Genomic DNA, 223,107 nt, shown 5'->3' with positions numbered 1-223,107 from the left:
TATTATTATTATACTCTCTATCAAAATCAAAAAGCAGTCTCATTTACCTAGAAAAAACAACTAAATGAAAATGAATTAAAATTATCCTTATAGTAATAGTCAATATATAATTCATATTTTTAATATTATATTATTAATATTAATTATTATAGTTATTATATATAGTTATAGTATTAATATAATTATTAATATTAATTAACAAATAAGCAATTATCATCATTAAATTTATTTTGATCAAATAATTTTAAGTGCTATAACATTTAACTTGTTGATTAGTGAAGAAAACACATTATAAATTTTTTAATTTTTTAATATTTCTAATTATAAACCAAATTAAGGCACAAGATTAAAGTATATACTGTCAGATCACAAAACTATTGTAAAGTTAATATATTTTAAATAAAGAGAAAAATTAGACAAAGGAGCCAGGAACTTATTTATTGAAAAATGTTGATCTATCAAGATTTAACTCATTTTAACAAAGAATATTTACAAATGACAATTTTTGAATAAATTATAAATTGAATTGATCTTGATTTTAATCATTCTGACCCTGCTAATTCTAAAAATATCTCCAAATTAATATATGTAGTAATTCTGTTTGTAATGGCTATCAAATATTTAATTTATTATTAAATTACTAATATTCAAAATAGTAAATGTTCAATATGAATTTGTTCTTTTTAAGTTGTTCTATTTATTTATTTTATGTTATGTTCTATATGCTGTTCTTGGAATTATCTAATGTAAAGTCCTTTGTACTGAAGAAGGTTCAAAAGAAGCTGAAAATATTTTAAATATTAAAATTAAAGAAAATTAAATATTTGATAGCATTAGCAAAACTATATATATATATATATATAATATATATATATATATATATATATGGTCAAGTTTTACTACTTATAACAACTAAAAATAAATACATAAATGTAATGATTCAAAACATTCAATTATTTGTAATTATAACATTATAACATCTCCAAATAAACAAGTTTCTGACTTCTACATATGTCTAGTTTTTCTTTCCTTTTTTTTTAAATTTATTGTTAAATTATTTTAAAAATTCATTTATTGCACTTGTTGCAATATGCTGATTGACAATATACATATTTGCATAACCATAATGAATGCTGTTTTTTTAGGATATTGTGCTGATTTTAGTTGGATATATAATTGCCATGAATAGCAAAAACTGCTACACATCTGCATAACATGTAATTGATGAGGTTACTGATGAAATGTTGGGGAATTCTTTGCCATTCCTTACTCATTAATGAAAGAAGTCACATGCTCCCCTTATTGTTTTGACCAGTGATTTTAATATATATTAACCTGTTATTCCCTCTACCTTTTGGGTCAATTCTGAAATACAATGACCATTGATAACATCATAGTAATGTAGTTATGGCTGTCCATATTTTGTTTGTAGTGTGCATGATGAAAAAGCATTTAGGTTTTTCATTGTTTTTATAACGTTTTGAAGTAAGGTAAGCTAAATTATTTTTATTATATAGTGCTATATAGTTACATATACTGTCTTTATAAGAAATATATTCATAACACAACATTGATTATTAAGCACTTCTAAAGCTTAAGATGTTTACTTTACAAAATAGCATTGTACCTGAAATTGCACCAGTGCAAACTGAAAAATATGTGATTGATGATAAAAATGTTACTATTTGGTTTATTTTGCAATGACCTATAAGTGAAAGTATGAAAATGGAGGGGGAAAAATACACATCATTCTATTACAAAACATAAAGATGATAGAATCAAATTAAATGAAATTTCTTGTAAATAGGAAATCCTAAAGAAAACTTTTTGAGTTTAATGAAAAAGTTATCAGAGGAATTGAATTTGTTAGTAATTCTGCAAATGAAAAATTTTCAGTTTCCAATGGTAAAACTATTAATTAATAAACTCAGAGATGCTATCAGTTCAAAGAGTTAACTTAACACTTTATCCAGTAAGATACTTTACTCAAAACTTTACAAATTTTTTCAACCTAATTTGATAGGTCTTCCTTCCATAATTCACTTAAAACATATTTGGATATGTAATGTTCCAAATAGAACATTTTTTTTAAAAAACATTTGGTATAACTGAAATTTTCATCAAGACTCATGTTATACAAGACTTGCGTTATAATTCAAATTCTAACAAATTTAAATATCCAAAGCATGTTCCATTCTTATATTCAAACAACATATAAACCAACACAGAATTTAATATATTACACTCAAATATAAAAATAAAAAATAAATTACTATACAGCAGTATATATGTTAACCATCTAAAAGGTATGAAGGAATGTCATGTCTGTTTATTGGGGATTATAAAAGATTTTCCATGCAATCAAAATGGTTTTTGCATTTTCATTATTTGTAGATTTAAAAATTTTTAGCTGTTCAAGCAATCTTATGTATGCTAAATTATCTCTTATGCAACATTTTAACATTTTCAAACTTAACAACCCTGGCTCATTCCATGTTGATTTACAGAATATGGCTACCAAAGAGATGTGAAGCAATTCTTCCTAGAAAAAGAGGCATCCATCTCAGAAAGGCCATCAGTAATACTAGGAAATTCAAGTACACACTGATACGATGACTTATTTCCTTGGAAAATTACCTATTTGACAGTGATCTGGGAATGTTAGAGGATATTAATTTTGGCATTATCTCTGGAGGAACAACTAGCATTCAGATTACATAGTAAACATGTTAAAAAGTTCAGAATTCAGATAGATATTCAAGAAACAGAAGATGCACACCCATACCAGGGCTATGATAAAGTGTTAATTTTACTTAAGGATCCTGAAATTATGATGCTGGACCTGGAAGTAATGATAACAGACTTTAATGACATCAGCAAAGAGTATTTCAGGTGGAAGATGGTATTTAAATTGCAGGAAGAAAGAATAAGAATTGAGGATAGAAGATTTTAGGTAAACATTGAAGCTAGAAAGAAATGGATAAGAGATAATAACCTGGTCATAGTAAAGATGGACAAAACCAAATCTAAGGTAATCATGAAGTAACCCACATACCATGATGAGCTCACCAAGTACAATACTAATACAAAATATTCAAAGGTGAATGACAAGTTTGTGGATACCTTACAGCAGAGGGTACTAAGATTCACTCACACCAAGTTAGCATAGGTTTTTACACTTGAGACAGTTATGTTATGTCCACCAGACATAACATACCCTGTGCTTATTCACCTTCACTAAAATCCATAAGCCAGGGACACATAGCAGATAAATGCAGATCTCCATGACCTTTGGAAAAGAGGATGCATAATTTTTTATCTGCATGCTTGCAGAGGTAAATGGTATTGCAGATTCATGCACTTTGACCAGGAAGTTAGTGGCTATTGTCTTGACAGACTAAGAGTATCTTTCACTTTACACTTATGCATTCTATGGCCTGCAACATTTTATTTCATTTGTTGCTTGTGCTTCTGCTACAATGCTTTATCATCACACTATAACTATGTACATGTTTTGCTAGAAATAATTGTTAGTATTTGTATCATTTTAAAAACCCTTTATTACTTTTAATAATTTGCTTAATATAATACAATTAGGTTAGTAACCATGGAAGGTTATATTGAAATTTAAGTATCTGGAAGCGATGACTGGCTTGGGGTCCCGGTGGCACAATTGGTAGCGCACCGCTCGGCAAGCGGAGACTGCAGGTTAAAGCCCCACCCCAGGTCAGTTATTTTCTTCCAGAATGTTCTAATTTATTAAATTATTAAAAATTATAATTATTAATTTAGATAAGAGATGGCACCTAATGCTTACCTCTACCAAATTCATTTGTATTTATTATTTAATTATAGCCATATAATAGCTAGATTATTTAGGCATTTGTTGGTTTATTAATTTGCTTAATCTAAAAATTGTTTTTAGATCAATTGCTTAATGCTCAAATAGTTTCAATTTGAATGTTCTCATTTTAATAGCAGATGAAAACATATCTAATATATTGTGTATCCATTATTATTATAAATGCAATTTAATTTCAAAAATGAACTTTGCTGCAACATACCCCAGCTCAGATCAATATTTCCAAATAGCTGAGCTTTGCCAAACTCTAGTTCAGATATAAGAATAAGCATTTTGAATATTTAAGTTGTTTAGAATTTGAATTATAGCACAAGTCTTGTAAAATGTTCTATCAAACATTTGCATTGATGAAAATTTCAGTTATACCAAATGCTTTTTTAAAAAAAATGTTTTATTTGGAACATTACATATTTAGATATGTTTTTATGTGAATTATGGACTGAGGAAGACCTATCAAATTAGGTTCAAAGCATTTGTAAAGTTTTGAGTAGAGTATTTTGCTGGATAAGGTGCTATGTTGATTCTTTGGACTAATCAGTAACCTAGTTTCTTTATTTTTCTAAATTATTAGTCTAATGATTATAGATATGCTAAAATTGGCATATGAGATATTAGAAGCAAATCTTCATTTAAAAATTCTTTTTACCTCTTTGTCCTTACTTTTTACATTTCTGTGTATATATTGTCTATTTGGCTTGGACTTTGTTTATTAATAGAACTTATTAGGATTTCCTCTCATTGCTAATCGGAAACTTTACCTTTATAATAAGTTCTATTAATAAACCTCATTTAAAAAATTCATTTAACAAACAAAAATAAAAATTGCTGGTAAAAATTTGTTTATTCTTACTTCCAATATATTATTTCAATTTTTATTGTTTTGTAGTTTTCATTACTCGAATCATTAAATAAAAAAAGATGTTAGTGAGTAATACAAATTATTTAATTATTTGTAACAGTAATCAAAACACCATTTGGAAAACCTCTAGTGTGATTTAAGAGACCAATTGCCAAAATGGCACCATTTGCAGAACTTTATGTAAAAATAAACCAATTGTGTGAAGTAAAAATCTTATAATGTCCATATATATATATATATATATATATATGTGAACTAGTACCATATGTATATATATACATACATATGGTACTAGTCCAAACCATACCACTTTCCACAAAAGCATATATAAAACCTTTAGCAACAATTATTATGTATTTATATGACAGATTAATTGTTGCTAAAGGTTTTATATATGCTTTTGTGGAAAGTGGTATGATTTGGACTACTCACCCCCTATATTCTAAAATAGATAATTAAATTTTTGAAATTTTACTTATTCTTGTTCAATAAAAGTCATCCTTAGAAGCTAAACATTTTGATAGTCTTGATATTTTTTGGTTGATAAAAAACTTGAGAGAAATATGCTCTAAACATCAACTTTTGTTAAGCATTTTTGAATGTGATGTTACAATCAGTATTTTTCAATGCGAGGACAATCAAGATCTAATTCTAATTAATGATTGAAAAATTATAAATGATTCACATTCAAAGTCTATATCTCTAAAGATTATCAATCAATAGACTATTAAAAGGTTTTTGTTTCTTTTAATAGATAAGAATAAAGAAGCACAGATAATCTTAAAAAAACTGACATTTTATAATATTAAATTAATGTTAAAATTTTATAAATTATTCTATAAACATTTTATCACACTTGAATGTTTATAAAATAAAATAATCATGAAAAGGCAATTTAAATTTGCAAAAAAACTTTCACAAATTATTCTTGTTTTTTAAGAAAACATTATATTTAAATTCTAGACATATATCAAACTATACATATAACAATATAGGTTTGTGAAACCACATAATTACTAGTTATATGGTTTCATAAGCCATAAAAACGTGCAAGAATATCAATATATACTGTACATTAAAAGAAAATTGCTACAAAACCAACTTTTAACTTAAACTTTTCTATTTCGTACTAAATTTTCACCACAAAATATAAGAGAAATTCAATTATTTGTATTTAAATTGATAAATCTTTTTTTGGGGTGGATCAGTTTGTCGATTACCTCGTACCCATTTCTACGAAGAACACACCACATTCAAACACACTGTATATCAGGATCATTGTTATTGTTAGAAGCGCATTTTTTTCCACATAATAAACTATAATAGCAGTTAAAAGGATCGGGACATGTAAACGCAAACAGCTGTTATTCAAAAAACGTTTCCAATGAACGATTCCAACGACCTCTAGCGGTGTTCTATTACTGAATTTATACGAAATTATTTCTAAATTTAGTTAAGACGATTTAATAGCTTATATAGACGATAAACATGGATTAAATATTTCTGTCCAATCAGATAAAATTAGCCGTATTCGTTGGATGACTAACGAGATTGGAAGTAAATGGAATGTATGTATCTTTATTAATGGCCACGAAATGCACCGTAATGCCCTCTAGAGGAGCACTTTTACGTGTTCAAGATTGAACATTTTTTTTGATATTTATTATTAAATAAAATATCTCAAATCATGGTTTAAGACGTTATAATGTTTGTAATCAGAAATGCTAAATTTAAGAATATAAAGTAACGCTTTTATGTAAAATACAGTAATAGAAAAATGTGTTAGTTGCAATTGTGAATCCTTGTGGACCCCATTTTAGCAACAAAAGAATTGTTACCATAGCCTCAGTTAAAGTGACTCAACAGTCTAAGTAGGACAAACTGTTCAAACCGTTTTATTATTTAATATAGTCTACTGCCCTGAAATTTGACGATATCAGGTATACACAAAGAAATGCTTCATATTCACTATTCATAATTTTTTCTTTAGAATGTGTCAATTTGTAATCTACAACTTATTGTCACCTCGAAGAAATCTACACGTGATTATTGGTGAACTATTATTTTACTTGTTAGAATATACTCATTTTTTTTTTTTTTAATTATTGGCCCAATTAATTAGTTTTAAAAATAAAAATGAATGTTTTATTTTTTAAACTAATTGAACAAATGAAATAAATTTGTTGTACAGTTGGTTTTTTATAAGAATTTTTACTTTTAATTCTAATTTTCAGTTTGAAAAACTTTAATTTTCTGGAAATTGTCAATGTTTGTTGTTTTGGCATAGAGCCTCTCTCATTCTTTGTTTAACATTTTCTCTCTGGATCTTTGACAATGTAGAAAATATCTTTGAGTATACATTTCTATATAAATACCTTTTAATTAATTTCGTTTTTAAATTATAAACTAATTAAGAAAAATTTATTATGTTTGAAATTTAAATTATTACTAAAAAAAAAAAAATAATTTAATATCAAATGCTTGCAAAATATCAGATTAATTGATAACAATCAAATTACAGATAAAAGGATATTATATTAAAACTTAAAAAGATCATTAAAATTTGTAACAAATCTACATATCATTTATTTGATGATATATGTTAATCTGATTGTTAATTAATTGATCGTATCATATGCTTGTTTACATAAAAAAAAAAATATATTTTATATATTTATTATACCTGCATGATAAATATGTTTATTATTAATTAAATACTGTAATTTGTAAAACTTGTGCATTTTATCAAAGATGTAATTATTTAAAAAGTATTTTCAAAATTGAAAAAATTATAATTAAGTATGATATTTATTAATATTTATTAGTTATTTTGATTTTTAAAAAAGTTGCAGAATAAAATATTAAAAAATTCTGACTGATATATAATCTACCATATAACTTCAATGGATAATATTTAATTCTCTTTACAATTTTTAGTTGATGGTACATTTACGCGACTTTATTTTGAATAATTCTACTCCCGAGAACATTAGCAACATAATTCTGAAATTGTCAGTTTTGAGTTACTGTACTGTGAGATTCATGATCGGTAAAATGTACTTGTCATGTTGGTATACTCCACAAAATCTCTAAAACTTATTCAAATTTTAATGCATTAGTGATATAACTAAAATAAAAAATAAAGTAACAAAAATTAGATACTAAGTTAAAAGAGGAAAAAATTATCCATGTTACCTGAAGGTGTTCTAGCTACAAAGAAAAAATGAATTGGATAACTCAAATAATTAAGTAGGAATGAAAGATTGAAATTTCAACAAAAACTCTGAAAATAATTATTTCAAAACAACATTTTTGGAGTTATGTCACTAATGTTCTCGGCAGGCAATATAATATGCATCAGTTGGTGGTGATGGTTCAAACTGATTCAAGAAATAATTTACTGCAATAACCAATCTGAATATTGAGTGAAAGGAAGATACAGGATTTTTCTTCTACTAGCTCATTTTAGCAGTCATATAATTTTGTTTTGTTTATCAGCAGTTTGTAATAAATACTACACATAACCATAACTTCTATTTTTTTTATACCATAGGTAGATATTTGACAATTATTTAGCATGAAATATATCAATAATTTTTAAACTAAATATCCAAAACACTTATCTCAATTATAAAACAGTTTGGAAACATATTGGATTGTGATTGCTGTAAAGAAAATAAATTTTCTAACACTATTGATATTACCAATTTTTAATTAATATTTTAAATGAAGGATATTAGGTTAATGTTATCTTAGGTCCAAGATGTCAGCTTGTCTTTGATTCCAGCAAGGAAGCAGTGGGACACGCGTTCTAACCTAACCTAACCTATTCTAATATATTACCATAATTATTAGCAACCAAATTATTAGAATAGGTTAGGTTAGGTTAGAATGTGCGTCCCACTATTTCCTTGCTGGAATCAGAGACGAGCTGCCATCTTGGCACCTAAGGTAACATTAACTGGATATTAAGTTGGTTAAAAAAAACTCTGCTGTGGAATTGTTAATGTCTCAACAACGTGTGAAGGGACTGAATGGAATTGACTCATTCTGTATAGTCTCAAGAAATATATATTTTTCTGTAAAAGATAGTAAGTTGGCTTCAGGGTGAGTATTATTTTAATAATCAAGACGAACTTTCTCAGACTTGAATGTCATAAAAGTAAAACTCAAACCTGAGGATGTTTAAATATTAGCTTGAATTGTTTCAAACAAAATCATCACTTGTTAATTTAAAAATATTTATTAAAAATTTGTAACATCAGCAGAAGTATCATTTTTCTTTTTGTCTCTTCAGAAAAAATTTTGCCATCATAACTTGTTAAATAATAATTTTCCAGTATTGTAGAAATAATAGTAAAGATGTTTTAGAAAATATATAATTCTTTAGTAAAACTGAAAATGTAAGTATCAGGATTAATTTAAAGATTGATTAATATTTTGAAATTTTATTGTAGATTTGATATTTATATTAGTATATTTCCTGTCTGAGAAACTAATAGTTTTATGTAAAATGTAATTTCATCATTAATGTAAATTTTGTAAGGAAACAGGATATGCTCATAAAATTATAAATTGTGCATAGTTATAAATAAAAAATATTTTAATAACATAAGATCATTTTTAAGAATTTTTAAAAAAAATGAATTTACGGAACTATTCAATTGAACAATATTATAAGATCCTACAATCTTATTAGGTCACCTGAGGTTTTCTGAAAGAAAATTTTTTAACAAATGCTTTCAACCTATTTCTTTTTTAATCAAGCCTTCAGTATCTATATTAATGCATATGGAAGGCTCCGATTATAAAGTGGGATAAAGCAAATATTATTAAGATAATACTCTCTCCATCCACTGCTACATATATGGAAAAAATAGAGATATACAAGAGCAAGATTAAAGAACAATGCCTGAGTGCTAGGGATGCAAATGCATTACCTTCATCTTGAAAATATGTCGTAGAAAAAAGATTAGGACATAAAAACTCTTGAGTTATGTGTCCCCTACAATCAACTTTGGCTTTACTTTTTATGTTATACTTTCTTAATTTTTGTTTTGTTAACTTTATATTTTTCATAATTCATTTATTTAATTTGTGCAATTTTAAATTTGTATTTATAATAGTTTAAATGTAAAAATTCAAAACATAATGTTCTATTTTTGGAATAATTTCTTAAATTTAGTTCAAAATCTGAAGATTGTCTAGTAATAGATTGAAAATGTTTGTTATATGAAGAATTTTCTCTCAGCAAATCTCAGGTAATGTAATAAGATTGTAGTTTTTCTCTGCTGAGTACACCTGATATGAATTATAAAATCCTTTAGCAGAATATAGCATGCTTGTTTTACTAATTTTAGTTGTTTAATCTGTAATAATTCAGAATAATTTTTGTAAATATTTTGCAGTTAAGAAATTAATGAAACCAATTCTTTTATTTTAGTTTATAGGATAATGCAATTTAACCAGATATTTTCTCACATAATTTTTTAAAAGCTAGATACAAGCAAAGGTATAATAAAATTAAGCTGAATGTAACAGTTAGATAGTTTTGATTTGTAACTTTTAAGTTTGATATATTAGATTGTTCTCTTCCAGTTAAAAAGTAATTTTTTTTCTAATTATTATTAATTTTTAATGCAACAACAAAAACAGTTCCATTGAAAGAACATTGTAATGAAGTTAACAGGCCTGAACCTATGATGCATCATCTCTTTTCATTATTTTCCATGCAAAACATTGTCTTTTTAAAATCACCTCAGGCTAACAAATACTTTCAATTCACAATTAATCAGTACTACTATGATAGCATTTCCAAGCTTATCATGGTTAATATGAAATGAAATATGAACGGCATGCTAACATTCATTTGTCTGTAACATTACAAATGCTAGCATTATTGTTCATATTTCATAAAAGCATGCAGAAACTACACAAGTAAAGTTGCGCACAACCATTTCTAGTTGTGTGCAACTTTACTTGTTCGTCTAAGTGTGCTGTAGAGGGGAGGGATAAGACAATGCATTTTTTTACTTAATTTGTAATCATGAATTTTTAATAAATATATTTATTTAATAGAAGATAATAATGCTGATGTAATTAACTAAATTAACTCCATGCACTTGATCCCTTTTAAAGACAATGAAACCCAAGGGAGTATATTTGTATTTGCAATTTGTTTTTCCACCCCTTAAAGACACTAAAATGAAATAACCCAAGGGCCAACTTAAGTTAAAAAGTTTCAAGGAATTCAAGTTAACCAGTTTGCTTTAGAAAACTGGTTAACTTTAATTCTTCGAACTTGGTTAACATGTTATGCTAGACAATTGGGGAAAGAAAATAACTTCAAGTACACATGACTGAGTTATCCAGGCTCGAGTTAACCAGGTTCCACTGTGTAAGATTTTATTTCCATTAATTCTTATAAAGAAAATTATAATGCATTTCCAGACTGCAAAAAAGTAAAAACAATATAAATGATTTTAATAAGATGTAATAAGAAGAATTAATTTGTTAATCTTATAACTTTTTAAAATTTGTTTAATTAAGTAACAATTAAAGAAAATAGCAGATAAATAAAGCTCATATACCCATCAGTTCTTCCTGAGAAAATTATGATACTATATTCATCCAAAGTCACTTGAATTTCACCAAAATATAATGATAAATATCAATTTAGGGAATACTTTTTTGTTATGGTAAGATTTTAGAATATTAAATTAAATTTTAGACAGAGATTAATTATTGTTATGTTGAAATTTTGTAATATGAATTTTCATTAAACAGAATAACATATTTTGAACTATTTTACTGATCATAAACTCACAGTTTCTATTTGTACTAAAAATAATTGGGAATTGTTAAGAAATTGATTTCCTCCTGTCACTGACTGCGGAAAAAAATTGCATTCAAATGAATATCATTCACAAACAGACAAAACTTTTATGCTTTGTCTATGCTTCAATTAAATCTGAAAAATTTTATTAGAGTTCCTGATATTTCTAGCTAATTAATCACTTATCATTGTCATTGCTTCTTATCCATTAGATAAGTTTAAAATTTAGAAATTTACGACTCATCAAACTATTAAATCTTGTTAAAATGCATACAATTTATAGGTATGCATTTAAAGTTAAGGTCCAAAAGAATAGAATTTTTATGATTTAGTGGTAGAATAAAATATCTTAGAAAAGGGCATGAATTTTCTGACATAATTTCGCTGACATTTCTAAATAGGTAAATAGGTCTTTGTGTTGTTTTCTTATGGCTTTCATCACAAAAAAACAATTTTGTATTTTAAACTAATAAACATGAACAATCTTTTACAAATAAAAAGTATTTTTAATTGTCTAATATTTCTGAAGCAGTATAGTTTTGTTGACAAACTAAAATCAATATCAAAATTGAATAAATTTTAAAAAGTACATAAAATTTTAAAATAAAAGTATTTGGAAATCAGAAAACAAAAGATTCAAAATTTATTTGTTCTAAAGCTTTATAAGTGATCCCAAAAAAAAAACAAAAAGAAAATGTATCAATAAAAAATTAAAATGATAAAGAAGAAAAAAATTAATTATACTTAGAAATATATAAAATTCTGTAAAAAATGTGTTTAAAATATTAAAATTTTTACTGTGGCTTATCAGTGTATATTTAAATATTGTATTCGATTTATTTCTTAAATATTTTATTATATACAGGAAATGAACATTGCATTGAATTAAAATTTTATTTCTTACGCAAAATAATTGTATATGTATTAAATTTTTTCTAAGTTAAATAATTATTTAACAATTAATGCTTAACATTAATACAAACAGAAATTTAATAGTTCAGTTTATAAAATTATTTGACAACAATTTTAAATTATATATATCTAGGGAAATCAATGCAACAATATAGTCATATGCATTTGGATATACAGTAAATAGTAAATTAGTTTATTTGTTTTTAGTATTATGTTCAGGAGAACCTAATACTAAAATGTATACAAAAATACATAATATGTATTTAAAATTTTAATTAGAATTTATTTGTATAAACTGTATGCCAAACATGAAGATTCAAAATGAAAATATCAATTTACAATATAGAAAAATACTGGAAAATTACATATGTTTGTCTCTCTAGCCTTATGAATGTGCCATGTTTCTGTTTACTTAATACATGCATACTTAGGCATGGTACATTCATAAGGCCAAAGAGAGTGGGCAGGCAGTAAATTATAGAGAAAACATTACAATTTCAGCTGCTGGAAAGTGTTACTTGATAAAAATATAAGAGCAAGCAAATTAAGAGGATACTATAGGACGGATAGTGTTTAGGTTATACAGTGGTGATTAATTTGCCAGTACAGAGATTATAAGTACTGGAGTAAAGTTTATAAAATATAAAGTAGAATTTTTCTCTTTGTTTATATTATAATGTATAATTTTGTTTTTGTGTTTTTTATGCAGTTTAGTTTTCTGTTTTTTTATTGTGTATTGCAATATTCCATTTGACATGTAAAAGTCCACCAAGTACATTTTTAAAATTTGTCTTGTAAACTGTTACAGAATGTTTGGCTTTGTTCTTTTTAAATTGTGAAATTCAGAGATCTCCTGAAGATCAATTAAGAAGAATGAAAATGTTAGAATAATAAATGTTCATTGCATGATAATGATTGTGTATTGTGATTAATGCTGGTACAGTTACTGAAGGGCCCTCTCCCTGAATCAAAATTCTAACTCTGGGATATATTGTATATTGTTGCACCTGACTGGTTTTGGATGTGATCTATCTGTCACTTATCTATCATACATTTAGCTTGTTCAGTTAGGTCTTTATTAGCATTATAAAGATTATGTTAAGCATTTGTTTAAAAAACTTTTAATATAAAGCACAGACTAGTTTGTTTACAAACAGAATGTGGTGTATTATAAATTCTAACTTTTTATCTATGATCTAATAGTAATTGTTTATGCCTTTTATATAAATGGTATTCTTTTTTATTTAATGAATGGCCTGTAACACATACATCTAACTGTCAATTTACATGATAGATAGGGTTCCTTGTAAATCTGACATCATGTGGATTATATAATTTACATAGAAAATGAAGGGATAGGTCAAAGTTTCATTTTTTATTTACTATTATAAAGTGAATGAAATTTTATTTTGTATCTTCTTTGCTTGTTGATAAAGATAGAATGTTTCATTTGGTTTTTAGTTGAAGATCCAATTTTTTTGTAGTTAGTTTACTAATGTTGATAATCTGTCGGTAAAATCTATTATCAAAGCTTGTTTTTATTTTTATTTTTAAGTTTCTATAAATTTAATTCAATTACAACAACATAATAGTTAGCATAGATCTGAATATTAATTTTATCAATGAAAATTTTAAAATATCTTGTTAAACTGAAATGCTGTCATGTAAAAAGTGTTGTCACATTTTTTAATTATGTTAAACTGAAATCATGCCATTTGAATACCATGTAAATCAAGGATTAGATGTGTACAGCTTAGATTCTGGTATTAAGTCACATCTTCCACACTATTTCCAGCAGAAACTGTTTAAGAAAACTTAATAAAACCAATGTAAAGAATTAATGTGGAAATAGTGGAAGGTGTAAGTTAATATTTGTAAGTTCTAGCTCATGACATAGAGAATTAGATTCTGCTATTTATCAAAATGTTCATTTGTGTATTTGATTATGACTGGAATTTCTTAAAATGTAAACTTTTTGCTTTAATAAGAAATCTGATTATTTAAAATAGTATTTCTATGATCTCAAAGTTCTACAAAAAACAAATCAATATATAAAAGAAATAATTATTTCATGCCAAATTCTTATCAGATAAAAGTTTAAGAGCTTGTCTATATGGCATTAATAAAGTTTTGATGAGTAAAACACAAAAATAAATATAAAATATCTCAAGGCAAGCACTTTTGACATCATGTACCTGTTGAAAGTGTTGCCTCTAGGTATTTTGTATTTATTTTTGTGTTTTACTCATCAAAACTTTATTAATGCCAATAGACAATTCTCTTAAACTTTTATCTGAATCAATATATTACTGCATTTTATATATTTAAATGATAACATTGATTTACAAAAGTTATATTATGATATTTTTAACATTTGATAAAAAAAATATATATAAAACTTTAATTTTCTGCCAATAAATGTAAATGACATTTATTAATTAAATAAAAATTGTATAAATTACATTAAATGTCTATTCAATATTGTTTTATTTTTGTATATCTTGATAGTATAAATATTTACCATGTTCAAAACTAAATTTTGCTTAATTTATGATTTAATTAAAATTTTTTTTGTGAATTTCTCTAGAATATTAGACTGGCATTATATTATTTCACAAATAAAAATAATTTTTTATCATTATCATAAATGATCTCTTGATTTCTACTTATCACATAAATACAGGTATCTCTTAATTAATGCACATCTCTTGAGTCTATTGCATATATCAAAATCACATTAATCAAAATGTGGTATCTATGTTAAGTAAAGACAGTTGGTAAAGCCATGTAAATTAAAACTTCTGTGCATATAAAGGGATTGCTGCAATTAATTTTTCATGTTAAGCAAAATTGCATTAAGCAAGTAATACCTGTACCAATGAAATAATTACTATATATAGTGGAACAAAATATTATTAAAAAAAATGTATTTCACAGTAATTGGACATTTTTGTGATAATGCACAAAGCATCCCCTATACTTCTGCACCACTTGACAAAGGGTCAACATTGCGTTGGCAATGACTACATCAGGATGGAAGACATTGCACAGCTGCTAGGGCTGTTTGTTTATGTTATTGTTAGGTCACACAAGCGGTCATGTGAGTAGACGGTTGGATTCGGGATGGAGGAGATCTAAGAGAGAACGTGGCAGAAGAAAAACACTCAGATACAAGTTAAATAAAACAAATACCCATTTATTAAACATGTAGACTTTTATTCTGACAATTATAATGTGTCGTTACAGTTTTAGAAACCCTGAATATGAGAGAGAGAGTTCACAATAAACTGTGAGTTGTTAAATACCTTGTATTGGAGTTTCTAAGGGTCTGATGCTTGTTGACAGGAGTATTGTTCATTGACTGGATCATTTAGAGAAAGTTCTTGTCACTATAGTCCATTCTTGAAATGCGTAACAGTGGATGAGGAATGTCCATAGGCAAAGTATTCGTTGGTGAAATAGGTGAGATCCAGGCATGACTAGACTCCAAGGGATGGACAATGATTGACTTGAATCAGCCATTTGCTGATATTTAAAACAGCAACATACCTCGGAGAAGTCAAAAGTTTGCAGGAAAGGTGTTATTCCTGATGCTGAGAAAGTGAAAGGAAAAACTCTCTCAGGTCATACATTAGCTACATCTTGGCATTGTTTTGCTTTTTTAGAAGTATCTTTTCATTATTTAGTCTGGGTTCTCACATTTTTGGGGTGAAAGAATATCACAGCACCAAACTTTGAGATACAACTGCACAGAAAAAAGAAATTTAAATAAAATCTGATGAAAACATAAAATCATCATATCCTCAAAGATAAATTCTAAAAAATTAGTTTTGAATTTCTTGATAGTTTATATATATTAAAAATTCATTTTTTTTCCTACAGTTTGAAAAAATGATTATCCTTTTTTCAGAAATATTATCAAGAATCTGTTTTATTAATAAACGTTACAAATAATATTTTTTAGTTTACTTATTTTATAACTATATCTATATGAAATGAAATAGAAAAATATTTTAATGTTTGAGATGGAACTTTCTAAGCTGCATATCAGTTAGCGTCATGTTTTCAACTGGGAGGAATGTAGTGAGATTATTATGCAAAGATTTTATATCTGGTTCTCGCAGTTTATCATTATTATTTTATTGAATTTATGAAATATATAGTTCTTTTTAAGTGCAATAAATATGTGTTAAATAATGATAATTTTTGTTTTTTAGAAATATGCCTAAGAGTACTAAATATAAACAAGAAATACAAGTAAAATGGGATACAAAAAAAAGAAAAAGTGATGTATCAAATAATTTAGAACAAAATATAAGTTCTTCAAAAAGAACATCAAATCGAATGATTAAACGTAAATCACTAGACTATGACAGCAAACCCCAAGTTCAGACAAAAGTTCATCGTCGATGTGAAAAATCAGGTTGTGCAACTACAATTCCCATTTGTTTTGCATCTGCAACTGACAGGTAAGGCTGATTTAACATAAGAAAATTAAAAAACATGCATCTTTCCTGTTATAAACTGCCAATTTATTTTTGTAAATATTTTTATAAAAGTAATTTTTATTAATAACTTTAGTAATTTGATTAATAAAAATGATTGATGGTTTTCTATATTTCCTTTTCAAAAATGGGTTTTTCTTCTTTTTATTTTTTTTAATTATATAATTATTTTCATTGTGTAGTTAGAAAAAAGTCTTATAAAAGGACATAGATTATAACCAATAGTTATTAGGATTTTGAGCTTCTGGAAAAAATTATGATAAAATTATGATATATCACCTTAAACTCCTCTGGATATATCAAACAAATGATTTTACACTACTTGTTTTAGGAGCACAGAAAATTTCAAAAAATGCCTTCAATACTTTGAGCTAAACAGCTCATCTCCAATGCAACACAAAAAACTAAATCCATACACATCCACAAAATTGCAATAATTCACTAGTGATAGCATAATTATAGCTATTGTATTTCTAAGATTCAGGCATTTGTCATAATGACAGATAAGCTTTATCAAATCCTCATCAAAGAAGTCTTCCACCAATCTTTTACAGTTGTCTGCAGCTCTTGAATTCTTGTCCTAAAAAAAAATCTTTAAATACAAAAACAGGTGGAAGTCAGATGATGATGAGTGATAGACTGGAACTATATGATGGATGTTCAAAGATTTCCCATTTTGAATTTTTTTAGTAATTACTGTGTGCTGCAAGTGGATTGTAGCCTTGAATTATTGTGAAAAAATTCACTCCAGAACTCAGTAGGCCATGTCTTTTATTTTGAATATACCTCCATAATTTTTTCAAGATATCATAATAACTATCAATGTTTATTGTTGCTTCTTGAGGCAGTAACTCTGAACAAAATTTCCATCAAGTCCCAAAAAATCATGCACATGAGCATCTTGGTAGAAAGTTTTTGCTTTACTTTCTTTGTCTTTGGTAAGTCAGTATGCTTTACTCCATTATTGCTGGTTAGTGTCTGGTGTTGAGTATGTAATTCAAGTTTTATTATATGTCATAATGTGGTCCAATGACTGCCATTTTAGGCATACTGGTTTAAAAAATGTGTGTTGCTGCTATTCATTGTTTCTTGTTTGTCTATGAAACATTTAGACACTCACCCGAACAAAATCTGTGGTATTTCAGATCTACACAGATAATTTCATATGGTCATGAATGAGAAATTTGGGAAATTCTGCACTCAATTTTGACATGATAAATCTTCTGTTTGATTGATTTTTTTCATCCACCAATTGTATGAGAGTATTAGTGATGAACAATTGGTAACTTCTTCCATCTTCATGCAGTCTGTTTGAAAAGTCTGCACTGTTGTGTCCATCACTCATTGCATCAGTTTGTAGGATTTTGGTCGTTTGCCATTACAATCCTTTGTCTAGTCGGAGGTAGCTGAGCTCTTGTCGAACACACCTGAACTGTCTCGTGGCAGGTCAAAAAAGGCGCGGAGATCTGACGAAACCTGACGTCATCCTCTCCAGGCCCACTGGTGGCGACTGTAGGCGTTAGCGCCTCAGTACTCCCTCGCGAGTGTTAACGATACTTCAGGTTGAAGCGTACCCGTCGTCCGGAGCGGGTTGTGATGAGTGGTTGGGTCGTCTCGAGGTCTGTTGGTGGTGGGGTCCCTCTTCCGTGCTGGTTGGGACGGAAGTTGTAGGGTCGGCGACAAAGGCTGGTTTGGAGGCGGTCGATAGTAACTGCCACCTCCTTGCCGTTGATGTTAATCCTGAACGTTTTGTCGGAGCGCTGGAGTGTTTGCGTGGTGTTACACAAACCAAAAGACATGAAGTTGAACTCGTATAGTCCAAACGGTGTGGTGACGGCCGTCTTAGGGATATCTTCTGGAGCTATAGGGATGTGGTGGAAAGCACGGACAAGGTCAACGGTTGAGAAGTACTCACAACCGTGAAGAGTGGATGCAAAGTCCTCTATGTGGGGGACAGGATAATGGTCAGGTACAGTTCGTGCATTGAGTAGACGGTAGTCACCGCAGGGTCGCCACTGGTCGTTCTTCTTTGGGACGAGGTGTAATGGCGATGACCAGCTGCTGGTGGACGGTCGGCAGATCCCTTGAGCGAGCATGAATTCGAACTCGCGCTTAGCCAGAATGTATTTGTCCGGCGCAAGTCACCGGGGTTTGCAGCGCACTGGTTGTCCAGGCATCGTGATAATATGATGGACGGTGGAGTGTCGGATGGGTGCGATGGTTGGAGATGGACGTGCTATCTCGGGAAACTCGCTCAGTAGTCGATGATAAGAAGAATTGCCAGCAATAGTTCGTACTGACGGTGAAGTGACGCTGAGGATATGTCCTTGGCTGACCAGTTTCGTTGTCGAGTTGATGAGACGTTTGCTGCGAAGGTCTGGGAGAAGTCCATAATGGGATAAAAAATCGGCACCGATCAATGGTTGTGTGACGTCGGCTATGATGAATCGCCATGTAAAGTTTCGTCGAAGAGAGAAGTCTGGCGTGATTGTTACGTAGCCGTATGTCTTGATTGCTGTGCCGTTCGCTGCGAAGAGTTGATAGTCTTCTGCGCGGCGCTTTGGAAGGCGTGAAGCTGGATAAACGGAGACATCGGTGCCAGTGTCGATTAAGAATGTGACTTTGGACGTACGATCCGTGATGAATAAGCGACGGCTTAAATTTTTGGAATCAGTCGCCGTCTCTACTGACTCCCGTTCTCGTTTCCCATCGAACAAGGTGGTCGGCAGCGTCGGGCATTCGTGCCAAATTTTGCATGGTACCAGCAGACATTGTTCGGGAAGGTGTTAGGTGGGGAGCGTCGACCGAGTCTTCCACGGCTCGAGGAACGGCGGCGAGGTGGAGAGCGGCCATATTGTCGTGACATCTCGGAGATTTGTTTTGAGAGTTCGGAGATTTGCACTTCGAGCGCGGCGATTCTGGGATCGACCGTGGCAGAGGCCGTAGACGTGGCGGAGATATTCGATGTCGAGGGGTACAATTCGCTAAGGCGGTCGGCGATCTTAGCGAGAGATTCGAGTGTGCCCTCGGATACGGTTAGTATCTTCTGTATATCGGTGGGAAGACAGGACAACCAAATACTTCTGAGTAGGTCCTCCGTAACCGTGTGACCTGCGAGAGTTCTTAAGCGTCGAAGGAATTGCGATGGCGTGCGGTCGCCGAGCTCTTCGGTACGTAGAAGCTTTTCGAGACATTGGGCTTCGGACTGGGACATGCAGTCGATCAGTGCCTGTTTAATTGCTTTGTACTTGTCGGTATTCGGAGAAGCGGCCAAAATGTCCTGAACTTCGGTAGCCATACGTTCCGATAAACTCGCGACTACGTGGCTGTATTTCGTTTCGTCGTGGGATATACAGTCAAACCTGTTTTTATGCGCTCTTTTTATGTGCGATTTTTTTAATGCGAATTTTTAATTTGTGCGATTTTTTATTTGTGCGGTATAGTTGGCGACTAGTCTCGTGCGATTCGTCATGTCTGACGTTGACTTATTATTGCTAAATAAACTTATTATAGCATAAATGCACTTATTATAGTAATATTATTGCATGAATATGCGAAAAATGAAATTATTTACTTTTTAAGTCAACAAAACACCACCTGGACAAAAATATGTAAAACAGACGATAGAACCAGACGATACACTCAAGTGCTGACATCTGTTGTCAATAAATTCTATTTCGTACGGTTTTGAGTTATTTTCTATGTGAGACTTTTTTTTATGCGGTCCCTATTCACCGCATAAAAAAAATATTTTTTTAATTGTGTTGCGAAAACTATTTTTTATAGCCCCTCGTGAAGTTGCGTGCGAATTTTTTTAATGCGTTTTTTTTTAATGCGGTCCCTATCCCCCGCATAAAAACAGGTTTGACTGTATTAGTGAGGACGAATTGGCTCTCCAACTGGGCGAACCAAAGTGCTGGGTTCTCGGACCAAAATGGCGGCGGCTTGACGGCCGCGTGGCCGACCACGGGTTCGCTCATTCTTTCACGTACCTGGTAAAATATTTGTTCTCCAACCAAAATTGTGAATTCAATGAGTTTTAATGTCTGGCTCACCAATGTAGGTTTTTGGTCGTTAGCCACTACAATCCTTTGTCTAGTCGGAGGTAGCTGAGCTCTTGTCGAACACACCTGAACTGTCTCGTGGCAGGTCAAAAAAGGCGCGGAGATCTGACGAAACCTGACGTCATCCTCTCCAGGCCCACTGGTGGCGACTGTAGGCGTTAGCGCCTCAAGTTCCTTAAACATTATAAATTTGCCTATGAATTTTGGCCAGCAGAACATTTTTGGCATTCAGAAGTTTGATTAGTTAGCATGTCTCACGATTAGTGAGACATGCTAACTAATCAAACTTTAGCAGGCATTTCAACACAAGCCTGCAAACCTTAAACAAAAGGATGAAAACTTACTGACAGATGATAACCAACCACCAATTCCTATGCAGTTGGGATGTGCATTTGAAACTCCATTTCTAAACATTCCATGTATATCTTTAATATACATGGAATGTACATTAAAAATATACATGTGTATGTAGTTATTTATAAAAAAATAATCACTAAAATTATCAGATGATTATATAATTTCATTTTAAAATTTACTATTAATTAATTTATTTTGGGAGTTGCTGCTTTATATTTGAATAATCATAATTAGATGTAAAGTAATATAAAAATTGGTTGATTACATATTTTAGAGAGACTATAAACAAAATAAGTTAACATTGATTAGCATAACTAGAAATAACTATAGAATTAAACATTATCTAAAAACTCACTGTGTCTGGAATAATAACATAAATATAATAATTTAAATAGTTTTTCTGTTATATGGTCACCTAGCTTGTGGGAGTTGTGATTACTTGTAGCTATTCTTTTTCAGACTGTTCTCAAAATTCATGAAATAAATTGTTTAATCATTAAAGTTGTTAATAAATGATAACATATTTATCTGTAATATAAAATTTGCACGATTATTAATGAATTTATTAATCAAAATATGAAATAAAAAATATATTGAAGCCTGATAATTTAACCAGTTATTACTGTTTATACAAGATACAGACAAAAATAGAACATTGCATCAGACTAGTCTGGTGTTCTTGTTTACATCCTGTATTTGGAGCATTATGTATATTTTATATTACCATTTTCTTGTAAAATAAATTAAACAGTTATTAGTGAAGTTCTAAAATAAAAGTCAGCTAAAATATCACCATCATGTTTGGCTATTATTTTGTATCTCTAACCCTTCTATTATATTATATTATATTATAATATTTGATTTATATAACTTGTAGTTATGTAAATATTTGAGTTATATAACTACAAAAGTTATATAAATCAAATGTGTTATGTTAATTGGATGTCCACATTAAGAACGATGGTTGATGTGGTGACTGAAGGGAGAACCCAAGGTTAGCAAGTTGCTTAGGGAAGAGTGAACTGGCCCAGAGCAGAAACACAGCAGCTAAAATATTTAAAGTAAACTTCTATTTGAATTTCTAACTTAGTTTAAGTGAAAATTTGATAGAAGTTTTCAACTTTTTTCTTTGTTTGGTATGTTTCATAAAATAAAGATTGTAATTTGAATTAAGTTAAATATTAATGATGAAGACTGCTGATAAGTTATTTTTTATGAAATTTTCCTTATTAGGATATAAATTAAAAAATAAGTATCTTGGCTTTTCTGTTTAGAAAATTTATTAATAAAATTATTTATTTTGTTGTTTAATATAATAAAACAGCTGTTCCTAACTTACTTTAATTGTGAAACCCTTTTCAACTTGATAGAAAGTTTTGAAATTTGACAAATTTTACTGATTATAAATAAAACAATAAATCAGAAAAATCAAAAATAATTTATTGAATATACAAAAACAGATTAGTAATGGAAAAAGCAAATATTATTAATTCAAACTGGTAAATAATGTGAAGGATTAATTTTCACAGATTGATTTCATCAGTGGACATGCTGGAAGCTCAACTAGTAATGATAGAATCAAATTCATTTTTATTTTTTGTGAATTGCTAAATGAACACTCAAGTATTTAAATACTGTCACCTCCTGAACAACAGTTTCTGACAGGAATGATTAAGTTAATATTCAAATACAAGAATTGAATATTCAGAGAAAAATCAAATACATAATTCAATTCTTCTATCATTAGACTCAATAGATTTTATTTTCCACAATTATGAGCCATACAGAATCTGTGAATAAATTAATATAAATAATTTTTAAAAGTATTTAAATAAATTTTTATACATATTTTAAACTAGCAATATTAATTAAAGTTCAGAAAGTAATTTAGTTGGCAGCAATGGTGTAGCATGGGTGTCAGCTGCCCGGGGCAAAGGAAAATTTCGCCGCCCCCTTATTTAGGTATTATTATTATTTATTGTGAAATTTTGCGGCTCCCTTAAAGTGCCACCCCTGTCACCCCCACTACACTACGCCACTGGTTGGCAGAACCCATGGAACAAGTTTGCAGCTGCTATAATAAAATGCTTGCTTCTTTTTTATAGGTGTGCAGGAAATGGATATACCTCTCGTTGGTATCATATGTCTTGTGGAGAGCATTACTGTAATGAATGTTTTGACTTCTTTTATCGAAGGTGAGTCTTGACTAATATGCTAAATTTTAAACATTTTCATTTTATATGTAGATATATACATTAGTCCAAATTTAATCTTACATTTATTTTTTCTAGTCATAAAGATGGATATAATAGTTACATAGCTTGGAAAAACCTATGGTCTGTAAATGGTAAAACAGAATCAACACTGAAAGCTTTTATGGCAGACCAAATGTTACCATATTGGGTAAAGTGTATTCTACCAGATTGTCAGAAATGGCGACAGTTGTCTAAAGACATTGAATTGACTTCAGATTTAATACAAAAATTTTGCTGTAGAATGGTAAATCACAATGATAAGGTATTGCATATAAAGTTAATGACTTATTTTAAATCAATCTGTGTAAAATTTTAAATATAGTTCCAATAGAAATAAATGAATATAAACTGTACATATTATAAAAAAAATATAATGTGCAATTAGGATAAGTGATTATCTTGATTACCAACTTGATAAATTTATTAATGACTAATGATGTATACATGTAGATATGTCTTGGTATAAAGTGTTTTACTTTACAGCACTTTACTAATGTGGCACTTTTCAATTCATGTTTATTATTTTATTTTTGCATTAGATTTTTAGGCCTATCACTACTGCATACTTAATAAATAAATATGATTTTAGGCTTTTATGTGCACTAGCAAATAAAAAAAAAGCCATGTTTTAAGGCTACATTTGCTTCATAGCAGTATTTTGTAATCTACTCTGCTATATTAACTAATTATGCCTGTACAGCTAGTAATATCTAGAATATTTTATAAGACTATTTTTTGTTAGAATACCTGAATTCTTTTTACTTTTTTATACTTTTATACATACATGCAAATTCATATTTTTATATTTATTTTGTTGAAACTGTGTGTTTTGAAACTATAACTAAAAGTTTCAACTATGTTTAGTAGCTTTTAGTTGTAGAGCTTTAAAACATTTATTAGATTATATTCTACTTTTCTTTTTTAAATTTCAACTCATATCATTTTCTTTTTTATTTTTAATAAAAGATTTATTCTAAATGAGGGATGTTATAATTTTTGTTTAGAATAAGTAATATAGTTCTATGAATGAACTGCTAAACTTTTCAAACAAATTAATTTATTGAAAAACTATAACTATATTAATGCTTTTAAATAGATTTAATTGAATTTTATAAAAGTTAGTTAAATTTTACTCGATTAATATTTAAAATAAATTAATTTAATTTTTCTCTTAATAGAAAGATTTTGAAGCATGTTCTGTTCCGGAAGACACAGTAAGAATCTAAATTTAATTTGTTTCAATATTTAAATATAAACATAGTTAAATTAAATATATGATATTATAGTAATGAAATATACTAATTACTCACAGTGTAAATTATTCCAATGAAATTGTATATTTATGTAATTTAAAATAATAATGCCACATTGTTTTCACTGACTCATTCACTGGTATGAAATGATCAGTGTTCAAACAAATGTACGGATGTTTGAATTGAAGCAGACTTCATTAATTTATCCATGTGGTTTTAAATTAGAATATTTTCATTTTTTATTATTAAAATTTTTAATATGTAATCAAATAAATGTAAATAATATATAAATCTAATATTGTTACAAAGAATTGTTTTAAATTATAAAAATGCAATTTATAGTGTGAAATGGAAATTCCATGGTTGTACTGCCAAAGGCAATTAAGGACAATTCCTACTTTGTGTCTATACATGCATGTATTATGTGCTTCAATTTAATTTATTTTTATGAATTAGAAGCCATTAACTTAATAAAGTCCCGATCTGAATAGTCTCTTGTTTTGTCACAGGTTTCTCCAAATTTTTGTTCTCTTGCTCAATTCTTAAATTATGTCTGGTAAAGGTTAACTGATTAATTTTCCTCTCTTAATTAGCTTTTTTCAGAGCCCCAATTGCATTGTTTCAAGAAAGGTGGAAATGCTTTTGATTTGAACCATATTTTATAAACTTGTTTTATAAAACATTGATTTGTTAAAAAATCATATAGTTTCATAATGGAAGAAAGGATAGATTTCTTTCTTTGGTATGACTGTTCATTTTTATAACTGTAAAAGAAAGTAAATAGCTTGTAGGGAACATAAAAATCAAGCTAGAGAAGTTCTTTATGCAATTTTCAACAATTATTTTCAATTGTTCAAAAATTTTAAACAAAAGTTACGTAGTTTATTACACTAGAAATAAATCTCAATATGTTAGTAAATTCTTCATCAGTTTATAAATGTCTTGTAGAAGCTGATTAAATTAATTACATATAAAAAGTTAATTCAATGTATTACTGATATTAAACAAATATTTATTAAATAATTACTATACTTCTTCCTGTAGACTGGATGAAACTTAATTCTTTCTTACACGAAAAACCTTGACGATCCAGTGTTTTTATATACAACTGCTAACGTTTTCAACCCCTTCGGGGTCTTCATCAGGCACAGCACAAAGGTAGTTTCAAATGCCCGTGAATGGAACCAAGAAACCAAAGCGAGTTCTATTCCAATTTTTGAAATCAAAGAAATTGGAAGATAAAAATGGAACATTATGCACGAGCTATTATCTATTATCTACGCCTGCGTACTATTTACGTTCACCGCTCTTTAAATTTAAAACAATTAATGCAATATTAAGTTATTTGTGGGTGTGGGATTCCCTCATAGCAAAATTTCCATGCTTGCGAGATGTTGATTGCATCCTTGTAGTTGATGCACGTGTTGTGCAAACCCGCTTTATATATCTCTAGGGTCTCCAGCGTTCTGAGTTGGTCTGTGTGTTGTGACATTCTGATTATACGGGCGTTTTTGAGGTCGGCAGTGATTCCCTGCTGTGTGGCATACGTTGCCAGTGTGGAAGATAGTTTATTATTGGCAATGTCGTACCTGTGCTCTCGGAGTCGCTGATGGAGGGAGCGTTTGGTCGAACCCACGTAGACCAGACTTCTATTAAATCTGTCATCCCACAGGGGAACCTCATATACGCCCGGTGCGTGTTTCATGTCCAAATTGTCCTTCCCATTTCGAAGTAAGCTGTAAACTGATCGCGGTCTCCTGTAAGTTATTTTATTTCGGGTGCTGGATGCGATTTCTCTGTATATCGCATCTAAATGGTGGTTGTACTCAACTATTTTTCTTGCACTAATATCTACGGATCTTACACCGGCTTGTAGGTTGTTACGAATATTTCCACGTGCGTACTTGCGTGCCATGTTGTACACTATTTTTCTATGTAGACCGTATAGAATGGCATCTAACACTAGATAGAAAAATAGTGTACAACATGGCACGCAAGTACGCACGTGGAAATATTCGTAACAACCTACAAGCCGGTGTAAGATCCGTAGATATTAGTGCAAGAAAAATAGTTGAGTACAACCACCATTTAGATGCGATATACAGAGAAATCGCATCCAGCACCCGAAATAAAATAACTTACAGGAGACCGCGATCAGTTTACAGCTTACTTCGAAATGGGAAGGACAATTTGGACATGAAACACGCACCGGGCGTATATGAGGTTCCCCTGTGGGATGACAGATTTAATAGAAGTCTGGTCTACGTGGGTTCGACCAAACGCTCCCTCCATCAGCGACTCCGAGAGCACAGGTACGACATTGCCAATAATAAACTATCTTCCACACTGGCAACGTATGCCACACAGCAGGGAATCACTGCCGACCTCAAAAACGCCCGTATAATCAGAATGTCACAACACACAGACCAACTCAGAACGCTGGAGACCCTAGAGATATATAAAGCGGGTTTGCACAACACGTGCATCAACTACAAGGATGCAATCAACATCTCGCAAGCATGGAAATTTTGCTATGAGGGAATCCCACACCCACAAATAACTTAATATTGCATTAATTGTTTTAAATTTAAAGAGCGGTGAACGTAAATAGTACGCAGGCGTAGATAATAGATAATAGCTCGTGCATAATGTTCCATTTTTATCTTCCAATTTCTTTGATTTCAAAAAATTGGAATAGAACTCGCTTTGGTTTCTTGGTTCCATTCACGGGCATTTGAAACTACCTTTGTGCTGTGCCTGATGAAGACCCCGAAGGGGTTGAAAACGTTAGCAGTTGTATATAAAAACACTGGATCGTCAAGGTTTTTCGTGTAAGAAAGTATTAAATAATTATCAATGTAAAATAATTTCATTTTAAAAAGAATAATAAAATGTTAAAAATTTCTTTCAAATGTATAAGTAAACTTTGATTTGGCGATAAAAATGTTACTTTTTTTATACATAACTTGAATTATAGTTTTAATAAAATTGTGAATTCAAGTACTTATTGTATAAAGTAATTTAAATTTGAATTTTATTTTTAGAGAGCTGCTGATTCAATTCAACCAATATGGATTGCTTATTTGACACATCCACCTTTGTTAAAAAATTCTCCTTCAGCACAATATCTTCAGAAATATTATTATGATGGTGTAGGAATGAGCCCAACTAGTATTGGCTTTTTAAGAGGTATGTTAGTTAATTTTTCTTTATTTGTTTAATTTATGCTTTATTTTCTTCATATTTTGTTTAAATGACCTGAATTTTAGTAAGTTCAAAATAATTAATTGAATTTATTATTTATTTATCATTTTTCTTTGTTCTGAAATTTTTAAGGTTTAAAAAATATGGTTTATAAAAATTAATAATAACAACAACTCTCTTGCCAGTTACCACCTAGCTGTGGTGAGAGAGCTCAGTAATTCTTACGAACAACAGAGCTATGCTGACTGGAGCATCTGCCCCTGGTAGGGTCAGCCATGCCAGTGAGTGAGGTCTGTGGGGATAAATGAAGCCAAGAGTGACTGAAACCACATCTGTGGGATCTAATGATGGTAATAACTTGATCCAAATGTAATACTGGCTCAGACGTCACCTGGGTTAACAAGGTCCACGTTTGTGAGTTAGTCAGAAGCTCACATTTGAAAAATATGTCTCAGTTTTTCTTGGCCACTAGTGATGAAAGCAGCAATGGTCCAACTATGGCTACTGCAATGTCCACACCAGATGTGAGAAACTGGCCAAGCCTTGATATTTCTGAGACAATCCAGCCACAGACCACTAAGGCAGGTAAACCATGCATAATGGATGAAATGGAAATCAGAAATGAATGAGTTTATCATCTGTACTTACTAAACTATCACAAAACTCAAAACAGAGATGACAGCATATAGACAACAATTACATCACTTGTTCTCCCAATAATATCCTCATCTCACTGTCACTGTACAAATGGTTATTGATCAAAAAAAGAACAATTTATATATAATAGCCTTACACCCAAAACAACACTAGAATATATAAACAACAAATTCAGAACAATTGCATTAACAAACAAATACTCCCAACATCAACAACAATCACATAATCCTTCAGGCTCATCAAGATACTTGCATTGACAATGCTGTTCCAATAACAACACTTCTTCACTGTCTGAAATAGATTCAGGTTTACTTTATACTCTCTCTCTTTTCCAGGAAGCACTAACAAAATTTACAAGCACTGACCCTGCACAACAGCAACACATTCCCAAAATCAATACTTCTAAACTAGTAGGGAAAACTGTACACTACGTGAACACTTACATATTACCAGATTGCACTCATTCTATTTCTACACTTTCAGACAATCGCACACTAGTCTATGCAGGTGCAGTCACAATAGTGATTTACTATAGACTAAAATTGCATCAACAAACAGAAGCACACAGATAAAAAACACTTCAGAAACCTGCCTGGCAAAAAAGAATAGAAACACACAAACAATATTAGACAGCAGCTAGGCAGGCTGACATAATATGTAAACATGTAAACATATGGCAACATGTAAACAAAACAAATAACTTTAAGAAAATTAAAACACACAAAGCATGAATGACACAATGTCTACATCACAGAATACATTGACGCATTGAAACAAGAACTTGCAGCCAAAGCATGGCTACCCAATGTTACAAAATTTTCTCTATACAGAAACAACAAAATAAATTATTCACAAACAATGAAAAACCCTACTACAGGCAAAGTAATACTAAATCCACTACTGATTCCCAACACAATGGCATGCCAACTGAAGAATAACTCACAAATTATTAATAGTCTCTTTGGTCTACTGTTGTCATGCACAATGCTAAAGCAGACTGGATCAAAGAGGAGGGCAAAGATATGCAAGACACACTTAGTATGCATTGTGTTGGAATAAATACACAAGACATCCATTGTACAATGATGAAAGCAAACAAATGGACAACACCTGGTGTAGACAACATTCATAATTTCTGGTACAAAAAATTCACAGCCCTGCAGCAGAAACTAGCTAAACATTTAACTCATATCATCAACAATTCATAAGACATGCCAATTTTTTTCATGCAGGGCATCACCTGCATGAAACTAAAAAAACAATAACACCAAAGACTCTGCACAGAACAAACCAATTATATGTCTTCCACTGCAAGAGGTAAGAATCTTAGAAGATTCTTACCTTTTGCATTGCAAACCAAATATACAATCATGTTGATGAACATGACATTCTTACATTACAACAAAAAGGCTACCATAGAAATCACAAAGAACAACTACTCATTGACTTATGACAAGTTCATAAGCAACACAGAAACATACACATGGCATACATTGTTGAATGCTTTTCTGTAATCAGTGTCCCACACACTTGGCTCCTGCATACACTTCACATCTATAAAATCCATCTCCAACTCATTAGTTTCCTTTGTTCTACCATGCTCCACTGGAAAACAACATTACATCTTAACCTCCATAACATTCACATAAAACCAAATCAAATACACATCAAGCAAGAAATTTTTCATGGAGATTCCTTGAGTCCTCTTTGGTTCTGCATTGCATTTAACCCTTTATCTAACACATTGAACAAAACACAATATGGCTACAGTATCAAACACAACAAAACAACACTGTTCACATTATCTCAAGTACATGGATGATATCAAACTTTATGCATCCACACAGAATCAGCTTCATTATCTCTTACAAATTACACAATATACTCAAATGATATACAAATGGAGTTTGGTCTAGACAAATGCAGAACACTCCACATTGAAAAAAGGAGTACTGAAGAAAAGAGATTTTATACTCAGAAGTGGAGATATTATCAAATCTATAGAAGAGGGTAAGTTTTACAAATATTTAGAATTCTAACGGGCCAAACTTACAGAACATGCACAGATAAAACAAAGGTTAACACTTGAATACCAGAACAGATTACATGCAGTACTAAAAACACACCTAAATGCAAATCATACTTTTAAAGTTATTAATACCTATGCAGTCCCTGTATTCACTTATTCTTTTGGAGTTATACACTAGACACACACAGATCTTGAGCAAGTCCAAAGGGAAACAAGAACAACACTTACTAGCATAAACAATATCACCCAAAATCATCTATAGAAAGACTAACTCTTTCTCATAAAGAAGATTGCCATGACCTTACTAATATAGTTAACCTGCACTACAAACAAATTCTGACACTAGAAGTTTTTCCACAAAAAACAAGAAACATCAAGATTACATAAAGCTATAATTCTGGTAGACAGTAACCACATACCTTTAAACTTACACTCTGAGCACCTGGACAAAACTCAATACACAAAAATCATAGACATTACTAAGCAGTTATGAACCCAAAAGGCTCTTCATGGCAGGCATGCCTGTGACCTAGTAGATGTTGGGTACCACATACACATTTATATTTAGGAAAGTAGTAGCGACCGAACCCTAAGGCATAGCCAGGGTAAAAGGGTGAAAATAGAAGGGATAAGAGTAGAAGTATATAGATTGAGGGGAAATGAAAGGAGGAAGTGGTTGAAAGGGTCGGGAACCATTAATAGTGTAAAAACAACATACAGTATACAGTTTTACAATGGCAATAGGAAGCAAACAGTAATACATAGTACAATGTAGAAATATACAAAGATGTGTGTTTGTACATGCATGATGCTATAATTGATACAGGATTGCAAAAATTACAATTATTTAAGTGATTTACAATGGTATACTTTACAAAATTTGAATACGTGAACACACATTGCGACAAAAGTTTGGTGTGAAGATTCAGGCAAGGGTGACTGCAGATAAACAAAGATACATAGAAAATTGCAAATGATTTCAATGAGAGTTACAGGTAATTGATTGCAGCTGGATGAAGATGCTAGTCATAGCAGGAGAGGTCTGTTGCCTTTGCAAAGGCAGTGAACGCATTGAAAATAGTCCTGTTGCTCACGAGAGTCCAGGGGGCAGGTAGGGCCAAAGGTGGCCTTCACTGGTTAAAGTGTCCACAAGTTGCTTGCATTCATTCCTGAACTTAGGGTATCTTCGTTGAGGTCAAAGTCACATTTTCCATTTTCCTTGTTCAGGAACCACAGGAGGTAGGTACCAAAGTTTTCATGGCTGGTAAGCAGTTGTGTGATGTTGTGGGAGGTTACTAGGTAGTCCATTTTCTGTCTGGCAAAAATGTCTGCAAAGAATTTGAATACCACGGCATGTGTTCTTGGCATCCCAGTGGTTTTGCCACTCAGAGATGGTGTGAAGATTGAGCTGGTAAGTGATCCAGCTAGAAGGGATGGCTGTGTAAGAGCAGCTAGAGGCAATGGTAGGTGCCTTTTTGGTGAGCAAGTTTGCCCGCTCGTTACCAGTAGTGCCAGAGGGGCCCCAGTCAAAGGAGATGTTAAGATGGAGGTTGATCAGTTGGTTAAGGAGGTTGAGGGTCATTTGTATGATTAGAAGCTTGTTTTTGTTGACAATTTGATGAAGGGCAATCTTGCTGTCAATGTAGATTTTGATGTTGCTATAAGGGAGTCTATTGTGATTATCGATGGCAAATTGAAGAGCTTTCAGGATGGCAAGGCTCTCAGCCTGGCAATGGGCTTCAGGCTTGAATGCTGCCTGATGAAGAGAGTGGTTATTACGGTCAAGGGCTAAGAAAGCAGCACCAACACCACTGGCAGACTTGGATCCATCAGTGTAGATTTGCAACATGTGGGCACTGGGTACCACACACAAAAATGAATGTTGGAAACATACTTGAGCAGAACGAAAGTCTCCAGGAACCTAAGGAGCATTTCACAAAGTACTCTTTTGGGGTGTTTTGTGAAAATTTGCAGAGGAATCACTCAATGAGAATGATCAGCAAGCAGCATTTGTCCACCACTGGTCAAGCTTTTCCCTGATTTTTGCACCTTTACAAAGGCAAATAATCTGGGTGTCAATGGAAACATAACCACAGTGTTGCTCAGGTGGAATTCTCATGCCAAAGTGGTTTATATACAATGTTTTACCCAGGTTTGTAGTCATTCTAATGGATGTTGCATACCACATATACAAGGGTCCTTCCTGAATTCATTATGACCACAGAATGCACATAATGGATCCCATTGATTCCTCTGCAAATTTGGCACTCAACGCCTACTTGCATATGAATTCAGCACCTCACAACCATTAGCCCTGGATTAGAAACTAAGAAGCCTTGATCTGTACGATGAGGAGTATATGACAGTCTTGGATTTTCACGCTTTATACTCATCAATCAAATTGAAACCCTGTTTTTGTCATCTGAGGAACTTTCTCCTATGGAACTTCCATTACACACCTAATCTACACAATCAAGTCTTGGAGCTGGTGCATCTGGTGACATATTCTTCTTCCTCATTGAACAGCACTACCTATGTACAGAATAGAGGTGTCCCCTTGAGAAGTTTCCTTTTGGAGTGCTTTGTGAAATGCTCCTTAGGTTCCTGGAGACTTTTGTTCTGCTCAAGTATGTTTCCAACATTCATTTGTATGCTACATACATTGATGATAATCTTATCATTTGGAAAAAGTACCATCGTCCAAAATTTTGAATGATGGGATGTTTTTTCATCATTTACAAGAAACCTTACAATCCATTGTTCATTCCTTGGAGTCCCCATTACCCACTCAACTATAGATTAGCAGAGTTTAGGGCATTGATCAAGAGAGCATGCACACATTGCACGAATGTCCTTGATATAAACAAGGAACTGGCTTACATCATTTCTATTGGTATGAGATTTGGTTACAAATGTAGGATCATTAAAACCCTCATTGATACATTCCAACACAAAACAAAGAGATTCCCAAGAATTTTTCACACCCGAATTGTTGACTATGCCACTCCCCTACAGAACATCTTTAAGGAGATAGGCAACATCATTGGTTGCAGCATCACCTACAGAAGAAACCCTACTGCTTATAGATTATTAAGAAATGATAAGGATCCCCAGACATGGCACTGATACCAAACATACCCTTAACATACAACAAACTTGCACATGATCTCTACTATGTTGGGACTACTCTGAGATTCATCCAACAATGTTTAAAAGAACACAAGGACAACATTTAGGAAATCCAGCCTAACTACTGCCTTAGCAGTGTATGTTATCACTAATCAAGATTCTACAAATATTGAATGAAATTGAGCTCAAATTGTCCAAAAAATAGAGAATTGTCGACTCATATGCTATGCAGAAGCTTTTTATATTTATAAAGCGACATGTATAGGATATTCTATCAATTATAAGGATGTTAACTCTCTGTCAACAGCTTGGAGGTCCTTTTCTGCATACCCTCTACATAAATAACGCAAAGCCTTGCGACAGCTATGGAATGGAATATATACATTATTTGATTAAATAGATGGGAGTTCATTATTTAATATTTTGTATTTAATTAATTTTAATGTTTCTTGGTGTATTTATCGATTTAATTTTTATATGCGATCATTTTTTAATTTTTTAAAAAAATATTTTCAAATTTGTATGTTTATTTTATGATATGTTAACATTTGGATGATAAAAATTTGAATATGTATTTTGGAATATTTTTATCCAAACTATTGTTGTAGCATTCCATTATGTATTCTACTGGAAGAAAGTTGTTAAAAATGTCCGAAAACATTTTAGTTATTAAATATCTGCTGTTTATTCAAAATTATTTGAGTGTGTATTTAATTTTTCTTTTACATTTCATTTAATATTGTTATTTAAATAAATTTTTAATTTTGTTATAAATTTGTTATTGTGTAATTGATTACAATAATTTTTTGAAAAGTTATAGATATTTTTTCTTTAAAAAATATCTATAACTTTCTTTAAAAAATATCTTTTTTTTTCAATTTTCAGTTATTTTAAATAAATTTAAAATAATTAGTCAGTTACCATTTATGGGTATTCCATGTTAAGTTAGATTGTTTCATGTATAAATCTGAAGAAGCTGATTTGATAACATTGCTTGTAAGATTTAATGCTTAATATTCTTGTAAAATTTTATATTGAATTTAAATTAGGAAGCTACATAATATAAGACTATTGAAATAAAGCAAATTTCAATAAATCTACATAATATATCTTTGTTTTAATTTTGTATAAATTAAAAATGAGAATTTTCTTTTGTATAAAAGAAAATAATTGTAAATAGTAATTGAAAATGTGGTTATTCAGTTTCTTCTAATACAGAAAAGAATTAATTAAGTTTTTATTTCAATTTATTCAGAACAAATTTCAGACAGTTCAACTGAAAACCAGAACACAGATAATAAAGTTTTGAATAATGGTAAAAATTTTTGTATTATTATTACTATTATTATTAGCATTATCATTAAAAAGCAGATTTGTTTAATCCCATTGGCTAATTCTGGATAGAATAAATTACCACATAAGCAAATATCAAGAATTAGATTGCATTTTTATAATTTAGATATACAAGGGGGCACTCAATAAATTTTTTACATTTAAGTATACTTGAAAAAATAGCTGAAATTTAATGATACTATTCAAATTCAGAACGTTTTCTACCCTTATGTGAAACTTTTCATGCAACCAGGAGCATTGTGGTTACTAGACAGCTCTTGTGAAGATGACACTTCCCACCATTTTCTCAATTAGCTGCCATGAATGGAACCCACATGTAAACATTTCTTGATTTGATCCTTTACGATTTTAACATAAAGGATCAAACTAAGAAATGTTTGATTCTTTGTTAAAAAATTTCTTTCAAAGTTAAGTAACAAATTTTAAGGTTATTACATTTATTAGAATTTCTAGTTTTTCTATTTTACTTAAAATTTTAGTAACTATTGTATAATATTAATTTTTTTTATTAATAATAAAAATTCAGATATGGAGAAAAGAAAATTAATTTTTAATAAACAATTTCTTTAAATTCAGCTTGCAATTTGAAAGTTTTTATAATTTCAATGAATTTGAATGTTATGAAATATAAAAATTTAGACTGTTTCATTGTTTTTTATAACTGTTCATTTCTATTGTTAAAATAGAATGTTGAATTTGAAATATGATAATTTACAGATTTATTTAATCAATTTTTTTTCTTTTAAATAATCAATTTAGATTTATTTTCAAGTCTTTATGACTAATAAAAGCATTGCAATAACAAAACAATCAAACAAATATTACAATTTAATTAACTTTGATTTTTAATCAAATAATTATCAATAATTTAAGTTTATTTTAGATAAATGAAATTTTAATTAAATTAATATAAAGTTCTAATTTACATCACTAAGAGTTTAAACTAAAAGAAAATATTGGGATCTTTACATATATATATAATATCAAATCAAATTTTCTCTCTAATTTTGAAGTTAGGAATTTTAAATATTAGGTTTTAGTGTAGTCAGTTAATCATATTTAAAAAAAAATGATTTTATAATTATTTGATATTTATTTTTCTACTTTTCTTGAATAGCATATATTCATTTCAGTTTCAGATAGAAATCCATATCTTCAACCTTTCTACCAACCTGCTGAACAAGGAAAGGCAAGATGTTTTCGGCCTGATGTTATGGAATTAGATGAAGTAAAGGAGTTTCCTGAATATTCAAGGTAACTATATGATTTTTAAAATTTATAGATTAATTCTAAGGAAGGCCCACCAGTGGCCAAGTGATTCTGTTGCTAAACACTGGGAGTTTGGTCGTGGGTTTGTGCTGCTCTCAGACGAGCTGGCCATATGGAGTTTTCTGGGTTTTCTCCATATCTGTAACACCTGAATAGGGGCCAAGTTCCCCTTAAAAAGACCTACCAGAAGGCATTATTTCCCTTGCATAACACCTCTATCCAGAACTGGTAACGGGGGGGTGGTCACTCTGATACTAACTTCCCCAAGATACACCTTGGCGCACCACTAATCGTTAACTAACCTGTGCCGGGTGCTTGCCGAAGCCAGGAATAACCGGATGTGGCATGAAGAAGAAGAAATTCTAAGGAATATTTTTTGTATTGAACTTACTTAGAAAATATACATTTAATCTTCGGTAAAAAAAATATCAAATTAAATGAGCTCTATAGTTTCAAAAAATTTGCATTATGATACCTATTTTTATTTTAAATATTATTATAACATTCCTGGCTATTATACAATATTACATAGGAAAAGTATGATTGTCAGTCAAATTCTGACCCTCTGGTTATTTTGCATGTTTTGGTTTTTTGACATTCTTGTAGCCCAAAATGTAAAATGCAATCTTACAAATATGTAATAATTTTTACAAATAATTTGTAAAAATTATTTTTTAATAAAATTTCACAACAGATGTACTGTACCACACACATCTTTAACTTTGTAAGTTTTGAGTGCCAGGAAAGTGTTCTTGCCAGCTTTCTTTTAATATTTAACAATAAATTGTATATGTAAATAAAATACAGCAGAATTACATTGTTTATTGTTACTAAATGTGGATTACTTTAAACTTTAGGATTCATAGGAATTGTTAAATTTTTGTTAATAAAGTAACATATTTAATTATTAAAATATTAAATGTTGGTTTGAAATCAGTTGTGACTGGCACTGGTAACGGGGAGGGTGTCACTCTGATACTAACTTCCCCAAGGTACACCTTGGCGCACCACTAATCGTTAACTAACCTGTGCCGGGTGCTGTATTTAGATGTATTGCAGACTTATATATATATATGTTACGGCCAAAGCCGAAAATCAGCCAAAGTGGGAAGTGTCTGGCCAAATCAGGAAATGGCCAAAGTTGCTGTAAATTGACTGGCCAATGTCCGATCTTTTCTTGATTTTGGGATTTGGCTTGCCAGTTTGCAAAATGGCATGGGGCGATTGTCCAAAGTTGGAAGAAAAAATCATGAGCAGATTTTGGTGGATCTGTATAATTTCATACTTTATATTGATTATTAATTATAAATTATCAAATTCAATTATGTGTTAGGGCAGTCTATAAATTATATAAGGGCGATTTTGGCCATTCTAGACCTGCACCCACCCCTGTGTAAGAAACCGTAATATTTTCTTTGATCCCCCCTTCCCTATCTTACATAATATTTAGGCATGATTTTATAGAAAGATTTTAACAAAAAAAATTTTTCTATGAAACTAAAAACCTTAGGTCCAAAATATATAATTATTAATTAGTTAATTAATATGTACTATTATTTATAAAGCACTTTATGTGAACAAATTTAAAAATATAAAAATTTAATGAATTCGAATGAACAATTTATTTTAAGAACTTTTTTTTTAATTATTAACAATCTTTTTATTATTATTATCATTAATCAACGTCATAATATTCATTTTTATATTAATTTTAATTTTCATAAAAGGACGAAAAAAACTTTGACATATCGACTAGCTAGTGCACGTATAAACAGAAACATCATACAAAATAAAACAAGAGGGAATAGAGAGAAACCACTTTCTGTTGCCATATTTACATCTTGGCTAAGGCCAAGAAAATAAACTACATGCTGCTAAAATGTGCTAGGTGCACCTGGAGACTAAATCATAAAGCTTGTAAAATTCTACATAATTGGGCAATACAACCAATGCTACTTTATGCAACCTTTAGCTAGGGTCATGTAACTAGTAAAAATTCAGTAAAGTAAATTACTCTCTCTTCAAAGACAGTTTGCCATCAGTGCTGCAGAACTGTTTCAAAGTGCTAACTTGAAGAACTAATTTCAAAGTGCTGCAGAACTGTTTCTACTAATGCCTCTCTGATACTAGCAGAGCCTCTTCCTTTGAATGTATTGTAGAAAAGGTTCTAAATTACTACATCAGAACTACAAACATCAAGGCTCAGCAATGGTCTCTACTCCTATCTACAGCTGTTCATATGCTAACACATTGCAATTACCTTACTATCTCTGATCATCAGCCTATAAACAAGGTTGTTTGGTGTCATCTGCTTCCTCCATAGAAAACCATGCAGACATCTACACAAATGGATTAAAAAGCCCCCTTCATGTCAGTTCGAGTATCTGTATGTTCCTCTAAACTGACATATTTTGCCCAAAATGTGTTAGAATGTACAGATACCCCCACATACCTCCATCTATCAAGCTGATGAAGATGCTGTCTACCGTTCAGTGGGCCACTTCACTACCAAACAAAACTCTGTCTATCAACATTTACAGTGATTCTCAGTCTGTCCTAAAAGCTCTATTAAATCCCAATTGCAATAGCAATAAAATCACATATATCCAGCACCATATTAAAAGTCATGTAAATAAGATAACTTTTATATTTGTTCCTGGCCATACTGGCATACTAGGCAATGAAAAACAGCTGCAAAAGGTCCTTTGCAGCTGACTTAGCCTCAAAGTCAGCTGCAAAGGACACTGACTTGGACTACACTCACATCCCTCTCTGATGTAGCATCTGTAAAAATTATATTCATGACAATGCTAGGCAAAAATGGAATCAACAATGGTTGAGCAGTAAAACTGGTAGAATAACGAGACTTTATTTTCCTAGTGTTGAATGCAAGTTCTCATTGCCACTTAGAGATTTAACATTTGCTACTGCTCAACTACTCACTGAGCATGATAATTTTAGAAGCTACCTGGCGATGTATAACCGGGCAGAAACTGCCTCTTGCTTTTGCTCTACAGAAAACCTAGACATCGTCGATCATACGAACTATCATCGTCCAATTTACAATCAAGATAGATGTATTCTGAAATTAGAAATCTTTATGCATAGTTTCAGATGGCCATGTCAACTCAATAAGCTTATTCAGAAGCCACTGTTTGATGCTTTTTAAATTTATGTTCAAAAATATAGAAGAAAAGATTATTTATAATTTCTAATTTTACATTTTAGTTTTCACTAAAAGCCAAATACTAATTTTATGTTTACTTTGTATCATGTATTTTGGTTTATGTATTCTTAGTATTATATACCATAGGAGTAGTGCACTTATTCTAATAAAAAACAAGAGAGAGAAACCACCACATGGCCTTTCTCCCATGATAAAAAAAATGTATAGAACGTAAATTTGCTAGCGTTATTATTCTATCACGTCACACGAGACAACGGGCGTTCTTAATAGAAACCACCAAATTGAAGACAAAGTCAAAACTCTACCACTTAACAAGATCAAAAAATAAAAATAAGAATATTACGTAAGACAAGATCTACTACCCCCTATCCCTGAGTCAAAAATTGTAATTAATCCTTGACCCCCACCCACCCCAAAATAACCTTATGTAATTTATGGACGGCCCCTTATGCTTATTAATCTTAGTAAATTATCAATCTCTACCATCACTTATTACGAAAAGACAAACTTTTATGACATTTCGAATTACACACTGTTTATATTTTCACATTTGCGGTGATTTGTGGCGCACTTAGTAGTGCAGTTGCAGTGAGTGTAGCCTTGGCCGCCTGTCAGTGATTGGGGAGATGCGACAGTTCATAGTTTTTTTCCGTGCACATGGATTCCAGTGTGAGCAGTTTCTTGTGCAGAATGAAAAACTCACTTCTGGAATACAGTTGTGTGAGGCTCCAGAAGTGAACTGGAATCATATTAATAAATAAATTTTGTTTTTTTTTTCTTGGGAAAAAAAAGGAGAAAGAGGGAAAATTTTTTAATTTGTAAAACCGATAAGAGAAGAAAAATAAAAAATTTATGTCTATAAAAGAGCATGTTTAAAAGTAATTCTTAGAAAAGTGAACTTCTCGAAATAAAACAATAGAATGACGTAAGTCCCATGATTGACCATCTTCAATTGGGATCGAATGGATATGTGATGTTGACTCATCTTGCAATCTGGGTTCCGATCTCATTACACTAGGTAACAAGTGATGATCAATTAGAAAGCAGAGGTGAGGTGGATCAATCAATCAAAATGATTGAGCTGGGATCCAAAAAAGTTTATAAAAATGACCAATTCAAGGACACAGAGAGCTTCTCCACTGGATTTTCATACTCTCTGGCATCCTTCGTAGTTAAAATATTTTCTGTTTCTCTGACGTTTAAATGACGCATATCTCTCAACAAAAACTATTACATGACTGTGCCCTGGGGCCATCCAGTTGTCCAACTGACTAACTGTCCAACTGTCCCATCACATCATCCCATTCTTGGACAGAAGATATTGTTTTTGTAAGCATAATTTATACAATAAATCAGGAAAATTGTTTTGTGACTGGAGAGAGCTGTTTCTGTCATCAACATTTCCATGTGTGCTTCAGAATTGCTCAGATATCTTGCTATTACACGCAATTCGGCAATCTCGCAGTTGTTTGAGAACACCATCACACCGGAAGCAAAAGATGTGCTGCCTACTGGACAGTCTTGCATCAGCACATCGAATTTTGGCCCGGGATTACCTGCCCCTTCGTGAAATGGCTGGCCAAAGTAGCATATACACTGGTCATTTCAAGTACACTGGACCTTGACCACACCTCTTGGTCAAAGTGCAAAATGGCCAGACAATTTGAGAACTGGGCGAACTTCGGGCTTTGGCTGTAACACATATTTACATATAGAAATAAAAGAAATGCTAACAATGTAAAAGATGATGAGAATAAGCAGAAATTTATGAAACTTGACACACTACTGTTCAGCAGTTTAACTGACATATGGAAGGATACTTTTTGTGTTTTGATCATTGTGATCAAGGCATAAAGAAAATTCTCTCATATGTACAGTACATACATACATAGTCAAACTTCTGTATAACAAATTTTCTCTGAGAAAAATAGAGAATTTGTTATATAGATTTATATTACAAATTTTCAAAAAGTTTTTAAATGGAAAATGCCCTGGTAGTGAATATAAAAATAGATTTATTTTCAATATCCACAGAAAACTTATTGAAAAGAGAAATTTGCTACATAAGACTTTACAATATGGAAGTCTGACTGTGTCTTTAGAAATGAAAAAATTTGTTTTTATGATATTTACCATATATTTATTTAACTTCAAGATTATTTTATGATAAATACATTGCAAAATAGCATTATAATAATTGTTATGGTCTTTTATTCTTTTGAGTTAGTTGAGAATATATTGGAATTTTATGATAAATAATTGAAATGTTCAGATCAGTATGCAGACATTTGTCTTATAAATTATTTTTCAGGCATGAATTAAGTTCATATAGTAAGGCTTAGTTACTGATTTAAAATGTATAATTTTGAGAATTTTGAATATTTATTTAAAATGATTAATGTTATTTTGATTTTACTTTTCTCTAGAGAACAAATTATGTATTTAGGTATTAGGAATTTGATAATTGCATTATGGAATCTCAATCCACAGGTAATTTGATTTTATTTTAAAGCATTTATCTATATAAATATTTTATCATTTTAAATATTAAAATTATAAGTTTTGGTTTTGTTGAATATTGGTAGTTCATTATAAAAATATTAATGAATTTTAGCAATAAACTTTTATTAATAAGTTATTTTTATTGTAATAAAAAATAAATGATTACTATGTACTGTACTTTACGCTTATAATCATTTTATTTAAAGCTATTTGTTTTTTGTGTAAAAAATAAAATAATTAGCAAACTTTATAAATAAAGGTTTAAAATATTTTTATTGATTTCGATGAAACATTCCCAGAAAAAAAATTGATAAATTATTTTAATATTTAAAAAAATAAAAATTTAAGTTCTTTCAAATAAAATAAAGATGAGAATATTAATAAATATTTTAGTATTAAAACATTTTTAAACATATTAAATAAACATGTTGCCAGTTTTCAAATTTTAGAGTTTGCTGAACAAAGGAATGATATCCAGTTTTATCTGAACATTGCAACAAATGTAACAATGTGATGACTTCTACTCGAATTAAAACACTGTCTAAACTTGCTGTCGAGTGATTCTAGAAAGTAGGCCAAATAACCAGTTTTTAATCACCATCTAAACTGAGGCAAACAAGAAATCTCTTTGCAACAAAATTTTTCTGAACCACAATCTCTACTATCTCTAAACTGTCATCAGCATCTAAATGTTGTCTCTGCAATTGGCCAAATAGATAGGTCACCTTTTTTTTATGGAATACTAATATTTGAAATCTTATTTAATTGAACTATTTACATATTTTAAACTATTAATTAAAACTCAAAAACTGATTTTATTGTGGAATCCCAAAATGTTATTGATGGAACCCTAAGGTTTGAGGAATACAAGTTGGGAACTACTGGCATAGAGAGATCTTCTTTGGATATTGCACAGAAGCTCTCTCTCTGCATCTCAAATGATCATGTAGATATAATTTGAGATGAGGGAATATCTACAAGTTCTGGTCACAAGCTACAAGTTCTGGTGAGTACAGCAGTTGTGACATAACAACAATTTCTTTTTCAATTAAAAAATGTTGTGTCACATATACTGGTCAAAATAATTAGAGGAGCAAGAGATGTTTCATAGAAAATCACTTAAAATGAATGATTCTGATTGTATGTTGTAACAGATATATATGTTGTTGTTATATAAGATACAGTAAAATATACAGTAGTTATATGAAAAATATGCATTTGAGCCAAATTGTTGTCATATATATTTGGCTTACACATTTTTGCTAAGGTCACATATAAGATTTGAATTTATTACTGGTCAAAACACCTGTAAATGTTTTGATTGGTAATAAATCATCTAGTCATGACAGTAAAGGAGTTCTTTGCTGAGAAACAAATTGATAAAAACTTTCTAATGCTGTTACTATGCTCAGCAGGTCTTACATTCTGTATTTTTGGCTCAATTCCTCAGATATATATATTTTTGTTCATTTATAATTATTATAGTAATTTATCTATTATATAACTGAAGTAAAAAATGTCAGCAATTTAAACTACTGTGTTGTGAACAAATAATGATTAAAATGATTGATGTTTATATTTAATGCACCGGTTAAGAATAATGAAGATAACTGATAATGATTGCATGTTGTCATCCATTTCTTATGGCTGACAATGCAAAAAAGGTTAAAAATATCTATTCATAGTAATACAAAAAAATATCATCAAAATCTGATTACAATAAGAAAAGTATTTTAAGTGTATCTTAACTTATATGCTTTGGACTTACTAATTCTGATGATATTAAATATACAGTACACTAGATTCTTACTATTATACATTTAAGTCAACGTTTGATTACAATATTTCTTTTATTTTCTATTAAGTAAAATAATTGTAAATCTAAAATATTTGACTTTTATGCATATTTGCAAAATAGGAATGGTTAACAATGAAAAAAGTTACAGAGCACCTTATATGTCGAGGATTAGCACGAATTCGCTGTTTATATGAAGCAGAAAGAATATTGAAATACTTTACTAAAAGAGGAATTGTAAATTTTGGAATAGTCATTCCACCAGTAGATTATAAATATTTCTCAATTCCACCTGAGGTAAAATAAATTGAAATTTTCAGTGTGAAGCTATTATAATATTTTAAATTTTGAATTCTATTCTGTATTTTTAGGAAAATGTCATAGTAATTGGAGCTGGAATTTCAGGAATAGGAGCAGCTCGGCATATTTGTAATCTAGGAATTCAGGTTTGTATTTGAAATTGTGTTTAATGATTAATGTAGGAAATACATATTATGTTTTAAATATTTAAGTAATATATCAGAAAATTATGTAATTCATCATATAATGCAAAATAAATTTTTGATAAACACATCTTGTGCAATACTATCTTTAATTTGTTTTTGTAAAGTTCTAGAGAAAATGCAACTCATTAGAAAATGAGATGAATTTTCCTAGAACAAAATTGTAAATGTAATCTTTGACCAAAAGTTTTCTTATCTGTAAATTATAAAACAGATCTTACAATAAAATAAGAAAAAGTAAAATATAAAGTTAAAATAAAACAAATTTATCATACATTTCATTTCTTTACAAGAAAAATTCTTTTTTTGTTTATATCTTTCCAAAAGGGATGATTGATCATTAGAATAACACATACAAAATTCAGAAAACAGAATATTTTCCAATTAATTGGAAGATTTATTTCTATAATTTCATATTTACTAAAACATGCTCTGTAAAACAGATTTCCTGATATTACAATGAGTTAATAATTCTAGTAATAATTTACTAGATTATCAGATACTTTTTATTTATAATACATCTGTATTTTAAAACCTTTGTTTAACTCCAATAAGTCCTTTTTGTAGAAAACAGACTAACATTTTCAATTTGCTCTCTTCAGATCTTCAGGTCTGGATTTTCTTATAAGAGTATGAATCCAAAATGAACTTAATTATGTGTTCCAATTGCATATTTGTGGAATGTCTAACAAAATTTCAAAATAAAAAAATCATCCTAGAGTGCATTCTTTTTGTAGAATATTGAAAATTTAAAAAAACTTCAATTATACAACATAAATGGAGCATGCACACAAATCAGTTCTTACATTTGTAAGAAATTTTGTTAAATGGACACTATTGAAAAAATGTCTGCCAAGCATATGAAATACTTTTTCCTCTCTAGAGTTTATAGGTTTCTCATTTGCTTTTGCCTTAAAAATTTCCAGTGCTTCCCAGCTCTGATGTCACAACAGTGTTGTACTCATCCGATGAGGGTGGTGTTCAGAGATCTGCATGCACATCTTCAGATGTGTAACAAGACAGTGCAGTGGTGTATTTTTTGTTGTTAATATCTTAGGCATGCTCTTTAATCTTCTTTTTTATGAAGCAGATGGTGGAACCAATGTATTGTAGGTTACGTTGGAATCTTAGGTCTATTACCAGGATACTATATACTCTTGGTAGACGTAGCTGATCAGTGGTGTCTTTACTATTTCATAGTAGGCTGTAGATCGGGCCTAGCCAACCCGTGGCCCGTCACATTAAATTGTGTGGCCTGCTAAGCAATATTATATATCAAAACTTTTGTTTCCTGTTATGTATATACCAAAAGAATTAAATAAATGAAAATTTGCATGTGTCATTGTTATAATGCGCAAGTGTGAGTACGAACTCTTGGTATAACAATAAAATCTTATTCATTTTGTATTTGTTTTACTTTTTTAAAAGCATGTTTGCCTAAATTGTGGCTCACCGTAATGTTACACGTGATCAAAGTGACCTGTGAAACAATTTGGGTTGGCCAGGCCTGCTGTAGATAGTTAGGTTGTGTAAGTATGTAAGTTTCACATTTTTTCTGGGCTATTTCCTTATATAACTTATTCATTAAATGGTTATATTTCACTACAATATGATTGGTGTTGTTGCTGCAGTTTTCATCCATGCTAGAGGTTTCATTTACTATAGTGTTGGATATTTGATTATTACTGTTGATATGGGTGTGCACTAAATTACAAAAAATGTTCCCCCTATAACCGTGTTTGATTGCTATGGATTTTTAGTATTTTAGTTTTTTTAGGTGTCTGTGTAATTGGTGTAGTGTGTGAACACTCATTTTATAAATGATCTAAAGCTGTGATTTTGTATGCATAGGATAATGTGAATTTGCCAGTATGAATATTGGTAGGTAGCTGGGCTTGTGATAAACATTAGTATGAACTCTACCATCTTTAAGCACCAAAAATATATCTAAAAGTGGGCATGTGTGTTGCTGCACTAGTCCAATTTTAGATACGAGTCATAAGGGTTGTCATTCATGTGCCTAACAAACTCAGTCATGTCAGGCCTATTCTTTCATATAATCAAAATGTCATTCACATATCGTTTATACAAGTAACACTGAGGGAGGAACTGAGATAATATTTTTCTTCCAATATACAGATAACTATTTTACAGGTCTCCTGAAAGGGGGATGCCCATTGGAACCCATGTTGTAAGTAAGTAGCATTATTGAAGTGAAAGAAGGAAGAATAACATAGCATATGGGCCAGATTTAAAGTGTATTGGTGATGTTTGGGTTTTTTGATTTTGCTCAATAGCCAATCCCTGGGAAAACCTATTTTTATTGGAATACATAATTTGATATATTGAATTTTAATAGAAAATTTTTTATTCATGTAAAAAATAGTAAAAAAATAGTCATAAAATATTTTATGATGATGATACATAATAATAATTATTTTAATTCATTTATAATCAAGATATTTTGTAAAAATGGATTATGAGTTTTGAAAAAGAAAAGTATAGTATGACAAAACAATTTTTTTTTTTTTTACAGGTTCAGGTTTTGGAAGGAAGAGATAGAATTGGTGGAAGAATATGGGATGATAAATCACTTGGTGTAATTGTAGGAAAAGGAGCACACATAGTGACAGGTGTTGTTAATAATCCTTTAACTGTAATTGCTGAGCAGGTATGAAAAGTTTCTGTTGCTTAAGATTTTAATTCTTTTTGTTTAAATAATTTAGTGCTTCAATAAAATAAATTCACATACAGCCAAACTTCAGTTTTCAAACATAATTTTTTCCAAAAAGTTGTTCTAAACCTGAAACAAATTTTCCTGTAAGAAACAATATAAAATGTATTAATCTGTTCCTGACCCCAAAAATAAATCATTTTTTTTTTAGTTGTACTTTTTACATAAAATAGCCTACAAATGCAATGTAATATTATGTATAATATCGTACTCTAATACACATAATAAATTTCTGTTATTTAATTTGACTTAAACACTTTTAAACATGGATTCTTGCTTGCCATTTATATTATGTGAATGTATTTAAAAAATATATATATATCTTTCCAGACTATACATACAAATGAGTCCAAATCCTTCTGTCCTTTCACATGCTTTGTACAGGCAATAACAAATCTACAGCAAAACAGACCTTTTATTTGAGACTACATGTCTGCTGTCAAATGTAAATAAGTTAAAAAGTCCTCTAGCGGTGGCTAACACAATTATAAAATTAATAATTACGTTAAAAATAGAGGATTATAGTCTGGAAAGAAATATATATTTTTTCTAAATGTGAATTTCTCCTGGCAAATTTTTAAAGTCAATTAATGTAGTTTTTATTAATTAATTTGATTTAAATTTGACTGTGGCATGTATCAAAAAACAGAAATAGTATCTTCCTTCATGCACATTGAAATCTAATTTAAATAACAATGTGTTGTGGCATCTAATGATGAGAGTCAATCTCAGCACCACTAACTTTTGAATCAGTAGTCCTGTTGTTAATTTGTTGGGCCATTGATTTTAATGTAGGAAGTATAGACAGTTGACCATCTGTTGCCAGCTCTTGCCAAGTAGCTTGATTGGCAACAGAGTTATCGTACAGCAGTTGGTGCAATTATGAGTTTGAAATTCTGTTCATGAACTGATTTGTTTGAAAACTGAGGGTTGACTATATGTATTTACTTCAATTGGAAATATATTACATTTATGGTATCATAAGAATGAGAAAATATAAAACTTAATATTATTATGACTGTTTAACTGATAATTTCTAAATTCAAGAAATGAAAACCAAATATTTATTAATGATAACATTTTAATAAAATTTTGATGATTCTTCTCTTAAATATATAAACTATATACAATAATAAAAATGAATATTATAACACGTGATCATAAAGGATGGACTATAGATCAGCGGCATATAGTCTTTCGGAAGGCAAAACAACAATGTCTTTGATGCCAAACAAAGGAACGTTTGTTGGTTCCTAAGCTTTCCCCCCCAGTCTGATTTACTGTTCACCTGAAAACAGCAACTGAACTGCCACTTATATTTCAATTTTTCAAAGCTTTCAAAATGGTCTTTCATGCACAATTGAATAAAACTATGGTATTTCAGATTATCATCTGAAATACCATAGTTTTATTCAATTGTGTTCCTTGGTCTTTTTGGGTTCCTTTCAATTGAAACAATTGTGTTCCAATTGTTTTCCTTGGTCTTTCTGTGCCAATCTACCAAACTATTAGTTATATTGAAATGGCTAATGTAACTTCTGAATGGATGACAGCCATATCTCTTAACAATTTGACAACAGGACATTTCTTCATTTGTGTTGTTAGAATAGTATCAAGTTTTGATTTTCCTATAGAATCTAAAATTCTACTGTTTGTGTATTTTTCTTCTTTCTTTTTCTGTTGAAAAACGTACATAATTTTTATTTTTTTACCTTGATTCCAATGCATTCAAAAAGATAGTATTTCTTACATCTCATTTAGAAAATGCTAGATGTTGATTGAAACAGTCCTATCAGAAAGAACAAATTTTGGTCAAATCAGAGAGATTATGTATTCAACCTTTATAATTGATGAAACTTAACAGAACTGTTTCATAGTAATTAAATGTAATATTTTAAGGAATTTTATAAAAATCATTTAATTAGTTTTTAGTTAGTAATTGATGAACATGTCTTTAAAATAATATTTAATTAAGGAAAATAATTGTAAATACAATCAAATCTAATTATTTCAAATTTTTGGATAAAGTAAATTCAATATTGAAATCTCTTTTGAAATTTGTATTTAAACATTTAAAAAATATAGTTTATTTTTGAAGCACTATTCTTATGTATGTTAGAAAAGTTTTATTAAATATGCTTTTAATTTTTTATTCTAGGTTGGTGTCAAGATGAGATTTATTAATCACGAAAAATGTGATTTATATGATGACAATGGCGCTCCTACATCTGTTGCTATTGATCAAAGAGTCGAATTTCACTTTAATGCTATGTTAGATGCAGTTGCACAATGGCGAAAAGGACAGATACATGATATAAATTTATATGGTAATTATTTAATTTTCTTAATAAGCTTTTACTGTTAGTGAAATTACTTTATTATGTTCTAAGAAAAATTATATGAAATAAGCATTTTATTAGAATATAATTATTAATTTAAAAAATCAAATTTAGTTGCTTAAACAAATATTTAAACAACTGTAGACTTTAAGGCAAATTTAAAAACAACTATTATTATGTGGATAAGGGATACTGTAATTCTATCTTTCTTTTTCTCTGTAATCCTTACAAGAATTTCAATACATCACTTCTAACATCCAAAGGTTTTCAATGTTTTGTTCCCTCTTCAGTAACTGAAAAGGGAGCAAAATTATATATCATTCTGAAATTCATTTGCAACAATAAATTAAATGGTTGGTAGGTAAATTGAATGAGCTTTTGTTAATGGACAATGAACACATTGCAATTTTGCTGATTTAGATTTTGTATCACTATATCTGTTGATTTATTTACAACCTTGTTTCTGCTCATTACGTGATTTTTTATTTAAGAATATAGAAGTGTCCACCCAATACCATAATTAGATTCTAGAACTCGCACAGCTGCTATGTTACACATCCTTTTTCCGTTATAATAATAACACTTTCCTACAACAAAGTTGTGTATCAATGGGTAGCTCCCTGTCAGGTGACCTATGCGAACTTGCAATATGTGCTCTAGAAAAGATCTTACTTGAATTTCTACCAAACATCAGACTGTACACCAGACATTGATGACATTCTAATAGTTTGGAAAAGAAAGCCAGGTATACAGAAACTTCTAGAATAGTTTAACATCAATCCATACAGACTAACATTAAAATTGGATCAACACAATAATTCATCAGCACATTTTTAGACTTAAATATTGGTTTCAAAGAAGGATGCATTACCACTAGCATTTACTAAAAACTGGAGTATCTTCCATTCTTTATGCCAGCATATTCCAATCATTGCCAAAGAATGGGTCATTGGAATGACAGCAATGATTTATACAAAATAGCAGCCTTTAAGGCATTAGCAAGACGGGTATTTATGCATTGCACTAATATGTTAGACACGAATAAAGAATTCAATCACATTTGAAAAAGTGGTAATTTCTCATGGGTATTTTAAAAAACCGGTGCATAGTTTGGTGCAAAATTACATACACAAAACAAAATTGCATTTACAGCTTAATAGTGCTATACAAACACAATATATAGTGGTTAACTTTGATATGAGACTTAGATCAATCTATGAAGAAATTGAGAAGGATGTAGATGCAAAGATTACCTATGAACGTAATAGCACAGTATACCAAATATTATGCAATGGGAAAGATCAAATAAATCTAAATCGGGCCCCTGGAGTATACTGTATCCCAATTACAGACAGAGGATTTGGTTGCAAACTAGTATACATCAGTGCTACAGATAGATCCACCAATAAAAGAAGCAAAGAGCATTGATACAACATTGAGAAGAATAATCTGATTACATCTTTAACCTTGCCAAGGAACCGGGGGTGATAGCCAAATTTGATGAAGCACAATTAATTAAATTGAACTTCAACAAAGAACATATGAGAACTCTGGAAATTCTAGAAATTTTGAAAGCAACATTAAAAAAAAAACTGTATTAATCATAAAGATTGCAAGTCAGTATCAGCAGCCTGGCAGTCATGTTATGATCACTCATGCCCAAGGAGGAGATAAAATAATGACTCAATGTTAATTTTATAAAAACTAGTTATTTTATTGTTAATTTATTAATATATGAATGTAAAGTAATGGTTTTTAAAAAATTTTCATGTTTTTAGAAAAATTAATTTGAATTTGTTATTCAACATTCCAAAAAAGAATTTTAATTAAGAATGTAAGTGAACCTGATGTAGGCCTATTAATCAGACTAAAAACGTTTTTTTCTCTCTATATATTTTTCTGTAAAAAGAAAAGTTTCTTGTTTAATTTATTTCAACATATTCCAGTTTTAGTGTTTGTTTTGTTTGTACACTTTAATTAGAGTTTGCTGCAATGACTTTATCTTTTATCTTGTAGTGGTTTACAGAGTGCAAACTTTTTATGTGCATAATAAAGCACAGATGCACAACAGTCAATCAATATGCTTTAACTTGGTATGTACCCTTTCTGTGACTTTAATCATTGATTCATCAGAAGACTAGGCTTAGTGTGTGGTGGACTGTTGGTGTTGTCCATTACAAGGTTCTAACTGCAGGCCAAAAATTATGGTTGAAATCTACTCAGAACAACTTGAACATGTTGAGCAGGATATATTACTTCAGAAACAGCAGGAATAGTTGATTGAAAGTCTATTGACCTCATACTGCAAAGCTCACTTCTGAGAAGATTTGTGCTTTAGGATGAAATATACTTCCTCATCTTCCATATTCTCCTGACATTACTCCAAGCAGTTATTATTTTTTATTAGTACTAGATAATCACATGCAAAAAAGACTGCATTTTAAACTAGACAACAATTTAATAGTGTGAAGATATAACAGTAGCTATGCAACTTGAGTTAAGAATTTTGGCAGTAAACTTTTTCAACAAGAGAATAAAAATGGTTATGCTCTGATGTATATATATGAAGACTCAATTTCAGAAATAATTATGTTGAAAAATAGGTAAATACATGTGTAAACTTTCAATGATAAAGGAATATTTAAGATGTTTCATTTGTGTTCTTTGTGGTTTATCAGAACTTACTTTCCAAATGATTCTTGTAGTAATAGTATTAATAGGCTAAAAAATTTACCTATATGTTGTCAATTTGATAGCTCTGATGTACAAGATTAATTATATATACAGTAAGACCCCGCTTAACGCAGGGGATGCATTTCCAAAATGACAAAGCGCTAAACAAAACAGTGTTAAACAAGGTCATTTTAACATAGAGTAAATGGGGATAGGGGAACACACAACCAAAAATAAACAAATTTTTACTTTAATTTTAAGTTATCTTTATATAAATTGCTTAATAATATATGTTAAATAACACATAAACATATGCACACAGAAATGTAAAGTTAATTTTTTGTGATGAAGGTCCTGACTTTTCTGAAATTCTTGTTCTTTTGCAATAAAGTTGTGAAGTTTCATTTGTTGCTTTTTTCTTTCCTTAAGCAAATGTCATTAGCAGAAGATTGCATCCAAAAGGCCTCGTTTTGCATTTGCACTCCTTTTAAAATCTGGATCATTCGCTACAATTTGATCAATGATTTCAGTTATCGTTACCGTACTTTTACTAAGGAAATCTGTAGAAAAATTTTTTGGGTGTTTCGTTATCAGAATCTCTATTTTCCAGTTCTACACGAATTCCTTGAATTCTGCCAGTGCTCAAAGGTCAGCATTGGTAAGGCTCTCACCAGAAACCTCCTGTAACTCCTCTATATTCTGCATGTCTACATCTCCTAGTCCTGATGTATTGATTAGATTGAGTTTGGTCAACCTAACGATACAGCGATAGGCTCTTCTCATTGAGAATTTTTGGATACCTTCAGTCATAACGTCTTCCACACGCTGTTTGTGCATTTATCAGTTAATTCTTGCCAAGCGAAGCTGATATTACCTATGGCAGTGTTTCTCAAACTTTTTGGACCGCGATTCCCCTTCTGCACTTAAAAATTTCAAAGGACCCCCGAAGAATAAATATGTGTCGAAAAACATCCCGGAGGGAGGGGGTTAGGCTCGTATTTAAATATTTATATTATTATTATTATTTATATGTGCAATTTATTTAAGTAAAAATTATTTTATATATTTTTTATTTCTATTATTTCTAAACATGAATCCATAGTAAATTTATAAAATATTTGAAAAAAATTGATCTGGCATCAACTTTTCAGCGACCCCCCCAAATATTTTTCACAACCCCCACTTTGAGAATCACTGACCTATGGCATCCATGATGTTATATTTTTTCCAAAATTGCACCAAACAAACATAGATTTAAAGAAAGTACATCTTTTCCCACCTTTTTCCGATTGGTTTGTGTTCACAAATAATCGTATTATATACGAATCAATGAAATGCCATGATAATTTAAATTAGCGTAAATTTTGAGCTTTTTCTTTTATGCTTCAAGCAGACTGCATTATATCAAATCAGCGTTAAGCAGGATCTTACTGTGTTATAAGTACATTTTATATAAATATGCATAAATGTAGAGATCTAACTGTTTTTTTATTGCAGCTTATTAGACTTAATAAAAAAATAATAACAATAAATCATGAAATTCTGAAAATCTTTATTATTAAAACTGTTGATGTTTCTAGACTAAATAAATAATAATAAATAAACTCTGTTCTTAGATTTAAAATTTAATTTAACTTATTATTTTAGCTTCTTGTTCTGTTTTAATTTCAGTTTCAAAATTCAAAGCTTAGAGTATCACTTTTTTATTGACTTATCATATAGGAAACATTGGAGACTACAGAATAAATTTAGACTTTATTGATATTAGTTACAAGAAAATGCATTTCGGGCGTCATACCCCTCATTAGTTTAGTACCTGTATTTTTTAAAGGCTCTTTAGTTGTACTATTCTTAAAACAACTAGATTTTTACCAAACATATATGGTAATATACTTTAAAAAATATCACATTTAAAAAAATAAATTGTCTTTTATCCTTCTCATCCATTTTTGATTTACTTCTTTACAGATCTTTTCATTGAAGCATGAGGAGGAAAAATAATGTTTTTCTTCCTGATTCAATGCACAAGAGGGATAAAAGATGATCCAATGTATGATAAGTCCGTAAAAAAAGTGATACTCTAAGCTTTGAATTTTGAATCTAAGTTTACGAGTAACTTTTTATGTGCATAATAAAGCACAGATGCACAACAGTCAATCAATATGCTTTAACTTGGTATGTACCCTTTCTGTGACTTTAATCATTGATTCATCAGAAGACTAGGCTTAGTGTGTGGTGGACTGTTGGTGTTGTCCGGTTATGGGCCGAAAGGAATCAAAAATGGTTATAAAAAGGGCCCCAAATTTATACAAGATCCTGAGAAATGATAAGGATAGCATAAAGGCAGAGGAGAAAGCAGGAGTGTGTAGTATTCCCTAAGAGAACTTGCAACTTGATGTTAAAAAACATTATGTTGGCATATTAATATAAATATAGGCATGAACTTTCGATGATAAAAGTTTCATTGGAAATTTTAATGGTTCCATTTTCATTCTCATCTAATAATAATAGAAAATTTTGAGAAGAAAAAAAACTCTAGATAATTTTTTCTAGATTATTATGTGTATTAAGTTTTTATTTTGAAGTAATGAATTGAATAATTCACTAAAATACAAAATAAGTTATCTTTCAAAAATATGTTTGCATATTTTCCTTCTGTAGTATATAATGTTAAAACAGTAAATGAAATATATTATTTATACTGCTTTATGAAATTAAACAAATCATAAAACAATAATTGTTTTTGCTTAACTTTGTAGCAATTTCAAATTTTTCTTAATTTGTTGATATTTCATATACTGTTAAAATGAAAGTTTCTATGGAATTTTTATTCCATAGAAACTTTTATATATTGTTTATATATCAGAAAGAACTCAGCAAAACAATAAACATATACAAAACACCTAAAAGATCCGTATAGATATAAGATGGCGGTTTTCCGAGCTTTAATAAGAAGGGCATACGCATATTGTGACAGAGTCCAAGACAGAAATAAGGAAGTCAATAGGATAATTAAGATGGCCCAGACCCTGGGTTACCAAATAAGTACAATTATAGGAGTAGTTAAAAACTATGAAGCCAACATCAAAAAAAGCTCATTTAAGAGTGAGGCATTTAAGAGTTGAAAATGAATTATTGTTTTTTTCATATGTAACATATATGCATATTCCCATCTTTTAGAGTACAAATGGTACGTATGATAACAAGCACCAGAGTCATGAAATTTACCTACATTGAAAGTATGACTAGTGTTATGAAAGAGGTTATGGGCCGAAAGGAATCAAAAATGGTTATAAAAAGGGCCCCAAATTTATACAAGATCCTGAGAAACGATAAGGATAGCATAAAGGCAGAAGAGAAAGCAGGAGTGTGTAGTATTCCCTAAGAGAACTTGCAACTTGATGTTAAAAAACATTATGTTGGCATCACCACCAGGAGCTTGGGGCTAAGGCTCAAGGAACATAGGTATAATATCAGAAAGGAGTCTAATGCACCAGTTTTGTCACAAATGGCGCAGGCACAGGGCTCTGTGGTGAAGTGGAACAAGGCAACTGTTATCAAACCCTTGTCTTCCCCAACATTGGCAATGACCATGAAGAAGATTCAAATTTATAAAAGTAAGCTAGAAGAAGGCTGTTTGAATGCTAGGGATGCTGAAAGTCTCCCTTCGTCATGGAAATTCATGATTAAAAAATTTGCTAAGAATCATAACCAGTGATAATTAGTACTTTTGTTAGAGGTTTTATGTTAATTTCATCTCTGTATTTTTATCTTAATTTTATTTATACATATTTGTATTCCATTGGTTATTTAAATTTTTAATTTAAATTTTGTATTCCATTTATGGAATGTATTAGTTCAGATCTCGTTTTCTACCTGAAGATGGCCTGTAAATTAGGCTGAAGACATTAGTTTTGAATTAAATATTTCTCTCGGCAACTAAAAGGTGTTCTGTATGTGTTTATTCTTTATATAAACTTTTAATATATTCTGTTTAAAAGCTTATGCTACTGTATATTAGAAAACAATATAATCTTTGAATTTCAAATTAAAATTTTGAAATAAGATTTGAATATTTCTCTGCCAAAAATCTGTTTATATTTAAATATGAGCTTAATTAACTGTTATATTTATTGTATTAACTGATCAAAATAAATATTCACTTACTGTGTATATAAAAAATATATAAAACTTCTAAATGTTTATTTTTGTTTTCTCAATTTCTTTAAAAATTATGTTAAAACACATTCAATTGAAATTCTGTTTATTTTATGGATTTATGCTTCTTTAACACAAAACAAATGTTTGTTGAAAAAAATGCATTTTTTTATTATTCTTGTCAAATCAATTTAATTCATTACAATTGAATAATTAAATTAAAAAATGAATTAAATATAATTAAATATCACTTACTATTTAAAGAAATAATAGAAAATTTATTACATGACTAAAAATTTTTAAAAAACACATTAAGTATTGATCTTGAAAAGAAAATCTGAATTTAAAAGTAATGGAATTTAATAAAATGATTTGAAGACTTGCATATTTAGAAATTTTTATATATTATTAATTTTTTTGTAATATGAACTTTAACCATAATAATTTAATCTGACAGTTTGTCATATTTAAATCTATAGACTTTTGGTAGCTAAACAGTCAAATCTAGTCTTTAAAAAGGAATATTAAATAAACTTCTGAAGTTATTTTGATTGTTTAATATAAACTTAAAAGTTTGAAGAAAATGAATTATTGTTTTTTTCATATGTAACATATATGCATATTCCCATCTTTTAGAGTACAAATGGTACATATGATAACAAGTAGCAGAAGGGGCATTTGAGGATACTGTTGCTCAGGGCACCATTTGATGTAAGATAGATCCTGTGTACTTCTACTAATGATGTAACGAATATTCGGATACTACCCGGTATTCAGCCTATTTGGCCGAATACCAAATACCTAAAAACAGGAGTAAGAAATAACAAAAACACAGTAAATTAATCATTTTGGTAACTTTTTATTAATGCTGAACATTAAATTATCATTATTAAGGTTAGTAAGAAATAGCATCTAACTCTAGTATTAAATTATTTCATAATTAAATAATGTTATAGCCTTTATCTAGCCCAATATCTTATGGCATTGATGGCGTGTAGGTTAGAATGTATCAGACATTAATGTTATTGTTTAGTTAATTATGTTATATTCGTATTTGCGTATATTTTAATATTTTTTACGATATTTTAAAATGATTTACGAAAAGTTTTATTGAAACTTATCATATTTAATGAAAGAATTATTTATCTATTTCTAGAAGATGAGTAACTAATATATAATTTATTTTATATATAAAGCAAAGAATGAGCATTTCTCATTATATACAAAAGATAACATTTGAAATCATGTTAATTTTAAAAATATTGACAAAAACAATAGCAATAAAATATCACAAAACTTCACAAATAGAAACCCCCCAATAATATATTTGAACTGTTCTACAACTGAAGAGAAACTAGACCATATGTCCCCACTAAAGTATATCCTTAAGGTACTATCCAGTCTACAAATACGTAGTAAAAACAAAATTTTAGTGCTTAATTAAAGAGTTAAAAAGATCGATTGCAAATAAAATAACTTATAAGTTATAACTTACATCTAAATACCAACAACTGCCGAATCATATCGTGCTATTTACGGCTATTACATAAATTATAAAACAATTTGGCCCTAGAAGTAGACATTAGACTCCATATCATATTAACTTTAATAATCATAATTTAATTAATTAATTTAAATAATTTAGACCTACTGGAAGAAAAAATCATAGTGACAGCGGGCCAATAGAGAGTAGGGTGCACGATCCTTGCCATAATACGATTTGCGCACCAATTTTTGTACTGCGTTAATCAAGCCGAATATTCAGTATTCAGTCTGAGTCGAATATACTATTCGTTACATCACTAATATCTACATCTATTTTGGGCCCAAAACTATGTACATTTTAAGTATTTCTACTAGCTTATAAATAAATAAGTAATTATACAATTTAATAATGTTTTAATGAATTTGTTTATATATTTTTAGATAAACTATTAGAAATGCACAACACTTTTCTGGAAGAAACTGCTTTAAAATTTACTGATGTAAGTAGTGTTTATGAATAATATCTTTATAAATAATTTCTTATTTTAATTTTTAATATATTTAAATATTTTTAAAATCTATTTAGAAAGAAGAAAATTTATTGCAATTTCATATTAGTAATTTAGAATATGCATGTGGAAGCAATCTTCATTTTGTATCTGCTCTTCATTGGGATCAAAATGATGTTTATCCTCAGTTTGCTGGAGATCACACTATTCTTCAGTGTGGCTACATGACATTATTAGAAAGATTAATTAATGGGTTAAATATATCTTTCAAAAAAACAGTGAGTAATATAATCAAATTTATTTACAGTTTTGGAACTTTAAAAACGGAATCATACGAGTTAATTTTAATTATTGATTTATTCTTAATAAAAAACATTTAAATTATAATTTTGTTTTTATGAATGATAATGTCTTAGTAAATAAATGTAAGAAATTTAATATAATTTTGCAGATTAAAAAAATTGATTATTCTGAAGATAATGTTAAAATTACCACTGAAGAAGGAGAGCAATTCACTGCTTCTAAAGTGAGCATAAATGTTTATCATCATCAGACATTCAATTAATATTTACTTTCAAAATAAATTAAAATCGTATATTAATTATGAAACTTTTTTAAAACAAAAACAGGTTTTAGTTACTATTCCTTTAGCAGTATTGCAAAAAGAACAAATTGAATTTGTTCCGCCTCTTCCACAAAAAAAGACTTGGGCCTTAAGGAATTTAGGTGCTGGATTAATTGAAAAGGTGATATATTATTTGAAATTATATTATTAAATAAAAAATTCAAATTACATTTAAATTAATATGCTTAAACTAGTTTGTAAAAATGTTTCAGATTGTTCTTCAATTTCCAGTGAGATTTTGGGATAAAAAAATCCAAGATGCCGATTTTTTTGGTCATATCCCAACTTCTGCTGAAAAACGTGGTCTTTTTTCAGTATTTTATGATCTTTCACCTCAAAATAAAACTCTGGTAGAAATTCAAATAATAATTTATTTTTATATAACTTTATCATATTTTCAATGGAATTAATTTGTTCAATAATTTCTTAGGATGGAAACTGTCATGTTTTGATGTCATATGTTAGTGGTGATATGGTGTCATATATATCAGGTAAAAGTGACTCTGAAATTATGGAAATGTGTATGGAAATATTAAGATCAGTATTTAATGAGGTAATCTAATTTTAAATTATTGAAAATAGTCATATGTATAAATATAATTATATATACTACAGTTATTTTTATGTTTTAAAGGAAAGTGTCCCTGATCCAACAGCATGGTTTGTGACAAATTGGAGAAATGATCCATATTCACATATGGCTTATAGTTATATATGCACTGGTGGAAGTGGAGATGCTTATGACTTCTTAGCTGAAGAGTTAGATGATAAATTATATTTTGCTGGTGAAGTAAGTTTTAAAGAAATTATTTATAATGCAGGGCATGTCCCAAAAGTAAGATACAATCTTTTATAACACTTTAATTTAATTTTTTAATGTAATTTGTTATTAGTTACTTGAAACTACACAGTATTAAAATGTTTTTAATATTAAAATTAAGTCATAAATATATATATGGATTTTGAAGGTTATTTTGCATAAAAATATTTTCCTTGTGTGTGTGTGTATTATGTAACTAATATTATAGAAGAAAAAATATTTTATTTTTAATTGTTTTTTTAAAGTTAATTCTTTAAATATAAATTTTGAAAGTAAATGATTATGCAAGTAATAAAATTATATCTTTAACATTTTTTTATTTCCTTCAGGCTACAAACAGACAATTTCCACAAACTGCAACAGGTGCTTACTTAAGCGGGCTGAGAGAAGCGGATAAAATAATCCAACATATTTACGAGAAAAGTATTCGGATGAAGTCGTGATCCGCAGACATTAAATATCTGTAATTTATATACAGTCAGGTTTACTGTGATAATGTTGACAGTATGAATGGGTATAAACATTTTTCTGTGTGTTACCGTTAGATGTCTTTTAGAATAGAGATATCTAAAATAATGATTCTCATTCCAAATATTAATTCCCACAATATAGGTTATTTATGTATTATAATAATTTTCAAATAGTAATGAAGTGTTTCCATCCAGTACATATATATATGTATGTTTATAATGTATTGGATGAAATATTTCTGTATTGATAAAAAAAAATCTGTATCATTTTATGTAAATAATTATCTTCCATGTAGCAAAGTAATTTCTAATCAATGTCCATAAATTTTGCAATAATAAAGTGATAAAATTCTGGAAAATATTAAATCAAGATTTATATAAAATCTTGTACTTAAATTGTATTATTTTCCTTTTTATTATTTGCAGAAAAGTGATTGGCATGAATCTGTTGTAAGAAAGTGTATATTTCTATAAATTGTATTTTTCATATATTTTGTAATTCTTTTAGTATTGTATTTAAGAATGATTTATGAATGTCTTTTTCTAAAAAATTAATTTTATAGTACCAGTAAATTTCAAGGTAGATCACTGTTGAAGAAATTACTTTTGAAAGACAAAATTAAAAAAAAAAAATTTGAATGTGTGTGTTAATTTTTGAGAAAAATAATTCCAAAAAAGAAAACATTAATTTCTTTGTTAACATTATTTTTGTGATAAATACATTTAAAAAGAACTCAATAATTAGTTTTCTTTACAAACAATGTATAAAATTAAGATTAATTTTATATTATGTGTTTATGGAGTTATAATTATTCAAGTTTTAGAGAGATAGTCAATTCTATATCTCATGAAAATCTTTCTTTAATTTAAACTTAATTCTGTTACTATAATGTCAATTATTCATAAATGATCTTTCACCTCTTCATTTCGATTGTCCAATTTTTTAAATTAGATTTTTAAATCTAATAAAATTGTGTATAAATTATACAATATATTGTTTTAAATAAGGTTACGTTATTTTTTTAATCGCTATACTTCAAAAATGTAGTTATACGAATTGTTTCTAAACAGTTCTTGTTCTGCATTAAACTTTGATAATAAAAATGAGTAAAATTCGAATTATGTATTAGTAAATTGAATTTCTTTATTTTACATTTTTATATTAGAAAATAATTTGTTTTTTTTTTTATGTGGACAAGTTATTCATTAGGTGCAGCCTAATGTATGTGTAAGAGGAAGTTGTGAGCTACAGTTTGAACAACTGCCAGTGAGGGGTAGATGAACTACATTAATATTTATGGCGGCATTAATTTTAACTCATTATTTATTTTTCAAAAATGAAATAAAATTCATTCAAGACGCCCCAATATTAATTTGGAGTGTACAAAATATTTTTTAATCATCTGATTTATTTAAATTATCATAAGTGTACACTACGATAATAATTTATTAGTTTATCTAACGCCCCACTTTACAAAAAAAAAATAATAATAATAATAATAATAAAGTGGCAAAAATTGAACGAAGCGTAACGAAATAGAAAACAACAAAGGATCCGTTCATCCGATAATTACACATTACATTAACCAACCAACCCGACAAAAATTACGCGTCGCGTATCGAATGCTTAATTAACGAGTATATCTTCCAGAATAGTTTATAAAAATTTCGTTAATTTTAATTTTTTTAATTAAAATATTAATTAATATAGGCCTATAAAATCGTACGGTTATTCGAAATAATTTTGTTCGCGGTGGTTGTTGATCTAGTAACACCCGTCTCCTAGCAACAATCGTCAAAGCAGTTAAAAGAGTTCGATTCGGACAAACGAGAGGATATTTGAACTGCTTCAAATGAAGCTTAATATGTTTTGTACAAGTAATGTAAGTTCACATGGCTACGAAGAAAGACTCGAAGCATCCGTCTGACTCCAACGAAAGTCTCGATCAACCTTCGACTAGCAACATACAGACTAATATAACGGAAGCCAAATGGATCAAAGTTTATCTTAACGGAGACGAATACTTCCCAGGAATTAAATGTGTCATTAACAATAAGCATCATCGCAATTTCGACGTCTTCCTCAATTATATAACTCAACGTTTGCAACCGAGTTTCGGAGCCGTTCGTAACATTTACAGTCCCGTTAGTGGTCATCGAGTGACCAATTTGAGGGATCTCCTCCCGAATCACGGATATGTGGCCGCTGGAGGCGAGAGGTTTAAGAGGATCGAAGCGGGGTGAGTCTTACTTTTATTTTTCTATCTGCAAGAAAAATACGAAATTTTATTTAATTCTTTTATCTTAATTCGATTTTAAAAAACACTTCTACGAAACTCTCTATGTTCTAAAATTGCTGAATTACGATAAATTTTTAAAAATTTGGAGACAAGTGACAAAAGGTCCCATTCCAGATTTTGAATTAGATCTAATAGGTGGATGTGCCTCCTTTATCTAGTGATAAAGTTTAATAAAAACGAAAAAATAATATCTACGTTAGTTTTATAAATTGTTTCCTCTTAATAATTAATAATTTTTTTTTCAAAAATCATCACATTTTTACTAATTTTGAGCTCCTTTCGTATGAATACCGAAGAACTGAGTGGAAGTAGGTCAGCACTCGAATTGCTTTGCTTGTGAGTAGGTCAAAAAGTTTACCTCTACAATTAAAACTACTCTACTGATTAATAACGTAGGTTTTGAGTGAAATGTTTGTGGATTTAAAAAATATTACCAGTGTAATGCTAATAAATAAATATACATAACGTTATTTATGATAAACAAGCTCTAATCAAGACAAATTGAAAACATATTTTCAGTTCGTTTCTCTGAAAATTTACAGTTTTCATATTTAAGAATAACATAAACCTATTCTAATTCTTTTTTTTTTTAAAAAAAAGTTTGAATATGTTCTTTAATATTGTAGTATCGTAATCCAATGGATTGCCTGAAACTTAATTACAGTAATAGCAAATACATTAACGAGATCTTGCTACCAATGTCGAAATTTTTCTATATCAAAGCATTTTTGATGAATTATCATGCGATATACCCTATATATATATAACTTAACTGTCAATAAGTTGTATATATACTTTGCATTAAGTACCCACTTTCTAAAGGAGAAAATGCATTTCTTTTGAATTTAGCGTCACAGTAAAAGTTATTTTTAAATCCATTTTATTAAGATGTGACAAAGTGAGATTCTATTTCTTTAAGAAACTTGTAATTAATTGCTTATTAATATTTTAAAAAATTGATAAAATTATTCCATTGACATACGTCTTTTAACCGGACATTATTTCAGTATGAGATGCATTTCTTTGCATAATTTTTCCTATCATTATTTCATTCTTTCCATATAATACATCCATATAAACCTTGTTCATTGAATCTTCTATGCATTATTAGTATTAGACTCAGATAGAAGGAAAATTTATTATTGGCCGAAAAAGATAACTCTAATTTGTGTGAATATACTGTATTTCACCTGTAATTTAGCTATTTTTAAAAGTCACCATTCGGTTTGTCACTTAGCTTTTAAAACGAGTTCCGCCCATCTATGAAGTCAAATGGAAGTGAAGAAACATAAAAATACACTAAATTTAACGACGTAATTGTTTAGCTAATACATTGTGTAGAGACAGAGCTACAATTAATACGATTGATGATTTATTGACGTTTCTTTAATACGTATAACAACAATATAGGCCTACATATAACTTTACATATATATAAGCTATAGTATAAACACAAGAGAGATGTTACTTGTATTTTAATATTTTATAATTTTTCGGATACAATTTTAAATTGTCCAACCCATCATAGACTTATTATTACTTTTTTAATAGTAGAGGTTTAGCTAAAGAAAGAAGTTTTCTGCCCACGTCTTGAATGGGAAGATGGACTACAGGGCATTTTCTCGTGTTCTGAAACTACAATCATTTTATTAAATCTATTTATTTGTGGAAACATAATACATTTGGCGTACAAAAGTAAAATTTCTTAATTTATTACATTTTTATAGTAATAAAAACAGTTGTAAGTAATCTGCAAATGGTTATTTTTAATCCTTTAAATCAACATTTTATCGTTTTTTTAATCATTTCCTTAACTTTATATATATATGCAACTGAATAATAAGGGAAAATTTATGTTCTAAATATATTTGCAAATATCAAATAAAAGAATTTTGTCTGCATACAAAGTTTTGTTATACAGTAGTAAAATGGCGGCATAAATATTTACAGGATTTCATAATAATTATTTATTTATTAGAGAAACAAATATACAGTTCTTTATAAACAAAATATTATTTCATTTAAATAAAACAATACTCGAATAGTTATTAATAATACATTGAAAAAGATATTTGTATTTCCAATGTATTTAAAAAACATATTGACGTTTTGAATTTAACGAAGATATTATTCATCGTAGCATTTATATTTAATTTATTTTATAAAATTTGTAGTATATTTAACACGCTTAAAATAGGTATTTTATATTTAAAAATTATAAAATAAATAAGCCTTTGAATATATTAAATATTCACGCTGTAAAATGAAACCGATAAAAATAAAATTATTCTGATTGTACAGCTGATATTTTGGGTTAAAATAAAACAAAATCCATAATTCTTCGAAATGGCAATAGTAAAGAGAGAGGGCGAGAGAATTTATAATATGTTTTCTTTGGAACACAACTTGAAGTATTGTTAAAATGTTAGAATATAACTATATTCAGGGCCGTATGGGGTCCTTACAAGCCCGTTGCCGACTCATTTTATCATTAATTAATTACATTTTTCGAACAAATGAAATGTTTCTTTGTTAATAAAAAGTGAGAAAAATAATGTTATTTTTATAGGGATAAAACCCACAAAGGGCCTATAAGTATTTTCTGGGCCCGAGTAAAAATCTCCAACTACTCCGACTCCCCATTATACGCTATTTAAGTAAATAAGATGCAGTTTTATGTATTTTAAGCTTTTTTTAATGCATTTTTGTGATAAATTATCATCTCTGATACAATATTATCGAACAGGATTTCTTAATAATGATGCGAAAAGCTATTCGGATTATGTAATCAGAAATAAATTTAATCCATAACCGTCTTTCAAATTCGGCGAAATATAGTTGAAAAGAAATTAAGAAGTATTGATTTTAATTTTTTTAAAACCTAATTCGGATTGTTTTATGTAGGATACTGTTTTTAGTTCTTGGCTTGTTATTTAATCTCTAAGGAGTTTGATTCAGAACAGTATTATTTATAGAATATTTTGATTGATTAACAAGTAATTTAGGATAGTATGAATTAGTAAACAGATTTTCTAAAATAAATTCTGGCGTGTTATAAGAAGTCTTTAAGTATAATAATAATAAGAAGAAACATCACCAAGAACTTGTAGATTTAGATTAAATCTGTAAATTAATCACAAGATTGATTCTTAACATTACTTCACATTTTTGTTTAATGTTATTTCCAATTAGTACTTTTTTAGAGTACATTCGCTAAAGGAATCTTTAGATGATTTAACCGAAGTTTCTTCAGGGGATTTCTAAAAGTTTCAGGATTTAAGCCACTTGAAATTTTTCCCACTTTTATATTTGAAGAGACTTACAAGTTACTAGCATAAAATATCAGGTAAACGTTGTCAATCTTAATATTGTTCTTAGTGTTTGCGAAAAAGTATTTAATTATTAGTTTTATCTAAAAGTAACGCGTAAGAAAAACACCGAAAATAAAAAAAAACTATCATTATTTGAATTACAGTAGAATCCCGTTAACCGAAGTTCCGCATTATCCGAGACGATCCTGTGGGTGATCCTTTCACATCTCAGGTTCCTGGGGTCTCAAAACCGTGTGTCATGTATGATCTTCACCATGAGTCCATGATCTCTACTTTTTTGCTGTGAAGTAGAAAGTCTAAAAATTATAAAAGAAGACATTTTATGTACTGTACAACTCATAAGCTGATCAAATTTTCTCCTACACATCTTTGGCATTTTTATTCCCACGCAAATGCCCATAGTCGGTGACGCTTCTGGGGAGTTTTGCAATATCGATACTGAGAGTTGCAGAACAAAAGAACAATACATGCGCGATTTTAATATACAAGATCCATTCATAACCCAAATTGCATATTTAGTAAGCAGTGACATCACTCTGCCCTAAACTTCCTCCCCCTCCCTTGTCACGAATTGTCACATTTCTTAAACTCCCCTCCCCTCTTGGGGCGTGACATCATTAATGGTCGACCCCTTTATGATAATTAAGACAATTGCATCGAAATCGATAAAACAACCAACGAATTAGTCTAAAAACACTGATAGAAAAGATATTAAAACCGTTAAAATATTTTACACTAATTATTTCACAAAGTTTACGGTGTATTATAAATTAAAAATGGGATTGATTTGGAATTAAAATAAGATTAATAAATATTGTTTATTTGTCAAACAATTTTAAACAACTTTCAGAAAATAGAAAATTTATACCGTTTTAGCTGATAAATTCCAATTATTTTTACTTTAATACTCGAATGCTCATTACAAACAAACGGTGAATTAACAATACAAATAGTTTTGCATTGATTCCTACCAAAGTTTTGTTGGCATTTGCTCATTCCACTTCAAACAACTCTTTTGAATTGTTTGAAGTAGAATGAGCTGGAGTGAAATGTTTCCATCTGAAACCAATCATAATGGTTACTATTACTTTGAATGGATCTATTGTAATTCGCTTACTAGGGTTATATGTTACCGATCTTCTATATTCAACAATATTTATGGTTCTTTATTTTCTTGTATTGATCGGAAATATATTTATAATGACCCTTTGTTACAGTGACCTGTATTTATTGAACTGTTTTATTAACTCTGTATAAACACAGTGAAAAAGTAACTATAACAACGTCCTTGTCACGATAGTACATTAATTTTTGAACTTATTGTTTGCATGATCATACTAACAATGAACAATTTTAGGGTGTCTGTGGAATGCAGGTTATAAATAAGATATTCTCGTAAAATATCAGCAAAAATGTTAAAATTATAACCTACGTGGGAGTTTTCAATACTCTTTCGATACAATTCGATTAGTATCTAATGTTTTTTTCAATAAATGATTAAGCGAGTGGTAGTTTGTATTGCAATAACACCCAAATAATCGATGACTTTTAGTTGTTTGAATATTGACATTCATCAATAAAATTTCTTTAAAATATAGGCTTATATGATAGATGACGAATGTTATTTTTAAAATAAATTACAGATAATTTGACAGCATATTTATATAAAAGAAGATACAAATGTGATTTAAACGTTCCTTGTTTTCGAGACCAAGTTTTGGTTCACATATCACAAGTTGCATGGGACAATGGACAAATATCGTTCATTAGTTTATTTTATATTTGCGGAATAGGCTAGAAGTTATGATTTTCTGCTGTTTGTAAATAATGGAATTTGAAGCCCCCTGGGGATTAAGAAAAGGGCAACACAAACGAAAACGGGGCACGTCCCCCAAGTGTTCCCTCAATGTACGGACACCCCTGTTTTTCCCTCCTATTTACGAGCCAAAAGTAGAATTAGAAGCATAAAATAAAAAATAAAAAAAATATACTGGTATATATTTTTCCATTCCCATTTAATTATCTTATAAAATTATTTATATATCATAAAAGATGAAAATTTTTAGGTAAATTACATTCTCAAAGCTGTAATCTGGATTTATAATAATTATATGGCGGGAAAAAAAAATACAGAATTTAAAATATTTATGAACTTAATATGTGTTCTGCCAAACCCACAATAGTTCCGATGCACAGGAGCGGTATTTTGACGCGGGATGCAGCGTCGGTAGGAGCATACATGGTAAAATAGAGCAATGCAGCACGAAAAATAAGCTGAAACAATCCTATTAATTACATTTTGCTGTTTCCTCTTCCTCTTTTAGTTTGTTGCAATTAGATTCCGACCTCGGTTTTGCTTTTCTCATTGTTTTTCCATTGACTGTTTTTAAGACCAGATTATGATATCGAAGCATTAATAAATAGTCATAAATAACTCAAAACCAATAGAAGGATAGTGAAAAAAAATTAATTTGTTAAATTAATCTAAAAACAATTGATATTAAAAAAAACATTGCGCTGAGTAAAAATTATGGCACCCGAAACGAAAATCAAATTTTTTCTTGGGAGCTTCTCTTTGCTAAAGACGGCTTTTCAAAATATAATAATTTGGGAATTTTTTCCACATTGTCAAATTTAAGAACGTTATATTGACATTTCTTGATTTGGATAAAACGAATTCGGATAAATCGACTACATCAGCAACAAGATGGCTTCATAATAATCCATTGCAAGATATAAATTTAAGTGTTTGTCTGGCGACGATTATCCATAACGTATTCGGGAATAAATAATTCTAATGAAATCTTAATCAAAATTCAGTTGAGGTGGAATTCCTATTTTTTCAATATTTTAATGATATAGGCTTACTTATATATCATTGAAATAATACATTGACAAAAAATTCAACAAAGTTTATTGTTTATAAATTCTAAGTTGGTTTACTTAAATTCTAAGTTGAATTAAATATCATATTATCCAAATATAAAAACTATTATTACGGAGCTTAAGCCTCCCTATTGACTTAAAAATAAATACATTTTAATTTATTTGTTCAAACTACAAAACGTTGATTTTAAAAACATTTATGATGACAAGTATGGTTTATCGGACTGTCCATTATATAATCGTTTTGTACACATTAATAAAAGGTATTTATAATGATTTAAATACTTTAATTCCTATTAATAAACCTATAAATTCCCACTGTCGTCCGTCCGTCTTTCGCTAATCTCGAGAATAGAGTTAGATAGATGAAATCCGAGACCAGATATGGAAACCTTAAGGGCTGGAGGCCCCATTAACTATAAATTCTGATGAAAATCGGAAGTCACGCTATTTTAATTCAAAACGTTTCCCCGGAAAGGAGTTAATAGGTGAATGGCACGACTCTATTGTTAAAGGAAAAGTATTATGTACAGGTGGCAAGATACTACTAATTTGAGGTGGAGAGCACATATTTTAAATTTTTGGGTTCTTCTGGATCCGCCACTGATCACGGGTGGGAATAAAATAAATATTTTTATTTACTAATACCTTTATCTTACTATTTACTTTAAAATTATTCGTTTTAGTTTTTTGTGAAGATTTAAAATCCTTCTATGTAGTTCATTAAATTTGAAACCATTCACATAAATATGTTGGAGTTGATATTAATCACTTCGAAGTTAACAATTTAACATTTTTTGTCATCTAGGATGGTAAATTCAACAACAGACTTTTTCTTCTTCTCTCTGGCCATCATAGTCCTTGAAGGACCTTGGCCTCATTCAGGATTTTCACCCATTCCTCTCTATCTTGAGCCTTCCTTCTCCAGCAGCTCACACCCATCCTTCTCAAATCAGCCTCCACATCCTCATCCCATCTTTTTCGTGGTCTCCCTCTCCACCTTCTCCCCTCTGGTCTTTCTCTATACACCTGAGACACATTTCTCTCCGGGTCCATTCTTTCCAAATGCTTAATCCATCGAAATCTCCCTCTTTCAACGACAGACAGACAATTTAAATATACATTTTAAAATTTAAATGTATTTTTCAATTCTCTCTCTGTCTTATAATTATTTATTCAAAAATACTGTACATTTAAATGTATTTTTGAATAAATAATTATAATTTATGAAAAAAAATCATACGAAATTCAAAAGACTATTTTTAATAATATATTAACAACAAAGTTTTCAAGGATAAATATCAATTATATACTGTGTTCCTCACAAAATATCAAAGATTTTTTTTTTATATCGATAAACCTTCAAAACATTTAGTACCAAATAAGTCTAATAAAAAACTTCTATTTCCATTTGACATCTACACCAGTAAGAGCTTAATAATTTATTGATAATGCCCATCCTTTAGTAGTAACAAATCTGAAATGCACGCTAGGAACGAGACATTATTTCCTTCGCTTTTTATCACGCATTTATCAAAAATTTATTGTGATACGAGACATTTTCTCTCCAATTTTAATTTAAAAATGAAACACCGAATATCACTTTTCATAATTAAAATTGCTAGGTATAACAATTAAGTCTTACTATATTACTTTATCGTACCGAAATCGCTTTGTATTCAGTTTTTATTGAGTCTGCATTCAACCAGATTTGAAATGTGCTGTCGATTAGAGAAGCCATTAGAAAATTGATTTGTAATAGACAGAAAAGGTTAGAGATGGAGAATATTTTTAATCCACTATTAAATATAAGGGTGTGGCATATTCTACTTCCAGAAAAAATTGTGTTTCTATTTAATAAATGAAACTAGGAGCAGAAAATATTCCATAGAAAATATTTCTATTAAATGGGTTTATATTGTTAGCTAGAAAAAAAAAATTATGACTTTGTAAATTAATTTTAAATATGAAAATTTTAATATTATATTTCATTTAAATTTATTAGAAATTATTTTTTTTTAAATTTTAATGTGTTTTAAATCATATATCATCATGATAGTGACAAAAGCTATAAAATTCATTTTGTACTTGGAAACATCTAAAAATAATTTTCTGAACTGAAACTTTTTATTAACAACCTTGAAGTATAAATAATTTAAATATAAATCATAAATCAATAGCTTTTTTTCTTTTAATGCAAAAGAAATTATATTGAATTTATATAATTTTAATGGAACATTATATAATTGATTTTTAGTACTTAATAGAATACATTTTCTGTAGCAATTACTTAAAATTTTTGAATTAAGAATGTGTATTGTAAATTCTTACAAATTGTAAAATTAGATTTTAAAAATATAAAACAAATTAATTACATTTTATTTTAATATAGTTATGCACAAAATAAGAATACCAAAAAGGTGATTACTCGTAAACCAGCTTCAAAGGTAAGTTCTTTTTGAAGATTTATTTTTAAATAAATAATTATTTTAATATATTCTTACACTGTTATAAACTTTATCTTATTAGATTAGGCCCACGTATCGTAATCATCTTAAATCTTCATTAAATAACCGTAGATCATCAGTAGCAGAAGTTACCGTAATATTGTAAGTATCCTATCGATAAATACGATGTATTTATTAATCTGTAAATATACTAAATTTGAATTGAATTGTAATTAAATTTATTAATGTTATAGCGTATTTAAAAATGGAGATGATGTTATGCCACCTTCAAAATTTGTATTTAGAAAACGCGATTTGATGAATTGGGAGAAAATTCTAGAGACGATAGGGAAAAAAGTTCAGTTATTAACAGGATACGTAAAAAAGTAAGTTTATAATTCTTAGAATTGTTTTAGTTTACCGAATAATATTGAATACGGCCCGCATCTGCCGGGCCGGATTTAACAATCACAGGCCCGTGAGCACAAATACGGTGGGAGGCCCCCTTTAAGAGAAGGCAAATTTAGAAAATTTACACAAAATACTGTACTTTCAACTAGATTTCAACTAGGAAGTTGTAAATTTCATTTTAAAATAAGGTTATTGTAAACACACATAATATTTTATTGTGTAAAACTAATTATTTTAATTTATTTGAAAAATACCTATGTAAAATTTCTTCCCGAAATTTTCCGATATGTTTCATAGGATTTTTCCCGGGTTTGGTTTTCTCTGCCTGTGGCTCTCATGATTAGGCTCACACTAGGCTGCCGCGGTAATAGAAAAAAAAAAAAAAAAAAATTATGTTTAAACATAGTTTTGTGGGGCCCTATTTTGTGGGAGCCCTGGACACCGGCCCCAAATGCCCTTATGTAAATTCGGCTCTGCGCATCTGATATACATGTATTTGACTGGCCGTTTGCTGCGTTTGAATTGATACTTAAACAATTTCTTGTCGTTTTTCTTGACTAAAAACTTCATGTTATTTTTCTATTTTAACCCTTTGTTTGGAATTCATCAAACTAAAATTAGATTAAAATCTAAAAACACGTGTGAAATTTTAGTATGATCATTTAAAAAACCGTATGAAAATCCATCATTTATAGGAGTAAGGTTATTACAGTTACGTTATGATTATAAACTCTCGTAAATTAGACCGAAAGCATAATTACGAGATTATATATAGAATTCATTATAGTATCACAAAAAGTATTAAAGCGATGTTTATTCATTCGCTGGTTCATTGTATTCTGAGAAAAGACACAACAGTATCAATGTTAATGAGATAGTAGCGTGTACTCATTCATATGAATACTTCGATAATTGAAAATATGGTGGCCCTTTTGTTTCTTTTTTTCCCAAAATTATATCAACATCCTACTAATGTAAATTAGAATTTTAATTGATCTATGTTAAAAAATTAATTTTTTATTAAATATGCAGAAAGCTATTATCGTTGTTTAGCAGTTATGTTACGGCAGTATTGTTATTTCTTATTCATATACCTGTATGTATTATATAAGAAAAACCCGTCTAAAAATGAATATTCGTTTTTTTACACATGTAATGTTAATGGTAATGTGTTATTTATAGACAGGATATAATGCAATGATAATCGCAATTACTCAATATCTTCGGTCCATTGCGTATTCCATTCTAGAAAATGATTCCAAAAGAGTTTGGTCATAAAAAATGTAGTACTTACACAAAAAGTTATGGATATTCGAACGCGAAAAAATAGCGTTGTAGCTATAATCGGTTAATGTTACCTACGGTTCCAAGATGGCGGCTCGTCTGATTCCAGCAAGGAAACCGTGGGGACGCACATTCTAACCTAACCTATTCTAATAAATTACCATAATTATTATCAACAAAATTATTAGAATATGTTAGGTTAGGTTAGGTTAGAACGTGCGTCCCCACTGTTTCCTTACTGGAATCAGACGAGCCGTCATCTTGGAACCATAGGTAACATTAACCCTATAGTCATTTTAATAGAAAGAGTATTTGCATATAAAAGCGATAGATAAAGAGCGCATCTACGTAAAAGATCGTACTTCATTTGAGTGCAAATCATTGTGCTGTTATTGACCTGGAGTGATATTTTTCTGAGTCAATTGTAGTCTACGTCTGTCAGATAATACAAATATGACCGACAAAGGAGCTACTGAGGTGACACCTTGGTGGAGTTTGTTCTAAAATTACAATGTTTGTGCAGATTATAAGATTATTAACTTAGCAGGAACTTTTAATTATACATTTTTTAACAAAGAAAATTTCAAAAGATATATCGCAATATTATACTCTACTCAGGGGCGTAGCAATCGAAAATGGCACCTAGGGCACGCATCAAAGTTGCGCCCCTTCGTAAATTATTTTAATATAAAAAAACAGATGCACTAAATAAAACAGTCCGTTTGACCAATTCCCCTTTTCCCGCCAAAACTCTAACCTTTTATACGGATTGAAGTTAAGTTTGATTAACCAATCAGCGCTACCTAGCTCTGTCGTAGGTCCGGCTATGGTCCGATGATTCGTGGCCAATCAGCGATCGTGGATTCAAAACTACTGGTCGTTTTCCAACCGACTTCTGCAGCATCGACTAATTTGAAATAAAATAAAAAGAAACAAGAAAAGGCGGGAATCGTACGTCCAGACGATTCTATCCCGACACTGACAATTAGATAACAAATCAAGTAGCTTCAATAACTCTCGCTCGCTCGGGATTATTTAAATCAGAATCACAAATCACATGTAAACAAAATAAACAACTGCGCGAGAAGTGTCGAATTCGAACGAGCAAGTGCACCGCCTGCGCGCACCACTCATTTCCTCTCGCTCATTCGCGAAGCGCGTGAGTCGCGGACGAGATTGTTTGATATGAATTGATTTATTTTGATTTTTAAATTTAATAATTGGCGATTCTACGCGCCCCCTTTGAAAGGTGCCCGGGGCACGTGCCCTACTTGCCCCACCCTCGCTACGCCACTGACCCTACTATATGATCAATAAAGGCTTTATATAACAACAGGCGTTTTATTAATGAGTTCTTTTTAATCTAAAAAGAACTCATTAATAATGTAGAATCGAATGAGACCTCCATTATTTATTACTCAAAAGACAGAAGTTATGGTTACAATTTTCATATAGAAATTAGGCCTACTTACATAAAAATAACAAAAAACAATTAGTTTTTAACACTGATTTTACGTTACTTGTTTCTGCGTCCTCAATTGCTTATTCAGGAGAATAAAACAAGCGATAACTTAAGTTTATTTTAATTTTTAATACCATGTGTTTTAAGCAAAATCGGTAAAATTTAAACTGCGTTAAAGATTATATTTACTAATAAAACTTTTACTATATTTGTGCCGTATGCTATTAATACCGGACACAGCGTAATTGTCTAGATTTTTATTTTTTTGGGGGAAAAAACAGGTTAGATTTTTTTAATGTTCTATATCATACGATAACCAACATATTGGAGTACGAATTGATATTAAAAGATCCAAGTTTTCTCTAACGAGCTTCGTAATACAGACCAAAAAAAGGACTTGTGTCTGCGATTCTCCCAGTCAATACAAGCTATATACTGTATAGTTGATAAAAATATTAAATTCGTGTATCTGAAATATATAATTTCGAGATGTAATAAAAATAAATCAATACATTTTTTATTCCTACGTAAATAATGATATCCACTATAGATATTTTATAGTCTATACTGGTATATACTAAGAATATAAACTAAAATTAAATATAACTCTAAATAGATATAGATCTGTGATAGTAATTTTTTTATCTTATATTATCAAAGTAAAATAAAATTATCATCAAGAAGCAACAAAAGTTTTATTAGTAAAGATAATCTTTAATATAATTTAAAATATATTTAATACAATAATCACAATATTATATTAAGATTGTTATATTAATAAATTAATATAATAATCTTTGAGCTTTATAAAATGCTTAAAATCATATGGCATTAAGTCGAAATTAGCTTAAGTTATAGCTTTTCCATTCTCCTAAATTCAGTTTTTGCTTAGATTATTAATTAAAATATAAATATAAATCATTATTCTTCTACACTTATATTTGTTTTTCGAATAACTTAAAATCCGAAAAACAAACAAAAACATTTTGCATTTTTAATTACTTTTTTATGTAATGATTATTAATAGCTATTAATAATTATATATTATATGTATTATTTGACATTTTCATGCAACTTTAAGGGCAAAGAATCCAATAAGGTAAGTGATTTGTATTTTTATTTAAATTTAAACTTATTAAAATTACATTTAATTTACAAAAATACAGTAGAGCATCGATTATCCGACTCAATTGGGGACTGGAGTTGGTCGGATAACTGAAAAAACGGATAACCGAAAAGTATGAAAAAATACATTATTAGTATAATATATTAGTATATTATTATATCCCACGTAATTAGTATATTAGTATATCGCTATTAACCTACTTCGCGTTGAATTATCATCGATGTTAAGCCTAACAATTTAAAAAAATAATAATAATCGTCGCTATTGTATCGTTAAAAATTATTTCTTTATTTTGCACAAAATAAATACTGGCCTCCCTTTCATGGTCGAGCCAGTGTTACCAGCTAAAACACGCAAAAATTTAACAAAAATAATATTAAAGTAGCCAAGACATAGCTAAATATTGTAGCACCACATCACTAGCCGACATTTGAATTTGCCGACTAGAACGCGGTCGGTTAATCGATGCTCTACTGTACTTACATTTAGCTCTTAAAATTAATTTTCGTAATACCGGTATTTTTTTTTTTAACTCTTTCCGCCCTGTGGACACTAAGAGGGCCTCTCTTAGAAGGCCCATTATGGGTTCGGCCAGGCCCACAATGGGGCGACCGGGTGGTGAGGGAGGGGCCCGACATATCCGAATGGACCACCCCCGAAAAATTCCTGGGGATTTTCGACCCGTTCGGATTCGATCCCGGATCCCCCAGAGCGGTAGGCTGCCACCTTGACCGCTCGGCCATCCAGCCGTCTATACCGGTATTTAATATTAATCGTTTGATGTTAAAAAAATATTTGTAAATAATTATTAATTTGTATATGTTTATAATTTATTTACTTACAGATTATGTACACTAGAAGGTAAAGATATTAAAGGGCCTGAAGAATTGACTAATAAACAGAGTTACGTCGCAATTGGAGTAAATGAACATTTTAAATTTGGAAAATATAATACACAAAAATCGGTTCCTTCACAAAAAACATTAACGTAAGAATTTATTTTGTAAGGCTTTATTTATATCTCTTTATATTTATTTGTTTCTATTTTTTCAATATTTATTCTGCAGAAATAAAATTTGAAAAATTAAATCAAATAAGATATATAAACAATTTCAGACAACGTTATAATCAGCAAAACTTGGCACAATATTTAAATATATCTATGAATTCTGTTCGTTAAGTCTACCAAATATTTAATTTTCTTTATATTTAAAACGTTTTCAGTTCCTTTTGAGCCATCTTCACTACAAACTATTTTATATTAGATAATTCTATTAACAGCATACAGAATAAAACTTTGGCAAAATAGGCTAAAACAAGTTATAAAGAACAAATTCATATTGAACTTAAAACTTTTATTCTGTATGCTGTTAATAAAATTATCTAATATAAAATAGTTTGTAGTGAAGATGGCTCAAAAGGAACTGAAAACGTTTTAAATATAAAGAAAATTAAATATTTGGTAGCCTAAACAAGCAGAATTCATAGATATATTTAACTCCAGATAATTAAATTAATAAATCATTTTACAAAGGATTTGATATAAAAATATTTATGTTATTTAAATATATGTATAAAATAATAAAAATATTCTTTCGATTAATATTTTTTTCAGGTATCAGAACAGAATATTATCCAGTTCCGAAACGCGAACAAAATCCGAAACTGAAACAAAATCTGATCTTGATCTTACAGAAAATGATAACGAAGAGACTGTTGAAGATAATATTTCTACAAATTCCGTCGAAAATAATGATGAAAAAACTGTTTTAAAAGGAACTTTTCAAAATCTTGAACAAATGAATGAGGAGGAGTCTAAAGAAAAGACGAGCAAACTATCAAATGGTATTGAGGGATATTTTTATGGACCGGGTGACGGAATTTTTAAGGCTCAACAACGAAGAATGTTAAGCACTATCACCGAAATAAATTTAGACGAAGGTAAATAAATTCAAGTATAATATTTAAAATAATAACAATAATTTAATTCATTAAAGTTAATGTTTTTTCAATTAAGATGAATTTTTTCAATGCGAAAGTCACAATTAAATTATTTAAATGAAAATGTTCTCGTTTATCTCTTCGAAATATTAATATAGAAAAAAGATAATTCAATATTATTGATATTTAACTCTAGTTTTCAAGCAAATTCGTTGTTTAAAATATAGTACTAAGTAAGTGTATTCGGAAAAAAACTGTATATGAAATTTGTCAATAATCCTCTGAAGGCCGTACTCACAAAGATCAAGAGTTAGAAGTTAAACAATTACGATTAACTTTACTTTTAGTATATAAAAAATTCGTTAATAAACTTATTCGTGTTAGCATGCTAGAACAGTACTGTACATGCTACGAGTAACGTCAAGACAGTCAAATTTCGTTTTGAGATAAAGAAAACAAGATCTACGGGAGATGTAGGAGATTGGAAATCGATATTGCAAGATAATATATATATATTATTATTATTTATAATATATTGTATTATATTATATATATAGTAAAGTTTATCTGGTTATAACCTATATGAATTCAAAGAACTCTTAACAAATCGTCGTTATGACGTTAAAATATATGGAAATTCCGTACAAAAACGCAAATACGGTAATGAATGAATATATAATATATTTTTTTACAATAATTAATAATTATTTGCTCATGTATCATAATTATATTTCATTCAATCGCTCCTGAAGAGACAAAAATAAACGTAATTTCTAGACAGAACTATTTAACATTTTTTCCTTACTGATTTGTGTACTGTAGTTTATTTATTTATTTGTAATAAGTAAAGTACGTTTTCATTGGTTGATTTTATTTTAGAGAATATAAAACGGTAATTTATATAATATAAATATTTTTATTGCTGTTATTGTTTTAATTAAAATGAAACTCATTTACCATTGCAATGATATATATAGATCTCAATGCATGTTTATGTTGTTGAATCAATACCAGATAAATATTCAAATCATTGCTATTGACACAAATCATGACACAAATAAAACATTTTTTAAAGTTTAATTAAATTATTTTCAACAAAGAACTACTCTATTAGATGTCTTAGTTCCTCAGTTGGATGTATTTTAAATAATATTTTTTTAAAAACGAGTTAAAAGAACAATTTTGTAATTAATTAACAAACATATTTATACATATTTTCTATTTACTACTATTTATTTCTATAAGTAAATAGAAAAGTCTCCCCTCTGTTATATATAACAGAGCTAGGAAAGTAAAATGAAAAATTACTGTAATAGAAAATGACAAAACATCTGATAAATCAGACAAATGATACTATTTGTTACAATATTTATTGGCATATTGATCATTCATTGTAATAATAATAAATCTGTACCCAATAAATAAGTAAAACATATCAAAAGTTGTAAATTTACATAAAGATGATATTGAACTAAATCTTGTAAATACGAACAATTAAAACGAGAAACATGGCCTTCAAAAAACAGATTTTTCATAAATTTATCATTGAAAGAAAATAAGATTGTTTCGATTCACAATATTTTGTTTTTAATATCATTTCGCTATTATTTAATCTGGAAACTATACGTTTGTTTAACAAGTTAAGCATACATTTTAATTAATTATTATTTTATTATTATTATTATTATTTTAATTTAATAATTAATTAAAATGTTAAATGTTTATTTAAAATAACGTTAAGAAAAAAAATTCATGAAATCTTTTAACTTTTTCAGATCAAGGTGGATTATTTCGTGCTAGCGAAAGGTCAGAAATAACGAATGGAGCTAAAGAAATTCAAGATAGCGCTGATACTTTAGTGGATTTTCCGGAAGATGAAGCGCAAGCCGAAGAAATTGATGTAAGTTTCGTACATTAAATTATAAAATGACTGTCATTAAAATATAATATTCAAAAGATGACTTTCACTAATATTAGTAAAATTTAAAACGAAGTACGTTTTCATCTTCAGTCTAATGAATAGTTTAGTCTTGATAGATCAAATTGTAGACAAATTTCTACCTTTGTCTGTCTGTCCTTCCTTAATCTCGGGAACGAAGTTAGATAGACAAAAGTCGAGACCAGATATGGAAAACTTAAGGACAGGAGCCCCGATTAACTATATACAAACTTCCAGTACAAACCAGAAGTCACATTATTTCAATTCAAAAAATTCCCCCATCCCCGAAAGGAGTTAGATAGATAACAGGCACGACTCTAAAGGAAAAGTATGATGTACAGGGGCAAGACACTACTAATTTGAGGTGAAGAACACGCATTTGAAATTAAAAAAATTTTAAAAAACAGCGATTAAAAATTGTAGCTCGGCATTGTGACCATGTCACAATATATAATTACTATTTGCAAGTTTCTAGCGGCGGTTATCATGGAAATAATCCCATATGGCATCTCTAGCCGCTGCAGTTAGTCACACCACTGAGGAAAATTCCGGAGGAACACATACGGCAATTCATATTTTGTTTTTTTTTACGATTGTCACGCTCGTTTAAATACTATATTTTAAATTGTTTATTAAGTTATATTTTCCTCACACTAGAAAGCGGGGACAGTCTAATTGGCCAATGTATTAGCGTTTCTAATTGACACCTTTGCATAGCCGAAAATACTACCGATTTCAATAAAGTTCTATATCTCTGTCACTTAACGTTCGCCGTTATCGAGTCTCGACTGAATTATATTAAAAAATTTTCAGTTATATTTGTTTCAAATTCATAAAAATAATTTTTAAATGAAAAATTAGTAGGCCTATTATATAATAAAGATGAAGGTTTGGTGTTTTAAATACTGCGTTTTTCGAATTTATAAATTGGTTTGCAAAAACTTTAAACTTCATCTTACCGGATACACTTGTTAACTCGATACAGATGGAAATTATATTATCAAAACATAAATACAATCCGAAACTCTTTAGTTCTTTCCATTTTAAATCGTCACATCAGCTGTTAAAACAGTGACCTAGATAAGAAAAGAATTACATTTGTTTCCCCTCCCTTACGCTATGTTTATACGACAAATGTTAAACTCGATTAAGTCTTAGATCCCGATTTAACTTTTCTCATTTGAACAGAACTGCGTTAACTAGGATTAGATCAATATTGTACGAATTAGGTTATTTTAACACCATTTCTGCAACTGACTGAGACGTCGTGTCATTAACCTTCTTAAATACAGAATAAAGACAGTTAAAAATTGCTGGTATTAACATTAATTGCAATAGTTAAAATATTCTTTATCGATTTAATGTTGATTTTTCATTTAGTGTTAAAGTATTTAAATGATATAAAGAAAATCTAACAAAATTGATTTCATTAAAGGACGAGATTACGCCAGAAATGGAACGAGCAATGCAAGACCTGGACTTGGAAGATTCTCAACAAATTGTAGCATTTGTCCCTTCATTGCCAAATAAAACTTCTGTAACTCCTACGAAACAGATAATGAGAACAAATACGGAATTGCATTCCCGTCTCCAAAATACTTTTGTATAGATCAACCACATAAATTATTCAAGCCTATCATTTCCTGCAACCAATGATTCGTACTATTCATTGAGGAGATATTAAGTGTTCGCGTATATTTTCTTCATTGTTATTTATAAATATAGCGCTTTCCACAGATTCTTATATTGTATAGCAGGATAAAAATGTCCTACTACACAATCTGAACAACGAATTGGCTGAATGATACCAAAATGTAATTGGCATCATTCGATGGACCTTATTTAACAAATTTTCATTCTTTCAAACATTTATTTAGTTATTATATTCTATATTTTATCGTTAATAAATCAAAATTTTTTTATTTTGGATATGTAAAAATTTGTATACGAAATTTGTGCTGTATTTTGCTCAATACAACTAAATATTAATTTCTTATTTGCCTGTTATTTAGAAAAATTACAGTAATTTTGTTTTATTATTATTATTCAATATTAAAAAAATACTTTAAGCCAAAGAAAAATATTTTTATGTGCGAATAAATATATTTTTTATAAAATGCATTATTTTGTTCATTAATGAATTGAATTCTATTATTTTATTAAAAATAATCTGATTTTAAAACGAATTTAAATATATTATATATTAATGACATATCTGATACAAAACAACTTTAAAGTAATTAACTGAAAGCATATTTTGAAACAAAATTAAAATATCTATATAAGAAAAGGATTAATTGGTTTGAAAATTTATAATTTTATATTATTTACTTATTTACAGATAGATAAATATGTCTGACACAGAGCTATAGAGATAGATATGATCTGCATGCAGCATCTGTACTGTACTTAAAACTGAAATCACGTTTCTGATACGTGCAGAATGTTTAAAACTTTTCCTTTTTGGCAATGTTTCTAATGACATAGTACAATAACATCCATTGTTAATATATTTTACGTATTAATTTCAAATAATAATTTTATCTTGGTTAATGTTACCCTAGGTATACAAAATGGCGGCTCGTCTCCGATTCCAGCAATCAGAAGACAGGGAACAGTGGAGACGCACGTTCTAACCTAACCTAACCTATTCTAATAATTTGATTGCTAATAAATTATGGTAATTTATTAGAATAGGTTAGGTTAGGTTAGAACGTGCGTCCCCACCGTTCCCTGTCTTCTGATTGCTGGAATCGGTGACGAGCCGCCATTTTGTATACCTAGGGTAACATTAACCTTTATCTTTTACATTTATCAATACTTTGTCGTGAAATGACAAGTTTTTTTGGTTAAAATCTTTTAGAAAATGAGCTGTATTATATGTAATACTCTGGGCATCAGTACATAATGTAAGGAAGTACAGTACAGTGCGGTCGGTGTTTGTCGTCGCCGCCCGATACCTAATTCGCCAAGAAACCGAACATAGGAAAGGTCTGAGGGTATAAACCACGTTTGTAGGTGCCCTTGGATTTAGACTCCAAACATCTTTACAAATTTTCCCGTTTATTGTCACAAAAAAAATGTTGCTTACATAGTTAATTCTTGAAGTCCTGCTGATCGCCCACGAAGACTTTTTTGTCTTGAGATCAACAGTTTATAAATTCACGGCGAGGTTGAATCGGCGCGTGTGTCCGAGATGAAGTGGCTGACAAGGTGGTGAAACGGGTCACTTAGTTCTTGACGAACACTTAGATACTTCAAGAACTGAAGTGACCTCGAAAGAAAGATAAAGCACCGCCGTGCGGTGCTTTATTTTTCTTCCAAGCTCCTCGATAAGGTCGGGCTGGAGTTGGTAGACTGACGTGAGCGAATAGAAATATATCGACGATACCCGTTCGGAAGAAGAGCGGTTTGAGATAAAAGGTCGAGGAAGCGCGCTTTGATCTTGAGATGCCAGTTTATATAGAATTTTTTCCAAGGACCGAAAAATTTAATTGGTCTCGAATCCTTCTCTTTCCTCCCCGATTGGCCCCTTCTTTGTCTCCAGGTAGAACGAGACCCGATCGGGGCGCGAGAAAAGTCGCATCTCGATCTCGGACGACCAGTTGTTTAATCGAACCTTGGAACTTTTGCTCGTATTTCCATAAGTTTTGTTTTCTCTCTTGTCAAAAATTTGTATAAGACATCTTGCGCAAGGCCGGTTAACCCACTTTGGGGCCCTAGATATTTTCTTCTTACCGGGCCCCCTCCCTCTCCCACAAGAAATATAAAACAATAAATAAAACAAAACTAAATAATGTGAAAAACTAAAAAAAAATCTTAAATTTTATTAATAAAAAATATTTAATACTAGCAGGTAGGCCTGGCGTTGCTCGGGCAAAAGTAACGATAGCGAAGATTAAGATTATTACATTATAGTCAACCTTGCCCGTTTTCACAGAATGCAAGAAGTCGGTCTCTCTGTTTCCAGACTAATTAGAGAATTTTTAGGTAAGTCTATAAATATGTTGAATTTCCCGCAAAAACGAAAAAAAAACAGCATCTGCGTCTTGCACCTCGTTTTCTCTAACAATTCCATTGTTGATGGAAGTGTTAAGCCTTAATCCTGTCCCTCTCCCCGTGGGGAGGAATTTCGAAAAATCCCTTCTTACTTGTTAGTGTGCGTTCTCATGACGTATCCTGTGTACCAAAATTTCAACTTTCAACTCCTAACCGTTTGGGCTCTGCACTGATTATTATTATCAACTCGTCTCGATTATATATATACAGGTAGATGCAACAATAAATTTTAGTTTTTCTAGAGAAGTTTGTACAGTTTGTTTATAAATTTTAAAAAATTGAAATTGATTTTATGCAATGTCTAACGAAAGTTGTTATACAATAACAATATTAACTTAAAATATTAATTGTTTAATTTAACCTTTTTGGTTAATATTTTACCCATGAAAAGTAAATTGAATAATGAAAAAAGATAATTTAAATAAAAGCCAATATATTTTTAAAAAGTAAGTATATAAATACGGATAAACTTTATATAAAATTTAGAAAAGTAAACTATCTTATTTACAAATATTTTCAAAATAGACAGTTTGACCGGGCCCTAGACATTTGTCTATGCGATGATCCGGCCCTGATCTCGCGATAATCATTTATTAATCGAAATATTTTATAGCACTTCGAGTTTGCTGTAGTTTGTTATGTAATGTTACATAGTAATGTTATAAGTACTGTACATAAAATAACCCCAATTTGCATAACTGTGTAATAAATTGAATGCTTTCTAATAGTACTAAAAATAACAATACTCTACAGAAGATGAAATACAGTAATACCTCGGTTTTCGTCGGCGTGCCTAAATGACCTCGCTGCTAATTTTGCGAAAACAAAAGGCGACTCACCGTTTTCCGGGTTCAGTGGGGCGTTATTTCTCGTTCTGCGAGCATTACCCCGCGACGGCCCACCATTGGCCAACGTTTCCGTTCCCTCAACACTAGGAGTTCGGTCGTGGGTTCGCGCTTCGCCAGGACGGACTGGTTAAGTGGAGAAAACCCGGAAAACTCCACTTGACCTCCCGGAAGGCATTATTCCCAGCGATGCGACCATCATAAACGCATACAATTACTATTACATGACAATTACGTCGCACTTTACTACGGGGCGATATAGGCTAGAAGCTCATGTCAACTTCTACAAGACAAAACATTACCCCGTGCGTCTAGCCAAAGAATTCCATTGCTTTCCTTTAGATTAGTTTTTTTATGTTAATTTCTTATTGCTTTTAGTATTTAATGCTGTATTAATTCTCTATAAAACGTGTTATTGGTATGTATTTTGGACTGTCTAGAACGAATTAATTGGATTTACATTGATTCATATGGAAATAATTGCCTCGGTTTTCGACGGTTTCGGAATTCGTCGATTGTTTTCGGACGAATAATCGACGAAAACAGAGGTGTCACTGTATCAGTTTCCAAGTTACAGACAAGTTCCATTCTTAAGCCTGTCTTTAGGTTGAATTTATGTCAGAACATGTATATATCGTTGATATTTACAATCAGTTACTCAAATGTTTGTCTTAGTATGTAATATGTATTTTAACTTTCAATGCACATAAAACCCTTACAGATCAATTCCAAAGAGCGCCAGTTACGACGGGACTATGAAGTGGCTAAGTTCCCTCAGCCTAATTGGCAATATGCCATATGCAGTATATACAGTATGTGCTTTCACTTTCATCATGTAAACTTAAGCTACCGTTGCATTTTTTTTACCCTTGTACTATAGCTAATAGACTCAATGCTGGCCAGAAAAGAAAAAAAAATACCAGTCAGAATTTTTTTAACTTACTCCAATGATTTATCCCTTGCTATGGGACTGCTTCCAAATACATTAAAATATCTTAAACACAATAAATACAGAACATAGTAATAACTACATTAATGATAGAGTATGTTAATGTTTTGTGACAGCTAGATGATCCTACAGTATAAATACGAACCGAATTCTCATTTATTATAGTTATAAAAATTCCTCTACAATGTCCTACTCTACATTGAAATTTAAGTTTTAGAAATCAATTAAATTATAAATTTATAGTACTACTAAATGAACATAACTTAACTTTTTAATTAATTTCATTTATTTAAAAAAATACATATTTAAAAAACTTGTAGATGAACACAATCACAATAATAATTTCTTGTCTAATAATTTAATTGGAATGAACACTTCAGTTCTGATGTGATAATATAATATGTTAAAACAGTCTTAAATTTCTACAACTTGAAAATTTCAATTTCAAAATATTCAGGTATGAATGTAATGAATTTGACATAAAAAATAATAAGAACATTTTATGAGATTATGAGCACTAAGTTTTGACTCTATGGAGGACTTATCACACACTATTGACATAGTTGGAGTATTCACACAGAAGTCTATAGACAGGTTTGTTATGATGATGACGGTATGCTTTTTGGACATGTTGTCTGTCTCTCTTCAATCATATTTATTACAATTTGGTGGATATACAGGCGTCTACAAAAATACAAGCAGGTTTTTGTTACAAACCTGCTTGTATTTTTGTATGCTTGTTTGTAATGAAAACCTGCTTGTATTTTTGTAGATGCCTGTATATCCACCAAATTATAATAAATATAGCTGAAGAGGGACAGACAACCTGTCCGAAATGTATACCGTCGTCATAATAATAAACCCGTGTCTACAGACTTCTGTGTGATAAGTCTTCCATACAGGCAAAACGTAGTGCTATTGTAACATAAGGACAAAAAACAATTCACAAAGAACATTTTATGTTTTAATAAATAAAAATAAAATGATAATATTTTGTATATACTTATATAACTAAAATAATATAAATAAGTAATTATAATACACTCGTTTAGTAATTCAAAATATAAATTCAAAAACATAATTTCAAATCTTCATCTAGGAATAATTGTTTTCATTATCATTATGCAAACCTGAATATTTTAACAAAATCATTTCTTTGGTTTTTATGTAGAAAAATTTTCAAATATTTCATGTTATTGTGATATTTCTTTAATTTCTCCATGTAAATTCTTTCTATTTGATTTCCAAGATAAGTATGAATTCCAAAAGATAGCAACAACATTCACAAAAATAACTCTAAAGAAGATAAATAGTAAGACTGATTAAAATATCCAAAAAAAAAAATGAAATGTAATATATAACTCATCAATATATTTTAAATAAATCAATAATAAAATAAGCTAAAATGTACATGTTATATACATAAAATTCTGTAAAAGTTACTATAAATATAGCTTTTAATTTTAAAAAATTTGATCAAGTAGAATCTATGATAAATCAAACTTACATTTAAAAAATAATACACATTTCTGATCTATATCTGATCTACAGCTCAAATTTTCTCTTTGAATCTTTCAAAAAGTTAAATTTTCAGGGCATCATCATAAATATAACTTTAATGTCATTACAAATTTCTCAGTGCACAGTAACTTATTGGACACCTTGTATATTATTATTGTTTAAAAAGTCTATTTATATTAATATACCAGTGCATATGTTTTTCATTAATAGTTAAGTCTATATATTTATATAATTTATCACATCATTCATGTTTTTTATCTTGATACCATATTTAAGATGACATTCAATAATAATAATTATTTGTTATCTTAATATTAATTAAATAAATTATAGCTTATGTCAATTTCATAAAAATCATTTAAAAAATTTTTATTTATTAAATATTGTGTTTTAGTTAGAAATTTCATTTTATTCTTTTTTTTTTTATAAATATAACTTTAAAAAATTATGAATCTAATATAAATTATAGTGACAGTACAATTATCAACTTAGCTGATTAATTGGGATTGTATAATTATCTAATCATATGATTAATTGTTAACTAATCATTGTCAAGTATTTTTTAAAATATTTTATAAAATTTCAATTTTTTTATACATTTTAATTTTTATACAGTTATTTTTAGTTTTAATATCTTATAATACTGAATGACCTTTTTTAGTATCTTAGTAGTATCTGCCAATTAAATATATATATTACATTCATTGCCATAAAAATTAGCACATCAAGAAGGAGTTGTGATATTGCTGCAAAAATTGGCATGTAAATAAGTCTCAAGCAGATATGGAAATGATTAGAGTTATAGCATGATGTCAGCAGAGGGCAATAAGGTGCATGCCCTTGGCATGCAAAGACGTCCTGTCTGTAGTTTACCTGTTGCAAAGGGATGCTGTATCACTAGAGATGCTTTTATGTTGCAATTGAAGATCATATGAACAACTAACTGAGTTTGGGAGGGTAAGGATCATCTGGCTGAGAGAAGCTGGATGGTTATCTTGCTGAATATCTTGCTATCTAGGCTGTTCTGACAACACTGTGAGATTTTGGGACCAGTGAATGAGAGAGAGCTTACACACACAGCATCCAGGCTCAGGATACCCTTCTCAGACCATTAGTTGGGAGGATCACTCATTACAGACCCTTACATCTATCTGCAACATTTCGAGACTCCCAGGTGAGAAACATTTGGTGTCGCAGCAGCCATTGACACCATCCATCATTGCCTCTATTTGGAGTAGTCCAATCATTCCTGATAGGACCACAACTGAATGGAACTGGGTTTTATACAACAAATCCAGATTCAGTTTAGACACTGATGACAACTATGTTCATTTTCATAATTGAAAATTAAGGCAATACAAACAATGTTCGAGTCGTTTTTCCTCTTTTTAAATCCTTACCCTCCCAAACTTGGTTAGTTCATATTATCTTCAATTGCAACATAAAGGCATCTCTAGTGATACAGCATCCCTTTGCAACAGGTAAACTACAGACAGGATGTCTTTGCATGCTTTTTTATAGGCCAAGGGGATGCACCTTATTGCCCTCTGCTGGCATCATGCAATGAGCCATCATTTCCATATCTGCTTGAGACTTATTTGCATGCAAAGTTTCGCAGCAATACGACAACTAACTCCTTCTTGGTATGTGAATTCAATTATGAAAATAAATTACTCAATCCTGGGCTTATGTATAACTGTGTTCATGTCTGGAGGCCTGGCAGCCAGTGAATACCTCAATCTTTCCTATGCTTTGGAGTGGCATACCACCCCCATGGCTAGTGTGATGATCTAAGATGCCATACATATGGCTGTTGATCATCTCCAGTAGTGATCCAAGGGACCATGACTGCATTTAATTCTAAAGGATAAGTCCCTATAAATTCTCCTTTTGGATTTTCTAACTGATCAAATCCTAATATATCTTTTAATTGTGTATTAAATTTTACGGACGATCCCTGTGGAACTTTCAATAATAGCTTTGTACTAGAACCTCCTTTCACTTATAGTTTTTCTTGCAATAAATAATCCTTTTGCTTTCTGTCATGTCGTATCTTACCACGACTTGTAAAGGGCGCGTCAAGTGCAGCACCCGAGGATGAGGCTGACCGATATATAAGCTGTGAAACTGAGGACACCCGCTTCTTTTTCGCCCTGTTCTGTACTTACAAATGTACATTTTAAATAAATGTGTAATGTGTTAAGCCTTGTATCACTATTATTGGACTATTCTCAAACTATTTAGTAAGATTCACAGGAATCATGGGAATTTTACACTTTCATTTTGTAATCACTTACATCAGGATTATACTCACACATGTACAATTTAGTTCAATTCTGACAACTCTTTCTTGGTGCACTAATTTTTATGGTGATGTGGTAATGAGTGTTATTTGTTAATTAATAATAATAATAATTAAATTAATTATAGCATATGTCAATTTCATAAAATAATTTTACAAAACTTTTGTTTATTAAATATTGTGTTTTAGTTAGAAATTTCATTTTATTTTTTATATATACACAGTATGTATGTATGTATGTATGTATATATATATATATTTATTTATTTATTTCTTTCTTATTTCCAGTTTAGAGTTGTATGAAAATATTGAAAAATAAATTACATAAATCATCCTTGATCAAGCTGAGTTACTACTATAAATTTTAGTAGTCAAGAGATTCGATTTGTACACAAAGGCGAGAAAAACTTTGATTGTTTGTTGTTTTTCCTCCTTTGTCAGTAAGGAACACCACATTATTGGTTTATACAGTATGCTAGCAGGTGCATAGCATAATCATGCTGCTGTTTTTATATTCACATAATAAAGAAACTCAGGATCTCTCGTGCTTATCATTCTGTCCACGTTGAATTCTAGCAGGCCTGCTTATAAGATGTTAAGAAAGAATAGTGTGTGATTAGGTATGTAAATAATTGACTTAAAGCTGATGCAATTGACAGATAACAACTATTTCATCAGCTACACTAGATTCTTAAATTCAAAATGCTTGTGTGCTATGTGTACTCTCCTCCCCTCCCTTAATGCCTTTTTCAGCTTATTTCCTATTCATTGGTGAACCAATGTAACAAATCTAACCTATTTATAATACTTAGAGTTGACAACTGTCTGCTTTTGAACTGAACTGTCCAGTTCTATGGTATCCAACTGAGAGATCAAACCAATCATTGGACAATTTCATATAAATAATGTACATTGGTAAATAATTTACTGTGATAATTTTGATTACACTAAGTTTCTTGAAACTGATTCAAGATAATGTATCTTTATTAATATGGATGATATACTTTCTTGGCAGTTCTATACTGATGCCGTTCTGAGCAAATATATCTGGCATTTTTCCATTATTAAGAGATAAATTAATTGATTTATGTCACAATTACTTCCACACAACAGACAATCTTTCAGGTGCAATGTAGTTTACAAACAATAAGAAATAATTGGCAATATAATAATCTACTTATTTAAAAATAAAAAATGTCTTTCAAAAATAGGCAGATGGCACTGAAAATTAATTGATTGAAAGTAATTGCTTAAAAAATACATACTTTTAATACCATAGTAGAATATTTTCAGTTTGAATGAATAAAAATTTCAGATGAGAAAAGATACAAAAACTAGCAGTTCCTAATAGAACTGGATGTGTTAAATATTCATTTTTTAATGTTAATTTAATAATTTTAAATTTAAAAAGTAATAATGTTTTCTAATGGAATGATTATTTACCAATTACTCTCATTATTGGAGAAATAATTGTCAAGTGATGATTAATTAGTGAAGGAGCCAATTAGTACAGTTCACAATTAGAAACAATTAACCAGTACACTCTAATAAATTATGTTAATAAAATAATTTTTCAAATCTGAAATTATTAAGTAATGAAATACCTGAATTGAAAAGGAATTACATAAAATGTAAACAGTTGAACAGGTGGCCATAGCTGAAATATTTTAGCTTTATTTAAAAAGTAACTTTTAAACTTCAAATAAAGACATAAATATAAACATGTAAGCAATAATATTCTATCAAAATAAATATAAAGATATAAAGCTAAATAGTAATAATATAAAAAAATAATATAAAAAATTTATCATAAAAATTCATAAAACTTATCACCAACTTTACAAATAAATAAATGAAATTGCTGCTTACTTAAGAAACATTTTTTCATTAAAAGAAAGGTTTTTGGTCAAAATTTGGCCATCCTCAGCTTAGAACAACAAACAGTTTGTAGAGAAACTGTTTATTAACTGGTTATACACACAAAATTAACCAATTCAGCAGTTAAATACAACACATCATAGCCTTTCTTAAATCAGCAAAACATCAATTTAATAAACAATTAACTAACTGGCATTTCACCTATCTTCAATGGCCATCATCAGGCAGGCTGTTTGCCAGGATTAAATAATTTTTAAAAATTATAATTTGATATGAAACGTCAACACAAAGGTATCAAGCACAAATTTAAAACCAAACAATGCATTATGATTGGTTGCATTTGATTTTATGTTAACTAATGCAACCAATCATAATGCATTGATTGGTTTTCAACTTTTGCTTGCTACCTTTGCATTGATGTTTCATATCCAGTTATAATCTTTAAAAACATTTGATTCTGTCAAACAGTTTGATGATGGCCATTGAAGATAGGTAAAAACACTAGCTGCTGATTATTAATGTTTTACTAATTTCTGAAAGGTTGTAAGGTGTTTTGTATTTAACTAGTTCTAATTCAATTTTGACTGAAAATGTTTTTTAGTAAAAACTGTTCAGTTTTCTTAAAGAAATAATGATATGATTTATTTATTTATAAAACCTTTATCTTTTTTTTTGTTTGAGTAAAAGACTGTGAAAATAATAAATTATATGATAAATATGAATAAAATTAAATATTGCTTACCTTATAATTAGACATCAGTATTGTTACATAATCCTAAATAAGAAAAAAAAAACTATATATATATATATATACATACATACACACATATATTATATAGATATAAAAATATGTGCATACACAAAATTAGTTACTTATATCTAATTATTGAGTAATTTAAGTGTTACTTAGTTATTTTAGTAAACAAAATTCAAAATAATTCAATATAAAATATTGAAACAGATTAACTTATTTTATTAGAAAATAAAATTAAATAAATACAGGTAGTCTTTGGTTAACATGGTAGATCAATGCTGACTCAATGGATCAGGCAACAAAGTGACTGCCTCAAGTGGCAAACTAAGAAGGGTGGCAAAATAAAAAGTCAAAAATGTTCAAAAGAATGAATAAATAAAAATAAAAACAATAAGCAAATGTACATTAAAGTTGTTTATAAATTGCTCATATAAAAGTGCCAATGCTAGAAATGTTCTCTATTGGCAACTATTCCGGAAGCAGAGGTGGAAAAATCAGTTTCACTTCATTTGCAGTTTACCATTGAGTAGTGAGTAGTATACAGTTTACCATTGAGTAGTAGTAATGACAGAGCTAATTATTCAACTTTTTAAAAATAAAACATTATCTTTAATTCACATTTTAATTAGCTGTAACAGTCATTTCATAAATAAAATAAAATTATTTATGATTTAATTGATAATATATTTAGGTCATTAACTTTATTTAAAAGTTGTTATAATTTTTAAAACAATTAAAAAAAAAAAACCATTAACCGAAGGTAGGATCGAACCTAGATCGCCCACATGGCAAGCAAGTTTGCTACAGACTAAGCCATTTTACTGTGCTGCCATAGTATAAAATTGACTAGTATATGAGTTGCGCTTAAAACTTTACAGCCTTTTTTCTCGGAACCATCTGGCTACTGTGCTTTACAATTCTTCCGGGTGGACACCCTTGAGGTATACTACTAACCTGCGAAGTCTCATCACGAACTGAATTTCCTAGACCGTAAGATCCCCTTGTTAGAGTATTTTTCAAAACCATTCATTACACATGATTCTGAAATGTTATTAACTGTAATTGAAACATTGCTCCAGACTTTTCTTGCATATAATTTTGTTAAAAAATTGTAGCAAATTTTTGGAACATAAATACTAATATAAGTTATTCCAAAATAAACACTGACTGAAAAATGTTGCATTGAGAAATATATATGTTCTAAGAGTTTTGGATGTTAATAATCAAGAAAATGTTAACTGGGGAGATGTTTTATGTGTACAGTATCTGTATATCAATATAGACAATTTTCAAAGTGAATTTATACATCAATTTTTATGTAGTTGTAAATTTCAAAACTTAAATTTAATAAAACAACCATTTAAATTTTGACAGATGTACAAGCCTTTGTCAAAACAAAATACATAATAGAAGACTGTTTTTAAACCTTTCAATTTTCATTTTGTATGTTATGTAAAACAATCATATTTTATTGGTTTTCATTCTCGACTATTCTCAAAGAGAACATCTAAAAAATATCTCAATATGCAAGAAACAAAAATATTGTAATAGAGATAATTCTCAAGAATCAAAAACTGTTGAGAATTCACAAGCACTAGTTATAATGAAAGCATGTTAACTGAAGGCTATCTGTATTTAAAGTTTTAATTTTTTAAAAATTAATAAATTTTGACATTTAAAAAGTTTTGACTAAACATAAAAAAATTATACATGCATCTCCTAATTAACACATGCAACAAAATTAACATTTAACCTTTCATTCAAATCTAAGAATATAAGAATCTTTACCCGTTGTATCCGTTTTTTAATTTCAGAAGATGTTTCATTTTGAAGAATACCCATAACAGTCACAAAATTGATTAAAAAAATAGGTGCAAATACTGTCTGAAATTATAATTTTTAATTTAAATGAACAATTTTCATAATAATAAAATTAAAGATATTTTATTATAATTAGTAATAAAAATTTCATTTTATCCTTTACATATATATATAAATAGATCAATTGAAAAATAGTAATACAAAATAATAATAACATTAAAAAATACATATAAAATTTTTTTGGTTAATGTTACCTATGGTTCCAAGATGGCGGCTCATCTCTGATTCCAGCAAGTAGAAGAAGGGAAACAGTAGAGACGCACGTTCTAACCTACCCTAACCTATTCTAATAAATTACCATAATTATTACCAACAAAATTATTAGAATAGGTTAGGTTAGGTTAGAACGTGCATCCCCACTGTTTCCTTGCTGGAATCAGATGAGCCATAGGTAACATTAACCAATTTTTTTAATGTCTTTTCCTTTTCTTTTACTTCTAACTACAAAATAATGTTTAATGAAAAAACGATTGTAAATAATAATAATAAATTTGCATTGCTGTTGTTATTGTTATTTTTTACGTGCATGCTTTTATTTTTAAATTTGATAGCTGAAACATGTTCAATTTTTACAAATTCAAATAGTGTTCCTTAGAACTTTCTTATCTTGTTCATGAAAAACTGAAGTAGCCTAAATACTTAGATAGGTGCTTTTTATTAGGATAAGAGCTTCCTACTATGTATTTAATTTTATATGTGTAACTGTCAATACAAGTCTATTAACCATGTTACCAAAACTATGAACAAAGATAGGCTGGACTGTGAAACAATAATGATGTTTTTGTACATGTTGCTATATTAAGTCTGTGTAACTGTTTAATAAGTAAGTACAACGTAAATTGCTATAAACTAGCAATAAGGAAGATAACAGAACATTTTATTATTGTCTGGAGATTTTGATACAGTGCATCAGTAAAGTTCTGGTATTGTGGTGATCCTAACTGGTTTTCCTGCTGATTAAAAATTTTTCTTGAACTAGTGAAAATTATAGCAATCATTGGAAAACTGCTCAGAAATTTTCATGAAAAATACAGTCTAAAACATAACTTTATCAACAAGCACCACATATTCTGAGTAATCAAGCAAAAGGAGGATGAATCTGTGGACAATTTTCTCATACAATTCCAATATCATGCACTGTTTTATAACTGGGGTGAAGAAATAAAAACTGATCATTGACCAAACTGAATATTAAATTATAAGTGTGCTAACAAACATTTAGTGAAAATGAACCAGTTTGTTATGACCATTATAGCAGGGAGGGCATTGGAGAATTATCAAGTCTTAGATAGCACAAAGTGTAAAAATTAGACTATGCTCGTGAGAAATGTTTATTGCACTGTAAATAGAAAGGTTTCCTTACTTTTATGACTGAAAAAACAGATGATGTTTGACCCTAGAATTTATGACTCTGTTTTTATTTTGAATGATTCTAGAATTTCTCACTTACAGTGTTGCTCTTGTGTTGGCAAGTGATCTGTAAGTTTTCTGCTCTATTGGATATCTTTTATATAGAAGTTATTCTACTGTTTTATCAAGTAAGTTTTATTATAATTATGTTATTTCCAGAGAATATTATCCATTTGTTTTCTTGCACATAGGATATAAAAATCTTATTTGTTAGATTGGTAGAAAATCACTATTCTACTTTTTCTAATTAATATGGCTGGAAAAATGAGAAAAGTAGAAGAAAATCAAGAATTTAGAAGTAAATGGACTGAATCCTATGCAGTTGTTTCAAATTTAACAGGATTTCCAGTGTGTTTAATATGTCAAGAAAAGTTTTCTAATAACAAAAAATCAAATGTACAAAGGCATTCTTTAAATAAACATAAAGCATTTGCAAATACTTATCGAGAGAGAGAGAAGAAAGAAGAAAGGCAGTAGAAGAACTTCAATGTAAAATGAACTTAAGTAAAAGTACATTTTCAAATTGGATAAAATCAAGTAACAATACAACTACTGCTAGTTTTGTTGCCTCTCTAGAAATAGTGAAACGGGGAAAGTCATTTACGAATGGTGATTTTGTGAAAGATTGTTTTATTAAAATGTCTTTTTGCGATTTTAAAAATAAAACAGAAATAATTACTAAAATAAAAGACATGCCATTGTCTGCTAAAACTGTAAGAGACAAAACTATTTGTATGGCAGAAGATGTAACTAGTCAGCAGGTTACAGATTTAAGTTCAACACCAGGATTTTCTATTTCCTGTGATGAATCTTGCAATGCAAATGATATTGCACAGGTTGTACTTATTTGTAGATATGTTAACTCCTCTGATGGACCTCAGGAAGAGTTACTTGATATAATTGCCACTTACAGGAGAAACTCAAGGTGAGGATATAAAATCTGCTGTTACCAATTATTTGAAAAGTAAAAATACTGATATTAATAAAATAGTATCAATTGTGACCAATGGAGCACCAAGTATGAAAGGTGAAAAGAAAGTTTTGTTTCTATGTTTAAAAAACAAATTTTGCCTGACATTTTTTCTTTTCACTGCATAATCCATCAAGAGGTACTTTGTTCACAAACTTTTCCAAAGGAAATAACATTAGTTATGAACAAATTGTGAACAAAATAATGGCAAGACCACTATATCATCGTCAATTTTGTGAACTTCTTAATGAAGTCAATAGCCAATATTCTGATAATTTTACACAATAAAGTAAGGTGGCTTTCCAGAGGAGCAGTGTTAATGCCATTTGCTACTTGCATTGAAGAAATAAAACTATTTTTAAAGCAAAAAGATCTTGAATACGAAAAAAAAGTTGCCACCCCTGGGCTAGATACTAAAATAATACATGCTAATAATATGCAAATTAATAATATATAGTTTATTTGCATCTTTTTATTGGCCTAGTTTAATTTGAATGTTCTTCATTACAAATATCAACTTAATTAGAATTAGAATTAGCTTAATTAGAATTGGCATGAGGCAAAAAAGAAGAAAGTAAAATTAAGTTACCAAAGACCTGGGGGCTACATATTAAGACCTCATGGACTAAATGCAGCCTATAGGCCTAATATTGTTCATTACTGCTCTAGAGTAAGCAGATAGTCTTTGAAGACAATATCCTCGAGAAACATCCTGAATAACAGTTCATGGATAAAAGTTTTTCATCCACATGGCAACAGGAACAATTTTAGCAAACGTAATATCTCAATGAACAATTAAAGATTCTCTATCAGAATAAAGCAGTTGCCAAAGATGTAAGCAATTATCAACAGGAAGATGCCATCTATAGTTAACAATGGCTCTTTGATCAGTGTTATATGTGATGTATGAAAGACAATTTGCAAGGTAAACCAACATTTACAACTGATTAATATTCAGACATTCTCATGTACTGTACACCTGATAAATCACTGCACTTTTTAGGTGAAGTACATCTTACAGTGTACAGTACACGGAATGGCAGCCACAAAATTGAGGGAAAACACTCGTATCTTAGGAAAAATTGATTCTTTGACACTAGGATTAATCAGTTTCGCTAAAAATATAGTTTATCACACAGACATGAATTTAGATAAAATCTTAAATAAAAAGACAGTTTCAATTGATTAAGGAAACTATGAAGAGCTCAAGCAAAATTTAAGGCATTACTCAAAATTGTGCCTAGAGAAAGACAAATGCTGTATCATTTGCACAAGGATGTTAAAAGGAAGGTTCAAAGATTTTTGAACCATTGTGTTATTGAGGATAAGCAGCACAACAGTATGGCTATCATCAGACATTCTAGTTCAAAGGAAACATACTTCCAAAAGCTTGTGCTTGGATGTTATAAGGTGAACAAGGCAATCAAGAAATGCAAATATTACATATCAACAGTAGATGAGGTTCTAGCAGATATCAAGGAAGCAAGCAAAATGGACTTTAGGAAAGTTCCCATGAAATCGAGTTGACCCTGGCATTTATCAAATTCATTACACTTATTTTTGGCATCATTTTGACACTTGAAATCACTATAAAAAAATCCTGACAGGATGCAAAGGAATTCTGCAACATAAATGCTAATGTACCAATTTAATCAAAGGGGATAAAAGAACAGCCAAACATTTTGAAAAAGCTATTGGGTAGTGGGTTAAGATTAAACAGACATTTCTGTCTGTTTGAGTTTAACCCACTACCCAATTTAAATTGGACAAATGTACTTTGTCCAATCTAAATTGATGTTTATGGGTTTAGAAATTTGAAAACAAGATATTTCTTTACAGCAGGTTAGAGTAGAACAGATTATTCAATTGAGGGAGACTCAGAACATGTCAGAATTGCACACTTTTAGCGCTAGTCATAGCTTTTGTTTTTTCTAGGAGGAATTTAGTTAACCTTATTGGGTGATAAATAAATTCCTTTTCAAGATGCAGAGTAACAATATAGAGTGGTGACAGGGGTCCAGTGCAAGTCAGGGCATTTTACAATATTAAAAAGGAAACTGTAGAGTACACCAAATTATCTTTCTTTCACAAAGATTATCAAACATTTCTTTATATAGATGATGGGTTAGGGACTGTTTTAGTGCAAAAACAAAAAGATACTATCAAACGCGTTCATTACCTTTACTAGCAAAACTAACTTCAATGGAGTTACTCCCAGATGAAAAAAAGAGGCATTAGTAGTAATTTAGAGCTGTAAAAATTTTAGTAAATTTTAAATTAATAAAGAATTTGTCTTTCTCTTACCATAAACTGCTGATTGGCCAGATGACCAAGGCAGTTAAGACATCAACCTACTAGTCTGGAGAACTGGGATCAAATCCAGGTAGTAAAAAAAGTCCCTGGGATTTTTTGAAATGGTCTGTTCTGGACATATTTGGTCCCATCTCTCACCACTCAGCCATCCCATTATGTGCCTGGTCAAACCTACAATAGGCCTAAAAATGGTTCTCTTAGTGTCTATAGGAAAGAGAGAATTAAATAAAACCATTACCAATCATACTGTTATAAGGGGTGTTTGGAAATGAAAGAGTCACTTTTTTAATCAATATTGTTTTACTAGAACAAATGAATGTACTGTACAAAGAACAATTTTGATCATGGGATAGCCCAAACAGTTCAAATTCACTTTTTGTAAAGTAATGGACCATAGACATTATGTTGTCCTATACATTTCAATTTTTCTTGAACTTCTGCCATGAACTCCATGCTAGACTTTTTCCCAACTTTTTGAGCACTAATTCTCCAAATTTGTTTGAATGAATTCAAGTACTTTGCACTACAAGGACAAGAGGCATATTACTGTTTGCATAATGCCAAAAAATCTCTCAATTGAGCGCATAGAAATGGTGTTTGAGAGAAATATTGGTTCCTTAAATTATACAAATTATATGGCTTAGTTCAGCCATCATAGAGTCATAGACCTATTTTAACTATAACTAGCAATCAAACTGACACTGGAAGTAACTGATGCATGAAAATTCATGTATCAAATGTTATATGTAGTATAAACAAAATACATAGAAAAAAAATACAAGTATCATAATACATGAAAACACTTTACGGTCATTTCAAGTCTTAGAACTATAATTATATAGTTATTTTATATTGTATTTCCACATTTTTGTCCGAAGCACATTCCACTAATGCTATCAATTCATAGTTTTGAGAATTTCCACTTTATGTCTCCAAGCTAGATTTCTATGTTCTGTCCATATAACATTTCTGTCTATGCTATTCAAAGGACTGGATAAGAATCTTTAATATTTCTGACTGCTTAATTAGAAGCAGTTTTTTCTTTTCTATTTTTTTAATCAATTGATATATCTCATTAGCATCTGATGAACTTAAAATCTCATTTAATACAATTATTTAGTTTAATTACCTGATCTAATAACATCTTTTTCAATCCACTAGTAGCTCCTTTAACACCAACAAATTTTTCTAAAACAGTATACCATGTTTTTAATACTGGACCCTAGAAAATATTAAATAATAAAATCAACTAATTCGTTTTCTTCACTAATATATACTAAATATACTGTATAAATAATGAAAAATTAATATTCAAGGATATATTAACCATAAATCATTAAACCAGATTTCTTGAACTGATTTAGTGATTTTATGATTGCTATGATTGTGTGGAATTGTTTATTGAAAAAAATTCAAGAGTATATTTCTAAGCATTTTCTTAAATGTTTAATAAATTTAGTTTATATTGTTTCATTACACTTTTAATATCTTTATTTACATCATAGTTTTAAAGTTTAATTAAGTCAATAACCAATTATACAATATAATCAATTCTTATTGTCAGAAAATTGAGTGTTTACGTCAATTAATTATAAAAAATTAACACTTTTATATTATGTCTGATAAGAACCAAACATCTATTATATTGCAAAGTAATTTTAATAATTTACAAACATTTTTGATAATCATTGAACCAGATATATCTGTCCTAAAACAAAAATAAATTTAAGATATAACCATCGACGGTTATTATGGTACCAACTGGGGACACACCAGTGCCCACGGCCAGAAACATCCACTCAAGGCACTCAGTTGGTCTTCGCGACCCCAGCAAGGTGTATATATACAAATATACACATCAAACAAAACCCAATATCATAAGCAAATACACCTACAACTGCCGTAAATGATCGAGCTAAATTTTGGCTACTGATATCGGGTTTCGTTTGATGTGTATATTTGTATATATATACCTTGCCGAGGTTGCGATGGCTGTCTGAGTGCCTTGAGTGGATGTTTCTGGCCGTGGGCACTGATGTGTCCCCAGTCGGCACCGTAATAACCGTCGATGGTTATATCTTAGAATTATATATGCTGGAAGAGGAGATCAGACTGAAGGTCCCGGTAGCATAAAAATAAATTTGTAATGCCAAAGAAAAGTTAAAAATGGTTAAATGTTAATAAATTTTGTATCATATAATTATAGAAGACATAATATAAATTATTAGGATTAGTGATTAAGGATGAAAAAATACAGTTGTTATTTAATGTTTAAATAATATTTATAAATTATAAAACTTACAACCATGAAAGTGCCAAGGAATGCAAATCTTGCTACTCTAATCATTTCAATTTTTTTAAATTGCTTTTTCTCTATAATTATTTGACTAATTATGTCTCCTGAGCCCATTATGATTCCTATAAAATTAACATTTCATAAATTAAAAATAATTATTAAAAATAAAATTATTCACTACTTGCTTCTAATGAAATATTTACTTAAACTATTCAATTTAAATAAATTAATCTTTTTTCTTCCAAACATCATCTAAGTAAAAGTTAACTCATTTTTAAGGCCAAAAATTAAAAAACAGCTATTAAAAATAATTAATGTTTGATATTAATATCATATTATAACAAGAGCAATAGTTATTGCTGAAAATTATTAGATTATAGTTTGTTTAATTAAATTATTTAAATGATTGGCAAATTTGATATAATAAATTGGAGATGCCTCATCAGTTTCCACACTTATGTTACGTTACAAATATTTTATCATAAGTGCTGGAAACATGATAGTGCTGCATGTGATTTGCAAGTCAGTTTGACCATGCTTGTTTAAGCACATGTATATAATAAACAGAAATATACATTATAAACAAAAATGATTCAAGTAGGGATGAATAGGAATATACAGTAAAAAAGTTAACAAATACACAGAATAACAAGTTTATTTCTATTTATAAAGATTAGATGATTTGGCAAATGTAAAAAGTGCACTTCAGTTTTTTGATAAATAATAGTTAAAAAATATTACTAGAATTTTGTCATTGCTAAAATTTAATTCACCTTTTTAATTATGTATGGTGTAATTTCAGTTTATAATTTATACTTTTTTAAATAATGAAATAATTAACAGGACACTAGAATAAAAGGAAAAGGAATAATTAACTAGAGTTGGGGCTATAAAAAAAAAACCTACAACAAAAACTAAAAAAACACAAGTATACCATTAATAAGAATCTTTACGACATGGCATTAACAGCATATGCTACCCAATAAAAAGACAAGTGGGAAGACGCTACAATCATCAGACCAATCAAGAACCTACACACTTTATTAATTTATATTTATTTTATTTCTACTGTATTTAAATTTTATATTTTGTACTGTTCTACTGGTAGTTATTGAATGTTCTTTTTATTAAAATATGTTCTATTTTGAAATTACTTATAATTTAATTATTAATAGCAGCAGAAAAATAGCTCAATACATTATGGCAATTGTTTGGTTTTGACTATTTTGGAATACTCAACTAATGAAAACTAATAAAATTAGATTGGAAATGCTTTTGTTTCATTAAACTTTTTGCTGGAGTTGATTTCTAACGTGTGAATTTATTTTCTGACATTCCTCCAGTTTCTGTATTTGTTATAATGAAATACTGTAATGAATACAATTCCAGTTTTTTAAAATAACAACAAAAATCTGCTTTATTAGAGTTTATATTTAGTAACAGTTTCTATAGTACTTTTAGATAACCAAGCCCATTATAAAATATTGTACAGAAGACTTTTGTATCTCCTAATAATGGACTTGATTGCTCAAAAGTATTAAAGAAATTGTGATTCCATGTGAGTTCTAATAAAATATATTTTCATTGTTACTGAACTGAAAGTTAATCTGAAGCATTCCAATGGATATATTTCAATAAGTCAATAAGTTTGTAATTTGCTGGTCTTACATCCTGAAGAAGATTGAAGTTTAAAACATTTATTAGCATCTGATGATTAATATATAACAAATATAAACACCTAAAACTTGATAGTTACATATTAAAGCCAAATGATTGCTGGATTATTTCAGGCTATATTAATATTACTATTATTAATTAAATGCTAAGTAATTTGGAACTGGAAGCAGGCATTAGGCACCATCTCTTGCTAAATTTAATAATTATAATTAATATTTTAATAATTAATTTAAAAGGTTCTGGATGGAAAGAATCAACCCAAAGTGGGACTTGAACCTGCAACTCCTGCTTATCAAGCAGTTATGTTGCCATACTACCCAGACCTTCATCCGATCCTTGCTTCCAGAACTTGTTAATTTAGATATAACCATATCTGGATACTTAAATGACTAATGGCACACGTGTGCCATTAGTCACTTGAAACACTGTAAAGCTTCTGCAACAAAAGTGGACTCCTCTGGAAGAATTCAATTGTTTCAAATGGATGGGGTTTTCAGAATCACTATTTTGAACTGACGTTGAACAATCTTTAATGTATTTGAAAGAAGAGTGTGTGCATAGATGATTCAAAATGTTTTGATCAGTTTTGTAATTTGAAGACTTTTATCACAGGGCTGAATGTAAAAACTTCAGGGCAATGTTAGCTCACCAGAAATGGACAATTTACTTTAGAGACAGGAAATATTGAAATGTTTTTAGAACAAACATTGTATAATTGTTTTTCACAATACTCTCACATAATGGGAATGTTGAAAGAATTTTTCTATGATACAATGTCAGTGGAGAAAGGTCAGGAATAATTTGTGTGTTGAATCTCTGAAACCCATTATGACCACCCAACATAATTTTCATCAATAGTCATGCAGGGAGTTCTATAGTTATTTGATATTTAAACCCAATTTATTAAAGAAAATTAAATCTAATGAAAAGTACTTGTAACTTGTATTTGCAAATTTAATGTTCTTACAGTTTTAAATAAAGAATACTTTAGGACATTTATTATGTTACTTTTTCTGTAATTATATTGTCACTTACAAAATGATCTGTCCTCTTTTTTTGGCAACCCTACATGTTGCTAGCACAGCTACCAATCAGAACTTAAAGGCTCTAAAATTTTAAAGAATCCAATGTATGTTATGTTCTACTTTGTGAAATTAAGAATATTCTTTCACAAACTTGTTCTACATTCAAAAGACTTGAACCTGATGGCTTAAGAGTGTTGAAAATGTTTTTTTCAACACTAAACATTTTATTTTGTGCTAGAGTTTGGGTGTATTATGTAAGTTTATTAAGTATAATACATACTCAGTAAACTGGATCACAAATATAAATATCAACAGAATCAAAAGTCCAGCATGGAGAACAAAGTTCAGTTTCTGAAATGTTCTTTTAACCTTTGGTTGCTCAAAGCAATTATAAATAGGATTACCATACATCCATATTAGTATGGATAGTCCATACTTTAAAAGATCTGTTTGTGTCCATACCATACTTAGAAAAAAAAAAACAAATTGTCCATACTTTTCAACTGAGTGCAAAGTTAATAGTTAAAATCATAACCACTAAAATTTAAATCTGACAAAAGACGCTAAATTTTTGATAATAATTATTGTATTTGTTGGCTAGGTGGCAATATTCTATAAGCAAATGTAATGGCTCTGTTGCTTAGAGAACATATGCATATTCATTATGATGGTTTTTTTAATTTGATAATTACTTGTTGTCTAAGTGGTAAAATAGTTTTATTATATTTAAAATTGCATTCTGTGCCCCAAAGAAAAGAAAAATTGAAACTTTATATTATATGCCTATATTTACTACATTGAAAAATTTGAATAAATTCCTTTTATTTTGCCTCACTGTCTGAGTACTTTTAATGCTAATCCGTCCATATTTTGCCTTCAACTTTTATGGTAACCTATTATAAATATTTGTTCACTCTTCATTTATTTGTTCTTCATGCTGAATTTTTGGTTCTGAGTGATATTTTTATTAAGTATATTTGAAAGTAATAGTATTTATTAGCCTATTAAATGTAATCTTATTTTGTAATTTTAACTTACATTATAAATACTTATTTCATTATAATAAATAACTGAAATAATATATATATAACTGTGTAGTAACCTAATAAAATATAATCTTTTTTAAAACAAAACTTTTAACGATATGATTTATTCACAGTAAAAACAAAAAGAAAAGTTTCAAAAATGTATTTGAATTACTATATTATTTTTAGTAGTAATTAAAATACATATAAATTTAATGAAACATCATGTTTTTAAATAACACATTATTTTACTATAATGTATTATACATAATTATAAACTAATTATGATGCATTTTTAAAATCATCTATTTTATTATGATTCAAACTACAGTCAGTTAAACTATTCTGGATTCATAAATTTAAAAGTAAAAATATGACATTTCATGTTGTTTCACCTGACTATTTTGTAATATTGTTATTTAAACAACTGTAGTGATTTATAAATAATATTTAGTAATTTACAGGTATCAAATATTATTTACAAGCTCTCAACCATCTACCTTTTGTATGACTAATTTGTAATTTTGTAATTAACTTTTTAAGGATGCTAAATGCTGTTCCATGTCTACTGTGTTTGGTGTTTATCCATCGATGCTTCCAATTATCAATCTTTAAAAGCACTGTTCCATTTCATACTTTGTTTTAATAATAAAATGTTTTCAAATTTTATGAGGGAATTCAATGGTTTTCTTTTAAAAAATATTAGATTTTTTTACTTACATTTGATGATCAGCCTCTAAATGTCCTTTAAGAGCTTGAAACACACAAAAATGTCAAGTCTCATTACAAGTTATACAAAATGACAGATGGTTGACATTAACTTTCTTATAAGAAAATCCATATTTTAAAAATTCTGCAACATATTTCCTTTTTTCTTACAATTGCTGTTCTTTTGGATAATTTGTTTTTTCATATGTTAGAATAACATTGTTAATAAATACACACAATCCACTATTTCCTTCTTTTTTGTTGAGTGTTGTCTATATTTTTAAAGATATTTTTAAGCAGAAGAAAAATATTTGTACAGAATTGTATTTTATTCTTGGACTTGTGATTGGCTTGGAAAGAACAAAACACAGAAATGTCTGAATTACTGAGTGTTTTCAACAAAATGTAGTACAAGAGGACAGGTTTGTTAATCCCCATAAGAAACTGTGATTTTCAGGAAAATTTGATTTCTCTCTCTTGCAATCAAATATTGTTATGATTCTGCAATAATAATGTCCAGAACTGAACAAATCTGATTTGTAAAATATGTTATGTTTTGGCAAAACCCACATATTTTGTTTATGGGCAAGAAGGGTATGAGAAAAGACTACATGGAAAGATGGGTAAGGTAAAAAACCACATGGTTATAATTATTTTTAATAAATTAAATGAATTTAAAAAAGTAAAAATACTATAAATACAAATGAGTCTAATTAATAGATTACCCTTGATCACTGCATGAAGCTTCCTTATCTAGATTATTGCCTTATCTGAAGTAACAAGATCACTCAAGGCAATGTTAATGGTATTCAATTCTTTTTATTTTTTCATATCTTAGGAGCTCTGTTTAACTTATGACTAAGGTCCAGATTTTTGGGTGCCGCACCTACTCGATTTTTGAAAGGGGCAGAGTGTAAAAAGACAAACTAAGTTGGTTTTAGTGCAGTAGGCCCACTCACTGCCAAATTGTTTAGCACCCAAATTGCAAACCTGCCCCCAAAACAGTGGCTAGCACCAAACTATACATTTTGCACCCAGCTTTCCCCTTTTTTACATTTTCAAAGAATATGTTGGCAATTATCTCTTTTTTTTGGTGGTTTTTATTCATTCATTTGCGGGGGAAAAAAACAAATGCATTAACCCAGACCATGTATGCTGAGGAAAAAAATATGATAATTAGTTTACTCTCTTCTTTTGTTGAGAGAAAAGGGGATAAAGTGAAATTTTCTGGACTAAACAACTAAGCCTTAGGGTTGTTTTAAGAATGTAAACAGATCCACTGAAAATCTGCAACACGTGTTTTCTTTTCTAAGAAAAGAACAATCTAGAAAATTCTGTATTGAGGTCACGTTACCCTGACTTGTGAGCACAACAGTTCCAATTTCCTTTGTTCGGTGTCGGCAACATTAGAAAATGGCAAAATTGTCTGCATCTAAACTGAACATTTTAGCAAATATGTTTAAAAATGAAGGCGTATGCACAGATGGAAAAGTTCTTTGCTGTTCCATTTGCAATTACGTGATTTCAGTTGATGTGAAATACCAAGGAACGAAAATCAGGCAACACATAAGTTTGGAAAAGCATAGAGATTGCAAACAAAAAAGGAGGAATTTTGAGCATATATTTATAGGGGCACCTGGACATTGTTGGAGACAATCCTGTAGTGTTTATACTGGAAGAAACAATGGATTCCACAAAATGATACTTGCTGAACATTCTTGTTGCACCACTGACCAGATGCTATGTACAACCATTGTTGTTCAAAATGTACCAACTTGAAAATACAAACTCTAATATCTGGTCATCCATGGGGGTCTTGGATAAAGTGTGGTATTCTACTACGAGAACTTCAAGAAAATTAATGCATTTATCAACAAACTTCCTCCTGGTGATTCTGCAGCCGTCAACAGTGTCGAGAAACTGATCGCCGATCCATTAGTGACCACAGAGTTCTACTCCACGCATTCGTACAAGTTATTGGTGGATAAAATCAACAAGCTGGAAAGACGTGGAACTGATATGTGGAATCAGTGGAACGTAAGTCAGGCACTTAATGCACTGGACAGTTTTGCCCTGGACAAACTCAAATCTAGTTTATCAAAAACTCTGATTTGAAAAATATTCTGGATTGCACTGAACTAGAATTCTGAGTAAAACTGAAACACTCCCCTTAGTCTCGGTCAACATAAAAAAATCTTTTTTCTGATATAAAGACATTCTATCCTCCAAACAAAAAAACTTCACTTTTAAGAACATTGAAATGGTTACTGTTGTAAATTACAATGCTCATCTTTATCTCTAAAGTGCAATAAACAATTATGTAGTTTGTAAATATAGTATATCTTGTTGGTTTTTGTCTTAATAATACAGCATTTAAAAGCACCAAACTGTCACCTAAAATGGAGAAAAAAGCATCCAAACGAGCACCCAATCCATTCTAAAACTGCCCCAAAAATCCGGACCTTACTTATGACACACTTGGAAATATTAAAATTCACTATCACATAATTTACCATACTTACATTATTTATTTACATAGTGATTTTTCATTAGTAGCAGATTCAGAATGCAAAGGGAAGATAAGTCAAGAATTTACAATATTTGGATAATCTTTGGATAATTAGGATCTTTTATTAATATGCATGCAATGATTGTATTGCAAATGATTCAATAAACCATATTTGCCCTCATAATTATTATTAAAAGCAATGTTTTGAGGTTTGAACAAATAAATTTTGATTTTTTTTTGTCAATGGGGAGGGCTTAAGTCCCTATAATAATCACTGAATATAGTATATTAACTGTCATATTACTTTCATTTCTTTCCAGAAATAGAGTAGGTGAAAGAAGTGAACATCCTTGCTCCAAAATTCCTGCATGCTCTCTAATAGGACATACAGTATCACATAAAAAAACCATGTGATCTCTGAAATCTGGTCACATATGATCAGCACTGTTTGTTCATATTGTATATATTTTATAATACTGTTTTTATATCTAATCGCTTTTCATATATGCATCCAATAAAATCTATTCATTAATTCTGTAAGAAATGTTTTGACACATTAGAAAACTGACCAATGGAAGGTTTCACCAAATCTCCCACATAGCTTATACCATAATGTCAGGCTCCTGGATAGCAATGTACTGTATCAAAAGAGTAACTGACCCTTGCAAATCTTCTTTAGAACAGTTCTCCCTTATACAGATTGCTACTCTAAAAATGCTGCTTGTTTAAACAGACTATTATTCTATTATCTCAAGGATCTCCATCCTTGAGATAATAGGATCCTTTTTCTATGTAAGGGCCGCATTTCAAAACTTTTGAAATGACGTGAGCCACACACAAGAAAAAAAGGAGGGGGAAAAAGACAGCAAATCACAATTATACATTGGCATAGGTATACTTAATTTAGCTTCTGGAACTGATGTAAACATAATATATCGGAAATATTTGGTTAAATATTAGTCACTGCTATTTTAAATTAGTTTCAATGTGTCTGTTATTTGGTTACTTGTTTTAATTTTTACTAAATTCATTGCAGGAAAAACTGTTCACATACATAAGTTGTAGAAAATAACATTTAAATTTTTGCTGCATACTTCCTTAAGCTGGGAAATTGATATATTTATTCATATTTTATGTGACACGGGCTGCAAAAAGTATCCGACGGTCTGTTAACAGGAGTCTAAGAACATAAAACATAGGGGAGAAAATCAGGAACAAGGAAGTGCACTTTCTTAAGCAAACTGCTCCATTATCCAATGCTTTGTTAAGTGGACTTGACTGTATACACAAAATAAACATATTTGAATCAACACTTCACTGAATCTTCTACCAAACTAACAAACTTTTTCTTTATAACACCATTACTCATCAGTTATGTAATTATTAAAGAATGAGTATAGTATTTTAATTAATTGAAGATCAATATGTGAACAATTAGGCCAAAATACCATTAGCACTTGCTCATAAAAAATTTCTTTATTAGAAGAAAAATATTTGGCCAAGGACTTTTACATTTTGAATGAAAAAATACAGATTTCATATTTTTAAAAATATTAAAGAAGATTTCTATTTGAGAAAAGTGCCTATTTTCAAATAGCAATAAAAAACTAAGAGGAAAAAATTACAATTAAACCAAATAGATAATTAATGTGATTTAATGTAATGGTACCCAAACTTTTTGATTGGTGGTCTGAATTGCACATATATCACAAGTAGGCAGGTCACAAATATTTTGTACAGTATATTCCATACACAAAAAGTAGGTCTATTTCTATCATTTTTATGACTGATTAGCAACAGTCATTCAATATAATAATAATAATAGTTACTCAAATTATAAACTAAACTATTAGCCAAACAATTCACATTCAACAATTGAATTTCCTTAATATTTATTTTCAAAATGTTTCAAATATATCCAGGCTGGATTTAGCCTAGAAGCCATAGTTTGAGATCAGATTTAATGGATAAATATATAAATTTATATGCTCAGGATTTATATTTTGTAAATTTATAATTTGTATTATAGATTTCATAATATTAATTTCATATTAAATACAACAAAATATTCAAACATTATATTCTAATTAAATTTGTGATAAGCTGCTCTACAAGGGGGTGAAAAAGTAGCTAGTTATTATGGGGGGAGAAACAATTTATGCATTTATTAAATCACAAAGAATACAAAACAACACGCATCTATTTCTAAGATTCACAACTGTATACCTACTTTTGCACCTTCCTTATACTGTATATTTCACCTTCGAATAATTCCTATTTCATTGAATAAAATTGCTTGAAATAGTATAGTAGTATAGGAACTTTGGAAAGTTGTTTCATGTAATTGATCTAAAATAGTTTTACATAAACTAAATTATTTAAAGTGTGTACTAGTTGACAATATTAACGTTACGTAGGAGCTAACGTGTTAATATTTTTACATAAAAATATTTTCGAAGTTATTTATGTATCTCTCTGAAATCAACGAGCTTGTGTTTCACTTGAAAACGGCATTCGTTACGGTAATTTTCAACGCGCGATATTTACTTTTCAAAATAAAGAGTTAATTAAAAAAAAAGGCCGTTAAGCACAAGTAATTTACGAGTTTAATTGCTGAAGTTTTATATAAAAACGATTTACGTAAAATAGATTCTCGGCAACGAAATTCGTAACTTTAAGCACATGAATTACTATCGAATATAAAACACGAAGTTACATTACAGAAACACCGCGTTCTATCGAATTCGTCTTAGACTTACGATCACGTAACACTACGGTCAACTAACGGAAAAACGTCATTACCAGTTGTAATTCCTTGAGTCGTCCATGGCCTAACTTTCATGCAGTGCAGGTACCACCTTCCGATCATGACCGGTCCTCGGAAAGAACTACACGTCCGCACAGGAAATACACGTTACGCCGCGACACGAAACCGCGAGAAGTGACGCCCTCTACCGACAAAAATTTCCCGACACGAAGTTAGCTAAAATTCCATTTAAACATGCCACTAAATATTATGGCCAATTTATTTTAAACCATGTTTTACAGAAGTTTTATTAGAATGCCTTGCACCCTCAGTACTTAAACACCTTAGTAAAAACTAAATATTGTAGCATTCGACAAAGAAACGCACTTTTACAGAAATTGACATGCTTGTGGCTTTTATTGTTTCAACAATATTACAAAATGGCACTCAACACCTTTCCTGCGGAATTCTTTCCTATGGCATTTGTGCCACAATAACCAAAAGTTCAAAAATAAGATTATCACACGGAACAAAGGAATAGACATCATACTTAATGGAAAATTTAGTTTTAGATGGCAATTTGCCTTAGTTGAATATTTTCTATTAAATTCTGTGCCAACAACAGCCACAAGGTCAAACTTATATGGTTACCAAGGTGCAGTTGGTACAAAAGGATCCAGCAGCCCTTTTGTAGCAGGATTTCTGCTAGTTATTTCTTCTTTTGAGCTTTCTCGGCAGCTTTGGTCACCTTGCCACCAGAGACGTCCTTGGTCTTCACTGCCTTGATTACTCCCACGGCTACTGTTTGCCTCATGTCACGGACAGCAAATCTTCCGAGAGGTGGAAATTCGGTAAATGTTTCCACGCACATTGGCTTGGTTGGAGCCAATTCGATAATAGCAGCATCGCCGGACTTTATGAATTTAGGATTATCTAAAAATCAAAATATGGTTTTTAGTATTCAAATAAAATTTAAAAATATCCAACTAAAAAAACTCCACTACCTTCTAATTTCTTTCCACTTCGGCGATCACATTTTTCCTTGATTTCCCTGAACTTGCAAGCAATGTGAGCAGTGTGACAATCCAACACTGGAGTGTACCCATTGGAAATTTGGCCAGGGTGGTTTAATACAATAACTTGGGCTGTAAATTCTTCAGTGCATTTGGGAGGGGTATCTTTGCTATCACCACAGACATAGCCACGTCTCAGTTCCTTGACAGCAACATTCTTCACGTTAAAGCCAACATTATCTCCAGGCACTGCTTCGCTGAGAGCTTCGTGATGCATTTCTACAGATTTTACTTCAGTGGTTAGGTTAACTGGTGCAAAAGTAACAACCATACCAGGTTTCAATACACCAGTTTCAACTCTGCCAACAGGTACTGTACCAATACCTGAAAGAAAAAAGAAAGTTAACAAAAAAAAGTCAACTAAAATTAGAACAGAATTAAAAAAGAAGAATACCTCCAATTTTGTATACATCTTGCAATGGAAGTCTAAGGGGTTTATCAAGAGGGCGAGTTGGTGGTTCCATAGCATCAAGAGCTTGGAGAAGGGTCTTGCCATCAAGCTTTGTATTTTTTCGTTCAAGGGTCCACCCTTTGTACCATGGCATATTAGTGCTGGGTTCAAGCATATTGTCACCATTCCATCCAGAAATAGGAACAAATGGAACTGTAGCAGGATTGTAACCTATTTTCTTAATGTATGCAGATACTTCCTTTTTAATTTCTTCAAAACGGGATTCACTGAAGGGAGGCTCAGTTGTATCCATCTTGTTAACACCAACTATCATTTGTTTCACACCCAAAGTATAGGCCAAAAGAGCATGCTCACGAGTTTGGCCATTTTTAGAAATACCAGCTTCAAATTCACCAGTACCAGCAGCAACAATGAGGACAGCACAGTCAGCCTAAGAAAATTTTAAATGTTTAAAAAATAAATAAAAAGAAATTAATCAAAATATTTACCTGAGATGTTCCAGTAATCATGTTTTTAATGAAATCACGATGGCCGGGAGCATCAATAACCGTGATGTAGTATTTTTGTGTTTCGAACTTCCACAAAGTAATATCAATGGTGATACCACGTTCACGTTCAGCTTTTAGTTTATCCAAAACCCAAGCATATTTAAAAGAACCTTTGCCCATCTACACAAAAAAATTCGATTAGATATCTTATATTTTTATAGAGTATTCTTACGGAAAAAAAAATTAAGTACCTCTTGGGCTTCTTTCTCGAATTTTTCAATTGTTCTTTTATCAATACCACCACATTTGTAGATGAGATGGCCGGTAGTAGTAGACTTACCAGAGTCTACGTGACCGATCACGACGATGTTAATATGAGTCTTTTCTTTACCCATGATAGTGGTTTAGTTAATCGTGGAAGAACCTGTAAATTCAAGTTTAAAGTTTATTCCCAAACGAGCCAACAACCCTCCAGATGTTTCACCACTTTTAATTAATAAATTTACTTCTGAAAATCGAAATTTTTTTAATTTCCTAAATTCACTTCAAACATTTAATATAGTTGAACAAATAAAACTAAATTTTAGTATTTAAAGCAAATTATTTCCGAATTAATCCAGAATTGTAGTCGTGGTTCAAAGATGGCGGCCAAGTGATTCGACATGTTGGGCGCCGCATGACAAAAGAATGTTTCTTTAAAATCAAGATCAAATACAAATATTTCCATTATTTTCCTAATATAGAATAATCTTAGGATTAAAAACTATATTTTCAAGTCACATCGTATACAATCGAGACAACTTATTAATATTTGATTTCACTTCGAGTATGAAAGACTCTACGCCATTTTCTCGCCCGGCGAAACCTACCTCACGATAATTTCTTGATTTCTTATTTAAATTAAAAATCTCTTCCAAAAATATTAACTAAATATAAAACTAAACTATTTATAGTTTTAATTTAAATCTAAAATAAATCATTAAACTGAAAAATTTTCAAAGATTGCAGTGGATTGAGTACACTTACCTTCTGACTTCTCAACGTTCGCTAAGCAAAAGAGGATCTGACGCCTCTGATCACGTGTCTTTATAAAGGTTACGGACAGTTGACGTCATCACTGCGGATTGCGCAAATTTTTAATCTTTAAAGAAATAGTTATAATTAATATTTCTAGATATAAATAATTTTAAAAATAATCTAAATTTTCTTTTATTAATTAAATTGTAATATTTTTAATATTTATTTAAATTTTGAGATTAACGAAGCAAAATTTTTAACTATTATGTCACTTAAATACTACATTCTACTTAAATAATTAAAGTTCTATCTACTAAAAAATTGTAAAATTTATTAATATAATAGTAAACGGATGAAATAACACTGATGAATTTATTATAATTTATTTTTTAATAGTAAGACCGCAGTTAAGACATGCAAAATGGCGGCGTTAGTACGTGCATGGTCGAAAAATGCAAAATATTATTTTAACGCTGTCTCTACTGCATTTTTGCAGGTAAATTATTATCGAAACCGTAATAAATTTTAAAAATTAAACATGATTTAAAATTTATTAATATAATTCAACATATATAATCGCCATTTGATACATGTTGAATATTTTCATCTTTTATAAGGACACAACCCAAATCTTTAGAAATTTAGAATCTTAAGAATACGCACACAATTTTATATAATTAATGCATAAATTTATAATATATTTGAAAAATTTTAACGTGTGTATTAATGAGCACATATGGTTTTTCACTCTTCGAGCATTAAATCTTAAAGGAAGTAATACCAATTAATTAATTCGATGCCATATGAGTCATTCATCTCGTACAATATACCACGTGGTATTTTAAAATATTTAAGTTACATTTTTATTAACACTTATGCTAAGTGATAGTTTTAGAACAAAGCACTAATTAGAAATTGTGTGATTCGAAAATATAACAAATTATAAAATTTATACTTTATTTTAGAAAATAATTTGTCAATTATAAAATATAGAATATTTTAGACTTCGTTCTTTCTAAAAATGACTAATCCATTTCATCTGTAAAATAAGATAAAACATTGATTTGTAGTTGAGCAACATACCTCAAACTTTCAACTCCAATGTTAAGATTAATTAGCAAATTATGATAAAATTTAATTTTCAAAAATAACTATAAATTTCATAATTTTAAGACATTATTTATCGTATATTTGAATTGATATATATTGAAGCATTGTTACAAAATTTTTAATAACATTTAACAAATTAGTTTAGCTGTAATCTTTAAAATATTACTTATATTGCAATTTTGATGTTATAAATGTAAAAATATTTTGATGAATAATCATAAAATATTACTACTACTAAAGAAATATACAATACGTTCTCAATTATTTTACTGTACTGAACTAAATACAACTGTTTTTTTTTTTTTTTAATTGTAATTTGTATATTTGATGATAGTAATTAGATGTCAATTATGTGTGAATATGATTTATAACCAAATGCATTTAAACACAACAGTGTTTGAATGGATCTGTTTGAATGTATGAGGCTGAATGAGGCTCAAAAATATTTGTTTAGTAAATAGTCTCTTCAATCCGAAAAAGAATTCCTTTGGTAGGCTATCTCACAGCTTGAAGAGACAATTATTTACTGAATAAATAATACAGCTACCATTAGAAAATTCATAAAAAATATTTATTGCTATTTTTTCAAGTCGATTTCTTAAGCAATAAAAAATGAATTATGCAAACATTTAGCACTGTTATATACAGAGTGTTCCACTTGAAAGTACCCAATTTGATTTGGTTATAAAAAAAATAACAATTAAAAATATAAGTTCACCAAAGACTTTATATGAGAGAGAGAGAGATACCAAATTTCAATGAAAAAATTACCACATCTCTGTGTGTGCTCCAACAGTCACAGTGGCAGCATAAAAATGGTAGGCAATTTCCTACTATGTAGCACAGGGATGAGCAACCTTTTTCTATGTAAGGGCCGCATTTAAAAACTTTTGAACTAATGTGGGCCGCATACACGAGAAAAGAGGGGGGATGTCGGTAAATCACAATTCTTTGTTCATATATAATTATAAATTAGCATAGGTATACTTAATTTAGCTTCTGAAACTGATGTAAATGTAATATATTTGGTTAAATATTAGTCACTGCTAGTTTCAAATTAGATTCAATGTGTCTGTTAGTCGGCTTCTTGTTTTAATTTTTACTAAATTTATTGAGGAAAAACAATTCACATACATAAGTTGTAGAAAATAATGTTTGAATTTTTTATGCATACTTCCTTAAGCTAGAAAATTAATATATTTATTCATATTTTATGTGACGCAGGCCGCGGGTTGCCCATCCCTGATGTAGCATATCCAGTCTCAATGGCAATGATGCATTCCTGAAGATCCTGAAGTTCTCTGACCAAAGTTGCATAAACCATATCTTATGGTTTATGTAACTTTGGTCAGAGACCTTCAGTGGTCTTTCTGCAGGGTTATGTGAATCTTTAACAGAAAGAAATCTAAAGGGCAATCTGGTATGCCCATCGAGATCTCCTGATCTTGGTGGGCATACTAGACTACAGCCTGCACTTTCTCCTGTGGCAAAGCCATGACTGGACAATAATGCTCACAATTCAATTTCTGTGTCATCTTGCGGTACAAAAGAAATTTCTATAAAACTTGTTGAGTTTTTCCCACCAGATGCCACTTGTTGCTTTTATATATCTTAAATCATTCATTTTTTATGGAAAATTAAAATTGGGTACTGTCAAGCAGTACATACTGTATTTATAAAATTTAAAATAAGTAGAATTGCAAATACATAAAGAGCTCCATACATTATATTCACTTAATGCTGAGCAAACATCTGGCCAATGCAGAATAGTTGGATAATATACTCATTACTATTAATTGGTATTTGTTGTTTCCCATTCCTTGTCAGTATATTATGCTGATTAAGGAATTATTTGTCAACCGGCAAATACCAAATATATGGAGCAGCCATAAGAATAAATTTAGTATCTAAAATAAAATCACAGCAGCTCTAGTTAAGACAACTCAAGTCAACTATTGTTAATAATTTTTGAAGCATTTAACTAATTGCAATGTTAAAAAACATTTTTTTGTGCATTTCAATAATCCATCTCAGAAAATAAACAAAAAGAGATTTTAGGGCAATGCTATTATTGATTATTCAAATAATCTTTCCTGTATGTTATATTCTCTAGACTTTTTCTAAATTAATTTTTAAGATAATTCATTGAGACTTTTTACTTAGACTTAGTAAATAATACTCTTTCTGATCTACTGAAAAGCAAGCAGAAATACAATGAATCTATTTTTGAAATGTGTAAAAAATTTTCTCTGAAAAGAAGAATATTGTCAGAGTAATCCCAGTAATAATGAAAAACTTTTTAAATCCTAAAGCTGGAACTATCTTTTAAACACAAAAATTTACATCTTCCTCTCAATTTCCAGCATTTGCTGTTTAAAAAATGAACGTTTTCAGCTATCTGAATGTAGCCAAAAACATTTTTTTAAACATGGAATGCTGGAAATTGAGAGGAAGATGTAAATTTTTGTGTTTAACAATCAAAAAGTTATGGGATAATTTTTTTCATTGTTTTCATAACTTCTTGAAAATTTTTTTATAACAATAATAATCTTAAAAAAACTGCAAAAGAGCAAGTAATTAATAGATTTGAAATGTATATATAACACTAATGATGACAACCATGTTCTTTTTAAATGACAATGGAAACTATTACATAACTTCCAGAAAATTATTGTGATAATGACCATTATTATATTAATTAAAAGTAGTCTAATAAATTCAGATACAGGCTTTTATAATGCCCAATAAACACACTCATTCATACTTTTATCAGACATGTAAACAAAAATTTTATTCAAGTCATGCATTAACTTGGCTTTAATTCTGATTCCAACTTTCCAAAATCTACAGGTTAGCTAGAAAGTTAGGAATCTGAAGCTAACTCAATAGTTTTGTGTGGTGAACAATAATTTCAACCTGACTTGAAATTAAGCTGTAAAATACTTAAATAAATAGAAATGCTTTTCGTGGAATGTAAAACCAAAGAAACATTTGTTTTTGTATGTTTTATATTATAAAAAAACATTTTAATTAAGCTATAACTCAAACACTAAATGCAGCAAAAATTTAATAACTAAAATGTTTTCAGTCATTTTTAACAATTAAATCAGAGCTGTCTTGCAAATATGAAGTCACATAGTAATAACCTTGGAACAACAAAAAAAATTTACTAATTAACTAATGTTTTCGGACATCTTTAACGTTCTTCTTCTTATAGAATACTAAATGGAATGCCAATTCAAATTTAACATATGAATGTTAAGATAATGTAATTTGAATGTATAGGACATTCCCAAATAGTGGACACCTCTACTTAATGGACATTTTTACAACCCTCAAACCCTTCAAATAGGACAGGGATGGCAAACCTTTTTGAGTCCGCATGCCATATTGTAAGCATACTTAGCTTTAAAGATGTTAATGCGTGCCAATGTCATAGACTTTGAATAATATTTAAAGAAATTAAATGAATACGCTTTAATTTGAATAAATGTAAAAAATCTGATTGAAAAAAAAGATGATCAGGAGATAAACAGAAAGGATGATTGAAAAAGACAGAAATCATATGATACATTATGTGCCAGATGATTTCTCTTACGTGCCACAGGTTTGCCATCCCTGAAATAGGACATCTATATTTACCTCTAAATAATAGATGCCATCATCTATAACCTACCTTACAAAAACACAGTGTTCCTTCTTCAATGTTCTGAAACAATTAATTACATACAAAATATTTTAAAACAAAAACAAAGAATCAGTTCAAATACTTTTTCAGAGGACAAATTTTGACTGAAGGTGTTGAATTAAGACTGGCTTAAAATAGGAATAGGGGAGGAGGGCAGGTTGTAAAAAACTGAACAATATTCTTAACCAGATTAGTGTTCTCTAACAGATGAAGTTGTCAATCACCATTTATCATCATACATATTAATGTTATTAAACTTCTGTCTTACTGTCAGAATTAAGCTTATGGTACCAAGAAACCATAAACTTTTCCAAAGTTATTCATTCATTCGACAAAAACTGTAATACAATAATATGAAAAAGAAACAGTTTTAAGGTTATGACACCAGCATTCATTTGGTTAAAGTTCAAAGATTGTGTTACGAATGCAATTTGTCGACCACTTTAAAGTGTATGAAGGTATTCAGTTTTCTTGCATTTATTATGTAATTTATGATCTTAACAGGTTTGTGGTGGCTAAAGTAATTTTGAAAAAAGCAAAAATGTACAAAAAATTACACCTACGTGATAACTACAAAGTAAACAAGTCACTATATTGATTTTTTATTAGTCACTTAGATCATTAATGATGATATAAATGCAAGAATACTACATACACTTCCCACTCAAGTGGCTAGCAAATTGCCTTCCTAACTTGACATTCAAACCCTCAATGTCTAAATTGACTGTCATTCACCCTTCTGTTTGTAATAACAATTTCATTTTTGATGAATTAATAATTAATCAATGTTTATGTTTCATTTAATTAATGTATCCTATATAATCTGTTTGCTATTAGGAATTCAATTAAAATGTGACTTTTACAGCTGAAAAGTTAAATAATATACTGTATATATTTTTAATTATGTATGCAACATATACTTTTTAGTATTTTCACGTTCCTAATGTAAATTTAATGTTTTTGTAATCTTGTATTCTTCACTATATGATGACTGGCATTAAAGTACTGTACAGTATGACTGTCAGCATGTACTATACCTCTTCAATGAGCTTCCAAAAGTGATACTGTAAACACTGCTACTGGCATTCTGTTATTCTATCTCATTGATTTAATTAATAATAGTAGTAATAATATAGCCCAATATAATTTGGCTACTGTGTGGCTGAAATTTTGTCCACAATATTGATATACAGTACTGGACGAGTCAATATTACTATATATAAATCCCCTTATATTCACCATAATAGATCTGCTGGAATGAAATAAAAATACATTAATTTGGCATCTGGGCAAAGAGAAACATCTGCAGATATTTTTTCCAGTTGTTATCAAGATCCATTCTAACCTGATTCTATTGTATAATTAGGTAATGGTATTTTTGATATAACAATTAATCACAATGAAATGGACTTTTATTATAATGGAGCAATATATTTGGTTTTGTGGTGATCCATTATATCAAGCTTTTACTGTACATTCTTTTTTTTAGACATATGTATGTATAAAATAACAAAACGTTGATACTATCAGTGGAAAAGTTTTTTGTCAACAATTCATTGCTTCTTGCTCAATAATGTTTTAAATGTAGTCAACTACCTTGAAAGCATCCTGTTTTATGAGCGATGTAGTTTTTAGAAAGCTTTTACAGTTTTTTTGGCTTCCCTACATGTAGAAAGAGCAGAATTTTTGTCCTTGACAGGATTTGTTTATTCCTTAGCTTCAATGCTTGTTTCTTGCACTTCTTTCAACAATGGTGTTGTTTTCAGATAAGTTGTCTACAGACAGCAATCTCATTGACAAAATCTTTGAATGATATTTTTCATCACTCATTGTGTAATGATAGCACAGTTGTCTTTAGTATAATTGATAGATTCTGATGGAAATTCCAATTTATTTGAAACATTGACAAATTGTTGATCAAAACTTTTGTAAAGCAATTCACAATGGTGCTTAGAAATCATTCATTCCAAGTTTTGTTAATAATTTACATTGTATCTGGCAAGTTCACTCCAGATACACATGATCCATCTTCAGTAACATGCAATATCTTTTATAATAAGTGATTATAATTTAAAGTTTTGAATGATTCCCTGATCTAGAAGTTGTATTTGAAATTGAAGTAAAAATTTAACTGTTCTCACTTTCAGAAGAGGACTCATTGAATGCACTCTGTAGCTGTCAATAAAATGAATAATTTTTCTGGTATGGCAATCATGAGGGTATCTAATTTTTTCAGTCAATTAAAGAAAAGCTTTTATATCCATGCTTTCTCATTTGCTGTTAGATAAAGTCTTATGGAAACACCAAGGTTTAAAGATTTTACCATTGATAACTGTAGCAGTTTTTCATTATCCATTATAGCCATTTCCACAAGAAGAGGTAAAAGTTACTTGCTTCTTTTGCCTTTGAACATCATTGTTTTATCTAACAAATATGTTGAAAATGTCACCTAAGCATAGTTCTGTACAATTTCTGGTAGATTTTTCAAATTGTGCAATAGTTCATTATAGCTTGATGGGCCCAGGCAAATTTGTATTAGGGGTACAGTGTCAACTTCAGACATTTTTCTTCAGGAGAATTTTTTGAATAGGAATCTTTTGTCATCCTCTTGACTTCAACAGTGCCCATGCAAAAAAAAATTAGGAACAATTTTAGATAAAATTTCATTAAAAACAAAACAAAATCAGATATATGACATTTATGAACAATTAAACACGATCCCCAAGAAACATTTGTAAACAACAAGCAATTATTTATTGTGATATTGTCACAGTGCTGGGCTGTAAATGCTCTTTACCTCAAATTAGTACTTACTTTTCCTTTAACAATAGAGTTGTGCTGGTCATCTATTGACTGTTTTCAGGGGAAAAGTTTTGAATTGAAATAACATGACTTCAGGTTTGTATCAGAAGTTCATATATAGTTAATTGTGATCTCCTGCCCCTAAAGTTTCTGTATCTGGTCTTGTCTTTTGTCTGTCTAACTCTGTTCTTGAGATTAAGGAAAAACACAGACAATGGTAGGAATGTATAGGTTACAATTTTTTCAAATTGCAGTCCGATGAAAATAACATTTAAAATCTCAGATATTTAAAAATATTGATTTTTATTCCTTTCCAAAACAAATACAGTTTTAATAAATGATCTTGAGTAAATTTTGTTTTTACATTGTCTACGTAGACCTTGTTTATAAGTAGGATTTATTATACTGGTGTAGCCTTAGTCAAAAATAAAGATACTTTTATCAACCCAGAATAAATGGAGTATATTTCTATAACCTTAAAACAGTGTATCAATAAATATCTAAAAGACATTGAATTGTCATGTTCATAATGTCATTAGCAGCAGCATTTCAAAACTTCAAAATATGGATTGAAATCAAAGACAGATCAAGAAATCATACACCTTAGAAAGGCCATTTTTAATTCATGTAATGAAATAAACAATGTATAAAAGTTTCACTTTAATAATTGCTTAAAATAAATTATGTACACTTAAACAAAAACAAATGTGACAAAATTGAAAAGTAATGAAAAAATATATTGTTTGAAAGAAATAATGAAGTTCATGCTATCAATAAAAATTCTTGGGGACAATCACCTTTATCACTCCCCCTTTAAATCTGTCTCCAAGACTAAAAATAATCAAGGAAGTTAAAAGCTGGAATGTGCAAAAATATGTCATTATGTGTGAAATTTACAAACAAAAAAAATAAAAAGTTAATATTTTAACACAAAGAACAGTGAATCTGATAATATAGTCTTAAAAATTTTACTGTTATATAGAAATAATTAATAAACAAATTTTAACACATCATTAAAACAGAACATTAAAAATAATGAGAAACAGCATATAAAAAATCAGTATTTACATTATAATTTAATGTGTGTTCAAGTTTTGAATAAATTTAAGTTTAAATTTTATATATATCTAATTATTCTGTTACTATAGTACAGACATGGGCAAATGCGGCTCTTGCTGAAAGTGTTAATTTCTGTTTATAATTTTGTGAAAATATGTTTATTAAAAAAATTCAATATTTGTTTTATATTATATTTATATTATATAATAAAATTGCACGCCTTACCATACTATCCGCCATGACAGTGCAGAACTGCGGCTCCCATGCATTTTGCAAAACCTACATTTCGGCTTCCACTGAACTCTTGCTTGCCCACCCCTGCTGTAGTTAGGGATTGTAAATTTACCGAATTTTTCATTTACCAGTAATTCGGTAAATGAAAATTAAAATATTGGTTTACCGGTAAATTTTTTCCTGAAAAATAAAATTAAGGCGATAAAAAATATAAGTCATTTTGATTTCCATTTCACATTTTTTATTTCAAAGATATAGAATATAAAAATTATAAAAATTAAAGTGTTATTCTAAACAAACTATAGTAATAACTTTTAGAAACAGAAATAAAATAATACAGAAAAATAAAAATACAACAGAAATAATATATAGTACCTAATACCATTTTATTGATTACCATTTTTTTAAAAATAACTTCTCAAGAAACTTAAATTATTTAAAGTCTTATCTCCTAATTTTGATCTAATTTTTGTACAAAATAATCTAGATCCCGAGAATACCCTTTCTGATTCAACACCTGTTGGACAAATGGTCATTAAATAATCAAATACTATTTGAATATACTTCCCCCATACTTTTTCTTGGCGGAAGTACTCTAATTCTTTTTTTACTATTTGTTTCCAATCTTTCATGTTTTTTGCTTGTGTAACTGACTCTTCTTGACATTCTGTTTTTTGTTTGATAAGGTCATAGAGTTTCTGCTTCATTGATAATTCTACATTAGGTGTATAAGTATCAATATTTTCGTTATCTGACTTTGAATTGGAATCCAAATCAGGATCATTTAAGTGCCTCTGACTAGTATCAACAATAATCGAAAGTATTTCATTTCAACAATGCTTTTGATTATTGTTGTTTTACTGTTTATATTAAAAATGTCATAATTTTCTTGACCCAACAAAACCGAATTAGGATCTGTGAAATAGTGTAATATGTCTGAATAAACAATCCTTCTCTCCTTTATGCTATATATTTATGCTTTTTTCAGTTCAACGCTTAAAAATGTATTTTGGTTGGTTAATTCATCCAACATAAATTTCAAAGTAACATCGGCTACATATAAATTAGTCTTTTCATTGCAGAGTGTTTCAACGGCTAACTTAATGGGTTGCAGGCTTGAGATTATATTTGTAGTAATTTTATTTCTCTGTCATTGAAATCTAAGTCCAGTTTCAAATCTATTAGACTTTTTCAGAGAGCATCTTTAAGTAATAAAAATCTTTCCAGCATGTTTAGTAAGCTATTCCACCTGGTTCTACAATCTAAAATTAAAGAAAGTTCTTTTCCAATAATTTCTTTGACATATTTTTCTAGTAATGTATTTTTGGTTGGCGATTTTCTGAAAAGTCTTACTATCTGCCATATTTTTGTAATTAAAGAATTTAATTCTGCATTTTGTAGAGTAAGTTTTGGTAGAGCCAGTAGTTTCTTGGTTTATTTCAAAATTATCATATTCAATGTCCGAATTATCAGAATTAGAATCAGAATCTGTAGTAAGTAGTAAATTAGCATTATATTCATCATCATCCTGTATGTCTGATGTGCTTATATTGTAAAGAACAGCACAGTAGATACATTATGGCCCTGGCGACGTACGTGTCGGAAGAGGAGATAACGGCGAACCTGAATGCGGCAAAAATCATTATACCCAGCTATAACCCACAGCAATTGAAATGGCTAGAAGCCATGGAGATATTATGCAGGATTACGTAGTACGTGCGTTAATCATAAGGAAGAAATGATCCTATCCAGTGCATGGCAGGTTTTGCTAGAAAACAGCGTTTAAAGGGAGGCGCATGGAGCATGCACAATACAAATATCCAGCTTTTGCACGTGATAATATTCAGAAAAGAAATTCAAATCAAATGTTTATTTGAACATTAACAGCCTATACGACGAAGCCTGAAGAAGAGCCCATGAGGGGCTGTGAAAACGTTTGCAATTCTAAAAATAGATCGACTCCTGTTAAAAGGTTAGAATAATTTATTTAAGCTTAAGTGGATTTTCTGCAAACAGAATGTGAAGCTAGAGAACTAGAGCAATGTTTTTAAACCTATTTTATTTCACGACACACTTGAACCTGTAATTAAATTTCCTCTGTACAAATTTCTGCAGAAAAATCATATGATTTAAAGTTGTGTTTGTAAACATTCTTTCTCCATATTACTTGTCACTTAACTCAATTCTTTTTGCCTTATTTTTTATGAATTAAATAGAATAGTATTGTTATTCCTTAAAATAGCAGCAGGTTACAACAATAGTTACATAAATTAATAATTTTCATTTACATAAGAAAGGCAATTAACATTAAGTCTTAATTTGCATTTAAATATGGCATGATAATTGCCTTTACAAACTTGCCCAATGTTTTACTATTTCTAAGTTAAAATAATTTGAATTAAATATGGACAATTATAGACACATTTTTGATTTAAAGAAAATTTCATTTTAAATGAAATAACTTAGTGTTATGAATATTTTACTTCAATAGAATAGTGTCATTTTTTTCCCAAATTAAGATTATTTATAACTGAAGTGTTAGAAGACTTATACCTCAATCATACTGTCACATATGTTAATGCTTACCAACATTAGACTAATAATTAATGCTAATTGAATAGCTGATTACATTATTACTAGTTAAGAATGATTAAAACAGGAATAACTTTAATAAAAAGAATGTTGAATTACAAAATGACTACCTAAGTTTTAAATATTTTGTTTAAAATAAAAGGTCATGTGAAATTAAAGCTATATGTATTAATCAGAAATTCTCAATCTTAAACAGTTTTAAGGGAAAAAAGTTAACCAATTTTAAGTTATGCTGGATATATATGTTCTGGTATAAAAATGCTTGTAAGATCAAGTGGTACAGTGGTAGAACCAATTTGATTGTCATCGTGGAAAAATATGTTATGTAGAGTTCTGTAGATCACTTTGTTCAACTGATAATGGCCAATCACATTCTTTGTTGTGTCAAGAGATATTAAAATTGTTAAGCTTTGCACATGATGTACATTGGAAGAAAACCCTGCTAATAATTTGTTGATCTCAGCAGCAGTCCATAATTTTTTATGTGACTTAAAAGAACTTGTAGATTTAAAGAAGATATTAATTATCTTTTGGTTCGTCTGTTGTTACCCATGTTTTCATGGCTTCTGATTTTAAGATAATGACCTTAAAATCAAAGTCTGTATTGAATAAACAAACAATTAAAGGTAACTGGTGTAATATTTTAAACATTGGCTGCATTCAGCAGACTCAACTGTTCTGGAACATTTCAGTATTTTTTTTCTGCTGAATACCTTATATAATAGTGGTACTTTTAAACATGTTGAGTGTTTTGACATCACTGTTAGTACCTGAATTCATTTATGGTATCTTCGGGTACCTATAACTGATCAAAGATATCAGTCTCCACATAGCAGGTGAAGTAAATGTATGCTACTTATGTTTATGAAGGCATGTATTACAATATTAATCCAAAAATATTTATTAGCATCTAAAAAGTAATGTATGCAAAACAAAACTTAAAACCTGTAAACTAAATTCATTTTTAAGTTTGTGGAAACAAGCAGAAGCTATTGATCACTAATATCACTCACATCAACTCATAATTCATCATTCAGCAGATTTATATTGATTACCACTCTCTGTTTAGTCTGCTGAATGCAGCTATTGAAAGTCATAAAATTTTAGTAATCATGCTCCTCCAGAATTATCCTATAATCTGGTTAATTGGAATTTTATCAATATTAATTTTGGTCATACAATCAAAGTCAAATACAGTAGAAGTTTTTGAAAGGACTCTTCTTAAGTGGGAAAATCTCCTATGCATGAATTTTAAAAAATAATTTTTTATCTGTATGATCAATTTTATTTCAATATCAAGGTAATATAACATAGCATAGTGTAACATGGTAGAATAGTAAGATGCACTGACTACAGCAGGGATGAAGTGACTTGAGTCAATAGTTAATGCTTGGTACTGGATAGGGAGTATGGTCAAAACAATATGATCCCAGCTAATTTAGTGGCCACTTCAAGAGTATAATATACAATATGGTGAACATCTAGAGTTACTTTACTATTTTTATAAGTGGAAGTTATGGTGAGGAAAAAAGATTACAATTTATCTCCAACATAAACGTTTTAAGAGGGTAAAATGTTATTGATGGTACTAATATTTTGGAATTTCTTAAACAGGAAAACTTGCCAAGGAGGAAATTTTAACACCCATTTTATGGTGTAAATGCCAAGACCAGAGAAATTGGACTTCTTAAGTTGGAACTTTTTAAACAGGTTCTGCTGTATATAATATTGAACCATGGTCTTGAACATGTTTTAACTAATAAGAAATTGTTTAAACTAAAATTGGATATAAAAGTTAAAGGAATGACAGATTATATTGTTTATTTCTGAGTGCCCTTCATTATGTTAGATAAAAATTCAATATTGTGAAACTTACTATTTAGATCAAAAAGCTTCATGTAAGAAGACTGAATGTATTCATTGATGATGATGATTATTAGAATTTTTTCTTTATCCTTTGTGTATATATTAATATATGAAGGAGGGTTTGATGTTTATATTATCATATTTAATTTTTATGTTAATTTTATGGTATTTAACAATCACACTACACCTTAAACACTTTTCCAGCACTAGTTTAATCAAAACAAACATTTTTTGTTTTGATTAAACTATATGGAAATATTAAAATAAATAAATAAGTAAATTATTTTAATGTTTTAATTTTAAAAATATGTAAATTATTTGTTTGTAGAACTTTTAAAACATGTAAATCTTTTGTTTTTCAAATTTGGTAAATTTAAAAATAGCAGTTATAATTCTACTATTAGAACTCGGTTCTTTTCTTTAGTCAGTATTTTAATACATTTTTAACCTGAGGCAAACCTCTGAATGGGGTCAAAAATGTTTGTTTTGATTAAACTAGTTCTAGAAAAGTGTGTAAGGTATAGTGTGATTGGTATATTTGTTTCCAATTTTTCTACAAGTGTTTTATAGTATTGTGTTTTGATTAAACATTCATGTTACTTTGAAATTATATTAATTCTACAACATGTGATGTTAATGTTCTCAAACATCTGTATACAAACTGATGGTGACTAATAATCTGTAGCTGAAAACTAAAGTTATAAAAAAAAAAATTAGCCTGATGAAGGTCTATGAATATAGTTGAAAACATTCATTATTTAAGAATTTGTGCTGGAATTTATGGCTGTTTGTTTTTCTCTATCTGAAAAGATTTCTTTATTAAAAAGTGATGGAACACACATCAGAAACAATATACGTAATATAAGAAGATATACTATTTCTCCAACAATGGCTTTAATTTTTACATGTCTGAAAACATTAGCACATGAAAAATTAAATCCATTTTTGAAAAGCAAGGTGTTTTATTATATTAAAAAGTGATATTACATTTTAAAGGTTTATATATTTATTTTTGCTATTTATCCAATTACATATGTTTTATGGATGTACAGTGTACCTATAAGCTTTTAACCGATGTGCGTCTCAGAACAAATATAAAATAAAATAAAAGTCCATTACAAACGTTTTCGAACTGTTGCGGTTCTTCAGGTAACTTGAACTTCCTAATCAAATGCACTTCAATTCAAAGTTGTTTCATAACAACTTTGAATTGAAGAAGAACTGCAATGGTTTGAAAACATTTGTAATAGACTTTTATTTTATTTTATATTTTGTTCCGAGACGCACACCGGTTAAAGACTTATAGGTATGTCCATTTTAGATTACTCCGGTGTAGTAATACTTCTATTTTTACATATGTTTTATCTAGAAGATTCAAATTGTACTATATAAACTTAACATCTTTCACATTGTTCTAATTGTTTTAATTTTAAATATTGTTCCATAATGGCTGTATTACTAAACATGTTGATATTACAATCAATGAAAGTATCTGAACTTAAACATGTTTGAAATTGTCTTCTTTTCTGATTTAATAGCAAGGTTGAGGCCGAAGTTTTAAATGCGAAAACATGTACGTCAGATGTTCAGTGCCACTTTCCTGTAAGCCTAGAAGTTTGACAATGGTGTTTGGAATGTCAAGCATGATTCTACTGACTTTCCAAACACCATTGTCAAACTTCTAGGCTTACAGGAAAGTGTTGCTGAATATCCAACGTACACGTTTTTGTGTTTAAAACTTGGCCTCAACCTTGCTAATATCTAAAAAATGGGTTATAGAATATTAGAATATGTGATTATGGTAATAGTACAGTATTCACTAGGGTTTCTCATTTCCCAGTTCTTTTGCTTGTCCCAGGATTTCAGAAAAAAGTGAACTGTTTTCCGGGATCCTGGGATTTAATTATTTTTAAAATATAAAAAATATTTTGAAATTGAATGATATAATTATTTTTCATTTTTAAAAGTAATTTAATATGTTATGCAACCTCCAAAATCATAATATTAATAATGCTCTGTAAAATATATATTAAAATTACCTTTGAATTACATAGAAATTTTCACAAATAGAAAAAATTTATTAAAGTTTGTTGGAAACTGCTTACAAGAAAAAAAACAAAGTCTTTGAATTGAGTTGAAAATTTAAAGAAAAAATGAATTTAGATCAAATGTCTAACTTAGAAGGTAATTCTTGTTTTTTAAATAAAACATAATACAAAATATTGTAAATTTTTATAAGATTTTGAAAACCAAAAATGGTCAATACTCTGATCACTCAATCTGGTATTATTTTAATAATGAAAAGTCCTGCTACTGTGATTGCCCTTTCCAATTCACTTGATGTGGGTGGAGTCGTGTTTAATGCATTTAAGAGAAGACAAATGTTATGTGTTTTTTCACCCATAGCCTGGAAGATTTCTAGTTCATTTTTGAGATGCGTTGCAGTACTTCCTTTGCTCTCAAGTATTCTTGATTTGTCTACCCGTCTGCTTTAATAGCAGTTTTGAGCTTATAGCCTTGAGCTTATAGTGTAATAATAATAGCAAGTACTAAGACTCTTTTTTGTGGGACAGAAAACCTCACCCTTGCAGATATCTGGTACTGACTTTTATCATGGTTTGATGTTCTGACTTTAAACTGCATTTATGCATTAGTTCTTCAGCTCATTTTTGGTGCGAGTACAATGTATTTACTGTATATGTTGTGTAACCTTATACTATGTATGTATATATATATAAAATATGTTTTCTTGAGCATCTATGGGCGAGAAGACAATGATCAAAGTTTCATACAGAGAAAGTAACTAATTCAGTCAATGATTAAAAAAATCACTGAAATAGAAATAACTAGTTAAGTAATGCTGTATCAATGTATAGTTGGAGCGAGGCTGCTCACACCTTCATTTTCTAGGTTATGAGGGAAAAAAGAGAGAAAGAATCATTCATTCTCAACAATATATCTGATTTAAAGGTACAAATATAAGTCCAGAATAAGCCATTAATTAATTGCTATGCCAACGTCTCATGAAATTCTGTCTATCACTATGGGCCTTGGACTTAAAGATTGACTCGTAGTGATCTCTATTATAACTGTTTAAAAATACTATGTCAGTTATTTTTTTCACTCGACTGAATGCAATTTAGGCAAGACCGATAGCTATCTCTTTTTTACCTATATCTATTTTGATTTTTGGAAGAGTTAATTCCTGTGATTTATGTATAATCATTGAGTATGCTAAGGTAAGGGCAAACTGTCTATGAGATTGCAATATACTGCTATTGATTGAAGTGTGTGTTATGGGGATTATTGGAAACAGATTACGATAGATGAAAGATTACTATAGATGAAATGATAGTTATCGAATTCCACTAAAATAAACAGAGGAAGAGCTGGAGGGCGAGCATTAGGAGCATATATAATGTAATGTATAGTTCCTAGTGAACCATTGACGAGACCTCCTTGCACCCATAAGTTGATTCTGGCATTAACTGAGAGATTCAAATACTTGGAGAAACCAAGAGCTGAGTCATCTTTGGACAAAGGCAGGGCAGGGCATATCTGGAGTGTTTTTAGATGCTATATAAGCAACAGGGCACCCAGTTAATTGCAAGTAGTCTTCATTGCTTTGTTTAACTTGCTCGTTTGTTGGATATAGTTCTACTGCCGTTTGGAACTGATCAAGTTCCAAACGCTGGATAAATAGGCTCAATAAATAGATGCTGCCACTTAGGATGTGGCCTTAGTCAACTCATTTTGATCTCCGATACTGAAGAAAAATGCAACCTTTGTTTTGACCCCCATCTCCAGTTCTACAAAAATGGATCATTTTTGAGAGTTAAACTTTTAATGAGTTCATCCTTGAGTGATAATGAGTCATCCTAGAAAATTTCATCAAGATCGAACTATTCATTCTAGAGTTATGATGTTGACAAGGGATGCATAAAGTCAAGTGTTAGTCGTTGCTCAGCTTCACCTTACTCCAACATTAAACTTTATTGTCATGCCATTTTCTTTCTACTCTTTCGAACAAAAGGGAACCTTTCACATTACCGAATGACAATGCTAGCGACATCAAAAAAGCAAGAAATGTCATAATCTGAAGTCGTCACATTTGCTCTCTTGCTAACATATCTCTCCAGAAATTTTACCCACTCACATCTACTTGATGATGAAACATTTCAAAACTTTGTCCAGACTGTACTTTTTCTTTTAGTATGCCATGCTACCATACTTCATATATTTTTTTCACTTCCTAAATAATTATAACAGTCAAATGATTTGTAATTTTTAATGCTTTCCTTTATATCGAGCTTTAGCCTCATCATCCAAAGTAAAATAATAACAACTCATAATTATTTATAACTGTTTTGATTTTTAAAATATTAAGAGAATTTCAATGTGTTAAATGAACAAGGTACAAACATAACAGAACCATGCATGCACACAGATAACCAAAAGTGATAGAGGCTCAACTGCTCTCATGACATTTCATGTTTTGTTTGTTGTTTTACATAGGCGAATATGATGTGCATGTAATGACTCTCCATATTAATGCTCACCAAATATGAGATTATTTTTAATTTAAAAATCTTTCAAATTTTATTATTTTCTGTTTTTCTCCTTAGATTTAGAGAATCTTTCTTTAAACAGTGAAAAAGATTTCCCGTAGGATTGTTACTAGTAAAAATAATAGTTGAAGAAGTAAATTACGAGTACAGTAGAGCATCGATTATCCGACTCAATTGGGGACTGGGGTTGGTCGGATAACCGAAAAGTATGAAAAAATACATTATTAGTATAGTGTATTAGGCCTGGTTTAAATACTAGCTTCCCTTTCATGGTCGAGCCAGTGCTGCCAGCTAAAACATGCAAAAATTTAACAAAAATAATATTAAAGTAGCCAAGAATAACCAAATATTGTAGCGCCACATCACTAGCGGACATTTGAATTTGCCGACTAGAACGCGGTCAGTTAATCGGGGGTCGGATAATCAATGCTCTACTGTATTATTAGAAATGAAACTTCCAAATGAAATAATATAATCTAAAGATACACCACAAGGAAGCAGAATTATTAGAAATAGTAGAGAGTAATGTAAAAGAACCTAAAACATGAAAGAGATTTGAAATTTATTTAAAAGTTTTCACAAAATTTGTTTTCTTGTCATCCTTTAAAATTCGGCTGAAAATAGAACTGAATAGAAAACTTACTTTATTAAAATTTGACAGTGCCGTGCATACTATAAGATTCAGTGTGGTAGCATTTAGATCCTTGATATAAAAGTCAGTTTATATTGAGCTAATGTTAAGATTAAATAAAATATAAAAAAAAGATTTCAGAAATTTATAATTTAAGTTTTGTAAATTAGTGAAGAATTGGTTTAAGATGTTAGTTATCTTTTAATTAAAAATGCAGTGTAGTGGTATTGGACCTACTCTTCCTCCCCCAACTGCAGTCTTGTCGATCCATGTCCAATCTCTTTACAGCAGTCGTAAAGATAATAAGCAAATGTAGACAAAGGGTTGTAAAGGGGGAGGGGTAGCTAAACAAGGGTAGACAACGAGCCATAAAAAAGGCGGGAAAATGAGAGAGTGTGTGAGAGGATGGTAGAGGGAGTGAAGAGGAGTGAAGTGGTGGGATTAAAGTTTTTTTTGTGTTAAAATATTTGGTAGTTCCAGTTTGGTGCAACAAACCGGCTGGAGGGAATCCATTAATTCAGATCAGATTCTCTACATGCAGAGTATAAACAATTGAGAATGATATAACAATTGAATCCTAATTCAGTACAGTGTGGCTTTTAATAAATAATTTATTGAAAATCATTGTTCAGTTAAAGACAGGAATTGGCTTTTAAAAAAAATACTAAAATTTTTTGGCTTCTCAGGAATATTAAATAAAAGAAGTTTTCTAAGAATTCCAATAGTAATTGTTTATTTCAACAATGAATAAAAAGTTGTAATTCTGTATCTTACTATGTTAGATCATTTTCTGAAAATTAACGAAATGGATAAAAGAACATCAATTTAATACTACAAAACATAATACTTTTTTGGAGAATAAGAAAAAAGGCTTTGAATAAAAAAATTAAGTGATATCATATTAAATAAAGTTAAGAATCTACATACAAGTTTTTAAATAAAGTTGTTATAAGGAATTCATCTTTTGATTATGAAACATTGAACAGTGTTTTGGAGGATTCTTGTAGTAGATAGTATTGATTTTTCATATTCAAATGGAAGTATTTAGTGGATATGTAAATTGAGTTATAATAAATTATATTTTATTTCCAGAATACATTTAAACAGTGTTCTGTTACAACTACTTCAATGCTAACAAAAATATATGAAAGCTAAATCAAGAAATCTGTATTAAAAAAACTAAGCTTATTTCATATAGGAATTTTATATCTGTGATGCTTTTTAATTTTAAAGAAAAGTGAATAAAAACTTGAAAATGCAACATTCATAACTCTAAAGATTTCCTAATTTCCAGTTAAGTCAATGGTATAATTTCTGATTATGTGTAATTTTTCATTCTCCTGAAAGAAACAAGATATCTATTTATTTCTGTAAACAAATATAGTAGGAAATGTTTTGAAATCAAGATTATCCATAGAACAATTTGAACTTAACTTCAGTCTATTTTGAGAGTTGACATCATTAGTTTTCTCAGATTTCTATTGTGTATATTTAAAAACTGTTTTTACTATAATTACCAACTTTATGTTGTGTTTATATACTAGCATTTAAAAATTATTTTTAAACTTGTTGGAAGTATATAAATTATTTGGAAACATACAATTTTTATTCTGTACATGTATTTTTAATTCCTGTTTATTTAGTGATATACAGTATATCTGTGATCATACATTCAACTATATAATTATTTAATATAGAAATATTTGAAATAATGTTCATCTATTCTAATTTGTGAATTTTGTAATCTTAGTTTTTTAATTAATATACAGTTTTACAGATATTTTGTATTACGCATTTTTTTTTATTTATATAATAATTCTCCTTTAAAATGATTGTTTTTTTCTCCAAAATGTCATGCCAATTGAAAAAAATGTTTCCCATCTATATACTCTTCGTAACGATTTTTACAAACTATTTTTACCAAGACCTGAGAAACTTCTTTTTCTTTTGATATTTCTCATATTATCAATACAGAGATAAGGCACAAACTGAAATGTCTGATCCAAATCACATACAAACACCTTTCTTTTCCAGGAAAACAAGCTTTATTTGACAGATATTTTTAGCTCTTTGATATGCCTTCCTCAGGTCATACTCATAAAGAAGAGAATGTTTGTTACATTCTAAAATTGAACATTCTTAAATTACTCCATAATGACAAGAATAAACTTGATACACTATGTGCACTGGGGTATATCAAATCCTGGTTAAGGATGACGGATTTTAATGGAATATGGAATACATGGATGTTACAAACTACTCTTTGGTCAGTAGACTAAAAGAACATAAATACATGGTAGAAAAGAGGAAATACTTCACAGCTTTATCTATGTAATCATCTGAACCAGAACCAGGTAATAAGCTTTGCATCATCTATGCTAATTTATACATACTGCTACATGAATAAGGAATTTGAAAGTCCTTGAAATTTTTAAATCAGCGAGGAGAGGGTAACTGAATTAATTATAAGGACACTAATCTCCAGTTTGGAAGCTATTTTACAACACTCCTTAGTCTTATTCTAATTAGAAAATTCTTGAGAACACAACTTTAACACAACATGAAGTTCGCTTTTAAAGACTAACAGCCTAGTACAATAGAATAAAACAACTATAATCTATTATACTGTACCAATCCTTATCATTTGCTTAATGTATTGGTCGTGTACTTTCGTATTTAAAAAGACAGTTGATTCAATACAAATTACTGGTGAGGGGCTGTAAAATGTAAGTCGGCCCAAAATGCATCTATTTAGTTATGTAATCAACTAAAATAAACATAATTAAGCCATAAGTTTTGGATCATTGAATTACTGATAGTGTTTCTATACACCTGCAGACTCAGGATTATAGAATTCTCAAGAATTTTCAAATTATATATTCATGTCTTTTCTTGAAAATATATTTGAAACTACAGCAGTCTTAGATTTCTGTTGGACTAATGTAAATGCTTGAGATGTTTTTAGATCTTTGATTGATGTTTTATAAGATGCATTTTTACAAAAACTCTTCTTACAGAGTTTCTGCTGCTAACATCATATCTAAGAACAAGACTTGTATATCTTTAATTATTAATCTGAAAAACAGCAGTTAAAATGCAAGTTGTAAAAGATATTGTAGGTATATGTTGATAATACCAAAGCTTTATTTTCACAGATGCTTTCATTCAAGTATAGCAGGTTGATATCTGTCATCTCAAATATTGTTAGAGTAGTTGCACATAATATATAATTGTTTGAATAATTAATTGAGATAATGTATAAAAGACAATCCATAAATGCTAGAATAGCAAAATAAATAATTTTTACAGTTTCACCTATCTAAAAGCCTTTTACCAGTGCGCATCACACTAAACTAAATAGTTACGAACGTTTTTGAACCTTAACGGTTCTTCTTCAGGTAACGATCCCCTAATGGGAATGCATTTCAACACTAAGTTGTGAAGAAATACAATCCGGAGCATTGTCCCATCCCGATGACATCAATCCGGACTTGCGCACTACTCTTGTTGTGCTCTAATTTATTGTTTTATCTAGTAGGGCCTGCCATGTTGTCGATAGAGTTATCTTGTCCTTGTACTTAATGCAATTACCTTCATTAATAGCGTTAAGACATATGTAGATGGCCTCCAGCCATTTGGTAAAAGGCTTTTAGATAGGTGAAACTGTACTGTTCTCCGGTGTAGATATTATAACATCTTTCAAATATTTTTTATTTTTATGTAAATAAATTTTAAAAAAAATTCATTCAAGTCCACTTTAAAGCATCCTCATGATCACTGCATCATACTCCTTTATCCTAAGTAACAAGATTACCCAAGAAATTAATGATATTTGATACTCTCCATTTTTTCATGTCTTAGGAGCTCTATGTAACACTTGAAAATGCTAAAATTTATTAATGAATAATTTTACTGTACTTAAATATTGATTTTTTCTATTCTTATGTCATCAATTTTATTGTTCTAGCAAAAAATTAGTAAATATAAAATATTTACTAGTCACTTCACTGTCTTACAGAAGTACAGTAAAAGGCCTAGCTGAAAAGATGTGAAAAATCCTTCTCTAAAATTTCTGAATGCTTTCTGATGAATGTATGGCATAAAAACTGCTGGTTGCTAATCACTTCTTGCTCTGTTCACTCAAGATGAGGGCATACGTGTGATCTGCACTGTTCACATATATTTTATTAATATGTAATTGCTTCTCATATGAGTGTCCAATAAAACCTGCTGATTATGATTATGTAAGAAATCTTTTGACTGTTCACATAGTAGAAAACTAATCAATGGCAGGTTTAACTAAATCCCAACAAATATTGTAGAGAGCCCTGTTACCATGTGCTTTGAGCATTAATATAACATAAGATTAACAATTGACCCTTAGAGTAGTGCTTCCTTATGCAGACTGCTGCTTTAAAAATGCTGCCCATACAGTGTTCATTTAAATGGACTGCTCTACTATTCAGTGCTTAATTAATGGGAGTTCTGCTAATGTATAACATAGAAGAGAAACATACAAGAGTGCACTTTCAAACCTCTCCCTTGCTCTGTTAAATGGGCTGAACTCTACAAGATACTTTCTAAATATCACTTAAGATGTTTACTTCTATTTTAGTATCTATTTCCTGTCTACAATGTAGATAAATGTTTGGTTACTTAATATGTAAAAATTGATAACTTGAATGTTGTTGAAGATGATGATAAATACTATAAATTAGTTAAACATCTCAAAGCCTGATGTTTTAATCATAAGCCAAATGATTTCCATACTAAATCGGGTAGTTGCCTGATTTAATATGGCAATTGTTTGGCTTATGATTAGTTTTATAGAGTATAAAAAGGAAATTTGTTTAGTTAATAGTAAATGCCATAAGCAGACATAAAATTAAATATTTTATGTATGCAGTTTTATCTGGAGATGAAATGAAGTTTCAAAAACTTATGACAGTCTATTTATAAAAAAGCAAATAACTACTTATTACAAAAATTCCTTCTATTAAAATAAAATTCTTTTAATTGGAATGAAAAAATACAGAATTTCAAGAGATCTAGCATTTTTGAGTATTCAATCATCTTTAAGAATAATAATCATTAATAAAACGAATAAAATATGAGAATGGTAAAGTGTTACAAGACCAAAAAGAAGATAAAGGAAAGATGGAAGAATTACTTTAGGAAGCTACTGAATAAGGAAAATCCAAGAATACTTTGTGAGGACAGGGAGGCAAATGAAGGAGTATCAGCAGATAGAAGGAAGTAGAAAGGGCACTTAGAAAAATGAAGAATGGAAAGCAACAGCAGTTCATTAGATCTCGGCTATGGTATGGAGATGTTTGGGCAAAAAGGGTGGTGTTATTGTATGAGATCTTATGAAAAAGCTATTACAGCAAGAGAAGATATCAGTTGAGTGGAGGAAAAATATTTTAATGTCAATTTATAAAGGAAAATGAGATGTGCAGGAATGTATAAATTACACAGGAATTAGACTAATATTGCACTCAATGAAGATCTTGGAGAGAATTGTGGAAGGAAGCTTAAGACAAGAGATAATTATAGGTGAGGAGTAGTTTGGTTTCATGCTGGGAAGAGGAACAACAGATGTGATTGATCTTTGCTCTAAAGCAGCTGATGGAAAGGTACAGAGAGAGGCAGGCAGAATTGCACTTCGTTTTCATATATCTAGAGAAAGCATATGTCAGGGTGCCTAGACAGGAGGTATTGTGATGTATGAGGGTAAAGGGAATACCAGAAAAGTATGTAAGACTTGCAAAAGAAATATATAAGGAAGCAATGTTTTGAGTAAAGAGTAATGCATAGTATGACAGAAGGATTCACTGTGAGAGTTTGACTGCACTAGGGCTCAGCCCTTAGCTCATTTCTGTTCAATTTGGTGATGAATGTATTGGTGGAAGATGTGAAGAGCACAGCACCATGGAGTATGCTGTTTGTGGATGACGTGCTATATGAAACATCCCAAGATAAGGTAGAAAAGAAACTGAAGGAATGGAGAAAACTGCTGGAAGAGAGAGGCATGAAGAATAGAAGAGCAAAGACAGTATATATGACATTTGGTGGAGGGGATGAGAGTTATATACAACTCCAGAGTGAAAAGTTAATTACCACTTCCAAATTTAAGTATCTTGGATCATACACAGCAAGTGATGAAGGAATGAGTGTAGAAATCCAGCATAGAATTCAATGTAGATGGCTGAACTGGAGAAAGATGAGTAAAATGTTGTGTGATAAAAAAAAATAATAATAAGATGCAAAATGAAGAGTATACAAAACTGTGATAAGACCTACAATGATGTATTGTGCTGAGACATGGGCAGTTACAAGAGCTCAGGAAAAGATTGAGACTGTGTAGATGAGAATGCAGAAATGAATATGTGATATGACAAAGAACAGAATTAGGAATGATTACATAAGAACAGTCAAGGTGGGTACTATAAGTAAGAAGATGCAGGAAAGTAGATTAAGATGGTTTGGATATATAGAGAGAACAAATAAGAACTTTGTTGGGAAGTTGGATATGATAGGGAGGAGGAAGTGGGGAAGACTGAAGATGAGATGGAGAGACAAAGTGGCAGGGGATTTGGGAAAGAAGGGATGGAGGAGAGAGGACACCCTGGATAGAGAGAAGTGGAGAAGACAGATTAAAGATGGGAATACTGACCTCACATAAACATGGGGAAAAGTTCAGAGAAAAGTCATCTTTAAGAATTTACAAAAACAAGACAAACATTATTACTAAAGTAACATGCTATCACAGATTGGTGCTAAAGCATAAAATTAATTCATTTTTATGCTTTTTGTCTCTATATGTTCATATAATTATTAAATTTGGCTATAGTAGCCATTAGATATAGACTAACAAGCAAAAAACTACTCACAATGTCGATCAAACTCCAGCAATTAAACTAATGCACGAACATTTTCATCTACCTTCAAGTAGACATCTTCAGGTGGAATATTACAATTCTACGATGTCTACTTGAAGGTAGATGAAAATGTTCATGCATTAGTTTAATTGCTGGAGTTTGGTTGACATTGTGAGTAGTTTTTTGTTTGCTTGTACATCCAGTATTGTGTTGTCGTCAATCTTAGATATAGACTAATCATACACCACAAGTGTAGTTAATAAAGATTTTTGTGGTGTGTGATTAGTCCATATCTGATGGTTATTATAGCCAAATTTAATAATTATATCAGCATAAAACTCATTTTAAATTATAGTTACCAGTAATAAAGAAATCCAGCAATGATTTGCTGAACTTTCCTGGTAACATTAATTGTGTGTGTTGGGTACTATCTGTTATAATAGTCTATCATTAAAAATTTCATTATACTTTTAATTATTATAAAATGGCCAAAAGCTTAATTTTGAAAGTAGGGAAGGGTTTTATAAAAGTTGTAAATGCTAATAATGAGAAATTGTCATTAAGTCCAATCCTACTCAAGATATGACACACAACCCCCTTTATTGTCCTCATTCCATTGCCAAAATTTAATAGCATCAATCCCCTAATATACAAATCCTGAAAAATTTCAGAAATTTTTGACAAAAAGTACAGGAGTTAAGCTTCAAAGAGGATGAACAAAATCATGCCCACTCCACACACAAACATCCATACATACAGAAAAACCCCGGAATTTATTATTAGTATTATTATTGCATTTCTTGATGTTTTAAGGTCCCGAGTCCAAAAAATTTAAAAATCTTGTATGGTGGCAATCAGTCAAAAAATGTCAAAATCATTTTTGACCGATTGCCACCATACTTTCCCTGTTATATATAGCAGAGCCAGAAAAGTAAAAAGGAGACTAAAAATTAATTTAAAAAATTAAAATTTATCTGAATAAAATAACTAAAATATAAGGATATGACATTATTGCATAGCTCTAGACTTTTGTTGTTTTTAGTTTTTATACAAAAGAAATTATATCTGTTGATTGAATAGCGAATCTGGATCTGTAGTGTTCATTTTAGCTTCATTTTTACATTAAGTGTATCTTTTTTAAAATTGTTTCTAAACAATCAGGTTTGTTAATGTATTATTATAACATTCTGTCTTTTCTTTAGGTTCCTAAAGTTAGGTAATTATTTTGAGTATTTTCTCATCATCAGAAACTTAAGAAATTGAAATTCTGTTAAATTTAGAATTCTATATTAATATTTTTTTTATTTTTTTTTTCTATGTATCATTCTCAGATTGTGTTCAGTAGGAGCCAAGTCTATGACACCAGTACAAAATCTTAAACAGTTTGGAGAAATTTTCTGACAATATGAAATGTTGCCAGAATGGTAGCTTTTTGTAAGAATGTATATAAATTTAAGTGAATGTCTATTGTCTTCATGCTTTTATGTAACAAACATGGGATAATTCCTGTCTTAGATAGAACTGTTGGTGGGGAAAATGAATGGACTTCATTCATTTTCCCCAATTCTACATTCACAGAACACTGGGATGAAATCAATATGTACCTGAACCTGTTACTGATGTTGGAGAAAAGACAAATAAATATCGTAAATGTTTTCGAACCTTAATAGTTCTTCTTCAGATGATAAAAAAGAGAAGCGACAGAACACAGAACAAAAATAGAACATCGATATTTAAACAGAAATTGAACCCACGTCTCGTTTAAAATTGTTGGATTGGACATGCGCATTCGATGCAGGTAGACTGCAATTAAAGGTCTGTGTCAATGAGGGCCTGCCAGGCAATGGACAAATTGAGTTCTTCTTTATAATTTATGCAAGTGGTGGCATGGCTAGATTTGTAAATGGAGATAGCCTCCAACCACCTCAGGTGCTCAGGGTGAGGCGAAGTGATGATGAGCCTTGCTTGGTTGAAGGCCGCCTCAATGTCAGGATTGGCTGCGTAAACTGCAAGAGCTGTAGAGTTCCTCCCATGTAGAATGTCTGCATTGTGCTCACGTATTCTGATTCCCAATGATCTCTTGGTTGAACTGATGTAAACAAGGTTCCTGTCACACCTGTGGTCCTTAAGAGGTGTAGAGTAAATGTCCAGGAGTCTGTTGGGATCGGAAGAATCCTTCCCATTGTGGAGGATGTCCAAGATGGTGGGACATTTTCTGTATGTGATTTTAATGCGCCGTTTGTTGGCAATCTTTTTATATAACAGCAATATACGGATTATATTGATGGGGATTTGTGTTTCATCTTCTGTAGGGTCATCATCACGTGAGCAGATGGCAAACACATGTGCGGAGCGGTGGTAACGATTAATTAATCTATTGATTAGCTTATGGTACCCATGGATGGTCGCTAGGTGTTTAATATGAGCTAATTCGGTGGCTAGTGCTGCTGGAGTGGACAAATGAGAAAATGTTTACAATATTTATTTGTCTTTTCTCCAACACCGGTAACAGGTTCAGGTATGTGTTGATTTCCCCAATTCATTGTGTTTTTTTCTCATGTAAGATTATTTTAATAATTACAATAAAGGGAAAATATAATTTTAATATTATAGATATTTTGGGTATAAAGAAACAGAAATTAATATAATTATTTTCATGAATATATTTACTAGCAAAAAAGTATTTGTATTTTAATAAAGTACTGTATTTAAAGATTATAAAATTTTTAAAAGTTCAATTATTAAGAAAGAACTATATTCAAAGTAGAATGTAAAGATGAAGACATTTAGATGTAAGTAAACATTTCATTAATAGCACTTGATAGTAAATTATATATTTCATTTTGGAAAATTAAAGCTCCCAATATTTTAAAACAAAAATGCTGCTGAAGAAAAAAACAACCTGTTTCCTGAACTAAGCAGTAAAATTATTGTTTTGTAATCCACCATTTTCTATGAATTTTTGAATTTGTGACTTGTAAAGAAAACTGAAATATAATTTTATACTTTCAAAGAGTAGAAAACAAAAAAATACAAATAAGAAATAATTTGTTTATTTTATATTTCTTCAAATCCATATAAAACAAGCACAAGAATTTGCTATTTGTAATCAAATCTATTGCTGTAATGTAGCAACATATAGAAGGAGAAATTTAACAAACATAATGTACATTGAAATCTATATAAATAAATGAGAATGTTTGTTTGTTTGTTCACTATGCACACCTAGGCCATTCAACCAATTGCTACAAAACTTTGCATTTACATTAACGTACTTCTAACTTAGATAATGTCCTAAATTTCACTCCAAAATATTACTTGAATTTCTGTCTACATTTGATTTGCTGGTTTACATATATAGCACCATCTATTGACAAAAAATTTAAGAAAATAAACTAAATATAATTTTTAAAACAGATATAATTTTAAAAAATATATAATATATTCACTTGATTACTGCTACAATGATATACTGTGAATAGGACACGCTATATTATAACCTTGACGGGTAGGGTAGCACATAGCACTTACCTACATGGAATCAAAAGTGATACCCTGTGGAAAGTCTATAAGTATTTAATTTTCCACATCTAATGACTTGGGTTTTTCCATTTCTGAAGTAGCCCTCATAAGTGTCTTCCAATAGCTGAGTGGATAAAATCACCAAACACTGGTAGTTAGTTGTGGGTTTGGGCATCTCCAATGTGGAGTTTTCTGGGTTTTCTTCACATTAATAACAACTAAATAGGGACCAGCTTCACATAAAAGACTTCACGAGATGCACAGACCACTTGTGTCATGTTGCTGTAACAAAATAAATCAAACTAACTCTAATAATTTTTTTATAAACACAATATTTACAATGACATACTTCCCAGTAGTTTATACAATCTGTTAAACTTTACACTTTATCATCATATAAAAGCAATTATTCTAGCATTTTTAAACAATTTTCTCATTTAAACAAGATATGAAGTGTTTTGGATGTTAAGGTTAGTAACTTTGATCATGTGCAGGGCCATCACAACCTATCCAACACAGATCACTTTTCAAATATTAATAGTAGACCAGTATTAATTAGTAGTCATTGACCATCTCTTCCGGGAGGAGGTCAACAACTACGTTTGGTCGGATTACTTCAACCCCCTTTCTCAACAGTCCTTTCTTTTCCTATTGGACCAGTGGTATGGTGGCATTCAAGTAGGAAAATTACACAATATGAGGTTACCAGCCTGCACTAAATGTTTTAAGTGGTTTTTGAGGGTACCAAGTTTAAGTATTTGGTTCGTTTTTCATGAAATTTAATTCGTTGTCAGATGACCATTTGGTATTTGGCTGTGAGTGGTACAGTTTCTTAGCGTTAACATTAGAAAAGAACTGATATCTGAAAAAATTTAAGATATATTTTCAATTGCTGTCTACTTGACCAATGAAATTGTGCCATTTTGTACCATCCAAGTATTGCAATAAACATGACAATAATAGGCTAAAATAACCAAACTCTATATGGTTTTCATTTTAATGTTTGTCATATTATAGTATTTGATTTATATAACTACAAAGGTTATCTTAATTAACTAAGGGTTTATCACACCAACTGACAATCTAATGCATTTAAAAAATTTTCTTTCCCCTACTGTACAATTTAAAGAATTTTTAAAAGTCATGACATTGGGCACTTAGTGTTTTATACCCTTACATAAGATAACTTTTGTAGTTATATGAATCAAATAGGCCCACTATAATCGAATATAATAGAAGAGTTAGAAGTATGAAATAATCTAACAAACTTAATGCTTTTTGTTGTTTTTTTTGCTGGGCAACGCTGGGCTTACCTGCTAGTATACAATGTTTAAATTAAATAATAATCTCTCAAACTATATACCTAGAAATTTTGATATAATAAAATCACAATAATTATTTCCTTAATAAAAAATAGATTAATTCTCATTACCATCATTTATTACAGTTTTGTTTTCATTATTACTTTTTTAGACCTACTATGATTCAAGAGCTAAATTAATGATTCATGCTTGCTTTCTCCTCTTTTTGTATTAATAAATTTGATCTGTTTGATTCTTCATCAATTAGGAAAACTATTCTGTTTTGCTTTACCATGCTGTCTGATATCTTTTGTAATACTTCCACATTACATATGAGAATTTATAATAAATGTTGTCAATGTTCTTCTTAATATAATATTTATTTTGTGCTCTTTCATTCTAGATTTTAGAAATAACTTCACAACAAATTAGACTGGATAGTAATACTAATAAAAACCTCATTCAACTTAGAGCCTTCTTTTGTGTTCAGTACTGTTTAATGATAAACAAAAGTTTGAAGACAAATGTTTTTGATCTAGTCAAGATCATCTTCATGTCTACATGAAATGGAGTGAGTTTTGGCATGTTAATGTATTTTGAAAGAAAAAAACGAAAAGTTCAAATACAGAAATTGTGCAATAACAACATAACTACAAGAAAAGTATCAGAAAAGTATTATCCAAAATGCATTTCATTTCATGTAGACCTGAGGAAGATCTCGACTAGATCGAAAACATTTGTCTTCAAACTTTTATCATTAAGCAGCTGGAAACAAAAAAGGCTCTAAGTTGAATGAGGTTTTTACTAGATTTTAGAGTATTTTTTGTACATAACATATTTTGCAACTTGATGTTCATTTCAAAAGAAACTTTTTATGAATTATTCTGTTGTTTTGATTTATTTTTTAATCTTTTATGACAAATAAATTAGTGTCAGACATGTTATCATAGCATTTCAGAGCATATATTCTGTTCATTTCTTGAAAATTTTTTTAATTTTAAAGAAATACAGTAGAGAGTCGTTTATCCAAACCCCGGTTATCAGAATGATTTTCAGTCGGACTGTGCCGTGCTGGATCGAACGTTTTGGATACTAGATTTACTTCTAAAGTATAATTTTCATGTTTTTATATTCTTCAATATATTTATTTTGTTTGTACAAAATAAAGAAATAATTTTTAACGATACAATAGCCTCGATTATTATTATAAAAATTTTCGTTAGGCTTAAAATCGACGAAAATTCAACACAAAGCGACACGCAACAGAGAAAAATTTGAACATCGGACAGGTTAATATATTTTTTCATATACAATCAGTTATCCGAACAAATCACTAATCCGAACAACCCTAGTCCCCAATTGATTCGGATTAACGACTCTCTACTGTATTAGATATTTTCAAATACTTATCAAATTTTAATAGTAAAAGTTGTTTTTAATAAATTTAATTCTATAATTGATATTCATAATCAATATTAAAAATACATTGCTACATATTAATATGATTTGCAGATTATTTTAAATTACCTATTGTATATTATTTCTAGCCTTTATATCCAATGATTGTTACACCAAATCGTTCTACTGGTCATTACACAGATTGGCGAATGTTGAGAGATGTAAAGCGTCGGAAAATGGTAAAAGACAATTATAAACTAAGGCTCCATATTAATGCCTTACGTAAAAATGATATACTTCCAAGACAAATACGAGTAAGTAAATTATTATTTTATAAATATTTTAAAATATTGTTCTCAAATTAAGTTGATTTAAAATATAAATGTTTATTGTTATCCAAACAATTTAAAAACTAGAAGAATTACTACAGCTTTTGATATACAGTCGACTCTACATAAGTCAACACCCGGATAACTCGACACTCGTTGGTTACGTAGTCAATTTTTTGTGGTCCCAGCCGACTTACATAGGCATTAATGTTACTAACCTTAAAAAACTCGGTTTACTCGACATCGTTTAACTCGTCACCACTGGATAAATCAACATACTTTTTCTGTTTTACACTTTTTGGAATTCTGATAAGTCAACTCCCCCTTGAAAAATGAGTTCACACCACACAATAAGCTGTATGGTGTGAACTCATTTTTCAGGGAGGAGTTGCCTTATCAGAATTCCAAAAAGTGTAAAACAGAAAAAGTATGTTGATTTATCCAGTGGTGACGAGTTAAACGATGTCGAGTAAACCGAGTTTTTTAAGGTTAGTAACATTAATGCCTATGTAAGTCGGCTGGACCACAGTAAATTGACTAATTAACCTATGGTGTCAAGTTATCCGGGTGACGACTTATGCAGAGTTGACTGTATTTTTAATCATTTTGTTTGTTATTTTCAGGCTTTGCACTATGTTTTACGAAAGTTAAAAATATAAACTAAATTATGTATAGTAGAATCTCTATTATCAAAGGTGTGAGTTGAGGGTTGTGCCTTTGGATACATTAATGAATACAGTGTACTCTATTTTTAGACTTTTTAAGTTCTACAATAAAATACTTTTAATTTTGTTTACAAATTTTTTTATAGATCTAGTTATTAAAGCAGATGTGGTTTACATCTGCTTTAATAACTATGATTATAATTAAAATATGATAACCTATGATTATGATTAAAATATCTTTAACTTTTTTAAAATTTGTATGGTCGTAAGTAGTCACCAGAGTAAATTCTTTTTAAAACTTCTAGAGCTTTTTTCAAGTATGCAACCAGCTAAGATATTTGAGAAAAATTATACTGACTATGTTCTCTTGTCTTTGTTAACAAAGTATTCTTCCACAATTCACCTTGGATAATATGGAGCCTTGGAGAAGTCTTGGTTAATTGGGACCCTACTATAGTTTTTTTCTATTATATTTCTTCTTTGTAAAATAATAATAATGTATAAGGAGTGATCCTTATGTGTAAGGGAAGATTTGCAAGACAAGTTAGATTTGCAGAAACACAAATTAATTCAAGATGTTTCTACTTGCTGGAATTCTACATACTACATGTTGCAAAAAAACTTGGAACAGCAAAAAGTCTTTGTCACGTATCATATAGATAATAAAATTTCCACGTTGAGCACATATTAGTGGTCTCTCGTTGAAAAAATTGTTCTACTTTTAAAACCATTTGAAGAAATTATGGAAGCCAGCAACTGAGAAACCACCTCATCTTCAATAATTCACACAATAGAGACTCTGACATTATTCTTATTATCAAAAGCAAAGGGCAGTAGTTCCTTTAGTGGCATTAATACCACAATAGGACTAGAAAATTCAATTAAAAAAAATTTTTAGCATATATAGAAAACAAGTCTTTATGCTTGTCATCTTTATTAGATTCACGACTCAAAATAAAATTTCAAAAAAAAAAAAAACAAATATGGTAGAGGAAATAAAAAGATGGACAATCAATAGCTTAGATAATGTTGATAATTCAAAATCTCAAGAAGAATTAAATCTTGAAGCTTCCATTTCTGGAGATGATCAAGATGGATGGGAATCTCTTAAGTTTTTCTAATTTATTTGATGAATTAGCTTCTGGTAAACGAAAAATTGAATAAGAACATGCTTTTAAAACATTTTGATCAAGAATTGGAAAAATATTTACATTTACCTCTTATACAAAGACATAGTGACCCATTTTTGTGGTGAAGTTCAAAAAAACTTTTTCCTAATTTTAGCAAAATAGCTATGAAATATCTAAGTGCCCCAGCATCTTTTATATAATAAATATATAACAGAAATTTATTATTTTTTATTACTAGCCTTATACATGACATTCTAACAAAAATATTAAAATGCAAAATTGGCCAATTAATCAGTGCATCCTTAGTTAAATGGGAACGAATATCTTACTGTATTTGATTTTGTATCGATGTTCCCTTCCATTTGTTTGGAACCATGTTTCTGTTATTGTACTATACTGTATTTTAGGAAAGATATTCTCAGATCTTTGATAGTTTCTATACATTTCAGGATATTGCAGATGCAGAAATTGCTGCTCTTCCACACGATACTGCTCCAGTAAGATTACATGGACGATGTGTGATAACTTCTCGTGCAAGAGGAAAACTAACACGTTGGAGAATGTCAAGAATAGTTTGGAGGCATCTTGCAGATTATAATTATCTTTCAGGTGTTCAAAGGTCTATATGGTAGAAATGTATATATAATTTTTTTTTTTTTTAATAAATTGAAACTTTGTTAAAATATAGATGATTTCTTAAACTTCAATATGAAATAAATTAGCAAACTGTAATATTAAATTGCTATTGAACTATTTTTAGTTTATTATTATGTATTTGAACTTAATTATTATTAAGTTTTTATTTTCTCTCTTCAAAATATTTAACTTTCCACACTTTTAAATAGTATCACATGAAACACTTCATAATATATAAAAGAAATTTTATAAATTCAAATCAAATAAAATCAAAAATTTTAATAAAATAAAAACAAATTATATCAAATTTATTTTTTGAGTCTCTTAATATAATTGCATTAAATGAATACATCTAATTAGTCTATATTAAAACTAAATATATTGACAAAAAATTACACACCAAGATAGAATTGGCTTTATTCAAAAATAATGCAAAAATCATCATATAGCTATCTGTAAAAATTTCACCAGCTTTTTCTGGTAATTTTTGAATAATTGTACATGTACTGTACATGCATGTGAGACAACATACATTCTTTCTGATTTCATTTATTGAAAAACTTTATGTAAATAATATAAAAATGGAAGAATTAAAAGAATTCAATCAAAAATGGGAAATCTTATACAGTTAAATATTTCTCTGCAATAGAATTTTACAGCTTACAGTGTAATGCATCATTTCAAGGGGAGAGCAAGGGGAACCTGCAGAACGAAGAACATGAAGTGGTCACAAAAAAGGAAGAAAATGGCTGAAAGAAAGAGGAACCAATTGGAGGTAGAAACCTTGGGAAAAGTTGAACAAATGCTTAGAAAATTGGGAAGAAAGTTCAAAATTTCACACAGACATATTTGATGGATTTTGAAGGAATATCAAGTGACTCTCAAGAAGTAAAAGTTTGCTCCAAAATACACAACAAAGCAACTTGCTATTCAAAAACCCTTATGTCGAAGCTGTGTGATGAAGTCATCGAGGCATCAAACAGATCTGATGTGATTATGGTCAATGAGTCCTATTTCACTTTTGACAGATGTGAATGTGCTGATAACAATCATCATTCCCAAAGATGGGCTAGATATGAATCCTGAAGTCAAATTCAAATGACACTCCAAGTTTTTGCTGAAGCTTCTAATTTGACTGGCAATCAGTTCAAAGGAACATTCACAGGCCTGCCATGACTTGTTAACATCTTTCCATCACCAAAGTGGTGTATGGAGAAGAGGTTAAAATGCATTGAGAAGAGGTTAAAATACTACCTTGACCAAGGATATGTCTTCTGGCCAGACATAGTCACTGCCCATTATACTCATGATACAGTTGACAAGTTATATCATTACAGAATTTGATGCATTTCTCCTGAAGCCAATATTCTATAATTGAGACTGACTGAAATATTTTGATACCAACTGAAACAAAGAGTTTATGAAAATGGTTGGAAAGCTGGATCTTTGAAGGAGTTGGAGGATAGGATTGAGACAAACTCCACTACTACAAAACTGACTACTTCCAGAGGTTAATGGAAAGGGTTAAGACAAGTTGAAATTACAATTGCAGCCAGTTGTGATTCTGATCATTTCATCTGAACATCGAACAACTTATCCGTACTCAAAAAAACCTTATTTTAAAATGAATAGTGAATTTTAAACAACTTTGAAATTTGTGCAGATTTTTACAATACATGCCCTTATGTCTTGGACAGGTATGTAAATGATTACAGTTCAGGTCTGATTACCTGCCAGATAATGTCACTGGAATTTCTTAAAATTACTATGCCAGTATCCTATATAAAAGTTTATGTTAAGAATTTTCAGTGTGCCTGTTTGGAGGGAGGTCTTTGAATACCAGGTATTTAGTTAAAGACATTACACATGACTGGTAGAATTTGAGAAAAATTGCATCATCAATCTGAGGAAGCAGCACTTAGAAAACATACATAATACACACAGGTAGCAGTATGCAGGGGGTAGCAGTACTAAATTTTGTCCTAGTGGCTGAATTCAATATTTTAATGAATTAATAATTATAAAACTAATAGTAAGTAATATAAAAAAGAACAAGGAGAAATTTTAAGTCAGATCTAGGAAACAGCTTCATTTCCATTCTTTGCAGATGTGCATGAAGTAATATTAAGTATAATTTGTTTTATAAAATTTTTATGTCCGTAATTGGAAGACAGTTAGTATTTTATTCATAAGCTGTTGTTTTCTATTAGCATATAAGAATTACAACATTTCACATAAACAAAATCACAATAGTAGTAATTTTGACATCTATAATTTTTTATAATGTACATTTAGAAAACAAGATGGTTGAAAAATTGATCATTTTGATTTCAGAATTGTTAATTTCACACAGTTTTTGTTAGGGGCCATCCATAAATTATGTAAGGGCAATTTCGGCCATTCTAGACCCCCACCCACCCCTGTGTAAAAAACCATAATATTTTCTTTGATCCCTCCTCCCCTTCCCCATATTTCCTAATATTTAGGTATAATTTTATAGAAAGATTTTAACGAAAATAAATTTTTTTAATGAAACCCTAAAAACTTTAGGTCCAAAATATATAATTATTAATTAGTTAATTAATATGTACTATAATTTATAAAAGACTATGTTAACAAATTTAAAAATATAAAAATTTAATGAATTCGAATGAACAATTTATTTTAAGAACTTTATTTTTTAATTATTAACAATCTTTTTATTATTATCATTTATCAACATAATATTCATTTTTATATTAATTTTAATTTTCACAAAAGGACACAAAAAACTTTGACAGATTGACCAGCTAGTGCACATGTAAACAGAAACTTCATACAAAATAAAACAAGAGAAAATAGAAACCACATTCTCTTGCCATATTGGTTACATCTTGGCGAAGACCAAGAAAATAAACTACGTGCTGCTAAAATGTGCTAGGTGCACTGGGGAACTAAATCATAAAGCTTATAAAACTGTATATAATGGGCAATACAACTAATGCTGCTCTCTAACTGGGATCATGTAACTAGTAAAAATTCAGTAACAAGTAAATTACTCTCTCTTCAAAGACAGTTTGCCATCAGAATTTCAAAGTACTGCAGAACTGTTTCTACTAATGCCTCTCTGATTCTAGCAGAGCTCCTTTCTTTGCCACTATGTATGGTAGAAAAGGTTCTGAACTACTATATCAGAACTACAAACATCATAGCTCAACAACAGTCTCTACTCCTGTCTACAGCTGTTCAAATGCTACCATATTGCAATTACCCAATCTCTGATTATCACCCTGTAAACAAGGTTATCCTCAGGGTACATTCCTCCATGGATAACCATGCAGACAATAATATCTACACAGATGGGTCCAAAAGCCCCCTTCATGTCTGCTCAAGTATCTGTATCTTCCTCCAAACTGACATATTTTGGGCAAAATATGTTAGAAGATACCCCCACATATCAAGCTGAAGAAGATGCTGTCTACCAAGCTGTTCAGTGGGCCACTTCACTACCAAACAAAACTCTGTCTATCAACATTTACAATGATTCTTAGTCAGTCCTAAAATTTCTAATAAATACCAATTTCAATAGCAATAAAATCACATATATCCAGCAACATATTAAAAATCTTGTAAATAAGATAACTGTTTGGTACTTTCATATCCTGTAAAAGTATCAAACAGTCATACATCCTACTTTTACATCCTGTTTGATACTTTTTACAATTATGTTCAAAAAATATGGAAGATAAGATTATTTCTAATTTCTAGTTTTACATTTTAGTTTTCACTAAAAATTGAATACTAATTTTGTTTACTTTGTATCATGTATTTTGGTTTATGTATTCTTGGTGTTATGTATCCATAGGAGTGGTGCACTTATTCAAATAAAAAAAACGACGAGAAACCCCTACACGGCCTTTCTCCCATGATAAAAAATGTGTAGAGAGTGAGTCTACTAGCATTATTATTCTATCACGTCACATCTGATGGCATCAGTACAATGAGCGTTCTTAATAGAAACCACCAAATTCAAAACTCCACCACTCAACGAGATCAAAAAAATAAAAACAAGAATATTACATAAGATGAGATCTATTACTCCCTATCCCCGAGTAAGATATCATAAGAAATCCTTGACCCTCACCCACCCCAAAATACCTTACGTAATTTATGGACGGCTCCTTAGTGCAATATCAGGTACTTGTCAACCTTGAAAAATCTAAAACAGTTTTGAAATATAGTTACAGACAAACGTCTAAAGTAATAGTAATAAATAAAGTAATAAAGCAATTAATTTTAACAGGTGGGTGTCATATTTATATATATGTTTATTACATATTAAAATATGTAATAGATGTATAAATAAACTATTGTTTGTGAAAATTGCATCACCAAGAAGGAATTATTTGATCAGAATGACATTTATACCATGCATTACTAATATGACTGTATAAAATTTTCATAACAATATAACAATTATTACTTGATAAAATCAGTATCTTGTAAAGTCTCTGCAAGCTGCAATAAGAGTTGCTATATGTCTTGACAAAGAGTTGAAAAAGGCTTTGGATGTATTGCTTGCCAGGTGGTTCATATTTATGCTTTGAACATTTCTGGTAACATGTTGAATATTGTCAATTGGAATATAACACCAGGAGTTCTCTGAACTATTTCTGACTCCACAACTTTCCTGGTGTAGTGGTTACTTTTGAGATTGCCAGTAAGTCATAGCAAGTATGGTTGTGAATGGCACCCTAAACTGTCACACTTGGACTTTGGCCAGTATGATGCTCTAAACTGCATTCTGGAAGATGGCATTCACTATGATACCTTCTAATGTATATGATGCCATCATTGTGGTTCAGTTAAATTGGGACTCATCTGAAAACATGATTTGGTGCCAAACAATATGCCATTGTATTCATGACCTGATTGTGGCCTATGGCATTGATGGTTTAGGGTTAAGGAAATTGCCACAAAGGGACATATGCAACCAGTCTTGTTTAAAGCAGATGGTATCAAACTATGCTTGCAGACAATGCCACACCTGTTGCTACTATGATAACCTTGCAATGATGCAAAACAGTCAATCACTGACTGCAATGCAAAAGGTGTCGTCACAATTTTTGTTTCGATGACAAATTTTTGATGCACTCAGTCTCTTCATTCCACTGCTTTCACACACATTTCTGTCTTGGTATTATGCCCTGTAATGTTGTATGAAAATCTGCCTTCAAGCAGGTAATCAACATAGTGAATCTTGGACGAGCCACGGTGAGTCTGCTCACTATCTGCAATGCACTACTTGTGTGGCTTCTAAACAGCCCTAACTCAACAGCTAAGTAGGCACCACTGAGCCCAGATGTGCAGTCACATTAAAATTTTGATCATTTGCATACCATACCCTGATTTATATATACTATAAGTTATCAAGCAAAAATATGATTCCTTCAGTGCTATAATTTTCACAAGCAGTACTGTATTTCCAGAGAAAAGTACAGTACATTAATCAATCTCAGGAAAAACTAATGTGTATTTAAAAGATTTCATGATGGTGAAATAAGAGAAATTATTTTAAGCAAGATTACTAGATAATACAGTTGGGGAGCTACCTTTGTAATCACCTTTCGTTTCAGTTCTAGAGACATCTGCTCCCAATAGAGTGGAATTCCGATCGTTCTAAGGACGACGTTGGCGAGAGTTGCGTTAACACGTGCATTTTGTGTTTGTTTTTAGTTATTTCAGTTTTCTTCCGTATTTTTTTTTGTAATATACGATTGTTGGATTTGTCTTTAGACCGTGTTTTCTTGGGATTCCTTGGATAGACCATAATCCTACTAATGCTCTATGGCAGGCATGTCAAACTCATATGATATTGCGGGCCACATGATCTATTTTGTATAAGTCGAGGGCCGCATGTTTTCAATGTTCAAAAAATTAATAAAATACGGTTTTTAGAATGATTATATTATGTATTTATTAGACTCAATGTATTGTATATTATACTTACATAGACATTTTATATTTCATATTATTTTTTAAACTTAAACTATAAGTATTTTATATTTTTTATAAAAAACAAAAATAAAAGTTATAATAAAAAATAAACAAAGTCACAGTTTAATATTACTTTTTAGAAGATATTTGACAACGTTTTTCACAAAGCGAGTCATCAAAATTTGGTTGAATATATTGAGCCGATGCAATTTTTAAAATTGATGATAAATGTTGATCGGTTAACCTTGACCTTTCTGAATTTTTGTTATTTTTCATTAAAGAAAACAGTTGCTCGCATAAATAAGTGCTTCCGAACATAGCCAGTATACGGGTAACAAACGATAACATTTTAGGAAACCGATCTACAGATAAATATGTATAAAAATCTGGAATTCCAACATCCATGTATTTTTGCTTCAGCAAATTATCACATTGGATTTCAATTAATTCCATTTGTAAGTTTTCATCAACAGTTTCAATATCGATAGATAGGGGCGAAGTAAAAAGACGAAATTGTAATTCACAGCTTTTAAAATCAGAAAATCTTCGATCGAATTCCCTTTCTAACAATTTAATTTGGTGAGCATATTCTGTAAATTTTAATTTAGGTGATTTAAGCAATAGATATTGACAGCTTTCGAAGTGAGACAAGTTTTCTTTTTCTATTTGTTTTCGCCAAAGTGATAATTTTTGTTTGAAAGCGTTAATATTATCAAATAGCGTTGTAACAACATGATTTTTGCCTCGAAGCTTAAGATTAAGTTGATTAAGATGACTTGTAATATCAACTGAGAAAGCCAGGTCCTTTATCCATTGTCCATCTTTTAATTCAGCACATTCATAATTTTTTGTTTCCAAGAAAATTATGATTTCGTCCAGCAATGTGAAGAATCGTTTTAGCACTTTATGACTCGAAAGCCAACAAACTTCCGTATAATATGATAGATCGGTGTGTTCGCATTCAATATCTTCCAGAAATGAAGCAAATTGACGATTATTAAATCCACGTGCTCGAATATAATTTACAATTTTGGTGACTATTTTTAAAACATGTCCCATATTTAAAACTTTGGAGCACAGTACTTGCTGGTGAATAATACAATGAAAATGTTCAAAATTATTATTGCCATGCTGCTTGCATGTTTCTTTTAATCTTGCAACAACTCCTTTAGTAATACCGGTCATGGTAGGTTGTGAGACAAACCAACTTTTCCAATGGTAACTTAAACTTCTTCAAAACTTTCATAAGTGCATCAAAAATATCAGCTCCGGTGGTTGTATTATGCATAGGAATGATTTCCAAAAGTTCTTCACTTATTTTTAAATTAACATCGCATCCGCGAATAAAAACGGCCAGCTGAGCGATATTTCGAATATCTGTACTTTCATCAATTGCAATAGAGTAGACTTGAAATGTTGATATTGTTGAATTATGCTGATTTCTCGAATTATCGGCTATTTCATCAACTCTGCTAGCTACAGTATTTCGACTTAAACTTACACTTTTAATTTTTTTTTTTTTTTTTTTTTTGTGCTGGACATAATACTTTCGCCGCTTTAATTAAGCATTCACTAATAAATTCCCCTTCGGTAAATGGTTTCGATCTGCTTGCGATTAAATGTGATAATATATAACTAACTTTTACAGCAGCTGTATTGTCTTCAACAGATTTAGTGAATACACTTTGTTGTTTTTGAAGAAGTGATTTCAATTCTAACAATTTGTCTTGCAACGTATTGGTCAGAGTTTCTTTTATGATTTCTGTCATAGTGCCTTTTAAGATTATATTCCTTAGGAACTGAAATAGAATTTTTACATATCAAGCATAATATTTTATTCTTGTTTTGGACACAAAAATATTGCAATTTCCATTTTTCTTGAAAATTACGATGTTCCTCTTCAATTGACCTTTTCTTACTCATTGTTCTTGAAGTTAGTCAAATTTGAAATACCTCTTTTCAAATTAAACAAAACGTTTATGACAACTATTTGACGTTACATGAACTTACAAGGAACTAACAAGTTCGAAAACGTTAACGAAGATTTTTTCGTTTTGCGTCCAACAGGCGTACCAGCTTTACGGTAGACAGAAGTTTGTATATATGGTCCTTCAATGCTGATGTTTAGATCTAAGAAATGGACCCTGGTGCTGTTAGCTTGTTCCAATTCTACGGTCAAGCCATAAGGGTTGTCATTAACCGCTTCGACGAATGCCGACACATCAGGTACATTTCTCCATAATATGATTATGTCGTCAATATACCTTTTGTATAAGATGATGTCAGGAAGATAGTGCGGTAGGACCTTTTGCTCCAATTGTCTGATGACCATCTCGCACAAGTCTCCCGCTACTGGGCTCCCCATAGAGACTCCTCTTTTTTGTGTGTAAACAGCTCCATTGAACATGAAAAACGAGTTATAGCACAGCATATGGGCCATCTCCAGCACTTGTTTGTGCAAAGTGCGGTCTCCAACAATACCGAGGAGGAGGTCCCTGAGAGCGCAAAACGCTGGGGGGAGCTCCAGTGATGGGTATAAAGATTTAAAATCCAAAACGGTGATAAATCTTGGGGGAGAGGGAAGATCCTTAAGTATAGAAATGAGTTCCACCGAGTTAGCGATGTTGAACGAGTAGCCATCCAATAGGGGGGATATCAATGAGTGTGCGCCCCTCTCGAGTTTACGAGTAGAGGCTCTAGCTTTATCCACCACCGGTCGTAATTGCCGACCTTGTTTATGTGTCTTGGCGAATGCGAAGAGCCTGGGGGTGTCGGGGGAATCAACAACAATGTTACCGAATTCCAGGCATTTAATTAGCTTCGAACGGGCTAGTCTCTTGAGCTTAGATTGTAGTTTGTCTACCATATCATCTCCCACCTTGTTGCACTGCATGAGATTAAGGTATTTGGTTAGATTTCGCTCATAAGTGGAACGCTTCATAAAAATCAAATAGAAGTGTCGAAGCGGTTAATGACAACCCTTATGGCTTGACCGTAGAATTGGAACAAGCTATCAGCACCGGGGTCCATTTCTAAGATCTAAACATCAGCATTGAAGGACCATATATACAAACTTCTGTCTACCGTAAAGCTGGTACGCCCTCTCTTTACATCCCTGTTGGGTCATGTGACCCATTCCAATACAAGTCCGCCGCTTTCAACACGTTAGTTAAGAGGGCGTTTTTGCATTCTTCCACTCCAGCAGCACCGGCCACCGAATTGGAGCATATCAGACACGTAGCGACCATCCACGGGTACCACAAGCTTATTAATAGATTAGTTAACCGTCACCGTCACCGTCACACAGCATGTATCTCCGACATCCGATCGCGTCTCGGCAATCAACCTGATGATGAGACACGGATCCCCGTCACATATAATCCGTACGTGGCGACGTTATATAAGAGGATTACCCGCAAGCGCCGTATTAAGATCGCATACAGAAGACGTCCCACCATTTTGGACATACTCCGTAACGGGAAGGATCCCCCCGACCCCAACAGACTTCCGGGCGTTTACTCCATTCCTCTTAAGGATCACAGGTTTGACAGAAACCTCGTTTACATCGGGTGAACCAAGAGATCCTTGGGGATCAGATTACGTGAGCACAATGCAGATATTCTACATGGGAGAAATTCTACGGCACTCTCAACTTACGCCACCGATCCGGACATCGAAGCGGCCCTCAACCAAGCCAGGCTTATCATCACATCGCCTCACCCTGAATACCTGAGGTGGTTGGAGGCTATCTCCATTTACAAACACAGCCACACCACCACCTGCATTAACTATAAAGAGGAACAAGAGGAACTCAATTTGTCCACCGCCTGGCAGACCCTCATCGACACGGACCTTTAATCGCCATCTACTCGCACCGTATGCGCATGTCTGACCAGCTGCATCGTGAAGCATTCGATTTCGGTTTAAAAATAACTCGTTCCATTATTCGATCTGCGTTCCTCGTTTTTACCGTCTGAAGAAGAACTAACAAGTTCGAAAACGTTAACGAAGATTTTTTCGTTTTGCGTCCAACACCGGTAAGAGGTTCCCGAAAGTGTTGTTTACATCCCCGGTGTTCCTTGATTGTATGTAGATACTTACCTTATAGCGATGCCGGCTAGTAATTATCGTAAAACGCTCGTTGCTCTAACTAAAGCTAGAGCTCGATTGCAATTTCTGATGGAATGCAAGAAGAATCGAATACTTCCTATGTCCTTTTATCGCATACGACTACCTCCCGGTAGCGAGCCTCTTCTCAGTAAGGTCCAATTAATGTGCCTCAACAGGGCCATGTCGTGGCTATAATTTGGCTATAGGAGGGCGGCGGGCACATCTCCGCCAGAGGGCGCTTTTGTACCATTGACCAACGAGGTGTGCTTGTTACCTTTCATGTAGAGCTGGTGAATCCTTTATAGTTGACAATCAAGTTGTTATGTTGTTAAACGACTAGATTAATTGAGAATATAGATATCCTAGCATGCGACAATAACGTAACAAAGGGTTATGGGCCCAGGAAGAAAATTCCAGCGTTGATGCAACTGGATTGAACGACCAGCCACGGTAAGCCTAAATTTGCTATCTTAAAAACCGAACCTTTATAACGAATAGAATGGCCGAAATAGGACATGGTCAGTTACCGAAGTTTACGGGTAACAATTTCACAAGCTGGAAGTACCGTATAATGGCCATCCTAGAAAGTAGAGATCTGGGAAATCTGTTAATAGACGACCCACCTGTGGATCCCGCCGAAGAGGCGAAATGGGAAAAAAAACGGACTCACAGGCCAGAGGCATTTTAACATGCGCGATGGATGACACAAGTGGCCCTTATCTTAACGTGTAGAACGGCAAAACAAATTTGGACCCACTTAAGAGAAAGATATGAAGGGGACGTAAGGAAACAAGCGATAGAGGCCAGAAACAATGTGGCGAGATTAGTAATGAATCGTGACGAAACATGGAGAGATTATCTATTAAGAGGAGAAAAACTTCTAGGATAATGGGAGCTCGAATAGAAGGCGACGAATTCATCACCGCACTATTGAAAGGTTTACCGCAAAAGTACAACCTAATAGCCATGCAATTCGACAACTTAAAGTATCCCAAGATCTCCGATGTGAGAAAAACCTTTGAAAGATATGAAGAAAGAAATGGGCCCGAACAGGGAAAACCTCGCAGCCTACAGAGCATGTCACCCACCGAATTATAAAACCCCAAAAGACAATGCACAAAGAAAATCTCGAACGAGGAAAGTGCTATGCTACATCTGCCGTAAACCAAATCACAAGGCAATCGAATGTTGGTTGAACCCTATTAACAAAGCAAGGAATAGAGACAAACGAGATAACTACTTCGATCTCGATAACCGAAGATCAAATTTCAAAACTTCTAAAATAGCTTGGGAAAACTCAGCTAGAGAGGACGATAACCGACAGAGAAAGGAAAAATCAGCTAACGAGGATAACAACCAACAGAGATTAATGACTTTAAACACAAACGGTGAGCCAGATACATGCTGGATCATAGACAGTGGGGCGACCAGTCACATGACCCCAAATCGCCAATGGTTAGAGAACATGAGTGAAGACAGAAAAACAATCACCATAGGCCGATAATAATGTCATATACTCAGAAGGCATAGGAGTCGCAGAAATAAGAGACGAAAACTCTAATAGATTATTTCTTGAAGACGTACTGTACTATACACCCCAGATCTGAGCAACAATTTAATTTCTGTAAACAAACTGGCAAAGGAGGGAATCAAGATAATCTTCGACGCTGAGAACTGTAAAATACTTGACGAAAGAGGAAATGTCATCATGTTAGGCAAGAAGTGGAAAGACCTATACACTGTTAGACTCAGGACCCCCAGCCATGAATACAGTATGAAATCCCACCATAATGACTGGGAGACCTGGCATAAGCGACTCTGCCATATCAATGGAAATTACATGAACATTTTAGCCAAGAACGAGATGGTACACAAATTTCCACTCGTACCACAATCCAACACACCTGTATGCGATACCTGCATTCGAGCGAAGTTCACCAGGAAGCCCTTTAAGCCGGTGATCACAAAACAATCAAAAAATCCTCTCGATCTCCTACATCTTGACTTAGTCGGACCCTTCAGAGATGAATCAATGGGAGGAGCAAAGTACGTACTCACCATTGTGGACGATTACTCAAGAAAACTTTTCACCAAATTCTTAAGAGCCAAATCCGAAACGCCGGAAGAAATCATAGACTTCATAAAAAACGTCGAAAACGCAACTTCGAGAAAGGTCAAACAAATCAGATCTGATAACGGGGGAGAATTCCTTAACGAAAACCTAAGGACGTTTTTAAAGGATAAAGGTATTAACCATCAACTGACTAATTACTACTCCCCTGCTCAAAACGGCGTGGCAGAAAAGGCCAACAGAACCCTTATCGAGGGTACCACAGCGCTACTAATAGAAGCGGAACTGCCAAAAAACTTCTGGGTTCTGTTCAAGAAACCTCGTTTACATCGGGTGAACCAAGAGATCCTTGGGGATCAGATTACGTGAGCACAATGCAGATATTCTACATGGGAGAAATTCTACGGCACTCTCAACTTACGCCACCGATCCGGACATCGAAGCGGCCCTCAACCAAGCCAGGCTTATCATCACATCGCCTCACCCTGAACACCTGAGGTGGTTGGAGGCTATCTCCATTTACAAACACAGCCGCACCACCACCTGCATTAACTATAAAGAGGAACTCAATTTGTCCACCGCCTGGCAGACCCTCATCGACACGGACCTTTAATCGCCATCTACTCGCACCGTATGCGCATGTCTGACCAGCTGCATCGTGAAGCATTCGATTTCGGTTTAAAAATAACTCGTTCCATTATTCGATCTGCGTTCCTCGTTTTTACCGTCTGAAAAAGAACTAACAAATCGTTAACTATTCTTAAATTTTAAGTATTTAAAGATTTTCGATAACAGAAAATTTTTATAAATACAAAAATGATATTTTAATCTTATATAATTTAGTACATTTTTTTAAAATTCAATTTTGTCATTCCTTAATTGACGTTAAAAATGGCTCTGAAAAGAGCCTTTTGGTAACTAAACTAAAAAAGTCTAGCAATTTTTATTAAATTTTCTTTAGTAGCTGTATTTTATGTTTATCAAGTGGTAGTCTCTTTAATTTGAATAACGGTAGACTGTCTCACAGCTAATTGACGGTAGACTGTCTCTAGCAATGCCGTTGTCCATAATCCGAGATATCAAAATTTCTTTTAATGCACTTTATTTATCTTATAAGCGCCCCTTCTGCGAGATGTTCTTTTCTTATTTCTACTTCTCCTTTGGATTGATCTTTTTTGTTCCACTTCTTCCTTTTCTTCTTACAAGGGGAGGGCACGGCCTGGGAAATTCACTTTGGGATGAGACTTGGTATATAGGTAGTACTCCTTTAGGATGTTCAATCCTCAAAACAAGAAAGCGCAATGGCCAGCCAATTTTAAGAAAAAGGCCTTTAAAAATTAGAGCTCAGCTTATGTACTAATAAGTTTCAGGTCAGCAGCTACTGAGCAGCTCAGTCGACATCATTCTTGCTACCGCCAAGTCGTTCGGGTTTCAAATCTCGGTCTTGATTAGTATTTTTTTTTTCTTTTCTTTCTTTCTAAAAATTTTTTAAAATAAGTATTTTGAATATATATAAATATTAAAATTTTATTATAATAAATAATTTCATTTAAAAAATGTTTAACACATATTACATGTCATTTTAATTATAATAATACAAAATAATTAATAATAAGTTATAAATAATTAGTTATGAAACAACAGTTTTCATTTATTATTCTATTGTATCAAATTTTTCGAAGGTTACTACTATTATTAATTCTCACCACTTAAAAATAAAAAGTATAAAACGTGTCTTTTATATTCATCCTTTACTTCCATTTTAACAAAAATAAACAACTAAAATGTTTCCAATTCCAACAGTATTATATAAATGAGATCCAATTTAACACTTCAGCGTGAAAAGTATCACATTAGACTGACATTTTCAACAGCAAAACAAGATTTTTCTCAAGGTCATAATAATGAGCATGGACTTATGGACTGACCTGATATTTGGAGTGTCAGTTTACTTTTGGATTTCGAAAAGATCATAGTGTTCCGTAATATATCACACCATAATACAAATAGTTTCAATATTTTATAGTAAAATGTCTGTGAATGAAGATACTATCAGTTTACCAACAGTTGAAGGGGAGGGCACGACCTGGGAAATTCACTTTGGGATGAGACTTGGTATATAGGTAGTACTCCTTTAGGATGTTCAATCCTCAAAACAAGAAAGCGCAATGGCCAGCCAATTTTAAGAAAAAGGGCCTTTAAAAATTTGAGCTCAGCTTATGTACTAATAAGTTTCGCTAGGTCAGCAGCTGCTGAGCAGCTCAGTTGATATCGTTCTTGGCTACCACCAAGTCGGGAAGGGGAGGGGAGGGGCTTGGTTACCGCCCCTCCCCTCCCCTTGTTAGCTTGTTTCTTCCTTTCCTTCTGGATTTGAATCGTGAGCCTTGAAAGCTTCCTTCTCTGCGCTTTGCCTTTCCTCGTTCTTTTCAATTTTCTCCGAGCGTTTTCTTCGGGGTACGGTGCTTGTTTTCCAAAAGTGGGGTCTCCGTTCAATTCGCCGATGTTGTTTTGAATGGAATCGGTGTCATTATTGATATTCGTTTTCATATCCAAAGGACTTACTTTCTCCATTTCTGGACGATGTTCCGATTTGGAGCGACTGCGGCTTTGTTTTCTTCGTCTGTCGCTGGGAGAATCGTTCATCTTGCTACTTTTTCTACAGAACGAAAGAAGCAGAATAACGGAATTCGAAATTCTGGAAGCGTATTTAAAAAGAATTTCGTTCTATATTTCGAACAGTTTTAAATTCATATCCAAATGGAAATGCTCTCAAGAGTTAAACTTTTTTATAATCGAAGTTTGCCAATCAATAAACAATACTTTGAACTTTTTATTAGTTTCTAATCTATATACATAAAAACGAATGTATGTCTGCTGTCTGTGTGTTTGTCCTTCATGCATTACCACACCATTTATCCGATTGCCATGAAACTTCGGGAAGTTGTTTAATACATTCCCGCGAAGGTTTCTGGCATATGTGAAGACCACCCTTCCCCCCTTTCAAAAATATATTTATATATAGATTAAGGCTTTTATGTCCAACAGATGGCGCTAACTTCCGACGACCTAAGTTTGCTTTTCTGTGAGAATGGACTGAAGCAGATCATTTTCTATCTATATAAATAAAATTTAACGTTTGTTCCTACCGATTCCTTTGAAATTTTGACACAACGTTGCATTCGAATACGCATGTGTTTTTATACAATATGCATGTCGAAATTCCCCTACTGGGGGGAGATGGACAGGATTAGAACTTACCCTGAAGAATTCGGCTTATATTTATACTATTTTACATGCGGTTTTTTGCGTTTTTAATTGCGTTTTAATAGGTTACGTCAACAGAATATACACTAAAAAGGGATTTTTCGATATTTCCTTGCGGGGGAGAGGGACAGGATTAAGGCTTACTGTGAAGAACTCGGCTTTATTATACTATTTTAGATGCGTTTTTGATTGCGTTCTAATAGGGTACGTCAAGAGAATGTACACTAAGAAGGGATTTTTTGAAATTCCCCCCTCGGGGGAAGTGTTATACATTTATAATAGATACATTTTGAGCCACAACAACGCGTGGCCGGGTCAGCTAGTAAATTATAAAACGAATCGACCAATTTTTATGTATTAAATTTATAAATTATTGTCATGTTATGTAAAGAAACTAGAGATGGCACGATGTCATCAAAGTTGAAATGATAGTCTGTCCCACAATAATCGAATATACAGTGATTGAATAGGAGCTTTCCATTATTTTCATGTAACTGATGAAATTTTCTAATTTTCCTTATAACAAAACCTCAACTATTGTTTCACATGTTTAGAGGAAAATGATAAACAAAAGAACTAGACCAGGTTACGGTCGTGAACAGTCGAAAGACGTAGTGTTACCACCCGTCCGGTTTTCACCCGGACAGTCCGGGTGAACTATTAATTTTGTCCGGGAATTTCGTAGAAATTGCGAAATTACGATGAAACAAAGTTCTTGCAAATATTTTTATAAATTTACACCATTTAAACAGCAAAAGACCTCACACTCACTGAAAACTCATCAGCCATTCCGCCACGTTAATCTACGCCAGTGTTTTCCAAAGTGTGGTACGCGTACCACCAGGGGTACGGGAAGAGTTTAGTGGGGGTACACGCTGCACCGTGCTTCGGCTGTTCCTGGTGCAACAAGCAGTTTACTTTTTTCGATTACGAACATAGAAAAATAATAAAAAACTTCGTTACTTCTTAGCGGTTTCGCCGGGTGCTGTGATTCTGTGTATTCCTCCACCTTATGGCCAAGACAACAGTGTCACACAAAAACCTCCAGTATCTACACATTGAATTGTTACAATGTGCGCGTGTGTATTTTTAGCTTTTCTGCGATTTTTCTAACAGGAAAGGTTTGTTATGTGCTTTAGTATTAATAAAAAGCTAAAATTGCCGAATAAACCAATTTTTCTGTAGCTAGTTACTACAACTAACAATTCTTAGCAGAGACTTACTTTGACAGTGCTTCTAGAAAGACGAAAATGAGACCTAAAGTCCATATCGCTATATCTAGGAACAATATTTTCCACATAGTCTTCTATTTTGGCTTTTTCGATTTTTCAATTGCAGCAGCATATAGAAATGGAATATCCTCGTTATCTTTGGTTTTTGATTTAAAGTATATGCAATTTTTTTGACGAGGGGTACTCAGCATTAAGAAAATTATACAAAGGGTACCAGATGTCAAAAGTTTGGGAAATACTGCTCTACGCCGACGTGTGACGCGCAACCTGCCTCTCGACCTTTGTTTTTTTTTCGCTTGTACGTGCATACACGTCTTCTATGGAGCTAAATTATTTTCCATTGCGCATGCATCAGGAACTTCTGTTCGAACAAACCTGACCTGCCGTCCGGGTCAGCGATTTTGTAAAGGTGGCAACACTAAGACGAAGGCTAGTGTCGGAAGATCAGAGTAAAGTACTTTAGATCAGAGAGATGCCTCCAGTAAAGTAAACAAGCAGGGAAGGTGGACCATGATGGCGATAGTTGATATGAAAGAGTAATCATAACCGAACGAGAAAAGTTACTTTCGCATAACGCTGGGTACAAAATCATATATTTTATTTTTCAACATAGTCACCGTTGAGGATATGTCGAAAATAGTATTAAATATTTATTAGACTCTTCTTATCTTGCCTTGAGATGTTCACGCTCACATTCCAGCAATGAGCTTATGTCTCCAATGAGCACGGAGCCTTTGACAGCTGGATATTGATCTGGCAACCGATGGCTTCTCTGCAACGTTTAGTATTTTCAAAGCAAGAGAACATGAGGCTTACAGGGGAGATAACGATATTGCGCCAGAACATGATAATGTTGGAAAGGCAGAACCTTGCCATAACACATTTCTCCCAACGTGTAACAAGTTTTTTCATTCCGTCACTGAAAAATTCTTCCGACTATTCTCGAATCCAGGACTTGACAGCTGCCTTCATCTCATCGTCCAAGGAGTAATGATTACTCTTGAGGTCTCTCTTGAGTAGAGGAAAAAAATAAAAATCGCAAGGCGCAAGATTGGGGAATAAGGAGGTTGTGGAATCGGTTCGAACTTCATGTTTTGCAGAGCCTCTCCAGTTGCGCGCGAGGTATGTGGATGAGCATTGTCATGTTGCAAGATTATTGGCTCCAGGCTGCCTCTAACACGACAAATAATCATTTGGCGCCAATAATCTTGCAACATGACAATGTTCATCCACATACCTGGCGCGCAACTGGAGAAGCTCTGCAAAACCTGAAGTTTGAACCGATTTCACACCCTCCTTATACACCAATCTTGCGCCTTGCGTTTTATATTTTTTTCCTCTACCTCAAGGGTAATCATTACATCTCGGGCGATGAGATGAAGGCAGCTGTCAAATCCTGGATTCGAGAAAAGTCGGAAGAATTTTTCGGTGACGGAAGGAAAAAAACTTGTTACACGTTGGGAGAAATGTGTTAGCCTTATCGGTGACTATGTTGAAAAATAAAATATATGATTTTGAAGCTTAAGAATTGTACTTTTTTTTTTTTTTTTTTTTTTTTTTTTGTAACTCTTTCCGCCCTGTGGGCACTAAGAGGGCCTCTTACAGCAAGCCCATTATGGGTTCGGCCAGGCCCACAATGGGGCGGCCGGGTGGTGAGGGACGGGGACCGACATATCCGGACGGACCACCCCCCGAAAAATTCCTGGGGATTTCTCGACCCGTCCGGATTCGATCCCGGGTCCCCAGGGCGGTAGGCTGCTAACCTTGACCGCTCGGCCATCCGGCCGCTAGAATTGTACTTTAATGTACAGTACTTTTTGCCAACCTTGCTATTTGTTTTTGTTCGTGTTCTACAAGCATGTGTGCATTACTTTTCAGCCTCCTTGTATTTATGTATTAAATAAGAAAAAATTCATTTTAATTTGCAACTTGTATTTTATGGTGGCTCAGAAATATAACTTTGAACAAAGGCTCGTATTATCGGCTTGATTCGAGTAAAATTAAAATAAATATATATCAAATTATTTTATGGATTATTTTACTTCTGTACTAATAGGCTCTCATGCGTTGGCTTAGATTTTGAATTTACTCGCGATCAGCGTTGATAGGGGCAGTGGCGTAGCGTGGGTGTCTGCCGCCCGGGGCGGAAGAAAATTTCGCCGCTCCCTTAAAATTTCGTCCCCTTAAATAAAATACGGGGAATCCCCACAAGTCAGTACAGACGGTGTTGTCAGTCGCTACAATGAGCAAGATGTCATTATTATACATTCATTTAAAGAAAGGAGATTCCCCAGTTTCGTCACAGAATAAGTAATAAAAAATTTCGTACTCATTTCAATAGGTCCGAATCGTAGGTGCGACAAAAATATGAAATGAGATGGTTCAAATTTTTACAAGATAATATTATTATTTATTGTGAAAAAATGCCGCCCCACTACGCTACACCGCTGGATAGGGGCGGCCAAATATCTATGGCACGCAGGCGGCTAACAGTGCAAAACCGGGCCTGGTAGTGATTAGAATAATTTCATTACTTATAATTTAATCACAGTCATGACCCGTGGTTGTATTAGAAATGATCACGAGTTTTGATCATATTAGTCATTGGTGACTAGGGTTTCTCAAACGGGATCCCGGTTGTTTTTTAACCCGGGAAATCCCGCAAATTTCTTAAAAATTCACTTTTTCCTTATTTTACGTTAAGGTTGAGGAAATTTTGCAAATAGAAAGTATAATTAACTCATAAACTGTCAGAATACATTTGTATTTATTAATTTTAAACCTACTTATTAGTTTTTTTTTTTAATTTTTGCTCGTTATGGCACTTCACAAATGGTCAATAATCAATACGTTGCTTATTTGTGGCAGGACTCTCAAAATTCTTTACCAGTAATATCTGGAATAATTGTGCTTATGCTGTCTTAATTTTTAACCATGCCCAGTAGCTTCAATGACTGCCTAACGCCAAGTTGTGCAAATTGGGCAAGGATACAAACGAGTACGAAGTCAGCGAGTATGAAGTTTTTCTTCATAATCTGATTATTAAAGAACTGTCGAATTATTGTGCTATGATGTTTCTATTAAAGTAGTCGAGGTAGACAAATCAAGAATACTAGGGAACAAAAGAAGTACTACAATCTCAAAAACGATCTAGAAATCTTTCGGGATACAGGTGAAAAACACATAATATTTGTCTTCTCTTAAATGCATTAAACACGATTCCAATCACATCAATTGAATCGGAAAAGGCATTCTCGGTAGCAAGACTTTTCATTACTAAAATAAGAATTAGATTGAGTGATCGGAGTATCGACCATTTTTGCTTTTTAAAATCTTATAAAAATTTACAATATTTTGTATTATATTTTATTTAAAAAATCAAAAATTACCTTCTAAGTTCGAAGTTTGATCTAAATTCATTTTTCATTAAATTTTAAACTCAATTCAAAGTCATTTTTTGTTGTTGTATGCAGTTTCCAGCAAACTTTAATAAATTTTTTCTATTTGTGAAAATTTTTACGTAATTCAAAGGTAATTTTTAATATATATCTTACACAGCATTATTAATATGATTTTGGAGGTTGCGGAACGTATTAAATTACTTTAAAAAACGAAAAATAATTATATCATTTGATTTCATGATATTTTGTATATCTTAAAAATAATTAATTTTGTCCCGGGATTTCCCGGGATCCCGGAAAATAGTTCACTTTTATCCCAAAATCCCGGGACAAACAAAAGACCGGAAAATGGGAAACCCTATTGGTGACCCATCTTTAAGTACCAGATTTGGAGATCCTGAAATTTTTGTCGTTATTTACTAGAGACAATTTATCAATAAAATGTGATGTTTGTAATAATAAAAAGTAACATTCGTGTCTCGTACCATCTTTTATGAGATTGTGTTGTGTAAAGAATGTTTTTATATTATTAATTATTATAAGATGACAAAAACCTTAATTTTGAGGGTAGTGATTGGTTTTATAAAAATAATCGTAAATGCTAATAACGAGTAATCTTCGTTAAGTCAGATCTCTCTCGAGATCGCCACTATTTCCCCACCTCCTCGATCTTGACTATAGGGACATTGATGATGATAAAGTTACCGTGCCAAATTTCGTGTTATCGTCTTTAATTTATCCTGAGATATTAAATGAAATAAACGCCAACATCCGCACTCGCATGCCACATGCATCCACAGATATCTTTCCCGTTAATAGCATTTTCAATTTGTTTCTTTTATAAAACTCATCCCTACTTTTTTTTAACTCTTTCCGCCTTGTGGGCACTAAGAGGGCCTCTTTTAGTAGGCCCACAATGGGGCGACCGGGTGGTGAGGGACGGGGCCCGACATATCCGAACGGACCACCCCCCGAAAAATTCCTGGGGATTATTCGACCCGTTCGGATTCGATGCCGGGTCCCCCAGAGCGGTAGGCTGCCACCTTTACCGCTCGGCCATCCGGCGTCTACTCATACCTACTTTCACAATTAAGGTTGTTGCAATTATAAAATACTAGAAACAAAGGATTACTGCATAGCGATGTTTTTCAACCCCTATTTGGTCATGTGACACTTATAAAATATGGAAGCATTCAAAACATACTTTGTTGGAAAAATTAAAGGCTTACCTATATTATGAAATAATATACGTTTGCTATAATACAATTTTAATAACTACGTGAACGTTTATTTGAGAACAATCTTTCATTTATACTTATACAATACTTATACTATTTATACAACACGATTTTAAAATTGCAAGAAACGAAACTCTAAGCGATACTGTGGTTGAAAAACAGTGCTGTACAGGTTAGTGCAATTTGATCTCCAAACTTTTTTGATGACGTACCCCTAAGACGAAAATAATTATAAGTTTTACCCCGTATAATATAATATAAATCATTTTGATTAAGTAACACAAAATAAAAACATTGTGTTTTGACCGGCGCCGCATACCTGTTATTACATGTTTAAAAATCGATTGTTTTTGGGTACTCGACTACATATTAGGTCAAGGAATTGGAAGGAATGTCGAATCTAAATGATTCTCACTCGTCTCGCAATAAAACTTTTCAAATAAATTAGAAAAATGTACTGTATGTACATATAATATCTATGTTTATGGAATAAATTACTGAGATGGTGTCAATTTCTTACCGAAATAATATATTGTGTAAGAGATATGGGTACTGTACCCATATCTCTTACACAATATATTATTTCGGTAAGAAATTGACACCATTTTGTTCACGACGCGTTTCAGGATCTAAATAGGCAATTATTTCTAACACGACCGGATTTCAACAAATCTAACCAAACTTGGGCCAAAGGTTATAGATATAACACAGGAAAGATGGATGGGAGGCCGACAAAGTCTCGCTTGGAACGACTCAGGGCCGGTTTTGGTAGGTACGCAGTGCGTGCATGCACGCTGGCGGCCGATAGTGCACTAAAAAATATAATTTTTCGTACTGTAAATATAATAATCAACTGGCTCTTGCCGGTCGTTATCTAACGCCTTTCGGGGGAGAACTTTTTGAATGATGTATAGTTAATCGGGACATGCCGCCCCTAAGCTTTCTATATTTGGTCTCGAGTTTCATGTATCGAACTCCGTTCTCGAGATTAAGGAAGGACAGTCATACGGACGGACGAGCGTGGGAATTTATAGGTCTACAATTTTTTCAAATTACAGCCCAATTTAAATAAACAAAGAGATTCGTTGTTAATTTAAATAAATTTTTATATACACATACTCATATACTAAATAAGAAAAATTTCATTTTAATTTGCAGCTTGTATTTCGTGGCGGCGCAGAAAGGCGCCTATTATCAACGGAGAGGTTTGATTTGAATAAAATTAAAATTAATTTTAATGGATTTTTTTAACCTTTGTCGACTACATGAAACGCTCTCGTGGGTTTTGAATTTACTCGCGATCAGCATTGATAGGAGCGGTCAAATATGTGTAGCACGCAGGCGGCTAACAGTCCAAAACATGTCCTGGTGGCGTCGACAAGAAGAGGTCAGCATCTGCCTCCCACATATTGTAGTATTTTCCATTATCAGAAATTGCTTCAACAACAGCTACCGTGAGAAACTAAATTCGTTCCACATTAAATAAATGTTTCAAAAACTGAAACATGAGAAATAATTTCCTCAGGCTGCAAAGTATTAATTAACTTTCTTCATTGAAAAATGAACCATCAACGAGTTGGTCTTCTTCTTCTTCAGTGGAAAGCTCGACATTCCAAACGCCATTGTCAAACTTCTAGGCTTACAGGAAAGCGGCGCTGAACGTCCCACGTACACGTTTTCGCGTTTAAAACTTCGGCCTCAACCTCGCTATTACAAATTCCTCTTTGGATTTTTGGATTTTCAAAAATACAGACATTACTTTAGAATAAATGAATGATTCGACATTTCTATAATTTTATTTACAAAATTAGAAAAAAAGCATTATTTTAACTTAATTAAAAAACTGAAAGTGATCCTGTTTCTAATGGATATTAAATAATTTAATAAAATGATATTTTCTAAAATATTTCAAACCGATTAACTGTTTTACGTAACACGTGACGTAAAAATATGACGGGATCGTAACACGTCAAGCGTTCTAAACAATACATTCTAACAATACGTAACGAATTGTTGGAATGCAGTGTTGGCTTTTGTAGGCAATTGTTATTAAGCGTAAATTTGTTCGAAAGTTCCGCGTTTCTTTGAGATTTCGCGAAAAAATTGCGATTAACCCTCTTACGCTCAACCTGCAGAATTTTCTGCAGTTGTTTTACTCCCTCTAACGCTCAAGCTGCAGAATTTTCTGCAGTTCAGAGTTAACGGTTTAGAAAAAATATTACTTGAGAACTATACATCTTAGACTCTCGCAGTTTTCACGATTGTTTTCTTCTGTGTTTAATTTACATAGAAAAAATTGTTTTGGATTTTTTTATTAAATAGATTTGTTATTTTGAATTTTTTTAAAAAACACAACTCAAGGTCATCTATAGACTAGAGGTAAACGTTCCTTTTTCTGTCTTTTTCTTTAATTTTTGTGCTAATTTTTGTGTTAATACAAATTTATTTAGTTCATTACATATGTCCATTATACTTTTCATGATTTCTGATGATATATATATATTTTTTTAACGTAAAAGCAATATATAAAAGTCACTTTTGTTGATTTTTTTATTATTTTGTTAGTTTTTGTACTAATTTAAGCTGTTATATGTTTGTTATTGACGGCTTTCTGTTATTTTTCACAGTTTTGTTCACTTTTGTTAATTACTTTATAACATATAATAGTGACAAATATTGTAAACAAAAGCACGTGTTTTAGTGGTGACGTGAGAGGTCATGTGACCGCAGAAACGCCTGGTGACGCCATTCTACTTCCTGTGACCTACCTATGACGTAATATCCAAAACATCAAAATAATTTAGTATATTAAATGTTTTTTATTATTTAAAACTATAATTTCGCTAAATGAATTCATTTATTGTTGAGATATTAATGATAAATTAAATTTAAATATATTAAAAGAATAAATGAATTTTATTATGAAAATAATAATAATAATAAGTTATTAGAATAAAAACTACAGAAAATACATTCTAATAATTATTTTGTAATATATTAATAAGTTAAATATATTTTATAATATATAAAATATATTATTTCAGTATGGAAAAGATAATTTCTGTTCTGATCTCCAGATGGCATTAATGTAAATATATTCCGTTTTTACTTTATATTTAATTTAAAAATTTAAGTAATTCTACTTAATTGAAAATTTGTAAAAATATACAATTCTAAATGTTAATATTTTTATGAATCAAATTAGAAGTAACATTACTTCTATTTTTTTAATAAATAGTAACTTTATAAATTGCATATTTTTTGTTTAATGAAAAGAGAGGCTGTAAAAAAAATATATATATATAAATATTTTAGTTTTTTAATGCAATCACATAACATTTACACTAAAATGTATTAACAGGTATATAAATAACTTGGGAAGGTCTTTACTTTAAAATTTCGTTACAAGATGGCATACGTGTAGCCTGTCATAAATGCGGAAAAAAAATTATTATTTTTTACTGCAAGTTACGTAATCGTAACTCTAGTAATTACGTAATTACTTGTACTGACGCGCGATTAGCGCTTAATTATTTTTTATGGGATTTTTTTATCGAATTAATTTAATTAATTAACAGATTTTATTACATACACGTTGAATAAAATATAGAGGACAGAAATAGCAATAAAAATTGGAAATTTTGTAAAACATTTAGAATTATACTGTTATACTAAATATACATTGTTTTAAAATAAATTTAATTAATAATTTTCTGAATAGAACTGAAAATTTATTTAATATGATGAAGTCATCAATTAGAAAATTCTGTGGCATTTCTAACAATTTAGCTAACCAGAACGAGAGAGATAAAGATCTGCAATCAAGGTCAAATATTTGCAAACACTGGTGACCGGCCTGTGTCTATTTACAGCTTGTTTTTAAAAAAATTTTAAATTTTAAGATTCCAATAACCCACGGTTTGACACAAGAGATTGTGGCACTTCTTTTTTTATCATATTCTTTTTGATTATAATGTTAAACAAATATTCAGTGTATAAATATAAACTAAAAGTTATGAAATAAAATAAATTATTATTATTTTTATTTCAATTTAGCAAAAATAAATTTTTCTAAAACGTATATGCATTACCTTAATTAAAGCACAGACTGCTTTTATATAAAAACCAATTACTAATAAAAAAAACATTACATTTATCTATCTACGTTTTTAAAATTCAAGATAAAAATTGAATTAAACAAAAGAAATCCATATGAGTACTTATTATTTTTTTAAGATATTATATTTAAATAAATGATCTTAACTTTTCTGTATAACTTGTCATCTTAAACAGTTATATTTCCTAAGAATAAAACGATTTTACTACTACAGTAAACAAAAATTGTATTTATAGCATTTAAATCTCTTAAAATATCAAAGTCTTGTTTTAAAAGCTATTAATTTTACATGACTTTTGCACTTTATAATATAGAAAATACATTAAACAAAAAAATTTTTTGTTATGTATTTTGCTAAATTATTAAATGAATAAAATTGACTGTGACAATCAGAGCCTGTTACAATCTACTCTCTTTCTACGCTATTTAAATATCAGTAGTTTTGTACACTTTAACATCTCATTTTTATATGATACAGGCTTACAAATATCTGTTAACTTTTGAAACTATTATATTTGAATTTCGTTGATTTACAAATATATAATATAATTATAATTAACACATACAACATATGATTATTGTTTTAAAACATAATTTATATAACTATTAATAATTAAATGTAAGTTTACACTAACATTTAAATGTTTCATTTTCAAGAAAAGCATTATAAAAAGAATTAAAAAGATCGGTTTTATTTGCTGACTGTATAACATGATGTACTGTACTTCGTAGAAAAAGAATGCACCTCTCCCGGGCCCCCGGGCTCTTGTAAACTTACAGCAAATGTTTATGATGCACTTTCTCCCTTCATGACTAATTGGGGGGGGTATGGCTTGGGTAATGTCCTCAAAGTTCGTCAATATATTTTTCTGCTTCAGATAGTGAATATTTGACACGTACCGACACGGTAATATTCTAGGATAGGGGAAGGGGGGTTAACCCCCCCAAACGATCTCTCCTAGAATATTACCTTTGACACAGTTTACATATTTTTTCCAACGCTTTTACAATATAATATACTATAATAAGCGATTACGCAATTCCCCGGAAGTAACGATTTTCCCCGGTAAATTTTTTGATTGGAAGCTTTTGATAAGAAATTTTCTGGTCTAAGTAAAGTCAAATAACATTGGGTGAGGCATCCCAATTAATTTCATATCATTAACTGATATCGCTGATTTAATTATTATAGCGAGTGAATTAATAAATAAATTGCGCGTAAATAAATTTTTTAAAATTTAATAAATTCCGATTAATTTATTACAATTAATTAGATATTTATTTATAAAATATAATTGGTATTTTAATTTGTATAGTGAAGTTTGATAAAAACTGTAATGATAAATTATCCTGGAAGAAAAACTGAATAAATGTGTTTAGAAAAATAGACACAGGCTTACAAACATCTGTTAACTTTTAAAAGTATTACATGTTAATTTCGCTGATTTACAAATATGCAATATAAGCATGTTCAATCTTTATTAAATAAACTTAATTATAATAAAATTTTATTTAAATATTAGTAGTTTTGTACACTTTAGCATTTCATTTTTATAAGAACATGTTATTATAATTAAATATTTAAATTTCCAACAAGTGTTTGAAACAACTTTTTACTCTTAAAAACCGTATTCTTCTTCAAGTTCTGGAGTGAGTAAATAAACAGTCACAAATAAAACCTTTGTAGAGTGTTATTTTACGTTAAAGTCAAATCACTGTCTACAAAGGTGATGTTTGTAATTGTTTAGTCTTACTTTAATTAAAATTTTTCGATTTTCAATTCTTGAAAGTTGATTTGGGTTAGTGAGAACAATAGTTTAACACAAGGCAATGGTATTAGATCAGTGTTTCTCAACGCCCCAAGTGGGCGATTTTTCCATGTTGGGGCGATTAGTAACAATTTATATTTTTGGGGGCGAAAAACAATTTTCTGGGGGCGATATAGCAAAACATTATATTAAGAATAATTAGATATTTTATTCATTATATCGTACAATAATTAAATAAATGGCATTCCTATAATCCTTCTTCCTTCCACTTTTAACCCTTTTTGTACCGTCCAAACAAAGAAATCGGTTACAATTAACACAAAAAGGTGATTTGCAATAAGTTTTGACAAATTTCGAACCAAAGATAAACAAATTGGCTCAACTTCATCAGCTTCGAGGTTCGCACTAACAATAATTTTTCTGAACTAGTAAAAGTCTCTTTAATCCGAAAAAATCTTTAACGGTAGACTATCCCACAGCTCTTACAGGTTATAAACTCCTTTATTGTTTTTCTACACATGCATTTCGGGCCAGTGTTTTCTTCCTGGTCCCTCTTCAGTGCTACAAAATAAATTTATTTTCTGAACTAAACAACGCGAGTAGATGACATTGTAAGAAACACTTTAAAACCGTTTCACTATACCCTAAGTTCTCCTTATGTTTCTTCACACTTTTACGGTACTTCTGTGTTCCATTTATGTTTCCTCCAAACACCCACCGCTGTTTCTAGGACGAAAATAAACGATAATCAGAGAGAGAGAGAGAAAGTGTTTATAGACAAAATAAAGACAGAGCGTTTCTAGCGCAAAATTTAATAATAAATAATGACTAGACAGCGGACTTCAGGCAAATGCCTATTTTTTCCCTTAGCATATACATGGATAAGATTTTGTATTAATATTTTTCATGAACACATTGACACATTGACTGATTGGAATATAAAATATAGAACAAATTAAAATTATGTAACTTTGTACTTTAATTTTAATGTAAGCCTTTATGAAATTATAAATTCTATATTAACACTATTTTTTTTATCCCATTATTCATTTCTCATAATTTTTTTATTTTTAATTTAAAAGTAGTATTAGTAATTTATAAATTTTCGGATAAAGTATAGGCCTACTTATATAAAATTATCAACATTATATTGTCAACATAATTGCGGACCATTTCAGCTATTGTTGAAAAGTGAAATTAACAAAAAATAATTATTAGAATAAGCGCTTCCATCTATTGTATTTAGAACATTATAAAAATTGTAACAGTGTTTATTTATAACAATATTTTAACACATTCTGATTGTGTTATTTTGTCATATAAGTTTAGAACGTTTTAATTTATAATTTAAAGGTTATATGCTTGATTATTTCTTATTATTCTTTTTCTTCTGAATATTTCGTGATGGTCCCGTAAATTTTGGTCTAATGTGTTTTTGTGACTCAGAGAAGATGCAGCTGGGTCCAACCGTCCAGAAGGTCAGCAAAATTCCGTTTTGAACAGTAAGATGACCTCCACCCTCCCCGGGGGTCGCTCGCCCTCCCATTTTCCACGACTTACGATTGGGGACGTGTCAATTTGGTCCGGGAATGCGACATTTATATCGTGTTACACTCCGATGTTTTTAAAGCGAAAGTATTTTAAAGTAAATAACTTCCTGAAAAAGTTAAATTTGACCCTGAAGTAATTTAATTTTTCCATTGGTATTTTTTAATCATTTTATAATGTTTTATGATACCATAAAACACAAAATTGTCACAAATTATATACGATTACAATATAAAGTAAAAATAAATTAATAATAAAGCAAAACTATCAGGTATGTCTCCAAAGTCAAAAAGTAAAATATTACATTGTACTATTTTATAATAAATATTCAATTTTAAAACTTTGGATTTTAAGTTTTGCATATATTTGCATGTTCATTAAAAAAAAAAAAAAAAACAGATAAATAATAATAGAAATGAAATTTTTAAACTTCTTTGCCTGAAGATGACTGGTAAGATGGGAAATTGGTATATTTAGATAGTCATTTGTTATGTGAACGTAATATATCAACTTATAAAAAAAGTAAATTAGTCCAATAAATCCGTAACCCTTTTCCATGATCCTTTCCCTTTCCTACAGCAATGGCCCCAAGCATGTGCCTTCTGATTCTCACCCTATACAGTATTTAAACCTTTTTCTCACTATGTTTCTTCAAAAACAAAAAGCATAAAAATCTTTTGCTAGATGTATTCTTTTGAATTATTTTATTTTACTTTTTCAAAATTTCTAAAAATGTGTTATTTATATATATATAAAATATTAACAAAAGTAGAATAATTCAATTGTTCAACTTTTATTAAAGTTATATAACCTGTAATTATCTATCACTCTTCTCTTATAATGCAGTACTTTGAGCTGATTCATTCTCAAACATGAACATGAATTCAAGAATCAAAAATAATTATAATGGAATGACTTAGTAGGCCCATTTGCTAGATGTAGCTAATAATTTTTTTATTAATTGTTACATTTTTGTTATTACTTTGAAATATGAAGACATCTGTTTAATTACAAACAAAATATCAATAAGACTTTATGATCAATGGAAAAATAATAATAGAATTATTCCTGTTATGTTACTTTACATTTTAATTTGTATTTAATATAGAACAATGTCTACTTAAAATATGAGTTAATTACACTTTATAGGGTTTATTGTATTAAATTTAATTAAAAAATATACTTTATTTTTCTTTTAAATATATATATTTTATATAATGGTATATTTTTCAAAATTAAGTATTCGTAAAGCAAAAGAATGAGCTGAATCACAAAATTACATATTGTGAAAAATCTTCACATGAAAATATTGTAAAGGTTTAAAATTTTTAAATGTAAAAATTAAATTATGTAGAACTTAAATGTTTCTTTTGTTTAATAAAAAATGTTTGCTCCATGAAATAAGAAATTTGATTTATTTGTTTTAAATTATATTAAATGTTTGTTAGCATTTATTTTACAACATATTTGTGTTTTAAGATATTTTATCTAAAGATCTGTTAATAAAGAAAATTTTTTATATATATATATATATAATTTTTTTTTTCGTACAAATTAAAAATGAATATAGTTGCTGTTCATTGCTATTTGTAATTTTTATTTAATTTTGTTGATTTATCTACAAAGTATGAAAGAAAACATAATAAAGAAAATATTAACTGATCTCTTTAAAAGCACATGTTTCTGTTTAAAAACAATATATTTAAATTTAAATACTTAATCAGAAAAGGTAAAACTTTTTGAACAACTAGCAATGAGTTTGTAAAAATTTTTTAGCTTATAAATAAATTTATATCTTTTTAAATCAATTTTAATTAGGGAGTTAAAAATTAAAAAATAAATACATACTCATAGTTAAATATTTATCTTAAAATACTTCCATGTTTACAATATTTAATATTAATTGTATCCTATAAAATCAGATTTTAATTGGTTGTTAATAATAAAAGAGTATTATTATTATTATTATTTGATAGACAAATAAATAAAATTGTAACTCTAGGTCATCTCATTAAAAGAAATTACAGAGTTTACAAAGCCATATTTACTTACTTTTATATGTTTTGTTTGTTAATTATATTGTGAAGAAAGAGTTAATTAAATTTACTTATAACAACAATGACCAATAACAATGTAGTTTATCAATAAAAAATGAATGCTGAAATCTTGGATGGTTTAAGAAGTTACTTTTTATTGCTAAATCTTTTCACAATCTGATGTATCTCTTGTTCCACTACAACTATAATAATTTATATATTTTTTAACATCTGAGAAATTAAACCAAAAATAAAAAGGAAAATTTGATAACAATTTAAAAAGTTTACAATTTATGTCATAGTAATGTAAAAACTTGTTCAAGATAAAATTATGTAATGAATTAGAGCTATTATATTACCTTAGAATAAAAATCACTTTCTTTAAATAAAAACAAATAAGTTTTATTATGAAACTTTTATTAACTTTTTGGTTTTACCTAAATATCATAAAATAAAACATTATATATGACATATCATAATCCAAACACAAATGTTACTAATTTTGCTCAAAAATTGTCCAGTTACATTCAGATTAATTATATAATTTGATGATTTTGATTACGATTAGTTATATTATCATCTGTTGATTATGTTAAAAATTAGGTTATTTCAGATTTAGTTAATTTTAGATAATTCTGAAAAATATTAACCTGAATTCAAGTATGAAATTCTATCTATTTATAGTGTGCAGGTATGCTGAGAGTTATATTATTCAGATGTAAAAATAAAATTCGTTCAGGCATAAATAACCATTATTATTATATACAAGTTTAAACTAATATATATCTGGAAAAACTCTGGCTTGGAATCTACATGATATCACTGGCAAGATATTTGCATATTACACAAGGGTTATGATTGAAATTCCACTTTATTAGTTATGCTGTTTCGGATGTATCTAAATTTATTTATTTCCACTTTATATATTATTAATATAAGTATATAGATACAGATGGCATTGTGCCTATGTGGGATCAAATATGAAATTACTAACTAAATCAATTGTCTTTTAATACTAGTGCCAAAAAATCTCCAAGTTAATGCTAGGTATAACATGTCAAAAATTATTGTTGGCAGAGTTTTATTTTGATGACAGAAATCAATACATAAATCTAACATATTTTGTCTTTAATGGAAGATTGTATAATGAACTAATATTTTATTTCAGTGACAAAATTCTCATATATGAAAAAAATAATTACTAAACTTTGTATATAATAATATTTGTAAATATGTTTTTTACAATACAAGATTATATTTATAGAGTAACATAAAAAATATTTGTGTGTGTTGACTACAAAAGGCTTCAAGGTTTAAGTTCTTCATGGCTTAAGAAATGATTATCGATGATTCCAGCTAAAATGAAAAAAAATATAAAAGACCAGTTACAAAAAAATTAAAATATAATAAAATTCATAGATTTTATATCTTAAAAATTTTATCGTTTTAAATGTTAAATACTTAAATATTTATAAATAAATGGTCAATTTTATTAATTTCTCATTTATTATTAACTCATTCAATTTATTATTATTCAATTTAAAAATGTTTAAACTCCAAATACAGTCAATTCTACTTATTGTAATCACAGAAATTATCATCAGTTGGTTCACCTTATTATGTTCTCTTTTCGTGTTGTCAGCCTCAACATGTTTAAATGTCTTTTTTTTTATATGAAAAAATCATTTCTAGTAATTAGTATCTTAACATTTAGTTTTTAATTGTACTTTTAGTGACAAACATTTGAGTGGTGATAAACTTTTAGTGACAAACAGTGGTGAGGGTTTATCTCTGTGTTGACAGTACAGAGATGGAAGCATACAAGTACCAAATACTTGTATTAGAAATACTTTTTCCCATATAACAAATAGCCTACCTGATTTAAGTTAGAGTATTTCTGATAGATATTATTTAAACTACTAGGTATCAGAAATTTGAATTTTCAAGTACAGTATTTGAAAATCTTACATAAGTATAGTACTTGAAATATTTTAAAATTATTTGGAATACATAAAAATATTTGAAGTACAAATATACTAAACATCCAGAAGCCTGATACATAGATACTCAATCAAATGATCGCATTAAGCTATCAGGCTATAAATCTGCTATTATTAATGATTAAATACTAAATAATTTGGTATTTAATCATTAATAATAGATTTATAGCCCAATTGTTTAAGACGACCATTTGGTTGAGTATTCAAAGTACTTAAAAATGTTTGAAATTCTTAAAAATATATTTGCTATCCACAAAAAGTAGCAAATATGTTAATTTTGAAATTTTGTAACAAGTAGAACAATTCAAAAAATTTGATTATCTGAAGACTTTTCATGAAAACTTTTATCTCTTTCTTTATTATTTAACTACTTTAAAAAATTAAAAGTGTAGGTTTATTGCATTTTTATATTTTACGTGTTAATAGCATGAAGATAAATAAAGAGCTTGTAAAATTGGATATAGCTCAAAAAATACAAAGACAAACAATCTCCATGTAAAAGTCCTTTTACTAAGTGCTTTTTTATTCAAATCAATAATAAAGTTATTTATTTTATACATATTGTTTATTGCTAGGTTACCTAGCCTAGCTTGTAATTTAGGTCTTGGTTTGTATGAATTATTTCAATGATTTGATATTTTTTACGATTCTAATGCAGCACAGTCAGAATAAATAAAAAGTTCTAAGTAATTAAAAGTTCCTGGATTTACACCAATAACAATATTCTTTAGAAAAATCTGAGAATTCATACCATAAATGTTAAATATCTACTATAACTTCATTACAGTGATAAAAATGATTACAAATGTTAACACTTTAAAATTATGGTGTTATAACTTCAAAATCAGTATGTTTTAGATTCAGAAATAATACTTTTTATTATATTTGGTCTTTTATTTATCAATTTTGTCCAGATAAAAATACAACATATAACATAGTTAATATATTTTTTCTGATCAATTCTATGAAAGAATACTTCATTAAAGATTATATATGATTATTAACTTGTACTCTGAATAAGCTTACATATATTTACAGCTAATTATTGTAATTGTTCTAAGCATAAAATAGCCTCTTGGAACATAGGTTTTACATGTATGAACTTCCAATTCTATTTTCATTGCTTCAGATACAATTTTATAATTATTATTTTATAAACAGATAATTTTTTTAAAAAGATATCCAATTTTACTTAAGAACTAATTCAGGAGCTCGGTTTCCTTCATACTTAAAACAATATTTAAGATGAAAACAAGATACTTCTTTTTGATTTGTTTTACATTTACTGTGAGTAGAATTTATTAAAATATGTTGGATGCATAATTCCATTCTTACAGATATAACAGGATGAGATCTAAATAGATAAAAATGAAGAAGACAATCTGTATATAACATTACATTAATCAAATAAATTTTAGTTTTTTGTATAAATTGTATAAATAAAGAAGTATCCAATGGAAATTTTTAAATAATATGAATCTAATCTTTCGCTTAATTTATCTCTAAATTTGATTCTGTTAAAAAGTATTTTAATTAATAAAATATCTATATGTTCCACGAAAATAATATTTTCAGTTTGAACTTTCTTCATAAAAATACACAGCGCCATCTTTCGTTTAAAATAAATAATTTATAAATATCCATAGTCATTCTATTTTATATATGTGCCGCCATCTATCGCATATATTTTAAATTATTTAAACTTATATCGAAAAATCGTAAATAAAATATATTTTTATCAACAAATTTGCTAACATTCATATAAAATAACAATAAAACATAATTATTATTATAGAGCCAATTCCATGTTTAAAGTATCTATGTTATGAACAACATATGCATCGAAAATAATATAAATAAAAAGGTTTTTGATATACTTTAATACAAACATATCATAAATTATTCGCTTGTTAAAAAATAAATCATTTGAAACATTTATAAAAGAATATAAAAGCTTTATAAACGAAATAAGACAGTATCCCAGTCACGTGACACCACACTTCCGCTACGTCACCCTAGTCTGACGTCACCGTTTAAATATCTGGTTTAAAAGGACAAAGGAAAATCCAAACAAATGAATATAACTTTAAAACTAAAACTTAATAATACTCTAAAATGAAAACATATTAATTAAAATATATAAATGAATCTAATAAAAGTAAATTTTTTTAAAAAAAGTTGTAATATTGCTATAATTCATCGATTTATATATTATTAATATCTACCGATTAATTAAATAAACTAATTATATATTCTAACAAACCGAATGTATATGAAAGAACATACCTACATGTAGAATATACGTACATGTTAAAAACGTACTTAAAATGGCAGCACTGTCGACTCAATAGTTGGATAAAAAAGAACCGTTGGAAAAATTTACTAAAATTAAAATTAACATCATTTACGATAAATGTAATAAACTAATACTTTAATATAACATAGAATTAATAGTATACTATCAAATACTACATTAACCAAACGTAAAATTTAATTAGATTAGATAAAATTGCAATTAATTTACAGATCATTAACGTAAACAAGAATATACGAATTTTTTACAGAAATAATAAAAAATATAAGCAAATAAATAATACACCAAATAAAAGTACACATACTTCCATATCAGAATTATCTGTTTTCATATTTTTAATACCAACGGTTGATTTTATACGAATTTTTTAAATAATACAAGTAAATTTTCCCCAATGACCTTGGAATTGGCCGAGAACCAGCGCCTACTCGTGTTTCGGCACTCCGCGAGAGCAAGAGGGTTAAGTAAACTTCGGTAATGTACGGGGACGCAGAAAGGACTCTTTGTGTCGCCTTTCTCTTAGGCCCGCTCGAGAAAAGGGATGGAATCTCCCATCGGCCTTTTTACTCGAGTTACTTTTTATTCAAACTAACCTTTTGTGTCCCCCATATTTAAGGCCCGCTCGGACGAAGACAGGAGATTTGACCGGAGGCGAAGAACGCTCCTTGTGTCCCGCATCTTCAAGGCCCGCTCGGACGAAGACAGGAGATTTGACCGGAGGCGAAGAACGTTCCTTGTGTCCCGCATCTTCAAGGCCCGCTCGGACGAAGACAGGAGATTTGACCGGAGGCGAAGAACGTTCCTTGTGTCCCGCATCTTCAAGGCCCGCTCGGACGAAGACAGGAGATTTGACCGGAGGCGAAGAACGTTCCTTGTGTCCCGCATCTTCAAGGCCCGCTCGGACGAAGACAGGAGATTTGACCGGAGGCGAAGAACGTTCCTTGTGTCCCGCATCTTCAAGGCCCGCTCGGACGAAGACAGGAGATTTGACCGGAGGCGAAGAACGTTCCTTGTGTCCCGCATCTTCAAGGCCCGCTCGGACGAAGACAGGAGATTTGACCGGAGGCGAAGAACGTTCCTTGTGTCCCGCATCTTCAAGGCCCGCTCGGACGAAGACAGGAGATTTGACCGGAGGCGAAGAACGTTCCCTGTGTCCCGCATCTTCAAGGCCCGCTCGGACGAAGACAGGAGATTTGACCGGAGGCGAAGAACGTTCCTTGTGTCCCCCATCTTCAAGGCCCGCTCGGACGAAGACAGGAGATTTGACCGGAGGCGAAGAACGTTCCTTGTGTCCCCCATCTTTAAGGCTTGCTCGACCTTAAAGATGCGGGACACAAGCCACCTTTCCGCCTCCCGTCAAATCTGTCTTCGTCCAAGCGGGCCTTGAAGATGGGGGACACAGGGAGCCTTCTTCGCCTCCGGTCAAATCCCCTGTCTTCCTTCGAGCGGGCCTTAAAGATGCGGGACACAGGGCTTTAAGGCCCGCTCGGGCGAAGACAGGAGAGGCGGAGAAAATTTCCTGTGTCCCATCTTCAAGGCTCGCTGGAGTGAAGACAAAAGACGGTGAGGCTTGGAGGACTCTGTGTTTTGTATTTTTAAGGTTCGCTCGAGTAAAGAGGCCAATCAGAAATGGAGAGGGCTTTCTGTGTCCCGAATTATTAAATCCCGCGCAGGGCGAGTATTTTTTTCTTTTGTCTTTTATTAATGAAGTTCGGTATGAGATTAACTAAATTTTTTGGCCCTAACGTGCGTTTTATTAAGACCAGATGTATTTATAGATTTCCGTCTTTCTTTATTACTATTTGTTGTAATATTGTATCCCTTAGTTTAGTTAGTAATAATACAGCGAGTTTTGAATAGCTGAATTTGGAGTATTCAGAGGTAATTATGAATATTTTCATCGTGCGAGTTAGGAAGAACTCGACTCGACAAGCGATGTTGGTCACTTGTGGAGTAGGATTCTTTCCAACTGTTGGTGGAACTCTGAAGCAGCCACCTCCACGTGGTGAGTTCTGGGTTGTCGTTCGTCTGGTAATGACGAACGGCAGGCGAAGAGCTGCTTGTTCCATTCTTATCCATTCGGCCGCTGCTGCATTTCTTATGCCGTTTGACGTTGAAAACCCAAAGTGTATTGGTGTTTCGAGTACAAAATCAAATTTAAATTTATCATAAACTGCTAATAAGCAATTTACGATTGTCCCTCCTGTGATTTATTAATTCTAAAACTAGAATATTTTGTTAAATACATTCTATTATAATAACTCCAGCTTTCTTGACGGGGTTGACTCTTCAGGGGTCGATGAAAGTTTGCGGAGATAGCTAAGACTTTGCAAATATTTAAAATTTTACACATTTTTCTTCTTGCTCTTAAATAAATGTCTTTTAATAATTATATAAGAGGTTATATTATATATAATATAATATTTTATATAGCAGGGGGTGGCCAACAAGTCGATCGCGAATCCAATTTTGGTCGATCGCTCGCGATCTCTTGACTTAATGTGTTACACTTGTAATCGAACGTAACGCGCAAACGTAACAGTATGCATGCAGTTGTGACTGGACTCAGAAAAACAGCCATTTAGCTTGGATATTTGCTACTGTCATACGGTAACTTCCTTTCTTGAAAAAATAAATTGTGGAATTTATATCTTTTCCTTTTAACAGAAATTTGTGTGAAACGTATTAGCCAAAAAATTTCAGACATATTTCATATGGAGCAAAAGGCATTAGAAAATGAAATTATAATTTTACAAACTGATTTAATCTTACAAGCCAGAAAATTTGAAGGAGATTTTTGGAAATACGTCAACCGAGAAAAATAGCCCAGTATCACCGAATGTAGCGAATATATTTATACTTGTTTCGGATCTACATACCTGTGTGAATTGGCATTTTCATAATTAAAGTTAACGGAGACTAAACAACGTTCTGTGCTGACTGATTCCCATATTGAAGACTCATTATTATTATCTTCGTCAGGATATACACCTAATTATGACTCCTTGGTTAGAGACATGCAAACGCAGTCCTCCCATTAATGTTAAGATAATAAAATAAATTCTAAATCTGTCTTTATCTGTAGCTATTTTGAATTAATATTGTTAATAATTACTCATGATGTTTTAATTTCCCTGGACGTGAGTTTTTTGGCCCGTTAAATAATTTACCTACCGTTAATAATCTACCTACGTAAAAACGTTGTTTTTTTACGTAGGTAGATATACAGGGTGTTTTAGTACGAGGTGCAATCCTGCGAACTATTGATAGATTAGCGAAAAATAAGTCTGAACCTTGATATCATTTTTCTATGATAAATTTCCTTGGCCCAAAAAAATCGCGAAAGTGAAATCAAATTATCAGCCATACTGTGCATTTTTATAACAACTTTTTCATATTTATGAACAAATAGTACTACAACTTTTACATTGCAATTAATAAAAAAAAATTATATTTTAAGTTATATTTTTAGTAACTTAAAATATAATTTAAGTTACTTAAGATATAATTAATATATCTTGAAAAAGAGTCGAAAAATCGAATTTTTTAGGTACCGCCTGTACGGAATGAACTCGTAGATGCAAATATCAAAAGTTGGGTCTGGAAATTTATTTTCTTTATGAGCCTATACCTCGAAAGCTTAATAAGTGATTTAAAAAAATAAAAAAAATAGCTTTGAACATATATTTTGCTTATCTACCCATAGTTGCACCACGTACTGAAACACTGTGTATAAACATAGTCTAAATGGGGAGGGGGAGGTGTGAAATACATACTATGTTTATGACAACAAGTCGATCGCGACATATTTTGAAGATATGTAGTAAAAGTAGATCTCACGTACACAAAAGTTGGCCACCCCTGGTATATAGTACATAACATTGAATGGGTCGACAGAAAAAATACTTTTTTAAAAGGGGACAATACACGAAAAAGATTAGGAACCCTTGCATTAATTGGTCTAACTTTTCATTTTATTGGTTTTTAGGCAACTTGAACCAATCTTCCAACTTACTTTACCGTGTTATATACAAAAGAAGCCGACAAAGTATTTGAATCGTATCAAATTTGTCCTTCCGAGATTTTTCCAATTTCGACGATTTCAACCCAGAAAACCGAAAGAAATTCCTACAATGAGTTGCGTGTGTTATAATGTATGAAAGGTGTAGCAATAAACGTAATTTTTTGCAATCGTGTTTTCATTTACTGGGAGAAATTTTAAGGCAAACCTAACGTGTTTCAGTTTTGCTACATCGCGCATATTTTTCGAATGGTAGTCGGCATTCTAATTTTTCGTGGCTACAAATGCTCTGTCAGCAAAACAATCCATTTTATAGTTGAATTTTACAATTGCGACTCTTAACTTTTGTCTCTAAAAACGCATGTTTTAAAATTGTAGATTTTGCCATCAGGATATTATCGATAGTATGGAAGCCGCCATTTTTTTTCACCGTCGTTCTTAAATGCCTACAAACAGCAGCGCACGCGTACATGCACATAATAAAGTTTAATCATAAAATCCACTTACGGGAGTATAATTATTATCAATAAGCAACACGAATACTTTGATTATTTTAAAACAATTAACGTGAATACTAAAAACAAGTACACAGTATGGATAAACTGCTGTTATACGTCCGTGTTGATGTCACTATCAGCTTAGACAGAGTATAGTTTATTGACCATTAGGCCGGCCGATAAACTGTAATATTAAGAAAACTTCCTTAATTATCTTGAGGCGTACGATAAAAGTATATACAGTAAGACCCCGCTTAACGCGGGGGATGCATTCCTAGATGACAGAGCGCTAAACGAAACAGTGTTAAACGGGGTCATCTTAACATGTAAATAAGGGAGATACGTGAAACAGAACAGAGAATAAGAAAATTTATCAGTTTTTTTTTTGTTTTATTTTGTAACATTTATTGTTAAATACTTTTTTTATTACATTAATTATAGACTTATTTGTGGCTAATATCGAAATTTATTCATAAAACATTCATGAAAATAAAAAAAGTTCGAGTAAAGAAGTTATGTTTGTGATGAGGAAGGTTCTTCCTCATTTGACATTTTTGTTTTTGTGAAGAAGTCATCTAACGTCGTTTGCCTTTTCCTGTTTCGTTCAGCAAGCAGTTGTCGATAGCAAGACATCGCATCCATGACACTTCGTCTTGCCTTTGAACTTCTATCAAAATTGAAATCATTTTGTATAAACTGATCCATTATTTCCATTATACTGGCTAAACTTTTTTTTAGAAAATCCGTTGAAAGTTCCTTTTGTTCCCCATCTTCAGAAACGCTAATTTCGTCATCTTCATGCACCTGTTGTTCTACTAATTCTTTAAGATCGTCATTGGAAAAACTTTCTCCAGTTGTAACTTGCAATAATTCTTCAATATCCTGCGCATTTATATTATCCAACCCTGTTTCATTAGCTAGCTTGACAATTTCGTCGACATCAACAATGGATTCTCTTGTGTCAACATCCTTGCTTAGCTCCGGCCATACGTTCTTCCATACTCCTTTCAAACATTTCTCGCTCACCTCATTCTAGGAAAGATTGATGTTGTCTACAGCATCCATGATATTCTAGTTTTTCCAAAAATCTCTAATGGATTGTTTATCTGCTCCATCTGTTTTATCAATCAGTTGTCGGAATGTCTGCCGCAGATAATAAGCTTTAAAATTTGATATTACGCCTTGATCCCAATACTGCGTGCGATCTCGGGGAATTTCAATACTACCGCGTAATACCGAAACAGCGTTAAGCGGGGCTTTACTGTATTCACTTTTATTTATATAAGAGAATTTTCACAAAAATTGTAAGTTATTGCAGAGCCGGGCCTAAAAGTATTTTCACCTGTGGTAGAAGGATAAATTTCCTATGTATAGTTTTTTATTTATAATAAGTATTAAATTAAAATAAATAATGAGTTTGAGAGCAAAATATATTTATTAATTATTAAATAAAGAAGTTACAGAACACAGTAATAATATAACAGTAGGCTAGAGGACACAAAATTAAAATTTTACAAGTAAAATCACAGCAACCTTTACAAAAGAAAAACAAAATAGGTGTTACACGAGATGAATTAAAATGTTATACATTTGGCTTATTATTATTTTTTTTTTATTTTGCAAGTTATTAATTTTAATTTTTCACCAATTTGGCGCCCTTTCTCATTGTTTAACTGAGGCAAGTGTCTCGTTTGCCTCACCCTTGACTCGGTTCTAATGTATTGTTGTAGATGATAAGATTGCTTAAATTAGATACACAGTATCTACAAAACCGTGATCATGATTTCATAGATACCGAACAGCAAAAGAACCAAACTGAAACAAATCAATGAACGGATGGTAGAAATATTCAACCATGAGTGAACAGTAATGAATAAAAAATAAGACTGCTAATGATTTGTATCCATAGGATGTTCTAAAAACAGTTTAAAACGATTACTACAGCCTGCCACTACAAAAATCCCACAAAATACTATAAAAATCTATTCCGTTTGCTTTCAAAAATGCCACGAAACGGGAAAAATCCCTCGAGTTGTGAAATCTTAGAAACAAGATGGCCGAGCAGTTAAGGTGGCAGCTACCGCTCTAGGGAACTTGGGATCGTACTTTGGGATCGTACGGGTCGAAAAATCCTAGAAATTTTTGGGGAGTGGTATGTTTGATATTTCAGACCCGGCCACCTTATTCTGGGTCCGAAAAAAGCACTCTTAGGGTGCGTTCTTTAATAGCGGTCGTTCCGCGTCGCCGCTGCTACGGGAGTGCGCTGCTGTTTGTAGGCATTTAAGAACGACGGTGAAAGAAAGAAAGATGGCGGCGCCCGCACTATCGATAGTGTGGTGATGGAGAAATCTATAATTCTAAAATATAAGCTTTTAAAGGCAAAAGAAGAGTCTTAATTGTAAAATCTATATATATAATCGAGACGAGTTGATAATCAGCGCAAAGCCCAAACGGTTAGGAATTGAAAGTTGAAATTTAGTACACAGTTAGGGTGCGTTCGTTAATAGCGGTCGCTCTGCGTCTCCGCTACTACGGGAGTGCGCTGCTGTTTGTAGGCATTTAGGAACGACGGTGAAAGAAAGAAAGGTGGCGGCGCCCGCACTATCGATAGTATGGTGATGGAGTAATCTATAATTCTAAAATATGAGCTTTTAAAGGCAAAAGAAGGGTCCTAATTGTAAAATTTAACCATAAAATAGATTATTTGTTGTAAGAGCATCCAAAATAGCCACGAAAAAATTAGAATGCCGGCTACCATTCGAAAAGACACTTACATCACCGCGTGCACTAACTTGCGCTTTCACAACTTCTAAATTTTCATTCATGAAACCATATAATGGACTCCGGAACGAAACTATCCGAGCCATGGAGGACGCCATGTTGCTTTCCACCGTAAACTACTGCTACAAGCGGCCGTTTTTGCCGTTCGACGGCGCGCACTCCCACCGGAATTTAGAAACGCGTTCCGCAGGAATGTTTAAGCGAATGTCGCTCGCGCGGAGTTATGCAGAGGAATAAAAGAACCCACCCTAAATTCTTAATGCCCACGGCGAAAGAGTCCTAAAGCTTCATTTAGCAAAGCTGTCTTATTTCTTAACAAACTTTTTTGTATAAAGCATGAGTCTTAAATTGCTTAGAAATGCGGTACAAACCACATTTATTATGATGTAAAAAAGCTTTTTTCCCCCTCCCCCTTTTTTTACAAAAGACACACAATTTACGTGCAGAGGTCGTTACTGTAGAATCGACAATCTTGAAATTGACACTTAGTGTACATTTCAAATTTTATAGAGGTTTGCAATGTTCTAGAATTAAGTTTAAAATATAATTTGAAAATGGATTTTGTTTTTTGAAGCTCGGAAATAAAATTATTTAAAATGTAATTTTGTAATGTTTCATTAAACATTTTAAGTCCTATTGTAGAACGGGTGGCCAACCTATGGCGCACATGCTCAAAGTAGCATGTGGAGAGAACCAATTACAGGTAACGTGTCATACGATTAAGGTTTATCGCCCATCTTTTTAAATAATATTTTCGGTTTATCATGTGATTATCTTTTTTCAATCAGCTTCTTTACATTTATTCCAATTAAAGCATGTTCGTTTCATATCTTTAAATATTTTTAAAGATTATTATGCTCACTATATGACACGTGGACTCAAAAAGGTTTGCCATCCCTGATTTAAACAGCTTATTTAATAATGATGATAAGAAATTTAAAATATTACAAACTTTTATTTAGTTGTCATGGATCAAAGCAGTTCAATAAAAATTAAAGAAATGGGAAGTCATTTGTAAGTAATTTTGTAAAATATTTTAAATTAATTTATATTTTTTCTGATAAAAATAGGTCTTATGTATTTTCAACTGTCTACTACTATTAACTATACATCTTTTAAACACTCCTTTTAAGTAATTATTGTGACTTTGGTGGTATGAATTTGCAGATTTGCTAATAATGAAATTTAATATCCGATTGAAGAATTCAATATCTGTTTTGATTTTTATTATTAATGGTCTGATTATAATAGGGTATATCTGTGGTAAAATTTCAGAAATGAATAAGACTGTCAGAAAATCCTTAGAATTTTGTCTGTTGGATAAGTAAAAAGTCAAAAGAAACATTGGTATATTTGCTTCTGAGTATTTACAATGTCATTTCCAGTTAGGTCTGATGCAACCAAAAAGAGATGCTGCTTTCTTTGTGCATGTGCTCCCTGGATGTTGAGAATGAAGGAATTCATGAAGAAAAAAAAATGTATGAAATTGCTGTAAGGCCACTGAGTGTGCCACCCCAATGTGCAAAATATAAAAACTTATATTATTTTCAAAATGATTCATTCTACAATTTTATTAAATTTATTTATGTTTTTAAATAATAATTTTTATAAGTATTTTATTCAGTTATTATTGATCTTCAATATTTACATGAATTGAAAATATTTTATTATGAAGTTATACTGATTTACTATATTTATAACACTTTGCATAACTTTTACAAATATATTATGTTTCTTATAAATTAATTTAAAATTTAATTTCCAGTGAACAAAAAGATGATTATATTACAAATACTATTACTTTACTAAGAAAATGGGCAGAAGTCAATGCAACAGAAGATACTTTAGTCAAAGAAAGAAAGGTAATTTATTACTTCAATTTAAATTAATAATATTGGGTTGCAATTTGAAAATTGCAGACCTATACATTCCCACTGTTGTTCATTTATCTGTCTCTCCTTCGTTAATCTCAATAATAGAGTTAGATTAATAAAAATTGAAACCAGATATGGAAAACTTGGAGGCTGGAGCTTCAATTAACTATACACAAACTTCTGATCTGTACTGGAAGTCACATGATTTCAATTCAAAATTTTCTTAAGAACAGTTAGATGACCAGCATGACTCAATTGTTACAGGAGAAGTATGATGTACAGGGGCACAGCACCACTAAAATCTGTGGAAAGCTTAGGGGTTGGAGATCTTGGTTAACTATGTACATACAAACTTCCAGTCTGGATGGAAGTTGTGATGGTTTTTAAATTAAAAAATGATTAAAAATTGCAGCCCAGCATTGTGATGATGATACAATAATTTTGAATTATTTTTCTTTGGTTTGTATACTTATAGTATATCTTTACTTCTGACTTAATAAAAATTAACAGAAATAAAATTTAAATGAAAACTCATATAATAATTAAAATAATTTATTTAGTATTCAGTTTCAGAAGTTTATTTTGTTTCTAGTTACTAGTTGTTTATAATATTATGATTCCATTGGTTTCAGTCTGATAATTTTACAAATTATTATTGGTATAATAATTATTATGATTGAAATATATAATAATAATTTTTGAAATTTACCAATATTGATTTATCAAATATTGATTTATCAGTACAGTGGAACCTTGCTTAACGAGCATAATTCATCCCAGAATGTTACTCGAAAAGCAAAACACTCTTTAAGTGAAACAATTTTCCCATATAAATTGATGTAAAATAAGATAATGCATTCCATGATGAAAATAGTACTCAAATATTTTATGTATAATGTTTATTCAAAGAAAATTATACAATATACATTAAGGAGTGTTAATCATCATCATCTTTTCTTCTAGCACATAATGAACCAACCTGGAATGCAAATTAGATTTGCAGAAAACAAAAAAAAATCAAAATACAGTAATTTTTAATATTTAATTATAGCCTTTACATGGCCCAACAATTTTGCATATTGTTTGGTGTGTTTATTATATGATGGGCTGTGGTTGTTGGTTTATATGTAATATGTCTGAACACAAGTTTGGAAAAATGTGTGATCACAAGCAACACTAAGATGCTAGCAGAACAAGTGCTAAACACAGACTGATGTAGCATGTGCACAATCCGGGACTTCCCCTCTTCTTGTCACTCATTATGTGAGTCACTTTTTTATAATTTTCTTTGCTTGTTATGTGAATTACTCATTATGAGAGGTGCTTGTTAAGCGAGGTTCACTGTAAATGATAATGAAAATTGATAAGAGTATTGTAATAGAGGGAAATACAAATGGTTAAGACGACAGGTGATTCATGTTCTCTCTATTATGGCATAAACATAATTTATAATATTCTTAATTTTTGTACAAAAAACTGATGAGTTTTGTACAGACAAAAACACTTCTGTTATATTTCATTATATATTTTGCTACTTTATGTTACAAATATGCATGTTGTGTTCAGCAGTCATGCCATATAGTGTCCTGTTGCTTACAGACTAATAAGATTAATGAATTGAATTGAATGAATTGAATTAAGTTTATTAACGTAGTAGGCATTAGCCTGTTACAAGGGGGTTAATTATACATTTTTTAGGATATTATAATCTACAATTATAGTTCTTCTTTAACATTATATGCCTTTTTCAATTTATTAGTTAGCCTTAATGCTTAATTAACAATCAATATATTGTCTCAATAACCTATTGACAATATTGTATAGCCCATAAATGTCATTACTATTGTTTCCAAAAAGTTCTCGTGTCTCTTGATTCTATTAATTTTTTGTTAATATTGATCAAGTAAAGTTTTTTTTTGCCTTAATTAAGTTTGTGTATATTTTTTTGCTTTTCACATAGTTTGATAATGCTTCAGGAGTATTATATTTCCTAAAAATTTTAAGATCTTTTTGCTTTTTAAGTTTGTGGTGATAACAAGAGTTGTCAAACCATTGATTTTTAGTTTTCAATTTGAACGCGTGATTACGTCGCATGACACAACATTCTACCATTTTAGAAACTAGTCTTTGGTAATTGACAATCGGTTTATTTTTTTCCTCCAGCCTAAGTACTTCAGCTGTTATAAAATCAGCTCTTTTTAACCATTTTTGCTTATCAATTCTGGATTCACATTTTTTGCTGAATTCTGATATATAACCTTTTTTAATAATGTTGCTTCTTATATCCTTTTTAGTTAATAATGTGAGTTTTACTGGAAAATGATCCGATGTGTCTTCAACAAGAACTGTTAAGGTCTGACAATGTTCGATTAACTTCTCGGAACATATCATGAAATCTACGATTGACTTCCTATTTTGTGATATGTATGTGTATTCTGCTGGAACATCACCTCTCATTCTGCCATTAAGTATAATAAGCTGGTTTTCGTAAACAAATTCTACTAGAGCTTTACCTTCACTATTTAAGATTTTATCTTTAGACTGTCTGCTGTTGTATATATTTTCATAACTTATATATAGTTTTGTATCCATCATCTCTCCAATTCGAGAATTGAAGTCTTCTCCGAGCAACCAGACTTGTATCAAAAAGGCCCATCTATCAATACAGTGTTGTATTTTCATGAATATCGATTTCTTATTAACCGATGGAGGGAGATATATCACAATAACTCCTAAGTAAGATTCGTTCCACACGGATTTGAGTTGATTATTTAATCTAATTATAGCTATTATATAGTACATTGTTATATTTTGATATATGATTTCACCAACGTTTCTCTTCATAATGAGAAGTATGCCTCCCGAAGGTCGACCAAATTTACTTAATCGATGAGCGTCACTGGAAATCAAGATATTCTCTTGTTCTACATGGTTTTTATCAATTAAATTTAAATTTTCTATCCACGTTTCCATCAAACCAATAATTGTATTAGAATTTATTAGTTTTTTTGTTGATAGCTTATGAATTTTTTCTTTAAGGCCCTGACAGTTCCAAAAACTAATCTGAAGACAGTTTGTCACCATATCAATCCCAATATTATTATTTTGAATATAATTATATTTATCCGAGGATCGTTCATTCTCGATTTTTTTACAGTTTTTATTCTTAATTAAATTGTTTTCCTGAATATCAGGCTGCATAGTTGTTGTTGTTGTTACTACTTTCTTTGTGAATCTTTGGTATCTTGACCTAAAAAAGAATTAATAACTATAAATTCATTCGTGTTCATATCCAACGTGTATACAAGATCATCTTTAATAAAATAGTCATCCCTGATTCTCACTTTGGTATTAGTTGAGAATTCTAATTTAATTTTATTAAGTAATAGTTTTTTCCTAGCTCTTGATCTATAACATAGATCTGTTCTAAAGATAGTTTTTCTTATCTCTTGTCTTATATTTGGTCTCATAGTCCAGAACTTTTTAAGTATTGAGTTTCTATCTTTAACCGATTCTGTTATTAATTTTATCATTTGATAATCTGAACCACTCTTTCCTAATTGAATTAAGCCTTCTATTTCTATGTCCTTTAGGTCAAGATCTACCTTAATAAATTTTTTAATTTCTCGCAGCTTATCATCAGTATTAAATGGGAAATTAGTAATAACCAGATTTCTATTAGTATTTTCATTGCTAAGTTTATCCAACTCAAACTCAAACATACCTTTTAGGTTTGCGCAAAACTTTGTTTTATCTTCACATTGCTGAATTTTTTGTACAATCGTATCCATTTCTTCTTTAATTTTCATATTATCTCTTTGTATACAGCTAATATCATGCCTAATTGAATGAATTTCTTGATTCAACAATTCAAACTTCTCCTGAATTAGATTATAGATGGATTTTAACGAGTATCTCGAATCACTGTCACTTATCTGGTCAAGGTGCTCCGATGTTGTAAAATAATCCTCAATTCTAGATTTACCCGTAATGTTTTTGTTATTTCCAATTTCTTCCTCTGGAGTATATTCTTCGCTAATAAGATCCACTAGCTGGCTTGTTTCTTCAGAACTCTGTGCGTGTTCCTTCCTCGGTCTTCCACGCCCCCTTTTTTGCATATCAGTTTGACTTGTGTGAACTGGCGAGTGCTGAATCGGGCCAGGATTAGTTTCGACTCCAGCCATTATTAAGAGCAATAATATTAGTTTTAATGATACCATAATTAATATTATAACTTAAAAAACCTTTAAAATTATTGTATAATGAACGTTTCACAAAACTACGTTTTCTGAAGCAGGTCACTGAAAAAGTCGCCAACACTGATGATGGCTAGAAGCGCCCCCCAATAAATCGACTAATAAGATTATGATTTCAAATGAAAAATTTTAAATGTGTAATGATTAAAATTTAAATAAGAAACATCTGTTTCAAAAAGTTCAAAAATAATTTTATTTTTGTATTTATTAATTAATCTCAGAATTTCCTATTTTTAATGAAAGGTTTATATCAAAAATAATAATAGTTATCTGTCAGTATGCAAATTAGTCTATCAGTTCAGCATTTTAGATTGATGTACTGTTAAGGAGAAGGATGGTTTTTGTTCATTTTTCTTAATTTGTTTAAGCATGAATGAGGTGTTTTTTGTATTGTGCAGGAGTTTGGTATATTACATTCTCAATATTTTTTCAAAATAGGTAATAAAATGCAGTTATTTTAAATGTGTTAAAAGCCAAGAAGGACATGTAATGAAGCAATTTGTAGGTGTGATTTTTGTAAATATGAACTAATATCTCAATGCATGGATTAAAGGTTATTTTTTGTTGTTTCCTTTAGGTTTGAGTTTTGTAGGATTGAGAAATTTTTTTATTATAGTTTTACCTGCAACTTTTAAATGTGAATTGTTATTCTAAGCAAAGGAAAGTAAGTAGCATTCCTTTAAATTGCATTCAAGTAGTAATAAGTAGATGTTTTAATGTTTTTCAATGTAACAAAAATATGTAATTGTAATTGTTTATGTTAATCATTTTGGTTAACTTTGAAAGAAATTTTGATTTCTTGATTAGTATGCGTCAATGTAACAAAACTAACAAAACAGCATTTAACTGTAATATTTTAGAAAAATTCTTCTTGTTAACTTCAAATAAATTTTGATTTTTGAATTGTTGATTTACATGCTTTTTCAACTGTGATGTAAAAACATGGCTGTGCAACACAGTGTGACATTGGAATATGCTACACAAAGTAACACAATGTAACATACATATCTATAACATAAATTATCCACATTTTATTAATTATTATATGCTAATTTTATAACAGTAATTTTGTTTAGTGTATTTTAATAATTCAATTTTTTAATGAAATTTGGTTTAATTGATGAATGTCCATTAGCTGAATTCTACAGAAATTTAACCAATAGACAATTTTCTAAAATAACAAATAATATCTAATAAAAATGGGAAGAAGATATCTCGATGTAATTTGAACTTTGTCATTAAATTCAAGCATTTACTAATTGTATATAAATTTCACAAGTGTTTAAGTTCCTTAGTAAAATTTAACATGAAAACATATGAGTCTTTATACAAAAAATGTTCTGTAATTATTTTATTAGTAATTAATTTAAATGTTTTCATTAAAATATATCAAAATTTTTTCTTAAAATATTGTTTTTATAAAGTATTTTTTATTTAAAAATAATCAAATACAATACATTCTGCTTATTATCATCGCTTTGAAGGATTAGCCTATATTGATGATGATAATCAACTGATAGCATTAAGCAGGGCAGATAAATAAGACTACAATTAGAGGATATTCTGTCTTTATTGACTCTGTCATTATTGTTGACTTGTTCAAACACTTAAAAAATTTAAAACTTGAAGATTTATAAATTAATAGTAATTTATGCAGTGAGTGATTTTATGTAAGAAATACCAGTAATTTAAACTATTGTATTGTGAACAAATGATGATTAAAATGATTAAGGTTTAGTATTTAGAGTACTTGTTATGATTAATAGTCATAATTGATAATACTTGTACATTATCAGCATTAATAGCAGGCTTAGTACTAGTGTGTCCGTCGGCCATGTTATTCGCGTATTTTATATGTTTTTAATATGTAATATAAGTTAATGTTAGCAATTCCTTTGTTTCTTTTGTATTATCTATCCTCCTTTACTTTCCCCACCACTCCTTTTTACCCTTTGGGTGGGATTATCGTTTCTAAGAAAGAGACAACGTATAGAACAATAGAAGGGACGGCGCCGTGGGTCTCGAGGAATGAAAAGTGAATCACTTTTCGACTGGACTATGGAGAGTGAAGGTGTGAAAAGGAAGCTCTCGACCGAGGCGGATAAGTGAGCAGCAGAAAAAAAGGAAAGGATACGACGGGGGAGTGAGAGATTCACCGAGAACACGGGAAGCCTATAAAATAATCAAACAGGACTCAAGAGTGGTATCCCACCAAGTATTTCAATCTTCGACTATTTTTATCTACATGTATATATTGTTCTTCCCTTTAGTTATAAGTAGGATAAGTTTAGTTTTAAGATCTGCACACGTATAATTTTGTCGGGTTCCGTTTTGAGCGCGCTTTTTAGCTGTAAAAAAGAAAAGCCTTTCTTTGTAAAGTTGGGATCCATAAAGAACCTGCTTCTGTTCTTTCTGGCGAGAATAAAATCGTACCTTTGTTAAAAGTAACGTGTTTCGATTATTATTTTGTGTTGGTCTGTTCGCGGAAACCGTTACACCTCGTCACGAATCATCACACTAGGCACTGGTATCATGTAGGACATAATCCACCAAAAAATAATTATAATTAATGAATCTGTGGGTTTAATTGTGTTAACATAGTCTTTTTTAACTCTGATGAGTGGGTTTACCAATGGTTTCTTCTCTTCCTTGAATGACTTAGCTTTTAAAAAATATAACATTTACAAAAAAAGTAATAAACAAAATAATATTTTTTGTTTGATTCAATTGTGTTGAATAACTCCAACAATTCAGGAGACAGTGAGTATGAATGATTGCTAGAAATGTTATGCTAAATCTTGCAAAATCTGAAGAATATATATATACCTACATATGCTTACAATGTAGAGCCCATCAAACGTATCATGTATATTTATAGGAGTACTCACCAAAGATTTAATGTCAGAATCAATAAATAAATTTTCTTATTCCATTCAATAATAATAGTCAGTTGTTATATTAGTATAGATGAGTCCCAAAATGATTACAATAAGTAATTTATATTTTTAACAAAATACTATACATTTATTGTTAAAATGATTAATACAATAGTGAAATATAACCTATAATGATAATTATATTTAATAATCTTTTAAGCAACTTCTGTTTGTATTTTTTAACAAAAGTTATTTTTCATTATAGGAATTCAAGAAAAATATGCTACTCTTAGAAAAACGACATAATGAATTTATAGAAAAAGAAAAATTATTTGAAGATTCTACCAAAAGATATGAAAAATTCCTTCAAGTAGGTTTTCTTTTGTAACTCCCTTCACTCTAGAATGATTTTTGTGAAAATTATATATATTTATATATATATTTGATAACAATCTGATACTGCTATAGAAGGGGATGTAATCTCGACAATATTCTAAGAAAACTAATATACCGAGGTATATTATTTCTGTCAAATGGGTATAAAATGAGGACTTCACAAAGAAATTTACAGGAATTTAACAACATGTTTATTTATATGTACACCGAGTAACAATTAACTTATAGCTATACAGTATATTACAAAGGTTAATCATACGATTAATTAATTACAAGATTTCGGTCCTCCCGACAATTAGAGAAAATTAACGCTCAAAAATGAGTATGTAACCTCACGATAATTATACGACGTGTACCTCCGTCTTCCTGGCACAGAACAGGTGACCCTTCTCATTAACGATCCTTCCTTTGTCTTCAAAATATCATATACGTCCAAACGCCCGAAGCGCCAGTTGAAGGAAAAAAAGTCTTTTCTCAGGTCGTACATTCCTTTTTATACCTCCCTCCATCCGGGAATTTCTCTATCACGTGACACAGGGTAAACCAATCGGCAGAGCATGGCTGCATGACGCGATACATGGTGAAACCCGACACAGTTAACGGAATACAAAAAATCACAAAACAATACAGAAATCAAACACAATAGTCGCGTAGCACTACAATATCTTATATACTAAATCACAATATATATTAAATATGTACACTCCTGGTAATGTTTCCTTAGTTACCAGATCTTGAGTTCCATCTCTGGGACGTTCAATCTATATTCTGATTATACTTCAAGATTTTCATGGATGAGTCTTCATCTAAACATCATTTTCCACCCCTTAATTCAAACAGGAGGAAAATTCCAAAATAGTCTTCAAGTGATTCTATTCCATACTATATGTATTGGATCAACATATATGGTGTCACCTTCTTTCTATTAAGAGTAATTAATTCTTTGTTTCTTCCTACACATGCTCACCTTTCTTTCTTCAATGATCTCTTCCACCTGCTTGATGGTCATTTCACATGAGAAAAAGCCCATTGAGGGAAAAATATGTCGTCACCTCAGTTCTGTTGTTGTTATATATTTTTCTACACACTACTTTCTCCTTTCCCCTAATCAGGGCACTTCGTGAAGATGGCTTGATTGAACCGCTTCAGATGCTCATTTGATAAACTGAGACCATTATTGCCCCTGGCAATAAGTTTAATTAAGGTGTTATAACAGCTAAGGGTGAAAAACAAACTAACAAAAAAACTAAAAATGATTACAAACAATTATAATTAAAAAGTCAAAAACTTTAGGTTTTTTAAAAAATCCACAGAAACCAGTAACGGAATGATTGATTAAATTATAATTAACTTTTATTTATATGAAATAAAAAATATATCTTTTAGATTCAACTAGATTTAAATATGAAATGTTTTTAAATATTTTGATTTTTTTATTGTGTATAACAATCTATTAATAAGTGCAAATCTGTTAATTTTGGATATTTTAAAAATTAAATACAATTAATATATTATAAGTAATAGTCTGTTTTCTTATGAGTTAGCTGGTATAAATCTATGAATGGTAATTTTTATTCATTTATCATCATCAAAAATTAAAGAAATATAGATTTCACTCATGACATATTGATTTGTTTTAAAAAAATTATTGAATAATTTTACTTTGTGATTTTTTTCTATTAAAAATATATATACAAAAATTCTAATAAATATTTATCTAAAAAGTTACCTTGTTTTTGTAATTATAGAAATATTTTTTTTTAAATTATGAATTTTTTTTATTTTCTCTGAAACTTCTTTATGGTTGCTTGAATGGTTGCACTCAAAACCAGTGATACCAAAGAAGATTGGAGAATGAGAATGAGACCTGCATTGAGCGTCAAAGTGATCCCGCTTAGTAGTGAGTCTCGGAGACATAGTCTTGTCCCAAATATGGCTTTGCCATTTTACTTGTTTTTTTTAATATCTGTCTAAACTTAATAGGATTAGTTTAGTTTTTTAAGAATGCATACATAAAATTTAATTGGACAGTATAATTTTATTGACATATTTAGCAAATATCAGGAGGTCACTTGTAAAATTAATGAGTCATAAAAAGTTATAAATTTGGTAAAATAATTACAAAAGTTTCAAAAAGAAAGTTAAATGTAAAAAAGAAGAAATATAGCATTAATAATATATGAAGAAAGTGTAATTTTAACATCAAATAAATATTCCATTATTAAAAGACAACTTATGTAATTAAAAGTACACAGTTTTAAGAAGAATAATTTGTGAAATTATCTTCTTAAACATATTGCTTTCTATGATAAATTTTTTATCATAAAAAGCAATATAAAGCTTGAATGAATATCAAGTATTAGAATTTCTGTATGGCATATTGGAATAGCAGTAAATAATGTAATGCATAGAAAATTTCAAAAGACACAATAACAAATAGAATTAAAAAATCAAAATATTTTTTTTTTATATATTCAGCAAATTTATTGGTATTATACTTGTGGTTGAAATCTCCATTCAGTCAAATATTATAATTATTAATTTTAACAAGAGATGGCACCTAACTCTAGTGCCAAATTTATTTCTAATCTATAATCATTTATCCAAAATTTAGCCCGATCATTTACGGCAGTTGTTGGTGTATTACATTATAATCAAAGTATATTATGTTGGAATCAATGATCGCGATGTTTTGTAGATGTTCTTCTGATGTAATAAAAGGTTGGTGGCGTTGTTGACCCCTTGGGGAAGGTGACCTCATTTCACTCTCCTCTTTCCAGCGCTGACCTTCCGTGAGTCAAGACTGTGTGTAATCTTTGTGCACTCTTTGTTCTTTTGTTACATAACCGGTTACGCTAGTCCAACTGCCTTTTTTACCAATCTTTCCGATAAGTGCCAAGTCTAACATATTATGCTTGTGTTCACTTTGGACATCCTTGTGAACTAGGACTTGTTATACTGAAAGAAGAGAAACACACCATTTCCAATTAAGATATATTTATTGTAACGTAATCTTGTATGCCACTACGATCGAGCATTTCGGACCAACGCCCCTCCTCAGCAGACGTTACTATTTTCTAATTACAATTTAAAAAATTACACATTAATTTATAAATTAGTTTTTTAAAAATATCTTAAAAAGTAAAATACCTTTATATGTACAAGTTTATATTTTAATATATCCATATATTTCTTTCAACATTTTCAGAATAGACTTTTGAACCTCAATTCAATATAATTTCCAATATAAATAAATTCAATTCAATAAATACCAATATAATTTCTTTACTAATTATAAATCAAGCATCCTACCAGTAAAATTTTCTTGAAAATGTATCTATTCACTTAAACATCACTTATTCGTGAAATGGATTACCAATGCACCGACCGATGGGATAATTATTCTGCTCACTCAACAGCTGTAACACCTCTTGAAGATTCTCAAGCACCCTCAATGTTTAACATACTATACAAGGATTTATCTATCATTCTGACCAAACTTTCATACATTTTTTTTTTATCTTTAGATGAAATTATTTCCAGATGTTCGAAACAATAGTCTTTTGTAGGCATTTTCTTCTGTTTTTACTATTTTTACTGTATTTTGATTTATTTCACATCCATATGTATTGCAATGAACCACTACTGCCAAATTAGAATAGTTATACTTTATTGCTCTTAAATGTTCAGTTAACCTTTTCCTTAACTCTTTTTTTTTTTTGTTTCTCCAACATATCTATATTTTTGTAAACAGTTGGAAAGAGTATACTATATTTGCTTTGTCGCATATACTAGTGAGCCATTCCACTTTATTCTGTCTTAGTACTCTATTAAATCTGTTGGTTTGTTCTGGAATTAATATAATACCTTTACTTTTGACAACTGTTTTTATAATTTTAAATATTTTAGGAATGTAGGGTTAAACTATGTAGACTTAAAAATATTTATTATTATTTCTCTCAATTTCCAATTCACTTCTTGTGTTTTCAGTTAATCATTTACTTAATAATACATTACATTTTCAAAAAAATTTTACTGGTAGGATGCTTAATTTATAATTAGTAAGGAAATTATATTGGTAATTTATGATTAATTAGATTTATTGACATTATAGGAAGAATTTAATAAATTGAGGTTTAAAAGTCTATTCTGAAAGTGTTGAAAGAAATATATGGATATATTAAAATATAAACTTGTACATATAAAGGTATTTTACTTTTTAAGATATTTTAAAAAAAACTAATTTATAAATTAATGTGTAATTTTTTAAATTGTAATTAGAAAATAGTAACGTCTGCTGAGGAGGGGCGTTGGTCCGAAATGCTCGATCGTAGTGGCATACAAGATTACGTTACAATAAATATATCTTAATTGGAAATGGTGTGTCTCTCTTTCTTCAGTATAACAAGTCCTAGTTCACAAGGACATCCAAAGTGAACACAAGCATAATATAACTAATTAAGGACAAGAAGCACACACTAACATTATAATCAAAGTTTTCCAACTTGAAGATCTGCCTTTCTTAAAATAACTTCATTGAGTTTTTATCTATTAAATATTTCTCCAAACTATATTCATAAATCTTTGGTTGATTTTATGTTTTGTTCTCTATATGATCAAAAATTTCATAACTACATATCATTTTAAATATGTAATATAAAAGCAGATGATGTACCTGATAATTTTTATTTACAAAAATATATAAACTTTTTGATATTTGCAGGATGATAATAGATACTTGGAACTAAGAACAGATTAAACATACCTGTTTTGCAATTAAATAAACTTTTTGTTTCACTTTCTCTTTCATACTCATTTGGTTTAAATATTTAAGTTAGAGAGAAAATATAACTTAGTTTAAAGTTACATATCATATATTTCCACAGATATGATGATAGTTGAATCATAAAAAAAGGCCCCCAAGATCCAGAGTCGTCTTATAGGACAGATACAAAAAAATTAGATTGAAATTTATATAAATAAAAATAATTATAAGAAAATGGACAAATTGTAATTATTTACTAGTAGAGAGTAGGGCATGTCCACAAAATAGAATAACCTGTACGACGTTTTTGTGAATAGTCGAGGTCATTACCTGAATGCCCGAATCAGTGCAAACATTTGCAACAATAGCAAGGCAGAAAATAAAATTTGTTCATTCAAAAAATTACAAATAGGACATAATTTCATATATGCTATACAGTATTATTATCCAGATGATGATCACTGATCTAAACTACATTCATAGGCCATTGATAGTTTGGGGGTCATCTTATAGGACAGATATATGCTAAAACTATAAAATTTTGACGAAAATTTATACCTCATCTTATCTGAAGGTTGTCTTATCTGCAGAAATATATGGTAGTTATTAGAGAAATTTATTTTATATTAAGAACATTTGGCATTAACTATATTCTATATTTTTTTTATTGGAATGTAAATGTATTCATTTATACAAATTTTCTAGGTATAAATATTTAAATTTTGTTTCAGGAGAATTCTGTAAAATTAGCTCATGCTGCTAAAAAAAAAGAAGAGGAAGAGAATTGCCAAGCTAGACATACAACCCTAATAAATAGGTACATTTTAAAATTTGTCCATTTCTTAATTATAATATCATAACTTTCTGAAGTGAAAATTACATTCTACCATTACATTCCAATATGAATTGTTCAGAACTAGAGGAATGGAATAGCTGATTCAAAAGATAATTTTATTTTGCATATTGGTATTTTGTATAGAATCCTCTGTCAACTGTTCAGAATTATTGATGATAAATGTTTAATACTAATCTTTGTCAATATAATATACAGGGTAATCTTTTTGGGATGTCATAAAATTAAATACAGTCGAGTCTGCATAAGTCGACACCCCAAGGGGAAGTGAAGTGGAAATGTGTCAAGTTATCCGATGTGACAACTAAAGCGAAGTTGGAAAAAAAAACCACAAAACTACAATTAGGAAAATACAGTAATGCGTTATACAGTAGTATAGGCTTACAATACATTGTCTTCCATTTACAATTACTCTGTAGATGAAAAACTGAAATATTCGTTTAGTGTTGTTTATTTTGAGCACTTAACTGTCTCGACTTTCTTTTTCAACGATCATGAACACCTTGAAAACATCATCTTTGCAATTGTCAATTGTTGGCAAGTAACATCTAAGGATTCTTAATGCCTCTAGTGTGAGAAAATGCAAAATTGGATTCTGGTGTGATGTTGATGTAGATTGTATATTTTCTTTTTGTTTATCTGTTATTATTTTATACATAAAATGTTAAGGCATTTTTATTAATATGTATATGTATATATATATATATATATATATATATATATATATATATATTAATAATAATAATATATTATTATATTATTAAATATATTAATTATATATTAATAAATAAATCGACTCCCCCTCCTGAAAAAAAATGAGTTCACACCACATGTGTGGAGTGAATTCATTTTTTCAGGAGGGGTGACGACTTATCAGAGTGTGGGACAGCAAAAGTATGTTGACTTATCCAGTAGTGATGAGTTAAACGGTGTCGAGTAAACCAGAGTTTTTTAACATTAATGCCTATGTAAGTCAGCTGGGACCAGAGAGAACTGACTACTTAACTGATGGTGTCAAGTTATCTGGGTGACAACTTATGCGGAGTCGACTGTATGTGTAGAAAAATAAAGTAATGCTACTAGAGGTTACTAAATGTTATGTACATGGGTTGGAAGGATGTCATTTCCTGCTTAAACACTTAGCATGGTTATCATGGTGGATGGTCACATTTCATACTGGGTGGATGTGTAATCATGCATATGCAAGTGATATGGAAACATTTTCAAGTATCAATGCATAATTCTCTGATGTATGCTGTATGGAATGTTATGTTACTGATAAACAACACAGCAAATTTGTAGTCTTTGAATCATGGTCTGCAAACTTTTTCTTCTTTTGCCCCTGCCATGAATTTTTCCTCTAGTGTGAGATAAAGTCAAATCCACTTGCAGGAGCTGTTGGTACTATTTCACATTGTCCTGATGTGATAGAGCATGATAACACTCATAAATTCACCAGAACTCTTTCTGGACATAAGTCTCTTTCATTTCACATATTATACTGTACATTAGGCACTCTATTGTGGTGTGACTGCTATTTTGTGTTTTCAAGCACATGTGCCATCATATGGCTGAATATCAAAATGAACATGTTTCATTCCAAAACTGACAACCTTCCAACACATTCATTTAATATTTAATGATGTTTAATTACTTTATTTTCTACACATTTTTAATTTTATGACATCCCAAATGGATTATCTTATATATTTTGTTTTATTATGTAACAGTGCTAAAATGTATTATATAAAAGCACACGTAACATAACATGAACAACCCAAGGATATCTTCAATTAGAAACTGAATATGACTATTTACAAAAATATAAAATTTTCAAGTCTTTTCTTACATCCTTTTTCACTCCACCACAGAAGTAACAGCGTATTGGCTTGAATAAACTTCATTCGAACAACAGGTAAATTATAAGAAAATTTTCACACAAAGTTAAAATTGATCGAAACGCCGACCTTTTATTAGAGGATCCGGCGTTCTATAAACTAAAACCAGAAAAAGGATGTAAGAAAGGACTCGAAAATTTTATATTTTTGTAAATAGTCATATTCAGTTTCTAATTGTATTATATAACTTTGTCATCATTACAGTCTTTTATATTATTTTGTTGATTTGCTTGTTTTGATTTTTCAGCTCTGTTAAATATTTGCTGATAAGTACAATATTTTAAAATATTGTAATTGATTTACTTTCATAAAACTCTAAATTTAGTGTTAATAGAGTTCTTTTATTTTTACATAGTCTTAAAGAAGAAATACAACTTTTACAACAGAAAGAACATAAATTAAACCAACAAATTCAAAATTATCAAGTCTTTCAAGAATTTGTAAGAAAAGTTGTTGATAGTAGTGGGGAGGTAAATTGAAATTTTATCTTTAACATAAGTCAATTAAAATTATTCATTATTAAATTCTACTAAATTTTACTACAAGTAGTTAGTGAATAGAAATCATGTTATTCTCATATGATAAAATGAACTTGGAAAACAATATCAGAAATTAATAGTCTGTATTGAAAACTTTAATATTTAAATAAATTATATTACATTACATAAAAGTTTTTGTTCTGTAAACAGATCTTTATTCTTCTGATTTATGAATTTAAAGCTGTGATCTGGTAGAATTGGGAACAATGTCTTGACATGTTATATTCGATCACCACATTTGTCAAATTTGTTAAGCCAGTCTCAACATTTCTTTATTACAAAATATTTGCAAATTTATAAAAAAATTTTTTTAAATAAAAATTAACACATTGAATCTTCAAAATAATTTTAAATGGAAACACTTCGCTAAGCCATCCAGCAAAGTATTGAAAGGCTATTTTATGTTATTTGTTGCATTATCCGTCAAAATGTTGCAAAAAAGGAAAAGTAATGTTGACTAGATGGCTACTATAGTTGAGAATTTTGACATTCCATGCATAGAATCAAATTCAGTTTAGTCCTAATTTTTCATCAATGTAATGAAATAGCTAGGAATGAGAACTAGCTTTATCACTGGATTAATTGCATTACAGATATAAAGTAGCAAGTGAATAATATCAAGTAGTAAAGATGAAATTTAGACATTTTGATTTTGTTTAGAAACAACTAGAAAAAAAATGTTCTAGAATGTTTTATGTGAGTATATACGTAGAGTAACCAGGTAGCATTGTAATATGTTTCATTGAAATAGATTCATCAGCAATGTCTGACAATATGAAACTTTCAAAAGAACACATTTTCATGCTGTTGTTCTATCATTTCAAAAGTGGCCACAATGCAACAAAGGCTCACAGTTTCATCAGCAAAGCATTTATTAAAGTATTTATGAGTAAACAAAGATCAACCAGCTGTTGCAAATTTCAAAGGGCTGATTGATCGTGCAGAAGAAGGCTATGATCTGCATTTGGCATCATCATGGTAGAGTTGCTTTCAATCAATCTTACCGATACAAAAGAGCTCTGTTGTGAACAGCTCGATCATTTGAACACCAAGATCAAAGAACTTCATCCAAAAATTGACAAAGTCTGATACCACCATAACAACGTGCCAGCATATGGAGCAAAGATGACGTTAGAGAAGCTGGCCAGTCAGAGCTGGGAGGTTCTGCCTCATCTACATTACAGACTGACTTGGCACCAACTGATTATTGCCTTGCAGAACCACATTGCCAATATACAATTCAATGATAATACCAGATGCTCAGACTTTCTTGAAAGAAAAACCCCAGTCATTCTATGCTCATGGGATTGAAAGTTTGTAGCAAAGGTGGCAAGATGGTATGGTGATTACCTAAAGACTTAACTGTAATCATTGTTGAGTTAATTGTCAATGAAGTTTTTTTTCAAAATGTATAAATTTTATCCTTTACAACCTGATAAATTTAAAGCATATGCAAAGAAGCACATTTAGTGTATATTATGGCAAGCATTACAAATTATAAATGACAGAGAAAATATTTAAATAATTTCTAAATAATATTTCTTTCAAAGTATATAATACAGAAATGATATTGATACAATGTAAAAACTCTTGGTAAATGTTATTGATCTTTACAATAGAAAATTTAACATACACTGATAACACTGGACAACAAAAAAAATGTTTTTGAATGTTTCCTTTATTTCATGAGTGGAATCTTACTAATTTTGGGGTGATAAAATTGAATATGACAAAGAAAAATTTTTATTAGCTCTAGTTTCTGTGATATACAAGAGGTGGCAGTATGTGATTTTAATGGCTTAAGAAGAAATGACACATTTTAATTACATATGCTAACAACATTGAAAGTGCTTTTGAATTTTTGAAAATGTTTGAATTTGAAATTCAAACATTTCATCAAGCCATTAACGTCACAGCAAACAACCAGATTGTTTTTCTTCTCAAAAAAAGAAATCGGATCCCTCTGACGTTCTCTGTACTGTGAGACCCTGACATCACGTTGGAGAAGATTCCGTTGCTGTAGTCTTGACCCTAGAAGTTCCGCTTTATTCTTTGACAAGACTAGATCTTGAATGAGATCACTCAATTTCGCTTAATTCAGTCTGTGGTGTATCATCTTTTATCTCAAAATCAGGGTCATGGAATGTGAAATGCTTGTTGGGTTCTTCTTCTCCCACACTTTTTTCATTTTCTACTTCAAGCTCATAATGTTGGAATGGAGTAGGAACTGGTAAACTATCAGAATGTAGAATAGGTCAAACTGCAGATGGAATATTTGGGTGTTGAACTGTTTCTTTTTTCTTCATTGACAATCCTGCCTTTATAAGTGAAGTCAAGCAGAAATAGCAGTCATCCGTATGGTTTGTAGGCTCCCGCCAAACGATAGGCACAGCAAAAGCCATAGATCATTTTTTATTTTTCAGTCATTCTCATAGTATAACTGAACAAGAGTTGCAATATGGAGCCCATGACTTATCCTGCCCCTACCTTTATACCCAAATAATGGTGATAGGCAGTCTTCAGAAGAGGCGTCAGATTGTGTTTCTGTGACGAAAATGTTATTTCACTACGAGTATAACAAAAATTGTTCACTAAATTTACACATTTTCGTGGCATTTTGGTATAACCAGTGTTACAGTTCAAAAGTACTCCAAAACCAGATATTTTAACCAAGAAAAACAGAAGCAATATTAAACTCAAAGTCATAGCTACATTTATTATGTTTATAACCTACAAACATATGGAGAACGTTTTTTGCTATGTCAGTGTGAGAGGTGTGACAACTCCCAAAAAATAAATTTTCTCCAAAGTACAAATGTAGACTCTAAAAAATAACATATCACTGTATCTCCAAAGCAAGAGCTAATCGGTCATTTTTATGATGATTTTTGAATTCAGCAGATGAAAATACATAAGAATATGCTAATTTTGAGCCCAAAACAAAATCATTGTTGTTCAGTGTAATTGTATTTTAGTGAGCAAACATTACAAATGAACATTTTGAGTTGATATTTTATTACAATTAAAAAAATTTTTTATTGCAATATTTTTAGTTTTATTTTTCCTTCTTTTTTGTTTAGTGCCTATTACTATATATTGTAACAAATGGGCATAATAGAAATTTATACGTAACTTCAATTACTTTCATTATTGGGCTGTAATTTGAAAAAAATTGTAGACATATAAATTCCCACTGTCTGTCTGTCCTTCCTTAATCTCGAGAACAGTGTTAGATAGATGAAAGTCAAGACCATATATGGAAAACTTGGGGATGGGAGGCCCCAATTAACTATATATAAACTTCCTCTTTTGGACAGAAGTCATGTTATTTCAATTGATGGAGTTTGATACACGATTGGCATGACTTCATTGTTAATAGGAAAAGTATGTAATACAACTTGATCTTCATGCCAGATGTTAAATAGCAGGAAGGAAAAGTATGATGTACAGGGGCAAGACACTACTAAACTTGATGAAAAATTGCAGCCAACATTGTGATGATGTCACAATAAATAATTTCTTGTTGTAAATTTATTTAAAAAATTTATTATTGATTTTTGCAATGCCTGCAAAATTATTTTCGTTTAAAATGTAGTAATTTTTATTTTCAAATTGTATTTTGAATTAAATTTCTCATGAAATAGATATCTTTATTATGTTAATAGTATGATTATGTACATAATTCTGACATAATACAATAAACTCAAAGTGACTGATTCTAGGAATTTTTTAAAATTTTCAAATAATAAATAAGATAGTTCTACTTGTGTGATTTCAAATAGTAAGCTGGAATTCTGAATCACGGATTCTTCATACAAATTCACTACTGAATATAATGCAATAGATGATCCACCATAATTTCATACATAATGAAAACAAAAAGAGTATTAGACTTTGAGTAAAATTAATAATAATTTGATAAATGTAGATGTATGTATTTTTACAATTACATATAAGATGAAACTTTTGTCAATATCTTTACAATAATAGTGATCTTTCACAATATATTAAAATGAACAGTGGCTAAATTGATTATTAACACATTAATTGTTATTGTACTAATCTGTTTTGGTTTGATTTTTTAAATATTATATATATATATGAAAGGCACTCAGAAAGTTCCTGGAAAGTGGTTATTTGTAAACAGAATGCTCTATTTATAATTAATTGATGTGAACATAAACTTGTTTTATCAGGTATAAGCAATCTATTACAAAACAATTTTAAGAAAACTGCATGCAACTTGAAAAGAAAAACAACCTGGAAAAACTTGTCAGTGTGTCTTGTTCCATCACAATAATATACTGACTCACTGGCAAGATCTACCACAGTAGTAGTGTGCGAATACCGACAAGCAATTTTACCCACACCAGACCTAGCTTTATCAGGCTTTTTTCTTATTCTCAAATTTAAAAAAAAGTCATTAAAAGCATTTGCTGGCAGTCAATAGATCAGGTGAAACATTTTGCAGTACAGTGGCTAGAATCAAAGAGCATTGATTTCTATCAGAAATGCTTAAAAGGGTAGCAACACCATTTAAGTGCTAAATTCAATATACTGTCTTTTTGTTTACATTTTCCAGGAACTTTTTGAATGTCTCATACATGATGTTCATTAGAGATTTAAAATATTCATTACTTAACTGAAACATTAACTATGTACAGGTACTCCTCACTTTATGACCGAGTTCCATTCCGGCGACTATGTCGTTAAGCGAATTGGTTGATAAGCGAGGAGCTTGCGCCGGGAATATAGGATCGTTGTAAAATTATACAAATTATGCAACAAACTTCAAATTTATTCATAAAAAGACTATTATAGTACTATAATAGGCTAATAGCGTACTATAAGACAATTTTAGTACGTGTAGGCCTATTATAGTATGCTTAGTGCGCATGTCACCATTTGCCACTGATCGACCTTCGAGCTGAGAAAGGGAATTCCCCGAATTGCAGGTCGAAACTCAATTGGTCGTAAGTGCGAGTGGTCGTTAAGCAGATAGGTCGTAAAGTGAGGAGTACCTGTATTACTTTTATGTTTTTAGAAATATAAATAAATAATTAAAAAATTCAATTTTATTTTAGTTTAGTACTGTTAATGATGTGGTAAATCGATTTGAAATATTGATGATTGTGTTAAAGGTGAGTTTAATTTTGTTTTAAATCATTTATTTAATTATCTCATTTTCAATTTCTTTAATATATATTTTATAAACAGATCTATTACAATTGTTGATTTGTGTGGTGAATGAAATCATTGCTGTTTGGGAATTTAATAGTTATTTTTTTTACACAAATAGACGTAAGTGATCATGATTGAAGTATTGATACACTTGGAAGATGTAAACTTTTTATATTGACTTCAACCCATCTACATCAGACTCCCTTTCTATCTGACCAGTGGGATGGTGGCATTTGAATAGGAAAATTAATTAATACAAAGTTACCAGTGAGCACAAAATATGTATTTGGGATTTTCAAGGGTGCTGAGTTTAAATATTTGGTCCATTTTTGCATAATTTGATTGGCTGACTAATTATCATTTCATATTTGGCAGAATGGTATATTAGAGATAACGTATACTGTATTTTGGATGATTGTCTTTGTTGTTGTTGTTGTTGTTGTTTATTTATGGACAGACAAAAGGGCACTGAAAACTATAACCATTTATAATCAGATTAATTTTTGATTTTCTAGTGTTAAAAATCTAAATCTAATTTGAAAATCTGCCATCAAGCTAAAATTTATTTGATTTATGGATAATCAAATAAATTGATGTATCAATATTTATAACTTATTTATTAAATAACTTCCAAGTATTTAAAAAATTTTTCATTTGCTTACAGGAACTTTCAGAACAAGGAAGACTTTTCAATGAAGAAATTGAGGCAGAAAGAACTCAAATGATGCAATATATAGATGTATGTTATACGTTAAAATTTAAACATAGTTTCAGTTTATCTTAGTTTTATATTTTATGTGAATAATTTATAAAACTTAAATTTGTGCAAGAGAAAAATTATCAATTTTTAATAAGCATATAACTTTTTGGTTTATGCAAATTTGGCCATAGAATAATTAACAAAGAGATTCAAAAAATCAATAGAAAATAATTAATCATATTTTTATTTTTAAAATATAAAAGTTAATTTTATGATTGTAATAGATTATCCAATAATCTTAAGCCTATCTAATAAGTAAGCCTACTTTGTATGAACTTGTTTGAAGGTTTTGTGAAAGCTGGATCAGATTTTTGATAATCACATCATTTCTAAAGACTTAAGTCTGCAAATAAGGTGGCCATAACTTTAGATACTCCCATGAAAATAAATCTGACAAAGAGTAGCTTACATAAATAATTTCTGTAATTTGGATGACCCGAAACTCAACATTATGACAAGCATAATGGGTATCATGCCAACAAAGTTATGATATGTGAGTATGGATATATATATGTAGGGTAATCAAAAAGTTTTGTGCCTCACATAGAACACATGGGCAGAGCAGGTTGAAATTTGGTATATACTTTATTCCTTCTCCACACATTTCTCCCATCGGTGGATCACTTGTCAGAGGCTGCCAGAATAGAACTTTGTGTTTTGTGTTGAAAACCATTCCTCCACTTTGGAAAAGGCAGCCTCTTCAGAAGGAAAATGGTGTCCACAAAGAGGTTTCTTCATTTCCTGGAAGAGGAAGAAGTTCGATGGTGCAAAATCAAGCAACTACAACAGATGTGACAAAATTTCATATCCATGCTGATGAGTGCATTTGGTGGGTGAATTTGACTGTGGAGGAACATTATTGTACAGCAATCTCAATCCTTTTGTGACTTTTCTTCACCTTTTGTTCTTCAGATGTAAGTTGACCAGAAATGAACTATAATATCTGCTATTGATAGTCTGTCCCTTGTCCAGGTAGTTGCTTGGGTTGAGAACCTTGAGAATTCCAGAAAACTGAAAGCAACATCTAGGCAGCTGATGGTTGCATTTTGGTATTTTTCAGTGATAGTGATGAGCAAACAGTGCAAGTATTTATCATCTATTTGGTTTCTAGATCTTATAAACTTAGCATTCATTCAGAGTTACCAATGGTTAAAAAAGTCATTTTGATTGGAGTGACAGCACTCCAAACTGTGCTTCCATGATTACACCCTTGCTTGCTTTTGGAAAGGAATCGGCATTCTTGGAACCCACTGTGAACCCATCTTGGACATGTGCAGATCTTTATGCAATATATAGCAAACTGATCATGACTAATGCCAGGTTTGTGCACTATATTATCGATGGTCTGCAAGCATCAGCTCCTTCCTCTACTTTTGATGCTGTCATTGTTCTAAACAGATGATGATCATCCACTGAGGGTTGTTCTCCAGGTTGATACAGCCTCAGCCACACTGAAATTCTCACTTTTGTGACAAAGCCAACTAGCCCCTCAGGTCAGGATTTTTTTCTGACATCACCTGTGTATTTAATCAAAACACAGGAAACCGGTTGTTACACTAAGCAGATGCTCTACAGGTAAACAGATAGAGAAGGGATAAAAGAGAGATGTAACACCCAGAAGAGAATCACTCAACAATGCACTGGTGTGCCATCCTTGGAAGCGGTGGAAGTGCCACTTCCTTTGTATTTTCTAAAATATAAATACATATTGCACGATTATTTTCATATTTTAACATACTTTGAATTAATTAAAATTAATATTTTATTATAACTGCATTATGTATTTTATTATTACAAATTTTTATACTACATGTGAAAAAAACAATAAGATTGCTATTGTATACACTCAAACCTGTTTTTGTGCGGTCTTTTTTTGTGCGATTTTTTATTTGTACGATTTGTTTTGTGCGATTTTTTTGTGTGGTATATGAATTTCAATCAAATTGGTGTACCGACAAAAAAATTGCACAAAAACAGGTTTGAGTGTATTTGAATATCAGTGGTGGGATTGAAGCACTGTATTGTTGAAACTGGATCAGCTTCCACAGCAAAAATAACTGAATGGTGTAAAGCATCCAGGTTATAGGCATTTGCGCACGTGCTTTACAGAGCACCAACCTCATCCTGTTTAGCTGGTGGAAGCCACACACCAAAATATCGTATAACGCTTCAAATGATTCTGGTTTGGGCTGTTTAGCTGCCTTCCCGCTAGATATTTGGCTGCCCTCGCCTGATTATATGAATCATGAGTAGATTTACAATTTAACCCAACTGATAGGAATTTACTGGCATGTTTTTATGATCGTTCTGTATAGTTGACAGAATTATATAAAAATCTATTAAAATATTTGATATATTTATTCTGCTCTCCCATCTTATATTACTTATGGATTTTAATGTTAAACCAGTGATATTAAGATTTAGTATGTCCCATCTATAACGGGATGCAGAAAAAACGTGTACAATTCTTGCACAATGTTAAAAAAATTAATTGTTACTTTGGCAGCATCATTTACAATCAAATTTAATGAATGAGACACACAAGGTACAAATAAAGCTCTAGAATTTATATTCCTTAAATTTACTACTTATGTATCTGTCGTCATAAAAATTTCTTTCCACTTCTTTCCCAAGACTACAAATATTCAAGTACAAAGTAACCGGTTTCAACTTATTTCTACTTAAGTAGTAGTTAAATAATCAAGAGATTAGGGAATTAGGGACATAAATAAAACCCTGCCGAAAGAGTCAGAATTTTACTTAAAAGGTTAACCAAACCAATCTCTAGCCAAGTGCAGTGGGGACTGATTTCTTCGTAATATTAGATGTAATAAAGAGAAATTTTTCCAGTTCAATGAGAGTGACTGAAAAGTAGTAAATTTTGGAAATTTCTGTGGACACCTCGTCCTAAAACGAATTAGTTAGAAACAAATGACGGACAATCTATTAAGTTTAACATATGTAGATTTTTTCAGCTATGTTGAGAAGCTATGGTGGCTTGTTTAAAATTTACAACAACCCTGTTGTGTCCTTTGAGGTATACTAGTGATGCCACAAAAGAAACATTTGACATTGACCAGTATCGGCACACCCTCGCCTGCGTGCATGCACACACTGCACACCTGCAGGACTGTCTCTGATTCCATCATTAGCCACTTGTAGGGAGCTATTTGACTACGTGGATTGTTTTATGATTTAAAAAGTGACGATTTTATGTTATTTTTATGTACATTTTTTTACAAAGCTATATTTAATTATAATTTTCTTTAAAAGTATATTAATACAATTGAAGAATATTTTGTGCCAGGTATGTATGTCCACCACACATTTTATTTCACCAAGTAAGTTTTTAAAATTTTATTTTTAATTTTAGCCCTTATATCGTGGCTCGCGATTCAGAATGTAATTGCGATATTGAAAATTTATTTTAAAAGTTTGGCTCAAGACCATATAATGAAAAAAAAAACATTATTAAAAGAGAAAGACCAATGCCTAAATTAAATATAAATACGTCGACAAAACATTTGTTCGACATTTTCACGATTAAATTTATGAAGACATAAAATGGCTTTGTGGATGCAAAAATTGTTTTGTTGGCCTCGCCCACTATTTTCAAATGAAATTAGTGTGTGGAATAAGAAGGCTTGGACGATTTAAATAATTTGAATAAAGCTGGCAGAAGATACGAAAATTGTAAATGTCACATCAATTTTTTCGTAAAATTGAAGCAATTTGGAAATCAAAGCAGAATAGAATTTAACATTAGTGAACAATGTAAAATAAATATTGAAAATTACAACAAGATAGATCTATTAATTTAGATTTTACAATATATTAGCCATAACTATGTTATATGTTTTTTTTTTTTAATCAAAGCAAGGATCGGCATTTAGAAGGCATAGGGAATCTAATAACAGAGGTAATTATATTGAACTTGTTTATTTATTAAGTACATCAGATAATCTATTAAAAATAAATTTAGAGAAGTCTGTGATTTTTACCGGCTTATTGAACAAATGAATGCAAATGGACCCCAATCAATTATTACCATTACTGATGCACAATTAATTGATTGACCCTGGAAGTTGGCTTCTTACAGAAACACTTCCCTATCATCAGATGTCATGGCATGCCACTGCAACAATGCACTTAACAATAAAACAACATGATTTATTCTAAATATAAATAATATTGTATTTGCGATTTGTAATTTAGATTTATTCATGATGCTAAGAACTACTACAGTATTAATGTTAATATTGTAGTATGTCAAGAAACTGTTACAGGAATTTTTATTGTCTGAATACTTATCATACCACATGTTAATTGTAAAACTCTCTTGTGACATAAGTACCTTGATAGAATTCACCATTAATATTGTAGTTATATGGTGAAATTATCATCATCATTATCATTAATAGAATCTTACTAACTTCCTCGTTGATTCTCCAAATTTTGTACTTTTGTTAAGCTTTTTATTTAATTCAATTATTAAATTTTAAACCCAGGATTCTCACACTCACTTTTTCACAACACTATAAGCTGGACAGTCATTGCCATACACTTGCTACTTCTCCTTGTGAATTTGTTTTGCATTTTTTTCTTGCAAATGCAGGAACTGAATATCAGCCATGTTATACAGTTGCCAAGATGACACTTTTCTGTACAATCTGATCTCTAGTAGCAAACCTGCAAATCACATCACAATACCCTCAAACCCGAGGCACCCTCAAACCACAATACCCGAGGCACCCTCAAACTGCAAGAATGGGTGAAACAGTAGTGTGTCACACTTCCTTCAAGACATCTATGCATTCCTATGCAAGGCATGAAACTTTTTTGGCTGCACTTTGCACATTGTCATATGGTTCTCTGCTTCTAGATGGAAGGTAGACACTTCCAAAAATTTCTGAGTATAGCTGATGATTTGTTCATAGGTCATGTTTTAATGCCAGATCATGTCATAATAAAAAAAATGTTAAAGGTTCAGCAAGGAACTTTTGGTATAGTCTGTACCAAAAGTACCTTGGCCAGATGCCCAAGATGGTTAAGGCATTACCTACCACTCTCATGAACCCAGCATTCAAACAAGCAGCTCTAGAGGTTTTTTGTGGACAGTTCATCCTGGAGATCAGACCCTGTTTCTCATCACTTCATTGTGGACATGTTCAAACATATGATGGACATGGATAGAGTTAATTTTTTCCCCAGCTTGTGGGCACTAAATTTTTTTTCATTTTTAATAGATAAATGAAAAATTGTTCTTTATATGAAAACTTTTATTTCTTATTGAAACATGTTTGTGTATTTTATCACCAGGATAAAAACAACGAAATATTAGAATATAATAATCAAATAGCCAAGTTACAAAGACACGTGGATCATGCATTGACCGAAGCATTGAAATGTGAATCGAGATGGAACCATTTGAAAAATGCCATGAGTACGAAATGTTTAGAAAGAGGACAAATTAAAATGTAATTTTATCACACATTTTAAACATATTTTAAAAACTATAACTGAAAATTTGTTTTATATGTATTTAGGGCAGTCCATAATTTATTTAATATAATCATCAAGCATCAAAAGCTGGATTTTCATACTGAAGACACAATGCAACAACTTGAAAAGGTAAAAAAAAAAAAAAGATAAATAAAAATCTGCACTATTAAACTATGTTTTATGTTTTGAATAGATTCAAGAATTTATTGTTGATTGGAAGGAAGTGGTGGAAGAAATGAAAAGTACTCGTTTGTCTGTGGAAAGTATATCTTAGTTTATAGTAAAGAAAATTAAATTTATTTTTGACTATTTATTTCTTTGATTATAATATTTTACTTTTAGAAAACAAATACCATAAGTTTAGGAAATTTTGTTATGGTAACAAAATAAAATAATATTTTTATCATCTATTATTTGAATATACAATATAAAATTTAAATTTGCAGGTTAGTAATCATTACATGTACAGTACAGTACTAAACCAAATGATTTTTCCTCTCACATAAGGATTTCTTGCAAAACAGAAATATTGATATTCATAGTTTTATACAACCAACCACTTCTTTGCAAAAATGTATTTTTATACAATAAAAACCAAAATACAGACTACAGATTCACTGAAATAGTTTTGAATAGGAACAAGTTCAGTGTAATTGTTTTTTGTTATGGAACTTCATTAATCAGCAAGCATGGCGTTGCTTCTCGACGGAATCTTTCCTCAACAATCCATGGGCTGGATTTACAGGCTTGTCATTATAAGGCATAATGGTGTTTGACAGTGTTGTTTTTTTGTAACGTTTCAAGATGGCAAAAGAAAGTTATTTTACAATCAATGAAGAGATAATAATAATATAATTCTTTATCCCATCTATTCATTGTTGATGATTTTTAATTATTTAAGGAAGTATCTAATTTTTTAATTCAATCAAACCTACCAATTGCATATATAAAAACATAGTAAGACAGCATAAGCATAAGCATTCACTAAAATAGTGCATGTTTTTATGCACCTTTGAAAACTGCTGCTGCAAAAAAATCTTATCTATTGTTGAAGGTGTTACAGTAGAGTGTCGAAAATCGGAATCAATTGGGGACTGGGGTTGTTCCGATTAGTCATTTCTTCCGATTACCCATTATGTACGAAAAAATACATTAACCTGTCTGATGTTCAAATTTTTCTCCGTTGCGTGTTGCTTCGTGTTGAATTTTCGTCAATTTTAAGCCTAACGAAAATTTTACAACCACCTCAATTATTATTATAATCGTTAAAAATTATTTCTGCATTTTGTACAAACAAAATAAATATATTGAAGAATATAAAAACGTGAAAATTATAATTATTTTTTGTATAAAAGAATATGCAAATTTAATTAATCTGAATGACTGTATGCAGATAGATGCATGCTGGGAAAACATCATCCAGCATAAAAGGTACGGAGGTTACCAAGACTCAACTACCCACTGATGAGGCGTTGTGAAATGCATTTGGGAAATAAAATAAAGAAGTTGATCAAAGTATAGCATTTTTTGTCCTTTATTGTCTAAATAACTCACTCGAAATCGGAGTTAAAGAGGAGTATATTTTTACTTGGAATCTAAAGTTTTTTAGAGTTTTTAAAGAATTATGAAAATTATACTTTAGAAGTAAATTTAGTATCAAAAACGTTCGATTCAGCACGATACAGTCCGACTGAAAATCGTGCCGATTACCGGTGTTCCGATTAACAACTCTCTACTGTACTTTGATTAATATGAACATCAACATCCAGAACAATTTTTTAGGTCTGGAAGTAAGTACACTGGACTGTCATATAGTGAAGTACTTTACACCTTTCATTTTAGTGCGTTAATTTTTCTATTTGCCAATTTTTTAGCAAGTTTTAACTTTCATTTTAGTTCTACCCCTTTGGTTTTTAAAAAAATTTGGATACTCCAGCAGTCACTAGTAAATGTTTGACGTATCTGATGAAACTGCATTTTGGGCTATTGCCCTTCATATCATTTTTATAAAGTGCACATGATCAATCAACTGTGTTCCTGTACGGAAGTACACAGAATTGCCACAAACTTATCAAAGACAAATATTAGTTTTCTAGTCAGTGACAAATGTCAATTGCACTACTAAATTTCTATACATTTTTTCAACGATGTAAACAAATAATAGGTTAGTTCATTAAAATCTATTATTAGATTCGTAAAATATATTGACCTGTCAGATATATTTGGTAATCTCAGACATGTATAGTACATATTTAGAATATTTTAGTGGTCATAGATTATGGAATATATTTTTTACTAGGTATTTTCTAGGAAAATGAAATTGAGTTCTGTGGCATAGGATTTTTTGTTTTGGCTTCACACAAAAAACAAAATATGGTGACATGCTTATAATCTTGTCTAAAGCAGTTTAAAACATGTAGTTTCTGGGGAAGACGATGTTTTTGTTGGTTATGATGATGTGCCTGTTTTAAACACACATGCATGTTTGGCCACAAGTTGGTCTCTATGACTGACCATCATCATGCACAATGTAAATTGACAGCAATCAAAAAGTCAATTAACGCATAGCATACAATAGCTCGTGACCTGCAAATAGTCCACAGACTTTACTGGTGAACTTTGACCTCAAATTTCCAGTTTCGTCACGACGCCAACCTTGCCAAATTGTACATATTCGCAAAAAGATCATGCGGTTGTTTGAGTGCAATTGCAGACAAACACAGGACTTATGCAGAGCATCACTTATTTTCCACTAAATCAATGCACTTTAATATTGGATGGAGCTGAAGGAATGCTATTCCACTTTCATCTGTCCATGGCTGAAGATGGCCTATTAACTGGGTTTAACATGTTAGTGTTCCTTTTATTCCATCCACTATTAAAGGTGCAGACTATGATGGCTCGCTCATTCTTATATTATAAACTGATTAAGAAATTTTTATCCTCAAATCACAAATTAAAACTTCTAATTTCATGTTGTCAATGGAAATGATGACATTTCCACATTTCTGATTCTAGTAACTTTCATTAACAGGACACTATTCTACAACTGCTTTTGTGAATTGCAAATATAAACTGTTACTTTAATTTAAAACATTTTTTAACAGATTTTTCCAGCCGAGATTCATTGCAATATTAGTTTGAGTCATAAATGCTTCAAGAAATGAAATTACAATCACCCTAAGTTTAATCTGAAGAGGAGGCAAAATTACTTTAGATTATTCCTTCTAGTCACAATCACACAAACTCCACTTATTTTAATTACACAAATCCTTGAAAACACATTTGAGAAATTGTTCCTAGAATTTACATCAAATATGGTTAGATTATGATGATAAAATTCTGAAATTAAATTTATTTGTACCAAAACATTACAATTTTTGTAAATACTTCCGATTAAATTGAAACATAATTTCAGAGTGCTAAATAAATGAATAAAATTCACGAGTAATGATTCAAATGTGATCAATTACTAAAAGAAAAATTCTAGGAAAGAATAACTTTCTAATTTATCAATTTTATTTTCTTTTATAGGCATAAATACAAAAACGTGTTTTAAGTTATATAAATCAAATTATAAAGTTTACAGAATTTGCATTGCTTAAAATATAATTATACAATCATTTAATATCACAAGAACTGAGACAATAGTTTTATCTAATATGAATATTGAGCATTCTAGATTCTAGAACTTCAAGTTTAATTTTTAATGCAAAAGCACTTTTTATATAGTGATTTACCTTATGTCTAGTTCTATAACAATTATATTAGATTTCAGTTTATGAAATTAAAATATAAAGAAGTTGTGTTTTGAAGTTTTATATTTGTCAATATATTATAATGTTTGTAACAAATACTATGTCATTAATTATATTTTGTTGTGCTATTAATTTGAGTTTAGATTTTTTTACATGATTTAAATTTTAACTTTTAATAAATACATGAAAAATTCATAATAAAATATGCAATGGAGAAGAAATAACTGTAAATTTGTGAGAAACTGTCTTTATTACAAAATTTCCAGATTTAAGGCCTAAATGATTCTTTCCTTACACTAGAATAATACATGGTAGTGTTTAGTTATCAGTTTT

At 30.4% G+C, this 223,107-nt stretch overlaps 6 protein-coding genes and 1 long non-coding RNA gene across 11 annotated transcripts; 4 read left to right on the top strand and 3 right to left on the bottom strand.

Annotated features, from left to right (window-relative positions):
• Window positions 1–6,138: 6,138 nt before the first annotated feature.
• On the top strand, window positions 6,139–60,926 carry LOC136972652 (lysine-specific histone demethylase 2-like). Of its 3 annotated transcripts, none has more exons than XM_067267265.1 (21): window positions 6,139–6,289; window positions 16,686–16,937; window positions 23,500–23,589; window positions 23,686–23,911; window positions 24,828–24,863; window positions 27,947–28,091; window positions 35,177–35,236; window positions 36,408–36,528; window positions 42,157–42,220; window positions 44,151–44,324; window positions 44,399–44,473; window positions 47,067–47,201; window positions 49,423–49,591; window positions 58,361–58,419; window positions 58,506–58,706; window positions 58,880–58,954; window positions 59,058–59,174; window positions 59,266–59,403; window positions 59,484–59,606; window positions 59,688–59,843; window positions 60,203–60,926. In XM_067267265.1, exons 2-21 carry the CDS (start codon window positions 16,690–16,692, stop codon window positions 60,314–60,316), a joined length of 2,526 nt encoding a protein of 841 aa, XP_067123366.1. In that variant the 5' UTR covers window positions 6,139–6,289; window positions 16,686–16,689; the 3' UTR covers window positions 60,317–60,926. The 3 variants fall into 3 exon arrangements, with proteins under 3 accessions (XP_067123366.1, XP_067123355.1, XP_067123362.1); XM_067267254.1 differs by lacking the exon at window positions 6,139–6,289 and adding an exon at window positions 6,322–6,661; XM_067267261.1 differs by lacking the exon at window positions 6,139–6,289 and adding an exon at window positions 6,672–6,773.
• A 1,112-nt stretch (window positions 60,927–62,038) lies between these two features.
• Window positions 62,039–81,575, top strand: LOC136972715 (doublecortin domain-containing protein 2-like). The gene is made up of 8 exons (XM_067267326.1): window positions 62,039–62,583; window positions 71,254–71,308; window positions 71,391–71,470; window positions 71,563–71,694; window positions 76,436–76,579; window positions 77,207–77,532; window positions 79,308–79,432; window positions 80,907–81,575. Exons 1-8 carry the CDS (start codon window positions 62,237–62,239, stop codon window positions 81,078–81,080), a joined length of 1,383 nt encoding a protein of 460 aa, XP_067123427.1. The 5' UTR covers window positions 62,039–62,236; the 3' UTR covers window positions 81,081–81,575.
• On the bottom strand, window positions 74,708–110,522 carry LOC136972756 (protein Mpv17-like). 2 transcript variants are annotated; one of them, XR_010880385.1, is made up of 8 exons: window positions 110,396–110,522; window positions 100,656–100,771; window positions 99,483–99,575; window positions 93,568–93,663; window positions 91,768–91,800; window positions 90,752–90,804; window positions 86,455–86,620; window positions 74,708–74,934 (listed from the first exon to the last, which is right to left on the bottom strand). XR_010880385.1 is itself a non-coding variant. In XM_067267385.1 (7 exons), the coding sequence occupies exons 1-7, from the start codon at window positions 110,460–110,462 to the stop codon at window positions 86,518–86,520; spliced, it is 561 nt and encodes a 186-aa protein (XP_067123486.1). In that variant the 5' UTR covers window positions 110,463–110,522; the 3' UTR covers window positions 86,448–86,517. The 2 variants fall into 2 exon arrangements, 1 of the variants encoding a protein (XP_067123486.1); XM_067267385.1 differs by lacking the exon at window positions 74,708–74,934 and having other exon boundaries at window positions 86,448–86,620.
• A 60-nt stretch (window positions 110,523–110,582) lies between these two features.
• On the bottom strand, window positions 110,583–113,455 carry LOC136972706 (elongation factor 1-alpha 1). Its single transcript, XM_067267316.1, has 6 exons — window positions 113,339–113,455; window positions 112,564–112,736; window positions 112,313–112,492; window positions 111,807–112,254; window positions 111,344–111,736; window positions 110,583–111,272 (listed from the first exon to the last, which is right to left on the bottom strand). Exons 2-6 carry the CDS (start codon window positions 112,705–112,707, stop codon window positions 111,049–111,051), a joined length of 1,389 nt encoding a protein of 462 aa, XP_067123417.1. The 5' UTR covers window positions 112,708–112,736; window positions 113,339–113,455; the 3' UTR covers window positions 110,583–111,048.
• A 276-nt stretch (window positions 113,456–113,731) lies between these two features.
• On the top strand, window positions 113,732–147,844 carry mRpS14 (mitochondrial ribosomal protein S14). Its single transcript, XM_067267403.1, has 3 exons — window positions 113,732–113,825; window positions 145,131–145,295; window positions 147,555–147,844. The coding sequence occupies exons 1-3, from the start codon at window positions 113,751–113,753 to the stop codon at window positions 147,735–147,737; spliced, it is 423 nt and encodes a 140-aa protein (XP_067123504.1). The 5' UTR covers window positions 113,732–113,750; the 3' UTR covers window positions 147,738–147,844.
• A 31,511-nt stretch (window positions 147,845–179,355) lies between these two features.
• On the bottom strand, window positions 179,356–182,835 carry LOC136971865 (uncharacterized). Its single transcript, XR_010880231.1, has 2 exons — window positions 182,790–182,835; window positions 179,356–179,859 (listed from the first exon to the last, which is right to left on the bottom strand). It is a non-coding gene; the product is annotated as an uncharacterized lncRNA (long non-coding RNA).
• Window positions 182,836–190,603: 7,768 nt separating this feature from the next.
• LOC136972745 (coiled-coil domain-containing protein 42 homolog) lies at window positions 190,604–219,315 on the top strand. Of its 2 annotated transcripts, XM_067267364.1 has the most exons (11): window positions 190,604–190,714; window positions 191,079–191,130; window positions 191,882–191,978; window positions 199,388–199,492; window positions 205,015–205,100; window positions 207,390–207,504; window positions 212,658–212,714; window positions 213,419–213,493; window positions 218,834–218,991; window positions 219,061–219,145; window positions 219,210–219,315. In XM_067267364.1, exons 2-11 carry the CDS (start codon window positions 191,084–191,086, stop codon window positions 219,288–219,290), a joined length of 906 nt encoding a protein of 301 aa, XP_067123465.1. In that variant the 5' UTR covers window positions 190,604–190,714; window positions 191,079–191,083; the 3' UTR covers window positions 219,291–219,315. The 2 variants fall into 2 exon arrangements, with proteins under 2 accessions (XP_067123465.1, XP_067123472.1); XM_067267371.1 differs by lacking the exon at window positions 190,604–190,714 and having other exon boundaries at window positions 191,060–191,130.
• The last annotated feature ends 3,792 nt before the right edge of the window (window positions 219,316–223,107 follow it).

Source organism: Centruroides vittatus, unplaced genomic scaffold (assembly GCF_030686945.1).
Source record: "Centruroides vittatus isolate TY-2023 unplaced genomic scaffold, ASM3068694v2 contig_1057, whole genome shotgun sequence".
NCBI classification, from domain to species: Eukaryota; Metazoa; Arthropoda; class Arachnida; order Scorpiones; family Buthidae; genus Centruroides; species Centruroides vittatus.
This window is presented reverse-complemented; position numbering and strand designations above follow the sequence as displayed.

Coding starts and splice junctions, on each gene's coding strand:
- LOC136972706 (XM_067267316.1), bottom strand. CDS start 112,707: ATGGGTAAAGAAAAGACTCATATTAACATCGTCGTGATCGGTCACGTA. Junction 112,255..112,312: donor TGATTACTGGAACATCTCAG/GTAAATATTTTG, acceptor AAATTTTCTTAG/GCTGACTGTGCTGTCCTCAT. Junction 111,737..111,806: donor AGATGTATACAAAATTGGAG/GTATTCTTCTTT, acceptor TTTTTCTTTCAG/GTATTGGTACAGTACCTGTT.
- mRpS14 (XM_067267403.1), top strand. CDS start 113,751: ATGGCGGCGTTAGTACGTGCATGGTCGAAAAATGCAAAATATTATTTT. Junction 113,826..145,130: donor TCTCTACTGCATTTTTGCAG/GTAAATTATTAT, acceptor TATTATTTCTAG/CCTTTATATCCAATGATTGT. Junction 145,296..147,554: donor TACTTCCAAGACAAATACGA/GTAAGTAAATTA, acceptor TATACATTTCAG/GATATTGCAGATGCAGAAAT.
- LOC136972715 (XM_067267326.1), top strand. CDS start 62,237: ATGGCTACGAAGAAAGACTCGAAGCATCCGTCTGACTCCAACGAAAGT. Junction 71,471..71,562: donor GCAGAAGTTACCGTAATATT/GTAAGTATCCTA, acceptor TTAATGTTATAG/CGTATTTAAAAATGGAGATG. Junction 79,433..80,906: donor CGCAAGCCGAAGAAATTGAT/GTAAGTTTCGTA, acceptor ATTTCATTAAAG/GACGAGATTACGCCAGAAAT.
- LOC136972652 (XM_067267265.1), top strand. CDS start 16,690: ATGCCTAAGAGTACTAAATATAAACAAGAAATACAAGTAAAATGGGAT. Junction 42,221..44,150: donor TATGGAATCTCAATCCACAG/GTAATTTGATTT, acceptor TTTGCAAAATAG/GAATGGTTAACAATGAAAAA. Junction 44,325..44,398: donor ATTTCTCAATTCCACCTGAG/GTAAAATAAATT, acceptor CTGTATTTTTAG/GAAAATGTCATAGTAATTGG.
- LOC136972756 (XM_067267385.1), bottom strand. CDS start 110,462: ATGATCGGAAGGTGGTACCTGCACTGCATGAAAGTTAGGCCATGGACG. Junction 99,576..100,655: donor TCCTTGGCACTTTCATGGTT/GTAAGTTTTATA, acceptor AATATTTTCTAG/GGTCCAGTATTAAAAACATG. Junction 90,805..91,767: donor TACTGATGTCTAATTATAAG/GTAAGCAATATT, acceptor AAAATATTTCAG/CTATGGCCACCTGTTCAACT.
- LOC136972745 (XM_067267364.1), top strand. CDS start 191,084: ATGGATCAAAGCAGTTCAATAAAAATTAAAGAAATGGGAAGTCATTT. Junction 191,979..199,387: donor CTTTAGTCAAAGAAAGAAAG/GTAATTTATTAC, acceptor TTTTCATTATAG/GAATTCAAGAAAAATATGCT. Junction 205,101..207,389: donor CATACAACCCTAATAAATAG/GTACATTTTAAA, acceptor ATTTTTACATAG/TCTTAAAGAAGAAATACAAC.